The 288,358-nt window shown below is 39.0% G+C and overlaps 5 protein-coding genes, 1 long non-coding RNA gene and 1 pseudogene across 17 annotated transcripts in view; 3 read left to right on the top strand and 4 right to left on the bottom strand.

Moving 5' to 3' along the window:
* Window positions 1–62,288, bottom strand: part of birc6 (baculoviral IAP repeat containing 6) — a 149,578-nt gene extending 87,290 nt beyond the window's left edge. For 2 of the 8 annotated variants that reach the window (XM_051646496.1, XM_051646497.1), the window contains exons 1-48: window positions 61,890–62,288; window positions 57,182–57,363; window positions 51,235–51,372; window positions 44,049–44,242; window positions 43,478–43,589; window positions 40,980–41,062; window positions 40,569–40,791; window positions 36,712–36,881; window positions 36,555–36,613; window positions 34,588–36,081; window positions 31,098–31,247; window positions 27,806–28,031; window positions 24,024–24,184; window positions 23,717–23,848; window positions 23,472–23,603; window positions 22,748–22,914; window positions 21,208–21,341; window positions 20,844–21,005; window positions 20,590–20,721; window positions 20,364–20,461; window positions 20,084–20,231; window positions 19,677–19,810; window positions 19,428–19,574; window positions 18,989–19,176; window positions 18,562–18,864; window positions 18,189–18,288; window positions 15,372–15,586; window positions 15,051–15,259; window positions 14,187–14,533; window positions 12,197–12,416; window positions 11,899–12,035; window positions 11,647–11,784; window positions 11,311–11,441; window positions 11,044–11,175; window positions 10,651–10,866; window positions 7,540–7,723; window positions 7,176–7,376; window positions 6,193–6,326; window positions 5,767–5,926; window positions 5,275–5,391; window positions 4,965–5,122; window positions 4,689–4,815; window positions 3,249–3,359; window positions 2,250–2,380; window positions 1,972–2,099; window positions 508–1,073; window positions 215–390; window positions 1–64 (exon numbers count right to left, since the gene is read on the bottom strand). The exon at window positions 1–64 is cut by the window's left edge and continues 33 nt beyond it. In XM_051646496.1, coding sequence (XP_051502456.1) covers window positions 1–64; window positions 215–390; window positions 508–1,073; window positions 1,972–2,099; window positions 2,250–2,380; window positions 3,249–3,359; window positions 4,689–4,815; window positions 4,965–5,122; window positions 5,275–5,391; window positions 5,767–5,926; window positions 6,193–6,326; window positions 7,176–7,376; window positions 7,540–7,723; window positions 10,651–10,866; window positions 11,044–11,175; window positions 11,311–11,441; window positions 11,647–11,784; window positions 11,899–12,035; window positions 12,197–12,416; window positions 14,187–14,533; window positions 15,051–15,259; window positions 15,372–15,586; window positions 18,189–18,288; window positions 18,562–18,864; window positions 18,989–19,176; window positions 19,428–19,574; window positions 19,677–19,810; window positions 20,084–20,231; window positions 20,364–20,461; window positions 20,590–20,721; window positions 20,844–21,005; window positions 21,208–21,341; window positions 22,748–22,914; window positions 23,472–23,603; window positions 23,717–23,848; window positions 24,024–24,184; window positions 27,806–28,031; window positions 31,098–31,247; window positions 34,588–36,081; window positions 36,555–36,613; window positions 36,712–36,881; window positions 40,569–40,791; window positions 40,980–41,062; window positions 43,478–43,589; window positions 44,049–44,242; window positions 51,235–51,372; window positions 57,182–57,363; window positions 61,890–62,082 — 9,364 coding nt within the window. In that variant the 5' untranslated portion in view covers window positions 62,083–62,288. The remainder of the gene's footprint in view (window positions 65–214; window positions 391–507; window positions 1,074–1,971; window positions 2,100–2,249; window positions 2,381–3,248; window positions 3,360–4,688; window positions 4,816–4,964; window positions 5,123–5,274; window positions 5,392–5,766; window positions 5,927–6,192; window positions 6,327–7,175; window positions 7,377–7,539; window positions 7,724–10,650; window positions 10,867–11,043; window positions 11,176–11,310; window positions 11,442–11,646; window positions 11,785–11,898; window positions 12,036–12,196; window positions 12,417–14,186; window positions 14,534–15,050; window positions 15,260–15,371; window positions 15,587–18,188; window positions 18,289–18,561; window positions 18,865–18,988; window positions 19,177–19,427; window positions 19,575–19,676; window positions 19,811–20,083; window positions 20,232–20,363; window positions 20,462–20,589; window positions 20,722–20,843; window positions 21,006–21,207; window positions 21,342–22,747; window positions 22,915–23,471; window positions 23,604–23,716; window positions 23,849–24,023; window positions 24,185–27,805; window positions 28,032–31,097; window positions 31,248–34,587; window positions 36,082–36,554; window positions 36,614–36,711; window positions 36,882–40,568; window positions 40,792–40,979; window positions 41,063–43,477; window positions 43,590–44,048; window positions 44,243–51,234; window positions 51,373–57,181; window positions 57,364–61,889) is intronic. The other 6 variants (XM_051646500.1, XM_051646501.1, XM_051646502.1 and 3 more) reach the window with 5 other exon arrangements.
* Window positions 62,289–62,481: 193 nt separating this feature from the next.
* On the bottom strand, window positions 62,482–66,209 carry yipf4 (Yip1 domain family, member 4). The gene is made up of 6 exons (XM_051646545.1): window positions 65,985–66,209; window positions 65,591–65,744; window positions 64,399–64,570; window positions 64,059–64,136; window positions 63,839–63,952; window positions 62,482–63,734 (listed from the first exon to the last, which is right to left on the bottom strand). Exons 1-6 carry the CDS (start codon window positions 66,040–66,042, stop codon window positions 63,597–63,599), a joined length of 714 nt encoding a protein of 237 aa, XP_051502505.1. The 5' UTR covers window positions 66,043–66,209; the 3' UTR covers window positions 62,482–63,596.
* LOC127410811 (exonuclease 1-like) lies at window positions 66,041–78,338 on the top strand (annotated as a pseudogene).
* Window positions 78,339–102,222: 23,884 nt separating this feature from the next.
* Window positions 102,223–105,101, top strand: LOC127411085 (neuroblast differentiation-associated protein AHNAK-like). Its single transcript, XM_051646457.1, has 4 exons — window positions 102,223–102,284; window positions 102,378–102,489; window positions 102,614–102,747; window positions 102,858–105,101. The coding sequence occupies exons 1-4, from the start codon at window positions 102,279–102,281 to the stop codon at window positions 105,099–105,101; spliced, it is 2,496 nt and encodes an 831-aa protein (XP_051502417.1). The 5' UTR covers window positions 102,223–102,278.
* A 2,013-nt stretch (window positions 105,102–107,114) lies between these two features.
* Window positions 107,115–124,763, bottom strand: LOC127411498 (ectodysplasin-A receptor-associated adapter protein-like). Of its 2 annotated transcripts, none has more exons than XM_051647126.1 (6): window positions 124,413–124,763; window positions 113,921–113,979; window positions 112,991–113,042; window positions 111,847–111,917; window positions 110,918–110,969; window positions 107,115–110,407 (listed from the first exon to the last, which is right to left on the bottom strand). In XM_051647126.1, exons 1-6 carry the CDS (start codon window positions 124,477–124,479, stop codon window positions 110,031–110,033), a joined length of 678 nt encoding a protein of 225 aa, XP_051503086.1. In that variant the 5' UTR covers window positions 124,480–124,763; the 3' UTR covers window positions 107,115–110,030. The 2 variants fall into 2 exon arrangements, with proteins under 2 accessions (XP_051503086.1, XP_051503087.1); XM_051647127.1 differs by having other exon boundaries at window positions 113,000–113,042; window positions 124,413–124,761.
* Window positions 124,713–127,115, top strand: LOC127411499 (uncharacterized). The gene is made up of 4 exons (XR_007892293.1): window positions 124,713–124,844; window positions 125,363–125,476; window positions 125,984–126,093; window positions 126,206–127,115. It is a non-coding gene; the product is annotated as an uncharacterized LOC127411499 (long non-coding RNA).
* Window positions 127,116–139,074: 11,959 nt separating this feature from the next.
* slc8a1b (solute carrier family 8 member 1b) lies at window positions 139,075–257,410 on the bottom strand. 4 transcript variants are annotated; one of them, XM_051646456.1, is made up of 7 exons: window positions 256,967–257,410; window positions 253,625–255,474; window positions 177,178–177,284; window positions 171,491–171,636; window positions 164,571–164,670; window positions 156,747–157,022; window positions 139,075–149,775 (listed from the first exon to the last, which is right to left on the bottom strand). In XM_051646456.1, exons 2-7 carry the CDS (start codon window positions 255,448–255,450, stop codon window positions 149,399–149,401), a joined length of 2,832 nt encoding a protein of 943 aa, XP_051502416.1. In that variant the 5' UTR covers window positions 255,451–255,474; window positions 256,967–257,410; the 3' UTR covers window positions 139,075–149,398. The 4 variants fall into 4 exon arrangements, with proteins under 4 accessions (XP_051502416.1, XP_051502413.1, XP_051502414.1 ...); XM_051646453.1 differs by lacking the exon at window positions 177,178–177,284 and adding an exon at window positions 176,787–176,899 and having other exon boundaries at window positions 256,967–257,408; XM_051646454.1 differs by lacking the exon at window positions 177,178–177,284 and adding an exon at window positions 176,787–176,899 and having other exon boundaries at window positions 253,625–255,471; window positions 256,967–257,408.
* Between the last annotated feature and the right edge of the window lie 30,948 nt (window positions 257,411–288,358).

Genomic DNA, 288,358 nt, shown 5'->3' with positions numbered 1-288,358 from the left:
TGTCAAGCACTCTCAGGATAAACCACAGTAAAGGCTCAGAGAGCTGGCAAGTGGACAGAGAACCCTATAGAATAATTAATGCTTATTATCAAGACAAAAGAAGAGTTCATTTCAAATTCATAGCTCATTTACTGCTGAACACATGGCACGGAAAGCATGCACAATAAGACTTCTCTGTCTTAAATACTGTAGCGATGTTCACTTGGAGCCTTACCTGTCGGCCCATATACCCACAGGCCATGTAGGTGAGGATGGGCTGCAGCATGACCTGGACTGACGTGGCTTTTTTACTCAGAGTGGTCAGGATAGTGAAGAGGCCATCACCCACAGATATGGCATCCAACCCACCATGGAAGTTCTCATGTTTGGTTAGATGGAGGCCACTTGCACCTTTTGGACACGGAGATAATTTTTTTCTATCAATAACAGTAAGACTATTTGCATAAAAAGTCTTTATTATTAAAATGTAATCTCTCAATCACAGAATATAATGCAAATTTTGTGTACCAATGATCATGGCCATGGCACTGCTGTTGCATTGTCCCAGAGCAGACAAGATCTGACTCATGATCTGCTGATTGGCCAAAACCAGGTCTGCCACACCCGCAGCCGGTCCTTGGTGCTGCGCAGCACCCGCTGCCCCTCCCTCTTTGCTTCCGCACACCTTTTCTTCATCCGAAACGCTGTCAGTGGCTCCGCCGGCTGGGGGCAGCCTTCCACTGTACTCCCGATCGCCTGAAAGGGGAAGCATCACCAGGGCGTTGACCAGCTTCAGTAGGTCAAACATCAGCTGATCACGTGTTGTCTCTCCGCACACGGTCTTGGCATCACCAGGCCGGATGATGTTGGCAAAGAGGCCTCCGAAACAGGCGCGGGCGCCCACCGAGCTGTCCGAACCACTGCGTGAGACCACCTTATCTGAACACGTGATGTAGTGGTGAACCAGGAAGGTAATGGACTCGATGACAGCCAAGATGGTGGTCACAGAAACCACCTCAAAGTTTTGTTCAAGAGTGAATTCTAAAAGCTTCACCTGGGCATCTAATGGACCCTGACCAGACTGTAATGGACCCCTGTAGGCAGAGAAGATGATAGAAATTTTGTAGTACAAAAACCAAGGAATTGTTCACCCAAAAATGAAAATTCCCTCATCATTCAGTCACCATCATTTCAATATTAAAGTTCAGAATAGGTTGCAAGACACCAATGGTGTTTGGCATTACTGACATCAAACCAGGTGCGAAGAGTCGTCCTTGATTTTAAGCAAAAAGATTTGAGAGATTTGACAGAGGGGATGATTTTTAGCAAATATTTTCTTCTGATCGTCACACAACGCTATCGTTAGGCTTCATAAGACTTGAATTAAAATGTTGCATGGAATTCCTTTATGGTTTTTTCAATAATGCATGAAAAGAACAGAGTGAACATTCCGCCTAACACCCTGTCTACACCGGACGTGAGCGACACGATGCGTCACGTCAAAAGCAAATAGATCTCATTATAATCAATGAAGCGGTCTACACTTAAAGCGTCTGTTGCGGCACATCACACAGACAGTAAATGGATATTCCTTTCCATTTTGGGCTGCATGTGCAGGCGCTACTCCTGCCAACAAGACAAATAAACAGTTTAGAAAGTATGCAGTGACGAATCCAGTGTAAACAGCCTCAAGCCTATACAGCCTATCATGTCGCACCAACAGACGAGCCCAGTGTAGACAGGGTGTAACATCTAATGTGTCTATCTGAAGAAAGAAATGTATATGAGATTTGAATGACATGAGTAAATGATGACAGAATTGAATGACAACTTTATCAACTACCAAACCCATTTTTATTTCCTTAATTCACTAATCGAGGTCAAAATAAAAATTCTGTTAACAAATGTAGTACTAAAATGAAATGAATAAAATCATCATAAATTACTGACAAGCATCAGTTTGATGGCATAAATGGTTAGTTAATTAACTACCTCTCTGTGGACAGGATGTGCAACAGCTTGAGCAGAAATTCGCTGAACATCTGTGGACATGTGGAGGACAGATGCACCTGCAACCTGGTTAAAAACTCCTGCAAGGCTTGTGTTGCAGTGGGACCGACCTGGAAGGACAGGAAAAAGGAGACAGAGCGAAAGAGAGGATGAGAAAAAGAAATAGAGAGAGAGCGTAAGAGGCATTTTCCAAATATATCACTGTGTACTGTAGCAATTTTCAGGTCACGAGTATATGTTTCCTGAGGAAGTAACAGTACATGTGAGCTGTGCTGGCTGGTGCCGTGAGGGTTTCCTCCAGACAGGAAGCGCACAAGCACGTGGACAAGAGTGGGGTCAGACACCATCTGCTGGGCCGTGCTCTCCTGTACACCAATCCCACTGCTGGAGGCTACGGATATAACATACACACAAACTTACATTACAGTTATGCATTTGGCAGAAGCTTTTATCCAAAGTGACTTACAGTGCATTCAAGGCATGCATTTTTTATAAGTACATCAGTACAAATGTTCCCTAGGAATCGAAGCCATGACCTTGGCATTCTAGAGCTACACGTTTACTTTATGCTTAATAGACTTATATAGTTCTTATATAAAGCCAATTATAATTACTACAGACAAAAAGCCTGACTCACTCTCTCGCCCCAAAAAGAAAACCTTTTGCATTCTTAGAATTTTACAAAACATCTTCTTATGGACTGGTTTTCTAAAGGGGATTTAGCTCACTTTTTGGGGCCAATTTTGCAAAGCTCAGAGCTGCTTTTAAGTCTCACCATAAAACACTGAAGAAACGTCTTTCCAGAGCTCAAAACGGCATGTGTGTACATACAATTTTGTCCCCAAATTTAGCAAAGAATGTACAGACATGCCATTATTACGTTTTTGTGTTTGATGATTTAAATATATCAACACACTTCATATCATGTAATCGGTGCAAATCATATCATGTATCAGTGCAGACAGTCACCAGTGGTCATTTTCAGTGCAGTTACTTTGAAAGTGGATCACTAGACTGTTTGCTTTTATAATCAGGTTGCAGAGGGACAACACATTCAGATTTGCTGATCTGACTGGATTTTCTCCAGAGAAACCCCATCATTGCAGCACACATATAGAAACACACACACACATATATATAAATGCAGGGCAGAGCCATGGCCTCCCTGAGAAAACTGCTCACACACTTAAATGAGTACAGAAACTCACCAGAGGTATAAAAAAACAAAAACACACAGACACTGCCTGACAGATACTTACCACTGGCAGGCATGTTGGTCATGAGGGTCAGACTGTGCAGGACGAGACACCATGTTCTCAGAGAGGTGTTTGGGTACCAGGCCAGCACTGACAGGAAGCTACTGATGGAGGCTGACAGAGACAAACACTAGTCAAATACACACTGAACTAACAATCTGGCCAAACAACATGCTTCTTTCAAAGCAAAATACAGAGACTAGAAGAAAAGGAATGATCTGATTGGTCGAGAAATTTGAGATGCCCCAGTCAATGCTCACTCAAGTTAAAATAACACCTATAGAACAGGAATGTCGATTTAACGCATTAATGTAGTGCGCAAATTTTATGAAAAATAATGCATTAAAAAAATTAACGTAATTAATCATGCCCCCGACCACTGCATAAATTCTGTAATAAGGAATGTTCCTACCATCAGAGCAGTTCAGCTTTGGTGTACCACCTTTTGTTTTAGTGAGTCTGTAGTAGTAGAGGCAATTAACCTCGTGAAAGCAACAAACAGGCAGTACAGACTTCCACAGACACACTTTAATGTTTAATTACAGCTGGACCAAGCACAACAGAATTTTGATATCTCGAGACGTGCTTTTTTTAAAGTTTCAAACTACATTTAACTTGACACTAGGGCTGTCACAATTATGACATTTGGCTTATGATTGTCAAAATATTATTGCAATTATGACGATTAATTGTCTGTTTTAGCCTATCAGAAGCTAAATTAGGCTTGACATAATTTAATGGAATTTTCCAAGCTGCTTAAAGGCACAGTTAACTTATTGTTTGTAAACTTCTGACCCACTGGAATTGTGATATAGTCAATTAAAAGTGAAACAATCTGTCTGTAAACAGTTGTTGGAAAAATTCCTCATGTTGTGCACAAAGTAGATGTCCTAAACGATTTGCCAAAACTATAGTTTATGTGAATATATGAAATCTGTGGAGAGACTAAAAAATGAGTTCTAAAGACTTCAACCTAAGTGTATGTAAACTTCAGACTTCAACTGTGTATTATATTATTATATTATACAGTACAATAGCAAAAAGTTTCTGTCCTAAATTACGTTATTTTAAGGCTCTCCGTTTTAACGTATTAGAATCTGAACTATATTTTATATTACATTTTTAATTATTATATACAAAATTATCTTTATTTGGGGGCCTTTCCAGGAAATATTGATATGCGATTGTGATTAAATTAATCAGCACATCAAGTAATTATTTAGATTACAAACATTATCTATCGACAGTACGACTTTAATTTCGATCAAAGATCAAATATATGGCTGTTGTGTCCTAAGTGGTAATACAATAACACCAAATTCTCAATCATTTAGGTTAATCAAAGAATAAGATATCACTCTCAAAGCAAAAGGGTCAAAGGCAGCTGAAACTTCAGGGTTAATTATATTGAGTGCTCTATCAATCTGTTGGTGGATGTCACACCATGGTTAAGGGGGATTGTGGGTACTCGGCTGGCATTGAAAAGGAAAATGTCGGAGCCACTCTCATCTGACCCTCCAGAGCATGAACTCAAACTCAGTGTCAACCACAGCTGCAGCAATGACTCCAACTACAGAGAAAAACAAAGAGAGAGTGTCAAATAAATTGGTCTTCTAAGAAAGGTGGTATGATCCAATAAGCTGTGACTCCCAAAGTGCTTTGAAAAGTCATACTGTATTGTAAAACTCAGGTGTACATGACAAAAACGAACGTGTGTACCTGTACGTGGTGAACTTGCAACAAAGAGAAGAGTTTGTTGAAGCAGGTGCTCAACATGGGGATGGAAGAGGGCTGTACCATCAGACTGCTGCCTGGGGAAGAGTTGTGGAACCCTACATGCAAGAGAGAGTCATCTGTCCCATTTGCAGACTGGGCCACTGAGAGATTCACAGGAGCAATGATTATAAAAAGAACATAATTAGCACACAAATACTGTACAAACTGCATCTGCATGTTTGCATCTGTGTGTTTACTTCAAGGTCAGGTGGGTGTTAGGGCTATCAGAATTAAGTCTTGCGTTTGTGTGTACCTGAAGGGGAAGTGGATGTTAATGCCTGTATTATGGCATCTGCCTCCAGTGTGGCCATCATCTTCAGCATAAGCTCAGCCTGCTGTTCTAATCCCACCTCCAGCCGAGCATCCAAAGCTGTGGCACAAATAATGGCACTTGAACACATATCATAATTCAGGGCTTAAAGATACGATGGCCTGGGACCAGAGTGAGAGTGTTTTGGGCCATTTGATGAAATGTTTACTTGCCCTTTTTAGGCCAACTATTGTTGCAAGTTAAAAAAAAAAAATTTTTTTTAAATTGTTTCACGTTTGTCCTAACACATATAAAAACATTTAGCCAATTTTAATTCAAAGATGCATTCATTTTTGATGTGGGACCACTGAATATTTTGGCAGTGAAAGTACAAATTTAAATCACCAGACTGGATGGGGCAGCATAAAAAAATTCCTTATTGTTGAGCCCTCTAATTTCTTTTGTTTCAATCATTTATTTTCTGATGTTTCTCACCTTGAGACACAGACACTGAGAGGCTCTGAGATCCAGGCTTCTCTGCCACAGCGGCTGCAGGGGGTTTGGACACGGGTATGCCCATTCCCCCTGTGTAGGGGTTATAGCTGTACGATCCATAATCAGCACCCCAGTAATCATACCAGGTACTGCTGATTGGCTGCAAGAGAGAACAGGTAAAAAAAAAAAAACAACAACAAAAGACCTCAGACACTCATCTATGTGAAAAAAATAAAATAAAGATACGTCACTGTGGAAAGGGGTTAAAAATAGACCAACAACCCAGACAAGAGTGTTAGTTTAAATCAGTTCCAAATACTACAATAAATCATTAAGATACTGCTTAAAATGTTGATCTCAGATTTCTGTCTGGGGTGGAAGACAGAATACATGCAGTAATAGGAAAGCAGAGGAAGAGGTCTATACCTTAAAAACTTTGGCGGCGAGTGGATCTTTTTCCAAATCAATATCTAAAGGATCAATATCAACATCCATCAAGTCCTGTAGCAAGTCAAAGTCTATGTCTTTATCTTTTTCCAATGATGACAGTGGTGGAGCACCTTTGGGCAATGAAAAGACTTTTAATATTGCAAGAGCAGTGTACCAAGAGAAGCAACTACAAAGACAGCCTTCTTCAGGAAGACAGGTAGTCAAACTCCTCTCTGACGGACAGAGGGTCCAAACAGTGGATCGTTTACCCATTTTGAATTAAAGCAGCTGGTTACACATTGATCTAATGCACTGATCGATAAATGTTGATTTAGCGTATTATGACAAGGTTTTGTGTTTTTCTTTTTTTCTCCCCAATTTGGAATGCCCAATTCCCAATGCGCTCCAAGTCCTCGTGGTGGCATAGTGACTCGCCCCAATATGGGTGGCGGAGGACGAATCTCAGTTGCCTCCTTGTCTGAGACTGTCAGTCTGCACATTTTATCACGTGGCTTGTTGAGCGCATGTGGAGGCTCACGCTATTCTCCACGGCATCCACGCACAACTCGCCACGCACCCCACCGAGAGTGAGTACCACATTATAGCGACCACGAGGAGGTTAACCCAACGTGACTCTATCCACCGGGCCAACTGGTTGCTTAGGAAGCCTGACTGGAGTCACTCAGCACGCCCTGGATTCGAACTTGCGACTCCAGGTGTGGTAGTCAGCCTCTTTACTATTATGACAAGGTTTTAAACATTTAGAGCCAAACTTGAGAGTCAATTCAAATGCACTGTTCCAACCCCCTGTCCCCTGCATTTTATCACCGTAAAACTTACTAATAAAGAAAATAAAACAAAAAACAAACACAAAATATGCATTAGCTCTTCAAAGAGTATAAAATATATAAACATCAGATTAAGAAAGTTGAGGGTCCATGTGAGGTGAAGTGCTATTCGAGCAGGGTTATCAAACGCACTTTGGAACACAGAGGACATCCCAGGTGTACCTGTGATGATATCAGGTCCTAGGGGTTCATCGATTGTCTCCACCAGGGGAATGGGGGTCGGTTGGGGGAGTGAGTCATCAGAATCCACCACAACAGAGGAAGAGGAGGCCCCAGCCTCATCAGCCCCCACCCCCTCCATCCCATCCACACACACTGGAGACAAGAGTTCTCCTACAAACAGATCACACAGCATCAGTGCTATAACCCAACTTGATTTCTTCTAAATATTGTCTGTCTATATAAAATTACATAAAACTTAATACGCATTTCTAAATGTGAAAGAAATAAAACTTCTAAAACAAAATATTCTTGCCACTTTTAAAACAAATCACACCTGCGAGGATATCCTGCAGCATGCAGGTGAGGGAATACTGGGCCCAGGCTCCACCCCAGGAAATGTCCCCACGGTTGAAGTCCGTCCCCACTAGTAACAGCAGTAATCTCTCCAGCTGCTGTTCTGAAACAACCTCACACAGATGGATTGTGGGCCGTGTGGCATTTGCTATCCTGGCCAATACCTAAGCAGGTGGAGAAGATTTAACCGTAAATGCATGGGTCTTTCGCCAAACATTATTGCATACTATATATGTATCACAAATGGATCTACAAAATGCCCAGATAGAGTCAAATTTTCAAAACATTTTCAAGCCTGTTAGAAAATAATAGACTATAATATATTCTGATATATTTTGATGTTTTACTTTTTAAATATCAAAGAGATGACACAACAAATATAGAACAGGATTCATTACTTTGCAACTGACATTTCATGAGACGAAACTGGCCGTCAAACACATATTGAGCTACACATAACAAATAAGCTACACATATGCATTTTCTCAGGCACTTTGAGTCTAAAAAGACACACAACTTACATAATTTCAGTAGTACACCTAAATGTCAATAGCCAAATCATACTGTTCATGTGTTACACTTGCAAGAGTTTGCTTCTTCGTAGGCCTGTCGTGATTACTAAATAATTGTCTGATCGTGGTAATTTGATCTAACTGCGGTTATTTGAGATAACCACGATTATTGTGCACTTCAAATTCCAATCACATTTTAATGCCCAAATAAGGGAATTTTAACAAATATATAAATGCCATGAATGGCATGTTAGTGTCATTGAGTTGAACTCCGAGCGTCACTGAGCCACAACGCGGACGTCAACCAGTGCACCTCATGTCCGGAAGAGCGCGTGAAGCACTTCTCAAGTGCTCTGATGTGTGCGCCGTCAGCAGAGGCTCACGCCAAACTTCCACGAAAATATAAACAAACAAATATAAACTTTGAAAGTGCTCCGGCTTCACTTTAAACGATCATGTAATGGCAAATGTTACTGGTCATAGCGAGTTCATATACACAGTGACACAGAAGAGGAGACGCACGCTTACTCTATTTCTGTGGAGTGACGAAATTATGAAACACAAAGGTTTTGCTTTGAGAAATAAGGGCTTGTGGGTTTAATCAAAGAGCATTAAAATAACATGTGACATTGAAGAAATTAAGAAAATATTTTACTACTGTATAATATAATTATATAATATATTTACCAGTAATATGCATTTAATATATAAAAAAAATATATATTTTTTATTTTTTATAAAAATACATATATATTATAAAATATAAAACAACAGTGTAAATGTAAAAACTGACCAAAACGAAAGTTGACCAAAAATTGAGACATATTTTAAGTATTCAGAAATATTTTTTATATTTAAAACATTATTTTTTTTGTCATTCATAAATTTGTAAAGCCTTCAAAAGGAAATCATATATCCCTATTTTATTATTACATTTTTATATTTTAAGTTAAATATGTAAAAATGACTTCTTAAGGTGTGTGAAGCACACATGCACCTAAAGAAATATGACAATTAATCATCATAATCGCAATTATTTGTTTGAAAATTAATCGTCAGCCAAACTTCATAATCATAACAGCCCCTACTTCTTCGTCAAATAGCAATGTCAAATGTAAATCAAGTCAATCACTGAAACATCAGTGCCACCTTGAGTAAGAAATACCATGTATAATATGTGAACACGCATACGGTATACTGATAATTCACCATTTTCACAAAGAAAATCAACGTGATATAGTAGTCATTTGTATATAGTAATCATTTGTCTTGTAATAAATGAGGAAATATATATATATATATATATATATATATATATATATATATATATATATATATATATATATACACACACTGTATATATATATCCTGTGACAGTAGGCTTATATAGATATGAAATAATCATAAAAATATATGACTTATGGAAGTGCAAAAAAATAAAATAAATCCAATACACAAGCAGTTATAAAAGAAAATATATATTATTTGCAATTTTGCCATATTTAATTTTTTTTGACACTATTCAGAAGAGAAAGGGTGAGGAATTCTAAAGAGTAGGGTTGCACGGTAGACGGGTGCTACGGTAGTATTGCGATACTAAAGCTTCAAAATACTGACGGTGCCTCAGTATTTTTTAAATGGTAGTACTGTCAATACGGTAGTACCGTAAGTTTTGTATGTGCGGTAGTAAATATTATTTTCACCAAAAACTTCATTTGAATCAGACCTATGTCTGCAATAACATTAAAAATATAGTCTTTTCGAGCGGCGTCACCTTCACGCAGTGCCCTTTAGAGCGCAAAATGCCATTTAGAATTTGCCCATACATGGTATTGTTTTATTATTATTTTTTAATGAGTGGTTTTCCCATGCACTTATGATTAGATCACTTTCCTGAGCCGTGCAATCAAACCGGGGTGTGTGTTGTGTAATCTGCACTTGCGCTGCTGTTTACCAGGAAAGAGGGGCTGAAGCATCTGTAATAATGAAACAGCTGCTCAAAACAGTCTTTTCAACGTTACAATATCTTTATTTTTATGTTACCAACAATCAAAGAATCATAGAAATAATGTAATAAAATCTTAAAGCCGCTGACGTTTGAAATGGCTGTTTTGATGTGGCAAAGAATTTTATATTAGGTAACAAGTTAGTCCATTTCACCCTTCTCCCAATTCATCCATCAGTTATTTTCACCACTTCCAGAGCAACAAGTGGAATGGCTAGTTTCTAAGAACCACCTCTGCTATAACTGTGTTAAGATTAACAAACTGTCATGTGGTATAGTGATACTACTTGGTATTCTGATACTTTAGCTGGTATAGTATAGTAAGATATGATTATGGTATCGTGACAACCCTACTAAAGAGGTGTGGGCAAAACTCCAGGTACAGGTGGTGGAATGAGGTCCTGTGTCACTAAAGCCCGAGGTATGCATTAAAAGGTTAAAACATTTAAGATGGGCTTTCTTGAGCTAAAGCGCTTCTACAACCAATTACTCCAAGGTTACTGGTCAACACAGAGCCAATTTGATAAGCAGACATTGCCACATTTCTAAAAACTGTGAAGAAAAAGAGTCGCACCTTGCAGACGAAGAGAAGCAGGTCCGCGTGACAGGTGAAGTCCATGGAGAGGAGGAACAGAGCGAGCTTCTGGACGACGCAGATGCAGCGCTCGTGAGATAAAGTGAAAGGCAGGAGCTCGACCTCAGGGGTCTCTTTTGACACAGATGCCTCTGAGTCCAAGGTGGAGCGTGGCCATTCTGCTGTTCGCCTCAAACGGATCAGATCCTTAAAGTGCTGCCGAAGGGGGAAAAAACATGGTTATTTGACATTCCCTTTATACGTCAGATGTACATTACGACAACCGTAACTACTCCAAATGCTGTCCTATGCCCAAACCTAAGAGATATTCAAAAACAAAGTTAGTTATGTCACAAAGATAAGATGTCCAAAGGCTGAGGTTGGAGGTGTCACCTTGGACGTGGCTTGCTTGAGTTTGGCCTGTTCCACCAGCAGCTTGTAGGAGGAACCTTTGTTGCTCTGGATTTTCTCCTTCTCGATTTGCTCCACTAAAGCTTTCTGTTTGGCTTTCAGTAAATTTAACTGCTGCAATAAAAAGGAATTGAACAACATCCCCACTACAACTACAAAGGCAAATATTTTAAGAGCTGATTTCAAATTGGTATGCTAAACCATGAAATATAAGCACCCAATATGGGCAGTTGGGTGAGACACATGTACCTGTTTGTGGTGGACTAGCTGTTTACGGATCTTGCGTGAGTACAGACGATCTAAACTGCTGTTGCTGCCTTTGGCTGATCTGCTTGAGTTCTGAGACTGCAGACTGTTATTTATAAAGCTCCACTGGTTCCCTGATGTGATTGGAAAGAGGAAAAGACATGTCTGCTGAAGATAATCAAATCTCTAGTAGGTATACAAAAACACATCGGTTTAGCCATTGTGCTTGTCTTGTCTAGGATATCTTTATAAAACCATCAGACTGGTTTATGAATCATCTCTTAATTATCAACCACAGGTCTGTTCTGGAAGGTTCTCTCTGGCTTTCTATAATTCTACCTGTGAAGGATCTCTCCCTGTCTTTTCCACCCAGAGGTTTCTTGGCTGCAGTGGCTTCATCTTCCACGCTGGCCACATAGTCGAGTAGTCTGGAAACCAGCATGACCACCCAGCTGATCATGGGGATATCCAACACACCTTCAAACACACAAACACAACATTACATAAACACACACACATACAGACAGACATGCGTTTCATTACATTAAATCCAACACTAACAAAGCAAAACATTCTCTTTCACACACACACCTTCTGTCCTGCGGGGCTGTACTGCAGAGGTCTGTTGCAGAGGGGCTAACAGAGTGTCCAGCAGGTTTAACAATCCCTCCAGAACTCCACTGTTACTCAAAGATCTTTGGCCAATACAAGACAGCAGCATGAACACCCTGAGGAAATGAACACAGAGATAAACATGAAGAGTTCTAAGCATCTTTTTGAAACCTTAAGGAATATAAAAAAACATTCTCAATAGTCCTGTGCAAGACCAGAACTCATGGTAAAGATGTTATGCAATGCCTGTATGTACGTGTGTGCGTTTTTGCTTTACCTGTCCTGAGGGAAGATGAGCAGCTGCTCAGAGTTGTAGAGCTCCTGCAGGACGTTGGAGAGGAACTGGCCCCACCATCTCTCCCCACCACAGAGCTGAACCAGCAGCAGACCCGCGTGCAGACGGATCTTAGGAGTCCCGCTGATACAGAGCTGCTTAAAGAGCTCCTCACATGCCTGGGCATGAAACGTGTTCTGCAAGACTGAGGGCACAGGGTTACCTGAGAGAGAAATGGGGGGAAAAATAACCATAACATTTGACATTAAAATTTTAGTCACATTAATGCAGAAAGAGAAGATTAAAAAAAAAAAAAAAAAAGATAGGAGAAAATGAAGTTTAGATGTTTTGACATTAAAAATAAACACTGAATACTGAAACAGATGCCGAGTGTCAATTTTCAATAACAGCTGCAGTGCATTTCAGCAGGAAATTGAGTCAACATCAATGCTGCTGACCATATGTGTCACTCCATTCAATGACTCTAAACTGAAACTAATCTCTGGACATTTTTTAAATGTTATTTGGCCACATATCTGTTTCATTGACCAATCAACTTCCTCCCCTTTCCTGAACTCATTTAGCAATCATTCTTATTGGACAATTAAAAGGTCAAATCTTTTCAAAAACCTCTTAAAAAAATGTCCAAAAATAAGACTTGAAAACTAAAAGATAACATGAAATGGCTTTTTGTATTCTGACTTATAACCTTGGTAATCTGATTTATTTCTACATTAAAGAGAACTTTCAGCAAAATTGTAAATAAACAGATTTTCGTAAAAGTAGGCTATGGTGTAACTTGGTTAATATGACTTTTCCCTGGCTGCATGGATAGAAAAGATGTTTCAGAGGAAGAGAAAGTTGTTACATTTTTCTAATGAATTATGAAAATATTTATATACATTTATGCATGTTAAAGAATAAGGCCACGTCAACACAAATACATTTTCATTTGAAAACGCATCTTTTTCCCTACATTTTGGCATTCCATCCACACTGAGACAGCGTTTATGTCTAGTAAAACAGAGCTTTTCAAAAACACTCTACCAAGTGGATGAATTTGTAAACGCTGTCTTTGTGTTGTAGTGTGGACAGGGAAAACTGAGATATTCAGGAACGATATTCGGGAACAATGACGTATCCAAACCTAAACAATCATGGCGGCCAATGTTGTAGCAGCATTGTTGTGCCTGCTATCCATTTTAACAGCATTGTTAAAGATAAATGTTACCTTGTACAACCTTAACATTGCATTCCATAAAAGGCAACTGACCGTACATGGAACGGGGATTTTTCGCATGCACAGTAAGAGGATTTAAGCGTTTTCATACATTTCAGTGTGGACAAGCAACTTTTTGAAATGTTTGAAAATGACAGTGTGCTTCCACCCCTGGAGTCGCACGTTCGAATCCAGGGTGTGCTGAGTGACTCCATCCAGGTCTCCTAAGCAACCAAATTGGCTCGGTTGCTAGGGAGGGTAGAGTCACATGGGGTAACCTCCTCGTGGTCGCTACAATGTGGTTCTCGCTCTCGGTGGGGCACGTGGTGTGTTGTGCGTGGATGCTGCGGAGAATAGTGTGAAGCCTCCACACGCGCCATGTCTCCATGGTAACGCACTCAACAAGCCACGTGATAAGATGCGCGGATTGACGGTCTCAGACACGGAGGCAACTGTGATTCGTCCTCCGCCACCCGGATTGAGGCAAGTCACTACGCCACCACGAGGACTTAGAGCGCGTTGGGAATTGGGCATTCAAATTGGGGAGAAAAGAAAAAAAAAAAAGGAAAAAAAAGAAAGAAAATGGCAGTGTGAACAGAGCGTTTGGAATGTGAAAATGCTGCATTCATATTTCTCCAGATTAATGTGCACGTAGCCTAAACTGCACAAATCAATCTTGTACAGTAACACCAAGAACATTTGATTAGAAAACAAATGGTCTATCATGTTGTTTTGAAATAACGAGGTGTTCTTTAAACCAGCTGCCTCTCTCACCGTTACAACAGTGTAGCAGGCTGAGCAGGGTGTCCAGCAGGTATCTGATGATGGTTCTGAGCTGTTCTGTCGAAGAATTCTGAACAAGATCTCTGGGGTCATAATTCTCAGGCAGGTGTTTGCGGGTGGCCCCCAGAGACACACGCAACCTCTGTACGGCATGATGGGCTAGGTTGAGCTGCAGCTGCAACTGAATGCAGTCCTGGTACGCGGAGAAAACGCGGGAATCCTCTTCTACAGCTTTGTCAGGTTTACGCAGGAAGTACTGAGCATTATTAGCACTGTTAAGAGGTGGCAGGTCGATGTTCTGAAGCAGCGTCTCCAGCCGATGACAGGCCAGATTATACCTGCAAAAGAGATTAGCATATTTAGACTAATACGGCATGACCATTGTTAGAAATTATGGGGTGATATTTGCTGCCTGGAATAGATTTTCTGGGACATTGTTTACCTTCATGACAGCATTTTTTTTTTCTAACATAACTGTGTGTTGCCCATTTGTGTCAAATACTTAATGAATTGATGTGAATTAAATAAACTAAAGGAAATCTTCACTATAACATCCGAACACATAATTATATGACACTAGACATAAAATATGTCAGATAAAATTTTTTTTTTAAAAGATATCACCTCAAGGGCATATCTGAGGAATATTTGTCACTTTCGCCCCAAGCCCTGGTTAATTTCTGACCCTGAATCAGACCATGACAATTGTAAAAAAATATACTGTATACAGTACATAGCCCAGGTCCTTAAAACCAATCTGCATTTAAAACTATTATAACTAAAATCAAAAGTTTGTTAACTTCTTATTTTAAATATTTAAGTCAATGCTACTAACAGCTTGGTAGTCTCACTGACCTGCACTGAATGTCTTCCTGAAGGGCCACCATCATAGACAGATGCTGATCCAGGTCTGGCTGACTGGCGGCTTCGTTCTCGCCCCGCAGAGGATCATGCATCTGTTTTAATTCACTCTCCCACGGCAGGATGTAGGTGTGGCCATAATAGAAACCCAATGGGATTTTAGCACGGGCATTAGTGCTGCCGTATCGCCCAATCACAGTGATCTGGGGGAAGGGGCAAAGAGTGAGTGGCAGTGGAGGTGGTGGCTATTAAAACTGGCTGTCTGTGTGCTAAACAGAAAAACACTGCATTCGGTCATGATAAATGTATATAGACCTTCATGAATCTGCAGACAGGAGGGGGCAACAGGTCGTGTAGAATCAAAGAATGAGTGCTGATATCTGTAGCGACCACGAGTCGCCTCCCATCCACCTCCTCTCCAAGTGTCCAGATGTCGATGGAAAGGGAGGCCAAGTCGGTGCATGTGGGGATCAGCACATCCGTCAGCAATACTGGCCGGCCGAAATCTAGCGTCACAAACCTCCTAGCACCTAAAAAGGAGGAATATTCCTTAAAATACATAGTTGGAACACAATTCCTTACACAAGAAACTGATTGGAGTTCTCAGGGTGAGATCTCTAGAGTCAAAGCTCTAGAGAACGTTTAAGAATCTAAAGAGAGGGCTTAAATGTGAGGATCTTCAATGTGAGGAGTCAAAAGTGAGGATTCTCAGAACAAGTCCTTTTTTTAATATTTTTTTCTTGAAGTCCTCGTGGTGGCGTAGTGACTCGCCTCAATCCGGGTGGCGGAGGACGAATCTCATCTGCCTCCGTGTCTGAGACCGTCAACCCGCGCATCTTATCACGTGGCTTGTTGAGTGCATTACCACGGAGACATAGCGCATGTGGAGGCCAACGCCATCCACCGCGGCATCTACGCACAACTCACCACGCGCCCCACCGAGAGCGAACCACATTATAGCGATCATGAGGAGGTTACCCCATGTGACTCTACCCTCCCTAGCAACCGGGCCAATTAGGTTGCTTAGGAGACCTGGCTGGAGTCACTCAGTACGCCCTGGGATTCGAACTCGCGAACTCCAGGGGTGGTAGCCAGCGTCTTTACCACTGAACAAGTTCTTAAGAGTGTGCTCTTGAATGAGGACTCCAGAATAAGGAATTTCAAAGCAATAGTTCTATAGTGTTCTAGAATGAGGGCTCTGGAATGAGAATTCTCATAATGAGGTTCCATTGAGTGTTCTAGAATGATGGCTCTTAAGTGTTGATTCTCATAGCGAGAGGTCAAGAGAGGGTTCTGGAATGAGGGCTCTAGAGAGTGTTTAGAATGAGGGCTCTGGAATGAGGTTTCTCATAGCAAGTGTTCCAGAGACTGTTCTTAAATGAGGGCTCTAAATAAGGATTTTCATATCGAGAGTTCTAGAGTGTGTTCTAGAATGAGGGCTCTAGAATGAAGATTCTCATTGCAAGAGTACTAAAGTGTTCTGGAATGAGGGCTCTAGAGAGTGTGTTCAAGAAACAGGGCTCTTGAATGAGGATTCTTGAAGTGACAGTTCTAGAGGGTGTTCTAGAATGGTGTTTCTCAACTGGTGGTTCGTAACTCAAAAGTGAGTCATGGTCTATTCGGAATGGGTGGCCATGGTTCTGCCATTTACATTTTTTTGGCGGGCGCCCAAGTGAAATGTAGAACTGCCAAGGCTAATTTAATGATAATCTTGTGTTAAGCATGTTATACGCGTCAAAGTCTTCTTGTCTGATGTCGTGATGTTTTCTCGGTGGGATTAAAGCTTGTTTTTTAAGTGTAACAGAACAACTCGCGCAAATGATCTGCTTTGCTCTAATCTACTGTATCTCTGGCGTGCCTGCATCAACAGCCATTTGAACTCAAGCAGATACTTTATATTCTAGTTAGAGTTTTCTAGTTCAAATCGATATGGAGGAAGTCAAACCTCTCAAACAGGCAGCCCAGACATTACAAACAGCAGTGAGTTAGAACAGAGCAACACTGAGATATGCGTCAAAATATTTTTTTCTACTTATTTTTTTTTAATTATTCATCATCACCCTCACAAAACGGTTTCACAATTTTACAGCATTAACAGTAACTGTGATATTTTGACAAAAACATGTTATAGTTCCATATTAAATAATCTATTAGGTAGAATCTACACCATTTTCCATAAACACTATAATTTACAATTGTTATTATTATTATTATTATTATTATAAGGCTACTGTTATTAGAAAGACTAGCTACATTGACCTAACCATGTAATGAGAAGCCTTCGTGGACTTTCCTCTGCTTATATGTCAATGCACTGTAAATATAAGGGCATGTACATAAAGGGCTTTAATGTCTGGATCTCCAAGATTTCTGGACAAATTAGGAACAGAGTTTTCCTGTGTATTATATGTTCTGTTTGAATGACGTTTGAAATTATAATAAATATAATGGGCACATGTAAATATGCTCATCAACTTTTAAAAGGGGGGAGAGAAAACTTCCTGAATTTTCTGTTGTTGACACCAATAACAAAAATAATGTCACTTGATACATGCATTATACTTGAAAACATTGAACAAAACCATGCAAGATAAAAGAATATCCTACCCAGGATACAGTACAAACGGGTTTTTTTTTTTTTTACTATGGTGGGTCACCACTTGATGTCCAATGTAAAATCTGGGTCCCGAAGCAGAACCAGTTGAGAACCACTGTTCTAAAAGGCTGGATCTGGAATGAGAATTCTCAACACCGGGGTTCCAAAGAGTGTTATGGAATGAGAGCTCTAGAGAATGTGTTTAGAATGAGCACTCTAGAGACTGTTAAAATAAGGATTTTCATATTGTGTGTGTTATAGAATGAGGGCTCTAGAATAAGGACTCTCATTGCAAGAGTGCAAGAAAGTGTTCAGAAATGAGGGTTCTAGAAAGAGGATTCTTTTAGCGAGAGGTCGAAAGAGGGTTCTATAACGTGGTCTCTAGAGAGTGTGTTCTATGAGGGATTTAGTGTGTTCTCTAACAGGGACTACAATCAGGATTCTCATATTGAGGGTTCCAAAGAGCACATTCTAGAATAAGGGCTCTAGATAGAGAGTTCAAGAGCGAGGACAACTGAAGTAAGGTGATGAGGTACCTGAGTGCATCCGCTCAATTATTATAGACTGGTGTGGTGGAGGCTGTAGGAAGTGAGAGGCCTGTGAGAGAGCCAATGCCAGGCCACTTCCTATGGGGTTCTACAATGAGAACACACACAAACAGAAACACAGGTTGTAATTTACTGTATTTACCATCCAACATCTGCTAGCTGAGCACAAATCACAGGTTCCAAGTCACATTAACAACACCACAACACACTATCCATTACTCATTAGCCTCTGCTATATTGCACAAATCGCCTGTGGCGAAGATCACAATTTATTCCTAATTAAGGAAAGAGGATTGAACAGGATTGTTTAAAATTAAAATGCTTTGAATACATAAAGCAGGGTGAGGTTTTCAGGACTGACCGGTTTGGCTTTCTGTGTGTTTTTATTCTGTGCTGAAAGGTTCACAGGTGGAGGATCAATGACAGATCCTGGGAAGAGCTGAGCCAATTCCACACTGATGGCCGCTGACACAGCTTCATTCGGCGGGGTGAGAGGAGGCGTCATGAACAGCGGGGTGGTTTTAGGGGTGGGAGGGATGACGTCTGAGGGGTGAATGAAGAAGCCCGGGGCAGAGGATGGGTTGGACGGCACCGAGTTGACAACACCTGATGCTGCGGTGGCTGCCGCTGAGGTCTGGTGGAGTTTGGCCTCCAACTTGGCTTTCTGCTTCATTAGATAATCAAGGCCACAAAATCATATGTCTATGATTACTGAAATAATCAGGAAATCAATATTAATATGAATAAAGAAAGTTCTGGGTGTGTGAGGTGGGATTTGTATGTTTGACCTGCTGCTGCAGTTTCAAAAGCTGCTGTTGTTTCTCCTGAAGGACTTGCAGCTGCTGCTCAGCAGACACCATGGCGTGAGACAGTGACTGCAGGGCCACCTGCGCAGCCGAACTCAGGGCTGTGGATGCCTCACCGACGGTCCCAGCAGACAGCCCTGTCACAGTGGGCGTCACACCAAATGTGCTCACTGCAAAAGCATGAAAAGATCAAACAGGCACAGATCACAGGTCTCAGGATGTGTTGCGGTCCATGGCGGTGACACAATTCAATGACATCTGAGGTATTTCCTCCACAGTTGAAGTATCATTAGTAGTCCCAGCAATTATAAGTACAGCAGGTGTAACATGCCAAACATAAGTCTTGTTCCAGCATATTATTTTGCATTTCTGAATAAGGTGGTAACTGTATGAGAGAGAAATGGAAAAGAGGTATATGTACCAGTGAACATACTTGCGTCGTCCCTCTCCACTCTGGTGCCATCACTAGTGGAGACGCAAGTAAAGTGCAGGGGTTCGACCTCCAGCAGGCCGGTCAGAGCTGTGAAACTGCCCTCTGCCGCCCCGCTGCTGTTCACCTTCCCATTACCTGACATAACACACTAAAACCATTACACTGCTGTATTCCTACAGTGTTGCTCTGATATACATTTATGAATGTAAAGATGTGAGGGAAAATGCATTGACACACCTGAGAGAATGTCGGAAAGGTCGATCTCATCCGATTGGACCCCAACGCTACTACTAAAAGCATTCTTACAGGAAGACCCGCTCACCTCCAGGTCAAATAGCACTGGGTCGAATGGAGACCCATACAGACCGTATCTGGATAGAAAACCCAATTAGTTGGTTACAGGATTAATGACACATTAACACTTCATCTCCTTAAATTAACCATATCTAAATTCCTAGAAAACAACCTTTTACATTCCAGTAAAAAAAAAATTAATATCTGTTTCACTTGTCTAAGGAAATTCCCCCAAATTCCCAGAGAAAATAGTCAGCATCTATCTTTTTTTACAACTGACTTGCAGTAGCAGCAGCAATTCTAGCATATTTTAAGTGCAACACATTCAGAAGTGAATCTGGTCAGCTGACCTGGTCTGCAACAGAGCCTCCAGTGGTGTCAGGCGGTCCTGCAGCTGCCGAGAGACAGCTGTGAGCAGAGAGGCGCAAGCGGTACTGCAGTCAGCCAGGTCCTCATCTTTCACGTAATTTAACAGGACAAAGTACCAGAAGACAGATCCTGAAAAAAGGCAATTCAATTTAAGATGATCTTAACTAAATCAACTACATTTTTAAGCAAATTGTCCATTTTCACTAAGTAACAACTTTTCAATGGAACAAACAAATCTACTATCTGCTATCATGAAATTACCTCCTGTGGCTGCAGCAGGCAAATAAGGCATATTATCCAGAAGAGCTCTAAATAGAGCCTGTCCAAAACTCTGCTGACCAGGGTCTCCTTTACCGGTACTGAAAAACCAACAACATTCTTAAATTAATCTTAATGAAAATAACATTATTGCTTCTGCACAAGTAGAAAGCAGAGCCTAGTTCATGTGTTCTGCCATGAGGTCATTAAACAGAGGCTGCAATCTCACCTAATACAAAGTGCAAGAAAGCGAGAGCATTTATGAGCTATACTGCGACCAGCCTCGAAGAAACACGACCTGATGATATCCATCAGCCGTCTCCTAGTTTTGGTCAGAAGCCCCTCCTTCCCCTCTCTCAAACTGAAGTACAACAGGATGATAAAATTCATTTAAAAGACAAAAGATGAAACTGGGAGACTAGAATACTGTACATTCAGTTTAAAAAAAAAAAATTGGCTCCCTAATTCACAATGCCTGCTCACCTGCAGGGTCCGTTTGAGTAGACCCCGGCCAGCCAGCAGAGGATGTCCAGGATGAGACTCTGACAGTGCTCTGAGCTCAGCCTGTCCTCTCCACGCTTACACAAACCTCTTAGCAGCTTCTCGTGGAGCTCAGGAAACTGAAGCATCGCACAGCGTTGCACTCTGTGAAATCAGAGACAGACAGCACATAATGTTTATGGACAGACTGCTGTATTCATTCAACTGAAACGGGTAATAATTCCCTACGGTGTATTTACAAATAATGTGAAAGCCAAGACAGGGGCTGTTGTTATGGTAATCTTGTACAAGACATAACATATTAATATAAGAGGGAACATACTGGAGGTATACTAGTATCTCTCACCGTTCTTTGGGTACAGACGTTTTCTTAAACCTCCTGATTGTGACAGACACTTCCTGGAGCAAGTCACAGCCTCTCAGGTTATCAGGCTTTTTAGGGACAGCCTGAGGATCTGCTTTAGACGTGGAGGCCTTTTCCTGAGCAAGACAGAAAGATTAGAAGTTTTTAGAAAATGTAAAAAATAGCGTTGCAGTGGTGGCCATCCTCTGGGCCGTACTTATTGCCCTGCAAGGTCAGAGAGATTTCTTTGATAAAACAATGTTGCTCTACAGCCACTAGAGGGCAGAAATTCAACAAATTTGTGTCACCTAACAGCGTTAAAACAGAAATTGTTTTGGGAAGACTTGAATGAGTTCAGCTCTGATTAACATCCATTGGCAATGACAGAAAGGGTTAAAAACTACATTACATCTAATTTTATTTAAAATGGTACAAATAAAAAGTCAATTATAACCCAACTGGGCAAACTCTGGAGAAGCCTCAGACTTTAACATAATTCTAGTGTTGTTACGGTACCAAAATTTCAGAAGTCTGTGCCGATACCAGTGAAATTTCACTGTTCTCGATACTAAATTTCAATACCACAGCAAAAATTTGTTTCCTTTAAGTGTTTCTCAATTTAGTATGCATTGCTTGTTTGTAAGTAAGGGCCTTTTTTCCTTTTGTTTTATTATTTTTCCAAAATTCTGTTTTAAAGTACAATTTAGTTTTATCATCAAAATGGTGTCTAATCAAATTAATTCAAATTAAACCTTTAACAAGTAAAAATGACTTTTCAACATACAATTGCATTTAACAATCTTTTATTCAGTAAAATTGCACTTTTGCATGTGATATACTGCTTAATGTCTATTATTATTATTATTTCTCACAAATCATTATTTATTATCATTATCAGTGAATACTACATTTTACTAAACAGTTGTAATATATTTCTGTTGCAATTTCCTGAATTTCAGGCACCTAACTTTTTTGAATCATGCTTTTATTTTGACGCAAGATTTTATTTTGACGTATTTGTCGGAAGCTCCACTTCTGATGGATAAACATGGCCCAGTGTGATTTTTAAAGTGCAAATGCTGTGATTTAATTATAAAAATATATTGTCTGCATGTGCTCTGCTTTGTCATCTCTCATATAATGTGAATGAGTGTCCAGAATACGAGCAGTCTGCTTCACACATTCATTTAAAGCATGCAGCTCATGCAGACTAAGATTGCAGCCTTTCGTGGTTAAATAATCATACTAGGACATAATTAATTTGATTAACAGTCCATTTAAGTGTAAAAGGAGTAAAACCACATGTTCAAATAACAGTGTGAGCATTTGAAAGCAGTTGTGTATCAGTCAAACAGAATGCGTGTACCGAATTAAGTCAGTGCTCGGTACTACCGGTACTACAGAAACACTGGTATTGTGACATCTTTTTTTTTGTACCGACTTGGTACCGAAGTATCGGTACTTTTGACAACACTACATAATTCTATTCAAAATGTATTTCCAGGCTGGTACTGGATTTTCTAGGCCAGTGTTTGTGCTGTACCTTGGTTGCCTGAGCCCTCTGCAGGAGGGAGGACAGTGAGTGAGCTTTACTGCTGTGAGGTTTGGCTGAAGGCATCCGCACCACCGGCCTCAAGCTCTCATCCAGGCCCTTATCACTCACTGCTTTTATGTGCACCAGAAACGAACGGTACTTGCCTCCTGCCATGCCTGGAGAGAAACAGGGATGAAAAGTACAAGAATGAAAGGGGAACATAAGGGCACAATAACTTGTCTTTCACTCAAAAAAAGTACAGAGAGGGAGATTTTCAACAGAACCCTAAATTATGACGTAGGTTTTATAATGTGTCAAATAAGTACAGAGAAAAGACTTAGGAATAAAAAAATTAATTGATTAATTGATTTTCTTTATCTCTCTTATGAAAATACAAAGGTCTTTTAAATACTGCATATATTCGATGTCAGTGCAGCTCTGAACTGGCTGACAGCTTTTTTTCTAAAGGGATAGTTCATTCAAAAATAAAATGTATTTACTCCAAACCCGTATGACTTACTTTCTTCCATGGACACAAAACATCCTGCCTAACATCTCGTTTTGTGTTCCAAGAAAGAAAGTCACATACATTTGGAACATTAAGTGAGTGACTGAATGGTGATTTTTTTTTTGTGTATGTGTTTAAACTATCACTTTAATGCAAGTCTACTATCATACTGCTGGGTGAGTGGGAATGGTTACTATAAATGGCTTGATGACTGCTCAGACAGACCCTTGAGGAGTTTAGGACTAGTAAGGCTCAGCATCCCTGCATGTCCAGACAGATCCAGTCCACTGGACAACCACACTGGTCCACACAAGATATCATCCTTGTGCTCCTGCAGAAACGGACACAGCCTGGAGCCTGTGAGTGACAGAGATGTATCCTTTAATAAAGCTAGCAGGTGTTTCAAAGGTGAAAATATTCTGTCAATGGGCTTTTGACCCCCTCTCTCCCCCTCCTCACTGAACTCTTACCTGGTGACTGCTCAATGTCCATGAACTGGATGTCCTCTGAGAAGTCATGTAGGTGTGGCTGTCCGTTCTTCTCTCCATTTGAGTGCAGGATGTGAGACAAGGGGAAGACAATCTGCCTGTCCACTGTTGTCTCTGCGGTCCCAAGCAACAAAAATAAACCATTAAATCTTACAGATTGGCTCAAAACTTTTAACCTTTTGATACAATAAAAGATAAAGTCTGGCAGCCATTTAAGTTCTGGCAGATCTAAACAGGATCTAATAGTCAAAGGTAAACAATGAGAGTGAGAGTTTGTTCCTAGACTCACCATTGACTTTGCCCAGGCCTGGTGCTTTGTTCTTCAGCAGTGTGACCTGGATCTGAGGGATGTTTGTAATACTGCTGTTCAGCACAAACTTGAAGTCCACATGTCCCACCATGCAGGCTTTGGGCAGGACCAGCTCAAACACATGTTCATCCCAACTGGAACTAAGAGATATAGATAAGGCATTACATGCAGAACAAGAATGTGTGGTGACATGCACATACCAGAGTTTCGCCAAATAAATTTTGGTGCCTGCCAACGTGTTCGAGAATTATAAAGTTCACTGGATGAATTGGAAAAAATTTGGTCATCTAATTTCGGTGGTTTTCTGCACTGTAACGTGATGGGTTCCCACTCTTTTCAAGGCACAATTTTCCAGGACATTTAATGTGCCCAACAATTGTAATATTTCAGCAAAAACACACTTTTCCATTTATATGGAGCTTTTATTTTAGCGTTTAGTGTTTTTGGTGGTACTTTCTCACCTCCAGAGAAGTAGTTAGCTACATGGCCCAGTGTGATAATTAATCCCCATAAATCTGTGATTTAATTAAATAAATACTAGGCATGTAATGATACATATATTTCACGATACGATGCAAAGCATGTATAATACGATACAAAAAAAAAAAAAAAACAGCGCCCACAAATGTTTTGCTCAAACTTATTCAAGGTTTCGACATAAATGTCTTTTAAATAAAAACAAATGACACAACAGTCACTGACATTGGCAACAAAAAGTAGAGCTCTATAATAAAGTAACTTAAACAACAGCACTGCATTAATTTAGTTTGATTGTAATGAGAAAAACTCATATGAACAATTTTTATGATTTTCTTGAGAAAATGTAGTGTCTACATGCAAGTCATTTATATTTGTACAGCATTTTTCACAATACACAGTTTCAAAGCAGCTTTATAGAACATCAAGCCTTAAAGTCGTAAAGCCTCCAGAGAGCAAGCTGAAGTGATTTTACCAAGGAAAAAACTTCTTTCAAATGTTATTTAGAGGTAAGAAAAAAAAAAAAAAATCTCGAAAGGAACTTGACTTCTGGTTTTACAATATCTGTACGTAATCCAATATTATGTGCAGGCTTGAGCAAAAACCGATCAGCACATGTACAGTGCATTCATAAAGCATTCAGACCCCTTGATTTGTTTTCACATTGTGTTATGTTGCAGCCTGCAGAAATGTTTAAAAAAAAAATTCACATCAATCTACACTCCATATCCCATAATGACAAATCAAAAAACAGATTTTTGATAACTTTACAAATGTATTAAAAACAAAAACTGAAATATCACACTGACATACGTATTCAGACCCTTAACTCAGTACTTACTGTAGTTGAAGCACCTTTGGCAGCAATTACAGCCTCGAGTCTTTTTGGGTATGCTGTGACAAGCTTTGCACACCTGGATTTGGGGATTTTCTGCCATTCTTCTCTGCAGATCCTCTGAAGCTCTGTCAGGTTGGATGTGGACTGTCAGTGGACAGTCATTTTCAGGTCTCTCCAGAGATGTTTGATTGGGTTCAAGTCCGGGCTCTGGTTGGGCCACTGAAGGACATTCACAGAGTTGTCCCTAAGCCAGTCTTGCGTTGTCTTGGCTGTGTGTTTAGGGTCATTGTCCTGTTGGAAGGTGAACCTTCAGCCCAGTCTGAGGTCCCAAGCACTCTGGACCAGGTTTTCATTAACGATATCTCTGTATATTGCTGCGTTCAGCTTTCCTTCAACCCTGACCAGTCCCCCAGTCCTTGCCGCTGAAAAACACCCCCACAGCATGATGCTACTACCACCACCATGCTTCACCGTTGGGATGGTGTTGCGCAGGTGATGACTGGTGGCTGGTTTCCTCTAGACATGACGCTTGTACTTGAGGCCAAACAGTTTAATCTTCGTTTCATCAAACCAGAGAATCTTGTTTTACACAGTCTGAGAGTCCTTTTGGTGCTTTTTTGCAAATTCCAAGCGGGCCACTCTGCCATAAAGCCCAGATCGGTGGAGTGTTGCAGTGATGGTTGTCCTTCAAGTTTCTCCCATCTCCACACAAGATCTCTGTAGCTCAACCAGAGTGACCATCGGGCTCTTGGTCACCTCTCTTACCAAGGCCCTTCTCCCCCGATTGCTCAGTTTGGCTTGGTGGCCAGCTCTAGGAAGAGTCCTGGTTATTCCAAACTTCTTCCATTTAAGGATTATGGAGGCCACTGTGCCCTTTGGAACCTGCAATGCAGCCAAATTTTTTTTTGCAGCCTTCCCAGATCGGTGCCTCGACACAATCCTGCCTCTGAGCTCTGCAGGCAGTTCCTTTGACCTCATGGCTTGGTTTTTGCTCTGATCTGCATTTTCAGCTGTGAGACCTTATATAGGAAGGTGTGTGCCTTTCCACATCAAGTTCAATCAATTGAATTTGCCAGAGGTGGACTCCAATAGAAGTGTAGAAACATATCAAAGATGATCCAGAGAAATGGGATGCACCTGAGCTAAATGTCAAGTGTCATAGCAAAGGGTCTGAATACTAATCACATTGACATTTTTTTTTTCCTTTTTAATAAATTTGCAAAGTTATCTAAAATCTGGGGTTTGCTTTGTCAATTTGGGGTATGGAGTGTACATTGATGTGAAAAAAAATATTTAAAGCATTTTAGCATAAGGCTGCAACATAACAAAATGTGAAAAACATTAAGGGGTCTGAATACTTTATGAATGCACTGTAAATTCGACAAGCTGTAACATTACAATCTACTTGCCGTTTGCCATCAATCTTCTCGCCTATGTACTGTGTGTTGCTCTGTTGTCCTGTTTCGCAGCTCTCAATGTTGCGCTGCTTGGTTTTAATTACACTATAATGTGTTTATGTATCATACAGTACGATACATTTAGTATTGAATCGTGAGCTTCGTATTGTACGATACAATATGATACAATATTTTTTTTACACCCCTAGAGTCCTCTGCTCTATGTCATCTTGCACACACGAGAGCGCACGTGATGATCATGATGAGGTGTTATCAGTGAATGAGGGGTCGGCTTCACACATTAATTTTGAAGCATGTATCACTTGCAGAATATAAACGTATTCAATTAAAGCTTTTGCAGTTTAATTATCACAATAGGACATATCGTAGTTTTACATTCAAACATTAATTTTCACCCAAATACGTGATATTCCATGACATTGTCCAATTGTTGCATTATTGAAGATTAACCAACTACCAGCTTAGGGTGTGAATTCACTATAAAAAAAACTAAAATAAAAAAAATCAGTGGTCTGACTGTCATCGTTGTCCAAAGTTTATAACTCAAATGTTTTTGTGGTTAACGCAACAGCAATATTGGAACTAAAAAAATCGTATTTTGTACTATACCAATACTTACTATTTTTTTCAGAGCAAAGCAGAGATGACAGCAGAGAAAGTATGTGACAGGGATCTGTTCATGACTGCTGACGTTGTTTTACAATGTGCAGCCCCCAGCAGTGACTCCTATTACCCGTTACCATGTTTTTGTACATGTAACAAAACTCTTGTTAGCAACAGACAAACAGTTCTATAATACAAAATAATTTTCCAGGACATTTTGGTATTTTTCAAATTTTCCATGACTGGAAAACTGCAGTGCAAAATTCCAGGTTTTCCAGGACATGTGGGAACCCTGTGGCTGCTTTCCTAACACTCACACTTTCTCCTTTATCCTGTCAACTAATTTTGCATGCTACTACAGGTCTGAGCATATGAGTGTGTACCACTTTCGCTCTGCATTTTCACAGTGTGTTTTATATGTGTACCTGTCACTCTGTAGCTTCCATGTGCGTGTGTGTTGAGCTGCGTCACCGTGGTGCTGCTGGTGGAGGTGTTGTGGATGACGTCTTTGCTGCTGCTCTTGTTGCACCTCCACCCAGCAAGGGGGCACTGTGGCCGAGAAGCGTGGCGTTAGCGTTTCAAACTGTGTTAGTTCCACCAGAGAAGAAAGAGTCTCTACAGTCAATGGCTGGTCCACAAGGAGTTCAACTCCTGAAAACAGACACAAGCCTAACTGTACCATACATACGTAACACTTCCACAGATACCAGCCAAATCCAAGGCACCATTATACAGAAAGTGCATTTGAACAGAAAAAGAAATATGGCAGATCATTACTTAAAGCAGATTATGGAGCTTATGGAGAATGTAAAGAGAAAAAAAATTCCAAAAAGCACATATCAAGAAAGATGAGAGAAGTGCATAGCGAGATATGCGGATGATGCTGTTATCTAAGTATATGCAAAAAATAAGCAACAAGCTGCACAGGAATTATCAACTGCAATGGATTATGTTTCTCAATGGTGGGTTGAATCTTGTCTACATCTCAAATGTAACAAAAGCTGTCTGTTTGTTCTTTACAAAAAGGGAAGATTGTGACAGACTGAACTGGAAGTATGTGTCCTTGGACAGAAGCTTAATTTATTACAGTAATTTAAATATTTGAATCATAATTGACTCAAACTTATTTTAAACAGGTGAAGTTGTAAAACTGAATATTATTTGGCAAATTTTAGATTTATTAGGAATAATCTGACCACAGAGGCAGCAGTTTTCTTTGCAATGCAATAAATGCAATGTTTCTTCCTCATATTACATACTGCATGACTACATGGACACAGACATGTAAATCTGTCCTTAGGCCTGTTGAAACAGTGTAGTAGCAAGCTCTTGATTTACTAGACACAAATTAAAGTTTTTTTTTTTTATTATTACTGTCGTATTTTCGTTAAGTATGATTTCTTGGGAAAATGTTACTGAAATTGCTGATTTTTAAATTTCAAAAATACATCCACAATTTTTAAACAGTTCAGCATTAAAACTCAAAAGGGCTGGTGCTATAGGGGTGATTGTAAAATGCCATTAAAATATAGAGTGCTTTTGGTCCATTAGCTTTTGCTTTTAGAGCAACCCATGCCTGGAATGGACTTACAGCTGTTTTGAAAGATTTAATATGTCATGGTGTTTTATCTAAAAAATAAAAATAAACGTCTGGTTATTGTCAAACCAGAATTAATGCTAGCGGTATTGTCTTAGGGATCCTATATACTGTGTTTGTGAATCTCATGTTTTTAGGATTTGTTGGTGATTGTTTTGATCATTATAGTTATTTTTTAATTATGTATAGTGTGCAAAGAATGAATTTTTTGTAATTTTGTCCTTTGACATCAACCTGCCCAGGCACAGCAGATGAAAATGAGCCATTTTGGCTAAATCTGACACATTGCCATCCGTGAGATTTTGATAAATGTCTGCTGTCCCTGACAAACAAATAAAAAAAAAAACCTGTTTTAAATATAGACAATTTTATTTAGCATGAGTAATTATTTTTTAAGACTTGATGTTTGTTGCTTATGTAGACAGAGGGGTATTTATTTAAATTTGGTCACTGAATAGGCACATTCCATTTACACTTGGCCACATAAATGTGTCTCAGCCAAACGGATATAAATCTGGTCTTTAATTCCCACACTATATGCAAATGAAACAGTTAGTTTCCGTGATTATGCTCATGCCGGGTAGCGAATTTAAAAGATGTGATTTATTATTTGATTCCAAGTGACTTTGCCCAGTGTGCATGTGTCTGTGTGTGCCTGCTGTGTATTTTCCCCACAGGGCTTGACGCAGGCAAGATGTGTACATGTGCTCATTGTCAGTGTTTAGTTTCAGTTTCGTCAGCGATCTGCATCAAATAAATGAAGAAAAAAGTTCTGTCTCTCCAACAACGTGCATCCATTTCTTTATTTGTTATTATTTATTGTACAATGCGCCCACTATGCAAATATTTTGTAGCAGCTGCTATGTTTTGCATTTTCCCTATGCTGACGTAGCTCAGTTTGGACGGAGTAAAGTTTACATAAGAGGCTTGAACTGGATCGGATTTATATCAGTCTCGAATCAGTCTTGGACACTTGGACCCCATTTACACCTGGTATTAAGATGCGTTTCAGGTGATCTGATCACATGTGGTCAGTGCTAATTACTGATATAAACGGGGTTTAACACGTTTTGAGATCGGATCACAAAAACCACACACGAAGGTAGTCAAAAGCGCATGTCCGTCCTGAATGCGTCCTGGACAGCAGCAAAGCACCACCACTCAAGAATTTAACCAGGAGTTTACATTTTATTGGTTATGAACGGCTTTAAAATGAAATAACCGTCCAATCAGAAAACTTAAAAAGCGGATACATACACAAGCATGAGAACTTCACGGATCATCCTCAGTGTGTCTAAAATCAACATGCAGGAACACAAATGACAAGCACACACATCTGATGCTCCTTTAAAACAGGTACTCCGCTAAAATAACGGATAATTCTGCTTGAAATGTTGTGTTTGTGCTTAAATTAAATTTCAGCAGCATCTAGGTTTTGTTTGCATTTTCCTTGTCTTTTCAGATTTTTTTCGGTTTATTATCACACAGCAACACCCTGACATATTGACTGATACGCATCTCGTCATGAAATCAGAGACCCTCCCTCCAAAATCCAAACACAGATGGTCACAGGAGATGCATTTAAGCGACCAGGTGTAAACAGCGAAGCGTCTCGCCTGACCACGTGTGATCAGATCACCCGAGATGCATCTTAATACAAGGTGTAAACGGGGTCTTGGTCTTTACATGATCTGATAACTATCCATATAGGTAAAAACACATTAAGTGACCAAGTGTAAATACCCCAAAGAGGCAAATAATCAAAACCATATGTCTGATCACATGCATTTATGTAATTTTACATGCTACGCAACAGGATGCAAGCTTTGCTTTTCGCCTCTCGTGTACAAGCATTTTCAAAACAGCTTGTGGAACATATCGGCACAAGCACAATGATGTCGCAAAGATTTTTTTTTTCTCTTGTGTGGTGCATGCATCTAGTAGTTGTTTGCTACAAAGTAACAGAATTGTAATCATGCACAAGCTTGGCAAGTGGTGCCACTTTTAGTGTTGCTTCTGTGGATGAATAGACTGTGGATGTCGCCTCTCGGTTGGTCAGACTCACCAACACTCTGAAGTTCAATGTGCCAGGGAACTACGTTCATGTGTCATTTACTCACCCGTGATACCTGGGCTTGAAGGGTTAGATGTGGGTTTTGCTCCATCCAGTAGTTGCTCTGCCCTATTAGACAGGGGGCCGTCGACAAAAATGTCGGCGTCATCAATATCATCACACACACCTCCAATTTGAAGGAAATGAAGCTCTCCACCTTTAAAGAGAAAAAAAATATTATAGAAGACTCTCTAACCTCAGAAAAATAAACTCAAGAGAGAACAAGAGAAACAAACTAATTCTGTTGACTGATCTTGTATGACTTAAATTAAAGGGGTTTACTTTTACATAATGCATTATAGTGGATATAAAGAAGAGAATGTGAAGTGCTTATACTGCTTAATAGAGTATCCCTTTCAACCAGAAAATTTTAACAAGATTTTTACCATTTCTAAAGAAAATGTGATTGGTGCCTGCCCATGCAAAAGTCGCTGCCATGATGCAAGGGTGTTGTGTCAGGCTGTATTCTCAAAGTCCTTTGTCATGGCTAATTTTCCCAACCAATGTTTTCCAGAGTCATTCTGTCCACTCACACATTTTTTGGCAAGATGCATTTTCAATGCAGCTTTAGCTGAACAATCGATTGAGTACTTGGAGTAAGTGGTTTGTTGGAAAACCTATTTAAAACTCTTGACTGTAAGGGACAGCAGAAAAACTAAATTATCTCATCGGCAAGAAGACAAAGGTGGATTTCCCCTTCCTCCCACTAATATATGCAGAGATGTGTTTTCACACAAACACTATCCTTTCCCACATTATCTGCATATTTCTCTTTTGAATAAACCAAACTGCTGGCAATAATAGACCATTGCAACAATTCTCAACTTTGGCCCCATATGTATTACCAGTTAAACATACAAACACAAACACATGTCTTACATCTTTTGTGAAAGTATTATCAAAAAGACAATGGTGATTGTCGTCTTTCTCATTGATGACACAAACGGTATTATGGAGAGCTTTTATATCTATAACCTGATGTTGGATGTATGTAATTAACAGTACAGCCGATATATTCACAACTCTTGGCTCAATAGAAGAGGGTGGTTTTACATCATGAAAGAGATTCTTCAGATTCATAATAAATAAAATACTACAGTCACTTAAATTCAGCCAATCAGGAATGGTTGGCTGAATTTAACTCAGCCAATTAAATTCAGCCAACGCACTGCCTCCATTCTCTGATTCCTCAAGGTCACATCTCAGTGATACCAGCGACAGTGGCCATGTTTGAGAGTGAGTAGGTGAGCCCACCATGCCTAATGTGAACCTTATTGGTTACCATGGCGATGTGGATATGTGGGTGGTAAGCTAAACTGAAGGAAACAGTGAACCTCAACACCTCATGTTTCCTTGTTAACAAGAGGTAAAAATAAATGCATGCCTACAGTACCATGTTGTAACAGTTGTAAACGCACCCTTAACCCTCCTATTTTCTTAGGGTCATTTTTGACGCAGCACAGGTAAATTATACATTATAAATACAGCATAGATTTTGGAACTGGAACTAAACATTGTTACTTTGAGACCTTGAAAACAAACAAAAATATATTTTATATATAAAAAATATATTTTTGTATATAATTAAGAGAAATAACTATTTAAAACAAATTGTTTCTTCCATTGTCTTAACAGGTCAATTTTGACCCGTATGGGAAGAACCAGTTGTGACCTTTCACCTTCTGACTTTCTGGATGTTATGAAGCTTTAAAAAGCTTTCTGTATATCTATAAATCAAATTTGACCAAAACTTTTGCCTCATACTGTTCCCTAACTTCCCCACCTGCTCCACTGGGTACTGCATCTTTCCCACAAATTGCATACTTACAGGTAATATGTTCGTAAATAAGTTTACTAACATGATTATATATGATAATGTACTACTATGATATGATAATGTGATACATGATAATGGCTAAAGTCCCTACTGGATGTCAGTTTCTCCTGAAATTTTAGATGGCAGAAAGAAGTGTTACAGCACCTTCCTAAACCCCTGTAACAATGCAGACATTTTTTTAATATAGTTGAGATATCATAAAATGTCTTTAAAATTATGTTACTCCATTAATATTCAGAATATAGCATTCCTCCACCACTCCATAATTATATACTTTAGGATCACAATAAAACTGATTTTCATTAAGGGTGGCTGTTAGTGGCGTTGTACACAAATTAAGAATTTACGCAGTTAAATTTTTTTTTTCAATAGAGGAATATTTATTGGAATATTTGGGTGAATTGGAATTGCGAAGAAATTGTGATTGGAATTTTCTGAGGAAAATGTGAGCAGGGCTTGTCTGTACAAAACTAGATGCCACAATACTAGGGTGTTGTTGGTTGTTTGCAGGGCATGGCTCTGTGGCTGCCAAGGTGCAATGAGTGGTTTTTAGCATGTCTGCAAACAATGTGCTTGGTAGGGTGTTCTGGGTTGTTGCTTACTGGCCCAAGTCAAAAGAGCCCCAAACACTAAGTATGAGCATTAAAGGGTTAGTTAACCCCAGAATTTAAATTCTCTCATTTACTCATGCCATTCCAGATGTGTATGACTATTTTCTTCAGCAGAACACATTTGAAGAAAAACAGAAGAATATCTCTGCTCAGTAGGTCCTTAAAATGCAATTGGATGGTGATCAGACTTTTAAAGCTCCAAAAAGAACAGATAGTCAGCATAAACGTCATCCAGGCGACTCCAGCGGATAAATTAATGTCTTCTAAAGCGATACAATCGCTTTTGGTTAGAAAAATATCAATATTTAGGTACTTTTTAACTAAAGCATTGCTTCCGGTCAGCAGCAGTATGCGCGTGACGTAATCGCATTGGCATGTTCATGCCAGAACTGATGCACGAGTGACACACTCGGAAGAGTAGGAGGAATGCTGTACAGAAGCTTAGTTGGTTTTGGTTTAGATCTGTATTTGTATCTGTTTGTTGACTCACAATGGTGCGTGTGTGCTGGATGTCTCAAACAAGAGAAAAACATGACATTACGTCCATAACATTCCAAAACGAATAAGTCACACGAGAGACCACGTGAACTCAGCACTGTCGTGAATGTGCATACTGCTACTGACCGGAAGCGGTGGTTTATTGTAAAAAAAGTACTCAAATATTGTTCTTTATCACACGAAAAGCAATCGTTTCGCTTTAGAAGACACTAATTTAACCACTGGAGTCATATGGATGACGTTTATGCTGACTGTCTGTGATTTTTGGAGCTTCAAATGTCTGATCACGATCCACTTGTATTTTAAGGACCTACTGAGCCAAGACAATTTTCTATTTTTCTTCAAATGTGTTCTGTTGAAGAAAGAAAGTCATACACACGGGATGGTATGAGGGTGAGTAAATGATGAGAGAATTTTCATTTTTGGGTGAACTATCCCTTTATAGTGATGCTTGATGATTGAGCAATCACAACTAATTAGAACAATTCAGCTCCTGAACTGGCTCAATTGGAAATGAATGGATCTGTAAGTGCGGCATCATACTCGCCCACCTTTTGTGCAGGCACACAGCCGGTCGGTGCCTGAGCAGTAGGTAACGGAGACGAAAGGGTCCACCTCCTCTGTACCCTCTTTCTTGGGTGGCTCCACCTTGGCCAGCACCTCTAGGGTGGACAAGTCCAGAATCATGATGTAACCCGCCTGTGTGGTCACCACCAGGTGCCCGAGTCCTGCCACCTCTCCTCTCTTCTCCTTTTCAGCGACTGGTCCCGTGCTTGGGCCAGCCGTAGCTGTGGACACTGCAGTCCTTGCGCCATTTTTAAGTCCTGAAGGCGTTGACTCCTCTGATGTTTCCTCACCATCGTCCTCTCTGCCATCTAGCACATCTGGTGGCAAGAGGAGGAGCGATGTAACGGCGTCCCGTGGGTCACGGATCTGCTGCACCTTCACCGGTTCCTCCTCCAGGGTCACAATTCGGGTGGAGTAATTCAACTTGTAGAGTGCAAGGTATCCTCCACCACCATTGCCCCCTAGAGGCCTGGAAGTATGGGGCTTCTGCTGTTCATGAAGGGGCAGGATGAGAGGAGTCTGGGGAGGTGAGGCACCCGAGTGGGCATCATGGCCATTGGCCAGTGTCTGTCCCTTGCGATGGCCACAGAGGGCCGAGTGCAGACGGTTTAGGGTGTTTAACACCTCCACCTGATTGATCGCACTAAGGGACTCTACAGAGCATGGCTGAAGGGCGACTAACAAGTGCAATCCATCGCTGCAGGGTGTGATGGAGTCCACATAAAGGTTCTCCTCCTCCAAGGCTTTAGGCAACCGCAAACACTGCACTAAAGAGCCCGGCCGTGGAGCCAGTGAGCTCCATTTCTCCCCATCCAGAGGTCCAAGCCCAGCCGCTGCATCAGCAAACTGCTGGATGTACGTGATGGGAGGGTCCTGCAGCAGCAGCTGTTCGTGTGTATCAAACTCCATCTCGATAATCTGTGGGACAGTGAAACCCTCCTCGTGAAGCCCTTTACTCATCAAGTTGTTCATCTGGGTGAAAACCTTCCCTGAAGACTTCTCGTCTGCTTCTTTGATACTGTACAGGAGTAGTACAGGCATAGTCCTATGAACAGGTGCAGCTGGTGGCAGATTGGGAGAGCCCAGGTCTGTGGGGGGATTACAGGACTCAATCTCCATGGGACCCTGGTCTGGTGTAAGCCCCTCAGGGGCAGCAGTTCTTATCTGGCTATCAATGGAGCGACGAGATGGAGGGGGGCCTAGTGGAGAACTAGCTGCTGACCGGTAGCTTAGCAGTCCGCCGGCCAACAGGCAAGGGAAGGGAATGTTGTGGTGTTCAGCAGGCCTATCTTTGGCCTTGTCAACTTTAGGGGGGCCCAGTGAGTGCGGAGGGTTGGCACCCAACTCCTCCAGGTCTTTTACCGTGTCCTCCAGCACACTGGCCACCACCTCCCACTGCAACTTTTCAGGCTGCTGAAGGACGCTGAGGGCGGTAACTCCTAGACTCACCTCCATTGTCTCCTTCTGTCCCAGTGGGCCTACACAAACAAAAAGGAGAAAAAAAGGTAAGAAGTTGTTTACTGATAACACCAGGCATGGGGCCTGCTTTACTGTATGTACAGTGTCCTAACCAGGAACTGGGCAACACAAAGTTTCCAGGGTCAAATAATATGTCTGTCAAATCTATAAGCGAAAATGCTACAGATCACAATTACAGCCAATCAAAGCATACTTAATGTTAAATACACAGTTATGCAGAGCAGGACTATTATACTACTCAAATATCAGTGTGGGTGGAGCTACCAAGCACAACACAGAAATTAGAAGCCAAGCAACCTGTCACGTTGTTGCACCTAATTAGGACACGGTGTAAGATAACAAAGACAAGTCAGAGGAAAAGAAGCACTTCTGAAGAAGCTACATTTATTTCAAATGAGTGTTCGACAGACATGAACAAGCTAATAAGCTAGTAATGGCTTTCAATAAATAAAAACTGATGTTGTGCTTTTACCTGTAACTGACTCTGATCTGGAATGCTCTTCACTGTCCGAGTCCTCTATCTGGTCATCACTAATACAAAATAATCAAAAAAACACAGCAAACGTTTAGCAAACAAAAAAGGGAGTTATATTTCAATAATATGCCAAGTATGTTTGTGGTTTTAGAACCTGTCCCCCTCTAGTTTGGGTAGATCAGAGCAGCAGCTAGCCTCCTCTAGCCAGGAGAGTGTGGGTCTGCGTGATTCTGTCCCTGTGAGGGTCTGCTGTTCACTGCCGGACAGGATCAGTTGCCTCAGTATGGCGGGGTCATATGGGTTCACCTCAAACTTTAAATGCACCTGCATAGGTGAGACAAAGTTTGACATGATGCATATATCATATACAGCCTGGCTTAAAGGGTTAGTTCACTCAAAAAACGACTGCACGAGAGCAAGTTCAAGCAGTCCCCGCTTGGGAAATGGGGTGTTCAAGCGACAACCCATTTTGTTTATCTCAAAACAGGTCCATCACAGCAACAGAAACAGCAGAACACAACACAGCTGCACACAAACCAGAGAACCAAACTTAATATGCCTGATGAGTTTGTAGTTGGAGAATAGATGCATTTCTATGCCCAGCCTTATTTGTTTGAAACAGAGTACTCAATCAAACAGAGAGATAGGCGAGGCGGGAATGTCCATCAACTCTCCTCCATTCTGAACCGGTGAGGTAGAATGTACTGTCGCTCGTCACAGCTGGTTAGAACAAAACCTCTGATTAACATAGAAAATACACCTATTATCACATGTCATTTGCAGTCAGGTTAGGACACTGTGTGACTGTAGCTGTCTTCAGCCTCCTCTGTCTATCTCTCTCAGTTTGATTGAGAACTCTGTTTCAAATAAGGCTGGGCATAAAAATGCATCAATTCTCCAACTTAAACTCATCTCATCAGATATATTTAGTAAGTTCTGTTCTCTGGTTTGTGTGTAGCTGTGTTGTGTTCTGTTGTTAATATCGCTGTGGCGTACCTGTTTGTAGATCATCAAAACAAGTTTTTGCTTGAACGCCCTGTCTCGCAACGGATACTGCTCTCATGCAGTCTCATGAATGTGCAGAGGAGAGCAACAGTTGGTCAACAGTTTTACCAAATAATACATTAGATTTTGGTTTGTTTCTCACCAAACCTCATTGTATGCTTACATATGAATCATGGAATAAGTTTTGACTGTTATGCCGATGATACCCAACTTTATATTTCTTCTAAACCTAACAAAAATTCATAATTCTTCAAATTAGAAGAGTGTAGCAATGAAATCAAAGATTGGATGGCCAGAAATTTCCTTCTACTCAATTCCGACAAAACAGAGGCACTAATTATTGGACAAAAACCTCTAACAATAAGCCGCTAAAATATAATTTGACTCTCGATGGATGTACTGTTACATCCTCTTCTACAGCGAAGAATTTAGGTGTTATATTTGATACCAATCTGTCGTTTGAAAATCAAATTTCCAATATTTGTAGAACAGCATTCTTCCACCACAGAAATATTACTAAGTTACGACACATGCTCTCTGTTGTTGATGCCGAAAAATGTATTCATGCGTTCATGACATGAAGATTAGATTACTGTAATGCACTACTGGGAGGATGTCCAGTAAGTTCAATAAATAAACTTCAATTGGTTCAAAATGCAGCTGCCAGAGTGCTGACTTGAACCAAGAAATATGATCATATTTGCCTCATTTTATCGTCATTACATTGGCTACCAGTTAAATTTAGTATTAATTTAAAAATTCTGTTAACTACATACAAAGCTTTGAATGGTCTAGCTCCACAGTACTTAAGCGACCTTCTGACACGCTATATTCCATCAAGTTCGTTACGATCACAAAATTCTGGCTCGTTAAAAGTTCCTAGAATATCATAATCCACAAAAGGAGGTAGATCCTTTTCCTATTTGGCTCCAAAACTATGGAATATTCTCCCTAACACAGGGATGCAGACACACTCACTGAGTTTAATTTTAGACTAAAGACTCATCTATTTAGCCAAGCATACACCTAATTTCTCCATCAACTCACAATTAGGCTGCAGGAACCAGAAATAACTATCATGATCTATAGCTCTGCATACAAATGAATGGCATCTACGCTAATATTATTCTATTTGTTTCCATGTCTCGGATTCATATCCCGAGGTTACCAGAGCTGGCTTGGTCAGACTCCACTGCTACATGTTGCTGAGTGATGATGACAAACTACAGCCGGTGCTAGCCAGACATCACTTCAGTCTTTTATGATGGACTTTAGAAGATGAACTGATGCCAACTCCAACTGTAAGACATCAGATACTTCATATGCCACTGCCTGAATCTTGGACTTAAGATGGACCCCACCGAACCAAAATGACCTGCCAGTTGAACTGCGAAGCACCACATTGATCTCTGCCTGCACCACCTTTGTCTATTGATGGACTACGCTCTTGAAATGGAATAAATAGACTATCATTTAATTGCCAACAAAAGCCTAAATCAGCCAACTAACAAAGGACAATGCATCTATGTGAATTTCTGCAGTTAATCCAGGATGGACTAAAGACGTTAGTCATTAATCTTAGTTCATAAAAATATATATATATTTTATTTATTTTTTTTAAACACAAACCTGAACATTTACTTAGTTTACAAATTTTAAACCATGACTTGCACTGCACAAAAATAACTAATATTGGCATTATATTCATGTTGTTTAGCCAGACGGGAACTGGCACCGACTGGCATCCAGAAAAAAAGGATTTTTCTCCATTAACCAACATCTTATGGAGTTTTGTTCCTTGCCAGTCGCCTTCAGCTTGCTCACAGGGGTTCTAAATACAATTATTATTTAATTATTATATACAATTTACAATCATATTTAATCAAACTACAAAATGATCACTCTAAGAATTTATAGATATTACAGTTTCACTTTCTGTTAATGCATGATTTTCTGTAAATCTGCTTTGAAATGATGTGTGTTGTGAAAAGCACTATACAAATAAAAATGACGACTTGATTTTCATAACAATCGTGAGTCTCATGGAATAATTTATTAGACTTCTGAATTATACTTTTGCATGCTTTTGAAGCTCAAAGAGGTGGTCACCATAAACTGCCATTGTATAACATCACTGATCAAAAAATTTCTTCACAATTTCTCCCTTTGTGTTAAGAAACAGAAAGAAAGCCAAACGGGGTTATAACAACACAGGGGTAAGTAAACAATGACTGAATTTTCTTTTTTGGGTGAACTATCCCTTTAAGGTTTTAGTTCAACTTTATGAACACAGATGGCTATGATTTAGCCACGAGTAATCCATGTGAAGATATAATGCTTCTCATCCTGTTTACAGGTGCACTCAGTAAGTTTGTTCATGTTGTCTTGAGCTTACACTGGCATCATTCAAACGCAACAGTTTTCAGTTACAGATACCAATGTAGAAATTCAGTATTCGCAATAAACCATGATTAATCCATGAGTAAAAGTGTCCAATAACAGGACGGTTACTGAGATTATGCATAAAGAAGTAACATTTGGCTGGTCATGTGATGGTAGCCCCCATGAGGAAACCCTCTCAGTGTAGAATAAAACCACTTTTATAAAGTTACTGATATGACTGACCTTTCCAGTCAACGTGAAACTGCTTTTGCAACCCATTTTACTTCCTTAATGTGACATTTCCAAGTGAAACAAGGTATTGAACGAGAAAAACAATGTAGGGTGGGGCTTGATTTTATCCATCAGAACTGATTGGATTATGGAAAGTGGTCAATCTATGAATGGTGGTTGAAGGGTAGGGGTTGAAAAATTAGAGGGCTTGGGGAAATCAGCCAAAAAAGAAAGACATTTCAGAGATGGAGCAAGTTGTTACAATTTGATGAACGATTACGAAGACAAACATCATCTTCTTTTCAATAAATTATTTACAATAAGAGCAGGAACATATATTAAGAATGTAAATAGAGTCCATTTTGATTTCACTGCGACTTTAAAGATACCTACCTTCATGAGTTTGGAAACATCCCAGATGCAAATCTTCCCCCTCTTGGTTGCCGTAGCTAGGAAATGAGGGCAGCTACCAAACCCGTAACACACGATCTTATCCGAACCATCTGCACTGGAAAACTGGGCGGGGCTGGTGGCCAAGGTGACAGATAGAGGAACGTTTTGTGTGTGCTCCCCTTTCACAAACGGACAGTTGGGCGAATGGCGCTCGTGCTCAGACCTAAGAAGAAACGTTAAATGCTACTGAGATGGTTCATAGCAAAAGATTCTTTCCTCTGCTCTTGACCTAAATAATTGCAGACATGATTAATTTTACATCTATGTAAAGCTTTTAAGTTGCAGTGATTTTTGTCTGCTTTGTAAGTGAATGTGACTTTGTGATCTGTGTTTTAGCGGGTTGCTGCTCACCAGGGCTCATCTGTAGGTTCCCAGCACACCAAACACACACTGCAGGTGAAGCACATGGCCCGGTCATCACCTGTGGATGCAGGCTGGAGGGAAGACGACAGAGAGCAGTTAGCGCAATCTAGAGTGCGAAGAGATTCAACCACCTAATTGCCATATCAGGCTTTCAACAGCTAAAAAAAAATAAATAATAAATCCATCGAATGCTTATAGGTTGGGGCCGGGGCCCGCTAGGGGGCCTCAGCAAACATACAATGGGTCCATAAGATGACTTAATATTATTCAAAGTTATATCAAAACTGATAAAATTCATGGAAACTGACATCATATTTGTTTTAATTCAACCCCCAAACAACTACTGTCATTACTGAAGAGCATACAGTTCTTGAAATTTCTTGAATAACAAAATTATTTGCTGTGAAAACAAGCAGCTGTGTCATCATTACAGCAGAAGTACCAGGGAAATATCTTTGCCTACATAGGGGCCTTAAAATATTTTCTTGCACAATGGGGGGGCTTAGAATCAAAAAGGTTAAGAGTTAAAAAAAAATATCTAAAATAACTATACAAATAAAAAAATATAACAAATCTTATGTCATAACATTTTTATAATAAGTTGTTTATAGGGATATTAATAATTACTCGATAATCAATTAACTGTTGTTAAAAGTTTGACAGATTAAGTTTATTGATCGTCTATTAATCAATTTCAGAACAAATGAGTTCAGTAATCATGGCAGCACACATTGAAAATACTGTCTATACAGTCATCCACCGCTAGTGGCGCACTACCACTTGCGCACTGCATGTCACATCTTGTCCGCAGCACAGAAAAAACAACACAGAAGCGCATCCTTCACTTCAAATATGTATCTTCTATACAAGTTATTATTAACAATAAACCTTTAAGTTATTAAACAATTCACAAATTCTCCCTAAACATATCCTAGATGTATAAAATACACTGAACTAAGAATATTTTAAGAGGAAATGCCAATACTTGCATTTCTTAAGTGTATTAATTTACATTTTATTTAAACAGTATGCTACATACACATTTTATTTGGAGTCCTCCATGTGCGTCTTGTGGGATTAACGTTAACGATTAATCGATTGTTGATTTCCACGACAATCAATTATGAAAACATCTGAAAACTGACATCTCTAGTTGTTTACAAACCAATGTAGCACAGTAAAGAAAGACAATGCCACACTTTTTTGGACTTTTGCCTAGTGGAGCGGCAACAGGAAATTTTCGGCAAGAAAGGGGGAATCAGGACAATACTGTTAGCTAGACTCGAATATGCGTGTCCTGCCTGAGCACCATGACACCAACACAACAAAAACACATGCACTACATACAGCACCACAGCTCTGACAACAGTTTCAATAGCGCAAAAAAATAAAAAAATAAAAATGTGTGAAAAGCCAGAGAATATCACATAATCCAAACAAGCAGTTGGGGGTAAAAAGAGGCAAAAAAAAAAAAAAAAAACACTACAACAGTGACAGTTGTTTTTTTTGTTGTTTTTTTTAAACTCAGAAAACTGTTCCCAATACTTGCACTCACATTTCTGATCAGAACACAATCCAGAGAACTCTAACAGCATTCAGGACCATTAAGACAGAACAGGAACAATGACATCTGAGCATAACTGAACATTTCTTCTGCTGCTAAGCATGTTACACTAGCGCAAGACTTCACATTAAAAAGTCTGCAACTTATGTAACAAGAACCAACACAACTGGTATTTAATCAAATAACCGTTGATGATCGTCCACATAGCGTGTAAGGACAAACAGAACTTCAATTCATAATTCATCATGCATTCTCTTTTCGTGCTTTATTTCTTAAACTAACAGAAAGCCCCTTTGCAGTGAGGCATCACCCTTTCATCCACAACACAGAGGCACTGTTCTCCCCTCGCTCTCTTCAGTTGGCATGACAACAGGGAACATGGGTGAGAAGAATAGTGTGGTCTCCTTGGTTACCAGCACAGCTCAACCCTCCTTGGCATGCATGGTGACTTGGGTAGAGACAATTCAACAGGTACCAGAGCATCGTGGGGGAATTCCTGATTTCACAATAAAACCGAAAGCAAAATGTAGGCTACACCATAGGAAAACACCCTGTCACATTCATAAATCATCTAAAGTAATTAAGATTAAATAATGGTATAATCTCCTAGATTTACTTTTGTGGTTGTCATTGTTTAAACAAATAATTAAAACCTTTTTGTGTCTATCATCCTTGTCGACCCAGTTTTGGTCTGGCCTCAAAATTATTTCACTTTCAAATAGTCATACATTCAAGCTTTAAAAATCAGTCAGTGGACAATAAGATGAATCATTCAATCAACTAAAAAAAATGGAAAATAAAAGCACATTTCGAGCAAAGCAAAAAGTAGATGATAGAGAAGAGAAAGGGAGAGTCAGGCCCAAACTAAAAGGTGACACTGTGAATCTGAGAGGCATCATTGCTATGGTTATAGAACACAAACCTGGTGATAAAAGCCCGCCTGGGCCATGGGATCAGGTTGAGCCCACCTGTATCCAGAATGAGGCCAGGACGTGAACGTCTCTCTCCTATTAGCTTCACTGTACATCAAAGACCTGTAAATATCACACACACAAAGTCTTAGACCAAGTAAGATATCCTTGGTGGCAAAGAGGCATACATATCAAACAGAACTGAAATCAGTCTTCAAGTGCAATAAAAAAAAATTTTTTAACTCTATTTTTATATTTTCTGAAGAATATGCGAGAAGTGTTTGCAGGTGCAAAATTCTCCACCACTCGCCAGTCCCTCCTATGGGAGTCAAAATTTGAGGTATCATTCATTTCCGTATCACAGTTCCCTCCGAAATGTAATACTTAGAGTTAGGGATTTGAACAAACCTTTACTCCTAAGTACACCTTAGCAAGCACCACTAATAAGGCTTAAATGCCTTGTATATGTAATCTTGCACTCTGAATAGAGATGATGGCTAAATAAAATAACAATCTGAATGGCGTGAAGCATCACAAAGAATTCAACAGAAACTGAAGTGGCTCTGTCTGTCCCGCAGTTACCTGTCTACAGAGCGTCCTGGTCCGACACCCAGCTCTGGCCTGCCGCTTGGTAAGAGGTAGGAGAGTCTGTCCATGACCGAAGAGGCGACAGAGAGGGCCGCCACATTCTGATTCAACTTCTTTAACTCGTTCACGATGGCACTCATTACCACCTTCAGCATGTGATGAGGGAGGTGCAAGGTCACCGTTGCCCACTGGTGGGATGGAGGGAAAGAGAAATAAGGAAATAGAGAGAAGAGATACATATTAGCTGTGTTTCAAAAACAGGTGACACTGTCTACCTAGACAGCATTTTTTGGCATAACACTGATGATTTCTACAACATCAGAATTTAATCAATTAGGTTACATTTAAAAGACAACACACAGGCATGCAATAAGGAAATCATGCGTAGGAAATCTACAACACAGAATTCCCAGAATCTGAGAAGATTTCTGAGCTCAGTTAACTTTTTTCCAGTTTACTTATTTCAGGTCAAAATGCATGTCTAAACAAGCCTGTCCAGTAACACCTTGGCTAATCTTTTCTCATTTAAAGATCCATGAAATCGCTTGACAAGTTTTCTTGTCTGTATTGACACATTTCCTACTGAAACAGGGAGCTTTGACAGGACATATCTAAGGACCATCATTTCTTACTTGCTAGTCAGTTACATAGTCTGCACTCTTTATAAGATTCTGGAAAGTTCCAGAGCCCAGCACAGTGGTCAGCATAGAGCAAAGTGAGAAATCCATCACTGTGGCTGACGCTCTTTGTTACAGCAGTGCAATCTAGATGGTTGCCAAATTACTGTAAAGGGGGGCTTGGACAAGTAAACAAGGGAACACTGCCCCTATATTCGCTTTACCACATGGAGCTGATGCTGTGGCACACTGCAAAACTGCATGAACAGGACTGCAGCAATATGCTGATGGCTTAGAGGACACAGGGGAGAAACGTGATGTAATTTTTAACTGCAGAGGCTCAGAGCCTCATAATAAGAGTGCTGATCTAAGACCAGTTTGGTACCTCCAATCCAGATGAACATAACTCTTTAACAGAAGGGGAAAAAAGATCCTAGATCATCATTCATGAAGGATCCATATAATGGAGCTATATACTCCCAGAGAAGTAACTGATATTCTTGTTTTCTTAGAGAGATGTGATCTGAACATTCTCTCCACAGATTAATGATGAAAAGATTTAGCACAAAAAAAATCAAAAATAATAAAAGTACCCCAAAAGTCTTGAATCCCCCTGCACGCATGTTTGCATCTGATTCTGTGACTATAGAATAATAAAAATCTAGGATCAGTCACAGCTAAGAGGAGAAAAAACAAATTGTCAAACAGAAAAAGAGAGAGAGCATAAGACTGTGACTGAGGAAGGATGGAACAATTACAGAAACAACAAAAGAACGAAGTACAAAAGAACAGAGGAAAAAATAAAGAAAACAAGGAAAGGATGAAAAAAGGACGAAAGGACGTAAGTACGAAATAAAGAACAAAAGAAAGGACGAAATAAAGGACAAAAGAAATTATGAAAAAGAATTGACGAAAGGAAGAAAGGACGAAAGGATGAAAGAAAGAAAGGACGAAAGGATGAAAGAAAGAAAGGACGAAAGGATGAAAGAAAGTTTGTTTGTTTCTTTCATTTTTTACACCATGCCAGCTTCTATGGCATTATTTATGGCAGGAGCCAGGTTATTTAAAAATAGTGTTAAATAAGGTGTTTAAGATTCATTTTTCCTAAAAACCTTAAAACTAAATTTGGATTCACTTGATTAAAAAGGTAACCCAACATGACAAGCAGAAATAGCCACCAGGTAGACCTTAATAGTGGTAAAAGGCCTGCCCTTATCCATAAGGTCTTGTAAAAAACACAAAATATCAGAGACTGAACACTGATATGATGTGGAACCGCCCATCACACCACCCTTCAAACACTTGCCACTTACAGTCATATAAGGACCTTGTGGAGGAGGCCCTAGCGTTCTGTATAGTGGCAACCACATGTGGGGGGAGCCCCATCGAGCTTAAGTTTGTCCTCTCACGGGCCAAGCCCAAAGAGCCACCCTCTCCGGGTGGGGGTGATATATCTCCCCGTTCGCTTGAGACAAAAAGTCTGTGCATAGAGGGAGGCCTACGGCTGGGCATGCAGAAGAGGAATTATCTCTGCCAGCCACAGTGCTTTGGGTCATCTGGGTGCTATCAAAATGAGGGACAGGCCCTGCTCTCTCACCCTGGCCAGGGTGGGTATTAACAGGCACAGGGAAGGGAATGCGTAGAGCAGCACTTTGGGCCACGGGTGGGCTAGTGCGTCCACGCCAAGGGGCGCGTCCTCGTACTTTAGCAAGAAGAACATAGGACAATGGGAGTTTTTCGTGCGAGACGAAGAGATCTACGGTCGCCTGTCCGAATCTCTCCCACAACATGCCCACTATCTGAGGGTGGAGGCGCCAGTCTCCATAGAGCTGGTTCCCCCTCGACAGAAGGTCCGCGCCCCTGTTCAAAATGCCTGGAACATGGGTCTCGCGTAATGACAGGAAGTGCCTTCTGCTCCACACTAAAAGCCTGTGAGCTACAGCATGAAGCTTGGGTGAGCGCATTCCGCCCTGGCGATTGATATGTGCCACTGCTGTGGTATTGTCGCAGTGAACGAGCACATGATGCCCCTGCAAGCGGGGCAGAAAATGATTCAGAGCTTTCCATACAGTCATGAGCTCTAAATAATTTATGTGGGCTGAACGAAGTTCGCTCGACCACGAAACGTTCACCGTCCTGCCCTCCTGAGTGGCTTCCCACCCTGTTAAAGACGCATCTGTCATTACAACTTTTCATAACATAACAGCCCCGAGAGGGGTCCCATGTGCATAAAAACCTGCGCTCCTCCAGTGGCGCAAAGCAGCTGTGCACAAGCGCGTCACTGTAACAGAGCGACAGAGATCGTGTAACGGGCTGAAGTGGAGAGATAAAACCCACTTCATGAATGCCCTCCTTTCGCAGAAGGCCCAAAGGCAAAACCTGAATAGCTGATGCCATAAGACCCTGTAATCTGAGACATGTGCGAAATTGTACTTTCGCCCCTCCTTGAATTGTGATAAACAATTCATTAGAGAGAGAGTGCTCTCTTGTGAGAGGCGCACACACGCATGGAGATTGAATTCAGCTCTAGACCCAGGAATATAACATTCGGAGTGGGTGTAAAACTGCTCGTTCACATTCACTCTGAATCCGAGCAATGTGATGTGCACAAGCACACGGCGAGTGTCTTGCGCCATTTTCTCCTTGGAACTGGCTATTAACCGATCTTCTATGTATGTTAGGATCTTTAGACCCGTTATTCTCAGCGGTGCTAAGCCCGCCTCCGCACATAGATAGAACACCCTCGGACTCAGCGAGAGGCCGAAAGGAAGGACTCTGAATTCGTAACATATGCCCTGATAGGCAAAACGAAGAAATTTCCTGTGCGGGGGGTAAATGTTGATGTGGAAAAAAGCATCTTTCAGATTGACTGATGTTCAACACTCTGGACACTGGACACTGAGATCCAGAATAGGACGGAGAGAGCTGTCTTTCTTTGGAACTAGGAAATAACTTAAGTAAAACCCCTGATTGTATTGATCTAGGGGCAGTACATGAATCGCCCCCTTCCCGAGGAGGGAGGGAGATTTCCTCTTTCAGAATGTGAGCAGCGCTCTCCTCTGTGTGAGAGGAGATAACGCCGCCAAAAGGCGTTTCCTGGCAAACTGGAGTCTGTACACGTTCGTTATGGTTCGAATCACCCACTCGGGAGCCGACACAGCCTGCCAAGCTGTTGTGTGACTCGCAAGTGAACCCACATGAACCGGGGAAGCGCTCATAGCTGTGTTTATGCCCGATTTGCTCATCTGTGATGCAATGGCACCATCTAGTGGACAACTTAGGGGCGACGTGTGGGTTGCAGAGAGATATTCTCTTTCTGTTACGAATTAATTTGATTCGTTTGATTTTTTGTTTGTTGGGAAACACTGGGACAAAGCCTTTATTGAATGGGTGAGAGAAATGTAGTAGGGGTGGTGTGGTGACACTGCTTGTGTACTTTTTCTCACTGTAAACACCTCCAGCACGGAGAGGCTCCCCGACATGAGCTGGACGGGGGAACACACATTGTTCTGCACTGAACACACAGGGTGGGCACCCACTGGTGGGGGGGGGGGGAACTTTTTTTGAACAGTTGAACTAGGAGGGCGGGATAGGAGTCCGGGGGGCTGGCGGCCCGAGAATGTGGACTCAAAGCCCCCGAGGCCGTGCATCAGGCCAGCCGTTTACGTTTAGAGATGGAGGGGGTAGAGTTGAGGGGTTTCTTGTCCACAGCAAAAGATGTTCTCCCCCATGGCTTAGCGGAGGGTGGGTTACTCTGCTGAGGAGGTGGTTTATTGCATGGCTTTGCCTTACCAGGGTGCTGGAAAGGATGCCCCGTGACAGGAGGGTTGGGTGGCCGCACGGGAGGCGCCTGGCGCGGTGCCGCTTTCCTAGGAATTTAAACGCTTCGTCCTCCTTTTTCTTGTCGTCGCAACGCTCTTGCATCAAGGCGACGGCAGGGCCAAAGAGAGCCTGGCCAGGCTCTTCCGGGGCATCCGTGATGCGCCGCTTCTCACTGTCAGGGAGACCCAACAGATTAAGCCAGAGCGCACGTTCTCTGACCACTGAGAGAGCCATGGAACGCCCGCAGGCTTGGACGGCCTGACGGGCGTTACGGAGGACAAGGTCATTAACTGTGACAATCTCCTTCCACAGAGAGGGCATGGGGGTCCCTTTCTCTAGTTGCTGCCCCATGTTGACCAGGATGCAGAGAGGAGGGAGGAGATGTTGAGGGCCCTGACAGCCAAGGCCGAGGCTTTGTAAGAGGCCTGGTGGATGGAGGCAGAAAAGCGGTCCATTTTTTTGGGGAGAACAGGCTTTGGGGGGGGGGGGGCACGTTTCAGCGGCACTTTGTAGGGCTGGCCATTCGATATTGAGGCGAGTGGCTGCTTGCTAACAAACCTCGATGAGGACGGACTGGGGTAAGACCGCAGGCGTTAGCCTGGGGAGTCATGGAAGACTGGATGGCCTCCTCGTCCTCCGAACCCTCGAGAAGGCCCGCATCGTCCTCGTCACCAGAACCAGCCGGCTCATTGGCGAACTTGTCCTCAGGGAACGCCGGGTTGCTTTGATCAGCCGAGCTGAGAAAGTCCGCGCCCCGGGAGGCACCCAGGAGCGTATCGTTATCACCGTTTCCCCTGTCAGAGTCGGAAATTTCAGGGTCGGCGTACTGAGTAGTGGCAACCTTGAGCCTCCAGCGCCTGAGTTTTTTGGGCAGCGCCAGGCAGTGGCTACAGTTTTCTGAGAATTCTAGAGCCTCCTCCGCGTGTTTGAGACCCATGCAAACAACACAGAAAGGACGAGGGTCTCTGGCGGCGATGAGGGCGTCGCAGGCATGCAATAGGTTGTCCCCGAGGGTAGCCATAGGTTTGGAAAGCGGCATATTGGTAACGACAGATGGTAAAATCCGTGGCGAGCAGCCGTGGAGAAGGGGAAGTGGTGAGAGAGATAGGCGGGCAGCATGACTGGTAGTTTAAGTGAGCGTGGGCGGCTTGCAGTAAACAAAAACAGCTAACCTGGCTGAAGCAAGACAGTCACGTCTGGTGGAGGCTGATCTGAACGATGTGTCCTCCTGTAGACAAAATTGTGAAAGTCAAATTCCAACCGAGCTGAGAGAAACAGAGTTCGCGAGAAGCGAATGTCAACTGAGGAACAGCAGCGCGTGCAGGTCCTTGTATGCTCATAGGTAAGGGGGCGGGTCCTTACCGGGCATAGGTCACGCGCTTCTGTCTGTCTAGCCAGACTTGGTGCAATTGGATGCTTCTGCAGAGGTCAGGTACGGATGCCCTTCCCATAGGTGGATCTCGAACACGAGATGATGAAAGAGAGCTTTCCAAAGAGTCAAGTACTCAAAAATTTAAAAATACAAACTGCAATTGAGAGAGAGAGAGTGTAAAAGACAGGGTTGTTTAATAGCTCTATGCTGAATAATCCTCTTGCAGATCCCAGGCACACACTAAATTCCCACGAAATTATGCACTGTCTTCCGTGTTTTTCTCTGTTCTTCTCGCTGTATTCCTTCAGTATCAGTTAACAAACTATGTAAAAAGACAGTGGGGTTCTTGAGATCTATTGGTTTAAGCTCTAAAAACCTGCGTTATTTCTTCAGAATTCAGTGACAAAGCTTAAACTTAGCACATGTGCATTAAAGGGAGTCTTTGATCATACTCCTGTTACTGCAAGGCTACTGATTTGAGCTCTGCAGTACCGCTGTTCAATAATGTCTGTGTGTGCATAGATCACAATCACAGTGAGGATGCGTCTCATGAATAATCTATGAGTAGTAATGCAACATGACTCGACTATTCTTGCTTATTAACAAACGCACACAAAGTCAGATTGCATTACAACAGCAAACATGTCACAACAACACACAGTGACAGAAGTTTTAAAATCAGGACGTCCAGTCTTTATGGAGTCCACAAAATCTAGTTGGGAAAAGTAATTTGAAAGAAGCTCTGCAACTCTGAAACATGAAGCCAAATACCAGCACAGCAGAATAATGAACAGATGGGCAATACTACAGTGTGTGTGTTGGAAAGAGAGAACCAGGCCTTTGATTGAAGAACACAGAGAACTTATACCACAGTAACATCACTGACAGTTCACATCTGGCCATGATTTTATTTAAAGGAATATTTCAACAAAGAAATTAATATTCTGTCATAATTTATTAACCCTCATGTCCTTCCAAGCTTGTGTGGCAGAATACGCAAAAATAACGGTCATACAGTGATGTATATCTAGGTGAAGATTGTTTAAAAAATATCTTTTGTTTGCTCCAAAGAAAGAATAACAGCAAATGGTTTTACAAATTACATAAATATAAATAATACATAATGACAGAATATTCATTTTTGGGAGAACAATGGAAGCATTCTGCACTATAGGTATAATATCATATGTTCCTCAAAGAAACATCTGGATCAAAACCAACTGCTCAGCCAGGTTGATTACTCATAAGACAAATTATTTCTCTACACTTTGTACTTTTTACAACTTCTTGGTTATAAATTGGTCAAAATGATAATCGAGATTTACTGACCAATTTATTTAATACTCATCCTATTTCCTGTTTCACTCACCTTTGCAACTTTATGATTGGCCGCCGTCTCGTGTGAGGTATTCTCTAGGCCTTCTTTGAGCTGAGTGAGAAAGACATCATAACCCTCTGTGTTGGAAACATCCACCTTCTCCAGACAGGCATACAACATCTGCTGGGCCTACAAGGGAATCACAGGAACACTGTAAATCACACTTACCATACAGTCAAACCTCAATGGCAAACAATGAATTAATTAATCTAAATGCAGAGCGGCAGTAAACTTGGAATGTAGTTCAACATTACAGTCCATCAATTTCAAAGCAATTGCTACTTGATGGCCTCATGGTCTCTGTATTGAAAGGCATTGGTAAACCAATCCACTTTAAAACACATTTTACTTGGATTTTCCACTATGAAATAAATAATGAATGAAATGAAATGCAATTGACGTTTTTGAACAACTCGACACAGATATGCACAGGGTCCTCATTGGCTGCACTTCGAAAGGCTGTCGGCAAACGGACAAAGTTGGTCAATCAATATGGATTTTTTTAATGGCCAATGTCGATATCTAGAGAGCAGAGTGGCCACAAATAAGCATGATAGCAAATAAGATGTAAACTAAATTGTTGAATGTCCACACACTTAGACTCTGTTTACACCTGGTATTAACATGCATTTTGAGTGATGATCCGATTCACAAAGTCAGAACCTAATAAAGGTGTAAACAGGGTGCAAAACATTTTGTGATTGGATCACAAAAACAAATACAGAGGTAGTCAAAAACGCATGTGAACCCATTGCATTAGGTGTAAATGCAAATCCGTCCTGATGCATCTCAGACAGTAGCGAAGCTCCACCACTCACCTGTCAACCATGCATAGTTTTTGTTATTTATTTTTTGTCATGCTTTCTTTGTCTTTTATTACTTTTTGGCATTTTTTTAAATCATGCAGTAACACACATTGTGATTGATGTTGTCATGTAATCAGAGAAATCCTATCACAAATGGTTACAGGAAACTCATTTGAGACGCATGGTAATACAAGGTGGAAACAGTGGTGTGTCTCGCCTAACTACTTGTGATCGGATTACCTAATATACATCTTAATTCCAGGTGTAAACAGGGTTTTATTTCACACAATAATTCCTCAAAATTCACTAAAAATATTTGAAAACATAAATTGTGCCATCGATGGATTTTGTAACTATCACTAGGCAGAATGACCACTTCTGATGCACGGCCAATCAGGTTTAGAATTTCCGCTGATTGCAATAATATCAAATAAGCAAATATCTGCCAATTAATCAGCCTGAAGTTTATATAAGTCTTTCACTACAAATTATGTTGTGTGTCTTTTAATTAGGGATGCACCCATACAACATTAGTGTGATAATACCGATATCCGATTATTTAGAACATCTGCCGACAACGATATAGATAGTTTGGTAGTTCTGCTTTTTTAAATCACTGATAATGAATTACACAACTCTGAATGAAATTCAAATAATAATTGTAATCTCATTATGTCTCTACATGTCTTTAATGTGTAACTGGTCTTAGTTATAAACAAAACACTAAACAAAAAGCACATTAACATTCTTTACTCATATCAGCCTAATTCTGAATAGCCCCCTGTCAGGCTCACATTAAACTGGTAAGAGTTTTTTTTAATGTTCTTAACTTTTTAGCTGAAGCAGCATCCACTTTAACTTTAACAAACTCATATACTTCCTGTTTCAAGCTTTAAGTTGAGTAATCATTTTGGTTGTCTTAAAAGTTAATGGTATTTCCACCACGTGAAATTCTGGCAGTGCCAAGCTTATAAATTGCAATTCTGCTTTCACTGTCACCCGATTTAAAGAATGTCCACACAAGAAGCATTTTCTTTCACATACAGCATGAGATGTAAGCTAACTGTCGGAGGCATTTTTCTGCCCCCTTTGGACAGTGAATTTTCAGCCCAGATCATCTGCAGCTTTCCAGCGGTGCTGTGCATACATCTGTGCACCTCTACTTTAAATGAGAGCTTAGATGTTACTTACTTTTGTTACAAGCAGGTAAAAAAAAACAAGTAAACAAAAAAACTACTTGTACTACATTTAAATAAGGCATAAATCTTTTTACTGAGATAGAGTTGACATTTCAAACAATGTGGCATCTGTGGGTTACACCTAGAGCCTTTAAAATATTCAAGCTATTTATGTTCACCAAAACACATAAGCAGTAACAACTCAAACATGGCATGACAGCAATGTCACTGCCATCAAGAACAGAAGTTAAACACCACCCCAAAATTACAGCCTAGATGTTCCAGTGATGTAGTGCCTGTGGAAAATACAAAACGCGGCCGCGTTGTGTGTCCTTGTGTTTTATGTTGGTTTAAGTTTACCATTAAACTTTGTTGACTGTTCAGTTTCTTTCTTCTGCAGAACACAAAGATTTTTAGAATAACTCCGCTATATTGGTCCATTAAATGCAAATGAATGGTGGCCAGATCTTTCAAGCTCCAAAAAGAACAAAGATAGCATAAAAGTAATCTATACAACTCCTGTGGTTTAATCCATGTCTTCTGAAGAGATCTGATAGGTGTGGGTGAGAAACCAATCAATATAAGTCCTTTTTTACTATAAATTCTCCACCCTGCCCAGTCAGCGGCAATATGCACGAATGCGAATCGCCAAAAACAAAAGAATGTGAAAATGGACGTTTATAGTAAAAGCTTTTGTCACCCAAACCTATCATATCACTTCTGAATACATAGATCAAACCACTGAAATCATATAGATTAAATTTATGCTGCCTTTATCTGCTTTTTGGACCATCAAAGTTCTGGCCACCATTCACTTGCATTGAATGGACTGACTGAGATATTCTTCTAAAAATGTTATGAAGCAGCACACAAACCTGAATCTGCCAATTAAAGAGACCAATTGTAGGTGCCACTGCAGCATCCTTATGATAAAATTATTAAATCATGAGAGAGCTCTCCGTCTTATGATTCAGACAGATTTTTCAATCCCTCTCCTACAACCATCTGTAATATATAAACCAGTTTTCACAATCCAATCAATTCAAGTTCTGCCCTACATTTGTTTTCTTTGCTTTAAATATCTTGTTTCAATCAGAAACATGCAACGTAAAAAAATAGGTTGCAAACACATTACATGTTGACTTTAATTTGAAGTAAATGAAAACTAGTCTGTGAAAGGGTGGAAGTATAATCAGTTCAATATATTGTACTGATAGTCTTATGGTCCTCCTAGGTTGTCTTTCACCACCCATGAGTTTTTTTGTCAACTACTAATTTGTGGTTAGACATTTTTTTCAATGTGTTGGCTGAACAAGCAACACCCAAGTTATAGTATGATGTTTCAGCTTGCATCAAATTAAATATGGCGCATTCTGACTCAAGTCTGAAGTCTATTCTCAAAACTATTTTATTTTAATTGTGAAATCAGACATGAACAAAACTACCATTTTTATTCAATTTGAGCCTTGGACTCTCTCATGTTAGTCTGTGCATCAGTCTACTATGAGACCCATCAAATCAACCAGTCCTCACACTCACACACACACACACACACACACACACACACACACACACAAGTACAGTATATGGACAGGGAGTGGTGATGGCTTGGAGTTTTATTTGTGTCCTAGGACACAATGGACCAGTCTTTCTGCATAGCACACTTTGTCAGACTGGTTAGGCGATCACTATATCAACATGCTTGTTCAACCAAACTACAATTTTGCCAGATTGTATTGTACACCACATAGTAAGGAAGAGCATAACAATAATTCACATCATACAGCCCTGGACGAAACACAAAGAGAGAGACGTGTTTTTTTGTTATACTACACCACACTGACCTTAGCACAAGACTGATGGATGATCTGTACTCACACGTTATTCACACATGATGATAGCCATGAAACGTAAAAGACATTTGCACTTTTCTTATCATAAAATCTAAGACCTTATGATATAAACATTGTGTGATCTCAACCAGTCAGTTATACTGGTACAATTAACAGCCTTACTGCATCAGCTGTAGAAGAAACCACCAAATGGAATTCATTGTCTGGTGTACTAGAATCACATATTACATTTTTGGTAACACTACAATAAGCTTTCATTTATTAACATTAGTTAACTACATTTATTAACATGAACTAACAATGAACAATACTTTTAGAGCATTTGGTTAATGTTAATTTCAATATTTATTAATACACCTTTAAAATTAAAAATTGCAAAAATTGCATTTTAACAGTTACTGCAATATTACCTAACATGAACTAACAATAAACAGTTGTGTTTTTATCAATTAACATGAATAAAGATTGTTAATGATATCTCATACATTAACAAATGGAACCTTATTATAAACATTACCACATTTTCAAGGAGCTAATGTTTTTTTGTTTTTTTAATCACTTATACCTTATAGAACTAATTCAGAATCAGCACTGTAGTTCAGCAATAAGCCATGCATACTTTTTGGGAGGTAATTTTACTAATTTTCACATTTTTCCTAGTAAACACACTTCAGAATTCTTAAGCATAAAGACTTATTTCTATGCCATTTCAAATCGCAGTGGGAATCTTTAGGTACCTCACGATTCAATCCGATTCTGATTCTGGGAGTCACGATCTAATTCCAAAACGATTCCTGATTCATCTGCATCATCTACATTTTATTATTGGTTATTCTGCTGTGCAAAGGCAAAACACAGCAACTTAACATTTTGACCAAAATTTGGGTTCTTAGATTAAGTTGTCCTGTTCCGGACAGGTCTAGCTCAACTATAACCAGGTTTTGAGAAAATTGCAGTAACTACAAAATCCACAATTAAATCAGGTGTGCGGTGTATTTCATCATAAAAACTGATAAACACTAACCTTTTTAAAGCACAAGAAAATAAATTACAGAAAATAAACACTGGAAACTCTCTATCAAAACACTCAATGCATTTAATTAAATAATTCAACTGATTATATGAAAATACTTTGTGTTTAAAGCACTGTTAATCATTTTTATTTAATAGTATTAAATGATTACTTGGAATAAATCTATCCCAAGACTTTTCATTTTTTTATTTTAACTATAACTAGAGGTTGCAGGTCCAGGTTGATTACATAAGATATCTGCATCTGTGAAAGTGCAGATGTAAATTTCTTCTTTCCTCACCATAGGTGATGGTAAAGTGAGAGAAATAGTGGGATTATTGTTCAAGAAATCAATTAAGCATCTAATATGCGCTGTGCCATCTGTTTGCTCTGTGAGAAGTCTCACCTGCTTGAAATTTTACTGATGAGTAGTCAACCCCGATGAGCGAGAGGCTGGCAATGAGCAACAGCCAAAGAAATAGAGAGCGCAAGAAGAGTGAAAGGTATTGGGAAGCAGCAGACAAAAAACAAAAACATCACCCACGTCTCCCGAACCACTGTCTCATCATTATTTTCAGAGTTTTTTCCCCCCATTCTGTGCAAATCAGTGCAATAACGGGCAGAAACTCATCTTTCATATTGTTTGTTGACATGTAATCAAAAATAATATCTCCCGTTACTATGTGAGTGAGTTTGTGAATGAAATTCGGGATCGTAGTTTCATTAGAAGACAAATGGTCACGTGGTGGATACATCCAGTCTGAGATCAGTGAGCGCTTGGCATTAGTAAACTGATCTCAGAATCGATTCTGAATTTTTGACAATCGATGCAGAATCTTTGGAGAGAGAATCGTGATGCATTGGAGAATATAATTTTTTCCCACCCCTACTTTCAAATACATGATGTGCATTATTTAAGTGCAAGCACAAATAATGCTGACCCTGAGAAGCATGAAGATGATCAACACAACAACGTTATCAATTATTAACTGATAGTGGTCAAGTAATGACAGATTTCTCAAGACAAAGCCCATTATTTAAAGTAAATGTACATATCTGAATCTGGTTCTGAAATGCTGGGCCTCTTACCTCTGTAACGGGGAGCTCCAGCTGCACCATGTCTTCTGGCTTCGATACAGGGGCCTGGAGGGCCGTGTCCAAAAGAAGGATCCCATTTAAGTCCTTCCTGCAGCCGACAGCATAATCGTCCACAAACAACACCTTATCCACGGCAGGGAAGTACTGACACCTCACCCGGCCCCCAGGTTTAGCTGTCACACAACACACATAGGACAGTGTGATTGTTAGCGCTCAGTGCAGATACTTGTACTACGTTAGATCTACGTTACATAGTAATGTACAAACTGACAGTTTAAATAATGAAACAAAAATGTCAGAAAAAAGAAGTTAAGATGTTTTTGGTTGAAAAACCAAACATTCTTATTAAACTGAATTTTTTAAAATCTTTAATCTTATTAAGTTTATTAAATGGATAGATCTGATACTGGGTGACGATTGGCCAACACAGCGTACTAAAATCCACAGTATAGTAACAGCTATGATGCAAAACACCTGTTTACCATTTCAATATTTGTATCATGCAGTAAATATTTTATAAAGACAATAAGGGCACTCAACATTGATCTGTATATTAGCTGTGCATCATGCCAAACACCACAATTTAGCTGTGACTATTTTCACAATATAGCACAGCATCTTGCATCTAATTGCTTAATTATTAAAAGCCAATCACATTCAGAATGTACATTTGAAACAAGTTTCTTACAACCAAAACAACTTAACGCTGACTGCACCCGTGTACGCAAATAAATACCGAACATGTTCTGGAGGTCTACACCCTTGTTTTAAGAAATTAGAACTGAGACACAAAAAACACCATGGAATCTAGCAAACCAGCTGATGCAGAGCGTGGAAAAGTGAGAAATGTCACTGGTTTCAGCAAATCATTCCAAAAGGTTCTGTTCCCTTTTACCCTAGAAGTTAAGCCAAGCACATCCTTTACCATGCATGAATGAAAGCTGTATGCAAAATCAGACTGAAATCTGATGAGCAGAAAAAAACCCAGATGACGATGACATTTGATAACAGATTTTTCAAAACCAGAGTAATAAGCTTGTTGAGAGCTCACAAATGTGAATAACCTGTTATCATATAAAATCTACATCAAAATTTACAAGCAATTTTACCTGCATTTAGTCTTTTTGTAACCCATTTTATTCACTGTTGGATCCTAGAATACTGTACATCAATGACACTTTCCTTAAGAAGGGGAGAAAAGTTGTAACAGTGCAAACGGTTCCTAAATATAGGTCTACTCTTAAGTGGATGTGTTGCACACTCAAAAAAGGGGGAAAACATTCAATCCTTATCAATAGTATCTAAACAAGCATGAGTCGAATGTTCTGTGCTAGCATCTCTCTCTGTCAAGATTCCCCGCCAATAACTTATTTGGAATTTCAAATAAAAGTGCTATAAGCATAACCTTAATCTCAGCCAAGCGATACATAACAAACATAAATCAACCGATAAATTTAAATGTATGGATCCCTGAACACAGACTCAGACTTGTCGTTGACCATAGGATATTTTCTATAAAGAATCACCATATATGCTACCATGTATATGCTACCAAATCTACAGGACTGAACATCCTGTAGATTTGGTAGGTGCTGTTAATCCAAAGGTTTTCTGTTTGCCCCCACCCCCATCCGGAAAAAGAAGCATGTACTGTGTATCTAAAACATGAGGGATTAACTACATACAGATATACTGATTCCATTATGACTTAGCTGGGAACATAAATCTAGTTAAACTCTGAGTTGACCTCTCAGATAAGTCTTAGACTAAATTTTACAGTCTCAATGTTTAAAATTCTTTAAATCAAGAAGTTTCAGGGAATCTGGACTAAAGCTACATAAACAATACATATGACAGAAGACCTTCAAAGACATTTGTCATGGCAAATACAACATTTACAGTGCACTCAGAAAGTATTCAGACCCCTTCATTTTTTTCACTTTTTGTTATGGTGCAGCCTTATGCTAAAATGCTTTAAATTACCAAAAGCACAGTGGCCTCCATAATTCTTAAATGGAAGTTTGGAACAACCAGGTCTCTTCCTAGAGCTGGCCGCCCAGTCAAACTGATCAATCAGGGGTGAAGGGCCTTGGTAAGAGAGGTGACCAAGAACACGATGGTCACTCTGGTTGAGCTCCAGAGATCATGTGTGGAGATGGGAGAAACTTGAAAAAGGACAACCATCACTGCAACACTCCACCGATCTGGGCTTTATGGCAGAGTGGCCAGACGGAAGCCGTTCCTCAGTGCAAGACACATGAAAGCCCGCTTGCAATTTGCAAAAAAGCACCTGTGAAAAACAAGTTTCTCTGGTATGATGAAACAAAGATTGAACTGTTTGGCCTCAATTACAAGCGTCATGTCTGGAGGAAACTAGGCACCGCTCATCTCCTGTGCAACACCATCCCAACGGTGAAGCATGGTGGTGGTAGCATCATGCCGTGGAGGTGTTTTTCAGCAGCAAGGACTAGTGGACTGGTCAGGGTTGAAGGAAAGCTGCACGCAGCAATATACAGAGATATCCTTAATGAAAACCTGGTCCAGAGCGCTCAGCACCTCAGACTGGGCCAAAGGTTCACCTTCCAACAAGAAAATGACCCTAAGCTCACAGCCAAGACAATGCAAGAGTGGCTTAGGGACAACTCTGTGAATGTCCTTGAGTGGCACAGCCAGAGCCCAGACTTGAACCCAATTGAACATCTCTGGAGAGACCTGAAAATGGCTGTCCACTGCAGGTCCACATCCAACCTGACAGAGCTTGAGAGGATCTGCACAGAACAATGGTAGAAAATCCCCAAATCCAGGTGTGCAAAGCTTGTCGCATCATACCCAAAAAGACTTGAGGCTGTAATCGCTGCCAAAGGTGCTTCAACGAAGTACTTATTTAAGGGTCTGAATACTTAGGTCAATGTGATATTTCAGTATTTTCTTTTTAATAAAGTCATCAAAAATCTGGTTTTTGCTTTGTCATTATGGGGTATGGAGTGTAGATTGATGTGAAAAAAAAAATATTTCAAGCATTTTAGCATAAGGCTGCAACATAAAATGTGGAAAAAAATTAAGGCGTCTGAGTATTTTATGAATGCACTGTATACTCTTGACGGCCTGAGATTTTTTTTTAATGTGACAGTATATAAGACATTTTTAGCTATAAAACTATATCATGAATTAATGAGGTATAAACGACAATAATGACAAATATCGATCTCTCTTGAACTGGACTCAGCCTCAGGCTGAAATACTGTCTAACCCGTTTCACTTCTTCAGGCAAATGAATTAGTATCTCCAAAGCAATTACCACGCAATTTGAACATTTGGCACATGACATAAAAGATAAAACGCTCAGTGTGGCCAGATAAGTGCAGACGAAATGTGAATATTAAAGAAATATCACCAAAACAAATCAGTTTCCAGCACAGGCGTTCTGACAGCTCACATCACTCTGTTGAAAATGCCGCGTTTAACAATGAACAGGCCCACAAACTACTACATCCGCCCAAAACCCGCACATGTGAGCATAAAACGAACCAAAAAAAAAAAAACATTTTCAAGCTGTATGCGACGTTAAAGTCAACTGTCATCTCTCGGGTTAACACACATAAAAGTGTTACTGATCCGTAGCAGGCTAGGCTAGGCTGGGCTAACGCTAGGCTAACTTTAGCATTCTTAGCATGATTAGCCTCTGTCAGCTAATGCAAGACACAAATCAATAAATTGTATGTTAATAACACTTCATATTTACGTTAATATGCATTATAAATCACTGTCATGTATTAAAATATTGGTTTTATATAAATAACACCAAGTAACAGAGACACATATAAAGCCGCAGAGTGACTAGCTGATGTTTGCTAATGTTTAGATTAGCATCAGTAGCGCATTACTTTTAAGATCACTACAGCTTTGAGTTTTAGTTTTCAGTTTTCGTCCTGTTTTAGTTGGCCTATAATGATTAGATGTAGTGATACATGTACATGCAACACTACAGATATGTACATAAACTGTGTATTCATGATTAAAATGGCTGTTTGAAATGTTTACAGCGTTTCAAGTGACCCCAAACAGTGAGGATCACACACTCCTCCATCAGGTCAAAAGTGTGAGGGATCTTTCTCACAACAAATCGTATTTCAGAAGCCATATGAGTGAGGGATGGATTATTCGTAAACTCCAAAACGATGAGTCAAGAACCACTCTGACACATCTGTTATCCCAACAGAAGCCCTAATAGTAGGCATTCAATTTCAAAATAACGCTCTATCAAGTGGCCCTAGAGTGAAGAACCATTCTGACACAGTTCTCTATAAGAAGCATTACCAGAAGGCCCCTAGACTGAATGATCTTCTAAAAGACTCCTCCATCAGAGCCCAAAGACATTTGTCCTTCTAACATACAAGAGCCCTAATAGTGAGATACCGTTTCTCCACTGCTCTATCAGGACCCCATGAACGTGAGATCAAACACTCTCCAATCAGGAACACAGGGACTTCTCTCAATCTCCTCCATCATGAGATTCAGGAGTGAAGAATATATCTCGCCCTCCTTATCCATTACATGTCCCAGGAGCAAGGGATCTCCCACACTTCTCTTTTGTAAAGCAGGATAGCTCTGGGATCAGTTGTGTATCTCCATGCCCTGGCTCTCTGATCCAATCCGGTATTTATAAAATCCCATATAACCCGTCCGGACCGAAACTCACCGTGCAAAGCCGAGGCCTGTAAAATAGCCCCAGATGTGCCGTCGATGACTTTGATGCTGCCCCGGCTGGTGACGGCTAGGATTGCGTTGAGGGCCGGGTGGTAGGACAGGCTCCGTAGGCCCTCCTCGTCGCAGCGCAGGCAGCCGTCCCTCAGCACGATCCAGTCCGGCGAGGCCGCTGCCGCCGCCGCCATCTTCCTGCTATCTTCCCTTCCTGCCTTCCCTCCTTTTTCAGCAGCTACTCCGTGGACACGACTCGACGAGAAAATGTTAACGTTGAATCCTCAAGTACCGCTGCGCTTCCACTGCGGGCTGTAAACCTCCACCCGATGCCGCAGGAGCAGCGATTCACCATCAGCGGAGCGGAAACCAGCGGCTGCTTCTGCTCACACTCTCAGCAGGAAAACGGAACTGGCGTAGTCACCGTGTCACTGCCCGCCGAACCTCTAGGGTCGCTGTGGCAGGCAGGCAGACAGAGAGATAGACAGACAGACAGACAGACAGACATATAGATAGACATGACGTTTGCATGGAAAATATCAGATTTTTAAAATTGTAACACTTTCAAAGACCATATTATAGCAAGTCCCAAAAGCAATATTAAAATACAACTTTATTAATCCTAGGTGCAATTTAGTAATGTATGTCAATATTATATCATATCAATAAATTTATTTTATCTTCTGTTGAAAACTACTTAAAAACACTTCTTCAATACACACACAACTTTACTATACCCCTTACTGTGCTTAAAAAAAAGATCGGCAAGAAAGTCAGGTCAGCAAAACTCAAACTGCTGCCCTGTTCTGTTTTTTGTTTTTAATATAAATGTGTATGATTTGAACAGTGGCTTTAATCAAATGTTACAATGAGTACTATATTAACACATTATTCATACTGTACAACATTACTTTAGTCAGAGCCAACAGATAAAACCATAAAAATAAAAAAAATTACAGAGTCAATAGCTTTTAATTTGATTTATGATGTATGAATATTATAACAATTTCCAGACTCAATTACTTGAGCTAAACTAACAGAGTAACATTTCTGCAGTACACATCACCAGGTAAAAGTTCTGAATTGCATGTCCTACATATAAAAACTTGTTTCCTTTTTGGCTACATGTACATAAATAAAATACACCAGTCATATAAAACAACGAATTCAAGGCACCCATACCTGGCAGGCATTTTTAATGCAAACTGTACTGCCTACATACTCGCTTTCCATATGGAATTCATAAATTAAAAAAAATAAAATAAAATAAAAAGTACTGGGTCAGCCTTTTAAAAAACTGTCTACCTCCAGCTGGTTAAATCATAAATGTTTGCACCACTAGATTTGGTGACAACAAAGAAAATGTCTGTTACATGACTGTCATGCTTACCAGAGTCTTTAAAAATGTTAAAGTTGAAAAATTGCCTTGCTTTCGTCATTTTTTATTTTCCTGGGGTCTCCAGATTTCGGTGGCACAAGATGTAGCTTTTTTTGTGTGTGTGTGTGTGTACAACATTAATAGAAGCAGTTAAATATACTAATGTCTGTACACCTCATTCCCAAAAGCATATAGGATTATAAACACAGTAAAAGAAAAAAGAAACTACAGACTCCTTCTTGGTCTTCATGGAATTGCTCTGCTGTGTACCTCTCCATAGTTCTCTTTGTCAATGTCCAAGCAATAAGACAATCAATGCCTGTGGTCAAATCAGACTCCAGTATACAGGGACAGGAAGTAGATGTACAAAAGGAAGATGGGATATATGAGGAGGGGTTTCTTTGTTTTGAATTCATCACCCACAAGTAAGGAGGCAGCACTGTATGCTGCCCAGAATACACCAAAAAGCTAAAAAAGAAACAAAACAGAAAGAATTTGTGACAACCATATTTTTACATTTAATAGAATTTATGTTCATATAATACATTTATTCCTTTTTTCTGTGTTCTCACCTTAATGAGTGTAGAGACAACTTCAAATCCCCCAATAACCAGAAGAAGTGGAGCTATTACAATGAGTGGCAGCAATGAATATCCAATCACTCCAAGGACTTGTCCATAAGACACCTATTAAATTTACATATAGAAAAACAAAACAAAAAGTGAGTTGGCAAGATTCTCTTCCAGCTCAAAAAAGTCATGTAATGTCTAACATTCTTCAGTTTATAAATACCTCTCCACCCAGCACTCTTGCTAGGAGGAAAATCGTCAGAGATCCAAATATCCAAATTGTAATAATCCAGGAAACAACCTAATTGGTTAAAACAAGACACTTGAGATACATACAAATCATCCAAGTTTGGTATATCTCTGCTGCTGTTTGGACTAATCAACTCATGCAAAAGTGACAAGGTCATTTTGAAAAGAAAAATTACATTTATTACAATATCTTTAATCCCCTCATAAAACAGACTATAACAGTATGATCAAATAATTACCAAATGCCTTTGGAGATTATATACATAAAAATCTTGCCCATCATCAAGAAACAAAGGCATAGCTCTTTTCCTCACCCTGAACTGTCCATATATGGAGATCATAGAAAAGAGCAGGACAACAGCCAACGGGCCCCAGAAGTCAGGGTTGTCCCTCACCACCTGTCTGTTAAATCCCAGTGAGGGCATGGGCATCAACACACACCTAATCTTGTAGTAGATATCCTTCAAATCAATGTCCAACTCCTCCCTGCACAAACAGTCAAGGTTTTGGCATTTCAGCATGTTAATTTAAACTCTTCTGCAACACATGTGGTCAAATCAGCAATACAACCAGCATCTCTGAAAGCAAATGTGACATCGGTAATACAAAATTGTCAATTATGTGCAGGCCCCGATGTAATCTACAGACTTTATTTTTAGTCTGAGGAATATTTAAACATGGAAAATATGTTACATGGAGCTGAGAGCACTAAATTCTTATTAGTAGCTAAATTATTTACAAGTAGTGAAAATTTCTTAAATGAACATTTAAGATGTGGGGAATGGGGGTCAGTAAGGTCAGCAGTCATTGAGTCTGTCCTCTGCACTTCTATAACTGTCTGATTTGGTTCAGCTACCAAGTCAGACATCAGAAGACTTCAAAGGATAGTTCGGACTTCTGAGAGGATTATAGATGCTCCCCTACACACCCTGCTAGAAATTTACACATCCAGAGTGACGAAAAGGGCTGGTAAAATCACTCTTGACCCCACTCACCCAGCACACTTCCTTTTCTAACTGTTGCCCTCTGGCCGGCGCTACAGAGCACTGTGCACTAGAACAGCCAGGCACAGGAAAGTTTTTTTCCCTCAGGCCATCCACCTCATGAACAGTTAAAACTGCCCCAAATACTTTCCTTTTGTCAGTACAACCATGTGCAATATTCAGTCCATCCATTCCTATTTACATCCATATTTCATTTATATTCTTTAACATATCCTACCTCTTCTTCAATACATCACCTGCACATAACTGTATATCTGTATTTAAAATATTCGAACAACATTACTGCCCTATTGTATATTTCTCTTTTTTTATTTATTATATCTTATTTTTATGTCATTATATGTATATATATTTAAATGTATATGTTTGTATGTATGTATTTATGGTTGCATTCTCTTTGCACTGGAAGCTTCTGTCACCATGACAAATTCCTTGAGTGTGTAAGCATACTTGGCAATAAAGCGCATTCTGATTCTGAGGCAAAGTGACCCCAAACACTTACAGGAGTGGTTTAGTGTCCACTGAATCGTCTTCTTCCACCTCAAGCAACCAACCATAACCCCTCTGCCTCAGGAACGTGGTGGCATAGGTATCCCTGGTGGTTTCAGGGCCCATATTCAATGTGACATCGGGAGCATCTATGGTTCCGCTGAGCTCTGGGTAAAAGAAGTTGTTTTAGATTAATGCATCTGACCAATGCTTCCCTTCTGACTTTTCAAAACAACTCCCATGTTATCATAATTACACCATACTAAGGCATACGTAAATGCATGTGCTAATTATCATACAAACACCAGATATGACTTCCAAGGTCTGCCAATGTAATTTCAGCATCAATCAGATTCATATGTCAGATCAGAGATGTCTGGATGCATTCGGGCCTTGAGCTACTGTACCTTCAGCGTCTGTCGATGAGACGAAGGTAAAATCTCCGTTGGTGGGAGAGAACTGCATGGCTGACAGTGATCACAGCTCAGAATTCACTCAGAATCACGCGCACCGCCACCGCACCTTCACACCATTGCCACGTTTAACGATTGCAACCGATCAGCTTTCGGACGGGACTGCTGCCTCAAAACAGTCATGGAGGAAGCAGGAAGTGCAGAACAACACAGACGACACGTCAAATCCTAGAGCGGAGCGGAACGGGGAGGCACGAGCTCCTCCCAGCGCAAGAACGGGGAAGCGACGTCACTATGGAAGTATTTTTATGACAAATGTCTTTGGAAAAAAAGCATGCTGAATTGCGCTTGTTGAAAAATAAATGCATTGCAATAGCAGTGCTTGCATTTTTTGGGGATGCAGTTTCATATGGGTGTATATTTACGCTGTGAATATTTCAAATGAAAACATTTAGAAACAAAACAGTCTTGAAGTCTGTCCCAAATGCACAATTTTATTGCATGCACTATGATGGACTTGCTGACTAGCGCCCCATCGATCTGCACTCGCATATGTCAACAAAGTCTGTACTCAGAGGAGGACTTAGGGTGCCATTTGGAGGAGGACTAAGGGTGCCATTTGGGACAGGACCTCCCTGTTGCTTTGATCTTCATCAGCTCCAGATGGCATCACCTGGTGGTGAAGCCGACTAGCACCCTTTGACTCAATCAGCTCCCTAGATCAGTATATCGTGAACACGAATTCGGGCACTGGTAAGGGTACTGATCCACTGAACATTGGGACACTTATGACTCAATCACCTGCAACATCTTAACAAGCTTGAGCATAGAAGCGCAGCTGTTATTACCCAGCACCATCACTGTATAGATGACACTATCGTTCATTTATATATATATATATATATATATATATATATATATATATATATATATATATATATATATATATATATATATATATATATATATTATTATTATTATTATTATTATTATTTTTGTTTTGTGTGGAATATTTATTATTACATTTTTAATTATGAAAAGTTGTGCTAAATGTTTTGGATTGAAATATTCATAGCATAAATATACAACCATATGAAATTGCATCCCCCCAAAAATGCAAGCTCTGTTAATGCAATGCATTTATTTTTCAGTTCAGTGTACTTTTTTGTTTAAAAGACATTTGCCATCAATATACTTCAATACGCCACACACAACTAAAGCACCACCAGTGACAACTTCTGCAAAATTAAGATAGGATTACACATACAGTATGATCCATTTATAATTCAGTGTGTTCTTACCTGTATACCAGTTCCTCTTCAGATTTGCCTCACCATTTAAAAACATTTCTGTGTGTACATCTCTGTGTATTTTGTGTGTGTGTACACTGCAATTTCTATATATGTTTACTGTGTTCTTTGTGCATTGCTTTAATAAAATGTGTTAATAAAAAGTTTAATAAAATGTCCATCTATCATCTAATATACTATCTACAGTCAGGGGTGTAAAGTAACGAATTACAAATACTCACGTTACTGTAATTGTAATTAAATTATTTCTGGGGAATTATGTAATTCCCCAGAAATTGTACTTTTTTCAGTAGTTTAACATTTTTATACTTTACTTTTACTTGAGTACATTTTAAGTGCTGTAACGGTACTTTTACTGCGCTATTTTCCAACCATCTGTGTTCCCCACTTACCTGTCCTGATTTTATTTTTATCTATCAACATGATTGGCAAGGGAGAGTCTCGTGACTCCCATCAAATCAAATCACAGGTAAAAAACTTGAATGGCAGCTGCAGATCAGTGCCAACTGTAATGGATGTGGAGGATGCCTCAAGCACAGTTCAACACCTGAACATCACAGCTGTACCTGAAAGGGCTTTTCGCAGTGAAAAAGGCCAGTTGCTTGATCGTGTCATGTGAGTTTAACTTGCTCAAGCCAGATATCAGCATTAATCCTGCCTCTAATTTGAAGAAACATATCGAGGTAAATTTCATATTTCTGCTTTCTAAATTCTGTGTCTATAACGTAGCCTGTAATTTAACTCTCTATCACTGAGATTATTGGGTTGATGTGAGAGATTAATGCAATGATATCAATAGGGCTGGGCAATAAAACGAACTATATGTTTATCGGAAAAAAGAGAGATGTCCTCGATCAAACTTTTGAGTAATTTTCTATATTTAGCCTATGTCCTACATCTAGACCAGGGGTGTTCATTACATCGATCGCGATAGCAAGACAACCACTGGTTGGTTGATCTAGATGAAATATAAAATATTTACTTTTTATTTCCTGACCTCTGTGGCTACGTGCTGTTTGATTGACAGGCGGCTAATGTTTGTGCGCTAATGCGGGTTCGCGCCTAAATGGTCAAATACACTTTATAATTCCACTAATGCCTGTCTTGGTGAGGATTTAATGTAAACGCAGTCGTTTATGTCTAAAGTTAACTTAAACAGTGGGACAAAAAGCGTATTTGCATCAAAATGTCAGACTTTAAGTGTTCAAGTAACCGAATTGAACACTGTCTAGTATGCTGTGTCATATAAAGGCTATTAATCAAACAACATGGAAACGAGAAAACCATTCACTACATTTGGCTGAATAACTTGAGTAGCTTTAAAAGTATTACTGTAACAGAATAAAACAGGAAAACTTTTAATAATAATAATGATGATAATATATTTTTAAATATTGTTCGTTTTTTAATAATACTGACCCCTGATGTAGAGAGTTTATTCATTTGTATAATAAATTACCAGGAAAGTAGAGATGATAAAATAATGTATTATTATGCTTAGCCTTTATAAAGAAAAGTTTCAACCCTTGTAGAGCAATACTTCAGGCAGAATATTCCATCAGTCACATATACACTTCAGAAAATTGTGCATCATGCATGAGAATGAGAACACAACTATTTCTGGCCTTAAAAGATACAAGAACTAAATCAGTGTTGAACATTGTATCTCAAAAGGAGGACAATGTGGCCCCCCATGTGCTACTTAAAAAAATAATTCACACAAAAATGAAAATTCTCTTATTATTTACTCACCCTCAAGCCATCCCAGATGTGAATGACTTTCTTTCTTCAGAAGAACACAAATTAAGATTTTTAGAAGAATATTTCAGCTCTGTAGGTCCATTCAATGTAAGTGAATGGTGACCAGAAATTTGAAGGTCCAAAAAGCACATAAAAGCAGCATAAAAGTAATACATTCAACTCCAGTGGTTTAATCCATGACTTCAGAATTGATATGATAGGTGTGGGTGAGAAACAGATCAATATTTAAGTCCTTGTTTGCTAGAAATTCTTCTCTCTGCCCAGTAGGTAGCAATATGCATGAAGAATGTGAATCACCAAAAACACAAGAAGAATGTGAAATTTAAAGTGGAGATTGACTGAGCAGGGGGAGAATTAATAGTAAAAAAAGAATTAAATATTGATCTGTTTCTCACCACATCTATCATATTGCTTCTGAAGACATGGATTAAACCACTGGAGGCACATGGATTAGAATAATTTTATGCTGATTTATGTGATTTGTGGAGCTTCAGTATTTAAGCACCAATTCACTTTCATTGTATGGACCAAAAGTGCTGAGATATTCTTCTAAAAATCTTCATTTGTGTTCTGCAGAAGAAAGAAAGTCATACACATCAAGGATGGCATGAGGGTGAGTAAATGATGAGAGAATTTTCATTATTCCTTTTTGAACGTGATGTAGCCCCTTTACCAAACAACTTATCCCATGTTTGCTCTGCCTCCTCTATTGTGAAGGACATGACGTGCCAAGTGATCCTGCTTATTTAGCTTTTTTTTTTTGCATTCCTTGCATTATTTTGAACATGTTTTATGCACAACAATAATGCACTGTCGGCATTAAGGGAAATTTAGACCCTACACATAAACTGATTTTAATTGTAATTATTTCATACATTACAATTTAAAATGGTGATCAGTGTATTGAAAATAACTTTTTAATCTTTTCATTTCTGTTATCATGTCTCCCTTTTATTTTTTGGAATCAGATTCATGTAGTGTTTATCATAGATAAGTGATGTATTTTAAAAGTTGGCATACAGTGTTCATTATAATGGGGCATAGGTTTTGCAACTCGGTACTCAATACTCACTACTCATGAGTACTTTTAAATGAGCTACACTTTTACTCTTACTTGAGTAGTTTTTAAGGACAGCTACTTTTACTCTACTCACACTACATTTTTTGGGAAGTAACAGAACTTCTACTTGAGTATGATTTTTCAGTACTCTTTCCACCCCTGCCAATTATAAATATACTTGCCATTACTTATAGACCACCTGAAATTTGGAAAAACTGGTTTGGCATAACAGCTAAAATATACCCTGCGGATATTTAATAAATAAAGATTTTGCAATGCAGATGATTTAGATCAGAATATTTTCTAACGTAATGCTTGGTTTGACTTAAAACCTAAATCACTGTGTGGTGCTGACTTTGCTGTGCCAGCCATGACAGCAGCTCTTTTACTTTCATTCTCTAGATATCTTTTGAGTTTAAGGAACTGCAGGGTATTAATGAGAACTGTTTGAAACACAAACCAGTTTGATGGAACCACAAACAGACATACAGTATATATAAAGAACATCAGAGACCGTGACTACATTTATATTCTGCTTTATGCACAGCTGGAAGTTTCATTCGTTATCTTTTATTGCAGGTGATTTTAAAGATGGATAAACAGGGTAATGGCCTGGAGATTGACCAGTGTCACCTGGGCCACTGCAAGTCGCTAGGCAACATCTTCACAGAAGAGAAGGTTCATTACATGTGCATCCTCTCTGGCTGCGACTACCTGCTGTCTCTGTATGGCACTGGCCTGGGAAAGGCGTGCAAGCTGCTATTAAATATCCCGGATATTCTAAAGGTGAGAAGATAAACATGGATTGTTTAAGCTTAATTGTTTGATGTACACACACCCACTTCTTGTTCTGACCATGATGGTTATAGTTCGACAGGACACACAGCATTCTGTATTTACACGCCGATAACTGCCTCATAATTTCAGCCTGTTTATATATCATTATTGTCATAAACACAAATGTGACATAGGACAAAAGACATATACTGTATATTCTGGATATTTTGTGTGATGCAGCGTAATAAGTCTCTAATGTTAATGTTTTTCAGGTAATAAAGAAGATGGGTCACTACCTGAAGATGGACATTTCTGTGCCAGATGAGTACATTGAGGGTTTCACCAAAGCCAACAACACGTTTCTGTACCAGCTCATCTTTGACCCCTTGAGGAGGAAGGTGGTTCCTTTGAACCCTTACGTGGATCACATTGATCCTGCCTCCCTCAGCTATGCTGGAACGTATCGATTACATAATCAGAGAGCAGTTAAACAGGGACTGCTCATCTTGTAATTTTAGTAGTTTTATGTTTATTAATTATAAATCTTGCCTTAATGATACAGATGAAGGAACTGAACTTTTTAACTTCTGACTTTATTCTAAATTGAAAAGCAAAGGTAAAATTTCTGCGCCACTTGCATCACTAAACTACATTTTTTTGTTCTGAAAAATTATGACCATTATCAAACTGGTTTCCTGAACACTCCCCCAATCTGGAAGTGGTTGGACAAACAGATGGTCCCATAGCAAACTTACACTAATGGATGAACCCAGTGTTGCTATGGTGGGATGCTCAAACAGAGCAACGTTTCGATAGTGCCACAGGGTTGACACATTTAGGAATCAGCCAACAAATGGTTATAGTTGTCTGCATGCTAAGCTGAGTTAGGGAAAACTATTTACATCTGACAGATTACACACATCACATTAAAGCATTAGCGCCACTGAACGAACAAATAGTCCCGCCACAACTCATGCCAGTGGTTGAGTCTGTGTTATTGGTCTGTATGTATGGGTTGCTCGAAACAAACAGGAATTTTTATAGCACCACAGAGACATTGTTTACAGTTTTCACGAAATGTAACCTGCAAATGGCTTACCAACATACTGTATGTCTCTGCATATTATGCTGGAATAAGTGAAAGTATTTGAACACAGAAGAAAAAAAAGGATTTCAAAGGCACCACCTGAATTTAAACTTAACTGATTAAATGCAGTAATGTCGGAGATGAGAAAGGGCTGGAAATGGCTCTTGGAAATCTGGACATAAACACAATGCAAAGGATAGATGACTTTAACCCTGATGCACCTCATACTCAGGTATTGCGATTTACCCTTTATCTGATTGAACCATACACTTAATTTTATAGCAAAATAGATGGAGTTTACCTCTCTTGTATCTTACCTCCAGCCGTCTAAATCTGCTCGCAGTAGTAGTTGGAATGACAAATGTGACACATTGCGGACGAGTATTTGGAGCAAGCATTATGAACCAGGCAGCACCCAGCCACAGAGTCCTGCCCCCACCATACGACCCCCTCCCACCCGGGGTAAACAGAGGATCGTCAACGTGCAGAGTCTAAAACTGCCTCTGGTGAAAAGACCCTGTGAAGGTAAGCAGGCCTGGGTGCCAAGAAGATGAATCACAAGATACATACTGTTGGGTGTTTAAAGATCCAAATTTATATTTCTGTTTTTATTAAGTTTATTATATTTTATTCTCTATGAAGGATTAATTTATAGTCTGAGGACAGGTGGTTTTGGGGCAGATAGTGATAATGTAATGTCATCATTTTTATAAAATAAAGAGAGGATCAAGTGAAATGCTACATTTATGTTATGACCATTCTAGTGGTCTATCATCTATAATTAATTTCAGGATGGAAATGTTGCTGCGACATGTTTGCCCATGTCTCAGGAATCAGTGCCTTGTTAAAGTAAAAACTTAATGAAAATGATCTTGCACTCAAAAAGCTCTAAAAGCAGTATGCCATTCTCAATTTTCAGTCATTACAAAATGTTTTGTCTGTGGTTAGAATCCAGTCTCTCTCTGGATGACCAGTTAGGACAAAACTCAGCTAGTGTAAAGAGACACTGTGCTGAAACTCCTCCTACCCCTGACCAGCTGGGTGTCACAGAAACCAGTGTTCCAAAGGATAATGGGTGTAGCATCACAATTGGACAGCCCCGGCCTCAAAACCGCTTTGCAACACTGCTGCAGTGGAGGAACCGGTCAGAGGAGAGCACTGGAGAACAGGGCACATGCAGAAGGTACAAGAGCATGATGGGAAATGTACTACAGGAATGTATGCTGTAGCTATCACCCATTTTTAATTCTTATACTGTTAAACCTTAATTAACAAAAAAAATAAAATAAACTAAGGTAACTGCCTTTGCCAAATTTTTAGACTGATTTGTTAGAAGGGCACCAAAATCAACACCAGATCCTAGGGTTCCCCCACCTCCAAACTCCATTTTAACCCTTTCTCCATCAGGTTCTTCAGCCATGGTGAATCCAGTGTGACAGAGACAGAGGAAACCTCAGTAAAACAAGAGTCTGTGCTAGTCACAGTCTAGGGGTCTTCAGCTGGTCAAGAAACACAAGAGAACTCAATAAAACTACTTCACATCCTCCCACCGCCACCTCAGACAGACTGTGGTCATCCTCCACCCCTTCAGGATTGTCTGCTCTGCAGCAGTACCACCAAAAGAAGGGCAGCTTCTCCTGGACAGAATCTGGTAAGCTGTCTGTCTTATCTTCTCCTGTAGAGGGCACCGAAGATCCTGAGAAATCTCCTGGTTCTCTTCCGTCTCAGGACAGTGCCTATTTCTCTCAGTCCAGCAGCACCCCTGCTAATGTGGAGGACTCCCTTACTAGCTGCCAACTCACAGAGTACACCTCTGATAAGGTGAAAAAAAATATCTATAGTTTTTCTTATTAATTTTTGGTAATAATAATATTCTTTAGTCTGTTTTAATTAGTGGTGCTTGCAAAGCAAATATTAAACTCTTTGGTATTATCTGACACTGATACCACAAAAAATCATCCGGCTTTTTAAGGAGACGAGTGCTGCTATGTTTTTAAATAATAAGACTCAGGATTTTTGCTTGGCGGACCATGAAACAGCAGCCAAACACCCCATAGATTTAAGGAGCAGAATATCATACACTTGGTTGGCTTTTTTTGACTTGAGCCAAAAAGCAAACATCCAGAACATCTTAGCAATCACACAGCAATATGCTTGCAAGCAACAAGAGCACCTTAGCAACCACACAGTGATGCCCTAGCGCCACCCACAACACCCTAGTGTCATGGTGGCCAGTTTTGCATGAGCAAGAACCACTTAAAAAAAGAGTTTTTAGTAATACATTACTCTTCAGGTTGTTGTAATTACCTCCTCTCTTTCTTTTTTCTTTCTTTTTCTCTTTGAAGGAGAGAGATTCAGACTGCTCCATCAGCCCTAGCAGTTCTCCCACAGACAAGTTCAAACCTGCTCTGAATAGAGCAAAGGTACATCTGTCTTATCATGATTGTCTTAAAATAACCAAAACCGCAGGATCAGCACTTTGCATTTCTTTTCCCTTACACCCTACATTTTATTTTGGTGGGGAAAAAAAAACATTGATATGACATTCTGATATAGTTTTTTTTTAATGCTCTTTCCCCACACCTCCACCCTCAGCCTGACTTCCTCTACCTGTTCTTTAGGTTTCAGGGTTGTCCTGGAAACAGCCTTGTGGGCAGGGTAAAGGCGGTAAAATTGAGTCCTCCACGGCAGCCACACCCAGCGATCTGAGAAAAAGCAGAGTGTAAAAAAAAAAAAAAATACAGTCAACAATGAGAACAGTCCTGGTCTGCAGGCAACCATCAGCGGCCTCTGGAGGGTCTTCAGCTTCAAAAAGTAAGTCAGCCTGTTTGTAAGTATGCACTCAACAGAGAAAGTATGCAAATCTACGCAGTAAAGATTTTTTTTTAAAAGACACTTTATCAGTGAACATAAGATGTTCGACTGGCCCAGAACTCTCAGACTGGCCCTGGCCCATTCTTATTGTTAAGCCCTGGCTCATGTAATAATGTATTGAACTTTGCTGATGACAAGCCTGAGTAAACTGTCGCAAGTAAACATATTTACAGTGTATTTGTGCACGGTTCGGGAAGCATTTACACCACGGTCGGTTCACCTCAAGTTTATTGATGCATCTGGAGCATAAGGTTTGGTGAAGAAAACAAAGCGTCAAACAGACAGGCACAGTTACAAGCTCTGCTATTGCACCTGAATGGCTCTGTAGATGGATACGCTCTGCCTGCGTTTCACGTGACATGACATCACTGTTCTGCAAGCGTTGTGTGTAGTTGAAAATGGCAGGTGGAGAAAACGAGCCACTGATAGAGAAGCCCGCTGCGTTTCTCCTCTCTGGGAACATTTTCTTTTTGCAGTCAATTTTAACAGCAATGGTCAAAACATCTTTACAAAACAGGCACTGTTTGCAGACATCGCTCGACGCGAGTGCAGTATACCGGTAATACATGTCAATAAAGCACATGAGGGTTTATTTAAAACGTGCACGCAAGTTCTTCCTGTTTCCTCGCTGTAATCTATCGGGAGCGTCAAAAATGCGCTTTGATTAATGGTATTAAGATGCCATTATAGTAATACATTGATACATGATTAATCTTTTACGCCGACATCACCCAGGGAAAGAGCCGCAGGTGAGCCGAAACGGCACACACTACCTTCCATTGCTAATTCGGACAGACATGAAACAATAACTAAAGTGCTTGGGGTTTTCATGTGGGATTTCCACATATGATTAAAATACTCGAGCAGCATTATCACAACATCCCTTCTCGTATGCATTTTAATAGCAAGGTTATTCCTTTTATAGTGATGTACAGCTTCCGAATATTGAATATATGTTGAGATGAATTTGAAGTGCACTTTATGTTGATGCATGTTGTTAAAAAGTTGATTTAGTAATAAGACAAATTTTTTTTTTAGTTATGGAGCCTGATAAAAATGAACCGTGGTTTTACTATAGTAATATTGTTGTAACCATGACTGCTGTCGCCATGGTTTTCTGAACAGAAATCATGGTTTTGATACAATTAACCATGGTTTTATAACAGTAATACTGTAGTTTCTATATAGTAACCATGATTTTACTATATATTGTAACCATGACAGTAACCATGTTTATATTGTGGTTACTATGATTTTACTACAAATGCCATGGTTAAACTATGGTTACTGTTGTAAAACAGTGATTGTTATTCAAGGGAAAATCTGTTGAATTGTTTACCAAATAGATTATTCTTTGGATTTGGCAGTAATATTGTTTTTCTGATCAAAGCAAATACCGAACCGTACCGAAACCGTGACGGTTATTTGAACCGTTACACCCCTAGTCTGTACCACTTGTAGCCAGCAGGGGTGATGTCATAAACCTGGTAACTCAGAAACTGATGTAATGGGAGTGGTGTGGTTACTTAGTTGATATTTGCACAACAGAGAGTGATTCTAGTAATTTAAAGAAGGGTGGTGTCTGGCTCATTCTGAAAAGAAATCTATTCTAATTATGCAATGCTTGGGAGATGCCCCGAGAGTTGAATTTTAAGGGCCTGAGTCAGTGCAGGTTTGAAAAAAGGGTAAAAGGGGAGGGGTCAAATCAACACGAGAATTCAACATGGACAAGTTATTTTAAGGTCTGGGTGAAACTAGGGACGTATTTAATGGTTGCCTCTCTCATTCCTTACTTTCTGTCAAAATTTCATTTAATTCACATTTAGAATAAAAAAGTATGTAGTTAAGAACTTGAAACAGAAGTAATCATTAATCAAGCCAATAATAGGCTATATTATCTTTATGTAACTAATTGAAAAGGCATTCAAATATAAGCTGTAAAAAGGAAATATTGGTTTGGGAGGCATACATTCCTCCTCATAGAGAAGGAACATACAGTAACAAAAAATTACAGTGAAGATTTCTTAGTCTGAGATATTTTCTGTTCTATTGCAATCATGTACTGAGATAAGTACAGCATTTGGATAAAGATGATCTGTAATGCGATGCACACTTGACTCTGACGTGAAATGGCTCAGTTAAATGAACAGTAGCTAAAAGACAGGCAATGCTGGACACATTCAGTAGTCGAATGGACCATTGGAGAGACATGTCTCATCAAGAAACAGTATTGTACAGCTGCAAACATGTACAGCAATGCACGTAAAATGCGCATCAGATGTGCTGCCTGCTCCACTTTATCCTGACCCTCATCGCAATTAAACCCCCATTCTAGTCTATTAAAAACAATATGAAAAGTACATTTGCCATTCAGCTGTTTTTTGAATATAAAATACCAGTCAAATATAAAATCTTAGTAATCCGATGATATCAGACAATGCTGCACAAAGAATTGTAATAATTTTCGTTTTGTTTCCAGTACTAAATATTTAACTTCTCAATACCCTTAAAATGATTTAAAAGGTTTTCTGAGAAGCAAAACCGCTTAGGTTAGATTTATGTCTGCAAAGATAAAAACATTTTGCCAAGGAATATTCAAGATATATTCTTTGAAAACAAGTTCATATCTTAATAAATAATGTTTCTTCATGGTGCAGCATCTAACCTTTGGATACATGTGACATTTGCAGTTTATCTCTTATAATACAGTTTCTCGTACCGTTAAACGCAGTAATCACGTGTTTGGATGGTGAAATGCATATGGTAATTGTATGCAGATGAGGATATGCATAGTAAAAACAGGCGTTGTACACTCCATATATGGTTATTTTGGGGAGTAGACGGGGTGGGGAATGAATCACATGCATGTAAGCACAATCTTCCGCTAGCTGGGATTTATTAAGTGAACTATGCGCAGGTTCTGGCGTACGTACAGTTTTATAAATCTGAATTTTTTTGTGAGTACGCAAAATTTGACTTTTGTGCTTACGCACACTTTTAGGAAGAAATCTAAGCAGAGTTTTATACATGAGGCCCCTGGTCACTGTATGCTTTCATTGTATGTTCTTCAAAATATCTCCTTGTGTTCCACAGAAGAAAGTGTGTAACAGGTTTGGAATGACATAAGAGTGAGTAAATGATGAAAAAATGAATAGAATTATATCGAAATAAAAACTTTGGGGCAGTTATTCCATTAAAGTGTTAAACTAAATGGCTTTTTACTTTTTTTGTGGTATAACAATATGCCTTATTTTGTTATTGCTATATATATTTTATTTTACTATTTGAAATGTGTTTGTTTCAGGGACAATTCAAAGTTAGGCGCTTGCAGGAAAGGTGAGCCAATGTCTCCGTTCAGAGAGAATGTGATGACAGAAACGGCTGCTGAATCAGATAAAGAGATTCTCATCAACACACAATGACATTTAACCTTTCAGTCAAGCCATTGTTTCTCTGTTAAGAGTAACAAAATAGCTACAAGCCAGTCATTGAAACATGTTCATGTTTCTGTACATTAAGTCAAATAAATAATGTTTTTAATATAAATATGAATTTTATTTTATTTTAATAAATGAATACACTATTCTCTACCTGTCTTTACATTTATTTTCTAATACGTGCTGCTCTGCAATGCATGTGTGATTTTGACCTTAAGAACAATCATCCTACCTGTGCGAAAAAGTCTAATTTTTATTGTTTGTGTTCACTAAACAGACTCACTGATAGAATTAAAGAAATGGAAACCGAATTCCAAGTGAATTAAAAATTAAATGCATGTGGGCTGAACAGTGTTAAGCTGGTTTAGGTGATTAGTATATAGGACAGATGCTTTAGGTTTAGGTATTTAGTATATTGAACAGATGCTTTAGGAGCTACGCTTGGCCTCATGGATCAGTTTTCTCTTTGGATTGGTCTGAGGACATCAGAGGAAAGACTCTCAAGGACATTTGTTATCGGTTCAGTTTTACAAAAATGCATGTGATCACTGTGAAACAAGTACTGTTGTCTAAGAGAGTTATCAGGAGAATCTTGATGCTGTTTTTTTGTGAATAAGACATGTGCATTGGCAGTCACATTCCTCAAGTGATTGTAAGTTAACTGATTCACTCACACAGTTTCTGAACACATTTAAAATGCCTGCAGCAGAATCCCCATTACTGTTTGAAGAAATATATGACGTCAACTCCTTAAGTGATGTTGGGACATGTCAAAAACAACATATCCAAACCTCTTCTGCAACTGTTTGCATGTTTTAAAAACAGCCCCCCAAATGTAAGCCATCATTTAGCAGATGGTTTTATCTAAAGCAATTTCCAGTAGGTTACATGAGGCACATTTCTATCATCTGGCAGAACAGTTACTGTTGCCAAAACGTGCTGTTCTGTACCGATCTGGACTTTGACGGTTATGGTTTCATTTTCCATTGTGGTGCTGCAAAATCAGGATTAGAATGAAAATAAATGACTAATTACCTAGGGTGTCAGGAATTGGCTGGTTAGCAGGTACCCTGCTTGCAGGTGCTGGAACTACACCCTATAATGGCAAAAAACATGTTTCTCCATTGACAACCATTTATAAGCTGTGTTTTCTGACAAAATTATTTTATTTTGCAATAATTTCATTTCAATATCTTTTTCCAGTGACAGGTTGTTTAAGGGCTCTTAAATGTGTAAAATGTGTCCTCTGTTGCCATTAGGGTTGCCAGCTGTCCAATATTGACCGGGATGTCCCGTATTTTAGCGTGTGGTGAAACGTGCCTTATTAAAGGCTTTGTGTCCTGTATTGAAGTGGAAAATGTTCAAGACGTCCCAGTCAGATGGCAAAATGCTTGAGGGGGACTCCAGTCATGCTCAGTCCCAGATGCAGTAAAAAAGCTCAAGAATCCATTTTTCGCATGGAGAAAAGTTGGCAACCGTAGTTGCCATTGACGAGTGATCGGTAGTATCGTGACAGCTGATACTGTGATTAATGCGCCCCTGGTCCTGAGTATGGTTAGCTAACCATGATTGTGTTCTAATTGAAATGCTACTAGAACCGTTACTCCACGTGCTCAGAACCATTCAGCCTGATGATAGAAATGCACCTATTTATGCCATGGACAATCCTCGTGAAACAACCTGAGGTTGTGCTTTGCCACCATCGTTCCAGTTAGCTTTGGCCACTGCAAGAGGCCAATCCGCTGGTTCGATGGCATTCTCCAGCTGGATGGCGAAGGTCTGTGTGTGTGTGTGTGTGTGTGTGTGTGTGTGTTTTTTAAGGCGTGCATTTGGTTTTACATCTTAAACTTTGGTTTAGTTTAGACCTGATCTAACTCCAATTATTAATAGATCTGACTCCAATTTATCGACCTCGAATTTAGATGAAGGTTCCAATCAAATTCTGATCATCATCATAATTTAGTGTTTGATTATTTGGTTCTCATTATTCGTTCGTTAGGTGTCTATGTCCAGAGTCTACCTTGGTCAGTAACATATAACTCATGAACGAGATTGCCAGTTCTCTCTAAGTCAGTAGTTGCACAGTTCTGCTAATACCATTTCATCGGCTTGATCACAATTAAAGGATAGTTTGGTTTAGTCACATACATACAGCTTGCTCAGGAGCGTGATAGTCAGTGACATGACGGTGCCAGAGGATTTGCTCTTATTCATGGCCCGTTGTAATAATTTATCCTGGTCATACACACATGGGACATCATGTTTTGCTCAAATATTTGTAATAATGAGTTCAAAAGAAATCCTGAATAAATCAAAGTTTTAACAATTTATTTACCAGGTAGGAATAAAGCTTCACATCAGAGAATCAATCGAGAGAAATTCAATCCAAGCCAATTCATAAATGATCAGAATGAACATACAATAGGTTCCAAGTCAGAGAAACATACCTGGCAATAGAATAACACAAAGTACCTGTGCGGGAGATCTGAATTACAGATTCCCCCTGAATGCTTTTGCCAGCTTTCCTTAAATATCCAGACAGAGCAAACATCAAAGGCCAAAAGGTTAAATAATGAGGATTCGGGGATGAATGGATTCAGTAACTCAGGAGGTGGTAATTTACATTGAGGCAGACACACCTCCACAGCAGAGACATAATTTCTCTAAATACGAAATCTTTTCTTATGACCAAGTCTACTGCTCTGGGATTGAGATTATAGTACCAGTCGCACTGAGACCTTTTCAATGATACTTAACATGTAGTTACATTCTTTGTACACATAGGATTAATTTAGATATAGAATTTAGATGAGTTTTAAGTTATCTTAAGCTGGAAGACAGAAGAGGGGGAGAGAGGAACAGCTATGAATGAGTTTTGCAATCCGTGCACTGTTGGGTGTATTGTTTCAGATGTAGATCATAATTGTGAGATAGGATCTGTATGCCTACTCTCACGGAGTCTCTTTGCCTCCCCGGGTACTTTAAATTCAAACACCTTGGCACCCCACCTTACACCACTAGCTGTGGTAAAATCACTGTAAGGCACTGTAAATAAAAAAAAAAAACTCTTCTCTAAAAAGTGTAAAATAAAAAAAATAAAAAAGATATTGTGGCAGAGGGATCTAATTTAATAGAATGTACATAGGACTATCCAACGAAACAAAACATATACAATGTCACTTTCTTGACAGGTACAAGAATAACTAATTTTTCACTCATGGTTGTGGCTTAAAGTGCACAAACTGTAGTGATACTCCTCTGGGAGCAACTTTGCCTTGCTTAAGGGCAAATGACTGATTAAGCCTTTCAGTAGAGCTCTCTAGTTAATAGTTTTCCCATAGAAGGTTTTTGAAGCTACAACCGTACCACATATAAACCCTGTCCGCTTTATATCTACATAAAAATAATGGTCTTTTTCAGAGTGCTGGGCCCTCTTTGGCTTTGACTGTGCAATTTTTCTGTGTTACAGATACCTGCAGGAGAATGTGGAGTGGTTGCATTCCTTTGAAATGTAGTCGGTATGTTCAATTCCTGACACACCTTAGTTTACAAGGATATCATGCAGCACTAGCAACAGTTGATTAAATGTTCATGTATGCTACAGGAAAGACTTATGGAAAGAAAATTACTGGAATGTCTGACATGAGTCCAGACAGAACTCCAAGGAGTTACAGGGGAATAGGGGAATACAGTGATGACGACCTGAAGTTGGACTATGGATGGAATGCTGACCACGTTTTGACAAATTGGACGTTTCTGGATTAATTGATTAACAAATCAATTCAGATTTTAGGGTTAGGGCAGATGTTAGGGTCTTCAACAACATTCTCATTAACTTATAATTTTCCTGTCATTATGATTTTGCCAAGTAAGACATGTTCCTGGATCAACATGCAATGTTGGTCCTGAAAGAACATTCCTGTCAAAAACAGTCCTAACCATAACCATGAGAACGGTTTTAATTAATAACATTAATTCTAAGCCTAACCCTAAAATCTGAGGGGTAATAGGAATGTTGTTCCAGGACCAACAAGGATGTCGATGCAGGACCATGTGCTAAATCATGGTAACCAATTTCCTTCTAATTTTAGGGGTAGTTAATGGCTAGGATTGGGGTTAGGGATAAGACATTCATCTTAGAACGTGTTTTACTCTGAAATATCGCTGTCACCCACTTATTATACCTAATAGCAGCAGAATTGGAATAGAGGGATAGTCCTATTCAGAATAACCCTTACAAAAAAATCTAAAGTTCAGACAAACTTGCCACAAATTGGCTGCAAACTTGCGACAAATTTCCCACAAATGTTTTTTTCACATGCAAATGAGCTAGCGATTCACGGCAAATGTTTGCCAGAGGTTTGCAACTCTTCACTGGTTGTGGTGAACCTGCAACAAACCTTGACGACAAAGATGAGTTTGCAACAAGTTTGCCAGAACTCTTGATTTTTGTAATGGAACTTGCAGTTTGTTTACATGCACTTTAAAATTTCAATTTTCAGACGGTCTAAAACAATTATTAATATTTTAAAGGCCACATACACACTACATAGTTTCAGGAGTGACAACCTCATTTAAATGTAGGAGTGAATCCACTATATTTTCACTCCATGGCTACGTTCACATGGCTACGTTCACAAAGTCAGTGTTTGGGATTGACAACCATATTTACTTACAGGTGTGAGTCTTGAAATGTCCCGTTCACACAACAATGAACAGCAGCAGTTTGCATGCTCTCTGTATGCATGAAGAATCAAAGTCACAACCGTATTCTAACAACTGTAACCATTGTGACAGTGACTAAAAGATGGCGACGTCCATTACACCGGCATGTCTTATCACAATTGCCGCCGTGTTATTAAATAAATTAGTCCAATCGAGGCGTGAGTTCATCCATGAGATCATAATCAACTGAGAGCAGCTTTGAATGCCATTTAACCACATGCAGAGCACAGCTTTTGTGTCGCGCGGCTCATGTGGAAAACAGTGGATGAATCTTCGGATGACACAGGGCTCATTTCTCCATCTCTGTGAGTTAACAAAACCCCACATGAAACACACGAGACCTGTACGATTCCGTTCACACAGCACAGATTTGCCGAGAATGTGGTTGTGAGACCTGAAAATTTGCGGGTGTCAGTTTGGTTATAAAATGCGGTTAACACACCCGTAAATAACTGTCATATGTGTGTGAACGTAACCGTATTAAGCACTCAAAACAAGTCTGACAACCGTATTCTGCTGTGTGAACGTGGCCCATGTGTGTATATGGAATACAGGAGTGACTCCCGTGTAACGGGAGCCAGCTTATAGATAGCTGTGCAATATACAGGTGCATCTCATTAAATTAGAATGTCGTGGAAAAGTTAATTTATTTCAGTAATTCAACTCAAATTGTGAAACTCGTGTATTAAATAAATTCAGTGCACACAGACTGAAGTAGTTTAAGTCTTTGGTTCTTTTAACTGTGATGATTTTGGCTCACATTTAACAAAAACCCACCAATTCACTATCTCAAAAAATTAGAATACATCATAAGACCAATAAAAAAAACATTTTTAGTGAATTGTTGGCCTTCTGGAAAGTATGTTCATTTACTGTATATGTACTCAATACTTGGTAGGGGCTCCTTTTGCTTTAATTACTGCCTCAGTTCGGCGTGGCATGGAGGTGATCAGTTTGTGGCACTGCTGAGGTGGTATGGAAGCCCAGGTTTCTTAGACAGTGGCCTTCAGCTCATCTGCATTTTTTGGTCTCTTGTTTCTCATTTTCCTCTTGACAATACCCCATAGATTCTCTATGGGGTTCAGGTCTGGTGAGTATGCTGGCCAGTCAAGCACACCAACACCATGGTCATTTAACCAACTTTTGGTGCTTTTGGCAGTGTGGGCAGGTGCAAAATCCTGCTGGAAAATGAAATCAGCATCTTTAAAAAGCTGGTCAGCAGAAGGAAGCATGAAGTGCTCCAAAAGTTCTTGGTAAACGGGTGCAGTGACTTTGGTTTTCAAAAAACACAATGGACCAACACCAGCAGATGACATTGCACCCCAAATCATCACAGACTGTGGAAACTTAACACTGGACTTCAAGCAACTTGGGCTATGAGCTTCTCCACCCTTCCTCCAGACTCTAGGACCTTGGTTTCCAAATGAAATACAAAACTTGCTCTCATCTGAAAAGAGGACTTTGGACCACTGGGCAACAGTCCAGTTCTTCTTCTCCTTAGCCCAGGTAAGACGCCTCTGACGTTGTCTGTGGTTCAGGAGTGGCTTAACAAGAGGAATACGACAACTGTAGCCAAATTCCTTGACACGTCTGTGTGTGGTGGCTCTTGATGCCTTGACCCCAGCCTCAGTCCATTCCTTGTGAAGTTCACCCAAATTCTTGAATCAATTTTGCTTGACAATCATAAGGCTGCGGTTCTCTCGGTTGGTTGTGCATCTTTTTCTTCCACACTTTTTCCTTCCACTCAACTTTCTGTTAACATGCTTGGATACAGCACTCTGTGAACAGCCAGCTTCTTTGGCAATGAATGTTTGTGGCTTACCCTCCTTGTGAAGGGTGTCAATGATTGTCTTCTGGACAACTGTCAGATCAGCAGTCTTCCCCATGATTGTGTAGCCTAGTGAACCAAACTGAGAGACCATTTTGAAGGCTCAGGAAACCTTTGCAGGTGTTTTGAGTTGATTAGCTGATTGGCATGTCACCATATTCTAATTTTTTGAGATAGTAAATTGGTGGGTTTTTGTTAAATGTGAGCCAAAATCATCACAATTAAAAGAACCAAAGACTTAAACTACTTCAGTCTGTGTGCATTGAATTTATTTAATACACAAGTTTCACAATTTGAGCTGAATTACTGAAATAAATGAACTTTTCCACGACATTCTAATTTATTGAGATGCACCTGTATATAAACCTCACTCTCCTGACCTCAAGAGGTGCAATAGCGACTGACGTTAGGGGCTGTAGCCTTTAGCCTCTTTGTTAGCGCACCCTCCTCCCATGCCGGAGACGCCTGTTCGAGTCCCGTACAGAGCGGGTAGAACAGGAGCGTCACAATGGTTCCGTGACCCGGATAGGAGTGAGCTTTAAGGGGGTGATTGTAATGGGAGCCAGCTGATAGATAGCTGTGCAATGTGTATAAACCTCATTCTTCTGACCTCAAGAGATGCACTAGCCACTGACACTAGGGGCTGTAGCCTTAAGCCTCCTTGTTAGCACACCCGCCTCCCATGCCGGAGAAGCTGGTTCAAGTCCCATACGGAGCGGGTAGAACAGGAGCTTCACACCCGCAATTGCGATCATAACTATAGCAACACTGCTGCATCTTGCACCTGTGAATAGGACACATGAATGGCACCAGTTTAACTCGTTTTATGTTCGGTGTTTTTGAGCAAAGAAAGAGATTATCCACAACAGACGAATTATCACCCAGCAATGTTTAGTAAGATGCCGTCTTTTTTTAATGCGCGTCTCTGGACTGTAATGTACGGGTTACTTGAGACCGCAGGGCTATTGAGAGTGAAGACGCACACCTCTGTTTGTGTGATTTACATCAGGAGAAGACGGACACATCTCACATGCACTATTGATCACGTCATTAACAACTAGTTGTTCATTTCGGTTCTGTAAACACTACTTGGAATTTATGAAAATGCAGTTCTCATTACTGTAAATTACTGAACTGTGTGTGTTCAGAACAGGATAAGCACTAAAAGGTGAACTGACAACTGTATTTAGCTGCAGTGTGTACATGATCTGTCATGCAAAGATTTTTCACAGCAAAGAAGGCTGTGAAAAATATGTTTATACTGTGTTTATACGTTTGATCTTTCATTAAAAAATTCACAAAAATCTAACCTTTAATTGAAGTAAAAACAACTGAAAGAGGGGAAATATCTCATTATTAAATAAATATTTGCCTCCAAAACACGTTTGCCACAATTATTGGCACCCATAGAAAATCTTATGAGTAAAATATATCTTAAGTATATTCCCATTCATATTTAGTCCACCTGGGTGACTAGGAACAGTGACTAGGTGACTTCCTGTTTCACAGGGGTATAAATATGATGTAACACACAGGCCAAATTCCCTTAATCATCAATCACAGTAGGTCACACTAAAGAATATAGTTCTGATGTGCGGCAAAAGGTTGTTGAGCTTCACAAAATGGGAAGTGGCTATAAGAAAATAGCCAAAGCATTGAAAATACCAATTTCCACCATCAGGGCAATAATTAAGAAGTTCCAATCAACTGGAGATGTTAAGAATAGAATGGAAAAGGTTAGGACCCAATTTGTTATGTGTTTAGCCCCTATATTAATGACCGCCCCATCGCCTAAAATACAGAGTCTGGGGCAAAATGAAATTTGAGTGCCCAATACATCACACATAAAACTTGGGTTGCGTCTCCATCTTCTGATTGGCATCGCCAGCAGGTGGGTGTGTCTTTCAGTCCAAGCCTGTACAATCTAGAGGGGGTCCAATAGAATTGATGTAAAATCTTAAATGGCATAAGATGCACCCTTGCATCTCCAGATGTAGACTTGACATTTTTAAGAATCCTAGCCCACACTCCCTCCTCCAATACCAAGTTTAAATCTTTCTCCCATAATCTCTTGATATCAAATCAAATCAAATCACAAATCACTTTATTGTCACACAGCCATATACACAAGTGCAATGGTGTGTGAAATTCTTGGGTGCAGTTCCGATCAACATAGCAGTCGTGACAGTGATGAGACATATACCAATTTACAATAACATCAAATTAACACAACACAATTTAAACATCTGTTATACACATAATTACACTCAACAATATACAAATAATAACATACACTGTACAGTATACAATACGCTGTTTTTGTTTTTTGTTTTTTTACTATATAGATACACATTATTCAATAAAAATTAAAAATAAAATATATATATAAAAAGTATATATATATATATATATATATATATATATATATATATATATATATATATATATATATAGAATGTACAGTATTGTACTGTATTGACATTCAGGCTGTTGGTTGATAGTCAGTTGTTAAGAGAGAACATAATATAATAATAATAATATAATTTATGACAGTCCGGTGTGAGATATAAGAGTAAGGGTAATAAAGTGCAGTGCTGATGTATTTTGATCGTGGGAGATCAAGAGTTCAGAAATCTGATTGCTTGGGGGAAGAAGCTATCATGGAGTCGGCTGGTGCGGGTCCTGATGCTGCGATACCGCCTACCTGATGGTAGCAGTGAGAACAGCCCATGGCTCGGGTGGCTGGAGTCTCTGATGATCCTCCGAGCTTTTTTCACACACCGCCTTGTATATATTTCCTGGAGGGAGGGAAGCTCACCTCTGATGATGTGTCTGGCAGTTCGCACCACCCTTTGCAGTGCTTTGCGGTTGTGGGCAGTGCTATTGCCGTACCAGGCGGAGATGCAGCCAGTCAGGATGCTCTCCACAGTGCAGGTATAGAACCGTGTGAGGATGTGGCGGTTCATTCCAAACTTCCTCAGCCGTCTCAGGAAGAAGAGGTGCTGATGAGCCTTCTTCACAACAACTTCAGTGTGGACGGACCATGTGAGTTCCTTAGTGATGTGGACACCCAGGAACTTGAAGCTGCTGACTCTCTCCACTGGTGCTCCATTGATGGTGATGGGACTGTGTTCTCTGTCTTTTCTTCTGAAGTCCACCACAAGCTCCTTTGTCTTACTGACGTTGAGGGAGAGGTTGTGCTCCTGACACCAGTGTGTCAGAGTGTGCACCTCCTCTCTGTAGGCTGTTTCATCATTGTCAGTGATCAGACCTACCACCGTCGTGTCATCAGCAAACTTAATGATGGCATTGGAGCTATGTGTTGCCACACAGTCATGTGTGTACAAGGAATACAGTAGTGGGCTGAGAACACAGCCCTGCGGGGCTCCAGTGTTGAGGGTTAGTGATGAGGAGATGTTGCTGCCTATTCTAACCACCTGGCGTCTGCTTGACAGGAAGTCCAGGATCCAGCTGCACAGTGAACTGTTTAAGCCCAGAGCAAGGAGTTTCTAACTAGAGTGAACTAACCTCTGTAGCTTCAGCCGCGAGAGCTCTCTCCGCGAGGGCGGTGTTATTTCCCTCGAAACGAGCATAAAAAGTATTTAGCTCATCCGGTAGAGAGGCAACAGTGTTCATGGCGGAGTTTTTATTCCCTTTAAAGTCCGTGATGATGTTAATTCCCTGCCACATGCTTCTAGAGTTGGTGGTGTTAAACTGTCCTTCAATCTTGCTCCTGTACTGGCGTTTTGCTGTTTTGATAGTTTTTCGGAGGGCATAACTGGCTTGTTTATGCTCCTCCGCGTTCCCGGAGTTAAAAGCGGAGGTCCGCACATTAAGTGCCGCGCGAACATCGCTATTGATCCATGGCTTCTGATTCGGATAGATTCGTACAGTTCTGGTCGGAATCACTTCCTCTATGCACGTTCTGATGAAACACATTACGCTATCAGCGTAAAGCTCGATGTTGTCATCAGAGGCGGACCGGAACATCTCCCAGTCTGTGTGATCAAAACAGTCTTGTAGCATAGAGTCTGATTGGTCCGACCAGCACTGGATCGTTCTGAGGGTGGGTGCTTCCTGTTTCAATTTCTGCCTGTAAGCGGGCAGAAGCAGAATGGAAGAGTGGTCCGATTTGCCAAATGGTGGGCGGGGGAGGGATTTGTAGCCATCCCGGAACGGAGAGTAGCAATGATCCAAAACCCGGTCCCCTCGTGTGTTGAAACTAATGTGCTGGTGATATTTTGGTGCGACTGATTTTAAACTGGCTTTATTAAAGTCCCCGGTAACAATGAATGCGGCCTCAGGGTGCGCGTTTTCCTGCTCACTTATAATCCCATACAGTTCCTTGAGTGCCAGGTCTGTGTCGGCTTGTGGGGGAATGTACACAGCAGTGATAATGACCGCTGTGAATTCCCTCGGTAGCCAGAATGGTCGACACAGAAGCATAAGAAATTCCAGATCAGGAGAACAGAAAGACTTGATGGAATGTACGTTCCTCTGATCACACCAGGATTTGTTGATCATAAAACATACACCACCTCCTCTAGTTTTACCTGAGAGGTCTTTCGCTCTGTCCGCTCGGTGCACGGAGAACCCCGCGGGTTCAATGGCTGAGTCTGGAATCTCCGCAGACATCCAAGTTTCTGTTAGGCAGATAATGCAGCAGTCCCTCGTCTCTCATTGGAAAGAGATCCGCGCTTTCAGCTCGCAGAGCTTGTTATCCAGAGACTGAACATTTGCCAGTAGAATAGTGGGTAGTGGGGGTCGATTTGCACGGCGTCTTACTCTGATGAGAACGCCGGCTCTGTTTCCCCTTTTCCTCCTGCGTTTCCGCGGCCGTGCTGCCCAGACAAAGGGCTCCGCTTGCATGTTTGTAAACAGCGGGTCGGCATTGAGGAATGTGAAGTCCGGTTTTCGGTGTGATATCGCTGAACCAATGTCCAAAAGTGTTTGTCTGTCGTAGACAATAAGGCAGACAACATCCAAGACAAAAAACATAAGAATTGTGAACAAAACAAACAAAACATTGCTATGTTGTGTCGGAGCTCGCAACGCAGCAGCCATACTCGGTGCCATCTTGAGTCCGAAAAAGTTAAAGCTCCATCCCCCAGACTCTGACTTAGCAGAGAGTAATACACTGATGCCTCATGACCTTTTCCAAAAGCAGTAATCACCACTCCCAGAGTATCTGCCGCTTTAGGGGGGTGTATGCAACTCCCAAAAATAGTAGAGTACAGCAGGTTGCGCAGCTGTAAATACCTAAAGAACTGAGATCTGGGAATCCTAAAATGTTGAACCATATTATCAAAGGATCTCAACACTCCACTCTCATATAGGTCACCGAGCGTTTTAACCTCCCTTACAATCCACTCTGACCAGCAGAATGGGGATTTATTAATACATAATTTTGGGTTCATCCATATGCTCAAGGCAACATTTAAATAAAATAATCTGAATTAAACACTCTGGACACTTTTGTGCATACCGAGTGCAAATGAGAGATAACGGGGTGTAACTTAACTTCTCCGGTTAGTTTGATAGAAAGGCTATGCAATGGCGAAATAGGGGCAAGAATTTCTTGTTCAATACAAAATCAGGGAGGGGCTCTCTCAGGTGGAAGCATCCAATGAGCCAAATGTCTGAGACCGAATGCATAATAATAAAACAAAATCTTGGGTAGGCCTAGCCCACCTTTGTCAGTCGGCCTATACAACTTACTGAAATGTAATCTGGGACGTTTACCATTCCAAATGAAGGACTTCGCTATGCTATCAGATTGCTTGAAATAAGAGAGGGGGACATCTATAAGGAGAGATTGTAGCAGGTAGTTGAATTTTGGAATACAATTCATTTTAATAACATTAACCTTCCCAATCATAGATACATTTAATGAAGCCCACCTGCCCACATCGCTTGAAAAACTTTTTATTAAAGGGTCAAAATTAACTCTAACTAAATCACACTAATTTGCTGGGAATAAAATACCCAGTACTTGAATGACGCGCTTCCTGTCTCCTCCTCCAAGTGACAGGTGACCTTACCAACGAGCTTTCGTCATCCCTCTCATGAGTGCAGGTCACAGAGATGTACGGAAGTGAACATTTGTAGTTAAAAAGTATATAAATATTGTTTTGTTTCTCAAAATAATCAATCGTATGGGTTCAGAAGAACTTTATTTGTCGACTGGAGTCATGTGGATTATTTTAATGCACCCTAAATATGCATTTTGGACATCAAAAAATGGAGTACATTCACTTGCATTGTTTAGAGGAGGATGCCTGAAATGAAATCCTAAAAGTCTTAAATTCTGTTTTGATGAAGAAAGAAACACAGATACATCTTGGATGGCCTGAGGGTGAGTAAATTATCAAATTAACTATTCCTTTAATGCCCTGTTTGGGCCACGGGAAGGCACCCGGCCGAAAAGCCATTATCAGACAGTATGCTGTCAGAACCAAAGCTTCGGATTTAGACCAATTAACTCTGTATCCTGAGAACTTAGAAAAGGCATTAATAATTCTGTGGAGGCAAGGCATAGATCTAGTAGGGTCGGAGACAAATAATAAAATATCATCTGCGTAAAGCAAAAGCTTATGCACCACACCTCCCGCCATCACTCCTGGTAAATCATCCTCCTTTCTTATCGCGGCTGCTAAATGTTCCAGGGCAAGACAGAACAATGATGGGGAAAGAGGGCAACCCTGCCAGGTGCCCCTATCCAGAGTAAAATAATCTGAAATTAATAAATTTGTTTGTACCGCCGCTACCGGGTGTCTATATAGTAATTTAATCCATCCAATAAAAGTATTCCCGAACCCATACATTTCCAAAATCTTAAAAAGATAATCCCATTCTACCATATCAAACACCTTTTCGGCGTCAAGTGAGATGGCAGCAACCAGAGTCTGATCATTCAGCACTGTCCACATGATATTGATGAAACACCTAATGTTATCAGAAGAGCTACGGCCCCGAATAAACACCACCTGATCTATATGTATATGAGATGTCAGAACTTTACTTAGTCGGTTAGCCAACATTTTTGACAATATTTTAACGTCTAGCTGGATCAGGGAAATTGGATGGTAACTCTTACACACTTGGATCCTTGTCCTTTTAAAGAATCAGACTGATCCGGGCTTGTGTCATGGTTGGCGGAAGCTTTCCATTCTTTAATGATTCTGTATAAACTTCTAGCAAAAGTGGAGCCAGATCTGTAGCATAAGATCTAAAATTCAGCGGCAAAGCCGTCTGGCCCCGGAGACTTGCCTGTAGGCAAGGTCTTAATTACCTTGCCAAGCTCCTCCAAGGTTATCTCAGAATCAAGATAATTGTTTTGCTCATTCGTCAGTTTAGGAAGTTCTAATGGTTCCACAAAGTTTCTAATATCATCATCAGTAGACAAAGACATGGAACTATAGAGATCAAGATAGAATTCTTTAAAAGCATTATTAATATCAATGGCCGAGGTAAATATTTCACCACCAGCAGATTTCACTGAGGGAATGGTAGAGAAAGACTCTCTCTGTTTTAAATATCTAGAAAGATGCTTCCCTCTTTGTCCCCCAACTCAAAGTATGACTGTCATCAGACGACATTCGGCACTTCAGCTCTGCCTCTGCACTTTTAATATTCCTTTCCAATTCCACGAGTTCTTGTGCTTTGGATTTTTTGGTGAATGAGGCATACTGTATGATCAGGCCCCTAAGAACCGCCTTAAGTTACCTTCCAAGCCATGCCCACAGAGGATACTGAGGACCAGTTGGTCTCCTTATAGACATTGATTTCAGCCTTTAGCATTTGTTGGAATTCAGGATTTTGCAAAAGGGATACAATAAAGTGCCAACTATATTATTTATTTTGCTCTGTATGTGGCAACACCTCTAAACACACCAGGGCATGAGCTGGGACTAAAATGTTTCCAATTGAGCAATCAACAACAGATGAAATGAGGGACTTCGATATATATATTTTAAAAAATCTATTCTAGAGTAAATATTATTATTATTAAGAAAAACATTTATAGTCCCTACCAGATGGGTTCAAAAGTCTCCAAATATCTGTAAGACCAAGATTTTTACACATCCTGTGAAGCGTCACTGTTGCTCTAGGGGGCTTGCACACTTTTGCTCCACTATGATCAAGGACTGAGTCCATCAAAAGATTAAAGTCTCCTCCCAATATTATATCATGAGGGGTGCCAGCGGCTTGCAACATCCCTTCAAGATCTATAAAATGCCCTGATCATCAACGTTAGGTGCATAAATATTCACCAAAATAAGACTTTGTCCCTGAATTTCAGCTAAAACAATAATGACTCTTCCTAATTTATCTTTACTCTGTTTTAGACATTTGAATAGTAGATGTTTACTTATCAATATAATGACTCCCCTGCTCTTAGTCACTATAGCCAGCACTATAAAAAAAATGCCCACCCTTTCCAAAATGTTCAGCTTCCTGCGGGGAAAGGTGCGTTTCTTGAAGAAACACTATATCATATTTCTTACACTTAAGAAGAGAAATAATCTTCCTTCTTTTTATGGGGTGCCCCAACCCATTCACATTCCACATGGAGAGAGACAATCCACTCATATTTACATTTGACATTTTGACATGTACGAAAAAATAGATTGTGTGTCAAAAACAGGCTTATAAAGACCACATTCCAACATTAGTGCAACAGTCAAACCCCGAGCCTTCCCCAGAACCAAACAAATAGAAAAAAGAAAAATGTGCGCTTTAACCCCACGCATGACAGTGCCAACTGGCGTCTATCCCTCCAAACTCAAACAGTCCATGCCTACGAGAGCACCCGCGACAACCTTGCTGTCGGATTGCTCAAGTCCGGTGTTTCTATACAAGTTTTGTGAGAAATAATTACACAGCAAAAGATAATCTATAAAACAAACTCCAGCCAATAGGCAGAAAAAACACAAAGAGTCTGTAGCTTCATCCATAAAACTGTCCTAAAGGTGTGTTGCTCTACAAAATAAACTCCAGCTGCTAGGCAGAACCAGCACAAAAAGAGCACGCAGAATCTTCAACAGTCAAGCAAATGTTCAGTGAGCCGGTCCATTTGACTGCAACATGAGTACCACAAGGTGACTTATTCACTCCATTGACTTTATGAAGGACATCACTTGCTGTGGGCATGTGAATGTTTTACGGCCATCCTTAGCATCTATTCTCAATTTGGCTGGGAATATCAGTGCAGAAGCGACCTTCCGTTGATGTAAAAGTTTCTTGCATTCCTTGAATCGATCACATTTTTCTCTTGTCAAGTTCACAATGTCTAGGAACAAGAAAATGCTGTGGTTCTTCCAAGAAAGCCTTCCTTTACTCCTCGCCTCATGTAACACAATATCTTTATCGGATAATCTCAGAAATTTGGCCAGAATTGACAGTCTCCCTCAGTGGATCGCCGAGCCGGAACCCTGTGAGCTCACTCGATTTCCAGCTTATGGCCCATTATGTCAAGCAGACTCGGAAAGAACCCATCCAGGAATTCCACCATATCCCTTCCCTCCACTCCCTCCGGGACTCCTTCGATATGGACGTTATTCCGCCGGCTACGGTATTCCATGTCCTCCAACTTCTCCCAGACATGCTCCAAATCCACCTTGGTCGCTAGTGAATTAGTAGATAATTCCCTCTTCGATGACTCCAGATAATCGATCCATTTCTCGACATCCCCCACTCTTGTGACCACATCAGTAAATTTCGCTTCCATGGCAGTGATCGATCGACGTATCACAGCAAGATCCTTCAAGTCAGCAACGACCTTCGTCAGCATTACCGACATGTTCATCATCTCTCGCCGAATTCCGCACTTCCCCGACTAAATCGACTCCCAGGCTCGGGGCCTGTTCGGGAGCGTCAGCTTGAGCACGTAAGTGCCTTTTAATGTCACCAGAGCCTGAGGATTTTGAATTCTTTGACATACTGTCCTCCTAGAACAGTTACGGAATAGAGTGTATCGAATTGTTGACTGTATCACATCATTAACATCTAAAAAGATATACAAAAAATAAATACTAAAAATACTAAAAATACCTTCAATAACATTTCAATTTTTGGCCACCGAGGAGCAGTAATTTTGGTAAACAGAACAATTTCATCAGCAAAATTTTCAACCAACTGTTGCCGAATTCGCTGTCTGATTAGCCTTTTTCCCTTCAAATCAGTGCAAAAAAATAAATAAAAATATGCAGATTCCATCAGGGCCTGGTGATCACCTGGTAAGTCAAGAGCATGCATTCAAGTTTAACACAAACACAAACGGATGTATGTTACTCAGTTAGGCTAAAAACAAGGGGAAATGAACTCTCAAAAGTTTCAAACCAAATTGTATTTGCGACTGTGTATTCATTCATTTTTTATTTGACTGATTAATTATGTCACACATGAAAACAAAAGCACTATTTTTATGTCGCTAATTGCTACATGCAACAATGAGAACCCATAAGAATTATATAAATGTTTCTTGGAAATAAGCTTGTGATCATGTGGCATGAACTATTCGTGGCATTTTTTTGCATCTTAATTGTTAGTGTTTCTTTAAACAATGTGAGTTTGTAACAACTGGATCAATGGAATTTTGAAACATTCAGAACCCTACTGATGGTGGTGTGTGCAATGTGAAAAATGTGTCTTTCAGCATTTCAAATATTGCAGTTGCTCAACTACATTTTGTACCACCACATAGTGCCATAGTGTGACAACACAAAACCCCAAATAATTTAACTTACGACATAGAAAACCAAACTGAGTAAAATTTTATTTTTGTGTTGCTCTTGTCTTGATCTTGAGTTTGCTGTTCTCGTTCAGACATCTGTCTTTGTCTGCAATCAACATTCTTTCCTGCATTTTTGCAACCATCACTACAGTTCAACAACATGCTTCTCTAATGGGATGGTTCACCCAAAAATGACAATTTAGACATTTATTGTTACATTATATGTTGTTTTTTTCATGAAAGTGAGTGATGACTGAGGCCACAAAAGAAAGAAAGTCATATGGGTTTGGAACAACATGATGGTGAGTAAAAGATTTTGACTTACAAAATTTTCAATTTTGGGTGAACTGTCCCTTTAATTAGTGGCAAGGCTTTAACACATTTAAGACCTTTGTTTGTAGGTTGCTGGTTACTGTATTTCATTCCACAGACACAATGAAGGAGGCAAGTTCATACCTGATGCCCAGACACAGATGTAACACGAATAAATAAAAGTCATAGACTCAACTCCAAAGTCCTGCCTAAAGGGAACATGCTGCTCTTACTGTAGACATGTAGCAACAACTGCACAAGCTCAATGCCACAGTTAATCTTTATGCATTAGCTTAAGCACATGAGGTGATTTCTTCTCTCAAACACTTTCTGTTGAGGTTCTATAATATATCTGTAGCTCCATTTAAGGGGAGCTTTGCTGAGTACACGATGAAATTGGGAAACATTAAGTTTATTACACTGTTGATAAAGCACTGCTGACTAACACCAACCAAACATATAACTGGCACCTTGAATTGTGTAATTGCAATCTTGACAATCTCATTCTATTCATGCATTTTTACATTAGTATAAAGCTGTAAAGTGCAAACATTTACAAAAGCACAGTTTAGTTTCTAAGAACCAAGTTAAACATTCTCTCAGCGGACAAAGACCAACAAACCCTTTATTGTGGAGATGAATGTTTGTGTGTGCCCAGTCATGTAAGAGATGTTTTTTTTTTTTTTATTTTTTTAAAGGATGTATTGACATTTCATAAATTTAACACCTCTCAGATTCAAAGAGGCAATTTTCTGGCATGAGTACTTAATGTTGGTTAAACAGCTCATCACACTAGGTTTTAAAGAAATGCACTAATAAAATAAAATTCTGTTGTCATTTACTCATCCTTATGTCGCTCCAAACCCTTATCACTTTTTTCTTCTGCAGAACACAAAAGGAGATATTTTAAAGAATGCATCTTTTGCTGATTTCAATACAAAAGCAGTTGATAGTGATTCACTTCAAAGCTTTAAAAAAGCACCAAAAAGTGTCCATGTGAATTGCGCATCATATACCATCATATAAGTCTTCTGAAGGCATACGATCACTTTGTATGTTGAACAAGCTGATGTTGAATGTTGTTCATAGTTGCTATTCAGTCTCAAATCAAATTAAATTATTGATCAACATATGTAAACTGAACACAAATTCAATATGGCAAGACGTCAATAACATAAAATCTAATTTGTTGTTCTCATGATGTCATGATATTTGGTCAAGAGATGCACAAAGACCAATGAGGCTTGATGTTATTGATGGGTCACCATACTGGATTTGTGCTCAGTTTACTCCCTTTAAATGTGTTACATAAACCAAGCTTGATTATGCTTATTTGGTACTGGTCTAGTAAGTGGACCACCAATTTTGTTCACCAGCAAAAAGTGCTGGTCAACCAGGATGGTCTTTGAAGCTGGTTAACCAAGGAAAGCTTGCTAATGAAGCCAGTTAAGAAGCAAGGACACCAGAACACCAGCATCCCATGATGGGGACCAGCATCAAAACACATCATATATAGGAGACCAACAATGCTGGTCTTTTTTTCAACAGGGATCCTCTATAGAGTGCAACATACCCTGCACTGTTTTTCAGCTGTCTTGGTTCCGGAAGTATTTTTCCCATTCGTTTTTATTTATTTATTTATTTATTTATTTATTTTTATTATAGGGATTTCATAAAATCCTTCATAAAACGGTTCTAAGCCATAAACTAAACCAACCAGCTCTAAGCTGAATAACAACAAGTATTTGAAAATCAGACAAAAAGATAAACTGATGTGCATACTACAGGAAGTGAATGGCATGCAAAATCTAGTGTAACACCACCTCCATTTCTGCAGCCCAACATTGATTCTTGCAACATCAAGGTTGATGACTAATAATAATACTTTCCAGAGCATTCAAAGTAGATTACTAAATACTTAGAAATGTGGATGTACTACAGTTAATTAGATAAAAAAAAAATATATATATATATATATATATATATATATATATATATATTACAATAAAGCCCTTATAATATGCAGGAATGACATCTCATAACTGAATGAAGAGTGCATTGCAGAAATATTTTCACGGCCGGTTTCATGGGTTTCAGTATTATTCAATAAGACGGCAGTTTTCAGTTGAACATTTGATGGTTCATTTGATCACATACTTTTTGCCAAGAAATGCAAACAAACATTTATAAAATACCTCTGAATCTGGTTTTGTTTGTATTGTACTGCATTAGTGTTGCACACCCTAAGGTGGTTGACTTTACCCCTGAACCATTGAGAAATAATCCAGTCCCTAAGCTGTACTGAAACTGTCAAAACACAACCAGCTGAAACCTTCATGCAATGCTATGCATTCACATGCATCTTAGAAACTACTTAAGGGGGTGTGGAACAAAACTGTAAGGCCAAACCTTGCAAACACAACTCTCTGTAATTGAAACATTTCACTGTTGACAAAACACACTTTAGTATTTACTGTAAGAGGATATGCTTCTGTTGTGTTTCTAATGATATGACTGTTTATGTCTAGTTTTAATGAATATTTCCATTCTGTGAATTTGACTGTTCAAATCTGAGAACATAATGATATGAAATCAACAATTGCAGGATTTAACTTGCACCGGAAACTTGTTAAAGAAACATTATATTTATAATTTTTTATATGCTTCAGTTTTTTATGTTTGTATATCATAACAGAACTACACAGCAAAACCCTCATTTCAGGATCACTCTGACAGAGAGGAAGAATGTAATAATATTGATGCTATTTTAAAATGAACTTTAACACTTGTCTGGCCTAAGCTTCTTCATGTCGAGTGATCAGTGATTGTTTATCATCAGCATAGGCATGTAATTGCAAATCTTAGTTTAAAATATAAAATTCGGTTTGAATTTAAAACTGTTTTAGAACTTTTAAAACCTAAATTCTTACTTGAATGTCTCACCAACATTGACGAAAACATAAGCAATTTCTGATGTTTATGTCAGTTCATTAAAAGGTAATGTTAATGCATCATGCCACAAACATGCAGACTGAAAATCCTTGCCATGTTTTAACCCTTGTGCGACCTTTGGGACATTTTTGTCTTTTTCATTTTTGTTTTATCGATCATTTTGGCTGTGTTAATGCCAACGGCATACATTTTGCGGCACAAAAGGTGTGTATTTTTGGGGGAATTTTGATATTTCAACCTCAGTTCCTATAATACATTTATAATACACTGTGTACACAAAATAGTTACACTCAGGACCTTAAGGACAAAAATGTCCCCATTGAAACCAATTAAAACTGCAATATTTGATCCCAGTGCCATTGAATTCTATGATATTATGCTTTCATTCCGGAGCCCTGGCTTCAAAATGTATATTTTTTTTAAATATTTTCCACCAGATGGCGCCATTTTTATCATATGGAGCAAATACATGCTTTTTTTTAATTTTCTGTTTGCTGTATTATAGAACACTGCAGGCCAATTGAATAAATGATGCAGCTAAAATTGTGTGGGTGTGCTGGTATGGATGTCAGTGTGTGTTTTGTATGTGTGTATTGAGAAATGTGTGTGTGTGTGTGTGTGTGCGTAAAAAGCAACAGCGGCATTATGTAAACAAACTGGCATTTTAAGGGTTAAAATCCTGAAAATGAATGAATATTTGGTAGTTATGATCAGGACTGATGTTGGTTAAAAAATCTAAGTCAGTGAAAGTGGAAAATAATATTAATATATAATATTTTTATGGCAGTTTTTTGACATGGACATTTTTGTCCTCTAAGGACCTCGAAGTAACTTAACGCACAAGGGTTAAACTTTTAATTTCTGTAGTTTTGGTGTGTTGCTGTATGTGTATGGGTTGGCAGGGGCAGTCATGTTGGTGCTGTAGAACCTGTTTGGTGGCTTTGCATACATTTATCTGACAAACCCCATGACTGAGAGCTTGCATGTGACAGTCATATTCACCTGGAGTTTAGAGGTGTCAACATCAACAGCTACTGATACATGAACTACATTGGGTAAGTGGGTCAATCTCAGCTTAAAAGCTCAGCACTGCTCCTATTAAAACATAAAGGCATGTAACTTACATTACAAATATATCATATAGTGCAATTTAAAAAATTGTGCAATTTATCAGGAGTGCCACTGTTTCACATTTACAGTATGTGTTCCTGCTTCAGATGAAAAATGTTGAAATGATGGAAAACTAAATTGGCACTGATGAAGCTGAGTTGTGGAAGAATTCAAAATAGATACAAAATATCAAAATAGATACATGGAACAAAATATTATGAAACTGCTCTATTTTTAGGTAGATTGCACTAAGTGATAATATGGTGACTCTTCATCTGTGTCTTTAAATACTTGTGTTGGCTGTAGACTCTGATCTGATTGTTGTTATAACAGTGACTCTAAAGAGGTTGTACTGTGATTAATTGTTGAGAATTTAAAACATTTACAAATTAACACATGTAAACAAGAGTATAAATAACAAAGTGATATTTGGCTGAGCTTAAACTCTATGCATTTAATTAGGTTGTCTTACTCATGCATCATGATTGTGCAGGCCAAGAAAAAGTGAAAGAAAAGGAGATTAATAACAGGGGCCACATTTAGACTTTACCGAAATACAGCTTTGCTTTATTTAGCATCAGGGGTGTTTTAAGCAGCAAGCATATTTTTGGAAAATTGTTGGGTTGTTTGGTGGGCAGGAGCTGAAACAACAGATGATTCCCATTCCTGACTAAACTCACAACTTTAATGAGCAAATATTCAGATCACAATGCTGATTTGTAACTATAAACTGAATTTTTGATTGATCTTGACCCTGAGATCATCACCTCTCATTGTCAAGAATATCAGATCCTCCACCATTTTGCATGATCTCCACAGTCTCTGTGGGGTGTGCTTTAAAGAAACTAAAAGAACAGCATGGAAAAAAGAAATCTGAAGAAAAATGAGAGAGAGAGAGAGAGAGCGAGAGAGAGAGAGAGAGATGAAGTGTGACCTGGTGTTTTTCTCCCCATCTTTCATCTGAACAGACTGGTTCTGCTCATTCTTCAGAGTCTATTCCACAAGCATTCCATAGATACAAACAACATGTACAAAAACACATACACAAGCTGTTAATTACCAGCTTTAAAGAATCTTAAACAGCTAGTAAGATACTCATGGAAAGCTGCTTTGCTTTTTGTTAGTTGGTCCTGTAGATGCTGTAGTTTGCGTATATGATCTGTATAGCTCTTTATTAAAACATTCGTTTAAAATTTTTATTAATATTATTAATTATGTAGTATTAAAAATATACTAGATCTCTACACAACTTTTATGTGAAATTGCCCAAACTTTGGGCAGGGTTGCTACAAATGACCATTAAATACCATAAAATTACCAAAAAGACCAAAAATGAGATTGCTTGAAATAATGAGGTCTTGCATTTGGCTCTTCTCTCATCTACAACTTTTTTTTATGTTAGTTAATATTCTGAATAGGGTTTAAATAATACATGAGGTGCATATTAGTGTCACTTTTGATTCTTAGGTAAACCTGTCGTGATGTCATAATGGCAGAGATGATGTAATCAGTTGCAATTATAATTATACACAAGTGACATGAATTAGTATGTTCTTATCCTATTTTCTTGTACTCATGACAAACACCCAGTCACTAGAACTTAGGCTTGAAGAATGAATGAGTAATTGGAACTGTTTTTACAGCCTATTGCATCTTTGTCTTGGAAAAAATGAAGATGGTTCCTGACTTTTCTCTTCTTCAACAAGCTAGTTGGTTATTTAAGCTAGTCCAGATTCCAAAAATTCAAAACACCTTGATCAGAAAGTAACAACACCACTATCATACCAATTAATTACCTGAAACTGTGTTGCACATTGAAATTGAAATTGCGACTTTCCTTGACTCCCAGTCAATATAATAGACTTCTGAAGATAATGCAATATACTGTAGATGTAACAAGTGTAAGAAGGAGTGTGGAAAGGAGTAAAACAGGAAGTGAGGAAGGTAACCGCACGCACCCATGTACTTGTATCTTCATTTATGGAGGAGAGATGTCATGACGACTGCATGTAAAGACTGTTTCAAAGCTGCAGTGGGTTCTCTGGTCTGAAACTGTCTGTAGCCTCAAATTTTAATTCTGATTAGTCACTGTACTTCCTTTGTATGTTCCTGTATGTGTATGTTCCTGAAAATAGAGATATAATGCTTTGTTGAATTACTTTAATTCAGTGGGCCTGTCACTCAAATGACACTAAAAGTAAATACCAACATGACACAGTATCAAATATAAATGATGAAAGATTTTTGTACATTTGTTTTAACAAATCTCCTGAGAACTGGTTTTCATGACGTGCTCAGCTGTATTTAAAGGAGTTAAGACATGATGGTTGGTGCCCTCTCGTCAAAGATAATAATGAGATTATAAATAGAACATATTACTCTATTTTATGGTATTAAGTCACTTTTGCCCTGTTTGCAGAATGGACAAACTCAGATTTGTGCCCTTTCGGAGAATGTGATTTTGGAGGACACAGAAAAAGGAGGGGTCTTAGTCACAGGAATTAAAAATTCAGCGATTAATCTAAAAGAAGGTAAAGAACCCACCTAAATATGTGCATGTAACATATGTTTACATGTACCCAATGTGTTTTTCATTTTCCGGTGAATGAGTCCTTTATTGTGCCTAATTCTCCGTCTGTTTTATGCTTCTTCCAGGGGATCAGCTTGTTGCAGCTACCATTCATCTTGACCACCTCAGTAAAGATGATGTGTTGAAGCTGATCAAAATCATTGAGCCCTACGACAAGAACCTTGAACTGAAGACTTCAAAAGATCTGAAAGCTGGCCTGGTGAGCAAACTCATGAATGAAATAAAAGAGAAAATAATAAGAAAAAAAAAAGTTTTTTTTTTCCCTTCTTGTCTGACCATGTCTTTATCTCTCCACTTCTTCCTATCTAGTCTCTTGGTGATCTTCGATTGAGCAATGAGCTTGCACGGACAGGACTTCAAGCGCCAGCTGTGCAGGTTAATGGGCTAAATGGACAGCTTAATGCCCCAAGCTTCAAAGGTGGCATCACGGCCCCCACAGTAAATGGAGAAATGCCAAAGATCGAGTTAAAGGAATCCACACCTAATTTTAGCTCCCCAGAGCTCAGAATGCCAACTTTTGACACATCTCTGCCAAAGTTCAAAGGGGACAGTATAGGTGGCACAGTAGATGCACCTAATATCAGTGTCTCCTCGCCTAGACTAAACACTCCGGATGTTTCGGTTAATGTGGACAAACCTGAATTGAAGAACAAAACTCACAAGTTTAAGATGCCCAACTTTGGTCTACATACTAAAAAACCAAAGGTTGGTGGTGATTTAAATTTAACTGCCCCAGACATAAACACTGACCTAAAAAACCCTGATCTGAGTCTGTCCACCCCAAAGATTAATGGAGAGCTTAACACCCCCGATGTAGATGTGATCTTGCCAAAAACTGAGCTCAGGGGCCCAGATCTAGACATTGAAACACCAAAAGTGAATATCGAGGCTCCATCTAGTAAGTTCAGATTGCCCAAATTTAAGAAAAAAACTGCAAAAGTAAAAGTACCAGAGGTTGATGCAGATCTAAGTGCACCAAATCTTAAGCTTTCTGCCCCAAATGTAAATGCAGATGTCAGTGCACCGAATGTTGACATTGATCTGCCCAGTGCCAACCTTCAAACTCCAAATGTAGAAATGAAAACTCCTGATGCTGATTTAGATGCTTCCTCTGCCAAAATAAAGTGGCCAGCATTTAAGAAACCCACATTTGGGCACAAGGTTAAAGTCCCAGAGGTTGGCTTAGATGCCAATGTCTCAACACCTGATTTGAGTCTCAACGCCCCAGATGCAAATGTGACTTTACCAAGGGCAGAAATAAAGGCCCCCGATCTTGATATAAAAGCACCTAACGTGGACATTGAGGCTCCATCTGGAAAGGCTAAGTTTCCTACCCTTAAAAAGCCAAAGATCAACTTACATAAACCAAAGACGAAAGGTCTAGACTTGGACGTATCAGCTCCTGGTGTTGATGTGAATCTGCCCAAAGCTGAACTGGATGGTATAAATCTAGATGTTAAGGCACCAGATCTCAATCTCTCTGCACCAAAAATGATGGGTGATACTACTTCACCAGATCTAGGCATTAAAAATCCAGCAATTGATGCACAGACACCAGATGTTGACATAGAAGCTCCATCTGCAAAGTTTAAAAAGCCTCACTTTAAAATGCCTAAAATAAACCTATCTGGGCCAAAAGTGAAAGGGATAGATGAAGACCTCAATACACAGGTGAAGGCACCAAATGTTGACGTTTCTGTCCCTGAAGTCAATCTGAAACCACCTAAAGCCAATCTTAAAGGGCCTGACCTTGACCTGAAAGCTCCAGATCTCAGTCTCTCAGCACCCAAAATTGACGGCAAAGTTAATGCTCCAGATGTGGATCTAAACTTGCCAGATGCTAACATCAAAACCCCAAATTTAGACCTTGAAGCAACAGCACCAGGGATAGACTTAAACACACCCAAAGTAGACATTGATGCCCCGTCAGGCAAAGTCAAGCTACCTCATTTTAAAATGCCTAAAATAAACCTATCTGGGCCAAAAGTGAAAGGGACAGATGTAGACCTCAATGCACAGGTGAAGCCACCAAATGTTGACGTTTCAGTCCCTCGAATCAATGTGGAATCACCTAAAGCAGATCTCCAAGGCCCTGACCTAGACCTGAATGCCCCAGATCTCACTCTTTCAACACCCAAAATTGACGGCAAAGTTAGTACTCCAGATGTGGACTTGAGCTTGCCAGATGCTAATATCAAAACTCCAAATGTAAACCTACAAGCAACAGCACCAGAGATAGACTTAAACGCTCCCAAAGTAGACATTGATGCCCCCTCTGGCAAAATGAAGCTACCTCATTTTAAAATGCACAAATTTGGTCTTTCTGGACCTCGGGTGAAAACACAGAAAGTAGATGCACCTGATGTAGATGTCAACATGCCCAAAGCTAAACTCAAAGGCCCTGATCTAGATGTGAAAGCACCTGATCTTAGTCTTTGCGCACCTAAAGTTGAAAGTAACATTTCTGCTCCATCTTTAGACATTGATTTGCCTAAAGGTGACTTAAAAGCTCCATCTCCACGTAGACCTAAACTTGCCAAAAACAGAGCTTGAAGGTCATGATGCTGACCTAAAAGTCCCAGATGTTGACATTAATGCCCCGTCAGACAAATTTAAGATGCCACATTTCAAGATGGCAAAATTGAATCTATCTGGGCCAAGAATGAAAGGGCCTGAATTGAATGCTAATGAAGATGTGGGTTTGTTGGTTCCCAAACTTGAAGGAGAATTAAAAAATCCAAACATTGACCTAAATATACCCAAAGCAGAGGTTAGTGTGCCTGATGTAAATGCAACTTTACCGAAAGCGGAAGTCAGCGTTCCCAGTGTAGATATCAAGTCCCCGGATGTAGAGTCTCAATCTGGAAAGCTGAAATTGATCACAATTAAGAAACCCAAAGCTGATATTTCTGCTCCAAAATTGAGGACTCCTGAGATTGATATAAATGAAGAAGCTCCCGATCTCAGCCTCTCAGCTCCCACAATTGCTGCAGATGTCAATGTTCCAGACACTGAATTAAAGCTCCCTACAGCAGATGTTGACATTAATAATCCCAATGGAAAGCTGAAATTACCAACACTCAAAACGTTCAGCACGTCTGGCCCAAAAGTCAAATCTCCTGATGTTGACTTTTCTGCTGATGTAGGAGGAACAGATCTGAGCCTATCTGCACCTGGGGTTCGTACCCCTGATGCTTATTTTAATCTACCCACTGCTGGGGTTGATGTGGATGTTTCAGGCATCAACGCTGAAGCTGAGCGCAACAAACGCAAGATGAAATGGCCCTTCAAATGGCGAAGATCCGTTGAATCAAAGGATGGGGATATAAACATTAAGGCTGCAGAAGTAGATAGTAGCACTCCAGAAGTTAAACTCCCCAAAAATGTACCCATGTTCAAGATGCACAGTTTGCCTAACAGCAGCATTGACAGCATCTTGCAAGAACGCATTGTACCAGTTGACCTCAGTACCGATCTTATAGACACGATTGTCTCTGGCCCATCAGTCAAGGCAAATTTGAAAACTTCTCCATCTGCTGGTGTGAATAAACAGACATCCGCTGTAGACATCCTGGAAAGGCTGAGGTTGTCCAATGCACGTAACACAAACACCGATTTTGGCATATCTTCAGATTCAGGCAGTCCTACAAAAGTGAATAGAGAAAAATTTAAAATGACAAAGTCTGATGCTGATAAGGACTATCCGGTGGTGGATTCTACTAGCAAGGAGGATGATGAAAATGCCAAGATTCCCCTCAGCTTGAACAACATGCTTGGTTTGCCAACAGATTGATGTCCTAATGTGAAACCTAATGTGGAGCCTAACACCAATCTTGTTAGATTGCTATTAACAATTGCACCTCCATCTTCATATAATTAATGCACATGTAAATTAATATGTAAAAATACAGCTTTAACTAAAGAATGAGTGGAGTACTGATAAAGAAGCATTACAGAATATGAAAGAGATTATTTTTGTATGGATGAAGTTATGAATAAAGTGTAATGATTGTATTGTCTTCTCAAAATATTAACATTAACATGAAGGAAATATGCCTGTTTTTCTGACTATAATTCCACTGTTTACATGTATGAATATCTAATATACATTCTTTTGTTCACACTCCTTTCCATTAAATATATTTATATATTTTTTACATATATACAGTGTATATATCCATCAGTATTGCAAATGGGTAAAATGAAAGGAATTGCGATGATGTCCACATTTTACGTCTATTAAATATCATGTTTATCATGTGCTTGTCTTTGGTTTCAATGTTGTAATGAAGCTTATGTCATCTGTTACATATTTTCAGAGGCACTAATTTCATATTTTAATAAAGCTTATGATATGAATAAGGCAATGGGTAATTAATTCTAAAGTTGTTGTCACATTGTTATGTTGTTTTCAAGATAATCATGAAAAATGCAATGTAAAGCAGTAAAACATCTATTAGTTTTCACTTAGTCTTCTACTATTGTCTAACAATACAAATGTCAGAAAGTGCATGGCCTACTGTTAATGAAAAAATACAGATATTTAAAACAAATATTCAAATAGTCTGCGTGTAAAGTTTTATTTTTAAACAGAGAGAGCCCACAATTCATAAACAATATGACTTTCTGTAATTTTAAGACACAGGGAACCAAAAGCTGGGTAAAATACAGCAGAACACCAAACATACTAAAAACTTTAGCTTTTTAAAAAAGCTCAGAAGAGGTACTTACTACCTACACTTTTACATGGCATTCGACCACAAATGTTTAAACTTCATATATGTGGAACTTTGACCACCAACTCCCTACATTTTGATACTATCAGAGTTGTACTATTTAAGAAAGTCAGATCAAGTTCCAGATCCAATGTTCTGTGCAGTTATACAGCATGTTTACTGCTCCTTTCTTAAAGACACTAGAGATACCCATGCTGAATCTTTATAAAAAATAAAAAAAAAGTATAAGTGCCATTCAAACCAAACATGATAGTAAATGTAAGTGCTCAGTGAGCAGGGCAATGGGTAATTTAATGTATGGATACAAAGTTTTACATTATATATGACATTATGGGCCCTATTTTAAGAGCGTTAATGCTAAGCGCAGCACTATGCCATAAGTGCAAAGTCAGTGGGCATGGCCATGAAGCTTTGGTATTTTCATGCAAGTATGTGCTAAGTTTAGGAACAAGTGGGTTTGGTGAAATCGCACGCACAAAGCGCTATTGGGCTGGGTCAAATGCAATTTAATTCTGAGGTTCTTCTCCAGTTATTGCACCATCTGCATCCTATTATAGCCTATAGTCCATTCCCTATTAAGCACCAGCGATATAAACAAAGACAGCACATTCATAAGAAGTTTGTAGTGTAAACGGACTGTATTCAATGAATTAGAATAAAATAGACACGCTCATTTTATATGCTTAGAAAATGTTATTCTCGTCAGGATTTGGATGTAATTAAATTATAGGGAATGCAAGTAATGTAAGTATTATTATTAATTTTCATCTACTGACACACAAATCATGGCTAGTATTAACAGTGATTGTATCGGCACGCACTTCTACCAGTTGATTTTGATTTAAAAAAATTAAATTCATTTAATGAAACAAAAAAAATCAAACTAAAATTTTCTAAATTCAAACTAGGCTCCATTTAAAATCTAAATCAAATTAACAAAATGTAAAAAAAATAAAATAAATAATAATATACCAAATCCAAACATTTTATTCTCTCCACTAGCACCACAAAAATGTGTGACTTAAAAATCACTCTATGACAACAGGTGGTAAAATATAAATAAAAATGGGATCATAATTATAGTTATTATAATTAGATCAATTGTGAATATAAACAATAATGATGATAATTAAAACATAAACCATGACCTATAGATAGTTTAACACAAATCTCATTTTTGTTTCACAAGACGACTACAACTCGTCACGGACATAATTTGATGTTCCACTATATTTTAAGAGTTTGTACATTAACTTTATTACCACCAGCTGGTGGAAACTGCAAATGAGGGAAGTGTGTAGTCTGAAAACAGAACTACTTTTGAAATGTCTTAGCGCAATGATCTATCTCTCAGGAAAATAGCAAATTGCGCTTTGCACCACTTCATTAACATACAATACACCCACAGATAGAATAAACACTCCCACCCACCTGCACTTTGTGCTGGCACGGAAATTCCACTTTGAATTTGCGCTCTCACAAAATTGGGATAAGACGTAGCACACAGTCACTGCACGTAGCACTGCGCTTTGCGCACTCGAGAAAATGGAGCCCTTTTATGTTTTCCAAAATGTGGAAATCTTAATGTTTAACTGGCCCCTTCAAGAACCCATAACACACAATGGGCCACATTCATGAAACACAAGCAGAATTAAATCTTTTGTAAAAACCATTCTTACATAAAATGTTGCATTTACTAATTTACAAAAAAAATTTCATGAATTTAAGGTACTCTGTTTCAGTAATCAGGTTTCCTGCACAGATCTTCCTGTACCCTATACCTATAAGACTATATTTAAATCAAATCAATGCCAAGAGTCTAAATCCAACATACATTTTTATACCCTATTAACTCTGTTGTCTTATGTTGCTTTGCTTAAAATGGGATCCTGGGGGAACTGATTTTGTACATTTGACTGACAATCGACTTCAAAATGACAATGCACTAATACCGTCAGGGAAATGATGAACAATCCAAGCAAAGTCCAAGAAAAATCAGTCACATCTTATAAAACTACCTCTAATCTGCTTTTACCTTGGGATATCATATATTTTAGGATTTGTTACAATGAGAAACTTAGAGGAAATGTCACAAAATGATGAAATTCATTTAGCACTGAAATGTCCTGATTATCAACCATTCAGTATTGAGAATCCTTTCCAGACACGACACCAACCGCTGCCTTGAGATTTATTCACAGGTCATTATAGAAGGGCAGGCAACACTAACGGTGAAACTGTCTCAAAACTAATTTGGATCTTGAGTGCAATGACTCATTTAAGGACTTATAACACTTCAAGAGGCAACCCTAACAATCACTGTGACACCACAAGTAAAGATGAAATGACTACATGTATTTACAGCAAATATAAATTAAATGCCATACATGTCCATTATGACCAACAAAGAATTTCCAGATGTATGTGGTCTTTCCAGTGCGGGCATGCCACTGCTATATTTGTTTGTCACCCCTTCCAACCACATAGATATTACCTGCGTTTCAAGGATGTGACATCACAAAAAATACTGAAATCTGGAGTGATGAAATGAGTTGATGCAACCAATATAACTGATGAGTCAGTGAAGGTCTTACAACCATTTACAACAGTGTAAACAATATCCAGACACCACCACTGCTTAGTAGTGTGTGTTCTGACTTGCCGTCCATCCCTGAAGTCATTAATTTCAGATTCTAAAAAAACTTTGCTGCGCTGAAGTCTAGTTATTGTTCTCACTGAGCCCTAGTTAATGGGCATTCTGCCAGCGCGAAGGCCAGTCGTTTTCCATCCATCTCTGGAGCAATCTTAGAACGTCGATGCGCTGGTAAAGCTGGCAGAGTTCGGTGAGCTCCTTAACAGGTTTCTGGTTGTAGCGCAGTAGGAACTCTTGAGTGGGGCTGTGGTAGGTGGATCCATGTGTGCGCTGCTCTAAAAGCGTAAGCTCATCGTAACTCATCCCCCAGCGACTCGCAAAGTTCTTCCAGTTTTTTACAGTGCAGTGAGTCGGGTCCAGCTTCAGCCTCAGGGTGTACAGAAGGTCTTCATCGTTCATCAAGTCGCTGATTTTGGGAGGAGGGGCGGAACACAAGCACTCCTTACAGGATGTGTGGTCTTTGCTGAAGTCTAAAGGGTTGGAAAATAAAAGCAAACATTATGACAACAGATAATGTCTGCAATTTTCCAAAATTAATGTGTATATTAACACCAAACAGAGGCACAGGCAAACATTTCACATATATTAACTTTCTGTAAAATATTAGGGATGCACAATAAATTCATGATCATACTGATTAGACTAATACTGGAAGCCAATTCAGACAATATACATTTCTATTATGACAGGAATCAGGTATCATATTGCTTGCTGTACCTAATAATTTTCTGAACACCAATTTCATTTGAAATAGTACAATTCTAAATTTAAACATTAGTGTGAATCCTGTAAAAAAAAAAAAAGTAACCACGATATAGTTTATTGTCTGTAACAAAAATATTTTGCATATTGGTCATCAGTAATAGCCAAAATTTCCATACTGATGCATGCCTATAGCACTGTGTCCAATATGTGATGACAACTCTGTACTGTAGTTATGGTAGTGTTTTACAATTGGCTCTGAGGTCAATGACACATACCTGATGAAACAGTAGCTGATGGAATAAATTTGCTCCCATCATTTTCTACAGGCTAGGTGATAAAGGAAAGATGTCTAAGGTCATGTATTATTCATGAAAATGTTCAACACATTCAACATATGCAACAATGCACAAAAAAGCATTAACATGCTTTATTAGTAAAAAAGTCTCAGTAGCACTTTATAATAAGGTTACATTTGTTAACATTAGTAAATGCAAAGGTATCATGAACTAACAACAAACTATTTTGTATTTGATTTTTTACAGTATTTATTAATCTTTGTTAATGTTAGTTCATGAGAATACAGCTGTTCATTGTTAGTTCATGTTAGTTCACAGTGCATTAACTAATGTTAACAAATACAACTTTTGATTTTAAAAATGTGATAGTATGTGCTGTAATCAACATTAACTAAGATTAATAAATGCTGTAAAAGTATTGTTCATTGTTAGTTCATGTTAACTAATGTTAACAAATGTAACCTCATTTTAAAGTTTTTCCGAAGTCTCTGTTGTTCTTTACTTATAATAAGTTTACATTTTTATTCTACTTTTTTTGTTGAAGTTAAACGAGTTATACACTTATAAACACATTAAATAAAGTTATTGGGACAGTAAAAGTGAATCCACGCCCCTGATGAAAATGCAGCGGGATCTAACTTGTCAAATGCTTTAAGGGGAATAACATATCTGCCCTGAGGAGTGGAATAAAATTATTTCAAAACCACATATATCCTACACACCCCACATTTCACAACTGCTCAAGAATCGGTAGAACATACAGCATGTGGTTTGTATCTATAAATATGCGTGTTGTTGGAAATAGGTATGTGACATCAGCAAATGATGTCCATTTCATTTCTCAGTCTCACTGAAGATGCAAAGAAATAAATGTTCTCAGATGACTAAAAGGTCACTTGATGACTCACCTGTTGTATCCTGTCTGCCGGTGGAGTCAAGTAACCAGGGGGAACAGAGCTGAGCTGCAGTGTCACAGGATCTGAAAAGAATCAGGTGTCACATTTCTATGGAGACACTTGCTTATCTTTTATGAACACTTTATGCTGCCATGCTTTTGAATACTATTATACAGAAAATGTGGAGGCTGGCCAAAAGGTCACCCTTCTCAATATGTAAACTGAGATCATCAGCACTGATTAAATACTATGCAGACAGAAAATAAACATTCAGTGCAAAGTAAACAGACCTTATTCCCAACTTCTCAAAAACTAATTTCTAGAAATATGAATAGCATAACTGAACTAATTAAAAGAGATGATTAATTTGTTAAAACCCAAAAGAGAATTTGCATTTGAGTCAATGTGTTTTTTTTTTGGGAATTTCCAATGGGTTTTTAGAATAACGCCATGCCACAGAAATGTCAACCATACTATGGAAAAATACAATTTTAAGCAAAGGAACAAAACCCCTTTTAAATTGTTAATTTAGGAATATATTTGACTAAGCTATAATGTTTTTTTTTTTTTTTTTGGAAACTGCATTGTTTATCCACCTCATATGAGGTGCACTCCATTTCTAAAAAAACATTTTTTAACCAGCCATATTTTATGGTTGCAAATGAAGGATTAAATGACTTTTTATTTTCACTTTAACAGCCCTGACTGAAGTGGTCACTGCAGAATAAAGCCTTTTGCAGTTTAGTAACCGTGCAAGGCCATATGGCGATCTCAATCTTATTTCAATCCATCATGCAGTAGTCATTATGCAGCAAATTGTTAGCATCTTTTAAAAACAAAATGGTTTCAAAATTCACATTTAAGGTGTGACTGTGCACAATTTATGTTATAGAACAAAACGGGAAAGTCTCTTTATGTAATGTTAACTTTACTTATAATTCAGAAACTGCTACTCTAAAAGCCCATTGCACTTTCCACAGGGAACCCATGGCAATTTAGCCTTCTGGGTTGGCCTATAAATTGACATCATAACAGAACAGTTCTACAAGTCTTATAAACTAATAGCACATCAGTATATCAGAAAACCACAACAAACACTTTAGACATCCATCACTACCAATATAAACAGCAACAATGTAAATAAACAATAAAATACCTCTAATACCTTGTGAATTAGTGACCTGAACAGGGTAGTTTGACCCCAGAGACTGAAACAAAAGCAGACAGAAGAGACATCAGTGAAGACAACCATAGCAAAGTTCAAACTTGAAAGACAAGACTTCAGAAATCTTAAAGGAAAACAATACACCTTTGTTCCTTTTTCTGCATGTAGGGACAGATTTGAAGAGAGATGGGGTGTACGGTATGGCAAAGGAGTGAAATTAAACTTTCAGATGTGTGGATAAATGAGCACAGAACATGCTAGAACAAACCCTGAGAATTAGTGGAAGACTTCACATAACAATGTAAGAGTGTGTGTTTCAAAGCCTGCTCCCCTTTCCACAAGATATAATAAGAAAGCTTCATATCTATTTTCATATCATGTATGAAAATCATGTCTAACCTACATCTTCTGTGATGTTTGATCACAATATTAAAAGGCAACAATGTTTACAACTCATGTAGTGTGTCATAACAAAGCAAAACCAAAAACACATACTATGAGTCACCTGATTTGTCACAGGGTATTACCCTAACGTTATTCATCCAAAACCTTTGGTTATGAGTGAAAATAATAATAATTAGCCGTTTGGGGCTGTTTGATCGCTATAATGTGGTTCGTTCTCGGTGGGGCACGTGGTGAGTTGGGCGTGGTTGCCGCGGTGGGTGGCGTGAAGCCTCCACACGCGTTATGTCTCCGTGGCAACGCGCACAACAAGCCACGTGATAAGATGTGTCTCAGACGCGGAGGCAACTGGGATTCGTCCTCCGCCACCCGGACTGAGGCGAATCACTACGTGACCAGGACGACTTAAAAGCACATTGGGAATTGGTCATTCCAAATTGGGAGAAAAAGGGGAGAAAATCCAAAAAAAAAAATAAAAAATAATTAGCTGTTTGTTTTGGAAAGATAAAAACACCATACCATCTCTGTAACAAAACTGCTGGGGTCTGTGTCCTCCACTGGTTCAGAGGACAGTCTCCCTGCAAAAGACAACACAAGTGAAACAGTATAGTAGAAATCATGAGGAAAAACACTACATCGTGTTGACTTGTGCAAATAAATGTTAGACTGAATCAAACCGAGAAGCACTGAAATGCCCGTTTTTTGATCTAGCACCAAAAGTTTTGTGAATACTTTTGTGAATATATATATATATATATATATATATATATATATATATATACACACACACACACACACACACACACACACACACACACACAGTATGTATAATGTTTACGTTATCCTGGGCCCTGGACTTATTGATGAGTTTGGAAGTCCAAGGTTACAAGATAAATAGCAGCTGTTATTAGCTTTTCAGTAGCAAAAATTACTTTTTCTGTTAATAAAGGCACTTTATACAAAATATGAGCAGTTCACAAATACAACTCCCCAGAAGCCGTATGACAATTAAGGAAATGACACATAGCAAAAAGAAATGGAGTTGAGCCTGCCTCTGTTTACTTGTGCTCTCTTAAATCAGCAGATCTGGCCTCCACCGATAAAGTACTTTGATGGTGGATTCAGTACCAGTACTGTAAAACTGAATCAATATTGGTTTGGAAAGGGTGAAATCTCTCATTTGGTGGCACACCTTTCATGGTACAGGTGATGGTGCCCCATTCAAAACATTTGTGAATAAAGCTGTAATGTGCAACTTTTTTTTTTTTCCACAAACAGTGACTTACTATCATAACAACATACAAGTAAAAGCACTGAGGTTTTTATCTCAGTATACAAGATCTCTGCCCATATCCTACATAAAAGTTGCACTAAGGAACCTTGGGCTCTCTAGCGGCACCTGTGGTTGAAACCTAAAATTGCAAGCAGCTTGCAGAGGTACATTTTACGTGACTTGCATTTGAGTTAAATTGAAGACACTTTGTTTTTAAATTATAATCTACAGCCTCAGTGAACAATGCAATATACTTTCTTAAACATAAAAATAATATGTAGAAATATGCGAATAATAAACAGTTTCTTTAATCTTTTCTTTAGAAGTTAAAGACAATTTCAAGGATGTAAACAATAACAAAGGAATTAGGATGCTACTGGCCCGGAAGCATTTCCGGTATCATTACCTGATCCTTTAAATAAGGCTCTAAATGAACATTTTCTCAAAGAACATCAAACGTTTATTTGAAGTGACTTATCCAGATGTATTGTTCATACTGAACATCTACGCAAGAGAAGCAATTCAATTTTATCGCAGTTTAGATGTTCACAATTATTTCCTCAGCAGAAAGATTGTGAATATTGGATAGCTCCTATTATAATTAGTGAAGCCGTACAATGAAGCTGTCTGCATGACATGCGGATAAAGTAAGGTTAAATTATAAAAAGTCTTGTCTCTTTCTTCTGCACTAGCTTCTACTCCAGCTACTCTGAGAACTTAACAGTTCAATACTGCAGATACTGTTGACGTTTGTGTTACAAATTGCTTATGTTCCTCATTTGTATGTTGCTTTTGATAAAAACGTCTGCTAAATGTAATAGTAAATGATTTACGCAGCTTCATTCATTATAATTGGAACGATCTATAGTCACTTTTAGAGCTTTACCTCTCAAACTTACAATTTGTTGGCATAAATTTTGTTCACCTAGCAGATATAAATGTGTGCTACAGTTGTTAGAACTGCATGTATCCAGTCATCTTGCTTCACTGTGTTACATTATAATCATTACATTATAAACAACTTAAGAAGAGCATACATTCATGGGGAACCTTTGGGGGGCTTTTAGATTAAATTTGAAATTGTCTACACTGTTTAACTAGGGATGTGCACGAGTAATCGACTAAGTGAGTAATGGTTCTGCACGAGCGAGTCAGCTATTAAAAACACTACTTGAATAATGCAAACTGACTTCCCTTTGCGCACTTGCAAGCAGTCAGCATGATTATACAGTACTTTCCCTCTGAATCTCTCACCAAATCGGACAGTTAGAATTGAGTCCACTGGGGTGCGCTGTGGACATATGTCGTTGAGATGTTGGAAGATAGAAGGAATTATGATGTCTTTGGACAAATGTAACGTCAATTGTGACAATACTTTTAACATTTTGATTCTTATTAAATTATACTGTATTGGTATTCAGTTCTTGCTGGAGTCATGCCTACCAATGGACAAGGATCTGCTTTTATGGTGGAAAGAAAAGGCGAAGTGGTATGAGAAACTCTGAAGCTTATCAGACCAGTATACGCGTATATACGTTAAATCTCTGAACACCAACAGAGCGCATTTTCTAAAAAAAAAATATTAATTAGAGTTTATATATGCGCATTACCCTAATGGCATCAATATTGGTTTATAAGCTTCTTCTTTTTTTTTATTAAATGCATATTGTTAATTTTTATTTTCCACCTTCGTCAGCATTGCCGACATGTTCGACCATTCTCGCCGAATTTCCCTCACTTCTCCGGCCAAATCGGCTCCCGGGCTTGCGGCCTGCTGCTCAGCGGCATCAGCTTGAGCACATAAGTGTCTTTTAATGTCTCCAGAGCCCGAGGAATTTTAATTCTTTGACTTACTGTCTTCCTAGAACAGTAAAGGATCAGGGTGTGTTGAATCTCACTGGTTTATGACATAAAAAGTATTAAAACTAGCAAAGTGCACAGAGCTCGCCGTTCACACGTCTGAACCTCGCATGGCGTCACGTGACTCTGCTTCAAGAGATTTTGAGTATAATGCACAGGTCATAAGGACTACTTTAAATGGTGCATTTTTTTTCTTTAATGTCATACTGGAGATTGACAGCAATGGCTTTGACACACAATAACATACAATGCCGGAGCATTGGAAAATGCTCTTCATTAATGCGCTAATGACTAAGAGAGTGATCATCTCACTTCTCAGGATGTGGACTTTAATGTGCAACTTAAACCATGCTTTTTCTCCATGCAGTGGCGCCTGCAGTTGTATGGCTGTACGCACTGTGCGTATCATAAGCTCTCCTACAACACTTAGAATATTTACTCTCAGTATATTTCATCAATCATGAAGTGTGTCCCGTATTTCTGTTGGCTATTTAAAAAAAACTAGCGATGCTCAATTTGTGAATGAATAATTATTTTGATCAGTTACGGTCTGAATCGATTCGTGATCTAGTATATTTTGTTCAAAGTGCTCTCATCAAATCTTTTGGAGCGGTTTCACACAGTAAAACAGTATCAGGATATTTCTGAACCCAGAGAACAAACAGCGTTGGATACAGTGGAACTTTACCTCCAAATCAACTGAATCAAAAGGCTGTCTTTTTGAGAGGTAATTTTGAGAAACTTCAGCTAGTGCTGTGTCATGTGAACAAGAGGCTGTTCAAACGGAACGTGTTTTTTGCAACCGTTCAATAATTTAATAGATGGATGTCTTTTGACAACTGCGTCATGTTCACTGTTTTTAGCATCTCTCACAGGAGTGCTGCTGTGTCAATTAAAAAGAACTTCTTCAACTGATAAAAACGCGTCTCGAGACACTGCTTCTGCTCTATTTGTTGTGGTGCACTTTGCTTTTTTAGCACAAAAACATGTCTGTTCTGAACGGTTACTGGAAGAAATGCTTTAGCCAAGTTACATGAACGCTACTCATGCTCGAGAGAAAACAAATGCTTCTCTACTGGATTTTAAAGTAACAGTTTCTGTTAAAGTTCTCGTACTTTTTTCTCTTTTTTAAGAATTTTCTAGTCAAGTACTCTATTCCACAAAAAATGAGAAACTGATTACTCGTAAATTAAAGTAAGTTAAAAAATAAAAAGTATGACACATACGTAAAATGTATATTTTGTTTTATTCACAAATGTTACCAAGAGCAGTTTCAAAATAAGCTAACGTTAACAAAATATGCTTTTCTTTTTGTTGTTGCTGACTTGGAGGGTCTTGCTGTAATACGTCAATCGATCACTGCCACTGAGGTGGTTACAGGAGTGGGGAAAGTCGAGAAACAGATCGATTATCTGGAGTCATCGGAGAGGGAATTAGCTGCTAATCCACTAGCGTCCAAGGTGGATTTGGAGCGCATCTGGGAGAAATTGGAGGACTTGGAGAACCGTAACCGGCGGAATAATATACGAATTGTTGGAATTCCTGAGTACGAACAAGGTCGGGATATGGTGAAATTCCTGGATGGGCTCTTCCCGAGTCTGCTCGACATAACAGGCCATACGCTGGACTTCCGGCTTGGTGAACCGCTGAGGGAGACAGGCCCTGATTAATTCTGGCCAAATTTCTGAGATCATCTGATAAAGATCTCGTGTTACGCAAGGCGAGGAGTAAAGGAAGGCTTTCTTGGAAGAACCACAGCATTTTCTTGTTCCCAGACTTTGCAAATTCGACAAGACAGAAATGTGATTGATTCAAGGAATGCAAGAAACTCTTACATTAATGGAAGGTCGCTTTTGCACTGATGTTCCCAGCCAAATTGAGAATAGATGATATAATAGAAAAATATTTTCATGTCCCCAGCAAGCGATGTCCTTCATAAAGTCAATGGACTGAGTAAGTTATTTTGTGGTACTCACGTTGCAGCCAAGTGGACCAACTCACTGAACATTCACTTGACCGCCCAAGGAAACCGAGTGCCTTTTTTGTTTCTTTTTGTGCTAGTTCCACCTAGCGGCTGGAGTTATTTTGTGTAGTAGTGGCACACCTTCGGGACAGTGTTGTGGATGAATCTGCACGTTCTTTGTGCTTATGCCTCCTATTGGTTGGAGTTTGTTTTGTGGAGTACTTCTTGCAGGACATTGGAGTGACAGGGTCATTTGTTGCACTCATGTAGCAGTCGAATGTGCCGGCTCACTGAACATTTGTTTGACTGACCGAGGAAACTGAATGGCTTTTTTTTTTTTCCTCACTGGTTCCGCTAGTGGCTGGAGCTTGTTTTGTGGAGGAACACACCTTCGGGACAGTTATGTGGACGAATCTACACATTCTTTGTGTTTATTCCGCCTATTGGCTGGAGTTTGTTTTATGGATCATCTTCAACTGGATAATTCTGTCTCACAAAATTTGCATAGAAACACTGGACTTGAGCAATCCGATGGCAAAGTTGTCGCGGGGGCTCTCGTAGGCGTACATGAACTGTTTGAGTTTAGAGGGATGGACAACATTTACGCTGTCGTGTGCGTGGTTAATGCACACATTTTTCTTTTTTCTGTTTGTTTGGTTCGGGAGGAAGTTTGGGGTTTGATTGTTACACTAATGTTGGAATGTGGTCTTTATAATTTCATTTTTGACACACAATAAATTTTTAATGTCAAATGTTAATATGAGTGGATTGTCTCTCTCCACATGGAATGTGAATGGGTTGGGGCACCCCATGAAAAGAAGGAAGGTTATTTCTCTTCTTAAATGCAAAGAAATATGATATAGTGTTTCTTCAAGAAACGCATCTTTCCCCGCAGGAAGCTGGAAAATTTGGGAAGATATATGGTGGACATGTTTTATTTAGTACTGGCTCAAGTAAGAGAAGGGGAGTCATTACACTGATAAGTAAGCATCTACAATTCAAATGTCTCAAACAGATTAAAGATAAATTAGGAAGAGTCATTATAGCAGAAATTCAGGGGCAAAGGTCAATTTTGGCTAATATTTACGCACCTAACGCTGATGATCAGGGCTTTTTTATAAATCTTGAAGGGATGCTGCAAGCCGCTGGCACCCCTCATGATATAATATTGGGAGGAGACTTTAATCTATTGATGGACTCTGTCCTTGATCATAGTGAAGCAAAAGTGTGTAAGCTCCCTAGAGCAACACTGACGCTTCACAGGATGTGTAAAAATCTTGGTCTTACAGATATCTGGGGACTTTTGAACCCATCTGGTAGGGACTATACATTTTTTTCATCAGTCCCTAAGATTTATTCTAGAATTAATTTTTTTTTTTATATCTAAGTCCCTCATTTCATCTGTTGTTGATTGCTCATTTGGAAACATCTTAGTCTCAGATCACGCCCTGGTGAGTTTAGAGGTGTTATCACATATGGAGAAAAAGAAATCATATAGTTGGGGCTTTAATGTATCCCTTTTGCATAATCCTGAATTCCAACAAAGGTTAAAGGCTGAAATCAGTGTTTATATGGAGACCAACTGGTTGTCAGTATCCTCTGTGTGATATTAATAATGCTTTTAAAGAATTATATTTTGATCTCTATAGTGCCATGGCTTTGTCTACTGATGACTAATTAGAAACTTTGTGGAACCATTAGAACTCCCTAAACTGACGACTGAGCAAAGAAATTCTCTTGATTCTGTTCTGAGATAACCTTGGAGGAGCTTGGCAAGGTAATTAAGGTCTTGCCTACAGGCAAGGCTCCAAGGCCAGATGGCTTTGCCACTGAATTTTTTAGATCTTATGCTACGGAACTGGCTCCACTTTTGTTTGAAGTTTATACGGAATCATTAAAGAATGGAAAGCTCCGCCAACCATGACACAAGCCCGGATCAGTCTGATTCTAAAAAAGAACAAATATCCAAAAGAGCGTAAGAGTTACCATCCAATTTCCCTGATCCAGCTAGATGTAAAAATATTGTCAAAAATGTTGGCTAACCGATTAAGTAAAGTTATGACATCTCTTATACATATAGATCAGGTGGGGTTTATTTGTGGCCGCAGCTCTTCTGACAACATCCGTTTCATCAATATCATGTGGTCAGAGGTGAATGATCAGACTCCGGTCGCTGCCATCTCACCTGATGCCAAAAAGGTATTTGATATGGTAGAATGGGATTATCTTTTTAAGATTTTGGAAATATATGGGTTCGGGAATACTTTTATTGGATGGATTAAGTTACTTTATAGACACCCGGTAGTGGCAATACAAACAAATGGATTAATTTCAGATTATTTTACTCTGGATAGGGGCACCCGGCAGGGTTGCCCTCTTTCCCCATTATTGTTCTGTCTTGCCCTGGAACCATTAGCAGCCGTGAGAAGGAAGATGATTTACCAAGGGTGGTGGCAGGAGGTATGGTGCAGCTTTTGCTTTACGCAGATGATATTTTTTTTATTTGTCTCTGACCCCACTAGATCTATGCCTTGCCTCCACAGAATTATTAATTCCTTTTCTAAATTCTCAGGGTACAGAGTTAATTGGTCTAAATCCGAAGCTTTGGCTCTGACAGCATACTGCCCAGTAACGGCTTTTCAGCCAGATGCCTTCCAGTGGCCCAAACAGGGCATTAACTATTTGGGCATTTTATTCCCAGCAAATTTGTGTGATTTAGTTAGAGTTCATTTTGACCCCTTAATAAAAAGGTTTGAGCGATGTGGGCAGGTGGGCTTCATTACATTTATCTATGATTGGGAAGGTTAATGTTATTAAAATGAATTGTATTCCAGAATTCAACTATCTGCTACAATCTCTCCCTGTAGATGTCCCCCTCTCTTATTTCAAGCAATTTGATAGCATAGCGAAGTCCTTCATTTGGAATGGTATGCGTCCCAGATTACATTTCAATAGGTCACATAGGCCGATTGACAAAGGTGGGCTAGAGCTACCAAGATTTTGTTTTATTATTATGCATTCGGTCTCAGACATTTGGCTCACTGGTCGCTTCCACCTGAGAGAGCCCCTCCCTGGTTTTGTATTGAACAGGAAGTTCTTGCCCCTATTTCGCCACTGCAAAGCCTATCAAACTATTCGGAGAAGTTAAATTACACCCCGTTATCTCGCATTTGCACTCGGTGTGGACAAAAGTGTCCAGAGTGTTTAATTCGGACATTTATTTAAATGTTGCCTCGAGCATATGGATAAACCCAAATTTATGTATTAATAAGTCCCCTTTCTGCTGGTCAGTGTGGATTGTGAGAAAGATTAATACGCTCGGTGGCCTATATGAGAGTGGAGTGTTGAGATCCTTTGAAATTATGGTTCAACATTTTGGGATTCCCAGATCTCAGTTCTTTAGGTATTTACAGCTGCGCCACCTGCTTTGTACTATTTTTGGGAGTAGCATATAAAGTGGCAGATACTCTGGGAGTGGTGATTACTGCTTTTGGAAAAGATCATAAGGCATCAGTGTATTACTCCCTGCTAATTCAGAGTCTGGGGACAGAGCTTTAAATTCCATCAAGAGATTATGGGAGAAAGATTTATACTTGGTATTTGAGGAGGGAGTGTGGGCTAGGATTCTAAAAAACGCCAAGTTTGTATCTAGAGATGCAAGGGTGTGCCTTATGCAATTCAAGATTTTACATAGATTCTATTGGACCCCCACTAGATTGTATAGGCTTGGTCTGAAAGACAAACCCACCTGCTGGCAATGCCAATCAGAAGATGGAGACACAACCCATGTTTTTTGGTGGTGATAAGATCAAGAATTTTGGTTGAAGGTTCAGAGTTTTATGTGTGATGTATTGGGCACTCAAATTTCATTTTTTGCCAGAGTCTGTATTTTCGGCGATGGGGCGGTCATCAATATAGGAGATAAACTCTGTATAACAATAAAATTGTGTCCTGACCAGTGTTATGATAGGCAGACAGATTATTTTAAGGGGATGGAAGTCGGCTAGAGTGCCCTCATTTCGGTACTGGTGCGCGGAGGTGGGGAGGGTGGCAGCTTTTGAGGAGGTGTCATGTAGAAGGCTGGGGATTTGGGATTTGTTTGATGGGAAATGGGGCAGTTATTTGGCGTTTTTGGGGGACTCTCGGGGAGGGGCTGTGGAGAGAGAAGTTTCTTTTTAAATGTGTATGATTATTATTATTTTTTTTGTGTGTTTGTGTATATTTATATGTGACCACAGGGATGTTTGATGAGGGTCAGGGTGGGGTTGATGATTGGGGAGGGTGAAGGGTAATAGTGGGGGTTAAATGTTGACTCAGTGTATATATGTTTTGTTTTTCTTTGTTATATGTACGAATCAATAAAACAAATGTTAATCAGAAAGAAACAAAAATCTCTTGAAGCCATACAATAGTTTTGTGAATCGCAAAGGGTGCATTTAATGAGTAATTATGCAGTATGTAGACAGGGAAAAGAATTTCTAACAAAAAAGGATTTAAATATTGATCTGTTTCTCATCCACACCTATAATATCACGTCTGTATGGATTAAAACACTGGAGTCGTATGGATTACTTTTATGATGCCTTTATTTGCTTTTTGGGGTGTTACAATTTTGGCACCCATTCACTTGCATTGTGTGGACCTGCTGAGCTAAAATATGCTTTTAAAAAAATCATAAATTGTGTTCTGCAGAAGAAAGAAAGTAAGTCATACACATCTGGGATGGAATGAGGGCGAGTAAATGAAGAGAGAATTTTCATTTTTGGGTGAACTATCCATTTAAAAGTCTTGCTAAAGGGACGGAAAGAAATACACTTCACAGCAGCAGATATCTCAAAATGCACATATCATTTAGAAAAAACAGATTTTGTTCAAATGGAAAGTTGGTTATCAGTACATTCTCACTTCAGCCGCAGGCAGCTTAACGTCTGGTTGCACTGTGCATGGAATCTTTAACATCTTTCTTCTAAATCAACGTTTAACAAGAATTCTCACGTAAAAAGAAATTCTGAAGCTCTAGCAGAGTTTCTGTTTTGCTGGTAGCCATAGGTGAGACGTCTCCATGGAAATAGTTAAGTAATGTGGTTATATTTGAAACCAGTGTGTGTGTGTGTGCTTAATAGCCCACATGTATAGAAATCCTGTCAATTGACCAGGCAGTCAGAAAAACTAATATCTTTGGATAAAACTTTAGGAAAGGACAGAGAACAATTTGCCACATTTAGACCCATTCAGTACTGTAGACAAACCTGTGCAGCCTAAACCTATTCATGACTGTTTCTGCTCAGCAAGGGAATGCAGAGAACATGTAGCTGCTTGCTCAGGATGCACACGAGATAAAATGTAAACCACATCCTGCAGGGCAAAATCCCTCTTAACAAATCTTTTTCTGTATGGCCACCCATGTACTAACAAAAGCAACTCACACATAAATACTTAAATAAAAATCCTGTCACCTTTACTAATTAGAAGAGTATTTTGAAATAAAATAAGAGCAAAAACAATGCATCCTCATGCAACGTCACAACTAGTGCCTAAAGCCATTGGAAGTCCACCTGGATCTGTGTGACACAGACTGTGTAATTGCTCTTGATACATGCGAACAAACAAGGCTTTAATGTAATTTGCAGTTAGTCTATAAATGAGCATTAATAATTAGATAGCACATTATGTTGCCTCTATATCTACTTACAAAATAACACAACACAAGGTTTGTTTTTGCGCTTTAAAATTTAAATTTGACCAAATAATATTCACCTGTGGTCGTTTTCATAAACAGAGGTATTTAGTAAAACTGAAAACCTAGTACAAAGCACTCTGTACTTCAGGAACAAAACTGAAACATACATCACACGTTTACCCCGGAAAAGAAAGCTAAAATGAATTCAATGAAACGACTTCGTGGATTTACTTACCATACGGCTCCGCTTTTTTACCAAACGCCTTCAAACTCGTCATGTTTACAAAGATCGTTCCAAACATAGGAGAAGATCGATGTTGTCCTGTTCACGATGGCTGGAAATATTGGGTATGAAACCAGTGTCTCTATTTGACTTCACCTGTGCGCTTCTAGGAGAACTGATGCCCTGGCAGATCTTCAAAACAGCTAAAGCCAACTTTCTCTAGATCAAAATAACAGCTTACGTAGGATTAATGTTTTCTTTACGCATTCACATGCACTACTGTGGCTTGAGGAAAGAACTAGAAACGGAACGCGCCGAGCATCTGTCCCACGCAAGGAAATTACATACGCAGATGCGCGAACATTTATGCCGTAACAAGATTTTCTCACCTCTGCACATGTGCAAGAATTACAGAGAACAACACTTTAGGCCCTGCGGGTGAAGGTAACTCTACAATAACGTACATTAGGTCATCAACAGATATGGAGATAGAATTGTTGCATATTAACATACAAATGAAAAGAGATTCACAAATAGACAGTTGGTTCACAAATAAATTGAATGAGATCCGCAAATAAATGTGTTTCTCTAAAATTAAATGAATTCACAAATCGAAAGAATGAGATTTATAAATATATGTAAGGAGTTTCACAAAAATAAAGTGCATTCACAAATAAATAAAATGAGATTTGCAAATAAAAAAAATCTTTACAAATATATTTTTTAACTCAAAAACACAACTCTGTCCAGCATTTATTTGTGGATCGCTTCCTGTACATTTGCGGATCGCTACAGGCATTTATCAATTTTGAAAAAAATCTAGCCTCAAGGCCTGCACACAAGTCTACAAATAAACAGACTCCACCCATCGTCTCCTCAAGCCAATCAGATAATGGCCACATTATTCGGACCAATTGTAGCACATTCTATCTTCAACCGATCACACTTTGTTTTACTATCAGGGTGGGACCAGAGTCACAGCTCTCATGAGCATGGAATCAATTACATGCAGATAAGCTCCAAGGCCGCAAACTTTTAAAGAAACGGACGCCATCAGAGGACTACTGTGACTTAAGGTTCGTATCATTTTCTCTCAGTTATAAACATGTGTAGTGTCTTGTTAAATGTCGACAGCTGAAAATTACCCATTTGTAGTGTCCTGATCATTAGCTTTATAGCTAACCTGGCTGACTGTATGAGTCTGCTACTTTAATTTTAAGTTTCTTGACTGAAATGTGTCGTCAAAACCTTTACTCTCAATGTTACATGGCAGATCCAAACAGACACACTACTAGACACTACAAAAGATCAGTAGTACGGATAGTGTCTTTATAAAATAATAATCATATTAGATGATCTTAGGAGCACAAACCATAAATTAATACCCTATATTACACAGTGTACAAGATCTGCTATGGCAATAATTTGGTTTCACATTATGTTAATGTATTAAAAAATTAATTGAAGTAATATTTTAAAGGATTTATATTTTTAGCACTTAGTGTTATGCCAGACCCGTCCAATGTTAACAAGAAATAATTATGATAACCCTGTAAAACAATGTGTTTCACTTATTTACTCAGGAAGTATATGGACTGTGAGATACAGGAGGACAACAATAATAATAATAATAATAAAAGGCTCCACATCACAAAAAGATGGAAACAGTTGTGGGACTTTTGTGCTACTGGTGGTAAGACATCACAAAGCTCCATGGCCCAATCTTGTTTGTGTAACATGTTCTTTTCTATACAGTAATGGATGTTTTTAATGTGTAACTGTAATTTTTCCAATCATTTGTGCAGAATGCTCTTACCCTGAGTATCCGTCCCAGACAACTGGTACACCATGATGTAGAATGAGGATGTTCATGTACAACAAACTCGAGTAAAATGCAAGCCCTCCAGTTGTAATGTTCAATTCCAGTGTTTGTGTGTGTAAACACATGTACTCAAATTTATTGTCTGTTGTAGTTACATGCATGACAACCTGTACTTTGTAACCAAACAAATCATACTTTTAGCCAACAGACTTGCTTTAAAGTGTTAAAAAAAAATAAAAAAAAATGTGGTGGAGAGAAAATGTGCCCTGTCACTTTAAGGATCCGCCGCCAATCCCAAACCTGAGAGTATAAAACGGCTGCTCATTTGAGTGCACCAGGTGTGTGAGACAGAAGTGTGGGGTGAACAGAATTAGTGCATGGAGAAAGTTTGCCCAGTGTACGTGTGATATCAGGAGCACCATTGGAGTGAGAAAAGAACAAAGAGGACTACAAGAAGGTACTAACTAGTGTTTAACATTTTTTGCCTGGATACAAAGAATGGACCAAACCATCTAACCATTGACTCAATGTTTAAAACAGAGTAGCGTGAGTAGCAGAGGATTGCTGACCTGCTGAAGTGCTCTGTAGTAGAGTTAAGTTAGATACAAGTTTCTGAAGTGCCAGGTGATGACCTAGGTTTGCTGACCTACTCCATACCTTTGGTTGTGACTCTACCTCTGTGTCCTTGAAGCCTCAAACCACAACCAAGTACTTTCCTAACAGCACCCTCTCATTCTTGTATTGCCTTGCATTTGTGTAAGATCTGTTTGCCTTTGTTCTTTTTAAATAATACACAAGTGAGAATTGAAACTTTTTTTTTTTTTGTATGTGTATTCTTTGAGTTCAAACAACTGTGTGCATTTTAACATTGTGTAACAGGTGGCTTAGAGCTATCCAGGGTTAAATTATACTTGGTGACAGGCCTAAACCTGTCTGGTGCCTGAATTTATTTGTTCAGTTATTTAATTTGAATTATTTACATTTATTCTGGGGGCAGCAACCATTACAACAGACACACTTTAAAACCTATTTACCTCAAAATGCCTTGAAAGAACTCCGTATGAGATTTGTCAAATAAATGACAAATATTTTGTCAAATGAGTCATTTATACTCTTATTCATGTTCCAAACCCAAACGACTGACTGGCTTTTGTGGGAGGAACTCAAAAGGAGATGTCAGGAATAATGATTGGGACTGACAGCCTCGCTTTCATTAGCAGCATCTACATTTTACAATGTCTTCTCATTCTACAGAAGAAACTAAATGGTACAGGTTTTAAAAAACATGAGGGTGATTAAATGACAATTTTCATTTTGAAGTCAACCCAAAGACAATGTAACAGTTTTTCAAATTTGTTTTGCACTTTCATTTCATTGTAACAAAAGAAATCTAACAAAACAGAAAAACAATCTAATATTACACATTTTAAAAGGTGTCCTGTATTTGAGCTGGAACCACTGAGTTTGAGTAGGTGAGTTAAGTGCTCAAAGTTGAGGGAGGGAGGGGGAGTACACAGGGGAAACCTCTTTATAAAAAAAAAAAAAAAAAAAAATGGCAATAACCAATGAGTCAATTATCACTGTCAGAACATAAGGCTGTATTTTAGAAAGGGACCCCGTAATAGTACCTCCTAAAACATTCACACAAAAGTGCTAAAATGTAAAATTCTAATATTACCTTGCAACTGCTTTTGTTAAAACCATTAACATAATGTGAAACCAAATTACTGGCATAGCAGATTTTGTACACTGTGTAATTATAGGGTATTCATTTATGGTTTGTGCTCCTAAATTCATCTAATCTTTTTGTAGTGTCTAGTGGTGTCTGTTTGGATCTGCCATGTAACGTTTAAGAGTAAAGTTTGACGCGTTTTAGTCAAGAAACTTGTTAAAATAGACTCATACAGTCAGCCAGGTTAGCTATAAAGCTAATGATCAGGACACTCTACAAATGGGCAATTTTCAGCTGTCGACATTTAACAAGACACTACACATGTTTATAACTGAGAGAAAATGATACGAACCTTAAGTCACAGTATTCCTCTGGCTTCCATTTCTTTAAAAGTTTGCGGCCTTGGAGATTATCGGTATGTGCTTGATTCCATGCTCATGAGAGCTGTGACTCTGGTCTCATCCTGATAGTAAAATGCATGATTGGTTGAAGATGAAATGTGCTACGATTTATCCACATAATGTGGTAGTTATCTGATTGGCTTGAGTCCAACTATTTGTAGATTTGTGTGCACGTCTTGATGTTAGATTTGTTTCTAAATCGACAAATGCTTGAAGCAATCCACCAATAAATGCGTGCGATTCACAAATGAATGCTGGACAGAGTTGTTTGAGTTAAAAATATATTTGCAATTTTTCTTTTTTTTTTTTAAAATCTCATTTTGTGAATTCAGTTTATTTTACTTTCTAATTGTAAATCTCTTTCCATTTGTATGTTAATATGCAACAATTCTATCTCCATAAAAAATATATAAGGCTATTTTAATGTGACCGTTTCACTTGCATTCAAATATGTGATATCTGTAAATAATTTTACATAAAGTTTAATCCAGTTTAATCTCATTTGTGTAATGTGAAGAATAAACGAGAACAAAGCATGATATATAAATGCGTATTTTAGGAGTAATGTTCTTTAATCCCCCCCTTTAATATGATGTTTTAAGACATCATATAGGCACGCTCCCACGGGAAGGATGTTCCAAAAGGTAGGTATCTTAATTGTGCTGCCTCCCAAGACAGTGACGCATGCAGCTGAGAAATATTTGAGCTGAGCTGAGTACCATGAGCTGAGAAATATTTACTCCGAATATTTAACCAATCATGAATTGTGTCCCGTATTTCTGTTGGCTGTTTAAAAGAACTAGCAATGCCCAGTTTGCAAATGAATAATTCTTTTGAGTCGGTTCTTTTCAGTGAATTGGCCAAACGGGCTTGCAAAACGGTCCGAATCAATTCGTGATTCAGTACAATTTGTTAAGAGCGCTCTCTCACTGAATCATTTGGAGCGGTTTCTCACACAGTAAAACAGTATCGGGATATTTACGAATACAGCGCTGGATACAGTGTAAATTTACCTACAGTCAACTGAAATAAAAGGCTGTCTTTTTGAGAGGTAACTCTGAGAAGCTTATGCTAGTGCTGTGTCATATGAACAAGGGGCTGTTCAAAGTGAATGTATTTTTGCGTCTGCTCACGCTGTTTTTTAATAGTTTTCCATGTAAACATTCGCTAGATGGATGTCTTTTGACAACTGCATCGTGTTTCACTGTGTTTTTAGCATCTCTCACGGGAGCGCTGCATTTTTAGACGCCGTGTCAAGTTAAAAAAAAAAAAAAAAAACCCAAAAAACCTAATAAAAACACCTGCGTTCGGCTCTTCGTTGTGGTGTGTTTTGCTTTTTTTTTTTTTTTTTTTTAGCGTGAATACATGTCTGTCTGAACGGTTACTTGAAGAAATGCTTTAGCCAATAGTTACATGAATGCTACTCATACTCGTGAAAATAAATAAATGCTTATCTCAAAGTCACCAGAATTTAACGCTTTGGTGTTTTTTGCAACAACAACAAATGCCCCCCGGACCCCCCTAGATATAAGGTTTATTAGGCTGATTTAGAGGTCTGCAACCCGAACCAGACAGGTTTCGGGTCTGGCTCAGGTTTGTAATTAATGAAAAAATAAAAAGGCGTACTGATCTTGTTTCGCGCACGCGCTCTCACTCACAGACACGCGCGAACGGATGAGTTAGGGTCCGTTCACACCGAATGCGTTTTTGCGCACGTATGAAACCCCCCAATTGTTTAAACACATGCTGGACGAATGTCTTTGACATTTGCACCGCGTCTCGCTTTTTCTTCAGCGTCTCGCGCAGGACCGGTGTCCTGAAATATGCTACCTATCAGGATGTACTACCAACGCTATAGTCGCATACTTTTAGGGTTAGGGCTTGGAACAGCCTCACACCATATCACACTGCATGATAGTTATGCTGGTAGCACATCTTGATAAGTATTATCTGCCTGACAAGATGTGCTACCTAGGTTTTTAACACATTTCATGCTGTTGTAATAAATACCGACAGGTCCCATGTTTTAACTTTACATATCACTGTTTTTATTGCTGGTAGCACATCCTGAGCAGGTAGCACCGACTGTCTGTTTAAACATCATGTCAAGTTCAAAAGAACTCCACATTTTAAAAAATGCATGTTAAGACACCTGCGCTGTTTCCTTCTTTACGCTGTCTTTTTTAGTGCAGTTGTCACAAAGATTCAACAATCTGAGCAAGTTCAGACTGCATAGAGGGGACTGTTGCATTGTTTCATATTATTTCAGATTGTTCTGCACCAGGTGAAGTTTCAGTAAATAAACTGTATTTACTGTCCCCTTCTGCTCTAGTGTACTAAGGGGCTGCTGTGCCTTGTTAAAACTGTGCATGTTTACTGTTTCAGTACTGTTACGAATGTTGCCTATATGCTTACATAAAATACAGCTATACTAGGAGAAGAAATGAGATGGTAAGCGATTTTGGGTTCGGGCGTAAAATCTGACTGTATCGTACGGTCTCGGGGTCGGGTTTCTTTTTAAGGCCCGTACATACATCAAAGCAGATTTCTGTGCGTACCGTCATGTTAAATCCTGCAGGTGCCCATGTCCCAAGATATTCTATGGGGCTTTTCCACTGCACAGTACGGCTTGACTCGACTCTGCTCGGTTTTTGGGGGTTTTCCACTGTGGATAGTACTTTTTTTATTACCACCTCGGTTGAGGTTCCAAGCGAGCCGAGCCGATACTAAATGTGATGTCAAAACCCTGCAGATCACTGATTTGTCAGAGAAAATCGTCACTACCAGCGTCATTGCTATAAGCTAGATAGCTTACCCTCGTGCATCGTCTTTGAGATAACACGGTGATGTCCTCGTCTGCGCTTTGGTGTATGATTTCCCAAACTCTCCTGTGTTTTTTAGCGGTATTTTGTCTTGCTTCCGTCAGCCTCTTTTGAAACAAAGTTTGTCGTCTTGCTGTGAAAAATAGCCACATGCCGAGAATCAAGAACACCATTCCTTCGATATCCTCCATTGCTCCTTTGTTGTGTGTTTGTGTCGCGTTTAAGATTATGTCACGGCAGTAGAGGCGGCGCAACTATGACGATCAGCCTATAATCCCACCCATGTTGAGGCTGCACTAAACTGCAGTGGAAAAGCAAGCTCAGAAAAGTAAAGCGAGCAGAGTCAAGTCGAACCGTAACGTGCAGTGGAAAAGTGCCATAAGGTATCATCGTATGTATCCTTCCCGGGTTGGCGATCCCAGAATGAGCTTGATGAAAAAATAAATCCAAGATGGCGGATGAAGTGAGAGAGATTGATTAAAATATACTATTAATCTAATCAATACTGAAAAATTATTGAAAACTGACCATTCTACCCAAAAATGTGTGGGTGCAATGCGTATTTATGCTGATTAAACTATTGTGGTGATCCTTTCGCGTCACCTGTATTGAAATCAATTGGTGCGCGTGAGGAGCGCTATTTGAATGACTAGAGGAGTTACTGCCAATGTAGAGCAATCCAAATCGGTTTCTTATGAGGCTCCATTTCAGTTAGGATGCTATCATTGAAGACAGCTGCCTGTAGGCAGGAGACAGCAAGGCAGCTCACTAAGTTTGCGAACAGACCCATGGATTTAACCACTGGAGATGTATGGATAACTTTTTATGCTGCTTTTTTGAGCTTCAAAGTTCCAGTCACTAGAAAGGGTTTAGTGTAAACACATCCTACTTAGAGAGGTGGGTTGGATTAGGGCACCCTCTAGAGTGCTTCCTGGTTAGGAAGCACCATGCGCTTCAGAATGCCTATGAAAATACAGCCAATGATAATCATTGGCATCCAGAGTTCCTTTCTAAGAATGAATTCATCATCAGTGCAGGTTTAAACTTTGTTGTTGTCATGACAGCATATGGGAATCATATAAAGATTCTTATTTTTATTTATTTTATATTTTCTTTAATAATTTCTTGTATTTTAATAACTTAACTTGCTGAGTTTGTTACTAAAAATAACCCAAAATATTAATTAGAACAAGTCCCTTTTCAAGGCAAGTCATCTTTGGAATGCTCCTGTGCAGGCTGGGAGCTATTTTCAATGTAAACAAGCACAGCATTAAAGAACACCTATCTACTTGAATGGGGAATGGGCATAGATCTCCAAAATGGTTTGTGAAGATTATGATTAAAGAACATTTTCAAATCAGCAGTAAAATCTGACAAAGGTACCATAAATTGTACTTTAGCTCAGATTACGCTACGTTCTCGAGTTGACTGACCATATATATCCATATATAAAAGTTGATTGGCTCTTTTACCTGTAAGGCTGGACTTCCTTTTCTACATCCGCCACATTGGGCGTTCTAATTTCTCCCATACATTTTACTACAAGTGCACCGTCTCTGGCTAAGAAGTCTCTGTAAAAATCAATGGTAATGATGAGCCAGAATGTGTAATCTAATGGTTAGTTTATTTTAGTGTGCACTTCAGAATGTCACCACTAAGGGTCACTATAAGCACACTATCTAAAAAATTCATGTTCTCCACATAACCATTTGTACTCGGATACAGAATGATTTATTTTGTAGAACTCTGTGCTGATAAGGGTATTATATTTTAGAATAATAATTTAACCAGAGCACCTAGAGGAGAACTGTGTTTGATGAGGCTAGATAAATCCATCAGATTGACCTTTTAACCAAACCTAATTAAACATGGGCTATTTATAAATGAACACAGGTTCATTTATAAATATTCTGAATAGAATAGTGTTCTGAATACAGAATAATGAAAGCACAACACCATTCTATATGTAGAAAAACGACAGTGCACAACAGTTTTATATTTATAGATGACAAGAGCAGTGTTGTAATATCAGCAACTTTAAGGAAACCAATCACACATGTGACTGGTCAAAGCATCTGACTAGTAGAAAACTCTCCCTCTCCCTTCTGATTCCTGTTGCTGCTTATTTACAGAGGGATAGACAGAGAAAGAGAGATGATCTTGGCGCTAATGAGTAAACTAAACTTCTCTGAGTTCATTTTGTGACCATTTGGAAATTCCATCTCTTTCCTCCCTCATTCCATGTAAATGTTAATGCTGGCTTCACCTCATTGGAGCAAAGTATTAGATGTATTCATGTAGAAAGTGAACATTAATGCACTTGGAAAGCAGCAACCAGAATAATTAGCTGCTCGCTACGTACTAAATGCTCCATTGTTTAAAATGGCAGGTCAAAGCGTGATATACAGCCTTTCATTGCCCTGTTTTCATTCCTGATATGGTCCGTTAAACAACAGAGGGTTTGAGAAGATGGGCATCTTAAATTAAAAGCGGGTGGCTACTGTTAATCATGCAGTAATGAAATTTTGCACATAATCTGCAGGACTAATTACTGAAAAATGGAGAGATCTCCAATCATGTCTTATTCATTTGTGTTTTCTTAATCATTTTTTATTCTTTGAGTAACTGGAGAGAGGACGTTATGAAGTTACTGCAGAGTATCTACACTAGCCCTTCAAAGACTTCCTGACCATCACAGTGATTCAAATTATTTATACTAATTAAATGCAACAAAATTAATTAATACATGCAACAAAATTAATGAATAATAAACTCCAGTAATCACATTTATTTTTTAACTGCTAGAAAAGGCCAAATGATGCAACTATGCTCATGGTAAAAAACAAAAACAAAACTTTATACTCACTGGGTTTTCTATGCCAACTAGTGGTTTATTTCTTCATGTAGATGGTAAAGAACACAACCTTACCTAAAAAGCTAAACTTTTTTTTTTTAAACAGTAATTTAGCAATTAAAAATAATAATCAATATAGGGCCAAGCATCTAAATGGCCTATACAGCCCTAATTGACATACAAGCAGTCACCAAAGGGAGATAACAAGTTGAGAGTACAAGTTGATTGCCAAGATAATATTGTTACAGCTAAGTGGTATTGAATTGAATCAGGATTTATGTGGTGAAGTACAGCCTATGTTCTAATAAGCCCAATATGGAAACCCAAAGGTGAATAGAAGTGCAATTTTTAAAAACTATCCTTTGTGAAATTCAAACACCCAACCTTATGTGTTGTAGTCCAGAAATGCACACAATTCGCCACTCAGCTGACATGTCTCAGTTCACTAGTTCGCTGGTTAATCTAATCCCAGAGTGCGATGAGGTAAACGAGTTTGGTGTGCTGCCCATAACTGAGTGGCTCGAGTACGGGACTGGGCTCAAGCCGTGTCCTAAATCCTCATGACCCAAGTAATCCATAAACACCAACTTCGTGATTTTAGGCAAAACAGTTCAAAAGTTATAGGCAAAAAAAAAAAAAAAACTTGACCCAACTTGGCATGTACTCTCAGATCATGGTCCTAATAAAGCAAACCAAGCTTAATTTTAGTAGACCAAAGTGTTGCAGAGATACAGGATTACTCAACCTAATCTCATGACAATTACGTGATCATGGTCACATTTTTACAAACCAAAATTATGTACTGTATTTACATGTTTGACTCCCATTGAGGAGTAATAAGAAAACTAACCAATAGCTTACAATAGGTGCCACAGCACCTTTGGTGCTTGCCATTGTAACCACCTTGACACACTATTCCCAATATTTACCAATATTCAAAATTGTTTGGTTGGTTCACCAAAATGGGTTTTTGAATGGTTTCTTAAACTATTGCAATAAATGTTAATATTAGATTACAAAAGTATTATATTCTTGTTATTAAGAGTATCTTTGTCTTCTTTTCAGTTACATACGTATGTTAGGAAGAGTAGTATTTAGCACTGCATGGCAACGCATTGGATTTTTCTTGTATACTGTAAGTTTTAGGCCTACCTGAAAAATCGCTATGAATGAGAGATGAAAGGAAGAATGGATGAAAGGTTCATTTGAAATCAAAACCAGTGGTCTTGCATTGTTTCATTATGTAATTAATGGGACTTATTTACATTGTTACTTGAATTGCTTAATACGTTTTGAATTAGATTTTGTAAATAACAAAAGACACGAGTAGATTTAGCAGTGTATTTTAACCACTATTAGAGTATTAGTTTCTCATGCGTAGGATGCTAGAAGATTTAGGGATGGTTATTGGACGTTTAGGCATATACAGTGAATAAGTTTGTGTTCGAGATGGGAGTGTCGAGTACGAAACTGTTGCATTTTCAAACAGTTTAAGACTGAGGCTCAGAGCTGAGACATCCACAGGCCTGAAATAAAAACTGCTGTTATTAGCATAAGTGGATAAGGACACATTGTTACTATAACTTCCATTTGCAATTAAAATTCCTTTGAGGTCCCTCCATAGCCTACATAAAAGTGTCTCAATGACAAGCTGTATAATTGCCCAGAAAGAGGACAAGCTTGTCTAATACCTGTTAAATCACATAATGAACACTCATTCCTCTCTTAACCTTGAACATTAAAAATTCTTAAGAACACAGCAATAGTATAACACATGGCAACATTACTGCTGTTTTATGTAAGACTGTGTTAAGCTATTTAGGATGACTAAAGTGCATTCTGTATGAGTGTATGTGTAATCTTTGCTTCTTACATTTATTGAGTTGAACACAAGTCACCATGACAAGCCCTCAAATGGTACATTCACACACTCACAAAAGGGCTCTGAGACCACTGGCTGGCATTTAAGTGACATTTAAAACTCTTTATGCTTTCCAGGATGGTACCATCTGAATGATAGTATGTTTAGAAATGCACACATTCAAGCACAAACACAGAACTGACTGACGGTTGTTATTATTGAACAACATCTTTGCTGATTCATTCAATCAAATGCCAAACGATATAGTGGTAACATCTTTACAGATCCCAGATAATAGTAAGAAAGAGAGAGAATGGAGACTGTAATAAAATGATGCATCTGCTCACTGGCAGATGCTCCGTCTCAGAGCATTTTGGTCTAATAATGTCAGATTTTAACAAATACTGTACTGTGAGTTCATTTTTAAACTTAAATGAAAAGCATTTAGGCAGACTGTTTGTTTGTGAGTATTCTACATATAATTTCTCATGGAACATTCAGCTAAACCTCAAACAGTGATGAACTAAATTACTAAATAAAGGGTGTTTTGCACACATTAATAGTTGAAATTAAATACTTCTAGTAAGCTGACATCTCTTGCAGTGTGACATGCTACACTCCACCTAAAACTATAGCAGACAGAATTTAGCTGATTCTGTTATTATTATGCATGCAGCTTAACCTCAGACCTCATATTTATTGAGTGACTACATGAAATATTTGTATTTTAAAAAATTGTCACATTGACTAAGGATGGTGGAAAGGTGAAAAGGGGTGAGAAAATTGTTGATCAGTTACAGGATGTTAGATCTACGCTTTCCTAAGTTAAAATCTTTTTTTGATAAAAAAAAGTCTGTAAGCATTAACTACCCATATGCACTCACACATAATCACATGAGCAGATACAAGATGGCATTGTATGTGAGTGTGTGTTGGATGATGGATGGATCTATTTGAATAATCTATTTGAATAATATGAAATTATATAGTCTTTAATCTTGTGCTCCTGTCACATACATTACACTGCAGCGCATTTCACACCAGCTAAAGCCAATCTGAACGCAGTGCACAGCCTCGGGGTCTTCCTAGGATTTCACGAGGACAGACACACTAGCGCTAGTGGTGAGGTTTCCAGTTAGATGTCATTACAGCATTGAGTTGAGTTACAGTATATATTGTTCATAAGGAAAAGTTCACAAAAACAGCGTTCAATGTCGTTCCAAACCTGGATAACTTTCATTCTTCATTTTGACTCAAAAGTAGACATTTTGAGAATTTACTGGTCATTCTTTCACATGCCATTACAATGAATGGGCACTAGAGCTTTCAAGCTTCAAAAAGGAAGCAAAAGTGTCATGAAATTATATAGCTTGAATTATGAAAAAAATATAGCACGAGTCATACAGACAACTTTTATGATGCTTTTACGGTTCTTTTGCAAATGAAATGAGGGTGCGTAAATGAAGACAGAATTATCATTTTTGGGTTTACTTTAAGAATCTGCAAACAAATACATATCAGACATGAACAGTGTTGGGTTTAATCTGATTATAAAGTAATTAGTTACTAATTATTAATTTTATCAAAAATTAATTTTTGACTAAAAAATTAATTTTGTCAAAAAGTAGTGTGATGCATTACCTTTTAAAAGCATGTAATCAGATTACAGTTACTGACTTTTCAATAAGCTAATTTAAGTACATTACTGAGGTTACATATTTCTAAAATAATATTTATTAAGAACACATTTAAAATATGAATTATGTTCATATATAGGACTAGGTCTCTGCATTTCTTTGACCACTGAAGAGACATTAACGAGTCATTAAGGTAGAAATGTGGTGCTGAGTTTATGACTTGAGTGCAACAATGAACAAGGAGGAAATAGATATTATTTTGAATTTTTTGAGTGGAAAAACAAACTTCTGTGGAAAAGGTTTTTTGAAAGTAACGTTAAAGTAATGAGTAACTTACCCAACACTGGTCGTAAAACAGGATTTGTACTGTTGAATGTTCTGCAAATGATATATTTGCTCTACGTACCTAGTTCAGAAAAATATTTGAGTTGGTTGTCTCAAAAACTGTGCCTACTTACAATCACAATTGGTCTGGAAGACTTTGTTGATTTGGTTTGATGTTCTGTTCATTGTGAATGAATCTAGCTTTGAATGCAGTTTTCCATGGACAAGGTGAGTCCAAGTTCAGTCTCATTAAAATTCATTACCTGAAGCAGAAAATGGACACTAAATGACAGACAGTGTTATTTGTGTTTTGTTTTTCCCCAGAGGTACTTTTACAAGCCTAGAGTCAAAGCCAATAATTAAATTCATGGCCTGGCCCATGGTTCTCTATAATGACTCTTTCAGAACTGAAAGAATAACAGAAAGCAAAGTATTTCAAATACAGTGTGTTGTGAAATCTTTACATTATTTTTTAGAGGCACGTATAATACAGCACACACAAACACACTGTAATGGTATGTTCTGAATGAATTGGCTTTTTAAAAAAATTCCACATACACTTAAAAGTGACTTGTCCATTGAATGTATACATATTTATCAGTATGTGTGTTCCCTGGTATTTAAACCTATGACTGCATCGCTAGGGACATGCTCTACAAGTTAAGCTAAAGAAACACCATTAAAGACCCCATGAAATTGTTTGAAAAATGTAGTTTTCTGTCCTTTGTTAATATACTTAATATTTAAACAGTGAGTTTGGGTGGGACATATCAAAAGGCTCATCCCCCACTTTTTTGTTAAAAAAAATAAAAATAAAACAGTTGGCTTTAGTTGCATCATAGCCATGATCCATGATTTGCTACTTGCTGATCAGGTGCAGGGAGAGGGACATTCTTGTTCTAGAGAACATTTGATTGGTCAAAAATGCAACGTAGTGCAACATGAGTCATCAGTATTTTTGGTCAGTTTTCCTGGAATATAATTACTTTTTTGGTACATTTTAAATGTATACATCAACAACAGAGAGTGTTGAGGAGTAACAGGTTACAAGTACTTTTGATTACATGACCACATTGCAAAAATCAAGTACTTGTAATTAGATTACATTTTAAAATTTAAATAATTAAATTACAGTTACTTTTTATGGATCCATAAGGCTACATTATATTACAGCCAACAACAATAACTACAATTTAAAAATCTGCTTTAAAAGGCACACCAACAATGTTGCACTAAGAACATTTTCTCCAAACATTGAGAACTTTTATTGAATACTAATAACATCATTAGTATTACAGTGAGGCACTTAAACTAGCCACAAGATGTAAACAATATCCATGTTAACATGATTTTAGTGTGATAAAATAATTTACTAACCCTTTGTGTGTAAATTTTACAACTTCGTTGCCATGGTGAGGTAATGGCATAAACCCTAAAACGACCATAAAAAAGACTATTTAAACAACTTTACAGCTCAAATATTACATGAGTTTTATCAGAAAAATGTATGTAAGTGCTTTTATAAAATTATAAGCTTCATATTTCTGCCTTTTTAAGCTTTCCAAAAATTGGCCCCATTCACTTCCATTGTAAGTGCCTCACTGTAACCTCGATTTTTGCTTTTTTAAAGGTAAAGGAGAGATGTCAAAATAATTTTTTTGTGGTAATCAACATTATGCCACAAATACTGTCAGATGATCTTAATTTGTATTGAACCTGGAATATTCCTTTAATAAAATGAGTGTTAATAGGTACTTTATACACTTAAGATTAATGATTAGATTCTTATCGAAATATGCAATGAGTAATACAAAAGTAATCAGAATAGATTACCAAAAATGTGTAAAATATTATGATACTGATTACAGTTTTGGTTGAGTAATTTGTAATCAGCACCAGATTACACTTCAGAAGTAATCCACCCAACACTGCATATGGCATCAAAGCTAACAGACATTAACTAAAATCCACAAAACTTTCATTTCATGTGATCTTAAATGACAAAATAACATCTGTGTGCATGTATATAACTGCAGAGGTTCTGTATAATCTTACTGGTGACACCTTTGTTACACTTGTTATCTGCAATGAATGTGTGTGCTTGCGGAGAACTATACTCATAAAAAGAGACACACTGCAGCCCCTTGGCTCTAAACAGGATATCCCAAACTTTATTTCCTGTGTAGAGGTGTACTAAGGGAGCAATCACAGTTAGTGGACGTCCATCTTATTAGATGCAAAAAACAAAAAATCAGAACAAAATTTTTTTAATTTTCAGTTATTTAGATCTAAATTAAAACAACCTAATGATCAAAACAAAAAGCGTGAAACAAAGCAAAAATTGCAAGAGAGATAGATAAGATTGAGCGAGTTAGGAGGAAAATCAAGACCGTTTTAATAAGCCTATATGACAGAGAACAGTGTAAGACACACTATGCTGCAAGGCCATACACACTTTGCATTAACATGACTCTCAGCGTTAGCTTGCAGTAATCATACACACACAATGATTTGAGCCCCTCGATCTGTACAAGACAGATAAGATAATGAAACTTCCTTCATTTAGACCAGCTATTATGTTAACACACATTACATTCAGTCCTGCTTTGGCATGAGAGCTTTCTGCCATGTTGATGAAATTGGTTTGCAAACCTTTATAAATTTGATAAATTTATACCATATAAATAAGTACAATGTAATCGTATACACACAGACAGGTATATGCACTGTTCAGGAATTTCAGCAACGTCTTTACACAAACACTGCTGCATTTGTTTACAACTTACAGCCCACATAATTTCAGCACTGGACACATCAATGCAACATGTTAGTGAGGCCTTGGATTGGAGAGTTAGGGGGGAGAGAGAAAGAAAGAAAGAAAAAGAGAGAGAGGGGAGGAGGAAATAATATTATCAAAGATTAGTATTAAACCCCTGAAAAACTACAGTCCATCTGAGTAGTGAGGAAGAGAGAGGGGGTAGAGGACATACACAAGGCAAACATTACTCTGACGTTTCACACACATTCTCCCAACGTTTTACAGATATTTTCCAGATGGTTCACAGAGCTTTGCAAGATGGTTTACAGACACAGAGCAGATAAATAAAGGATTATTTGTTTCCTCTAAGGATTAGTTCACCCAAAAATCAAAATACTGCCATTATTTACTCACCCTCCGAAATATGCGGTTCGAGACCAGTCAAGCGTGCAAGCGGACACGTGAGATGAATGTTCCATAGAAGCGACACAAAATGATGTGGTTGCTTCAGAAAATGCGCTTTAAGGACACTATCGGTTAGGTTTAGGTGTTGGTTTAGGGTTGACCTGTCTGATTTGTTTACTTCTCATTTGCTTTTAGGACACTTTTGGCTATGGTTTAAGTGTTGTTTTAGGGTGAGGGTGTCTGTTTTGTTCACCTCTCATTTGCTTTAAGGACACTATTGGTTAGGTTTAGGTTGAAGTTTTAAGTTAGGGAGTACATTTTACCCATTAAAACCTCCATCTAACATTCAACTTAAAACCTTGTATGATTACGACACCATTTCACTCGCCTTTGGTGGCCCCCACTGGACATTTCACTGGAAAACTGCAGCGAAACGTGTAATAAAGCACGTGTAATATACGTGGACACGTAGTTTTCATGAGATCAAGTTGTTCTGAATTCAGTGCAGGACAGCCCTATGGGTTGGGAACAACACGAGCGAGTTAATAATGATAGAATGTAAATTTTTTGGGTGGACTATTTCTTTAATTCTTACCAATATCACATACTGCTCCAGACCAGGCAAACACACACATATATATACACACACACACACACACACACACACACACACACACTGCTCAGTGAAAAACTAGAACAAAACAAGCTCTATGCAACAATAAATCCAAAAGGCAATATTTGTTATAAGTTCGTAAAGGTCTCAAATAAATATGCTGTATTCTCTCTGTGATAATGCCAGAGCGGCGACTCTGTCTTCTTTCTACTGTACAGTATATACATATATATCTGAACTGTTTAGTGACAAAATATCTTATTCTGTTAAATAATACAACCACAGCAACAACCAAGCAGATGACCTTGATATATTGCTTCCTTTTGTTAGTATATGTGCTCCTGTACCAAATGACAGATACTGCCTTTTTAACATACATGTGCAAGTAAAAAAATAAAAAATAGACAAAAATTAAACTTACAAGAGAATTGAAACAAACAAGCAAACAAACAAACAAATACAATTCTGAATATCTATACAGCTTTCAAACCTCTGTCGACTATGTTAATGAAGGGAATTCTGCGTACTATATACAGACAGGTTAGCATCCATGCACTGTCAACACGAAGCACATTAACATTCCAAATATGGACATGGCAAACATGGGGGTGGGGCATGGGGGAGGGGTTAGGTTTCACAAAGTCAAACACAGTCTTGCCCTGATTTACAGGCACACCCACATGTGGTGAGTGCAGATGTACAGACACAAATTCGTTGACCACTGCTCTGCCAAAGCAAGTACATATAGATTATAAACCTTAGAGACCATGTACATTTTAAATGTCTCATACACCCATGAGTGTAGACACACCTCCGGCTTGATTGTGCAATCATTCGGCGAGAGTCTGTGAAAGTCTTGTTGGCAGAACATAGAGTATGGCTGTAATTCACATGGTTTCACCAAACCCAAATTCCTTTGAAATTCATCTCTTTTTGTTCGTTGGTTGAATAGATATTAGGCTTCAGGAGAAAAAGTCTGTCCTGTTATACTGACTGTTTTTTCTTAATTATCTGTAGTGTCTTTCAGGTGGAGCTTGGAATTAGCAAGCAACAGTGGGCCATTTTCTTCAGGGTCATTGCTTTCATATCGAAATACCCTGGAGCTGGTACCACATTTTTCCTTTCATTAAAACATAAAACAAAAAAAGAATAAACTAGTCATTTTTTCCTTCTCTTTCAAAATCAAGCTACACAAACTCCAAACCCCTGTGCATTTCAATTTCCAAAATTCCTTTTAAAGACATTTAAGACACTCCCTTTATCACAAGGGAAGTTGGTGCTCAGATGCAGTAAAAGAGGTGTAGGCTGGACCTCTCGAATAAGGTAGGAACACTCATAAGAAATGTCACCAAGGTCTCTCTTTTTCTTTGAAAGGATATTTTTGGTGTGGGTAAAAATATTAAGATTTGAGGTACAAAAGCCACTTCAGGGGCTGTGTGGCACACTGCAGTTTTCAATAAGAAAGATTTTCCCTTTGGCAAATTTGGAGCAAACTACACTATAGAGTCCAAAATATTTATGTCATATCTACTAATATTTGTCAGTTAGGAAAAATGTTGTATAAACTGAGCAAAGTAGTCATTCACAACAAATGCGCTGCTTTTTAATATTTTTTCTTTGCAAAAATGCATTAGACTGCCATCTTTGACAACTGCATCGCATCTCGCAGTTTCGCACATGAGTGCCATGTTTTTAAGATGCTGTATTAAGTTAAAAGAACTTCAATGTATACTGAGACAACTGCATTCTGTTCCATTCAAAAGAGAGTGAAAGATTGCGGTTTCACAATTTCAAACCAAGCTACTCTGAAAACTTTAAGCTTATACATTTTTCTTTGTTTAAACCATGCTTTTCTAAAGATGTTTAGAGTCAAATTCTGATTAGAATTAAAATGTCTGATTTTAAAACTGGCCTATGTCTAAAATGGCTGCTCCTAAAACCATGGCTACTCTATGATATTTACCATACAGATCTGTATACAGCAAAACTACATAGTACAAAGAAGAAATCTCAGCAGGGTTGGAGGGAGAGTGTGCCCTCGTAAACTCCACAGATGAGTGTGTATTTTTTCACCATTATTAATCCTTGCATGTGTTAGATTGTAAGTATGTCAGGTATGGCCACTGTTTTTGCTGTTCAGTTAGTGTTTATGTGGTTGTAGTGTGTGCTAATGAATGTGTGTTTGTTTGGATGGAAAGTAACAGTCATTATAGTAAACTCCTTGATGTGATGTTGGCAAAAGCATTTCTTACACAAATTTCACTCTATTGACTTTATACATGTTCCATCTGAAAATCAATTAGATCAATTAATAATCTAAGTATAACAAACTGCATTGTCAATAAAGTGTTTGTATTGTAAAAAAATAAATAAGGATGTCCCTTCTGAAAAGGACTGGTCACCAGTATTTGTTGTGTTTAGGATGCTGGGGCTGTACTTTTTTTAGGTCTTACATTTAAAGACCTGACATATTTAAGTAAGGATTAGAACAGATAAGGTAGGATTCTAGAGTTAGTATGTTTCTGTTATATGGTCACTGGTCCATATGGCCTTAACTAGCTTAACCATCTAGTTGTCTTTGGTCACCCAGCTTCTTCAGAAAGAACATGCTGGTTGACCAACTTAGTTTCACATGGCCATGCTGGTTGACCAGTACTAACCAGCATTAAACAGCCTGGTTGACCAGCACTAACCATTAGCCAGCACTAACCAGCATGAACCAGCCTGGCTGACCAGCATTAACCATTTATCAGCCTTGCTGACCATAACTAACCAGCATTAACCAGCCTGATTGCCCAGCACCAACTATTAACAGCATGGTTCCCCAGCCTTAACCAGCATGGTTGTCCAGCACTAACAATTAACCAGCCTGGTTGACCAGCACTTCACATTAACCAGCCTGGTTGATCATCACAAACTATTATCCACAATCACCAGCATAAACCAGTTTGGTTGAAATGCACTAACCATTAGCCAGCCTGAATAACCAGCATTAACCAACTTTGACCAGCATGGAAATTCTGCAACGTTTTGCATGGCTGTGCTGGTTAACCAGCACTAACCATTAACCAGCCTGGCTGACCAGCACAAAACGGCATTAACAAGCCTGACTGACTAGCATTAACAAATTAACCTGGTTGACCAGCACTAACCAGACTGGTTGACCAGCACTAACAAATAAACGGCCTGGTTGACCAGCATGAACATTTTTGGATGTTGGAAGAGTTTTGCATTACTATGCTGATTTACCAGCACCTGGTTGTATTAACCTGCATGGTTGTCCAGAACTAATCAATTACCAGCCTGACTGACCAGCACTAACCAGCATGAAAATTCAACATAAGTTTTGCATACCTATGCTGATTGACCACCAGTAAACAGCATGGTTGCCCAGCACTAATCAATTACCAGCCTTGTTGACCAGCACTAACCAGCATTAACCAGCCTGGCTGAACAGCACTAACCAGCATTAACCAACCTGGTTGACCAGCATGTAAATTCTGTCATGGTTCTGGTGCGTATGTCAGTTTTTTCTACACGTATGTGTATTCCCTGTGTGTTGCCCTTTAACTTGTGAATGGGTCATCAGCATTCTCTCTGCATCCCTGGGTCCTTCTGAATCTGTTCTAACATAACAAACAAGCCAACAATGGACCCAGCAGAGTTTTTCACTCCAGGAAACTATTATCCAGCATGAATCAATCTTGGGTTGTCAGCAGACTCAATTAAATCAGACCAGCCATGCTCTTGAGAAAATGGCAGAGCGGATAGCCGAGATCACGTCAAGCCTTCAACATCTGTGCATCTCTCCCAATGCTGGTCCCCCACCTATGACTTCTACCACCACCGCCGTCCCAGCTTCTGTACCACCCGCCTTTACAGCTCCAACTAGGTTGCACGAGTCCCACCTCAACCCACCTGCGCCATATTCAGGTGAGCTCAAGACCTGTCACTCATTTCTCTCCCATTGTTCACTCTCGTTTTCTTTGCAACCATCATCCTTTCCCATTGAAGAGTCTAAGGTGGCGTTCGTGGATTCTCTGCTTGCCGGACAGGCTCGTGAATGGGATACGGCAGTCTGGGACAGGAAACTATGTGCTGCTCCACCTTCAAGGCCTTCTCTGAAGAGTTATGCGAGGTGTTCGACCGGGCTGCCACAGGTACGAAGGTGGCCAGAGAACTGTCAGAACTAAGCCAAGATAAGATGTCCATCTCTGATTACTCTGAGGACATGGAATAAGTACATCAGTGATTCTCTAGCAGCAGGTATCATTCGTCCCTCTTCTTCTCCAGTTGGGGCAGGGTTCTTCTTCGAGGGGAAGAAGGATGGCTCCTTAAGACCCTGCATAGATTATCAGGGGCTGAATGACATCACTTGCTTTTGATGTCTTCAGCTTTCAAAATCTTGCAGGGGGCCTCCTGCTTCACGAAGTTGGATCTATGCATGCTTTCCACCTGGTCCGGATAAGAGAGGGGGACGAATGGAAGATGGCTTTTAATACACCCACTGAGCACTTCAAATACCTGGTTATGCCTTTTGGGTTGTCCAATGCCCTGGCCATCTTCCAAGCACTCGTCAATGATGTGCTCTGGGACATGGTCAAACAATTCGTGTTTGTATACCTAGACAACATTCTGATTTTCTCGTGTGACATTAATGACCATGTCCAGCACATCAGACGATTGCTTCAGAGGCTGCTGGAGAATCGACTGTCCATCAAGGTGGAGAAGTGCGAGTTCCATGCACAGTTGGTTTCGTTCCTGGGGTTCATGCTCTTGCCTGATGGTGTCCGAATGGACCCCGATAAGGTCAAGGCTATTGAGAGTTAGCCAAGCCCAGACTCTCACAAGGCAGTCCAGCGGTTACTGGGGTTTGCCAACTTCTATCAGCGTTTCATTCAGAACTTCAGCCAGGTCGCCCCACCTCTGATGAATCTAACCTCCACCAAGACACTATTTGTTTGGTCAACGCAGGCTGAGACTGCATTCCAAAAGATAAAGTGCTGCTTTATTTCAGCACCCATCCTGATAAATCCTGATCTGTCTCGTCAGTTTGTAGTGGAGGTTGATGCGTCGGGGTCGGATGTGTTTTGTTCCAGAAGTCAGAGGTTGCACCCCTGCACCTACTTTCTCATCGTCTCTCTCCATCAGAACGAAATTACGATATTAGTAATCGTGAGTTACTGGCAGTCAGGCTGGCTTTGGGCGAGTGGCGACACTGGTTAGAGGGGTTCCCTTTTGTTGTTTGGACTGACCACAAGAACCTTGAATACATCAAGACTGCAAAGAGACTAAATTCCAGACAGGCTCACTGGGCACTCTTCTTTGGCTGATTTGACTTTGTATTATAGTAACGCCCCGGTTCGAAGAATGGTAAACCCAATGCTCTTTCTCGATCTTTTGAAACTGAGAGCACCTCGGCTTCACAGGACACCATTCTTCCACCCTCTGTGGTGGTTACAGCGGTGGCTTGGGAAGTCGAGGCCAAAGTCTGCTCGGCTTTACGTGATGTTAATACTCCCACGGAGTGTCCAGCGAACCTGTTATTTGTTGCTGGGGTGGTCCGAACTCACGTCTTTCAGTGGGGCCACTCCTCCAATCTCACCTGTCATCCGGGGGCGATTCACACTCAGGCATTTATTAAGCAGCGATTCTGGTGGCTCACGATGGCGTGGGATGACTGTCAGTTTGTCTCGGCTTGTCCCGTTTGTGCTAGTAACAAGTCTTCCAGTTGGCCCCCTGCAGGGCTCCTTCAACCGCTGCCGGTCCCTTTGAGACCCTGGCCTTATATTGCCTTGGATTTTGTTACTGGCTTACCCCGTCCAATGGTAATACAGTCATTTTGACTGTGGTGGACCAGTTCTCGAAGACGGTCCATTTTATTCCCCTCCCCAAATTACCATCAGCGAGGGAGACAGCGGTTACTGCAACAGACTACTTGTTTCGCATCCATGGCCTCCTGACAGACGTGGTCTCTGACAGGGTTGCGACTGTTAGTCTGTTCTCTGGGTTCCATCCCCAGACCAACAGGAAAGCTGAGCGAGCCAACCAGTGTCTGGAGTGGGTCCTGCATTGCGAGGCCTCTCGAGAGCCATCGACTTGGAGTTCCAAGCTCACCTGGGAAGAATATGCTCACAACTCGTTGCCAGTATCGTCTACGGGTCACCCTTCCAGTGCTGTTTAGGCTACCAGCCTCCTCTGTTCCCCTCCCAAGAACCAGATGCTTTGGTTCCATCCGTGCACACTTTTCTTCAGCGTTGCAGTCTGCTTGTGGACTGACTACCTGTTACCACTCGCCATTGTTCCTGCCTCCTGGGATTTTTGCCTTTTTGTTTTCTGTGATATTCACTGCCATATCCTTAGAGTGGATTATCCTTGTTTTTTCCCCAGCGTGCTTTGAACTTTATTTTTGCCACCCTCTGGACTATATTTTTTGCCTTGTGGATTCTATTTTTTCCCCTCATTTAATAAACAAACTTTTTCTCTCTGCATCACCCGGTCCTTCTGAATCTGTTCTGACAAATAATAAAAAAAGAAGATTTGGACAGTTATGCTGGTTGACCAGTATTAACCAACCTTGACCATCATGGCAATTCATGCCAAGCTGGTCTTTTCAGCAGGAATCCCTTAATGCTGAGCTCTTAAAATGGCATGATAAAATCTTTAAGAATGCCAGATCAAGGCTCTTCAATTAAAGTTTTGTGCACCTCTGGTCTCTAAAGCTGGGAGAGATTACAGCTGTCTTTACTTCACTCTCCTTATTATATAACTGATTACTTTTTGAACTGAACTGTTGCTGAAAACGTAGGAAACTAACTTCACCAGTGCAAGTGGGATAAAAAGTGCTCTTGACAACATCATTAAGCTGTTTAGGAGGATGTCAAAGGCAGCAGCTGACCACTTTTTGTTAGGACCATTTTAATTTAAGGTCAAACTGTGTTAAAAAAAAAAAAAAACAGGTAAAAAAAAAAGAAATGTGCTTATAATCTGTAAACCAAAAGAAGTTGTGTAATTTTGTCTGTCTGCAAGTTCTAGGAGTATTCTGCTCTGCAAAACCAAAATGCAGTAACTACACATTTTGTCAAAATTGAGTTATGATCGAAACTGTTCTCTTACACAATGACCCTCCCAATGACAGACAGGTTTGGTGCAACTGCTCAGATTTAAAGAAAACAGCGTGAGACTTTCATAACTTAGCCAATTTTCTCAGTTTCAATGTTGTCGTTATTGTGTTTTGGCTTTGCAGGGCAGTATGTACGGTATCTCTGCCACCTCAAGAAACTCGACCAAAATTCCCATAAAGACTAAAAATATATCAAAGCCACTGAACTACATTACCCAGAATTCCATGGCATAATGAAAAAAGCTTACAGATTCCACAGTTCCTCCACATCCAAGTGGCTGCTATTCACTTCAATTGGCTTTTACACTGTTTTTATATTTCAAAAAGCACAACTACAGTAGTTAAAGGTAGCAATAGTAGCTTTGATAATCTTATTTGTTGATGTTTGAACACTGTGGTCACGCCTCTTCAAGTCAGCAAAAGACCGTCCAATCAGATGCAGTCATTCAACACACACAATAAACAGAGGAAGATGAATAAAGGAGTGGCGTGTGTAGATGACAGAAGAACTGACCGATGGTTTGTGGAAATTATTATCCACATAAACCCAAAAACTTGTTTGCAGCATTTACCTTTCTCTGCAGTCATTAGTTATTACCTTTTCCGTGTTCTTCACGTATTTTCCCCAGAATGCATGAACATGTATGTCACTGTGTGGAGGAGTGTAGTTCTGAGTGTGTTTGTAGATATGAGTGTGAATGTGCATTTAGAAGCCCTTGATGTGGCAGTAAGCCTCCAGAGAGGAGAACAGGATGTAGAGGAGCCAGAGGCTGATGAAAAGCATGGTGGTCAGTGCTTTAGCAGTCCGCGGACCCCCCAGCTCGCCGCCGATGTCAGGCCGGCGCCGGTACATGAGCACCGCTACACAGATGAAGGCGAAAATGGTAAAGAGGGTAACGGAGAAGGCCAGGTTACCCGGCTCCACCTTGAACTCGTGGCCCTTGGAGTTGTGATAGATGGCGGCGATGGACCACGCTACTCCGATGCCCAAGAAGACGTTCACGGCGTTGCTCCCCGTCACATTTCCAATGGATGCGTCGGCGTACTGGTCCTGTATTGCAGCCACTTTGCTGGCAAAGGTGTCTGAGAGGAAGAGGAGGAAGACAGGAAAGAGAAAAGAATGAGGTAGTGGAGAAGAGGGAAAAAAGTGGTTTAAGAACAATACTTTTTGCCGATATTTACAATAATCATAGGAGTCATTAACATTTTGTTAAATCATTTCATATTATAACTTCAACAAAATATACAACTTTTGCTACATCTCTAAAACAAAACTTTTTAATTTCAAATGTATACATTGGAAGAAGCAGAACTACTCTCTCCTGAAAAAACTAAAGAACCCTAGATGATTGAAGCCTTTGTTTATCCTACTTCCAAATTAGTTTAGGAAAGTAAACAAATAAATAAAGAACATCACAATCAAACCACACCCATGATTTGTTTTACCCAATCATCAATGCTCTTCGACTAGCCGAATTGTCCTAGGTCAAGAATTTCAAAGATGTGCATGAACAGGAGACATATAACTTACAAACCTTAACAGAACAAAAACGTTTTGTCATAAATTTCAGGAACTAAAAGAAGCCTGTTCGTCTACTCAGTATAAAATAGCCTTAAGAAGTATTCACAATTCCACAAACACATTTACTTCTCTAAATGGGGAGATACCTTCTATTGTTTATATAAAAAGCTAATTTTAATTACTATACGGTTCTAACCTTAAAAACGTTTGATTTTCCAATTGAGGACATCCTCGAATAGCTCCAAAGGAAGATTTAGTCACATTTAGCGCTCTTTTGGGGACAATTATGTACTGAGGACATAACACATACTTCTATTTTTATCTAAAGCCAATTATAATTACTATAAACATAATTTATTTATGAATGTTTTTTTGCAATTTAGGATGTCCTGGGACGTCCCTAAAGAGAGGTTTGTCAGATTGAGTTAACGTCTGGGGACAATTTTGTCCCCATAGTACTGCTAAGAAAAACCACACACACACAATCACACACAGTACCCATCTTCTCTTCTCTCTCACTCAGCCCTCCTTTTTTGGTAAGGATGTGTAATTTTGTAATAACAGCATGGTTTACCTCAAATTTCAGTTGAAATCAGTGGGCTCTCTGCTTTTTAAACAGTGTGGTTTCTCTCTCAGAGACAGCTGCTTGCTAACAGGCTGATCTATTGCAGACAGCTGAGAAGCCATGAGGATGCTGATTGTGCATTTGGCAGGAGGGCACTCACTGTACACCAGTTCTGTCTGGAAAAAGCCACTAAATAATCCTTGATGCATATACTCCCTTTCTAACTCTCTTCCTTACGGTCTCTTTTAATCTTTCTTTCTCTCTCTCCCTCCCTCTCCCTTTCTCTTTCGTTATGCTAATGTAGTCTATAACACGTAACCCTTCTGGACTGCTCTGGATATGTTGATATTACTCTTTGCTGCCTGTGGTCACAGAGAGCCATTTTTCTCATTTAAAGGTCTCTCCTGCAGATACACACTTTAAATTTACACATTCATATTCAAGTATTGGTATTCTGGCACAGCACCTCAAACGAAAAGTATCCTATACATTTTAAATCACAAAACATTTAGTCAAACAAAAATAAGATTATAATAAAAAAAGGTGAACATTTTTAAATAAACGCAAAAGGGGAAAATTGTATAAATATCCTGTTCCGTCTTTGCAATACAATTGCAGTTAACAGTGACTCACTTTAAAGCTTAACCCCCCCCCCCCCCCAAAAAAAAAATTCAAATAAGTAGTCAATGTGACTTGTGCATCATATTCCCATTGAGTCACTTTAAACTGCAAATTTTACCAAAAGACAGACTGGGATCCTTATACATTCTTTTTCCCTCTCATGTTTTGCAAGAGAAAGTATGTCATACCACTCTGGAACAGCATGACGGGGAGTACATTTTGACAGAATTTTCATTTTTGAGTGACTTCTCCCTTTTAATGGATTCGAAGAAATGGTGCAGTATTAAAGTCAAAGTCGGGTTACTGTAAAAGTACTCATTTCTGAAATATTTTCCTTCTCGTTATTCTTCGCTGTCCTGTTATATTGTTGTAAACAACAGCATGGAATGAACCGTTTCCATGGTATTACCATAGAAATCTCAGTCAAGGCTCAGCTAACACCCAGTCTGGTGTTAAGTCTTGCCAAAGAGCCTGCAGTGCATAGACGACAACTGCCGCTAACGTGGGTGTGATGGCAATGAATACTCCATCCCAGAAAGACACTCGGGAGCAGTTAATCATAACAGAGTTAATACAGTGTTCCAGACCATTACAGACTTTGAAACTGTTATTGACCTCAAACTGCTTAAGTTTGCACATAGACATAGATTAAAATTCGGACTGCTTCACAATTAGTTTAAATGCACACTTTTAAACTAAGCATATCACCCTGCAGCTCTTATCGGTTACCATTGAAACTAAGCAGGGTTAAGCCTAGCTAGTACTGGATGGGAGACTGCTGGAAGAGGTTTTAGTGAGGCCAGCAGGGGGTGCTCACTCTGTGGTCTGTGTGGGTCCTAAAGCCCCAGTATAGTAAGCGGGATGCTGTACTGTAAAAAGTCACTGTCTTTCAGATGAGACGTTAAACCAAAGTCCTGACTCTCTGTGGTCATTAAAAATGCCAGGGTAGGGGTGTAACCTCTGTGTCCTGGCCAGATTTGCCCATTGGCCTCTATCCACCATGGCTTCCTAATAAGTATGAATTGGCTAAATTAATGTAGTCTCCTCTCCATCAATAGCTGGTGTGTGTTCTGGTGCACTATGGCTGCCATCGCATCATCCAGGTGGATGCTGCACACTGGTGGTGATTGAGGAGATTCCCCCACTACTATGTAAAGAGCTTTAGGTGTCTAGAAAAGTGCTATAGAAGGAATTATTATTATAGTAAACCTTTCACACCAGTACATACTGTATTAGCAGGGCTGCTTTCAGAGTGTGTCACTGTACGCCAGTCATCGGGCGCCAACAAAGCATTACAATTTCAAATTAATTGAGCCAATTAATAATTCAAGATATGCTAACTGTTTGCTGAATCTATAGGCTTTGTTTTCTGCCTTATCAGTCAACGTACATTTCATTTGTCTGGTTTCTGGCTGAGCGCTTGGCTAATTGGATGTTTCATTCTGCTTTTTTCAAAATTACCGGCTTTCATCTCTCAGAACAGAATGACACATTTGCTAACTGTTCAATATGGCACTGTTCGCATTGTTTGGCATTTGCTATTTTGTCAAACTGTGCTCAAAGGCGGAATCGTAATCAAACAACAGCAGAAAAGAACAATCAATTGATGTGATTGTAAACCTTTCAATAGAACAGATTTTAAAGTTTATTCCACACAAGCAAATAGATGAATGGAAATGTGTGATTTTCGGGGCCATGCGCACAATGGAATTTTAACCAATTAATTTTTTTTTTTTTTCAAACAAGGATGCGAGAATGTTTGCTACATTCTTTCATGCAATGGAACAATGCTGAATGTGAAAGAAATATTGAAAAAGTTGAAGAGTGTAATTGTTTCAATGTTAAATACTTTCTCAAATCCCATCTTAATACACAGAAACAACTACATTTGTAGGTAGATTCCCCTGAAAAGTGTAAACACTTTGATGCTATACAAAATTAGTCATTTGTTGACCTCTGTAAGGTTAAAGCCTAAGAAAAATGTATCTTCACAGTCTACCACAGGTAAAACTGTTTGAAAACAGTTATTATATTATTTATTCATTCATTCATTCAGAAAGAAATCAGAAGGGGAATCAGAGAGAAACTGGGCAGAAATGCAGACGAAAGGGAGGTGAGAAGCGAAATGGAGGGAGAGAATGAAAAGAGTGAGAGAAGGAAAGAGCATTAAAGAGAGAGAGAGATGGGAATTTTTCTGTTTTCTGCTCTTTCAGCATTTTCTCTGTGAGCAGTCCAGTGTGTCTGGAATACTAAACATGGTGAACATACACTGCGTTTCCAGCAAACTGAATCTATTTAACATTTGTGTGTGTGTCTGAGGTAAGCACTCTCTCCAGTACATGGGAGTAATGGTGTGTGTGTTTCATTCTCCATTTTAAATAACAGTTATCATGACTGATGAGGGTAAGGTATGGGGCGCAATGTAGCAAGGAGCTTTACTCCACATAATTATATAATATATCATCATCATATCCCTACACACACACACACAACCAAGGCCTTGGACATCCTCATTCTGTGATAAATGGCTTATGTAAATGTTCACACACATGGGTGGCTGAAACACAAAACTTGCAAAAAGCAGAAACATTTGTGCATTTTCTTCACCCATTTCCCTCTTTCCTACTCTCTGACCCCATTTACACCAAGCATTAACATCTGTTTCAGTTAATATGATAAATACAGGTGTTTACTGGTCCAAAATGTTTTATGATCACTTCACTCAAACCATATTTGTTGGTAGTCAGAAACAAATGTGATCATATTGCATTTGTAGCACAAACACTAATCTGTCATGCACAACAGTGTAGGACCGCCTACTCACATCAACAATTAAACAGGGGTTTTAAAGGGATAGTTCACCCAAATTGTCTCATCATTTACCCTCATGCCATCTCCAACTCGTAGGACTTTCTTTCTTCTGCTGAACACAAACTAAGATATTTTGAAGGATGTACAATGTGTGTTTGGCCATATAATGCAAGTCAATGGGCTCCAAAAGGACGTAAAGGCAGCATAAAAGTAATCCATATGACTGGAGTGGTTTAATCCATGTCTTCTGAAGTAACACACCAAACTTTAAGTCCTTATTCACTATAAATCTTGACATAAGCATGAGGGTGATTAAATGATGAGAGACTTATCATTTTTGGGTGAACTCTCCCTTTAAACTGAAAGAAAATAACCAGTCAAAAATTTGGGAAAAGCACACACACACACATACTGTGTATGTATATATACAGTTGTGCTCAAAAGTTTGCATACACTGGCAGAAATTGTGAAATTTTGGCACTGATTTTGAAAATATGACTGATCATGCAAAAAAACTCTTTTATTTAAGGATAGTGATCATATGAAGCGATTTATTATCACATAGTTGTTTGGCTACTTTTTAAATCATAATGATAACAGAAATCACCCAAATGGCCCTGATCAAAAGTTTACACACCCTTGAATGTTTGGCCTCGTTACAGACACACAAGGTGACACACACAGGTTTAAATGGCAATTCAAGTTTAATTTCCCACACCTGTGGCTTTTTAAATTGCAATTAGTGTCTGTGTATAAATAGTCAACGAGTTTGTTAGCTCTCACATGGATGCACTGAGCAGGCTAGATACTGAGCCATGGGGAGCAGAATAGAACTGTCAAAAGACCTGCGTAACAAGGTATTGGAACTTTATAAAGATGGAAACGGATATAAAAAGATATCCAAAGTCTTGAAAATGCCAGTCAGTACTGTTCAGTCACTTATTAAGAAGTGGAAAATTCGGGGATCTCTTGATACCAAGCCAAGGTCAGGTAGACCAAGAAAGATTTCAGCCACAACTGCCAGAAGAATTGTTCGGGATACAAAGAAAAACCCACAGGTAACCTCAGGAGAAATACAGGCTGCTCTGGAAAAAGACGGTGTGGTTGTTTCAAGGAGCACAATACGACAATACTTGAACAAAAATGAGCTGCATGGTCGAGTTGCCAGAAAGAAGCCTTTACTGCACCAATGCCACAAAAAAGCCTGGTTACAATATGCCCAACAACACCTTGACACGCCTCAAAGCTTCTGGCACACTGTAATTTGGAGTGATGAGACCAAAATAGAGCTTTATGGTCACAACCATATGCGCTATGTTTGGAGAGGGGTCAGCAAGGCCTATAGTGAAAAGAATACCATCCCCACTGTGAAGCATGGTGGTGGCTCACTGATGTTTTGGGGGTGTGTGAGCTCTAAAGGCACGGGGGATCTTGTGAAAATTGATGAAAAGATGAATGCAGCATGTTATCAGAAAATACTGGCAGACAATTTACATTCTTCTGCACGAAAGCTGTGCATGGGATGCTCTTGGACTTTCCAGCACGACAATGACCCTAAGAACAAGGCCAAGTTGACCCTCCATTGGTTACAGCAGAAAAAGGTGAAGGTTCTGGAGTGGCCATTACAGTCTCCTGATCTTAATATCATCGAGCCACTCTGGGGAGATCTCAAACGTGCGGTTCATGCAAGACGACCAAAGACTTTGTATGACCAGGAGGCATTTTGCCAAGACGAATGGGCAGCTATACCACCTGCAAGAATTTGGGGCCTCATAGACAAATATTACAAAAGACTGCATGCTGTCATTAATGCTAAAGGGAGCAATACACAGTATTAAGAACCAAGGGTATGCAGACTTTTGAACAGGGATCATTTCATTTTTTTCTTTGTTGCCATGTTTTGTTTTATGATTGTGCAATTCTGTTATAACCTACAGTTGAATATGAATCCCATAAGAAATAAAAGAAATGTGTTTTACCTGCTCACTCATGTTTTCTTTAAAAATGGTACATATATTACCAATTCTCCAAGGGTATACAAACTTCTGAGCACAACTGTGTGTGTGTGTGTGTGTGTGTGTGTGTGTGTATATATATATATATATATATATATATATATATATATATATATATACTTCAAAGAACATCTTATTATAATTATAAAGACATTTAGCTTTGTATTTAAGCTAATTAAGCTAATGTATAAATTAATCTGCTAAATTAATAAATGTAGATCAAGTGAAATATGTTTATATTAAGTTACAGGTACTCAAACTAAAAAACAAGCAAAATGCTCAAAGTGTTGTTTGTGGCATGATTAAAATCAACATCATTTTCAACATGCAGCAATATATTGCGTGATGTATGCAGTCATGAAATCAGAGACCCTCCCCTTGAAATCCTATCACATGATTTGAGACATACTTTAAAACAGCATCAGGTACAAACAGCAATGTGTCTTGGCTGACCACTTGTCAATGGATCACACAACACCAGATGTTAATAGAAGGTGTAAAATGGGCCTCTGTCTCTCACCTGGAATTGAAGTGCCAAGAGCCACAAACACCACTGCAGTGACAGAGTCTTTGAGTCCAATGGTGCAGCCGAAGTGGGATGCCAGGTCTCCGATGAACGCTGTCAGAAGGCCAATCATGAGGATTGACACCACAAAACATGCCCACCCGTTCCAGTAGTCGGTGGGTGGGACGAAGGCGAAGAGAACTTTCCAGAAGACAGTGAGGAAATGCATGACATAATCAAAACAGGACGGGAGCTTCTCCTCTCCGCATTCCTCCTCATCATCATCTTCACCTGCAGGAAGATAAAGGGGGTCAAGAAAGGGAAGAGTGGCAAATTATAGGCGCTTTTACACCATTGGGCCAGACGGTTCTCGTGGAGCTGTGCATTTCTGAACAAACCAGTCTTGTTGGCACAACTACAGGTTTCTCTTTCAACTTCCTTTTTCTTCCTTCAACTGTGAATTCAGGATTAGAATGGGCTGACTGGACAAGTGACCAATCGTGAGTCGCCATGTCACTAAAGCCATTCCACCAGCACGGCTGAGTATGGATAGCTAACCGTGAGAAATCCTGGCCGGCCATGATATGGTGTGCAATCACACTGTACTGAGCCATAATCAAATGGAAATGCTACTGGAAATGTAACCTACTGTGCTCAGAACCTTTCGGCCCAATGGTGGGAAAGCATAAATGTTATATATATATATATATATATATATATATATATTATGATTTTAGTAGTGGCACTTGCTAAGGCAAGCATCACTATTACTATTATTTGGGATTCTAAAAATTCCCTAACCCAAAGTATTAAACTTTGCATGCAACTCATCCCTCATTGTTTGTGGTACGAACATGAATGATACCTCAAATTGCGTGGCTTGTTGAGGAGTGTGATGTTACTTTAATAATTGATCAGATGTACAATGTTCCTGGGAAACTGAGCAATATCTAGATATTTAAAAATTTAGAATATCATAAATTTGTGGGCTGGGCTCTTTTTAGTTGGGCAAGTAAGTAACAACCTAACAACCAGGTTTTGGAATCTCATAACACCCTGACAACCACCCACAACACCATAGATTTATGGCGCTGAGATTTGCACGGACCAAACAACACAGATTTTCTTCAGAAAACAAAAATCTATTTGTACCTAAAAGCCACGTACAATGAAAGAACAATCTTGTTCTTACACATAATCAACAGTCAAGTATAGCTTTTGAAGTGTTGTTTACACAAAGGCTCTTAGAGGTAGACTAGACTAAATCCCTCTGGCATTAAAAAGAAACATTAAACATTGAACAAACTGACAACAGAGAATTAGCTTTTTTACCCTCACTCCTAAAAGGCTTTTATCGATATGTTAAACACACAGGCACTTGTGTGTGTGTGCATTCAGAGACAGAGGATCTAATCTGTTTGATATTCTGTTGGTGCTGTGTTTTCTTGAGAGCGTAAAGAGAGCAGCTTACACACATCCACACACACAGACCTCTCTGACAGGTGAGGCTGTTCCTTTAAAGTGTGATTAGATGTTACAGGATGTTCATAAATCTCTGCTGTTCAGACAGCAGCTGAGAGTAAAAGGCATTTCAAGACTCTTGCATTGGATTTTGTTATTGTTTTGCTAAGACATTCTGTTTTGGAACAAAAAAAAAATTATAGCACTGCACTTAGGTTAAACAAATTATTGATAAAAAAAGATGCTTTAAAAATTATATTGTTCAGGTAGAGTATGTACAAATACACAAAATGCACTGCACAAATGTTGGCAAGTTTTAACTTAAACTTGAATGAATCACATCAAAACTTTTACGATTTGGAAAGATTGATATCAGAGTGAATGGCAATGTGAGTCGCTTTTGAAGATTCAGAGAGAAATGTCAGTGTTCAGATTCAATATCTCAACCTCAGTCTCAAACTGAGCCTCTGTGAGAAAAGTACAACATGATAAAAATTATACATCGATTGAAATCATATCCAAGAGTTCTCTGAAATGTCTTTCTATAGAAGTATTTTTACAGTAAAAACAAAACAGTATTTGCTTTTTTATTTGATTTGATCCTTTATTTGTTTTCTAACTGAGGATGTTCTCTGTTGTCCAAAAAGGGAGGTTTTGTCAGATGTAGCTCACAAACTAAAGCTAAGTACATAAACACACACACACACACACACACACACACGCAGAGTATTCGTGTTGTGTTTACTCCCTCCTTATCTTCCAGATATAAATCCTCTAGCTGTGTACAGAGTCTGACATTTATCAATGCTTTTAAACTGTAAACTCTTCAATTTACTGCCATTATGGTTGCAGACCTTTTCTTTTTGTTTCTGTGTATGTGTGTATGATTGTGGACCTGTGTGCGTCTGTGTGTCATGATAAAAAGTCATGGAAAATCTCTGCTCTGTCCTCACTGGCATAAAAAAACTTTCAAGTTTTCCATCTGTCATCAGGGGCCAGTTGTTCAAAAGTAATCTGATCAGATTATGGCTATCGGATTGGATCAAATCTTGAAAATGGGTTGTTCAAAAGAAAAAAGTATTCTGAAATCGGATTAGATCACAAAATCCAATCCTGGTTTTAATCTGGATCAAATCGTCAGTTTGTGTTGTTCAACTTTTTAGTAAGATTGGGATACTTTTGATCCAAAAAATCAGGATTATACTGATCCCAGCAGAAGGGTGGATTTCAACAACAAAAATGTAATAAAACTTTAAAATTGGTCGAAAATACACAATTTGTATCATGTAATATATATATATTTTTTAGATTTTTTAATTTTGCTCTTGATTAGTTTAACCATTATAGTGATAAAGTATACAAGTAAAGTATAAAGTACACACTGGGCTAACAATTAAGCCTTTCAGTAAAGTGAAAAAGAATAAAAGATTTTGTCCCTATAAATAATCCCCCAAACATATGTCAATAGCAAAGAAAAATATTAAATTTTAACTGTCATTTGTCACAGTATATTAATTACAATCAATAATCAGAAATCAACCAGTCAAAAGTAGTTTTTAACGATTGCATCCCTTATTGTATGTCCAGTCAGTTCCTCACTCTGAGAGAATGCTGGAGGTTGGTCTGGGTATTCAGCAGGCTCAGGTGGATCATTATCATTATCTTCATCACAGAGAGGGACTTTGCGCCTTCTAGCAATGTTGTGCAGGACAATACAGGCAAGTATTATGTTGCATGCTCCCTGTGGTTCCACTTGCAAGTAGTTAAGGCATGCAAAGCGCCACTTGAGGACTCCATTTAAGCGCTCAATTGTACATCTTGTTTTGCAATGAGCAGTGTTGAAGCGTGCCTGCTCAGGTGTGTTTGCTGCAAGAAAAGGGGTCATCGGCCATGGTAGGAGTGGATAGGCACTGTCTTCTAATATTATGCCATCCGTTCTGCTGTTTTGGAGCTCTCTGTATAGAGTACTCTCCCTCAGGATACGTGCATCATGGACAGACCCAGGCCACCTCACGACGCAGTTTGTGATGATGAGGTCAGCGTCGCCCACAAGTTGGATGTTGACGCTGTGCCTTAACCTTTGATTGACATACTCCCACTCCCTCTCATGAGGTGCTTGTATGTGCACATGAGTGCAGTCAATAACCCCAATAGTATTGGGCATGTTTCCTAAAAGAAAAAGCTTGTGCTTGCTCTGGGCAATCTGGTCATCCTTTGGAAATGAAACAAATTGATTGACTTGGCTCGCCAATGCAATTGACAGATTTCACCACATCACTGACAGTTGATTTGTTCACTCCTATATTGTCACCAACAACTTGATAGAAAGTCCCAGTTGCATAGAAGTGCAGAGCAATGAGGACCTGTTCTTCACAGACAGAGCGTGACTCCTTCGGGTTCTGCGTTGAAGTTTTGGCCTGATAAGGTCTGCAATGTACTTAATATCAGCATTCCCAAAGCGAAACCGAGTATACAGTTCCTCAGTGGTGTACTGTTCCAGTGGTTTTGTACGCTCAACATACACCCTTTGATGAAATTCTCTCCTTCCAAACTGGTGGTGGCGATGGACAATGCCTGCCATGTCAGTGCCTCTCTGTAAGTCCTCTGAGAAAGGCTGAATAAGACGACTGTGATTGGTCTTTTCAAACACACACCCAGTAAAGATCAATTAGCTGATGTGCTTTGGCTTGTGTTCACTTAACTCAATCAAGACCAAGGCCTATGAACTCTACATTCATTACACCAAAGAGGTGGTACCATGGACTCAAAAGGACCTAATTTCACAGTTGTAGAAACCCACGCATTGCTGGAGGGTGTTAGGCACCATTATGCCTCAATAGTAGGAAGTTTTATCTCTACTAAGGGTGGAGAAGTGTCTAATAAAAAGAAAAAAGCTATTTGGGATGAAATCACCCAAAATGTGAATGCCATGGGGTGTGGCCAGAAGAGGACTACAGAGCAAGTGAAATTTAGATGGAAAAATCTGAAGGCCAGGGCAACAAAGGACCATGCTGAAGCAAAATGCACCCAAACAGGCAATAAGCCCTTTAGGAGAGGTGATTACACAGATGTGGTTCTTGACATTTTTGGAGGTAGAAACTCTCAATCTCTGAATGGGATTCAAGGTGTTGTTGGGGACGGTGAGTCCACGACTGAAAAGGAAAGCGACACAGATCCTTCTAATGCAGAAGGAGCATTTATTCTGGATCTCAGCCCTGTTATTGAGGAAGCAGGTGGATCCTCACTGGTAGAGCCAGTAGTTATTGCCACAGGAGCTCCGAAAAGAGGCCAGAAGCGTTCTTTCCCAAACACAGATGATGATGCCTATAAATCACTTGTTAAACGAGAAACCGAAAGAGCAGAAGTACAGATTCGTCTGGCAGAGGAACAAATCACTCTTACCCAACTACAGCAAACCAAAGCAAGACTTGAGATCTGACTCCTAAAAGCAGAGCTTCAAAAAGCTGGACTCTACAAATGAAGAACTCTAAACGTACTTTATTTTGTTAATTATTGGACATTTAGCCTTTTAATGATTTAAAACACGTTCAAAATATCCACCATGTATTTGTGAATGTATATTTGTTTGTTTGTATTTATTTGTTGTGGCTTAGATGAGGGGTCTGACTGTTTAAAAGAAACTGAAAAAGGAAGGGGATGTTTGTATTGTTTTATTGTGATGTTTTCTGTCTCTTCAAACAAAAACACTTAAAGTGACCCCATGCTGGCTATTCTACCTGTTGTTCTTTACATAGCTAGTAGCCTACATTTTGATATGCAGTCCCATTTAGAGCACTGGTAATCTGGATTTGGTAATCTTGAAAAGTTTGTATCTGGATCAGGGTGATCCAATCCAATGTTGCTTTGAAAAACCAACATAAAAGTAAAATAGATTACCTGATCCTGGATAGCAAAACATAGGATTTCCAAATCTGGATCATTCTGAATAACAGAATATTCACAGAAAATATCCAGCACAATAATTAGTAATGCTTGTTTAGGCGAGCATCACTTTTACTATTGCTCATACTCAAGGTAAAAGATTTAAACAAACCCCATCACTAAGCATTAAACTAAGTGTAACTCGCACCACACCATTTACAGGGATAGTTCACCCAAAAATTGGCAACTACTAGCAATGTGATTATAACCCCTCAGAACGACATAGCAATGTCCTGGCAACCACCCACAACACTCTCCCACTAGCACCACTCATGTTTCATCAGAAAATGATAAAATCCAATTTGGTATTTAATGATTAAAAAAATTCTAAACAACTAGAAACACTTAGAAATGTTTCCATTTGAATGTATTAAAAAAGCCTTACCATTTCAAAACCTGGCTGTTTTGAAACACTAAAGAAACCAGATGCTGTATGAAAAGTCATGAAGGCTCATTGTAACTGCTGTGGCTGGTCTGACAGCAGTCCATGCCCGGCTGTCTTCAGCAGTGTACAGGTGATTACAGGTCAGTTCTGACAGCAGACACACAGGCTTTTAACCTTGCTTTGCCCCAGAGCACAAATTGGCACACTGAGAGGTGTTCAAGTGTGAACCACTAAGTCCCCAACACCTGATCCACACACACACACACACACACACACAGAGTGAGGGCAGCCTCTGTGATCATCACTCTTTCTGAGGTCGTATTGCGAGTGCTAATTACTTCAGAGAGCACAAACTGAAGTTTTTGTTTCTCTGGCTCATTCTATCTTTGCTCTAATTTCTTTCTGCTTGTACATTTAGGTCTGTCAAACGATTAAAATATTTTTTTGTAGTTAATCGCAATTAATCACAATCTCTTTATAAACATGAGTGGACAAAATATGCTTCATCCAGATGTATTTTTCAGTCATCCACACAAAACCTACCCCACCAACAGAGTTGAACAACTGAAAAAGAACACAGCACAACTCAATTCAAATTATGTACAAAATATGGTATTTGTAAGTGTATTATGACAGGATTTATTTGCTTCTTTCTATGGAGTTTTGACAGACATGCAAAAAAGTCTGCACTGTCATTTACAATTCTGTGTAATATACATCAAAAACTCCTTTTAGACCCCAGTCACAATTGTAACCGGTGGGATTAAATGAGTTAACCCCACATGACAGTGTAGATTACCTGCAGAGTTCCAGCAATGTCTTCAACTTCTGCATTGGGTAGTGCAATGTCAAACAGAGATGCTGTGACAGAACCTTGGAGACAGCAGCAGAGTTTCCGTTAGCCAGTAATCAGTACCGCCGCTCCCTATACACATATTACGAAGTCTGCGTAGGGTACCAACTCCCTAGGGGGCACCAGAAACTCCACCGGCTGCCCTTACTTGAACATTATATGTTATTCAAGGACCTGGTAGCAGTCGCGGAACACAGACGATCGCCATGCGCTCGTACTTTCACTACGCGCTCACACCGTGCCTCACAACTTTTGCATCGCGCTCGCACCGTGCCTTGCAGTGCAAGGCTGGTGTTTAAATGACAGCTGTCTTGCTGCTGCAATGATGTTACAATGTTAGGAGCTCTATCTTTGCTTTGCGGGCATGTTCTACTGCTATGCTACATTGATAAAATGCTTGGCGCAGGTCTCAGCATTATGTCTCCCACCATTTGTTTTCCCGACGGCAATGCACGTGATATTAGCGGCATTTGCGCGAATTGACTCGCTTCTCATGAACTACGGTTTATTCAAAGGGTCATATGCGTTAACAGTATTAACACATTTTTTTGGTATTAAATGAATTTTGCATTAACGTGTTAACTTCGGCAGCACTAACATTTTTACATTCTCCTTTGCACAAAGAAGCTGCTGTAAGAAATCTGAGCTAGGTAAGGTTGTGGAGTTGGGTTTCTTGTACACCAGGGGGCACTTTACATCAGGGTGCCCCATCATAATGTCTCTGCTTGTAAACGACTACACATGTGCATACCCATACCCATATTTGCTAACATGCTGGAACCATAACAACGCAACATTTTATGCAATTTATGTAGCTGAATCAAAAACAGTGATAGACAGCTGTGTGTCATTTTTTTGTTAAAATACATCTATTCCAGCTTAACATGTGGAGAACTATAAATAAGCCATCAGCAGATTCCCCATAAAAGTTAAGTGTAAACACTGTGGTGCAATCAAAACATTGCTCAGTTCGTTTGAACATCCCAGCCAGCCCGACACAGCAACATTGGCTCAAGCAATAACATGAGTTTGGGGCGGGCTATCTGTATGTCAATTAAACTCAGACAGGGAGAGTGTTTGGAAAGCCTGTTCTAAAACAGTAAATTTTTGCAATTCCATTGATTCCATCACTAAACTGACTCCCAGTGATACACACAGACTAAAATGAACCCACATGATAATGCTCACACACACTCACCAGCACTGACTGTAATTGCCTCAATGAATTGGTCCCTCCAGCTGTTGGTGCCAACTAGAAGTGCCAAGTTTGTCTTTTTAATCAGCTTGTCAACAGTGTTCTACAGAGAAGACAAAGAAAGAAAGTGCACAAAGAAAATGGATATCCTTATTGTTCAGCGCAAATGAAAACATTAATACAAACACACGTCTACACACACACGTCTGCACACACACATCAGACGAGGCGGAACACAGCCTGTCGAGGGCTTTTGACTGCTCTTTGTTCTGACCTACTGTGAAGTGTGTGTGGGATCGTCTGCACACAGTGTGTGCATGTGTACATGTGGTTCTATATGTGTATCAGCCTAAAGTGTGTGTAGGCGACCAATGAGAAGCCAATGTTTAGCTCCTTGAAGAGCGAGAATGTGTCTTGTGTGTTTCTATAAGTAATAAGGATGAAACTTGTATTTAGGGAGGCATCTACACACTTATCTAATTCCAAAGTAATTCATTACTGTAATTTAATTACCTTTTAGTACAAAAATAGCGTAGTGAAGAGTTTAATTACATTTCAAATTCTTGTAATCAGATTACAGTTACTGACATTCAAATAAGTTCATTACTTTTAATAACTTGAGTTACACTTTTCAGAAATAATATTAATTCATTTTAAAACATGAATTACATGAATATGTACATCTGCTTGCATTTTGTGACAGATTAAATGCGTGCATCCTTTAATGTGTCAATGAACGAGGAGGAAATAAAGCGCAGAATTTGTTGAACAGAAAACAAAAGATTTTCTGTGAAAAGTATTTTAGAAAGTAACTTAAAAGTAATAAATGTAAGTGCAGCATAGTTCTAGTGGGAAGACTAGCAGCTGTACATCATCACGCCATTAGCTAAGTAACTCCTAGCCAATCACATGTAAGCCAATGCTTTATTAGTCTGCTCACAATCTATCACATTGCTGTTTCAGTGTGCTAACACGGCAACCTCCACCACCCCACCATCACCAGTTGAGTCCCGTCCTGCACGGGGGTAGGCTCCTTGCCCCTGCCTCCTATCTCTGGCAGGATATGATGGTTCCGAGTACAACTTCTTCGGACTGCCAGACATGGCTTACGCCAAAGAGAGACATCACATTTCTGTTTTATATTCATCAAATAAATGTCATCTTAAATTTCACTCAAGTTTGCGAGTCTTCCCGATAGCAGAAATGTGATTACTTATCTAATGATGTAATCAGTAAGTCAGTAATCTGATTACAATTTTAGAGAAGTAATTAGCTGTTTACATATTTTAGTAATTTACACAACTCTGCTTATATTCTGATGTGTGTCTGATGAGTTTTTAAAGGTATTGTTCACCCAAAAATGAAAATTCTCTCATCATTTACCCTCACTCATGCCATCCCAGATGTGTATGACTTTCTTTCTTCTGCAGAACACAAACAAAGATTTTTTAGAGGAATGTCTCAGCAATGCTATTCCAGTCCATCCAATGCAAATTAATCTTGGCCAGAACTTTGAAAGTTCAAAAAAGCACATAAAGATAGCAAAAAAGTAATCCATACAACTCCAGTAGTTAAATCCATGTCTTCTAAAGCGATATGAGAGGTGTGGGTGAGAAACAGATCAATATATATAAATCTCCACTTTCAAGCAGCCCTCCTAAGCGCTCTCCTCTCCTAAGAGTTCTCCTTCTGTTTTTGGCTATTTGCATTATTTGTGCATATTACCAGAGACTGTTCATCAGAGACGGGCCACTGCTAATAAAACAAATGGGAGAAATTGGAACACCCAATGGTCAACGGATGTAGAAAAGATAAGAGAAGGTAAAAGAGACAATCATCTTTTAGAAGTCAGAAGTTTACATACACTGAGGTTGAAGTAATTAAAACTAATTTTTTAACCACTCCATAGATTTAATATTAGCAAACTATAGTTTTAGCAAGTCGTTTAGGACATCTACTTTGTGCATGACACGAGTAATTTTTCCAACAATTGTTTACAGACACATTGTTTCACTTTAAATTGACAATATCACAATTCCAGTGGGTCAGACGTTTACATACACTAAGTTAACTGTGCCTTTAAGCAGCTTGGAATATTCCAGAAAATTATGTTAAGCCTTAGACAATTAGCCAATTAGCTTCTGATAGGAGGTGTACTGAATTGGAGGTGTACCTGTGGATGTATTTTAAGGCCTACCTTTAAACTCAGTGCCTCTTTGCTTGACATCATGGGAAAATCAAAAGAAATCAGCCAAGACCTCAGAAAAAAATTGTGGACCTCCACAAGTCTGGTTCATCCTTGGGAGCAATTTCCAAAAGCCTTCATTCATGCCAAAATCCCAAACCACGCCAAACTACGTTCATCTGTACAAACAACTGTACGCAAGTATAAACATGGGACCACGCAGCCATCATACCGCTCAGGAAGGAGACAAATTCTGTCTCCTAGAGATGAACATAGTTTGGTGTGAAAAGGGCAAATCAATCCCAGAACAACAGCAAAGGACCTTGTAAAGATGCTGGAGGAAACAGGTAGGCAAGTACTTATATCCACAGTAAAACGAGTCCTATATCGACATAACCTGAATGGCTGCTCAGAAAGGAAGAAGCCAATGCTCCAAAACCGCCATAAAAAAGCCAGAATACAGTTTGCAAGTGCACATGGGGACTTTTTGGAGACATGTCCTCTGGTCTGATGAAACAAAAATTGAACTTTCTGGCCATAATGAACATCGTTATGTTTGGAGGAAAAAGGGTGAGGCTTGCAAGCCGAAAAAACACCATCCCAACCGTGAAGCATGGGGGTGGCAGCATGCTGTTGTGAGGGTGCTTTGCTGCAGGAGGGACTGGTACACTTCACAAAATAGATGGTATCACGAGGAAGGAAAATTATGTGAATATATTGAAGCAAAATCTCAAGACATTAGCCATGAAGTTAAAGCTCGGTCACAAATGGGTCTTCCAAATGAACAATGACCCCAAGCATACCTCCAAAGTTGTGGCAAAATGGCTTAAAGACAACAAAGTAAAGGTATTGGAGTGGCCATCACAAAGCCTTGACCTCAGTCTGACAGAACATTTGTGGGCAGAACTGAAAAAGCGTGTGCAAGCAAGGAGGCCTACAAACCTGACTCAGTTACACCAGTTCTGTCTGGAGGAATGGGACAAATTCCAGCAACTTATTGTGAGAAGCTTGTGAAAGGCTACCCAAAACATTTGACCCAAGTTAAACAATTTAAAGGCAATGCTACCAAATACTAACAAGTTGTATTTAAACTTCTGACCCACTGGGAATATGATGAAAGAAATAAAAGCTGAAATAAATAATTTTCTCTACTATTATTCTGACATTTTACATTCTTAAAATAAAGTAGTTATCATAACTGACCTAAGACAGGGAATGTTTTCTACAATTAAATGTCAGGAATTTGTGAGTTTAAATGTATTTGGTTAAGGTGTCTGTAAACTTCTGACTTCAACTGTACCTCGCCTGTCAGTCAACTCGAGAATGCACATGTGCATTAGCTGAAAAAGCCTAAAAATTAGCGTTTTTAGCATAATCTGAGCTAAAGAAGCACAATTTATGATACCATTGTTGTCAGACTTTACTGCTGATTTTAAATATGTTATTTGATAGTAATCTTGACCAACCTACAGGGAAGGAAAAAAGGACTTAAATATTGATCTGTTTCTCACCCACACCTATCATATCTGTAACACGACTTCACAGCAGAAGGGAAGGAGGACACAGGGAAGCAGGTTCCAGGCTCAGGTAAGACTTTTTATTCGGCCACTTCAATACTTTACAACTTCACAAACTCATCAGCTTCACAGGCATGAAGTCACTTAAACACATTAGCTTCACAAACACAATAGGTTAAACACAACAGCTTCTTGAGCACCGTGGGCTTCCTTGTGCCAGACTCTCTCTCCCTGTCTGCTGGTAGCGTGGCCGCTTATATGCCGCTCTCCCCATGCTCACTGGAATTAGAGACAGGTGTTAGACATAATTTAGCTCAGGTGTCAGTGCCCTTACTGCTTTCTCTCTCTCCGGATGGACGCTCGACCACGCCCCCGCTGCCACATATCCCCACCGGGGCGCCATCCGGCCTGTCTGCCACTCCCCCCCCATTTCTGGAAAGGAAGTCGGCGACAGCCATCTGCGCCCCCGGTCTGTGGACCACCTTGAATTTAAAGGGCTGGAGAGCCAGATACTACCAGGTGATCCGTACGTTGGTATCCTTCATGCGGTGGAGCCATTGGAGTGGGGCGTGATCTGAGCAGAGGGTGAAGGCCTCAGCAGGTAGTAGCGGAGAGTGAGGACCGCCCACTTGATGGCCAGACACTCCTTTTCCATGGTGCTGTACTTTGTTTCAAAGCTTGCGGCTGATGTACAGCACTGGGTGCTCCTCCCCCTCCACCACCTGCGAGAGTACGGCCCCCAGCCCCCTGTCTGAAGCATCCATCTGCAACATAAAAGGGAGAGAGAAATTAGGTGCATGTAAAAGCGGCCCCCCGCAAAGTGTGGCTTTAACCTGGGTAAATGCCTGTTGGCACTGCTCCGTCCACTGGAATGGGTCTGGAGCTCCCTTTTTAGTGGCATCAGTCAGCGGGCTGGTGATGTCCGAATAGTTAGGCACAAATCTCCTATAATAGCCAGCCAGCCCCAGGAACTGTCTCACCCCCTTTTTGGTCTTGGGTCTCGGGCAGGTCGCAATAGCTGCCATCTTGTCAATTTGGTTACGCACCTGCCCATGGCCCAAGTGGAACCCCAGATACCATACCTCCACCCACCCAATCGTGCACTTCTTAGGGTGTGCTGTGAGCCTTGCCTGTCGCAGCGACCTCAGAACCGCCCTCATGCTGCATATGCCGCTGCCAATCATTGCTATAAATGATGATGCCATCCAAATAGGCAGCGGCGTAAGCCGAATGCGGTCTGAGGATTCGGTCCATGAGGCGCTGAAACATGGCCGAAGCCCCAAACAAACCGAACGGAAGTGTCACAAATTGGTGTAATCCGAACAGTGTGGAGAAAGCAGTTTTTTCACGGGAAATTGGTGTCAAGGGGATCTGCAAATAACCCTTTGTCAAATCCAGCGTCGAGTAAAAATGAGCAGTGCCTAACCGATCGAGCAACTCATCAATACGAGGCACTGGGTAGGCATCAAATTTAGACACCACGTTGACTTTTCTATAATCCACACAGAACCAGGCAGGACCAGTCGCTGTGGGATTCCTCTATTACTCCCTGTAAAGAGGAGGCGAGAAGCAGTTTTCCTGGTTCAGGTAAGGGTTTATTTTCTCTCTCTCTGCAGTACAAATTACAGTCTCCCAGTCTTTGCGTTATGCACAAAGTTGATCAACAATCACACACTGCTTCACAAAAATAAACTCTCATCATTTGTAATAAAAAACTCTTTGCTTCTTGCTTGGGTCTGTCGTGCCCAGGCTCTCTCTGTCTCCTATTTGCGGTGTGTCTCTATTTATGCCGCTCTCCCCGTGCTCACTGAAATTAGAGACAGGTGTTATACATAATTTAGCTCAGGTGTAAGCGCCCTTACCGCTCTTTCTCTCTCCGGAGAGATGCTTGACCACGCCCCCGCTGCCACACTCCCATATCGAGCATTGCATCCAATTCTTCCCGGACTATTTTTTTAAATGTTCGGGCAATCGGTAGGGATGGGTACGTACCACCACCCCCGGCTGGGTCTCGATGTGATGCTGGATGAGGTTCATGCGACCCAGTAGAGGGGAAAACACATCCGCAAATTCTTGTTGTAGTTTGGCAACCTCTGTGAGTTGGTACGGTGAGAGGTGGTATCCAAAATTGACCGGGGTGACTTGATTGTTTTTTGTGTTTACCTCCGGCCCGAGCTCCACCCTCCCCGGAACTACCATAGCCAATGTCACAGGGGCCGCCTCCCTCCACAATTTCAGGTAGTTGAGGTGATAAATTTGACGCGCGCCCCCTCTATCGGTTCGCTTTACCTCATAATCATGTCTCCTGGCTGAGGAGGCTCTGGATCGCATGCCTGTCCTCTGCTTGAGCTCTTAGGATCTCGAAGAACCGGCGATCTTGGTCTTGGCGAAGCTCAAGCAGGGATTGTTTGTGGGTCTGGTGTAGGCCGGTGAGGGACTTGAGGATCTCTGCCAACTGTGAGGCCTCCATGGGGTGTACTTCAATGTCCCGGGTCTCGGCACCAGTGTAACACGACTTCACAGCAGAAGGGAAGGAGGACACAGGGAAGTGGGTTCCAGGCTCAGGTAAGACTTTTTAATCGGCCACTTCAATAATTTACAACTTCACAAACTCATCAGCTTCACAGGCACGTAGTCACTTAAACACATTAGCTTCACAAACACAATAGGTTAAACACAACAGCTTCTCGAGCACCATGGGCTTCCTTGTGCCAGACACTCTCTCCCTGTCTGCTGGTAGCGTGGCTGCTTATATGCCGCTCTCTCCATGCTCACTGGAATTAGAGACAGGTGTTAGACATAATTTAGCTCAGGTGTCAGCGCCCTTACCTCTTTCTCTCTCTCCGGACGGACGCTCGACCAGGCCACCGCTGCCACAATATCATATCAAGATATGGACTTAACTACTGGAGTCATATGTATTCATTTTATGCTGCCTTTATATGCTTTTTGTCCTTCAAAGTTCTGGCCAACATTCACTTGCATTGAATGGACCTACAGAGTTGAGATATTCTTCTAAAAATCTTTGTGTTCTGCAGAAGAAAGAAAGTCATAAATGTCTGGGATGGCATGAGGGTGAGTAAATGATGAGATAATTTTCATTTTTTGGGGAAACTATCTCTTTAAGATTTGTAGTTACCTGTGTGATTGCATGTTTGCTATTTTTTGGTCACCTGTATTTGTGTTAGCTTTACATAGCATGCGGCTAGATTAACACACACCTTGAATTCATAGGACTCTTCAATGATGATCTCCAGTTTGGGGTGATCTCCGAGCATTGGCTTCCCCATCTCAGCGATACGACGTTCCTCTTCCTCTTCGCCTGTCAGAGGCTCCTGCTCTTCCTGCTCTGCCTCTTTCTCCTCCTCTGAAAATAAAAGCACCAATCAGAGAGCAGGAAAAAAGACTAGCAAACCAGTGAATTCATGTTTTAATCAAACAGCTCAATAATTTGTTTATGGATTATTTGTTATCAATAGGTTTTTGTGGATAAACTGGATTGTGTACAGGTTATGAAATACAGCTAATGTACACACAAGAATTTGGCTCTGCAGGGTAAATACTTAAAAGGTCAAAATCTCAGACCATCTTTGATAAATTTAGAAAACTGGGCCCATTTCACAAAACTTATATTTATTAAGAGAGCACATATACACACACTACTCTGACCCTGTATATGAGAAATATGTCAGTGGCTAAATGTTTCCTTTATTTGTGTCATGTATTGCAGCTTAAATAGGCCCATTGGAATTCTGGTAAATAATTGTGTGACATAAGCAACCCCAGATTATGTGACTGGTCAAACTCCCACAATTACACACACACACGTGCGCACGTGCCGGCACACGTGCACACACACACACACACACACACACACACACACACACACACACACACACACTCTGAAATGAGAGCACCAAAGGAAAAGCACCAGATGCAAGCCTGAAGGATGGAGGTATGATGAGGTTTGGAAAGGAAAGCAATTGTTATATTAGAGGTATACAGTACAACCCAATACACATGCAAACACTGTTGAAGACAAAGGTGAAGGTTTGGGAAAGAAGAAAACTAAAATCCTTTGGGGAAATTTGTTGTAAATTTTATTCTAAAACTGCTTTCAGTCCTCCTTTATACAACTGTTAATTTCACGTTTAACAGGTAGAACTGGGTACTGCCCCTTTAAGTGCACATCGTGTGTCTGTAGGCACAATAATTTATTACATTTCTGTTGCTCATTTGTGTTGTCTTATTTTATACAACAATGCTGTTGAAAGTGGAGTGACTGATAACTATGACAACCCAATCTCATGAAAAGTCATACATAATTTACAAGTTGGCTATTTCGTATGGTCTTGCACGATGTTGTTTGCATAAACTCATACGATTTCATCACGTGCAAATTCCCAGATGTCTAATGCGGAAGTAAGCGTGAGTTCTGCGCACAAGGCATTAATTTAATAATATTATGCCCTTACCCAAACCTCTTATCTAAACTTAACCAATAAGTAGAGTGTGTAAACATGATAGGAAGCTGTTGTGTGTGACAGAAGCAAGTAATTGTCGTGTATTAGATGGAAACGATGTTCAGCGACGTCATTGGCTGTAGTGAAAGTTGTAGGAATTCAAACGACTGCAGTCACACGATATCATATGAATTAGGCAAATTCAGAAAAGTCGTACGAATCCTGACGATTACGCCGTGAGAGTGTGTTGACTATGATCTATTTTGATATTGACAGTGATTCGCAAATAAACCAGCACCTGTGGAATGCCAGCCACGTTGAGATTCTGTTTAACTCTGCTGTAACTATTTTGGCAAACTATACTCATTAAAAAGCATGTTACATGCTCCTCTAATCTGATTGGACAGGTACTGTTCCAAGAGTTTTGATATTTAATTTAACAACACACATGTCTGGAATTGCAGCATATCTAACATCAAGCAATTTAACACTTGCAGTTGTGCTGTTGTAGTGAATATCAGCACAGCTGTGATTACCTGCGGCCGAATCACAGCCATGGTGATTTTCAATACAAACAGCACTCTCGCTTGTGTGATATTGCCTAAATATATTTTCACTATCACTTATCTCTTTCTCTTTCTTCATTCCATATTTATTTTCAGTCACAAGCTGAGCTGGCATAATTGTTACACCAACAACAGCAATAGTCATAAAACCATGTTATGATGACAAGATTCCCAAGCTTAATGCAAACAAGAAACTCATGGGCAGAAATGTAATGAAAAATCTAATGAAATAATAAATCTCAAGCCACAAATGAACCCTGAGGCATAAGTGGAGGATTCCAGCACACAAGATGTACTGTCCATTTAATAGCAGTACAACCTGCTCCTGTAGCGTAAACAGTCTCTCTCTCTCTCTCTCTCTCTCTCTCTCTCTCTCTCTCCCTCTCTTTGTGCCTTGATGTTACAGTATATGTTCATATGTTATGGTGTAATCTGTTCAACTTTATTCTTAGATGGTTATTTTTTCATAAATTACTCTCTTTCCACACTTCCTTACTTCCTATTGATGTGTGAGATAACAAAACACGCCTCCACACATTACTTTCTCCTTTACTATCTATTTGTATCTATTAGTATCTATCTATTTATCCACTAAAAATGTGTTTAGTCTTTTACACAAATCCACCAACTTCCTTAGCACTGCTCCATGGTTTTAGTCAACAACATTCAAGTCTGAACAGACTGAACAATAACATATTGAACAGACTGAAAAATATGAACAGCTGAAGAGGAACTGACTGAAGAACAGCTTAATAGGAACAAACTGAACAATAACTGACTGAAGAACAGCCGAAGAGGAACAGACTGAACAATAATGGACTACAGAACAGCTAAAAAGGAACAGACTGAACAATAACTGACTGAAGAACAGTTGAAAAGAAACAGATTGAACAATAACCGACTGAAGAACAGTTGAAGAGAAACACACTGAACAATAACCGACGGAAGAATAGCTAAAGAGGAACAGTCTAAAGAAAAATGGACTAAAGAACAGCTAAAAGACTGAATGAAGAACAGCTGAAAAGGAAAAGACTGAACACTAACTGACTGAAGAACAGTTGAAGAGGGACACACTGAACAATAGCCGACTGAAGAATAGCTAAAGAGGAACAGTCTAAAGAAAAATGGACTGAAGAACAGCCAAAAAGGAACAGGGTGAAAAATGACTGACTGAAGAACAATTGAAAAGGAAAAGACTGAACAATAACTGACTGAAGAACAGTTGAAGAGGAACACATTGAACAATAACTGACTGGAAGAACACTCTCAAAAGTGTTTAATACAGATCTGTGTGCATATGGTGTTTCACATCCACATTGTGAATCAGTTGACATGAGTGTTAATGTGTTTAATCTGTGACAAACCTCTTCAAACTGAGTGATTTAAGAAAGAACAGAAATGAACAACAAAAGACTGAAGTGTGAATCAATCTGATATTGATTTAATTGGTTGAGCTTCTCTCTCTCCTCTATTCTGTCCTTGAAGACAGACCTATTATTTCCTGTCTGCAGCTTAATGCACCATATCTTACCAACAACCACACACACACAGTCCATCCAGCCATCCTTTCCTGTCATTCTCATCCCTCCTTTTCTTTCCTCTTTTGTTGTCCTTTATTTTCCCGGTGCCTCTTTCCTTTTTTCTTCACCTCATACAGTATGTAATCCCTTTTCTCTTATCTATGAAGGTTTTGAATCATCCAGGTGATTTTAGAACGTCTTGCAGGCAAAGCTAATCAAAGGTAACTGGGCTTGATTATTAATTATTCGAGTGGCGAAATAAATGTTTTTTTTTAATCACTGATGAAGCCAAATGGATTAGTGGCAAAATGCCATCAAAATAATTCATAACCAAGTCCAGCTGCCTTTGATTGAACTCTACCTGACATTCCTCTCTCTTATTATTTGCTATTCTCTATTTTTTAACCTTTGGATTCTCTCTCACAAACTCTCCTGGATTATCTTTTTTTTCTTCTCAGACTTATCATGCTAAAACACAGCATGACAACTCTGAGGAAACCAAAGCATCAACTAAAAGCAAATGAATACCCTAAAGTAAATGCAAATATGACAAAAAATATTTGATATACAGCAAAACACTAAACTGCTGGGAAACCGAGTGGTATTGCTTCCTAGAAAATAAATGTGAGATGAAACATACTCTATCAACATCGCCTTTGAAGACAGCTCACAATCTTAAGTGCTGCAGTGCATCTCTCTCTCTCTCTCTCTCTCTCTCGTATAGCTCTCCTAACCTCTCCTCATAATTTAAAGCCTAACATCTGAACTCATTTGCTGGTGAGTATTGATATTTCCTTTCTGTTTCTAGTAATGAATTATTGTGTGGAAATACTTTTTTATGATCTTGTAAAGTTAATATGGTTTTTATGCCGTATTCTGAGCACATTGTTTATGGTAAACTACATGAAGGTTGTGTAAGAGATTATGACTATAAATTAAAGTGGTCATATCAGGACAAATTTAAGTTGTTTTGTGATCCTATTATAATAAATTAAGACTTCAGGCAAATAGGCTGTTAATGAAGTATGGAGCAGTGCAAACTATATTGGACCTGAGAGCACACTCGCAGCCCGTGAGTAAGCATTACTACTCCTTTCACATGCTAAGAGGTTAGCCAGTTATACTGTAACAGATGTATATGCATATAAAAGTCTTAAAGGTACTGTAAAAAACACAGGAGGCATCGATACGTTGCAGGTGGCAGTCCGAAGTGGATTTAGTCACCATACACGCAAATGTAACGAAGTTTTTTGTACTTCTTCAAAAATGAACAAAGTGTCATTAATGAGCTTGCAGGTTAAAGTATCAAACAGGAGCAACTGCACAAACTGAATGATTAGAAATTAGGTGATGTTTATTATGCAATTTCTCTATATGTAGCCTTGAATGGGCTATATTCAAGCTGTCAAACCACAAAAAGACATAATTGTTACTGAAAATACATTGTGTAGGCTATATGAAATGTACATATACACAGTGTATCATCCAGTCCTGGCTAAAGTAAATAATCTTTGTTCTTTGATAATTACTTGGACCAAATTTAATGGAAAACTATATGAGTGCGCTGCAGAATTTTGAGCAGCCTCTGGATTTGTAGCTGTGCATACATTCCTGCAAAACAAAAGTTGTCCGCCAAATGCGTTCGGTGTGCAACCCTCTTAAGGGTCAGAGAAAAGCAAGAAAACGGTCATGAAACAACTAAATGATGACTGTTTTTGGTGCAAGAAACCTCAACTTACTCTGTAATTTAAAAACTGATGTGAAATGTAGGACATTACTCCTTTAATGTATGTGAGGGCATGTATTTCTATGTGTGTGTGTGTGTGTGTGTGTGTGTAAGTGAAACTAAAGAAACATTATTTGATTAGTAAGATAGCAGACAGACACCAGGAGAAAGTGTGTGAGGCTCTACCCAGAGGCAGAGGAGAGTAAAAAGCAAAGGAGTCTGTGAGAGGGAGAGAGAGAAACCTCTGTATACTGTCCATCCTCTCCTCCTCCACAGTGGCGTCAGTAGCTCAATGTAAAAGCTGCATTGCTTATCGTATTCCTCTCGATCGAGAACCCTTACTGTTATCGTCTTCCTGCAGAAACAAGACAACAGGCGGGGGTTGGAATGATACATGCATGATACACACATACACACATGCGCACACATGCGTGCACACACACACACACACACACACACACACACACACACACACACACACACTGGGGAGGGGGGCCAGGCCGAAGGGCTGTCGATAATGTAGTTTGGCCTCTAGTTGATCCCTATGATGATGCAGAGGATGTGGGTGGATGTATGTACTGTGTGTATGTGTGTGTGTAGACTTCCTCTGCAGGCTCAGGCCACACCCCCCACCTCTCTTCTCATTGGTCTCTACAAGCTGAGGCTCTCCAATCTCCAGGAAGAAGCTCTTGTTCTTCTCGTATTCTTCGTCATCAATTATCCTGACTTTTATCATTTTGCTGGAAAGAGGGGGAGAAAAAGAGAAAGAGAGGAAAGGAGGAAAAGAGTGAGGAAAAGACAGATCAAGGTAAAAAGAAGAAAGATAAATGGCATGCAGTCATGTACAGGCAGATCAGCAGAATGAGAGGAGGATGGAAAAAAGAGAGAGGAGGGAAAGAGCAGCCTCTTCAAGCCTGACTGTAAACACACACAGTCAGAGATGCAAACCTCTTAAGGTAACAACATCACTCCCAGAATCACCTGTCTCCCTAAGCACACATGAACCAGAACTTTCATACCCAGAACCAACCACATTATGTTGGTCTGATGTCATGTTTAACGCTAGGGTATCATCGGTTAAAGGAATATTCTGTGTTAAGCTCTATCGACAGCCTTTGTGGCATGCTTTCTGTTAGGGTGAACATAAGTAAAGTGGGACAACTGGTAAAGCGGAACTCTTAAACTTTATCGCCTTTTATTACGTGTATATTTTTCCATGACTACAAATCAGCATGAAGTTAATCGTAAACAAATCAGTACATTTACATGCACAGTTGTAATCGAGCTACAGAAGGCTTATCCCATTGTCTGTCCAAGTATAGGTATACGACACAATGCTTAATTGAATATTTGGGGTCACGCATCACCTGTAAGCAATTCCAGCATTACGGATGTGATATTTGCATATCTAAATGTGAAATTTAACTTCTCGTAGAAAGTACTCATTACCAGTAAATAAAACAATTTGTACATATATAATCATAAACCCCTTTCTGAGTCCAGACAAAGCTTTTTGTTTTTTTTCGGTTTAGATCAGTAAATGAACTAACTGACGAAAAAAACATCAGAAACGCTTTGAAACCTGCAGTGTTTGACCTCTGAGACCAGGGGTTCTCCCTAGGGGACATTCATAGTATGCCAGGGAGCGCTGAGAGCAAATTAGTAAAGAGGGGGGCGTTAGGTTACAAATGAGGGTGTTTATCAGTCATTATAATCAAATCTACTGTCAAGTTCCTCTTTATATTAAAACATTTACCTAGACTTGGAGTATTATTAGTTGGTTCTCAATTCTACTGGTTGGTACGCATTTGTACCATGGTTCATCTGATTTTGAAGTCTAGCGACGCATCTGAAGTATCTGGTTTAGCAGCGTCAGTACACAGGCGGATGCACAACCTCGGCTAATGCACCTGTATGGCTCTGTAGATGGATTCGGCTCAATGGACAGAGCAGCGTGAGCGCAAAGCTCTTAAAGCTCAAGCTCTTAAACCCGCAGCTTTGCGAGAATCAGTGAGAAGCAAGGCGTGAGAAGTGGAAACCATTTGAATTCTGCACAGAATTCTACATCACCACCCTTGAATTTACTATAGTAACACTAACTGTACAGAAAAAGATTGATAATAAATATTATCATATCACTACTACATCACTCTATTAAATTTGTCAAAGGCTACATTAGGGGAATGAGGGGATATAATTAATTTTTGTTCCAACTTATAAACATCCATGCCTGTCGGCCGCAAAGCGTTCAGTCATCCCCGGCGACACATCTAACTCACGCCGTGGGTGCGGGTCTCTAATTCGGCCGGTATCCTCCCCGCTCTGCTCCTGGTCCTGCGAGGACACCAGTTTGTGCACAAGGAGATAGAAACGGCTCACGAGGTGAGGCACGCTCTCTGTTTTAATGGCAGCGTTGATGAGGCTCCACTCACATGAGCGTGCCCCCTCATCTGCTGCCCAAACGAGGCACATTAAGTTGCACCTCACCTCTCTCCAGCCCACTCCCATTGTGAGCCTGGCTGAAGGACGACCCTAAGAGGTGAAGCGACAATGACGAGATAGAGAGGCGGGTCGTTCTGCCACAATAGAGAAAAGAATAAGGAATCATTGCCATTGATAAAGTTCTGAGGTAACGTCAGTGATGAGAGGAAATGTTGCCGATTTTCACTCAGTAGAAAATGTTTCTGATATGTTACTGCCAGCTGAATGAAATCCAAACTCAAGAGTCAGAAACAAACACTCACTGTCCACAACTATCAATCTACAATTCCTTAAGACACAGGAGCTACAGAAAGAAAGAACGAACAGAGAAAGTGAAGGAAAGGAGGGAGAGATTGAATGAGATGTAGAGAATAGTTAAGAGTCCAAATGTTGGCATGTGCTTGAGGGAATATTAATAAACAAACACTCCTCTCTATCTCTCTCATTCTTTCTCTCCCTCTCTCAACTCTCAGAGACATATTCATGTTCCTTCCATCCCGTTGGTTGTCACAGAAACGCAGTGTTTTGCTCCTCTAGAGATCACAGATTGTTTCCAGATACACACTTACACACTGGAAGGTGCAATGTGGTATTCTGTGTGTATACGTGTGTGTTGTTTGGCTGCGTGTGGGAATGACCCTCTTCACTTCTCATCTGAATGTGGGTTAGGTTCAGCTGAGGTTACACCAGCACGCTAAGGCTACATCAGTAGTCATGGCACTGCTTTGACATGCACACAAAGGTTTAAAAATTACAGCATATGCTGTGTGTGAAGGCGTTTAGGGACGTTTTTCTTTTTATTCTTTGCATGTTTTTTCTTGTCAAGTGTCTTTGATATCTGTAGTTACTGGACTTTTACTTTATTTCATTACTCGTTTCATCTCTCTTTCATTTCAAATGAATTATCACGTTTATAATTGTACGAGACAATCACTATTGAATCTGACAGAAAACAAAGTGATTTTGTGGGACTGTGTGTGTTCTAGATGAAATGTTAATTAGAAGTGTTCTGCCAAAAGCTAATGTCAACACATAGCAGGCAATGTGTTCACAAACGGTCAACACATTAGAACCTAAGTTTACACATCAACAGTTTAAGCTCTGAAAGAGACAAACTGTGCCCACCCGACACAAACATCACCTGCTAACAACACTGTCAGAAACCAGAATGGAGGTGTGTCTAGTGGAGACACAATGGTGCACGGGACACACCTGCAGCCCCCAAGATTTGCCACTGTAGAGACATACACATACACACAACAAACATACATGGACACTTCTCATGACTGACATGAAAATAAACACACTTTGTATTCTCAGCACAGTATTTTTTCCCCATGTTTTTCAGTTACAGTAGCAAAGATGACAGTAGCTTTGTCTCTCTTTCTCTCTGTGTGTGTGTGTGTGTGTGTGTGTGTGTACTCCCGCTAACTGAGTTTTCCTCCGAGAGCGCCTGTCTCTCTTTAGCAGCTCAAATTCGAGCCTGCAGGAAATCAAAGCACGATTTAGTTTAAGCCAAACGAGCAGGGGCTTGTGGGATATGTTCAGAGTCTTGAATCTCTGAACAAGGTGCTACAAAAAGATGCTCCAATTCATGTCTGGCCAGAAACAGAGCACTGCAACATGAGATCATACACATGCTCATGCTTACGAAAGACACACACACAAACACACAAACACAGGTTTTACTATCCTTGTGGGTACATTTGGTCCCCACAATGGAGGTTAAACCTGTACACATGCACACACACCCACGCACGCACACATGCACGCACACACACACACACCACCAACAACCACAACATTGACAACAACAACAACATTATGCATATTCACTCTGGCACACAGCTCCTTAAAAACTTACATGGTTCATACGGTTCATTAATTGAAACCACTTCCTGTTTAAAAGAACTTGAATGATCTGTAGACAACACATAGGATGTAATCAAGCACATATTTATATTTAGCTGTGGGACAGTGATGGAGCTTACAAGTTGGGATACACTGATAAAAAATGTGTGTCCTGATAACGATACCTGATTATTTAGAACAATCTGCCGATAACGATAGAGTGGTGTTTCTGCTTTTTTTTTTTATGTTACCTTGTTTCAAATCACTGATAATTACTTTGAAAAAAATGATAAAAAACTTTGAAAGAAGTTTAAATAACATTATTGTCTATGTCTCTACATGCTGTCCATGTTTCAGGTTTTCAGATGCTTCTAATGATTGATTATGATAGATAAGATATGATCGTGAATGTGATTGCCGGCTATGCACGCCGCAATATTGTTTACATTGCAATGCAGCATGGGATTCTGAGTTCGTCATACAAGCATGGAAGGTTCTAAAAACCTAGCCCTTCCATTTTCCCAGCCCCAGAAGTGGTGAGAACGAGTGACGGACGGAACGGGAGAAGGCACAACCGGACTGACTAGTTTTGATAAATAGCAGCACGAATGCAGATCACACTTGTTTGATCATTCACGTCTGAGCCCAGCCTAGTGTAATCAAACCGGTTTGATCGTACATGCAAAAGTGTTAATGGGTTAAATCGACAGCCCTAATTAAAATATATAAATTTTTAGTATCAATTTTATACCAAAGCACTGGTACTTTTTACATCACTAAAAGATGATAAAAACATTCATGGCTTTACTGAAGATATTCAGGGCTTAATCCCGGTAGCCCACCCCTAGCACTGCCAATGGTTACACCTAGTGAAATTCTAGCAGTGCGAAGCTTACAAATTGCAACCCTGCTGTCATTGTAAACCAATTCAAAGTAATTCCACAAGAGAGACATTTTTATTTTCACACACAGCACAAGATGTAGGTTAATTGTCCGATGTGTTTTATCACACCCTTTTTACAAGAAATAATCAGCCCTGATCATCTGTTCTTTTTTAACAATTGGCTGATGTCAAATAATGTAGATAATGGGGATATCTGAATGGGGACAAACCATAAACATATATTGTTTGTATGTAAAGCAAATTTTAAGTGTATTAAAAAAAAACAGTATTTTTTTTTTATTTATGTATGAAATGATTTTCCAATTGAGTACATCACAGAATGTCATTTTATCACATTCCTGTGGAAAAGATTTTCCCCAAACAACATTATGAATAAACTTATCACTTCTTTTGTAAAAATGCTGAGTATTTTTTTTTCTTTTAAACGACACTATTAAAAGATCCACAGACACATTTTATAGATTTAGATGTGGGACAGTCAGGGAGGTTAGAATCGTAATCTCTCTCTCTCTCTTGCTGCAGTGCCTGCATCTCTGATGGCACGCTGCTGCTGCATTACAGTTAGTTAGTGACTGCGGTGATGTGAACGCACCTCTGGGACTGATCCAAGATCAGCACTGTGACTGATGCATAGCCATCACGGTACCACGTTTAGGTCATTGCAGCTGGACTGCCATGAGTTCCAGGCCTATTAGCTTAATATTTATGGCAAAATCACAACCCCCCCCCCCACACACACACACATGTGCTGTTTGACTTTCAGTGCTTAGCAACCACAGAAAAAGCCAAAATAAAGCCACTTTTCAACTGCTATTTACAAAGGGCCACATTACACTGTATGTGTCTGTGTGTAAGTAAGAGAGAACAGAACAGAGCAGGAGAGGATGAAGTAACTAATGCAATCTCTTTAAAATTCAGATCGTGTCTGCTCCTTAACACAAAGAGCAGCCACACCAAATCAGTACTGAGCTAACTTTATGCATGTGTGTGTGCATGCAGATGCAAGTGTTTAGAATGAATGTATGGGTATTTACTCTTTTTCTTGAGCCATAGCACAAAGTGAGACACATTGTATGTGAGAAATAAATGTAATAACCATATCACAATGAAAAATCACAATTGAGAGTATATGTATGTGTTTGTGCATGTGTGTGTGTCTCAATGACTAATTGAAACCCATTCCACCATCACCAGGAGAGCATGGTAATGTACAAATTCATTAAGGCAAATGCAGTCTCTCCTTTTGACAAATTCTGCACTGCACTCTGGACCCACAAGTGTATGAGTGTGTGCAAGCAAACATCTTATGCCTTTATTACTTATATCTTTTTGTATGTGTGACAAACCTTGAGCCATGTGAAATGCACGCACACACACACACACATATTGCAGATATTGATTGTGCTGTAATGGGGTGAAATGAGAGCTTGCTGCAGAGACCGGGTGGTGAATAATGGAAGGAGAAAGAGTCCGGCAAATGAAGAGAGAGGGAGAGGATTGATGGAAAACCGAGAAGAGGAGTGTGTGTGCTTATAGCCTAATATGAACATTACAAAGCTTTGAAACAAAGACATATTCTTACACACGATTTTTAGTAGCTGGTTCTGGCCTCTGTGGTGTTATAATTTGAATTTGTTGACATTACAAGCTGATTTGTGGGTGTTTAAAACATTTGCAAGCACTTTAATGAAACATGCCAGGTGGCACAATGGAGTATCACCCATTTCTGACACATTTTCAGCATTTGCTCATTGTTCCGTTAAAAACAGTAATTATGGCATAATGGGTCATTGCAAATGTATAATTCCATCTCTTGTGTTAAATCTGATTCTATCTTTCTTGCTAATGGGGATGTTTTAAGGGGGTCTGCTGCCATAACATTTCTAACTTTGCTGCACTGTTACAGACAGTGTGTGTTTCATTTGTGAGATTTGGGAGTTTTACGTTCATACCGACTGTGTTGTACTTGAAAGAACCATGTACAGTTGAAGTCAGAAGTTTACATACACTTAAAACAAATTTTTTAACCACTACACACAATTAATATTAGCAAACTATAGTTTTGGCAAGTCGTTTAGGACATCTACTTTGTGCATGACACAAGTAATTTTTCCAACAGTTGTTTACAGACAGATTGTTTCACTTTTAATTGACTTTATCACAATTCCAGAGGGTCAGAAGTTTAAATACACTAAGTTAACTGTGCATTTTAAGCAGCTTGGAAAATTCCAGAAAATGATGTCAAGCCTTTAGTCAATTAGTCAATTAGCTTCTGATAGGAGGTGTACCTGTGTATGTATTTTAAGGCCTACCTTCAAACTCAGTGCCTCTTTACTTGACATCATAGGAAAATCAAAAGAAATCAGTCAAGACCTCAAAAAAACAAAACAAAAAAAAAACATTGTGGACCTCCACAAGTCTGGTTCATCCTTGGGAGCAATTTCCAAATGCCTGAAGGTACCACATTCATCTGTACAAACAATAGTATGCAAGTATAAACACCATGGGACCACGCAGCCATCATACCGCTCAGGAAGGAGACACATTCTGTCTCCTTGAGATGAACGTAGTTTGGTGCGAAAAGTGCAAATCAATCCCAGAACAACAGCAAAGGACCTTGTGAAGATGCTGAAGGAATCAGGTAGACAAGTATCTTTATCCACAGTAAAACGAGTCCTATATTGACATAACCTGAAAGGCTGCTTAGCAAGGAAGAAGCCATTACTCCAAAACCGGCATAAAAAAGTCAGACTACAGTTTGCAAGTGCACATGGTGACAAAGATCTTACTTTTTGGAGAAATGTCCTCTGGTCTGATGAAACAAAAATTGAACTGTTAGGCCATAATGACCATTGTTATGTTTGGAGGAAAAAGGGTGAGGTCTTGCAAGTCAAAGAACACCATCCCAACCGTGAAGCATGGGGGTGGCAGCATCATGTTGTGGGGTTGCTTTGCTGCAGGAGGGACTGGTGCACTTCACAAAATAGATGGAATCACGAGGAAGGAAAATTATGTGGATATATTGAAGCAACATCTCAAGACATCAGCCAGGAAGTTAAAGCTTGGTCGCAAATGGGTCTTCCAAATGGACAATGACCCCAAGCATAGCTCCAAAGATGTGGCAAAATGGCTTAAGGACAACAAAGTAAAGGTATTGGAGTGGCCATCACAATGCCCTGACCTCAATCTGAATAGAAAATTTGTGGGCAGAACTGACAAAGCGTGTGAGAGCAAGGAGGCCTACAAACCTGACTCAGTTACACCAGTTCTGTCTGGAGGAATGGGCCAAAATTCCAGCAACTTATTGTGAGAAGCTTGTGGAAGGCTACCCAAAAGGTCTGACCCAAGTTAAACAATTTAAAGGCAATGCTACAAAATACTAACAAATTCTATGTAAACTTCTGACCCACTGGGAATGTGATGAAAGAAATAAAAGCTGAAATAAATCATTCTCTCTACTATTATTCTGACATTTCACATTCTTAAAATAAAGTAGTGATCCTAACTGACCTAAGACAGGGAATGTTTTCTATGATTAAATGTCAGGAATTGTGAAAAACTGAGTTTAAATGTATTTGGCTAAGGTGTATGAAAACTTCTGACTTCAACTGTATATTTTAGATACAGTTATGTATAAATACAATTTTATAACCATTTTATGAAATTAATATTTAAGAATTGATGTTACTAATATTATACAATTCATTATTATATGCTATTATTTGATATAATATTACAATTAAAGGAATGTTCTGGGTTGAATACAAGTTAAGATCAATTGACAGCATTTGTGGCATAATGTTGATTACTACAAAAAACAAAACAAAAAAACTTTGACTCTCCCCTCCTTTTCTTTAAAAAAAAAAAAAGAGCAAAAATCGAGGTTACTGTGAGGCACTTACAATGGACGTGAATGGGAGCAATGAGAGTGAATGTGGTCAGTTCTTGGAGGATTTAAAAGCAGAAATGTGAAGCTTATAATTTTATAAAAGCACTTCTATTAATACTTCTGTTACAACTCATGTATTATTTGAGCTATAAAGTCGTTTAAATTGTCATTATTACAGTCATTTTAGGGTTTGTTGACATTACATCGTCATTACAACTTTACACAGAAAAGGTAAGCGATTTTTTCATACTAAAATTATTTGAATCCTTTATGTCTTGTGGCTATGCTTTTGAAACAGTGAGTATTTTACATAAAAAAATTGGCCACATTCACTTCCACTCTAAGTGCCTCATTATAACCCAGATTTTGCTTTTTTTGTTTTTTAAGAAAAGGAGAGACAAGTCAAAATAGGTTTTTGTGGTAATCAATATTTTGCCACAAATGCTGTCAGTTGAGTTTAACTTGCATTGAACCTGGAATATTGTACATATAATTATGTATAAATACAATTTGTAACCATTTTATGAAATTAATATTTAAGAATTTATGTTATTAATATAATAAAATTCATTATTTTATGATATTATTTTATATTATATTACAATTAAGGAAACAGTTCAGTAAACAACTTAACATGTTTATTATGCTTATGATGATGAGGATTTATACTTGTGTTCTAAAACAATTTAAAAAAATTGTTTTTTACTAGATTTGCTCTTGATTAGACTGACATCAGGTAACTATTATGTCATGGTGCGACGTCGGCAAGTTGCAAGTTCACCAAATGTTGAAATGTGGAGACTGTGGTTTTAAAACTATTTTTGACCACTTCATTGTATATACTGAATTTCCTTTTGTGTGGTATTCCACTTGAATTTGCAAATATGTTTGGTTTATATTTCGTGTGTGGATCGAGAAATGTATATATATATATATATTTTTTTTTAAAGTCGTCTGGTGGAAGTGCAAAACTGCCACTGAACCTGCATTCCACTGCCTTCATTTGGAAGGCCGATACAATATAAAGTTTTCCTGGATCCTTATATCTTTTCCTTCCTTGGTTCTGTTCACTTCTCCAGTTCTCTCTGAGTTCTGTGTTTCGGGTCAAGGTGAATCCAAACTGAATGAAAGATTTTTGTTCTTGACACATTTTCTCAAGTCTAAACTGTCACAAGAGACAAGAGACGACAAGAAGACCCAATTTCAGAAACGCAAAAGCACTTCAAAATCTCTTTTGGTTCTGTCTGCGGCTATCTGGCTCATCTCGTTTCTCTCTTTTTCTCTCTCATCCTCTCTCCTGGGTAAGTTTTGATAGGCAGGTCTTAAGTGAGACAGTTAATTAGATTAATGGTAACTGCCTTTGTGCCTCAGTGGACTAATGTACACTTGCGTGTGCTTATATGGATGTGTCTGTGTTCTTTTGGTGGTTCTGGTGTAGTGAATGATCTCTAAAAACTCCTTGGTGATAAAAGCATTTTAATATTCATGAGCTTTGTTTAGTTAATCATTAATAATGTATTAATTGAAGGAGCTGCAGTGCTTTCAGTGGAGGGGTGGGGTGGGGGGGAGAGACAAAATGCAACATGGCAGGGACCTGGAGAGAGAGAGAAAGTATGTGCACCATAGTGGAACCAGTGGAAGAATAAAGCTGCAATAAAACTTGCCTTCTTGACCTTCATTGTGTCTCTTGTCATCTCTCCTTTCATATACAGCCCTATGCTGGTCTCTCCATCTCTCTTTGCACTTTTCTTTGACAGAATAGCTTAAATCAAGAGCTGCTGGAACTGCAGTAGCCCTGTTTGCCATTTTTTTGCCTGTTTGCTATTACCAAAAGCTTGATGTGTGTATGTGTGAGTGTGTCTCTGTGTGGTTTTTGCAGCCTTCAATCTACTGTAGTTTACCTGTCTAGAAACAGAACAAGACATTCAGACCAGCCCAGAAACGAAATACAAAACAGAAAGAAAGAAGAAAGAAAGAATGATAGTGTTGTATGTAGAGTGTATGCATGAAGTCGTCTGGCCTATATATAACATGAAGGGCATGAAGTAAACATATCACACACACACACACACACACACACACACACACACACACACACACACACACACTTACAGTGGTGCAGTCTATTCTCTGTAGGGCTCTGTGGATGCCCATATAAGGATGTTTCTCTCAGCGTTGACCCCTTGACCTCTCCTCCTCCAAAGATCCCACTTACATCAGTTCCACTATCACCGTAGCAACAGCGGGTCCCCCTAAAGTAAGTGCTTTAGAATTGACTTCCATACTCTGCATTCATACAGCGTTGCCTGACGCGTGCGCGCGCTCGTGTATGTGTGTGTGTGTGTTTGATCTAACTTATCGGATGTCTCTGGATCAGGTTGTTGATAGATTTTCACAGGGCTCGAATTGTTTAGCAAGAGATAACAATTTATCACACACACACACACACACACACACACACACACACACACACACACACACATTGGTGTGGCCATCCTTATGAGGACTCTCCATAGACATAATCATTTTTATACAGTACAAACTATAGATAGTTCTATCCCCTAACCCTAACCCTACCCCTAAACCTAACCCTCACAAAAAACTTTCTGCATTTTTACATTTTCAAAACAAAACATCATTTAGTATGTTTTTTTTAAGTGATTTTAATTATGAGGACACTAGAAATGTCCTCATAAACCACATTTATAGCATAATACCCTTGTAATTACCAGTTTGTAACCAAAAAATGTTCCTCGTAAACCACCCAAACCTGCCCACACACACACACACACACACACACACACACACACACCTGATGTCAGGCAAGCATTCTAGCAAGAAAAAAAAAGTCATTATATATTCATGGTCAAATAGGTCAAATAACAAGTATCTCTCTCTCTCTCTCTCTCTCTCTCTCTCTCTCTCTCTCTCTCTCTCTATTGCTGTGCATGTAAGTGCACTCAATGTCATTCTTTTCAGTGCAAACACCCCTCCCTTCTATGTAAGTTAGGTTAATTTTACATTGCACCTAATTCAAAACACTAAAATAACGTTATTAATGCACCGATATTAAAAGAAAGTGCTATAATAATTATTTATTCATAATTATTAATTTTTATATTTATGAAGTATGGCGACAATTAACATTGTGCTATTACCACCCTTGGAAAGCAGACGGTAAACAGATTTTTTTCAAAAAGAGTTTGTGTACATTTTCTTTTGATCATGGCAGCAGTAATTCATCAAATGATCATACTTGATTCTTAAAGGAATAATTCGCCCAAAAATGAAAATTCTCCCATCATTTACTCACCATTATGCCATCCCAGATGTGTATGACTTTTTTTCATCTGCTGAACTCAATCGAACATTTTTAGAAGTATTTCTCAGCTCTTTTGGTCCATACAATGCAAGTGAATGGGTGCCAACATTTTGAAGCTCCAAAAATCCCAACAGTCAGCATAAAAGTAATCCATAAGACTCCAGTGGTTAAGTCAATGTCTTCAGAAGTGAAATAATAGGTGTGGGTGAGAAATAGATCAATAGTCCTTTTTTACTATAAATTATTTTCCCTGCTAAGTCAATCTTCACTTTAACTTTCACGTTCTTCTTCTTGTGTTTTTGGTGATTGACATTATTCATGCATATTGCCCCCTACTGGGCAGGGTGAAGAATTTCTAGCAAAAAAGGACTTAAATATTGATCGGTTTCTCGCCCACACCTATTATATCACTTCAGAAGTTATGGATTTAATTACTGGAGTCGTATGATTTACTTTTATGCTGCCTTTATGTGCTTTTTGGAGCATCAAAATTGTATGGAAATTGTATGTATACACCCATTCACTTGCATTGTATGGACCTACAGAGCTGAAATATTCTTTTAAAAATCATACTTTGTGTTCTGCAGAAGAAAGAAAGTCATACACATCTGGGATGGCATGAGGGTGAGTAAATCATGAATTTTGATTTTTGGGTGAACTATCCCTTTAATTGACAAATTACAAATAATCATAACTTGGTTCGCATAATTTCTTTAGTGAATCGGGTGCTAAAACAATGCAGACTGTGCATGCCAATAAACAAGGCTATCAGCGGCTGTAATTCGTTCCTAGTGAATTCCCCCCGACACTTTTAAAGGGATAGTTAACCCAAAAAATATAAAACCCATAATTTCTTCACCCTCACATTATTCCAAACCAATATGACTTTCTCTCTTCCGTGAAACACAAAAAGGGAATGTTAGGCAGAATGTTACCTCAGTCACCATTTACATTCATTGTATCTTTTTTCCATACAATGAAAGTTAATGGTAACTGAGGCTGTCAGTCCCTAACATTCAGCCTAGTTCACCTTTTATGTTTCACAGAAGAAAAAAAAAACATATGGGTTTGGAATGACATGAAGATGACTAAATGACAACAGAATTATCATTTTTGGGTGAAATATTCCTTTAACAGAGAACCCTGAAGCTACTAGGCACTCAGCAGAGATTCGGCTAACCAGAAAGGTTGAGCTCAAGACAAACTGACAGTGCACAAATCAGAGAGAGAGAGAGAGAGAGAGAGAGAGAGAGAGAGAGAGAGAGAGAGAGAGAGAGAGAGAGAGAGAGAGAGAGAGAGATAGGGAGAAAGAGAGTCCCATCCCACTAGATCATTATCCATCTAATTTCCGAACAATTCAGCACTGATAGAGAACAGATGAGGCCCATCAGCTCCAGCCTGCAGCACATGAGACGAGTCACGGTGGCCCCGTTCCGCCCTGCTGCTCCTGTTAGTACCAAAGACACCCAGCAGCTTGTTTAGATGATCCTCAATGTTCACCTCAAGACATGTCAACATAAGACAAACGTTGAGGTAACACTCCTGCCGAGGAAGTAATGAATGCATGAACTGAAGGAAAGATAAATGGATTTGATTCGTGTGACGAGTGCAAGGCAAGCACAACTGCTTAAGAGAAAACACTAGTCATTAGCGGTGATAATAATGACAAACAAGGACAGTCTGACAGACCTGGATTCCCTGAGGCTAGTTTGTACCCTGTTCTACTGATAAAGCAGATTGCCCTAAAAAGCAGTTTCAGCAGGGAATGAGTCTTACCATAGAGGAATAAATCAACATCTTGCAGTACAAACATGTATATTTTTAACAGCTTTTTGCCACTATTATTAACATGATAGTGGAGAAAGGAAAGGAAATGATAGGGAGAAAATAATTCATTCTGATTGAAAATCTCAATTAAAAACCATGTGACACGCACACAGACACAAACCCTCCCCACATGCACACACATTTTCACTATAGTGAAAGATTGAATGTGTTGTGCAGTTCAGTTAATAATAAAAATTAGCTTTTTGCAACCCTGTAATTTGGGGGTGAAAAGGCTAGTTACATTCTACTTGAGTGTACAAGAGCTGAGATGAACAAACCTCTTACAACGCCTCTCCTCTCATGGGCTTTCAGCCTCACTGATGTCAAAGGTCACACGGTGAGAGCCGCAGAGGGAGAGCGTACTCATCACCCCACTGTATATGCAAATAACCTGCAACTAGGTAATTAAAATCTCCATATAATGAAGCTTGGTCAGGGACTCAGAGCAGAGGGAGTGAGAGAGCTATGTCAAAGAAACAGACAGATGGAGAGCAAGAGAAACGAGCAAAAAGAAAATAATACTTATGGATCTTGCTGAACCTTGTGGTTTTCTTTCAAACCCATAACCGTTCGACATGAAAGTGAGACATCACTTTCACTGGGGTTAGTCGATCTGGAAAAGGCTCAGAGATTGAACCCAGGTAGGGTCGACCCATGAACTAGAGATTTACAGAGATTTAGAATCATCATGCCCTGTAAGCAAAACACTTGACTCTAGGTTGTTCTATGGGGACTGCCCAGTGAAAGAGCTTGACGTTTTGATGCGTGGGTGCAAGTAAGAAAGCCTGATTTAGATGCAAACTCCAGAAAATGCATAAGGGCTGTGTCAAATCTCATTTAAAGGAATAGTTCACCCAAAAATGAAAATTCTCTTATTTTCTCACCCTCATGACACCCCAGATGTGTTGACTTTCTTTCTTCTGCTGAACACAAATGAAGAATTTTAGAAGAGTATTTTAGCTCTGTTGGTCCTCACAAGTGAATGGTGACAAAAAACCGCATAAGGCAGCAAAAAGTAATCCAATAATTTCCAGTGGTTTAATCCATGTCCTCAGAAGCATATTATAGGTGTGGGTAAGAATCAGATCACTATTTAAGTCTCTTTTTTTACATCCCTTTTTTTTATTTATTATAAATTCACCTCACTGCCCAGTAGGGGGTGAAATGCACAAAGAATGCAAATCGCCAAAAACACAAGAAGATGATCACGAAAGTGAAGGTGGAGATTTATAGTAAAAAAGGACTTAAATATTGATCTGTTTCTCCCATCGCTTCTGAAGATATGGATTTAACCACTGGGGTTGTATGGATTACTTTTATGCTGCCTTTTTTAAATTCTAAATTTTGGTACCCATTTACTTGCATTGTATGGACCAACAGAGATGAGATATTCTTCTAAAAATCTTTGTTTGTGTTCTGCAGAAGAAAGAAAGTCATACTCATCCAGGGTTGGGGAGTAACGGAATACATGTAACGGGATTACGTATTTAAAATACAAAATATAAGTAACTGTATTCCACTACAGTTACAATTTAAATAATTGGTAATTAGAATACAGTTACATTCAAAAAGTATTTTGATTACTGAAGAGATTACTTTTTGTTTCATTTTGTTTCATTTAATATTTAGTCATTTCAGATGGAAAACATTTATACATATAAATGATGCGATCCAAAGTGCATTTGAACAGCGGTGAAACACTTTTTATGATGTGTTACATTCATACGAGCAGACAGAGAAGTAAGTTTGAAGTAAGTTTGGAGCAGAAGAAATAGAAATAAACCTTGTGTAAATTGTCAACTTTACGCTAAGCTAAAATGCTATTTCTAGCCATTTTACACGCACACGTTACCAGGCACAATCATATTTTTTTATCAATAAAATTCATGTTAGATCATAATTTCTTTTTTTCTAGTAAGACCTTTGATATTAGGGCAAAAATCGTATTCTTGATAATAATTTTTGTATTGTTTTCCTGTAAAAATATCTAAAAATCCTTAAAACAAGATCAATTTGATATATCTTGTTTTAGAAACAACACTGCATAAGATATTTAGGTTTTTCAGAGAATGCATTTTTAACATGTTTATTTTGTCTTACTGTACTGGCAGAATTTTTATAGTCGAAACAAGTGAAAAAATCTACCAGTGCTGAGGAAGTACTCCAAAGTATTTAGAGTACGTTACTGACCTTGAGTAATCTAACGGAATATATTACAAATGACATTTTACAGCATGCATTCTGTAATCTGTAGTGGAATACATTTCAAAAGTAACCCTCCTAACCCTGTACACATCTGGGATGGCATGACAGTGAGTAAATGATGAGAGAATTTTCATTTTTGGGTGAACTATTACTTTAGTATATCTATATCTATAGTATTTCAAATCATACAAGTATAGCCTCTGTCTACTAAAATAGGAAAGACAAAAATCTCCACATCTGTTTGTCAAGAACACGTTCTAAAAACATATTCGTGAAATCAGGAATAAAATCTGACGCCAAAGGTCTCATAAATTATGGTTCTATAGCTTAAATCACACAGAAAAGCTGTATTTTTCAAACTGGTGAAGCGAACGCACATGCACATACTTTTAACTTTAAGGCGGGACTTCCATTCCTACAACTGCCATATTGACTGTCGGGAGTCCTCTATCAAAAAGATAATTGATTGTTTTAACAAAGGAATGACTGCCAGTCCTACAGTCACCAAATCAGCTTTTTGATAAAGCAGGACTACAGCCGCCATATTGAGTGTTATGATTTCTCCAATTAAGTTTTATAAGAGTGGTCTGCCTCCTCCCACCTCATAATATGTCTATATCAAAATAGCTGTGAAGAGGACACCAATCCCAGAATTGTCATATTTAATTATTTAGCTAAAGCTTTCCCCCCCCCCCCCAATTAATGTTACAATACTGTATATTCCAAAGCCTGGTCTTCTTAGTTGGCACACACTGAAGCCTCAGTGTACAATAATTTGCTTTGGGTAAAAGCATCTGCCAAATGACAAGCAATGGAATGCTGCAGTGCATACTAATGCATTTAATTAATAATTAATTGAATGTGCAAATCAGGTCAAGATTCCTCTAACCTTTTCCTTTCCTCTTTTCCTCAATCTTTTCCTCTGTTCAGACCAATGGAAAAACCAAGGCTGTTACAAACCTTTGACTTAATTTAATATTAAAGGGATAATCCACCCAAAAATGAAAATTCTGACATAATTTATTCACCCTCAGTTTGTCTCAAACTTGTCTGACTTTCTTTTATCCATGGAACACAAAATATGATATTCATTAGAATGTCCAAGCTGCTCTTTTCAACATAATGAAAGTGGATGAGAACCAGGGGACATCTGTAGTCATCTTTCACTTTAATTGTATAGAAAAGATAAGCTTGGACATTCTGCTACATAACTTCTTTGTGTTCCACACTAGAAAGAAATTCATATGGATTTGGAACAGCATGAGGGCGAGTGATAACTGAATTTTATTTTTGGGTAAACTGTCTTTAAGTGAATGATGTGGTGCAATGAGTCTTTTTGGTAACCTAAAAACTTCTGACCTTCTGTGGTATGGATTTCACCAGGGGTGGGGTTTAGCAATGTCAGACAAACAGGGTTTTAAGCAAGACAGAACCAATCCAATACCATTCTACTTTGTTGATATCATAGAGATGTTTGCTTCTCAAAGCTTCTGTGAAGTCATGGCAACTGCGAGGTTCTAAGGTCAAACAGGGAACTTAAAAACATTGTCACTCCAAGTTTTCAATGGAAAACTTACTGTAATAACCCCCCCCCCCCCGAATCACTCTTCCCTATTACATCTTTCAACAACTCTTTCCTCTTATTTTCCTTCCTCCAGTCACTCTTTCACTTTAGAGTCTGCATTTGTTACTGTACCACCCACACAAACACATACAACTACACACTCACACACAGCTATTACTCATAGAGCAACACACTCACACATGCACTCAAATACACAAATGCATTACAAAAGCTTGTGTCAGTTTTTTATTTTTCATTTCAAAAGGTTGTCTGGCAAACCAACAAAGCTCTCAAGAGAGAGAGAAAAAAAAAAAACATTATTCTCCAGAATATCAGTAACAAACAAAAAAAAAAGATACCTAGATTTTAATGACAACTGCAAAAGGCCATTTGAGCACCAAAAATGTCAAGAAAGCTCAATAAAATCATCATAAAAAAGTATTAGTCCATATGACTTGTGAGCTATATTCCAAGTCTTCTGAAGCTACATTATAGCTTTGTGTAAGGAAATCACCAAATTAGCGTTATATGCAAAGAATTAGGTGCCAAGTGAAAATACTGTATATGCGCATGTGTAAACAAGATTTGAAAGTTGCAACAGAAGGTAAGATTTTATAATAACTTACAATTATAATAACTTACAAATATAATAACTTTATAATAACTTCAATTTCAGTCTTTTCCTCACCAAATGCTATTTAATGGCTTCAGATTACTTCAATTATAGTTGTTTATGGAGTACATTTATGGTACAAGTTTTCTCATTTTTGGAGCTCGACTGCCCCATTCATTTTATTGTATGACTTCAGTGTTCTAATGAAGATAAAGTCAACTGGGTTTGGAACGACATGACAATGAGTAAATAATGAAAAACTTTTCCATTTTGGGTGAATTAATCCTTTAAATATTATATTCCTTTAAAAAAACAACTGCTGCATGAAAGCATTTTTTTCCACTCTTGCTTCTCTCATTTCATTGATCATACTGTAAGTTCAAAGATGCTGAACAGTCAAGGATGGACTACTGTTCAATAAATCAACAGACTGAAATACTGTTTGCGTAATGGCCACTTTCAACTAGTTCTTAAATGACCATGCCTTTGAGCTATACAAAACCTCCATTTTAAAGAGCAAACTGCAGTAGTGTTGGGCTTCTGATGCTCTCAAAGCAGAATGAGTGACAGCTCCAGGTATTTTAAGTTGTCAGGTAATTCATAACCTTTGACTCATGGGAAATGATCTATTCAACACCTGATTTTTTTCACTGCCACCCTGATTTAGAGGCACTGGACCATGGAACAAGGCAAAAAATAAAAGGATGACAGAGTGACAGAGAGAGAGAGAGAGAGAGAGAGAGAGAGAGAGAGAGAGAGAGAGAGAGAGAGAGAGGTACTGTAATAACTGTAGGAGGTGGAAGGCTTCAGAAGAGCTGGCTTTCAAAGAAGAAGAAAAGAAGAAAGAAAGAAGAAAGGTTCTCTGCTGGAAAATAAAGTCGCAGAAGCTGTTTGGGAGTTTTCAATAGAGCTCAACTGAAGGTCCAATCAAACCTCCAAACACACCCAGCAACCTCGCACCAGGGTGCATTAGATATTTCTCTGTGTGTGTGTGTGTGTGTGTGTGTGTGTGTGTGTGGAGCTGTAATTATAGAATAAGTATTCATATTAGGCATCCACTAGTCAATTAGCAAAGCAGACAAGTGAGTTTTTCTAAATTTGTTTTCCTTTTTTAGCTTTAATATTTTTTGAATTTAGAAAACTTAGAGACAAAACTAGGAATGGGTCACAGTGGTCAACTAGTTGTCCAACGAGGTTTCGTGATGACCAATCAAGTGAAAAAAAGTCTAACTTTTAAAAATGCATCTCGAGACCTGTGCATTCTGTTCCATTCTGCTGTGCTCCATCTAGCTTTTGAACTTTACACACAATGAATCTTATAAACGCTATATAAGAAATGTACCCAATCAGGGACAGGTGAATGTGAAACCATCCTCATTATTTAGGGCTTCCTTAAAGGGATAGTACACAAAAATTCTGATGATTCTCTATGATTTGAAATACTATAGATTGCCAATATGGCCACCAAGTGAACTGACTTGCCTTAAAAGAATAGTTCACCCAAAAATGAAAATTCTCTCATCATTTACTCACCCTCATGGCATCCCAGATGTGTATAGCTTTCTTTCTTCTGCAGAACACAAATTAAAGCTTTTAGAAGAATATTTCAGCTCTGTTGGTCCTCACAATGCAAGTAAATGGTGGCCAGAACTCTGAAGGTGCAAATATCACATAAAGGCATCATAAAAGTAGCACAGGGGTTTAATCAGTGTTTTCAGAAGTGATCCAATTGGTTTTGGGTGTGAACAGACCAAAATGTTACTCCTTTTTTACCATAAATCTTGACAGCAGTCTCCTTGGCGATCATGATTCAAGTGTAAGTGTAATCGAGCTTGAAATCACGATAGTGCCAAGGCACTGCAATGGCAAGATGTACAGTGAAAAAAGAGTAATATTTTGGTCTGTTCTCACCCAAATCTGATTGGATCACTCCAGAAGACATGGATTAAACCACTGGAGTTGTATGGATTACTTTTATGCTGTCTTTATGTGATATTTGGACCTTCAGATTTCTGGCCACCATTCACTTGCATTGTGTGGACCAACAGAGCTGAAATATTCTTCTAAAAATCTTTGTTTGTGTTCTGCAGAAGAAATTCATACACATCTGGGATGGCATGAGGGTGAGTGAATGATGAGAATTGAGTGAACTATCCCTTTAAGACCAATCAGTCAACTAGTAGTTCAAGCAACCCAACAACTAGTCGATCTTGAACATTTTTGCACATCTCTAGACCTAACTTCTCTGCGAGTGATTTTAGCATGCTGACAGCATGCTGTGCTGTTGGACTGTCGACACACTAAAAGCCTTTCTGAGGAGTTGCATCTCAAAACTGATGCCCTTTAAAGAGTCACTGCTACAGCAGTTTTTACAGAACTGATTTGCACATTCAAGACAGTTACTGTCAGACTCCAAATATTTCCAACTGTTGGTCTATGAACACATGCAGATGGGCGTCTTCTGCTGTTGCGTCGCATCTCGCTATTTTAGCGTTTTGAAGATGATATGACGTCTTGAGTCCACTGCTTTCTGTGCCATTCAGCTGTGCTCCAACCAGCTGATTTTGAATACAAAAATGCATCTTATGTGAACCATAAATGAAAACTTTGTTATTATTTACTCTGTTCTGAATCTGTTTTACTTTCTTTGTTATGTAGAACACTAAAGGAGATGTTAGGCAGAATGTTAGGGACTGACAGCCTAAATCACTTTCATTGCATTTTTCACCCCATACAATGTAAGTGAAGGTGACAGAAACTGTTGGTCCTTAACATTCTGCCTAATATGTCCTTTTCTCTTCCACTGAAGAAAGCCATATGGGTTTGGAATAACATGAGAGTAAGTTAATGACAGACTTTAAGTAAGTTAAGACCGATTAGTCAACAAGTTGTTCAGACATAAACCCATGACTAGTTGATTTTGGTAATATGTAGGCTAGTTGTGCACAATGCACATCTCTAATTCATATGTTAAATTTGTAAAGCATAAGAGATGATGATAAAGACAAAAATGCTGTAAGTTTTGTATGCTTATACACTGACTAAACTCAGACTTGGTTTTACATAAACATTCTCCAGCCGGCTGTTCTACACATGAGTTACCACTGATCAACCAAAGCTAGAATAGCACAAACACGTACGTCAGTGTGAGTGGACACCCAAGCACACACATACACACAGATACACAAACATGGCTGAAGTTCTAAAACACCCCTGAATGACAGCCTGTACTTAACACAGACCAGTCATCTCCACAGCAACCATCCACTTCGCTAAAACAAAACAAAATCAGCTAAGAAAAACTTTAGATGAAAAATGGCGAAAAGAGGAAAAAAGACAAGTTAAGTGCCAAGTCTGTTCCAAGGGTGTTTAAGTTAAGTTACTCTTCCAATTTACAAGGGTAAAAAAAAAAAAAAAAACACTTTCAGCAACCAAAAATAGCATGAAAGTACAGTGAAAAAATATTAGCTTTAAGCTGAGATTTAAAGATGTAGATGGAGGAAATGTTGCGGAGGATCGTAGACAGACTTGCCATTTTGTATTGGCAAGTTTGTCATACCTCTGACTGAAGAGAGCAAGATCTCAGCAAAACAGTCTGCAAGTGTGACACCCTCGGCCAAAATTGAGTTGTTTGGAGTCTGCTAGTGTGGTGCCAGCTTTAGTCTCTTCTCCTGTTCATGCTGCTGTCGCTTTCACTTCACATCCAGCAAAGCTCATGGCTGCATCCCAATTTGCATACTTCTATTACGCACTAAAAGTAGGCATCTGGCTGGGAAAGTAAATACTTTTGAGTGTTTTTTTAAGACAAATCGCCAGTACTGGGGCATACTACCACATTTCAAAATTGCATCTTGATAGCACAGACAAATTTGTCACATGCTGTTTGCATTTGCACACAAGCGTTAGCATCTAAATAAATTCAATAACTTGAATGAACTCTTAATGGACCCTATTTGCTTTCTAAATACACATTTATGGACTTATTGTGCATGATTCATCGACAAATGTTATTCCAAAGAAAGAAAAGTTATTGCAATCATTATTCAATATGTTATACATGCTCTGCCTCTGAAATTACTTTTTGGATGACATCAGCAAGCCCTATTATTTTTAACCTGGTCTCACGTTACTATCCCTACATTTTTGCAAAATTATTTTCATGTGGCTCGACAACAACGACTTTTATTCCCTTTCGAACAAATCAAAAGTAAAAAGGTAGATTATCAGTTCATAAACACTTTTCACGCTTTTTCTCAAACAACACTATCTTATGACATCTAAACACTTGTACTATAGCATGATTTGTAAGGTGATACAGTTTAATGCTTGTATTACATAACCAACTACATTTACAAGCTTATTCAAATACGATCAAGTTGCATGGTAGCATGGTAGACCCAGAAGTGTCACAAAAGCAACACAAAATAAAGTGGTTGCTTCTGCAACTGCATTTTTCATCTCACATTTGCTTTTTATAACACAGTCGGTTATGTTTAGGTCAAAGGTTTAGGTTAGTGAGGTCAGTTTGTTTATTAAAAACTTGATCAAGAATTAACCTAAAATATACCTCATCTGTTTGGGACAACATTTAACTCTCTTTTAGCACCACACAGTGGACATTTCACCTCAAAACTGACGCAATATGCATCATGCACCAGGTAATATCATTTTGCAAAAATTAAGCCACAATCACACATTTTTCATTAGATCAGGCTGATTATTTTTCAGCCCCTTCCCTGCAACCTGGTTATTTTCTGGTATGTATGCCCACTTTTTAACGATCCAATCAATTTAGCTGAATATCCGGTCTCTCTGGGAAATATGTAACATCAGGGAATGGGTTGTGAAAGCCATTTTATGTTGCCCTTAATGTTCATTATTACTCAACTTTTAGGTTTATACATAACAAAAAAAATGCTATGGTTTCAGTCTTGCATTCCTCATTATTTTTCCATCACCTAAATTCTACAATCTAACCTTGTATACAGTACAGAGAGAGTGCAAATTGTTATGCAGTCCAGAATTCCCACAATGCCACAGCCTATATGACAGCTACACGCAGACATGCAATCCCTTTTTAAAGGGCAGAATATGTTCAAACTCACAAACATTATGCTTGACGGTAAGAGAAAAACACTGCACTTATCCCACTTGGATGCATCTAGCAGTGAATTTACCTCATCACCTCTTCCGACCAGTCTGAATGAGAATTAGCTCTGACAGCTGGTTGTGGGGGCACGCAGAACAACTGCACACTCACAGTCTGTTTCCTATCAAACCTGCATCTCTGCAGCCACATACTGTGCAAGTAACTGTGCCATCTGTCAGGTTTGTCAAGGGTTGGTGTCACATGGGAGGGTATGATTTGTATTTTTTTTTTTTGCCGCAAATTATTTAAAAAGTAGCTTGTTAATTGGCTTGAAAAATACAATATAATGAGCTTTAGTAACATTTCTTATCTGTCTTGTTTAGTTACGTGAAATAACCACAACTTGAGGCTATTCCATAAATCTGAGTGAAATTGAAGATCGGTATTTGAATTAATGTGATCTTTAGGGATGGCAAATATAGCTTAAAAGATTATATCTTGATATTTTTTTTAGCATTTTGATGATATTCAATATATCTCGACATTTATGTATTTTCTCTGAAATGGCCTAAAAGCATGAACATGATCAATAATTTTCAACCAAACAGCCATTGTTACCATGTACATTTAAAATGTTTAAGCAAGTAGTAAAATATAGAAATCTTGTTAACAATAATCAAGGCATGTTTGCCACACTATTTTTTGTTTTCACTAAATGAATACGGAAAATTTTATTTAATAGGTTCAATTTATATGCACAAATATAACAATACAAAGCTATCGAGTATTGACGCTGACTACCACCCCTGGAGTCGTGAGTTCGAATCCAGGGTGTGCTGAGTGACTCCAGCCAGGTCTCCTAAGCAACCAAATTGGCCCGGTTGCTAGGGAGGGTTGAGTCACATGGGGTAACCTCCTTGTGGTCGCGTTTAGTAGTTTTCGCCCTCAGTGGGGTGCGTGGTAAGTTGTGCGTGGATCGCGGAGAGTAGCATGCTGTGAGTCTCTGCGGTGTTATGCACAACGAGCCACGTGATAAGATGCGCGGACTGACTGTCTCAGAAGTGGAGGCAACTGAGATTTGTCCTCCGCCACCCGGATTGAGGTGAGTAACCGTGCTACCAGCAGGACCTACTAAGTAGTGGGAATTGGGCATTCCAAATTGGGGAGAAAAGGGGATAAAAACAAAAAACAAAAACAAAACAAAAACAGTACAACAGAAATATTGGTCTACATATATTTTGACTTACAAGAAAATATACAAGAAAAATGCCATGCAGTGACCATTTTTGAGTGGATACAAATTAATCTTGGAATCAAAGATTTAAACTGATTCACTGACAGCGACAATTTGAACTGATTCACGTAAATTCATTGAGTTTATAAACAGTTCAACTGATAAACATTTGAAAAATTCAACTGAAGTTTAAAGCAGAGACGCTTTTAAAATGCTTTTTAAATGCTCTCATAAATAGTGAGGCATCTAATGACATGCTTAATGTACAAACAAAAAGCGGATTAAAATCAGCACGATATTCCCGATATTGCTAATTTTATATTGCTGGCAAAACTATTGCAAATATATTAGCAAAATTCGATAAATCGCTCAGCTGTTGGTGCATAATCAATATATCGCCTCTTGCAATCAAATTAGATGCTTATAAAGGCCAAAAACTCTTAACCAGCTGTGATGAGCAACAACAAACACATAGATGTGTGTGTGTGTGTGTGTGTGTGTGTGTGTGTAAGTGAATGTGTGTTTTTTTCGTTAGGCCAAACTGCTTCGCTCTTCTATTTGGTTACAGGAGGCCACAATTATCCACTACTCATTTCTCCATCTGTTCCTACAATACACCACATCTCTCCTTCTTTCTGCTTATTTCAACATAATGAGCCACTGAAGCAGTATGTATGTAAGGTGAATTGCGTGCACAGTTTAATCAGTGCATATATGCATGACAGAATACAGAGAGAGGACTGCCATATTAGCACGCACACACTTGTTTTATTGCTGAAAAAAAAAAAAAAACTAATAAAAAGATGTAAATTGAAATAGATCTGTTTAGTTGCTTATCAACCTCTATGACAGATGGAGTTTGGACATATAAATACCTGTGCTGAATACATAAAACAAGCAACAATGCTATTTGATTCAACAGGGGAATTGGAAAGATCTTCTATCTTTTATGCAGTTTGAAGTTAATATCTCAATTTGTAGCTCTGCATTCAAAATCTAAACTCCCCTTTCACACATTTCCCTGTTTTTATGTGCATGCAGTCAAATTAATACTGTATAAACAAAGAGCCTAGAGGTCATGCATATGTCTGGTTATACAGTAATCTCTTCCAGTGAACTAAACTAATAACATTTTGAACTAATGACATTCAGGAACAGACAGTTAATAAAACGACTATTCATTGTCTCTCACTCTTTCTCCGCTGTATATAACTGCTCCTCACACATTACACATAAACAATTAATTTTTCTGGCAAAAGCTCCATTAGAAAGATAGAGAGAGAGAGACTAAATATTGAAGACTATGGCTGAACTGTTGTGTGTGTGTGTGTGGTTTCAGCGACAGCTTGTAAAAAAAAAATTGGATGACCTTTGGCCTTATCTGAAAATGACAGAGTAAAAATATAAGGATGATAACTGACCTCTGGTTGAACTTTGACTTGAGGCAGGTGGGGAAGCATGAATGAGATTTAAGAGCTAAGGTGGCATTTCTGGCAGTTACCGCAATTCTGGCAGTTTTGTTTGGTTAATTAAAACGCTGAATAACCAGCAATCACAGAGGTTTTGCATCGGGGACCACTGACATCAAAAGCAAAGATCACACTGGATCACCACACTGTAAAGGGTCCATTGTTTTTGTATATTAATCTATGTGCATGCTCCATTTTTGATTATATATTATTTAATATTTTTATTTTTATTTTTTTTGGGTCCACTAGTGAAAATTCTCCTGCTTTGCACTGCTTTGTAATTTAATACAAATATTTCATTGCAAATTATAGTATCTGCTTAATAATTTGAGTAAGGTGTTGAAAAATGTACATATATTTCAAAATTTCTGTGTACCAAATACTAAGTAATTAGGGTTTGTCATGTCATATCACGCCTAGAATCACCACGTGATGTTAGGTTTCCCCCACCTACCAAAACCCAGATTTAACTCCTGCACAAGGGTGAGAAAAATGATGGCAGAATTGTAATTTTTTGGTTAACCATTCCTTTAAGATTACTAATGTCTAGTGCTGTTTCAGTACATCACAGGTAACCAAAGGATGAAAACCAGACGACACACATGAAAGCACACACATGTATTTAAACCTGTACATTCCAAATACAAAATTCTGAAATTCATGTGTAACAAGGTTAAAATGGGCAAAGAGGAGGTGGGAACCGGACAAAGCATCAAAGTAATATTTTAATGAAAACTTAAACAAAAAACACAAACAAAAACACACACACGGCAGCTGTGTGTGGCTCTCTCTCTCCCAAACTGCCGCATCAGGCTCGGCTTTATCCCTCTCCTCAGCTGATTAGCCCGATTGGGGGCCGGCCGTGCATACTCATAGCCCGGCCCCGCCCTCCTCCTCGTCACATCATGTAAAAAAAAAATTCTTCAGATTTTCACATGAAATTGTTATGCTAATAAAATAAATTATTAATTAATAATAATAATAAAAAAATAAAAAAAAAAGTCTGATCCCATGAACATTACATGCAAAACAAAATTAGGTCACACTTTATATTAGGTGGCCTTAATTACTATGTACGAACATTAAATACATTCAAGACTATGTATTTTCTGTATAACTACATGTTGTTCTGCAAAATTCCCACAATTGCTGCTACTGAGGTTGAGGTAAAGGTAGGTTTAAGAGTAAGGGCAGGGTTAGATTTAGGATTAGGGGTTAGAGTTAGGTTTTGGGGTAAAGGTTGGGTTAAGGTTAGGGGTAAAGTTAACAGTGTAACTACAAATGTAATTAAATCCAAGTACTTTAAATATAACTGCAATGCAACAACATGTGTGTACATAATAAGTACATTGTATTAAATGGTTAAATACATAGTAGTTAAGGCCATCTAATATATAGTGGGTCCCAAAATGATGTCCCTTATTACAGGATTTGCTGCAGTTTCTTAGTGAAAATTCCAGCGTGGGGCACCAAAAGCAAGTGAAATGGTGTCATAATCAGACAAGGTTTTTAATGTGAACATTAGATTAATTTTTTAATGAGTAAAATGTACCTCCCTAACCTAAAACTTTAACCTAAGTCTAACCAACAGTGATCTAAAATCAAATGAGAGGTAGACACAAAACAAACATTCTTATCCTTAACCAACACCTAAACCTAACCGATAGTGTCCAAAAACAGTTTACATTTTAATAATGACATTTTATGACAATCGTGTTACTGTTAATAATCTTAATTGTGTTAAAATCAATATGAATTAAGCGCCTTACGCTGTTTTTTTAAATGAGTATGACAACTAGCAGGAAATGTTCATGGAACAAAGACATCACTTCCTTAAACTGATGAACAGTCCTTGAAATTTTCTATAAAGTCATAGTCAGCCATTGTAGTTGTGATTTGTGTGAAAGAGAATAAAATGCACATTTGTTGTTGCGCCTCTAAGTGTTCATTTCACCAGAAAACAGCTGCGAAACGTAGAATTCGGAATGTGAAAGTCAGTTTGCAGAAATGTAGTTCTAGAACATTTATTCTAGGTTAAAAAAAAATATAGAACTCAGACTTTTGAACCCCACTGTACATTCACAAATCATTGAGTTTATAATGTTTAATTATTGGGGCTCTATGAATCAGAGTTGTGAAAGAATTAGCATGCATGTGGCTGCAAAGAGTGATAAGAAGTGAAGATCAGACTGATTGCGGAAGAACACAATCGTTCTGTTTGCATTTGTTCTCTTCTGATGACTCTTTCCCTCTCTCTGTCTCCCTCTCAATCTCTCGCTCTGTCTCAGGCGGCATGGTAAAAAAGACCTTTTGGAGCATTCAATTCACTCCTTTGTGGCTGCTGTCAGCGTTTTAATTGAACCAGGCAGAGATGAACAATACCAAAGAGAGTTATGGAGTGTGTGTGTGTGTGTGTGTGTAGAGATGGTGGTGGGGCAAGAGTCTGTTGGTGAGATGGAGAGAGCTACTTGCAGTGATTCGGCTTGAATTTGTCAAATAAATGACACTGTCACCATGTTGGATAAGTGTAACTCACAAATCTTGGAATCAAAGTTTTAAATTGATTCACTGACAGCGACAATTTGAACAGACAGTTCAACTGATAAACAGTTAAAAAAAAAAAAATTCAACTAAAGTTTAAAGCAGAGATGCTTTTAAAAAGGTTTTTAAATGCTCTCATAAATAGTGAGCCATCTAATGACATGCTTAATGTACAAACAAAAAGCGCATTAAAATCAGCACGATATTCCCGATATTGCTAATTTTATATTGCTGGCAAAACTGTTGCAAATATTGAAAATAAATAAATAAAATAAATGTATGTGGCTTGTGTGCTTTATTCTAAGTCCTCTGAAACCATTCAATACCTTTGTGTGAGGAAAGACCAAAAGTTATGTCATTATTTACTGAAAATCTCCTGTCGCTTTCGCTCTCTACATTTTTTGCCAGCCAGCCACAGTGATTTTTCATGTATACACACACATACACACACACACACACACACACATATATTTATATTTACAGTATATATATATATATATATATATATATATATATATATATATATATATATATATATATATATATATATATATATATATCATATCATTATTATAATTATAATTTTGCAACATACAAATGTAGGCTAAAGAATAGAAAAGCACAGAAGAGAAACTTCTTGTTCAAGAACCATTTCTGAGGCTGAACTGAATTATGATGATGACACATATGACAATTCATCTGTAGTCCCATTGTTGTTACATGTAATTTGCATTTGCATCCTGAGATGGTCTGAGATAATATGCAGTGTTCTAATATGCAGGTGCTGATTTTATACCCAGTTCTTCACGCTTGTAAACATTCAAACATGGTGAATCACGATTGGTCACAAAACACAAGAACCAATGATGATTGAAAACCAATGAAACCTGGTGCAAGATTTGAGAGCTAAGGCAGAGAGCTGTTTTTAGACTGTTTTAATGGTACCTTTTAGTGCTTTTTGAAGCTCGACAGCTGAGTACCCTTTTAATTTTTGTTGTTTTGAAAAGAGCAGCCTGTACATTCCACTAAACATCTCCTATTGTGTTCCACAGACGGTGCAAGTCATATGAGTTTGGAACTTCATGATGTCATAATTCTAATTTTTAGGGTGAACTATTGCTTTAAGGAGCCAAACATCTGCATTAGGATCACATACTTAAGCCAAGTGCGACTTGCAGTCGGCACCCTGTGCACACTTAATGACTCAGAGTCTTTTGTTTTCGGTCATGGTGGTGCGCACAATACACAACTGGGTGTATCAACTATATGACCATTCCTTCCTGACTGAATCCCCGTTTACAACGGACCACTTGTGTTCAGATTTCGAGGGGCGAGTTTCTGATTTCATGACGGCATACATTAATCATTACATCCGTATATTACTGCATGATAATAAAGCGCAAAAAGTAAAAGAAGAAAAAAAAAGCATTATAAACCAGCGCACTGTTTTTCTTAATTATAATTGCATTTAATATAAGCACAAATATGATGTTTAAAGCAGAATTCTTCAGTTATTTTAGTGAATATTAACTGGTGGATGTGTATGCTTCTCATCTGTATCACTGCACGCTGTTATCAGGCTGTAACGGTTAAAGGATGGGCAAGGCGTGAACCAGCTGAACAGTATTATATCAAACTTAACATAACAAACAAAAACAAACACACACACATGCAGTGCGGCCGCGTGCATCTCCAGCTCCCCTTTATCTCACTCTCCCACTGATCCGCTGATTCAGCGCTGGCCGTGCACCCTCTCGGCCTGGCCACGCCCTCCTCCTCATTACACAGGCTTACTGAGGAAGATCTGTGAAGTTGTTGTGCATCTATAGACCATTTCAAGAATGCAAACAAAAACAAAGGAATTAGAACGGTCCAGACGTATTTCCGGATCCTTTCAACAAAATCTCTTTTTTAAGGTAAGTCAGTCCACTCGGCGGTCATTTTTGGAATGTTCTTGGGCAGTTTTGGAAGCTATTTTTAAATGTAAACAAGCGGCATGAAAGTGCAGCTCCTATGGTTGGTCAAGATTACGATAAAAGGACATATTTGAAATAAGCAGTAAAATCTGACAACACTGTGCAGCTTCACGCGAGTGGTCCGGCTTCCCTGGGACCCGGCACTTGAGGAGAATAACGGTTCTGGGGTGCGGGTCCGGCGATGCATCTAACTCACACCAGACACTCCCCGCTCCATTCCTGGACCTGTAAAGATGCCAGCAGGTAGAGACAGGTCTCCCAAGGAGAGGCGAGCTCGGTGTTTAAAGGCAGCGGTGATGAGGCTCTTCATTGGGATCATGTTATTTAATTTTGCCAGTAAGACGTGTCTTTCCATCCATTTTTAGTTTAATAAAGACACATATCTTAGATATTTCAGAAATACGATAAAAATCACATATCTTATACAGAAATCGCACTGCCAGAGTGTATACACATAAAACATGACCTTAGAGATTAAAAATCAAACATTTTAGAAGAGAACAAAACATCACGGTTGTTTAAGCCAATAAGCATTAAGCTGTGTCATCAGCAAGTCATTTCCCATCATGCTTTTTAGTCAGCGCAGTCAGAGGAGAGCAACTGTGCACGACTGCACCACCTGGCACGGCCGCCTCGCCCTTGCGAGAGTTTTTTTGGCATACGTCAGCATGACATCAGAGCAATTCAGACCACACAAGGACACATTTCTAACCGGGATGCACCACGCAGTGATCACCGGTGATCGGTGCTGCGCAGATTTTGCTCATCTCGAACGAGCCTATTGTGTTTCTTTACCTCAGATTACGCAAAAATGCAAATATACCATCTTGTATAGCTAATGTGCATGCGTGTTCTCGAGTTAATTGACAGGCGATTTCTTTATCTAAAAGGTGATTGGCTATTTTACCTGTAAGGCAGGTTGACCGTTGGCTGCCTTTGGGCATTGCAATTTCTCTCATTTATTTTAATAGAAGTTGCCCGTCTCTGCTAAATAGTCTGTTTTGAAAAGTAGGAAATGTTCATGGAACAACGACGTCATTTGACGTCACCAACAAACAGTCTTTGAAATGGTCTATATGTATTCACTTTTTTTATTTACAGATCGGACGGTTATTTCTATTTAAATCCGCATGTAACCGGCAATGGATCAAATGGATCACCCAAAACACATCTTAAATACCAGTCGTCGACTCAAAACATCAAAGGAGATGAGCTTGAGTTGTGTAATGTGTGCTCGGCTTTAGGCATACACATTACATTTTGAACACAGTTCAGGCTCAATGACTCGTCAGAGCCTAATCTGGTAGGCAGCTGGATTATTCTTAGTATAATGAGATTGTATAGGGATTGCTTTAGATTATGACAGATAAGAATGTGACTGGGTTCTGCTCTTGTGGAGCCAGATTAGGGATTAACTTGCAACGAGATGCTCTCATTCTAGCCCATTCAGTCTTACCGGCCTGTGAGCTAGCTATGAGTTGTCCCCTCTCTTTTCTCTCTCTCTCTGCTTTGCCTTGACCTTTTCATTTCATCTCTTATTTTTCTTCTGACAGGGGAGCTCCAGGCACAGAGAGTCCATGAAATTAAACCAGTATATCACCTCTGTCTCTCACACACATGGACATACACATATCCAAGATATATCCTTTAAACACAGAAATTATTATGGAATGATATGTACTCTGTTCCACAACCTAGTGAGCTCCCTACAAGAACAGCATTTAATGCATCATAGAATATCAAGTTTGTTCCAAAACGGACATCATAATTATGTTGCCTCTGAAGATACTATGTTTTCACCAAATTCTAAGGCAGCATTGCATGTTTCTTTTGCAGATAACCCAATCCCAGTATGGATTGTGAATAAATCCAAGATGGCAGACAAGGTGAAAGTATTAATAAAATAGTTCAGTGTCATTAAAAATGAATTCTTTTACCCAAAAGTGTATTTTTATTTGAATGCTTATCAGAGAATTGCAATGTAAGCTTAGCAAAATGCCAACATCAAATTTAACGAGTTTTACATGCTAAACGCTATTTGTGTGGCATGCAAAGTGTTCCAGTGAGGTACCATGATGGTAAGGATGCTACCTTAGAGGTAGCTGCCTATGAACTGTAGGTGGTAGGCAGTGTGGCAGCTCACTAGGTTTTGACACAGCCAGAGCTAGTGTGTGTGGTTGCCTCTGAGTGAGAGAGAGTTTCTGTGACAGTTACGTGTGGAGTCAATGATTAGGTTGCACATTCCAGAATCCCTCAAGCGGTTAGGCACTTTAAAGTTCCACTACACTGGATGACAAAGATATATTTGTTCTCTCAGGGCCTTCCAATGCTGAAGACACACACACACACACACACACACACGCACACGCACACATACACACACATACACATGTTGGTGCGGCTATTCTAATGAGGACTCACCATAGACATAATGATTTTTATATTGTACGAACTATAGATTCCTAACTATAGATAACCCTACCCCTAAACCTAACCCTCACAAAAAACGTTCTGCATTTTTACATTTTCAAAAAAACATTGTTTAGTATGTTTTTTAAGTGATTTGAATTATGGGGGAACTAGAAATGTCCTCATAAACCACATTTATAGCATAATACCCTTGTAATTACCAGTTTGTAACTGGTAATTACAAGTTACAATTACAAAATTCTGTCCCTTGATGAATTAAAAAAAATGTCCTTGTAAACCACCCAAACCCGCCCACACACACAGCACACAAGATACAAGGAATGAGTCCACTGACGCTGGCGCAGTGTAAAACAGATCGTGAATATGAGAATAGAAAGAATGAAGGATAAAAAGAAAAAAGTGAGAATCCCCACAATGTCACTGCAAAACAGCGATCCGTTCATCGCACTTGTGAACGCCATTCTGCTTTACCCACAGTCCCTGGTGACTGGCCCTCATACTTCCTCAGGATTGTCAGTGTAACAGTGTAACAATGACAACGGAGACCCTGAGTGGGAGGAGCTGTCATGCTGCATGACAGTTCTGAGCCAATCATGACCCAGCTGCTGTGAGTGACAGCTCTGAGAGGGCTGGGACTGTGCTGGACAGTTAATAAGTAGAAGCAGTCATGTAAAATCAGATACTACTGAGTTACAATTCATGAGTGTATGTTGTGCATGGCTACGTGGCATATCTGTGCGTTTATGTAGCTATAGCTAACATAATTGTCCCCAGATGTAAGCTAAACCTCCCTTTAAGGACAGTTTCAAATGAAAATTCTGTCCCTTGAGGTTTGATGATAATGAAGTAGTTGCCATATTTAAATGTTGCGCCATATCTGTGTGCAGGAATTGATCAATGATTTGATTTGATAATGAAAAATGACTTAAAATGACTTAAAATGTCAGTCTGTGCATCATACAAAGTGATTGCAACTTTTACTGAGTTTGTTGATTTTTTGTCCTTTATAGACCTTATTCACAGTAGCGCCATCTTTGATTTTTAACGGGAATGAAAAAGAGGCTGTGAGGGATAGACTTTCCATCTCTTTAATAGCACGCATGGTTTAAAGCTGTATAAAACTCCTAGACCCCATCTAATTTTCCATAACTCATGTTGTCTGGAGTTTTTTGTCAACTTAATGTTCTTGGAAAGATATGTTTTCAATGTTTTGTTCACGGAACGATCCAAAAACATTTTAAACTGCAATAAAGCCCATTGAAGAGACTGTACGTCTATTCCTCTCAGCCACGTTGTCAAATAAAAAATGGCACTGCTGTGAATAAGTTATATGGAGCTTGACGGGCCAGAGTCACTATTCACTTTCATTATATGGTAAAAAAAAACTTGTGAAGAAAAAAGTTATACCAAATGGAAATACGGGATTGGAGCAGCATTAAGGTGAATCAGTAATAACAGATTATTTTCATTTTTGGATGGACTATTCCTTTATAATCATTAATTAACTAAATAAATTATGTTTTTACTTTAAAAAAGCAAATCATCCAAATTAAAAGCGATGTTCCGCACAATGTGATGTGACACATACTAATCCATATTAGGCTACATATAACTTGTTTGGCAACTAGTTTTCGTTTCCGGCTTTCTAGCATAATTTTCAAATCCCTCCATTTTCGGTGGGGGGAAACAGTTCTAGTGTGGATGAGAGGCATAAGCATAGCTAAATGTATTAATTTTCAAACGAAAACTTAGTGTAGATGTGGCCTAAGTAAATGTGTGTGTACTGTATGTGTGTGTGTAGGAGGGGAGAATGTTTTATATGAATGTAGACTTTGCTCTGGGTATCTGGGCAAATTGATCTCTATTGTTCTCTGCTGATTCTAAATTATCAACCTTGACATTTAGATCACCCTTCGAATGAATAATAACAGAATAGTGTGTGTAAGTGTTTGTGTAAATTGAATTTGTTCCTGGGACTTTCCTCTTCAGATTCTTTTGAGCTAAACCTCTCAGACATTAATAACAAAAGCAGAAGCACAGCAAAAAACATTAATATGATGAACAGATCAGTCAAACTCTTTCAAACTAATCTCACAAAGATGACAACCTATCAGTGCTGTCCTCTGTAATCCCGCCTCCTTTCTCCATGGCAACAACCAATAGGATCTATTTTCTGGTTAATTGACTTTTTGAAAGCAGAGGCAGGGACATCAGTCTCTTTAATGGACAAAAAAATGACTTCAAGAAATTTGCTTTCTCTCTCACACACATACACACACACGCATGCACGCATGCACGCACACGCACGCACGCACACACACACACACACGTACACTTTTCTTTCTAAACCAATGCATAAACCCAGCAAAACAGTATATTAATAAAAAGACACACGAGCACACAAAATATGAAATGACTTCCAATAGCACCCACAAACCTATACAACAGAGCATGAAAACACAAATACATCGTGTATATACACACTCTGCCAAAAGAGACACTTGTGTTATATGTTCTCAGTTTCATGAATAATTGAGCTAACAGGTCGCTAATTTAATTAGTTTACAGAGGCGTTTGGCAGAGTGAATGTGAAAGTAAGAGACAGGGAACTGACCATGGAATGTTAGTATTTAGTGAATTTTCGACATCAAGTGTAATTATGTTTACATATGCAAACTGCATGTTTTTATCTTGTAACATAAAAATTGTTGGAAAAAAAAAAAAATAACCTAGAGTTTTCATCAATACAGACCACTTGACTATTAAAATGTTTTCAAAACATAAAGTGAATGACAAGCTTGTGACAAAACATATCTCTTCTCCAGGTCTTTCCTTTCCATGCGTCCTTAGGTCTACATTAAATCTGCACACTTTTTCCACATTTTCTGAGCTGATTGTGGGGGAAAATCTGCAGAATGGATTTAAATATGGTAAAACAGAGCTGAGAGTCCTGCGCTCTTCTCCACTCTTTGCGGTAGCCAAACGAACCTGCAAGGTGCTTTTTTACATTTTAATAAAATTTAAAAAAGCATTATATTTATGATTTCTTTTTTTTTTTTTTTTTTTTTTTTTCAATTACGGACATTTCCAAATGTACCCAAATTTCAGATTTAGCTCACTTTTGGGGACAAATTTGTCTCCAAACTATAGCTAACTACGCACACATCCTCTCGATATGGACACACATACTGGAAGTTGACTAGACGGAGTGGAATGAAAAGCAGTCTACAAACAGATATCTGGAGGGCACAGAGAGAGAGTTTGCCTGATATGGACTTCAACGAAACAGCAATGCCTCGAACCAATTTTTATGTGGCGTGGAAGTGTGCACATGTGTGTGTCTTTTCTCTGCTGGTCTTTCATGGCAGAGTTTCATATCTGAGATAACAATCTGGATCAAACAGCATCAGACGCTATAGGACAACACACACATGGCTGCTTCTCATCTGTCTAGCTTTACTGCTTCAATGCTTCCTTCTCTTTCTCTCTCTTTCATCATCATCATCACTCTGTATCTGTCCATCTCTCCTACTGCTGCTGTTCTCTCATTTTCTCGTTCTCTTCATCTCTCAGAAAATGTTAGCAGTCTTGGCATCTCTCCTGCTCCTGATTAGATTAGACAGTAAACTTGTGACATATACACAAACACGTCCTCCAGCACTGGCATGTGTGTGCTGTGTGATTTGATTATGTAGCTTTTGGGGAACTACTGAAATCAGGTTAGCAAGGATTTACTGTTTAAATACAAACACTCACTAGTTAGTTTTTCATGGTGGGGACTTTACATTGACTTATATTATTTTTATACTGAGCTAATGATATTTTCTATCCCTTACCCTACCCTTGACCCTAAACCTAACCCTCACCCTTGCATTTTCAGATTTTCATTCAGACAGTATTTTAAGCGATTGGCTCAATGTTAGCAATACCAGACCTACACACATATACACACAAAGATGTTCTCTAGTATTGGCATGTATGAGCTGTGTGATTTGATTGATGCAGCTTTTGGGGAAACACTGAAATCAGGTTAGCAATGATTTACCATTCAAACACGCAAACGCACACACACCCGTTTGAGACACAGAAGGCATCTGCATGCTCTGTGTGTTGATAAACCCTGAAGATGGTCCCAAAATCTCTGCACCATCTGTGGCATTTTCAAAACTCTGGTTAAATATGGTGCTGTGAGTCATGTTCTTGAGGATTGGAAGTGTTTGGGAAAACGTTATCCACAACAACAAAAAAAACAAAAAAACAAAAACAAAAAAACAGAACAAAGTCTGTGATATGAGAAGCTTGTAGCTATGGATCAAACACACTGGTGTAGTGTGTGTGTGTTTGCTTTGTGAGAGCGAGTCATTGTGACATAAAACAGACTTGGCTAAAAAAAATAAAATAAATAAAAAGTAAAAAGCATAAAAGTGTCGCTTAGATTTGCTAACAGGCCAGTTCCATTTTACTACAACATACATAATCCTGCCACCTTAAACACATTTAGTGAGTTCAATCGGACAAACCCTACTTTTGGCGAGGTCCTCAAAGGAAATATTATTCCTAAATAAATTATTATTATCTTTCTGTGTTAATTTTAATTCTAAAAATGTTAGCTAGGTAAATGTGTTTGTGGATATAAGTAATCCAAACACAAACTTACATAACACCTAAAAATGTGGCCTGAGACTTTTATTTATATAAACATGCACATACAAATCTAAACTATAAAACACACATTCTTTTACAACACACTACTATACACACTTTCTTCATGCACTGCAAGAACACTGGACCCCATGTGTCATGACGTAAAAATCACTGGCCAGAGGACTGACACACACAAAAGGGGTCTGGTTGTCTGGGTGACATTGCCCCATAATCTCTATGTTCTCTGGGGAAGACCAGCCAAATAAGTTTCACTGGGGGACTCTACAGAATGTGTGTGTGCGCATGTGTGTGTGAATATGTGTGTTTCACAAGAACTGAAGTCATGGAAAAAATTCTGAAGTTTATGTAGCTTTTCAAAACAAGAAGCTGTTCCAGCAAGAGACAGAGAGGCACAGAGAGAGAGACACACACATAGAAAGATAGACAGAGAGAGAGAGAGAGAGAGACAGAGAGGTGCATAGAATGAGAGAGAGTGACACAGAGAGAAAGAGTCAGAGAGTGAGAGAGAGAGAGAGAGAGAGAGAGAGAGAGAGAGAGAGAGAGAGAGACAAAGAGCTAAATCAGGGTTAGCAATCTCTAAACATTGTCATTTTTTTGAGTATAGATAAAAGATGACAATAATTGTTCATTGTTTTTCATGCTTTCTCTCATAGCACCTGAATTAGGCTAACTGAATTGTTTAAAACGGATCAATGGGCGAGAAATTCATACAAAACAAAAACAGCAGGCAAAAAAAAAAAAATATATTTCAGCTGCCATACAGTAAAACTGTGAGAACTGTGTGTGTGTGAGAGTGTGTATGTGTGTGTGTTTAGAGGATGTCTGGGCATTCCTAGGGGATTCTGACATTTTCCATTCCCTCTCAAGCTGGATTTCCATGAAACCAACTAATTCAGTGACCAGTGTGAATTTGATCAGTTCCTGAAACACAAATCTAATAATCGTACAGCAACAGAATTGATTTAGCAATCAAACAAATCTTTCCGCGCACTGGGATATTATTGCAGAGTAACAATGAACTGACCATGAGTGTCCATGTGTCTTCACTGCTATGTATTGAAATTTAATTTTAAAGTTAAACTTCAGATTTGTATTTTAATGCAGGTTCAGGCACAATGACCTCAACGTTAAAGGTTTCTGGCTTTAATGCATACAGATAAAGCCATGGCCATGTGTATGTTTCACATGGGTATGAAAAGTAATTTTTCTTGTTTCTCTCTTCAGTACTTCAGTGCATGAAAACGAACAAGGTTTTCTTGACCCCGTAAAGCCAAAACAGGGTCTGACACAAATGAATCATTGTGCCCACCGAGGGCTTGCCTTTGAGACTTGAGAATAAAGGGCTGAATATTAGATTCGATTCATAATTCTACAGAGGAAGAGAGGAAGAAGGAGAAACAGAAAGAATTGCTCTATTTTTGTTCAAATTGAGTGAACTGGAGCTTCAAAAACATAATCAGACATGCATTTAAGCAGAGGATATCCATTAGTCAAAGCTTGGAATGAACACACTCGCATAGAAGGATGATTATACATGATTATACATTATTTAATTGTTGAACTAAAAATTAGATTTGCACACAGAGAATAAAATAGAGAGTCAGTTTCTTGTAACTGGTTTGAGTTTCTTAGTGATTTTCATGTCACACCATTATTCTTTCTTCACAGCATAAGAGCATTGTTAGAGACAGAGAAAGAGAAAGATAGAAAGAGACAACGACACAGCAGACAAAAGAAAAAAGGAAGGAGGGAGGGAAGACATAAAAGAGCACAAATGTGATGCACATAACAAAGATTCACCATCAGGACCATGGCATTTACAATGACATGTACGATGAGTATGTGTGTGTGCATGTTTTTTACATTCTAAATGTACAAACTACTGAGATTTTTGTCTTTTAAGGTCAAATCTCTTTCTGTCCAATCTAACTGTCAGGAGATCCAGACAAAGGAGGAAGATTGCTCACACAGCAATGACCCTGATCACTGATCCGAGACCTGCTTTAGAAGTGTTAAAGTTTGGGTTTCCAGCTGAAAAACCAAGCTAAAACCAGCCATTGATGGAAGCTGGTCTTTTTCAAGCTGGTCAAAGCGATCATTAGGTGACCCAAGCTGTTTTATTTGGTTGGATTAGCCAGCTGGACTACCTGAAACTTCATCCCAGATGATCAGTAAGATATTGATCAGCTCTTTACTGGTCAGGCAGAGGTTGATTCAGTCGATCATTTTGTCATGCTAGTAGACCACCAAGGCAAAACTGATGGGGACTTGGTTGAGCTGGATAACTTAGTTAACCATAATGTTCAAAAACACATCTTAACCTGGTAGACCATCTTAGTCAATCTGGTTAGGTAGACCTCCTTGGCTAAACGAGTGGGGATCTGGTTAAGCTGGTGAGTGTGACTGTGTTGACTGTGGGTCTCTTTCAAGAGGAGGAGCTCAAGTTGCGGAACTGATTGCACTGACACGAGCCTTACAGTTTGCCAAACAAAAAATGGTAAATGTGTATACAGACAGCAGATATGCATAAAACTGTTATGTCTCTCTTTCTCCAAGAGGGAGAGGATTGTGGAAAAGACATTTTCTAACTTTATGCTAGTGATGATGCAGAAGAGGTTGAGCAATGGACTAAATTAGGTGCACAGAAAGACTGTGATGGACTGTTGAAATTCAGTGAAAGATTTGGGTGTCCTACCTCTGCTCATATCTGTATCATGGTTTGGCACATGCAGGTCCTGAGAAATTGCATTCAATTATTTCCAAAAAATGGTGTTGGCCAAAGATGAGAACTGCTTGTGTTGATTTTTGTAAGAGATATTTGGTATGTCTATAAGTCAGTTCTCCTTCAAAACTAAAGATTCCTTTAGGACATGCTTCAAGACCACAGGGTCCTTGGACTCACTTACAGATTGACTTCATTAGTCCTCTGCCCCCTAGTGGAGTGTTCACATACATTTGAATGATTGTTGATTTGTTTTCCAGATGGGTGGAAGCATTTCCACGGAGAAACTGCACAGCAGATGCAACTGCCAAATCTTTGCTGAATGAAGTATTTCCTAGATGGGGACTGCCTTTGCAAACTGATTCTGATCAAGACACATACATCATGGGGAAAGTAATGAAAAATGTGATGAAATTGATGGGAGACACACAACACATCCACACTGCCTTTAGACCTCAGTCTAGTGGTTCTGCTGAATGAATGAACCGTAATCTAAAAAAGTAATTGAGAAAGAAAGTTCTGGAGTGGGGGAAGAGTTGGCATGCTGCCATGCCAATGATGTTGTTTAGCATGAGCGCCAGCCCTAACAAAATTACTCAGATCAGCCCTTTTGAGATAATGACAGGCAGGTATATGCGCCTACCTTGGGATGCTCCTTTGCAGCACGAAGGTCCATCAGGGCCACTGAAGGATGTACTTTAAAATTATTTGAAGACACTTAATGAGTACCTAAAAGATACTAGGATTAGTCAGTATAAGGCAAGCCGAAAAAGATAAAAAAAGATCCAAAGATTTTGCCTGTTTTACATGAAGTAGGAGATGAGGTAATGCTACAAAGAGAAATTGTCTCTCCTTTGGGTCCAAAATTTGACGGACCATACCAAATACTATTGACAACCAATGCCTCTGTTCTATTGGATAGGGACTGTCTGGAGACACTGGTCACAAAAAAACAGAACAAAGAAAAAAAAACATCGAGAAAGGTCACAACATAAATCTACCTCATAACAACAACTCTGCCTCATAAATCTAACCTTGAATGGAAAACACATTCATGTGTCTTATACGTGTAGTGTGTAAGCGTGTAAATGCTGGGTACCCGTGTGTGTGTTACTAATCGGATTCTGGAACCAGTCACTTGTCATTACAGATGGCTGGACCAGAAGATTTGCTGAAGCTGCTCCTTCTGAAAGAAGAAGTGCACAGAGAAAGGACGTTTAAAATGAGAAGAGCATTTATCAGATTGGTTATTCCTCTCTCACTGGTGCTGGTAATAATAATTGCATTGTGTTGTTTGATGTGGATCCAAATTTCTGTCTGGATCGGGCGACTCCATGCCTTCACAGCTAATTGGGATTGTGAGATTTATGACAGCCATCCATCATGGGTTAGATATTCATGTCTAAATTCCTAAGAGGGTCTAAATTTAAATCCAGCATTGTACCATTCGTTTCTAAACAAAGATGTTATCGACTAGACGGCAACGATACAGTGACCTATTGGCTTGGTCGCTCCCCAAATTTTCCAGAGAGTACCCTCATATTACAGAAAGGCCGGTGGGCGAACAAAGGAGGAGTGAATGCGTTTGAGGCTAATTTTAGCTCTCTCAGCTGGATTCCCTTGATGCTAGCACACTAAAATCAAAGTGCCTGTAAGTTCCCTGTTGAACAAGTCAATAGATACGTTTTACATCAGAAACACTGTTACTACATCAGAAAGATGTAAAAGAGCAACTCCTGAAGAGAAGGAATCTTACGTAATCACAGGAGGCAAAGCTATGAAATTGCCGCTGCACCCTAGAGCACCAGACCCACGTCATGTCACGTCCTACTTCCTACCACAAGCTAAAGATAAATTAGATAAAAAAGTGGTTAAATCCATGGTACAGAGCTACCTTTCTAAAAATATAATAGCCAGAGATGACCCCTCTTCCGAATGGTACCAGGACATAGTAAATTGTACGTTTTTGAGGAGATGGAATGTGCTTAAACCTGTTCAGATTCATGCTGTAAGATAGGACTCAGATAGGCCTTATGGAGTGATTTGCGACAGGTTAGATAGAATGGATAAAACAAATAAAGAGTTAATAAAGAGTTAATAAAAAGTTTCGATCTGAATGGAAGTTCAAACGGGTTACCCTTGATAAATGCCTTTTCCAAGTCATGGCCAAGGTATACCAAATTAGATGACCCCTGGAAGGAGACGATGTATGTAGAGCGATGCCTCGGTAGAGAAATCAAACAGTGGTTTATTGACAGATTTCCTCCAGGATTGCTGAGAAACTGACTAGTACAAATGTCAGTGTCATGTCAGTGCCCTGGGAGATGTGTAATTTATCTTTTGTGAAATCAGACTACACATGGGCTCATTTTACAGACGTTTTAATACAATACAATTTCGCCATGATGTTTGCAAATAAGTCTATAATAAGAATGAAACAGCTACATGACCGTTTGGAGACGAAATGTAACAGTGCTACCTCCATGGTTTATAATGTTACAGCTAGGATTCACTTGAACATGTTTCATCTGTGTTTAGAAGTAGTTGCTAGTAGGAAAAATAACTTGTGTGTACCCTTGAAGGTGGACTAAGTATAGAAGGGTTTTAGCCCTCTCAAGTGTTTATGTGGCCAAAGGTAACAGCCATGAGGGATGAATGGTTTGATCAGGAAAAACAATTTTGCCCATTCTTAAGACCAATTCCATCAGTACAAGAGATGCGAGGACTCCAAGTGATGCCTAGGGGTGACAGGTGCACAACTCACAAGATGTGCATGCAATAGGGCCTGAGTGGCATCCAGCAGAGAAATGCCGAAATATTAAGTGTTCTGAAAGAGATTTATGTTTTGCCAAGTTTGAAAATAGCACTGAATATTACCTTAAATTAAAAGCAAAGGGGGTGCAAGTGCAATATATTGAAGCTTTTCTGAATCAACTAAAGAGTACTGAAGTGGTGTGGCTTAGGTCTAATGGAAGCCCCTTTTTGTAGGACCCAGAGGAACCATCGGCACTAGCATTAGCTTGGATGTTTGCTTTTACAGTAGTAGCAATATTTACGGATGTTACAGACTCAGTAGAAGAATTTGTGGAAGAAGCATGAGAAGAATTCGTAGAAGCATAATGATCGGAATAGGGAAATACATACTCTATGCAGTTGGGGGAGGCCTAGGATTGGTGGTGCTGTGTTTAATTGTATGGATGATTATCCGCTGTGGTTTCTCCAATCTGTGTAAGTCTGCTTGCAGAACGGTGAACCCAGCAGAAGAAGAGAAGCTTCTCAAACTGACCCACAGCCTGAAGTCGCAACTGAACAAAGACAACATGGACCGGAATTTATAGTTTCCGGCATGTCCGTGGACAGGCGAAAAGACAAGTGTGACCCTTCAGGGGAGCATGCGTCACCACTCTCACCTTCCGTAGCAACCTCACTAGACCAGACGTGGGGTATTTGGCCCCACATTGGTCTAAAACGGGGGAGTGAAGGGGTGGATGCCTGAATCACCACCTCCTCTTCTTCAATACATATATATCCTTTGAGTGAATGAAATCTAATCTGATCAGCTAATGTGATTAACTGAATTATTTTAGTGGAACTAATCAGTATTCTTAATTATGTATACAACGTTATAACATACATATCATATTCTTGTGAGCAAATGATTCATTATTATAGTCTCTTAATATATGTTCTCTGTGGTTTCATGCTCATACAAGTAGTTTGAGACCAGCGACACTGAGTATTCTGACTAAGAGGCCTACGTCACGTAGGCCGCTTCTCTAGTGTCTTCATGACCCAACAACATACATTTGATTATGAATGTTTCTGCCAATTAAACAAGAATACTACTTCAGCTCTCCTCAGAGAAAGTACAGTTATCTCTATGTTTTAAGTTCCAACAGGATAAGGCCAGTATCCAACAGAAGCTTTGTAGTATGCGACCTTGAATAGGAGAAGCTGTGTGTGTGTTTCTCCAAGTATTTCTATTTCAGGAGTCCAGTGGAGTTAGAATATCATTCTAGAGGTGGACAACTGGACATCAGAGACCTATGGATGACCATAAAGGAAGGACTAAAAAGTGTCATGCAAATAGTCAATGAGATAAACAACATACAAGATGACCATGTCCAGAAGTGTTCTATAGTTATCTATGCTTGTAACTAATCAGAATTCTAGAAGACTATAGCACTGATATAAACTTCATTCAGATTGTAAGGGGTGGTGTAATCCTTTTATAATACATTTGAGAAGAAAATATTTGATATTTAAACGCTTAATCGGATTGCTTTCTGAAACTAGGACGTTGGGCGAATGTCCATTACTGACGCAGTAAGGGTGTCATGAGAGTGAGGGAATGCTGAACACTGAGAAGACGTGTGACCAATACAAGATCGAAACATCACACACTACTGACCTCTAATATTTCAAAGCTAGATGTTTTTTATTGTTGCTGGACAGTAAATAGACGGTATATTTGTTTATTAAAACCAGAAGCCCTCACACTATATCATAACCTCGTACGTTGCGCTGTCCATATTAATCTCACATGCACAAAGTCTAGTGTGACCACCCCTTCAGCTCTCTTGAGAGCATGTAAAGATGAACCAAGCGCTCTGATGTAAGCGCCGTCTACCAAGGCTTGTGCCAAACTCCCGTGAAAATATAAATTTTCTCTGTGATTTGGTTTGTCCGCATAACCCAACCAGATCACTCAGATCCGGGGATCATGGACTTCTGTCTGTTCATAGATCCAGGGTGAAGCATAGAGTTGATCGTGCTTTTTGTATCACTGGCCCCAAACTTTGGAACAGTTTACCGGATTACCTCAGGACCGCTCCCACTCTATCTGTTTTTAAATCGTTGCTTAAAACATTCTTATTTTCCTTAGCTTTTAATTTACCATAAATCATGGTTAAGCTGTGAAATTGCCCTTCTACCTATGTTTCATTTCTGTTATACTGTCCTGCCTATGATGCCACTGTACAGCACTTTGGTCAGCCATGGTTGTTTTTAAATGTGCTGTATAAATAAACGTGATTTGATTTGATTTGATAAATTAGGTAAAAACTTATCAAATAGAATCTTTAAAAGTGAACACAAAACGTGTGCAGTGTAAGCATGTCACAAGATTAATTCAGATTTGATGCTTTTGACATATAATTGCACACATCAACTCGATCACTTTATTTATCGATCCTGTAAACAGTACGTTCGGAATCACTGATCGGATTGATTTTACTTCGATTAAAAAATAAAAGTGTCCATGTAAACGCATTTACTGACTTGGGTCTTTGCAAGTGGGTCTGTGGTTGACATGGGAAACCATCTTGGTTAAGCTGGTTAAATCTGGTAGACCACCTTGGCAACACTGGTGGGGACCTGGTTGAGCTGGTTAACCATGTTTCAAAACACAGCTCGACCTGTTAGACCACCTTAGCTAAACTGGAGGGAACCTGGTTCAGATACTTAACTTAGTTAACCATAATATTCGAAAAAAGTTTGAACAAGTTGACAAGGTTGAGCAGTTTGGTGGGGATGAGGGTGACCTTGAAGACCATCTTAGTCAACCTGGCTAGAGGTGGCAGACCACCTTGGATAAACTGGTTAACCTTGTGAACCATAATGTTCAAGAATAAACTGGTTGACCAGCTTGACCACCTGAAACTTCACACTGAATCATTAGTATGCCACTGACTCAGTTCTTTTCTGGTGGGGCAGAGGTTGACCCGACAGACCAACTTGGTCATCCAGGGCTGACAGAGTGCCTTGGTTAAACTAGCTAGTTGAGCTACTTAACCAGTTAACCAAAATGTTTAAAAACACTGAACTGGTTGACCACATGAAACTTCACTGTGAACCATCAATAAACCACTGACTCAATTTTTTGGACTCCTTTTGGGTAGAGCCAGGGCTTTTAATCTCACTACCTTCCAATACAAGCCCAACAGAATGGACAGCAGACATCTTTCACATTGTGACTTCCTGTCAACTAGACAGCGTTTCTACAGCAACGACAGCCTCTCTGCCCACCCACCAGAAAGCTTTGGTTCTGGAGCCAGAATGACAAGGCATGTATGTGTGTTTGTTATTAATGCATGTGTGTCATACAGCAGCAAAAATAAATGTGTGTTTTATTCATGAACTCAAGTCTCACACTGCACAACTCAACCTACTAAACACTGTCCACATCCTGTGCGTCATGTCAGAGACCATTAGATACAGTGTTTAACACATTTGAGTCAAAGACTCCCCTCTTTCTGAACCCAACAATATAACAGTCCAGTTCAACTAAGCCCAGTTCATTTCTTAATCACACAGCTTGCACAATAGAACATCTTTTGATCAAAAGATGACAGTGATCAAAGTGCCAGGAAGAGTCTTTTGTCAAGGGATTGTTAAACACCCAATTAAATAATAAAATAATCAATTGTGAAAGGTCAAGTTAAATTATAAGATCAGTTCAGTAGAGTGGGTTACATCTGTTCTGCAGTTTAATTGGCTTTAGGACAGGGGAATTTGATTATGACTGGCAAGGAATGTGTAGATATGTAAATGTGTGTGTGTGTTTGTGTGTGTGTGTGGGCTCAGTGAAGACAGCTGCTTAAGCAGAACACCAGAGGATTCTGGGATGAGTTATGCCCTGGGTAACATCATTGCAGAGGGCTACAGTGATGCACCCCAAAGAACACACACATTGACACACACTAACCGAGAGTAGTGATTTGGATAAAACAGGGCAGAATATGACAACAACAATTCAAACATTGACAAACTTATGGCAATCTTGCTTTTCTCTCTCAACACCACCTGCTATTCTCTCTCTATTTTCATTTAGCTTGCCCTCCATATCCATTTCTCTCTCTCCTCCATCTCAATTCTCCCTCTGCTTGTTGGTAAAAACAATCTTCTGATGGTAACAGGTCTTACATTGTTTTTGGGCAATAGCTGATGCAAGCTGGTTAATCAGTATCATCTGGACTACTGGCTGGTGGGGTCGAAGTGACCTGGTAGACAATCTTGGTCAACCTGGTTAGAGCTTTTAGACCACCTTTGCTAAACTGGCTGGTTAACAATGTTCCAAAACACAGCTTGACCAGGTAGACCATCTTTGTCGATTAACCATGTCAAAACCGAGGACAATGATTCCAACGTTGGCAATCGCCACATCTCGCTATTTTTTATTTTACTTGCTCTCCCTCTCCATTTCTTTATCTCCTCCCTATGTGTTGTGTCACTTTAAAGCATCTATCTCTTTCTCTGAAACAGCATCCAAACAGACCAAAGAGGAGCCAAATATCCGCTGACTCAAGGCCATTAAACCCACTAACACTAGCAGCACTAATAACCGAAAATGAAGATGGATATGCTAATTCTACTTCTCTCGTTCTTTTTTCCCTCACTCCTACTTTATTTCTTTTTTCTTCATTTGTTCTCCCCTGCTGTGCCATGTTCTTTCTGCAGTTCACACTCATTACTGTGGGAGCTGTAAATCCGTTTGCCGTTTTCTCACTCGAGAAAGAAAGCAATCGAGAAAAAGTGAGAGAGAAAGAAAAGACTGATGACTGAGTCAACTCCAGTAACCACAGATGGGGAAATGTGCTTCCATTTAAAAAGCTGGAAGATTTGTGTGACATTTTAAAGTCAACATGAAATGGCATTTGCACAGACTGATTTCACAAAATCGGAAACAGTGGGTTGACTTTTCTTTGGCAAAAATCAGTCTATGTTTACCGAAATGCCAAACACTGCCCCCAGTGGCCAAAGCGGTAAGTTTTGTTGGGCATATGGGCACATCTGTGCTCCATTTTCCGGGTTTAATGTCCACGGAGGTGCACCTAAAGCAAATTGTGAAGCTGGCTTCTTTTTTTTTTTCTTTTTTTTTGCTGTACACGCTGTAATACAGTGAAGAAAAATGCATATTTTATAAACTGTACCCACTGTCACATTTTTCAAACAGTACAAGTCTAAATTTCAAACAAGCCAAAGCTGGTTTGAGCCTTAGCTGACAGAACTGGACACAAACTCATATTAGAGGAAGCAAGGGGAAGGACACACACACACACACACACACACAACACACAACACACAACACACATATTTATCAGTGTCTCTGTCCTCTTACTGGACTGGACACCCTGCCCACAGCAAAAAGAAAAAGAGAGCATGAGATAGAGACAAAGCAAGGCGAGAGAGAGAGAGAGAGAGAGAGAGAGAGAGAGAGAGAGAGAGAGAGATAGAGAGAGAGAGAGAGAGAGAGATCTGTGTTAGTGGAGGCTTTTTGACTCAGAGCAGTTTGAGTGACTGAAGGTCTCAACCCATCAAGACAATATTCATATCACACAGACACTAGACCCGGAGCGCAGTGTGTGTGTTTTCGTGTTTGGCTGTCCTTGCCTGTCCTGACCACACCCTGCAGGGAACAAGTTATAAAAGGACCAAAGCTGCCTACACAAAAAACACACACACAAAAACACTCTCTCCCTATAAAGTGTTGCCCTTTTTGTGTTCCCAAGTTCCCAGGGTGATATCACCAGGTGGTGCTATGAAAACCCTAACCCTAATTCTGTCCTTAACATACCTAAAACCACATACATAATCTATGACCCTAAAGCCTAAATTATACAATGGAAGAAGCTAAACTTATTTCTCCTAAACAAAGTATGGCCTGCGTTAATACTTAACCAAATACAATGTGCAACGTTGTTTTAAAATAAGTCAGTTAAGGAAAATAAAAAACTAAGGGATGTCATATCGAACCTACACCCATAATGAGTTTTAACCAATAATCAATGTTTTCCGACAAGCTGAATTCTCCTAGGTCAAGAATTTCAAGGATGTGCATGAACAGGAGAAATATCACCAAATGAACAAAAATGTCAGTGAATTTTGTCATAATTTTTAGGTGAACTAAAAGACGGCAAGTATAAATTAGCCTTAGGACAAACCGCTGATCCAAACCTTACTTCTAACTTTAATATTTTAAGACACTCATAATATAGACCTTATCTGCACCTATAATTGCATAACAACAGGACCCATAATTGCATAACCTTGCCGTAACCCTAGTATCTCTCTATTATCCTCATTCCATCAGCATATCTCCATCACACGTTTCCCATTTCACCCTGCTAGTACACATGGCAAAATCTGATTTAAGACCACAATGTTCTTTATACCCATAAACATCATTGCAGCAATTGTAGGGCTATGGCAACTCAAGATAATTCTGTCCCCAGCTTAGCTGGGATATGTAAAAAATTTGGGGGCAGTGGTGGCTCAGCATTTAAGGCTCTGGGTTACTGACCAGAAGGTCAGGGGTTCAAGCCCCAGCACTACCAAGATGCCACTGTTGGGCCATTGAGCAAGACCCTTGAACCTATCTGCTCCAGGGGCACCATATCATGGCTGACCCTGTGCTCTGACCCCAGCTCAGCTGGGATATGCAGCAAAAAAATAATTTCACTGTATATATGCAAATGTATAATGTGTGACAAAGTAAAGGTTTCTTCTTCTTATCATAAGATAGCACTTTACTAACAACTGAACTACAGGTATAGATGACTATAAAATAAATGATGCTGTTCTGCCTGCTGTTGTACTATTTGTTGAAATCGCAAAAAACAATTTGCTGGTATGCTGGTGTATGCCCCACCAGGTTTAACCTGCAAGTCTTCTTTGGTCAACCAACTTCACTTGACAAACTATATTGGTTAACCAGTTTACTCAGCTAAAATATGCAGGTAAACAGCATGACTATGGTGGTACCAGCCAGACCACCACAAACCAGCATAAATCAACCTGGACCAAGATCAAATGCTGGTCACAGTGGGCTAAGCTTGTCTTTTCGGCATGGTAACCAAACTCCCATCACCAAAACATGCAACATGAGTGTCTGAGTTCGACTCTTGAGGTTTAATCAGAGGTATTACTTCTGATTTAGTGAAGCACTGCAAATTAGTTCGGCCAGAGGACATTTAAAATGAATGAAAGCACTTTTTCAGTCTAATAGCGTTATTGAACAGTAAAAGATGCAACGGCTCTTTCCTGTAATTATACAGAAGCATTGATGGTCGTCTGGCCTCAGATCAGTAATGGAAGTAAAATGTATTGCCTCCTTTTAATCAGTCTGATTAATGAAGCATATCAGACGTTATTGATACAAGTGCTTTGGAGGTACTTTTTTTCTACAGCATCTCAAAAATTGTCTTACCAGAGATCTGGAGAGAAGGGTATGTGAGATATCTAATGTATCTAAGCAGAGGGATGTTTGTAGGTCTGTGTATGTGTGTTGTTTGTATTTCTGGTGTGTTTCAGTTGGTGATTGAACAAACACTGTAAATTAGTTGCAAACTTTTGGTGTCTGTGTGTGTGAGACGGTTATAAAGCTGTTTCAGAGAAACAGGGTTTAAGACTCATCAACTCACTTACAGTCAAATTTCAGGTGCAATGTGCAGATAAAATCAGATCCATTTCTGCAGATCTGCACCAGTCCTGCAGCATTATTAGTCATCATGCTGGTCCACAGTATGGAATGCTGGTGTGCTGGTTTGTCCCCTATAGGCTACTTAACCTCTTAAACTCTGGCAAGCCACTTTATCACTTAAAACACTGAAGTCCCTGGATGCATAAATTAGGCATATGTGGTATCATTTGAAAGCTTACAATCTGAACTTTTTAATGAACCCCGTCACTTTTGCATTTAGTAGCATAAAATAACAAAATAGGCCTGAAAACATTTGTGTCACAAATTGGCCTCACCTAGAGGTTACGCTGTAGAAATTTTTAAATGAATATAAAAGTCCTTCACATAGCACATAGTCATATATCAATAAAAGCTCTCATTCTCAGGAAGGTGACTGCACAGTTTATTTTGTTGCCATAATACCACAGTTTGAATTATTTTCAAAAATATCAAAAAGTGAAATTGTATTATGGTATGGCATAAAATGCAAACGTCTCTTTTCTGTGCTGACCAATGATCTGTAAGCCCCAAATAGCCTCAAACTTTATATCAAATCTTACCATAGGTTGTTAGCTTTAAAATGAGTTCAATAAATGACTTGTTTACTTGTTTGTGAGCTTGCTTGGGTGAATAATCCAATTTTGTGTAAAAAAAACTATTTGAACAAAATATGAAGTTCGATAGAAAAAGTAAGAGAAACAAATCATAGGCAAAATAGTTTCTCATCTATTGAAGATGAAATGTTACACATCAGTGTAGAGCTGGGATTGTTTTCCAGTGACACCTGGATTGGGCTTCTAGACAACGAAGAACTCAAGATATTCAACAAAACAGTGTGGAAGCTCTTAGCACTTCAAAAAAAGACTTGTTGTCTATGAGTGAGCTCTAAAATGCGTTAGAGCACAACCTACATTTCAGATCAGTATAATGGGATGGAAGGTGATAGAGGATTTTTTTTTTCTTTCTAGTACTTGCTGCCATCCAGTGGAATAAAATAAGACTATTTGCTCGAAAATAGAGGACACAGAACTGAAATGGCATGCTTTTAAACTTTAAACTTTAGATTTTTTAAATAGTTTATCATAAAATTGTAAACATATACAGTGTTATTTATTAATTATTGCATAACTTCTTAAAATTTAGTGGGTTATCTGTAAAATGTTTTATTTTTTTTTATTTTTTTGTATGAAATTAGTATGTGAACAGGGAGCTTTTAAATTTGAGTGTGAAAAGTTTCAGGCGGCAGCCCAAAGATCCTGCAGAGCGTAAGATGTTAACGGAGTTGTAAACAAAATTTTATTAATTTAATCCTGTCAGTCACAATAAAGTGTATACAAAGTCCAAAACGAACACTCTCCAAGCACCAAATGCGAGTAAAAATGGAGTTGCATTCTTAAATAGAGCGCAACAGTGCCAACCCACTTTTTCTGCCCTGTTGGTTCCAGAATTCTTTTCAGAAATCATTTCTTCCATAGGGGTTTCATAAAATCCTTCATAAAAAAGTTTTAAGCCATGAACCAAACAAAACAGCTCAGAGGTGAATCGCAGCAATACACATATTTTTTCACAATTTTGAAAATCGAAAACACAAAGACAAAGGTACAAGTCTGTGTACGTAATGTCTTTAAAGACGGCATGAACTACAATCCCATAAAGCATTGTGAATGACTTAATCGAATTAAAAATAATGGAAAAATTAACAGAATAACTACTGATAAAGTTGCTGATAAGTTTAGTAACATTTTTATTTGATTTTATTGCAGAATATTCAGATATTTGAAAAAATACAAGTACACAACAGTGGGTCATTGGAGTGGGAGGTTTCTGCAAAGATTTTTGGTATGCTTTGTTCGCTGTGATTCCCTGATTGGTGGATCGTTTCCATTCAGGATCATGGGTAGTGTAGTTCTTTACCAGGAATTACTCTATTAAACATGACATTTTTGAAAATTTACTTGAAAAACGTGGAATTATAACTTTAACAGAATCATATACCATCAATTAACAACCTCTGAGCTCACCGTAGGCCTGTCTTTAAATTTTTATATATTATAGTTGTAACGTAGGCTGGCAACAGGTAGAGATGATGATGTGTGATGAACCCAAGTGCAGTTTATTATCAATTGTGAAATCCAAAACACGTAACTCCAAACGTGAACAAAATACAAAAACATGAACTTGACGTAACTTGACTAAACTTGACATGACATGAACAATCCTACAATGTTACATTCACAATACCTGACAATGGACAATGGCAATCATGAGGCTTAAATACATGGACAAGGGAGAAACATGACAATGATAACCAATGACAAGACAGTAAACCAATGAAAATAAGACACATGAACATGGAGGGAAACATGCAATCACATGACCAGGGGACCACATGACAAGATCACATGACAGGAACAAACATGGCATGGAACAAAACACATACAACCCTGACAATAGTTAAAAATCAATTCCCCTGTGGAAAAAAATTATACGATTTTTACCTCCAGAACCAGACTGTTGTGCTCATTTTAATAGTTTAACACTCTCTGTTATATGTGATATGAGCAATCCAAATCAAAAGCATACAAGCCATCTACTACAGAAAACAACATCACAAAACACACATCAAGATTTCAATGAATTTCAGTATATTTAAATTTAATTTTAACTTCATCTCATTCAAGGATTATTTTGTAAAATAAATGACCTTGGTCAAGAGGCTTCATCAGAAAGACCACACTGGTCCACCAGTTTTAATGGTTCACCAGCCATGCCACCACCAAACCAGCATCATGAATTAGTTTGGAGCAGCAAGGAAATTGATGCTGGTTTAAGTTTGTCTTTTCAGCAGAGAAGTTCAACACACACACACACACACACACACACAAAATATCAGACCAGAGCCACAGTCAATAACTTTGCTCAGCTAAACCAAACCCCTTGGTGTCCACATGCAGCTGACACCTGGAATTCAATATTATTTTGTGTGGCATAATATGACATAATATGATTTTAATCACTGGCATTAGCAGTTTGCAGCTGTAAAGCCAATGAATTTCTGTTCCAACATTAACGGTCACTGATAAGAAGTGACATGAACAGCAGTGGGCCAAACAACTGTTAGCACCTCAACTGATGCTCTTGTTTAAGATCTGAAAAGGGCTGGATTTTCTTGTTCAGGAAACCAGGTTTTCGTCGACACATATTTACAGTACTAAGCAATCTAAACAGGGACATACCATTTACATATATATATATGTATATATATATATATATATATACACACACACACACACACACACACACAGTTGTGCTCAAAAGTTTGCATACCCTGGCAGAAATTGTGAAATTTTGGCATTGATTTTGAAAATATGACTGATCATGCAAAAAAAAAAAAAACTGTCTTTTATTTAAGGATAGTGATCATATGAAGCCATTTATTATCACATAGTTGTTTGGCTCCTTTTTAAATCATAATGATAACAGAAATCACCCAAATGGCCCTGTTCAAAAGTTTACATACCCTTGAATGTTTGGCCTTGTTACAGATGCACAAGGTGACACACACAGGTTTAAATGGAAATTAAAGGTTAATTTCCCACACCTGTGGCTTTTTTTTTAACATATATATATATGGCCAGTGACCATAACAGTGCAAGCGGCATCAAGAGAAATTATGTGCAAAGAAATGTGCAAGGGAATGTGAAGAAACACTTTATTATATTATTAAGAACAGATGACAGAAAAGCCATCTATGCGCATGTATGACATGCTGATACAGAGGCGTGCAGTCTCGTGGAACACGTGCATCTAAAAGGTTCTCACTCTTTGTTTCTGTCTACCGATTTATTTATTTTTTTTGCAAGAACAGTATCGTCTATGAGTGCTGCAAATGACCTCAGACATCTCAGCTCAGGAGGTGCTTTGAGTTCAGTTTACTTTATTTCCACAGAGCAGTTTATTGTGACCAATTCTGCAGCCTATACATCTGTGATAATACTGTAACATTGGTGTCTGGAGTGGAAGAGAGGAGACGCGGGAGTAGATTCTTTTAATCCTTTAATAATAATCGCTGGAGTGGAAACAAACACTCAAGCTCAACATGCTAACATAACACAACAATAACTCTACGTAACACTTCATGGACAGACAAAGGAGTGGATAAAACTAGAGGACATATATACAAAAGGAACTAATGAAGGAATGGAATACAGGTGAAGATTATAAGAAACAGATGGAAGTGATGAGGGCAGTGCACTATGGAAAATGATATATATATCTCGTGAAGGAGGGAACAAAACAAATTTATTCACACACATGATGTATTTTGTAAAACCATCTTTCAAAAAGTTGAACACCACACATTTTAATTGCACTTTTCCAGTTTCATTTGAATTTTTAGTTAAAATAAATAAAAATAAAAAATAAAGGTGTCTTGCTTTATTGTGTAGGCTTAACCCTAACCCTGCTTAACGAAAATGACCCCATAGTACCACCTAGCGTCCAACCAGCGGTAATACTGGTGTTCGTCGTTTTTATGTGGAGTTTCTTCTGCGACCAACCGACCAATCAAATCTTGGTTGACCAAGACTCTTCTCATCCACTAACCTTTGGTCGACTATCAGGGGGAGCCCTAATGGATGCCTGTCCACATACGTCGGGGGTTGTTGTTCTTAAATTTGTCCTCAATCCGCAGTTTGTAATTGAGTTTGGCTGCTTTAATTCCCCTCTTCAGATTGGCCCTGGATAAACTGTAGGCTTCCCAATTGCCAGATCTGAAAGCAGGGAGGTTTAGTCTGATTTAACCCACTTTTGTGGACAAATTTCTCCCCTAACTATAGCTAAATGTGTACAACACACAGATACATGTGATGGTTTTGCTTATTCAGTTTAGAGTCTGTTCTGTTGGCAGTCACAGTCATCGCAGGTCAGTTTTTATGGTTCTTTTTTTAAGGTTATGATGATTTTATTTACTTTGTGGAGACCAAATGTCCTCACAAGCATCGTAATACCTGCAATAACACACATTGTCAGCAGTCTGAGGAAAATGGCTCAAAAATGTACTAAATAATGTCTGCATTGAAAATCAAAACATTTATAAATAGTTTCTGTGAGGGTTAAAATTAAGTCTAGAGGTAGGGGTTAAAAAAAAATCAATGCAAATTACCCACCATGATGTGTGATCTGTCAGGAAGATGGCAGTGACTGCATATCTCTATCCACTTGATTTAAATGACACAACCTTGAACCTTAGCAGTATCTCTCTCTCTCTCTCTCTCTCTCTCTCTCTCTCTCTAAGTCTGTGAATTGTGTGAGCTAGCATGTGTGTGTGTGTGTGTGTGTGTGTTTGAGTGCATGCATGCGTGTTTGAAATCCTGAGGGGCTGGGTTGTCTGCCCAGATAACGCAGTCTACCCTTCAACTTTTTTCATTATTTAAGACATGTTCTCCCTCGTTTCTCTCTCTCTCAAAAAAAAAAAAAAAAAAAAAAGACCAGAGGAAAAACAGAATGAGGAGAGAAAGGTAAATGTAAGATGAGTAACGGGAAAAGAGAGTGAGATCGAGAGTAAGAGCGAGTCACTGGGATGAGTATTTGCAGTCTTTCAGTTCAAGAGTGGATGAGAATAAAACTGCCCTCTGGCATCTGAGCATGCCTCACCAGTAATATAAAACCTTCAATTTAAAGACACTGGCAACTATTGAGAACTAAAAAAAACATGGATTTTGGCTGATAACTACTCAACCAGTCCATTTTCTACTTCCACAAACATGGTTTGCTGGTCTTAACTAGTTTAAGATGGTCTCCCAGCATGGCCAAGCTGGTGCCTAGTTGGTTTAGCTGGTGGGCAAACTCAGCCTGACCAGTTGAAAAGTGCCCAAACCCCTCTAAAACAAACCAACCGACCAGCCTGCCCAGGCTGGGAGACCAGCTAAAACCAGCAAACCAGCTTAGGCTGGTTTAAACAGTTTTTTTTTAAGCAGGGATAGCTCAATGTCGCAAAGCATGCATGCAAACTTCTAGGCCACATTTCTCACACAAATTATTTGCTTACACATAATTAGCCTGTGTTTTTATGTAGTTTCTCAGAAGTTGTATGCATGTACATAAACAGGGACATTGTCGTAGACATACACAAGAAACATTATGTTGTTTGGATTGGATGGCTGTGTAACTGTCCACATTAACTACTTTAGCTTGCCTAAGGCTCTAATGAACAACAAAACAAATCATACATTAGCATATTTACTGCATAGCCTACTTTTAATGTTAGTGATATGTCTCTCTTTGCCACACACACACACACACACACACACACACACACACACTCAAACACGCCCCTGCACCCTGCGGGGTCCATCCTCTCCACTCTCTGTGCTTTCATAATTACCTTGTGTTCCATCAGAGATTGTTTGGCGTTTATCGCATTTCTGCACACAGTGTGATATCCTCCCTCTCTGTCTTTCACGCTCTCTTTCTTTCTCACTCTAATATAGGAAACTCAGCTGCACCTGTCCATAGCTCTTATATAACACAGCAGTACAGTAGAACATCACCAGCACAAAACAACTCAAACTGCTCTCTGTGCGATTTACTGTGTTATTGCATGGCAAGAGCAGACCCAACACCACTTTACACATTACTGCATCAGGTGACTGCGCATCCAAGACAAAAACAAGGGGAACATGTGTGTGTAAGTGTGTGTGTTGCCAGAGGCCTGAGGAGACATCTATAAATACGTTGGTGAACCAGGCCAGAGCGGAAATAGGGAAATGAAGCAGGACAACCTCCACTGAGCCAGGACTGAAGAAAAAAGAGAAAATGTAAGACAAAAGGTTTAAGTAACAAAGCGAGAGAACTTTCGTAACTGACAAATATGGGCTGCTTTTGTAATACGAGACTATCTACCCATATAATTGAAACAATTTATATGTCTTCAATATCTCAGTTGTTTCTTTTATATAGCAATGACATTAATAAAGACTCACGATTGGTCACTTGCCCAGTCAGTCCATTCCAATTCTGATTTTGCAGCACCACAACGAAAAATTTAATTGTAACAGTGCCAACAACCACGGATCGTCATGGAACGGCACAGTTCAGCAGCGGTAACCATTCGTCCCTATGGTGGAAAAGTGTCTAATGTCTCAAATAAGACAAGATAACAAAAATTTCTCATCAAACTCTTCCAGGACAAAATTACGTGGTCAATGCTATAAACATAAATTTTTTTTGTCAATAATTTGTTTCTATTTGTATTTAAATGGGAAATTTAGGAGAAAATTAGAGACACAGCTGATGCTGTGATCATTTGAGAAGTTACAGGCAGAGCTCAAAATTGCCAGCAAGGATATATAAAGCTCTTTTACTAACCCTAAACATGTGTGGAAGTGACCCCCTTCTGGAGTAACACCGCCCTATTTTGGAGATTCCGTCCCGTTTGGAGATCTCCAGCCTACAGCTATACCTACAGTTGAAGTCAGAAGTTTACATACACTTTAGCCAAATACATTTTAACTACTTTTTTCACAATTCCTGACATTTAATCGTAGAAAACATTCCCTGTCTTAGGTCAGTTAGGATCACTACTTTATTTTAAGAATGTGAAATATCAGAATAATTTATTTCAGCTTTTATTTCTTTCTTCACATTTCCAGTGGGTCAGAAGTTTACATACACTTTGTTAGTATTTGGTAGCATTGCCTTCATAACTTGTGTCCACATAATTTTCCTTCCTCATGATTCCATCTATTTTGTAAAGTGCACCAGTCCCTCCTGCAGCAAAACATCCCCACAACTTGATGCTGCCACCCCCATGCTTCACAGTTGGGATGGTGTTCTTCGCTTGCAAGCCTCACCCTTTTTCTTCCAAATATAATGATGGTCATTATGGCCAAACAGTTCAATTTTTGTTTTATCAGACCAGAGGACATTTCTCCAAAAAGTAAGATATTTGTCCCCATGTGCACTTGCAAACTGTAGTCTGGCTTTTTTATGGTGGTTTTGGAGCAGTGGCTTCTTCCTTGCTGAGCAGCCTTTCAGGTTATGTCAATGTAGGACTCGTTTTACTGTGGATATAGATACTTGTCTACCTGTTTCCTCCAGCATCTTCACAAGGTCCTTTGCTGTTGTTCTGGGATTGATTTGCACTTTTTGCACTAAATAACGTTCATCTCTAGGAGACAGAATGTGTCTCCTTCCTGAGCGGTATGATGGCTGCGTGGTCCCATGGTGTTTATACTTGCATACCATTGTTTGTATAGATGAACGTGGTACCTTCAGGCATTTGTAAATTGTTCCCAAGGATGAACCAGACTTGTGGAGGTCCAAATGTTTTTTGTTTGAAGGTAGGCCTTAAAATACATCCACAGGTACACCTCCAATTGACTCCAATTAGCCAATTAGCCTATCAGAAGCTAACTGGCTAATTGCATACATCATTTTCTTGAATTTTCCAAGCTGCATAAAGGCACAGTTAACTTAGTGTATTTAAACTTCTGACCCACTGGAATTGTGATATAGTCAATTAAAAGTGAAACAATCTGTCTGTAAACAATTGTTGGAAAAATTACTCATGTCATACACAAAGTAGATGTCCTAAACGACTTGCCAAGACTATAGTTTGCTAATATGAAGACTGTGGAATGGTTAAAAAAATGAGTTTTAATGACTTCAACCTAAGTGTATGTAAACTTCTGACTTCAACTGTACTGAGACAGGGACTCAAGCGGTTGTCATAATGGAACAGTTGCTCAAAAACTTATATTCAACCACTTAATATCTTTATTTTGAATCTTACCAACATTCCAATAATCACATGATCTCGCATAGTATCCAACATAATCAATCATTATAAACACAATAAAATCACATTATATGTTTTTAAATATACAATCTGTCCTCTAGTGCATCTGCTGCGAAGTGTACTGTCAATTTTTTTTTAATACAGTGCACTTTAAATAACTCATGCTGGGGGTATAAGTCAGTAGATTTTGAATGTATGTGGGAAAATGTTAAGACAGACTGCACCCGGCTGACGTCAGCGGCACCAAACACACGTATCTGTTAACCAGTTGTGACATGGAAAGCTGGAATATTCAGAAATGCAAAATCAATTTGAGGACTTTGAAGCAAGATTTTTAGTGAGTAATGATTTAAATGTTGGACGGTTCCTCACACAAAGCTATCGTATGTCTTCAGAAGTATTTTTAGCACAAAAAGCTTCTCTCTCTCTATCACTCATTCACACACTGCTGTTGGACAGTAGGCACCAAGAGACACTAAAAGGATGGCAGACAGGCCACAGTGGTGCACTGCCAAGTTTCATCCCTGCCATCCCACCCTGATTGGGTGTGTGTGTGTGGGTTGAATGAAGGACAGGCTGATTACTGTGTCTTCATGTTAAGCTATCAGACAACAGAATAAGTGGTGTTATAAGAGCCGCTCCTGCTTCTGTCTGCTTCTATAACGAGCCACCCACAAAAACGCACATGACAGCGTGAACTGACAGTGCATGGTCATGTTTTTCACTATGCTGCTGTTCCATTACCATTGAATTCCATTACCACTGAATTACAACTCAGAATTATGGCATGTCTTAAGAATGCTGATTAAAAAGAAGGGAAAGAGAAACAGAGATATCTGACATCCTGTGTGTCTCTTGTCAATCCAGCTGAAACTAACATATCTGGGTCATACTGTATATTTGAATTTTAAAGGAGATACCTTGTGTGTGTAGTAGCAGTAGAGGTGGCTGGAGCAGTCAGCATGACATAAGTTCATAACAGTGTGAGAGAGATCTTTGATCAATAAAATAATCTGTCTCCACACACACACGCACACACACACACACACACACACACACATTTTGTTTTCATCATGGGGATTTACCATGTTGGTGCGGCTATCCTTATGAGGACTCTCCATACACATAATGATTTTTATACTCTACGAACTATAGATTCTATCCCCTAACCCTACCCCTAAACCTAACCCTCACAAAAAACTTTCTGCATTTTTACATTTTCAAAAAAACAATGTTTAGTATGTTTAAGCGATTTGAATTATGGGGACACTAGAAATGTCCTCATAAACCACATTTATGGCATAATACTCTTGTAATTACCAGTTTGTAACCTAAAAAAAATGTCCTTGTAAACCACCCAAACCCACGCACACACACACACGGGAATGTGTCATGATGTTCTGTCAATAGAGAGTGAATCTTTCTGTCTAATCCCTTTAGAAAATTCTACCAAAATGAGACACACACACACAGAGAAAGAGAGAGCGAGAGAGAGAGAGAGCGCAGTGGATGAATAATGCAGTCACACACAGCACAGCCTCATGAGTCCTCTAGACATGAAATAAAGGGATCAACACATACACACCTCTTCAACTGTAAACACACATACAAATGCAAACACAGTTACCTAACTATCTTAATGAGATTATACTACAGATTTACTCACCCTAACCATATATTTATATACAGTTGTGCTCAAAAGTTTGCATACACTGGCAGAAATTGTGAAATTTTGGCATTGATTTTGAAAATATGACTGATCATGAAAAAAACTATCATAATCAAGGATAGTGATCATATGAAGCAATTTATTATCACATAGTTGTTTGGCTCCTTTTTAAATCATAATGATAACAGAAATCACCCAAATGGCCCTGATCAAAAGTTTACACACCCTTGAATGTTTGGCCTTGTTACAGACACACAACTAGCAAAAGAATTGTTCGGGATACAAAGAAAAACCCACAGGTATCCTCAGGAGAAATACAGGCTGCTCTGGAAAAAGACGGTGTGGTTGTTTCAAGGAGCACAATATGACGATTCTTGAACAAAAATGAGCTGCATGGTCGAGTTGCCAGAAAAAAGCCTTTACTGCGCCAATGCCACAAAAAAGCCCGGTTACAACACCTTCACACGCCTCACAGCTTCTGGCACACTGTAATTTGGAGTGATGAGACCAAAATAGAGCTTTATGGTCACAACCATAAGCGCTATGTTTGGAGAGGGGTCAACAAGGGGTCAAATCGTGAAAAGAATACCATCCCCACTGTGAAGCATGGTGGTGGCTCACTGATGTTTTGGGGGGGTGTGAGCTCTAAAGGCACGGGAATCTTGTGAAAATTGATGGCAAGATGAATGCGGCATGTTATCAGAAAATACTGGCAGACAATTTGCATTCTTCTGCATGAAAGCTGCTCTTGGACTTTCCAGCACGACAATGACCCTAATCACAAGGCCAAGTTGACCCTCCAGTGGTTACAGCAGAAAAAGGTGAAGGTTCTGGAGTGGCCATCACAGTCTCCTGACATTAATATCATCGAGCCACTCTGGGGAGATCTCAAATGTGTGATTCATGCAAGACGACCAAAGACTCTGCATGACCTGGAGGCATTTTGCCAAGACGAATGGGCAGTTATACCACCTGCAAGAATTTGGGGCCTCATAGACAACTATTACAAAAGACTGCATGCTGTCATTGATGCTAAAGGCGGCAATACACAGTATTAAGAACTAAGGGTATGCAGACTTTTGAACAGGGGTCATTTCATTTTTTTCTTTGTTGCCATGTTTTGTTTTATGATTGTGCCATTCTGTTATAACCTACAGTTGAATATGAATCCCATAAGAAATAAAAGAAATGTGTTTTGCCCGTTCACTCATGTTTTCTTTAAAAATGGTACATATATTACCAATTCTCCAAGGGTATGCAAACTTTTGAGCACAACTGTGTGTGTGTGTGTATATATATATATATATATATATATATATATATATATATATATATATATATAATATAGTATATTGCTAATTACGGAAGACAAAGCATACACAAAATTAAAACTCAACCCCTAAAATAATCAGTGGTATTAACTTTAGTACATTATTTATAGTGAGGTTAGGTTCTAATTCAGAACCAGTTCCATTCTTTAAAAAAATGGAAGAACTGAATTATTTTCATGACTTTCTGGTTCCGTTGATTGTTTTCAAATGTGCATTCTGCTGGTGATGTGAACAGAACACTGTATTAAAATACTCTGCTGCTGAATGTTAGTACAGGAAACGTTATCACTGCACCACCGCAATTAATCATCAGCTCGAAACGTTTAGTGTAACCAGTGTGGTCCGATTCCAGAATGAATGACTCGTATGAGCCAATTCTTTTGAATGTATAGCGTGAAACATTCAACGTGACCAGTGTAGTCCACTTCCCAAATTAATGACTCACACAAGCCATTTAAAATAAAATAAAAATCTATAGCTTTAAACAAACATTGCAACAAGTGTAGTCCAATTCCAGAATGAATGAATGAGTCTGTTCTTTTGAATCTACAATGGAAAACATGCAGCATAGTCTGATTCCTGAAAGAATGACTCATATGAGCCAATTCTCTTGAATCTATAGTGGGGAAAATTCAGCCTGACCAGTGTAGTCCAATCCTTGAATGAATGACTCTTATGCGTCTGTTCTTTTGAATCTACAGCACAAAACATACAGCCTAGTCTGATTCCTGAATAAGTGACTCATATGAGCCGATTCTTTAGAATCTATAGTGCGAAACATTCAGTTTGACCGGTGTAGACCGATTCTCGAATGAATAACTCATATGAGCCAATTCTTTTGAATCTATAGTGCGGAACATTCAGTTTGACTAGTGTAGTCCAATTGCCAAATGAATGACTCATATGAGCCGGTTGTTTTGAATCTATAGCGCAAAACATACAGAGTGACCAGTGTAGTCTGATTCCCAAACGAATGACTCATATGAGCCGGTTCATAAGTTTACATACACTTAGGTTGAAGTCATTAAAACAAATTTTTTAACCACTCCACAGATTTAATATTAGCAAACTATAGTTTTGGCAAGTCGTTCAGGACATCTACTTTGTGCATGACATGAGTAATTTTTGTTTACAGACATACTGTTTCACTTTTAATTGACTATATCACAATTCCAGAGGGTCAGAATTTTACATACACTAAGTTAACTGTGCCTTTAAGCAGCTTGGAAAATTCCAGAAGACCTCAGAAAAAAAAAAAATTGTGGACCACCACATGTCTGGTTCATCCTTGGGAGCAATTTCCAAATGCCTGAAGGTACCACATTCATCTGTACAAACAACAGTACACAAGTATAAAAACCATGGGACCACTCAGCCATCATACCGCTCAGGAAGGAGACGCATTCTGTCTCCTAGAGATGAACGTAGTTTGGTGTGAAAAGTGAAAATCAATCCCAGAACAACAGCAAAGGACCATGAGAAGATGCTGGAGGAAACAGGTAGACAAGTAAGGCAGAAGCTAACGCTCCAAAAACGCCATAAAAAAGCCAGACTACAGTTTGCAAGTGTACATGGGGACAAAGATCTTACTTTTTGGAGAAATGCCCTCTGGTCTTATGAAACAAAAATTGAACTGTTAGGCCATAATGACCATTGTTATGTTTGGAGGAAAAAGGGTGAGGTCTTGCAAGTCAAAGAACACCATCCCAACCGTGAAGCATGGGGGTGGCAGCATCATGTTGTGGGGTTGCTTTGCTGCAGGAGGGACTGGTGCACTTCACAAAATAGATGGAATCACGAGGAAGGAAAATTATGTGGATATATTGAAGCAACATCTCAAGACATCAGCCAGGAAGTTAAACTTGGTCGCAAATGGGTCTTCCAAATGGACAATGACCCCAAGCATAGCTCCAAAGATGTGGCAAAATGGCTTAAGGACAACAAAGTAAAGGTATTGGAGTGGCCATCACAATGCCCTGACCTCAATCCGAAAGAAAATTTGTGGGCAGAACTGACAAAGCGTGTGAGAGCAAGAAGGCCTACAAACCTGACTCAGTTACACCAGTTCTGTCTGGAGGAATGGGCCAAAATTCCAGCAACTTATTGTGAGAAGCTTGTGGAAGGCTACCCAAAAGGTCTGACCCAAGTTAAACAATTTAAAGGCAATGCTACCAAATACTAACAAATTGTATGTAAACTTCTGACCCACTGGGAATGTGATGAAAGTAAATCATTTTCTCTACTATTATTCTGACATTTCACATTCTTAAAATAGTGATCCTAACTGACCTAAGACAGGGAATGTTTTCTACGATTAAATGTCAGGAATTGTGAAAACTGAGTTTAAATGTATTTGGCTAAAGTGTATGTAAACTTCTGACTTCAACTGTATAGCACGAAACATTTAGCGTGACCAGTGTAGTCTGATTCCTGAATTAAATTACTTAAATGAGCCGGTTCTTTTGAATCAACAGTGCAAAAAATTCAGCATGACCAGTGTAGTCCGATTCATGAAATTATGACTCTTATCAGGGGGTTCTTTTTAGTGATTCAAAAACTTACTGAACTGCAAGTCAAACATTTTGTCATGTCCGATTCAAAATTAACTAAGAACTGTTATTCTATAATGTTTACTTAGGGCTCGCGAAAGAGTAATTACTGCATGGTTGTTGATATGATAATGTGTAATAAGTAAATGTGTAATGTGTAAAAAATATACACATTGAGTTTTGTTTGGTGTTTTGTCATAAAAATTTCATAAATGAAAAAAGAAACCAATATCTTAAAGTGTGTGTAAACATCTTTTTTGAGTTAAACTATGAAATAATCTCATCATTTGGTAACAGGCTGCTGAGGGCAATAAATCCAATACAGGGCTCAAGACTAAAAAAATGACTTAGGAGCTATTGGCTCCTAAACTGAAACATTAAAGAGCCAAATGGCAGTTTTTATTAGCCAAATCACAGATTTTCTCGATTTAGACTGCTGTTCAGAAACAAGATAAAAGCCGAAGAAAAGGAAGTCAGCTGATAACCCATTCATCGAAGGTTTAATGAACAGTATATATAGTTGAGAAGATAAGTTTGCATTCCCTTTTGTCTCAAATGTTCACACCCCTTTCAGAATTTATACAAATATAAGAGATAAAATATATTTTTTTTAGTACTGCTCTTCAGAATCTACATTACAGATATTTACATAAAGTATAGTATGCATATAGTAGTGTGTTGTCTTCTTGAGCATCAATGAAAGTTTGCACCTTGTGTAACAGTTGTGTGCAAGTCCATCAATTGTCCTAAGTGTCAAAAGCTTGATTATATATATGATATCTGACGAAACCGCATATGAATGCACACAACCAGACTGTCGCCAGTGGCAGAAGGTGGAGTCATGGGAGATGGACCCAGGGAAGGCGGAGCCATGGGAGGCTCGGGGCTGAGAGCCATGGGAGAGTGTACAGGCCGAGACTGGGGATTGACCTCTGTGGTCGTGAGCATGGGCAGAGACTGGGGAGGAGTCCTTTTCATTCTCCTCCTCTTCCAGCCAGCAGGGAGCATAGATACGGGGACGGTCGAGGCCACAGGCCGTGGCTCGTTAACCATGGCAGGCTTGGGCACTGGTTGTGACCCGGGGTTACCGCCATAATTCACAGAATACAGGGGAAATGCAACCTCCGTGGTCGCTACCGCTGACTGCGGCGGGGAATCGACCACCGGAGCTTGGAGAGGATGAGCCCCCCCCCCCCCAAAAAAATTATTTAGGGGAATAGAATGGAGGAGTTACCTTGGAGACAGGGGCCGTGGAAGGAGTCGTGGAAGGTGTTGCCTTGGAAATGGATAATATTGAGGGATAATGGATTAAGAGTGTGGCTCAGACATATTCCAAAAAGGAAAGGTTCTCCACTTGCGGAAGGGCTGTTGGACGATGAAAGTTCAAGCCCATTCCACAGATGGAACAGAGGTAGGGGTCCGAGATAAGAGGAATTGGCGAGTTGACAGAACTTGGCGGTATAGTCCAGGAGAGGAAGGTCTTGTTTAAATAAATCCATGAATAAACTGGTAAACTCCATGATTTATGTGGGTCTGGACGAGTGGGAGAGGATTAGAGGGATCACTGGAGTAAAGGAGGACATTGGGAGGAACAGGTAAGTAAATCCGTATTTCTTTGTTTGGGTCAGTCCTTCTGTAACATTGGGTGTCTAGGAGTGGAAGAGAGGAGATGCAGGAGTAAAAACTTTAAATCCTTTAATAACAAATGCTGGTGTGGAAACAAACACAAAGCTCAACAATAGTAATCGCTGTAGTGGAACAAATACAAAATCTAAAAATCAAAGCTTAACTCAACATAAAACTTCAAGGACTAACAAAGGACAAACAAAACTAGAGGGTATTTATACAAACAATGACTAATGATGGAATGGAGGACAGGTGAGGAGGATTGGAAACAGGTGAAAGTGATTAGGGCAGTGAATTCTGGGAAACGTAGTGCAGGGAAAAACTTCAAAATAAGAGTCCTTGAAGATAATGAGGGAGACAGACTGTGACAATATCAAATATCATCAATAGGCTGAAAAATATTGAGGTATAATTTTTTAAGACATATCGCCCAGCCCTAAACTACAGTATGTAAAGCCACAAACACAAGATGGTCAACATCCTCCATTTGGAATACATCACTTCCTTGCAACATTCACAAAATAAATCCTTCTTTTAATGGGAAAATAGATGAGTGTGATGGTACATTTATTTCCTTCTTCCACACTCATTTAGCCATTCATTCATTTGTTTGTTCATTCATTCGTTCATTAATTGATTTAGTGGGTGTTCAAAACATGCAGATGGATGATGCTTTTGTGTGGGTTTATGTACATACAGTATGTCTATTTTTAGCGTGTTCATGTTTGTGAGTGTATTCACCTCACACAAACAGCCCTTCATAATCTACACATGCACCTGCAATACAGTACAATACTCAGAAAACATTTACATTACCATACTTCTTTTAAAATATTTCTAATATAACCACAGGGAAACACGATACACAGACAAACATGTAACCACACTCAAACTTTATACAAAATGGAAAAGATCAGATGAAAAGAGTTTAATTAATTTAAATGGCATATTTGATAGATTTCTCTCTCACAGCACAGCACTTACAACTGGGACAAGTGTTATTATCTCTGCCTCCCAGCAACTGGACACAAAGTCTTTTGTGTCGTGAAGAAAAAGAATCGGTCAGCACGTCTCCATGTGCTGGCTTTGGAATGATGTGTCCTGAAGAAGGGATGCGTGCAAGAGAAAGGCATAAACAGAGGGGAGTATGGGATAGTTGGTTCTCCAAGAGGGCTAACTTCCTGTCAGCGGATTACAAACAAACTGTCCCCAAAACATGACTCAGCAGGATCAGGAGATTATCACCTGTCACCTGACAAACACACACACACACACGCGCGCACAAAAAGACACCGGCTTATCTCTCTTTTTATCTTTCCATGACCCTTGTATATACACAAACAGGATCTGAAATTTAGATTTACAAAACATGTCCACATATGTTCTCGGCAGTGCCACACAATAATTTTTTTAAAGTAATAGTTGACATTCAACTGAAAAAGGCGTAATGTTTGGAATACTAGGTTACTGCATACTGCACTCTATATGAGGTACTGTATACTGTCTACAAAACTTTTTATAGTATGTAAAACATTATAAAAATATGAAACTAGATAGGTAAATTTGATGTAGGCTTGGCCAAGCCATGTCTGAAAGTTTCAACTTTAAATGCTTGAAGTCCGAAGGTTTCCCATGCCCTAAAGTCAGACAGACAGATTAACCATGAGGACAGACTGATAGGTTGAGAAAAAGAGTGACGTGAGTTTTGACAGTTGGAGTTTGAAATCACAAAAATTATGTGAGTTTGACGGTTGGGTTTTGAATTCACAAACTTTCCATGAGTTTTGACAGTTGGAGTTTGAAATCACAAACATTCTATGACAGAGTCTCTGCCCATTTGAACATTCCATCAGTGTAAGTCTATGGAATATTGGGGATTTTCGATTGTCTGCAAAATCAGAACAGTCTAAAAGACTGTGAAAAGTTCGGTCGATGTAGCTTGAAAGCTCTAAGAGGAGTTACCATTGATAATTTTGGTCTTAGTATAGAGATTTTGAAAAAAATAAATAAAATAAAAACAAAATAAACCAAGTCTGTAGAATAACAGTATGCTGACTTTGTCATGCCACCATAAATACAGTATAAACATTTCAAACAGCAGAATGCTACACTGTTGTCACATGACCTTATTGATTGTCATGCATTGCATTTTTAATTCAGAGAATGCAGTCCAGTTACTATATCATGTCTGAAACAAAAAAAGTTTTATTTTTGCATTTTTAAATCAATTTTGTGTAAAAATGCTGTATATTTAGCATTCCAATCCAACAGATGTATCAAAAAAGATGTAAGAAATTGTTTAGTATTCAATGGATACAGTAAATACTGAAAAAAAAAACATGCTACATGCATATTTGTAAATGCTGCACACTGCAAAAATAGTACTAGTATGTATGCTAGAATGCTCTTCTGAACAGCCATCATGTATTATGTAAGTGGCAAAAATGACATTAAAGATTTTTTCTTCTCTCTCTTTCTCCATCCTCTTCTCCTCCTGTCTTTCTTCTTATTTAATGAGGATGGATCATTTTTGTGCTTGTTTCAACATCATGAATCTAAAGCTGAGCTCATTACTGAACCCGGGACATTTAATAACCTCCTTTTCAGAGAGCTAACAAGCATTAATGCTCCTCGGCTCATTTCAGGCCTAAGAGTGAACTGACATTCAGCAAATGACTGGTGTTGGGCAGAGGAATCGCCCTCACATTCCACCAGCCCAACTCTGGAAACCTCTCGGTACCTGCCACATCCAGCAGAGTTTGGATTTGTTTGAAAAGAAATGGGACCTGCGGGCCACCATAGATTAGTTAAGAAAGTTTTAATCCTTTGAAAAAGTCATAAAAGAAAGATCAGCAGCTTAAAAGTTCCACTAAAGAAGGCGAAGGCCAATGCAAAAGATGGATGATAGTTCATACTTTGTTAAAGTGTGTGTGTGCTTTAATCTAGTAAAGGTGTGTTAAATTGGTCTAAGCCAGGGAGTTTAGTCTCCTCCAGCTGTAGGATTTTCCTGCTCCACTAATCTTTAAAGAGAGCCAATGTTTCCACCCACACTAGCTCATTTATACTGTACCCTTTCTCTCCCTCTCCCAGTGCTATTTTCTCATTCCTTGTTTCTCTTTCCTCTCGTTTGTGCCATGTCGAATGCCAGCGACTCCATCACATCTGTTGCTTAGCGATGACTTTTTTTTGTAAGTGCAACTCTTTTTCTCTCTCTCTCATATACATTCAGTACACACAAGCACACTCACTCATTCACCTAGCTCCTGACTGAAGCTTATACTGTGCACCTCTTTGGATTTAAAGTGTTCATATCCTACACTTTTCTGGCATTTAATTTATTCCCCTGATGTCCATTTTAAGGATTAGTTCAACCAAAAAGGAAAATTCTTTACTCATCCCAAAGTCGTTCCAAACTTGTGTATGACTTTCTTCTGTGGAACAACATGCATTTAGTTTTATAAAGTACTCACAGGGTTAATTTATCACATAATGCAAGTAAATAATGACTTCAGTCAGTCAAGCTGGAAAAATGTATGATACATGATAAATGACTCATGCACTACACTCCAAGTCTTCTGAAGCCATATGAACACTTTGTGTGATAAACAAAAATAAATTTAAGCCATTATTCACTCTAATAATCTCTAAATTAAATAACTCTGTAAATCAAATATGGTAGCTACGTCGATAACATCAAACCTCATTGGTTCTCATCATGTCTAAATATTCCTTAAAAATGTTATTCATGGTTTCTTCACCATGAACAGGCCCATAATTTACTTTCTCTTTACCATTTTTTACCCTCTCTTGGACCCTTACATCCTAAACAGCCACAGGACAATAAAGTGACAAGAAATAAAAGCTAAATATTCTATGTAAATTTTGGTGTGGGAGTACAAAAGAGCAAAGAAAATCCTGTTTTCTATGTCCCATTAACCCTTTGTGTTATAATGAACAATGACTATGTAAACCAACCATTGAGATTTTAGCATTTAGTTGTGTGTGGCTAACAGCTGATATTCTTCTTTAATAATTTGGGTCCAAAGAAAGGAGAAACTCAGTATTTGTCTCAGGAGGTACTAATAACATACACTTACACACACCAGTATGTCTGTGAACTCTGGTAACAGTAAATACAATTGTAATGTTTCAGCAGACGTAATTTCCACCTGTTAGTTTAGCGCCTGCCAGGGAAGCTGAAATACAACAAACCAATTATGCAAACATTCCACTGCCATCTCTTGTTCTCATTTTCTCTTCCTTCTCTCATTCCCCTCTTACCTTTCTATTCTTTCTCACTCCACCTTGTGAGACTGAATTCACCCAGTGTGACCCACAACAAACACACACACACTCAATAGTTATGCTTGCGTAAGGAAGGAAGTAAAGGCCTGTTCACACCAAATCTGTTACGATTTTGTGAGAGGAACCTCTGATGGAAGGTCTGTTCGCACAGAGTCCATAAAAATATGAAACGAAAAACTATTTCACCCCTGTACAGTAGGCAGCAATGTTGCTGTTCTACAAACATTTATACTAGTCTCCTGCCCTGCCCAGCTGTAAATGCTAGCGATTAAAGCATTTATTTACCTAATTTGGCATAACTGTTTCATTATGTTCTTTCCATAGTGTTGATGCATTTGGAGGAGTATTATAATCTGTGTTTTCATGCAAGTGAGATGAGTAAAGTGCGCTGTTGCATATTTATTTGCTCATGTATTTTTCTACCAAACTTCCAAACTGACTCCTGAACCATATTCTCTTTTTATAATGCCTGGATTAATGCCTAGATAATATAACACAATTTCCAGTGATATAAATACATGTGGAATAATGTACATTAAGAATAACAGTAGGCTATTGTATAAAATGGGATGCATAATATTAAAAATAATATAAGAAAACACTGGCTCACGGTCTTTTCTTTATTTAAATTATTGCAATACTTTTTTTTATATTATCCTTACAATAAAAATAGCAGTGTGGTTCTGCAGTTCGTTTGTCTACAGTAAAATATTGCATGTAAAGTGTCTTTTTAAAGGATATTTTACAACGATTAGTGCAAACAAATTACCGAACCTCGCTGCTATTTTTAATGCCATGAGAATATAACAGGCACAGTGATATACATATTAAATAATGTACATTAAGACAAAAAACCATAAGCAGGCTTTCAAAAACAGACCAGGTTTATGGCCGAAAAAAACGGACTTGGTGTGAACAGGCTTTAATTAAGTAAGTAAGTAAAGGTAAGTAAAGGTAAGTAAAGGCAAGTAAGGAAGGAAGGAAGGAAGGAAGGAAGCAAGAAAGAAAGAAAGAAAGAAAGAAAGAAAAAGAAAGATAAAGCTAACTGAAGTGACTAACTGAAGGGGGGTTCGTTCCCTCCCCACCTGCACAGGAAGTCCGTGTGCTAATTGAAACATCACTGCTAATAAACTTCACAGACGCATGGCCTCTGCCCAGAATTTAAAATTTTTCATGCTGCGGTCATAGACAGAGAGAAACAGGAGACAGAGAGACAGATGCCAAAAGACAGAGTGAGAAAAACTGCAAAACATCACTACCAATCTGAAATCTTTCTTAATGTTGGGACTCATTATTAATATTTAATGAAATGTTATTAAACACAGCAACATATTACAGGCTTCACATGTCGTTAAGAACAGTAATCCGGTGCTGGCATTAGTTTTAAATAGCTTTAAAACTAATGAATGACACTACGGTTAAAAAAAAAAAAAGGATGATTTTTTTTCACTACATCGGTTTATGGAAAATAATATAAAAATATTTCTCCTGCAAAGTTTAATCAAGTAATAGGACTCTTAATTACCTATTAAGAGACAGTTATTGCCTTTTAGTAGCATTTTATAGAATGCTAATAAGTGTGTATGAGCATATGAGTGTGTGACCGTGGAAGTGTTACTGTGTGTGAGTGTTGTGCAAATGTTCTAGTTGTGACGTTTCTTGCAGCTGTTATTGGCTTTACTGAGAGACCAGATTAACACTTCAACTTCAACACACAAACGGTCCCAAAAAACATTAAGCTTGAGTAAAAGCAGCCCTTTCTGTAAAGGTCTAGTTCACCCCAAAATGAAAACTTTGTCATTATTTACTCATTCTAATGCTGTTCCAAACCCATTTGTGACTAGGGCAAAATGTTAGGGACTGACAGCCTCAGTCACTACTAGGGATGGGACGATATATCAAATTTCGATATACTGTGAAACAAAAAGATGATGAACCATATCATGGCATAACTCGATATTTTGAAATTTGCAGCATTGTTTTCTGTCCATGTGATCATAAATGAAATGACCCGTCAAACATCATAATCTCTCTATCCCTTGATTTTACCACTACAGCGCTTTTTTCTACACTATTTACAGAGTTCACATGAGGTCCTTGAAGTGCTTGAATTTAGCTTTTAGAAATTTAAGTACTCTAATAACTGGAAAAGGTGCTTGAGAATAAAACTGATGATTTCCTCTGTGTAATGTGTGTCCATTTAAGATGAGACAACTCCACTTTCATTGAATAATGTGTTTTAACATCTTTACAGTCAGATAAAAAATTAAAAAGAAATGTACATTTGAATCTAACACAAAATGGATGCACTAAAGAAACCTCTTGTTGATGTTCGCTGAACGTAACTCTTAAAGTGACTAGCTTTTTAGCGTTTCTAATACAAATGAATGTAAACTATTTTTACATGTAAATATTACACATTATTTCAAACAGTGATAGCTCATCTCATTATTATATACTGTATACCACTTCATGATATAACATTAATTAATAGAATGAATGTTAAAATGTGATTAGAATAATAATGACAAACAAATAATTAAAAAAATTAAATGTTCACTTTCACATACTTTTTTCAGGACAGGTTTTGTTCAGTTCTGTTGATTGTTCTCCACCTGATCAGCCTGAATGTACCCCACTATTTTTGAAAGCTTTGAATGTGATCTTTTCTTATAGAGAATGGTACAGTATATGAGCAACTCTTATTATTTCAACTTTGAGCATTTATATTGTGTATTAAATAACTTTATTTTGATGAGAAATTATCATGTGTATTTTGCTCAAAATAAATTTATGAAAATAAAAAATGTTCTGTAATATTTTGTAATTTAAGTGTTATTTTATCTAATTGAGACTATATCGAATCGTGAACCTCATATCGTATATCGAACCGAATCGTGAGATAACCATATCGTCCCATCCGTAGTCACCACTCACTTACATTTTATGGTATGGTAACCAAGGCAAGCATTCTGCTTAAAATCTTCTTTAGTGTTCCACAGAAGTAAGAATGTCATACTGGTTTGGAACAACATGAGGGTGAGAAATGATGAAAGAATTTGGGGTAACTATCCCTTTAATGCTAATTATTGTTGCCCATTTTACTAATAGCTGCTTTAAATTGACATACATCCTCATGCACACATGCACACATACACACAAACAGACAGATACACCAGCATTTCCATGACCCTCCTTGCCACCCAGTGTCCTGGCATTTAATGAACACAAGTTTCCAAATGCCAGTTTGAGCTGACATGTACCCTTACACTGAATATTTGTGAACCGTGTGTGTGTGTGTGGAGGTAATGTAACCTTATATTTTCAGGTTTGGCCAACAATGTGCTTTACATTGGGATCTGTTTAAAATGCACACACACAAACACATGCACACACACAATGCCAGAGCTCCTCAGTAGCCACTGACCTATTCTCATAAATAGTCCAATGACAAGAAGCTACAGGCCTGAAACATTTACAAGGAGCTCAAACTTAAGTTCAGTGTTTTCATCAAACTGCACCACTGAAATTAGGGTGGAGTTTGCCTCTGGCTCTGGGATGTAGATCATCTATTTTCTCTTTCGCTTTTCTTTTTTCCTCTCTCTTTTTTCCAGAGCAATCGGTTCTGCCTTGCATCTGGGATGTGTTCAAGGGCACCGCAGCACGATGGTGCTTCACAACCTCATCTCGCTCTGCAAGATCTGGCTTGGCCTTCTTAACATCTCTCATATCATACACAACCATCAGTCCCTGATTGAACCGAGGAGGTATGACAATAGAGGGCATATTGAAACGATATTTAACCACATGCATTTGAGTCTAGATTATCTACAACGTGAGAGTTAGAAAATAGTCCGGTGATCCCATTAAGAAAATAAACATTTTGTGTCCACAAGCACATCTATGATGTTAACATTTTGGCAGGAAAGGAAAAGTTTGGCACTCCATTCTTCTTTCACTAAAATCCAAAATGTTTCTAAGAGAGGTCAAACATGATGAGAGCCTTCATCTGTTTAAAAGTGAATAACTTTCACAGGGCTGTTTTTAGTAAACACAGTGTCCAAACTGTTCCAAAAAGGGCTCGGAGAGAGCAGTGAATCACGGTCCTGCACGGTGAGGTAACCCTGCATTCCTGCCTTGTTCCACATTCTTATTCCTGAATGCTGAGATAATGTTCTAATTATACATTCTGGAAATTTTCAAGATCCAAAGGAAATCCAGACATCGCATTTTATCAGAGTTCTTGAATGAGAGCAGTAAGACTTAAAGAGGCCCTGCTCCTCAATGCAGTGCTGCGCACGCAGCCCCCCAGCCCACCCCCCTGCATCCCTTCATCATTTCATTACAGGAGTGTTATTAAAATCCACTTTTCTCTATGGAAAGTATGCAACAGGCCAACAAGCCCCTGAAAGTCTGACCCTCAACATCTGCTTTGAATCTGTTTAAAAGTACACACGGCCCTCTTACAATCGGTCACTGTGCACACCCGGAGACAACTGGGTTTACTTTGTGGGGCATACACAGGGGATTTTTGATTTTCCATGTTTCTTTTGCTTGTTCATTTATGTTTGTATGTGTGGTACTGGTTGTGTTGTTTTGTGTGAATGAGCTGATCATTTGCTGTATAAATAACCTTTGCTCAGGTGCATGACACATATGTGAGATAGCTTTGAGTCTTCAGCAGAATTACTCTCGTGTCAAGCAATTGCTTGTTGGCAAACAGAAATTGTGACCTGTGGACTAGAAAAATAGAGCATGAGCTTGTCAAAAGGTCAGACCAGCAAATCCAAGGGTCAAATGTCAAGGAACCTGTTCAAATATAGGCCAAGGCTACTGCTCATTAGATCAGCTTCACACATGCATGCATAAAATCAGAGATTTGGCATAGCCGTAGAAAACATAATCTCCACCTAAAAAATACTACAGGTCACTGTTTGACTGTGAGTCAAAAGCTGCAGTTAAAAGCAAAAAGAATATTTGATGCTTTGAAAGGATACTGCATAATCAAGCATAAGTTCATTTCAAGCAGTCAATGAACAAAATAATTAATTAATAAACAGTAAAACGTCTGCCAAAGAGGATTTTATAATCATCATCATTTACACCGACACTGAGAAATCAGGCTTTGAGGCTGAAAAGATAGAGTGTGAATGAAAGATACATGAAAGAATGGAAAAGAGGAGAAGATAAAGAGAAGTAGATCTGGGAAGATTTTTTGATGACAACCTCCATTGGCTGTTCTTTGTGCACAATGCTTATGGTACTACAGTGACTTCACGATGTCACTCAGCAAAATCTTTACAGTAGCATCAAGCATGCAGCTCCATCAGGCACTTACAATTCAAAAACACTGATTGCATCATTATCATGCATTACTTAACATTCCTGTTTGACAAGGCACTATATCAATAAACTGAAACTCAGATTTTGCAAAAATGGGAGAGATTCTCTATACATCATTCTTAATAGTTAGTATTTTAGGAGTGACTTGTCAGTACAGGAACAAAATCAGATGTTTTTGAATTTTTTATTTTACATAAATGTGAGATTATGACTTACAAGATTTCGTCATTTTGGAACTCCAGAAGACCATGGCTGTCTTCAAAGTCCTCTCCTCCTCCACGCGCAGTTCCCTCAATGGTTTTATATGGCACTGACACCACCCCACGTGCACCGGATGTACGCAGGACCTTCACTTCCATTACACCCACACTCTCACTAACGTGGGTCACCGGCTCCTCGAATGTGAAGATTCCGGCATGGTCATCGTCAAAGATGGTGACTGTAGCTGTGGAGGGCAAACCAAGTGTTGCAATAGTCCCTACATGATTAGCTTCAGCGGTCTCTGGCTCGGCATCTTCATGAAGCATCCGAACGTTGCTGAGGTGGATAAGGAAGTTCTCGTCCTCCTCAAAGATGTCATCATCAATAATTCCAACTCGAATCTCTTTTTGAGTCTCGCCTGGCTTGAAAACAACGGTGCCTTCAGTGAATTCGTAGTCTGAGCCTGCGTTTGCGGTCCCGTCTTCTGTGCGGAATTCCACAGACACTGTCTGGTTGAGATCACCTCCACGTCTAACAACATTCACTGCCACAGTTCCACAGTTTTCCAGGCACTGGTAAGAGCCAGGGTCAAAAAAGATCTTAGAAATGGGATCGTTCTCTCCAGTGTCGCTGCGTACCTCGTGCATGCTTACTGCTTTCCGAGCCTGGTCTGCTGCATGTTTCTTTAGAATATTACCTGCGCCGGTCATCAGACGTGTCGCTTGGCATCGGTAGAATGCACGGCTCTTCTGTTGTTGGCTAAGCACCTGATAATTAGCAAGTTCGATCAGCTGCTCCACCTCTTTATCTGGATGTTTTTGCTTCAGTTCTTTAAGGATCTTCACCATTTCACGCCTGGCTTCCTCCTCATCCAGATCCTTATCCTCCAGGTCAAAAGCCAGAGTTCCATCCAAGAAGTCCACCGCATGAGAGTTCAACATCTTCCCATCCATCTCAATATCCACCTTGGATGGCAGAGGACGGTCACCCTCAGTCTCAATGATCATGCCACGGTGTTTGCCAGTTCGGTAACGCTTGTAAACATACTTGTAAAATAGGAGGCGGCGGTCAGCAACCCAAGCGAAGACCACACAAATGGGAAAGAAGAAAAGTGTGAGAAGTCCTTCCCACACCTGGACAACACCCGGTGAGATAACAGCCAAGATCAGGTAGAGCCACAGGTAGGCGAAGATGCTCCAAGTGGCGGTGACAAAAAAAACACGGAGGTGCTTTACTTTGCGATGCTCTCCATCAGGAACCACGTAGACACAGATTCCGATAATGACAAACATGTTAAAAGCTGCACTTCCTACAATGGTAGAGGGTCCAAGGTCACCGGCTTCAAAGTTATGGCCACACACCTCAATGACTGAGAGCAGAATTTCAGGAGCAGATGACCCCAGAGCCATTAGGGTGAGGTTGGACACGGTTTCATTCCAGATGCGTACAGTAGTGGTGGTTGTTTCACCGTTTGATTTCTTAATGGTGATCTCCTTCTCCTGAGAGGTGATGACTTCAATAGATGCCATGAAGCGGTCAGCAATAATCGACACTCCAAGAAACATGTATACCAGTGCCACAAAGTAAACTGTTGCCCGAGCCACCTTGTCCCCAAAGGAAGGGTTTTGGGGTTCCCACACTGGAAGGATGACTCCTGGGGCACATAAGGGTGGCCCACCACCACAGGTCAGAGATTTGTTGGCAGGAGAACTATGATCCAGGCCATGGTCTTGAGCATGTTCTGCTGTCACATGGTGGACATTGCAGAGCAGTATCACCATGACGACTAGACACTGAAAGCACAGCAAGAGGCATGAGGATATATCACGGTGCCTCATCATTCCTTAATGGGTGACAAACTTCTGCTGCAATAAAGAGATAAAAAGGGAGAATGAAGAGAAATTGTACAAAAACAATTTTTTTTTTTAAACCAACAGATTGATGTCCAATAGGTACCTACACAAACTTTTTCAGAAATTGTAACATTATTATGGGAACAGGAAATTCAGAAATATCAGGTGAAATAAAAAAAATAAAAAAAAAATTCAGGGGCATCTGGACTTGCTTATCCATTTTTTAAAATGTGTTTATCCATTCATTTGTTGAGTTTGTTTCATCAGAATAGATGGTCCAGATGCTCCTTTAAGCCTTGTACTGAAACACATTACAGTCTGCATGGTGTTTCTCCTTTGAAAACGTTATTAGTCTAGGGTGTAATGTAACTTGTGTCCAAAAAAAAAAAAAAAAACAAACAAACAAAAAAAAAATAATCAACCCAAAAAGTTCAGGCTAGGATATAGGTGCTTGACTGGAAGCAAGCAGACCTGAATTCAAACGATGCCAGCAAAATGCTTCATCAGGCAAAGGGTGGCAATCGGCCCCTGAGGCAAGAAAATGAAACACTTGCTCATGGTGCAAAACACATGCATGGACACACACCCACCGACCTGCACACACATACCTGCAGTCACTATTATTTTATCAGTGTATAGCAGGTGCTTGGCTCCATTACTCACGTATTATTTATATATATATAAAAAAATCACTAAGCCTCTATAACGCATGCTTAATATGCCTAAACAATTATTTAATCGCACGCATTTCACCAGTTTTAATCATCGTCCCTTTGCACGTTATAGCACGAGTCATCACCTCACTATAGAAAGATGTATTTATACAAATCTACGATATTTCTGCATGCCAATTCACATTCTCTTCTTAATTATTTTCTTAACTTCAATCTGTTGAGACTTAATATCTGAAATTGATAACCGTTTTAAATCAGCAGCACTGCTCAGATCTCGCGCTCTCTCATTCACATCTATGGCAACCTCCTGTTCTCTTTCAGCACCTCTACCCCATCCACTAAAAACAGAAGAAAAAAAAGAGATACCTCTGTTATCTCAAATCCCAGGCGATGCTGACACACTCATAATGTTTTATTGGGGTGCTGTTATTGTTTGGATAAACGTTGCAGACATCGGGTTTTTCTACTATATACTAATGGTGCGCTGAGGTTCACGCCATGCCGTGCAACAGTAGCATGTTTAACATAACTTTCACGTGCGCATCACAATCCCGTAAACCAAGATGCAGAGGCGAGCTACGCGCGGATGGGTTTTCATCATCCTCAGAGGTCCACTGCGGACCGGACCGCATCGCACGGGACAGCAACGGGTCAGTAAAATAAGAATACCTCTGTATCTCTGTGTCCGTAATTATTATATGAAAGTTGTATTCGGTTTCTATCAAGACCCCCTTATTAACACTCATGCAACGATACCGTCCCCCAAAACACTGACGCTCCATGCAAATCTATGAAATATATTATTAAAGAGCTGAACAAAGCGCTCCTACCGTAATGGTGCTCCGTCCGATTGTGAAGTCAGTCAGTCTTGGGGATAGCGGCAGGAAGAGTGTTAACGGAGACAGTGCGTGTCGAAAGCGTCAGTAGTATCCCAGCCAGCATTAGTTTAGGTTTTTATACATGAGATGCAGGAAAGATAATAGACCCGCGCGAGTTGTTTATTCACCCTCCGATTTCCATACGCGTTTGTTTTGTATTCCCAGACAGACCCGTAGCGATCAAATATCTGATGCTTTATAAGCAAATCGGAGAGAGCCAAATGTGCTTGCGAGTTCTTCCTTATTCTTCCCTCTCTCGGTTCAGTGTGTGTGCGTGTGTATGTACCCGCGTGCCGCGGAGCCTCGCGCCCTGGGACACGCACGCACTGCGTTCGGAGAGAGAGAGCGAATACGGGGAGAACGGGTGATTCTCTGCACCAGCGTTTCTCTCCCCTCCTTCGATTCTTCTTTCAGTTTCTCTCTCAGTGCAAACGCAAATCCGTTGTTACTGATTATCAGTCAATTATTAATCAATAACAATATTGGTAACCACGTGATACGGTAGCTGTCTCTTGGTTTCATATGTTGTAGTGAAACGCGTCACAAATGTGACACCTCATTAATTCTCTATACTGAATCTCACTATATTCTACACCCATTTTCCTTCTTTCCAAGATGTGTTCTAATCTACACAATCCAACGACCACTTCTGAACTGAAATCTGGTTCTGATCCTCATTACAAATTACATGACGAAAACTTTAGTCAGTAACGTAATTCTTGGATTACATTTTAAAGTAATCTAATTTTATTGCTTTTGGATTACTTCTGACCTAATTCTTGTTTATTTGATGTCACATGCATTTAAGTAGGATAAGCTTGGTGCCTACCATTTTGACATCATGTTGCTTAAATAAATGCATTAAAATTTACTTAATGGAGCAAAATATGGGAATTGCTATGATTTTTTCAGTGTTTTACTATCTTAAAAAAGGTACTTAAAAGAGATTTTCACAAGTGAAAGCGTTAACCCTGGGTTATTCTAAACGGAATCCTGGGTTATCCTGTTTCATGTTTCAAATTGAGCATACTTTACCCTGGATTAATAATTAATCCAGGGTATTAATGTTCCGATGTTTCATACTGTACATTATTAAACCCTGTGTTAACATGTGTTAAAAATAAACTAGATATATAGCTTAATTCTTGTAAAATTGTGGTTCTTTGAAAAATAAAAACTGTGATATACTGTATAGAATATAATGCATGAATCCTATGGACTACTTTAATGGTTCTTTTATGGTCATTTATATAGTTTGAATTTTCTTTTCATTGTGTTCCAATGAAAAAGAAAAATCAGGTTTTGATTTTTCATGAGTAGATGAAGACAGAATTTTGTTTTTTTGGTGAACTATTCCTATAATAAAATTCCAAGCCTCATGCAGTGAGTGTGCATGTTTCATTTTGGGATTCAGTGAATCTGGCTTTGCCTTCAGGGGCATTATTTGCTTCTCTTTTGGTCGCCAGCACAGAGCGCCAGGGGTCAAGACAGCAGCCACCACATTGGCTCATTTTGGGGAAGACAGTAACACGTGTATATGAGTGAGTGAGAGAAAGACAAACAGAGATAGACAGCAAGAAAGAGAAAGTGGATTGAATTGTATATTGGTGTTTACACATATCTGTCCAAGAACATTTTATATCAGACGATATAACACGTGCAAAAGCCCTAAAATTTTATGTAGTATGTAGTAAATCAGTGTAACTTAAAAAAAAGTTGCAAAAGTTGTTGCAAAAGCATTCTTGTACATTTTGACGCAGAGTACAAAAGCAATTTGCGAAACTAAAACTAACTTTACTGCACTAATGCAATCGGTTCAGCATTTGTGTGTAGATTACCACTTCATCTTGAATTTAATTATGGCTGGTGGCTATTATTAGGTCTGTGCATACAATTTACTGCCTTTGCCTGATTAATATGTAATCATGTAATGGGTTTTAACACTTTAAAAAGTGTTTTAAATTGTAACGTAATATACTGTAGTTACAAGTACTTGATTTATGTAATCTGATTGCTTAATACCAATTACATGTAATATGTTACTACACAGCACTACCGAAATGAGCAACTTGTGCAGACTTGCACACTGTTCTTCACTCTAATGTGGAAATTTGTGATTGCCAGTTTACTGAATGTTGGTAACACTGTGGCAAAGATTATTTAGCAGAGACGGGCCACTTCTATTAAAAGGAATGGGAGATATTGGAACGCCCAGCCAAGGAGCTCTAAGTGCCCAATGGTCAACGGATGTAGAAAGGAAGTCCCGCCTTACAGTTAAAAGAGCCAATCACCTTTTAGATACAGACATAGCCTGTCAATCAACTCAAGAACACGCATGCTCAACAGCTGTACTAGCTGGGAAAAGCGTAATATGAGTTAAAGAAGGACAATTTATGATTCCAGTATTGTCAGATTTTATTGCTGTTTTGAAATATGTTCTTTGATGTAATCTTGACCAACCGTTTTTGTGATTTCGATCTTTCCCCATTCAAGTAGATAGGAGCTGCACTGTCATGACTGGAAATATCCTCCCGAGAGCATTCCAAAGATGGCCGACAGTGGACAGACTTGCTTGAATGACTTTGCACTGCGGTCAACATTGCGGGTTCAAAAGAAACATTAATAAACTGTGGAGTTAACATGCATGTACATGCACACACATATACTGTACATACTTTAATCTCAAATTAACATCTAAATTGTATCATATCATTAAAAACTGATACAGACTCTGGTTTGATCTTGGTCTATGCCATTAGTGATGGCAAGTGCAACATAACTTTCTAAAATGCAGATGTTTATAGTCACATTTATCAAGAGAATTTATGTTTAGAGATATTTTTTATTTTATTGTGTATAATCTGAAACAAAAGATTAGTTTCAATTTGTTCACTGACAAAGGAGTGGGGACAAAATGTGACATGTGACCTCCTCTAGTGATTTTACTGTGAGGAATCAGACAGGTGTGGAGAAAACGCAATACTGTCAGACTTGTGCAAATATTTGCTTGAGTTATCTTTTATTTGAAACAGTCGGTTTCATTCATCTATATTTGACCCATACACGTGTGCCATAGCCTATAATGCCTTATCTCAAGTCCAGATGAGCTTAGCATCACAGTGATAGAACATTAATTCTAAACACATTGCCACACACAAGTTTCATTTTTAAGTTACAGTACATCATTATAGCTCATTAGACATCCCAGTGGCCACAGTAGAGGACACCTAGTTTTCTCACTTATATAAAAAATTTACAGATTTACAGATTATTTTTTCACCGTCATTAAATCTAAAGGTGAGTTAAAAAATACAGCAGCAGCTGTTTTGGCTTTGCTCAGGTGCAGTACAGAGTGGCCTAGTTTTTGTTCACATTGGCCAGAGGGAGATGATCTCGCTCTTTTATCCCTCATTCGTTCACTCTCTCTTTCTCCAATGGTGATCCAGTAGTTTACTGCCAGTGCAAGCAAACCTGATATAGAGATGCCCCAGTACACTTGTCAGCGACCATGTCAACTGCCAAGTTTAAAATGTCATTATATCAAATACACAAATAAACAACGATGCAACTGATATATTCTTACGGGAATGTATTTAGAATGTCATGGTATATAATCGAGACATACATCTGCTAATTCTGTAATGGTCTAATTCTGTTTTAGGCCTTACAGGGATCTCTGCTAAATTAAAGCTTACTCATGCTGAAAAATGGGTAAAAAGGCCATTGTGTTGGTAAACTGCAAAATGCAATATAGCAGAGTCTGTTCAAATGCAGAACTGCTTTTCTAAGCTGTGATCTTTGGTAACAGCATCCTGATAAGCAGACAGTGACAGACTTTTAAAGCCAAATATAATTAAAGAGGGAGGGGGCATGTGATTTCATATCTTATCATCTCTTAACATGGCAGAAATATTTCCTGTCTCTTTGATAACACTTGATAACACTTACTGTAACTGTACTCTTCCTGTAACCTCAGATTCATGTCTTTTTTGTGTGCCTCTCTCATTCTCTCAGCTGTCCTCTTCACTCTCTTTCTTCCGCACCTTTTCCTCTTTTCCACAAAGGAGTCCTTTATTGTTTCATCTCAATGTGACTCAAAACCCGTCTGTCTTTTGTTTTGAAGGTGACATGATGACTTTGCGTGGAGCGATCTGCAACGCGGACAACCGAAGTATACTCAGGCCTTAAGGAACCACATATAATCTTTTTGCAAAAATTTTGCAATTTTTAGAGATGAGGCTATAATTTTTCTTTTTCCATAGAACATAAAATAAGTTATTAGGAGCAGAATGTCCAGGCTGCCATACAGACAGGAACTGGATCTTACAAGCTCCAAAAAAGATTCATAACTTAAATTTAGGTCTGTTCCTAAGCTACTATATATCACATGAAAGACTTAGAACAGGGGTACTCAACTTTGAAAAGCTGGGCGGCCAGAAAGCAGCATCCCTTTAGCCTTGAGGGCCGCACACTTTTTTATAGCCTAATAAAATTTAAATTAATTTTCAAATTAATAAGGCAAGTAGACTGTAACGAATGAGGCTGGTATCCCTTCAGCCGACTACCTTGGTCTTGGATTTGTTTGCTGATTGTAATAAACTTCTTGCATACAGTATGGATTCTACCTTCTCCTCCATGTCGAGTCCCTTACAGAATACTTTGCCACCAATGAATCCAGCTGAAGTTTCACAGCTCCAGGCTGCATTCGCTCACCAGAGCGGACTGCTCAGAAGTTTCCAGGAACAACTGAACCACCTAAGAGCTGCAAATGAGAACCTCACCTGCTATATCCGTTCTCTTCCATCTCCACAAACTACACCGTTAAGTTTCGCTCTCCTTGATAAGTTTGATGGCTCGCCAGAGAAATGTAAAGGATTTTTACGTCAATGTAAAGTCTATTTCTCCAATCAACAAGAGTCTTTTAGTCAGGAGTCCAAGAAATGTGCATTTATGATGACATTACTTACCGGTAAAGCGCTACACTGGGCCTCAGCTGTTTGGGAGAGTGATAATCGGCTTCAAACATCATTTGATTACTTTGCTTCCCAGATCCATGAAGTGTTTGAATTTACCCAAGTAAAGATGTCTCTGTTCAGCTGCTTCATTTACACCAGGGTTCACGTTGTGCAGCTGACTTTGCCATACACTTCAGGACATTAGCAGCCCAAAGTGGGTGGAATGAGATTGCACTCAAGACTGTGTTCAGAGAGGGACTGAACTACAATCTGCAGGCTGAACTCACATGTAAGGGTGAGGATTCAACATCTCACATTCTCACTGAATTCATTTCGTTGGCAGTAAGGATTGATAATTTACTGCGCAATTCACTACGCTCAAAGATTAGCTCCAAGTCACAATCATCAGTCCATAGTCAAGTCCAGGCATGCCCCAAAGCTCCTGAACCGATGCAGATCGCCTATACCACAGTTTCTGATGAAGAACGCGATCATCGTCATCGGGAGCGGCTGAGTTATTACTGTGGTGAAAGGAATCATCGAAACTCCACATGCCCTCACAAACACAAGAAATATCAAGACTCCATAACTATTGTGAGTACCATGAATATTTCATCTCCCACACACCACATTTTCTCTTCCCATTGAGCTCTCCTTTGATAAACTGAAAAGTTTCTGCATTCATCGACTCTGTGATGGCTGCTGTGAATTTAATTCACCAAGGTCTAGTACGAGAACTCAATATCCCTACAGTACCTTGTGTACCCACCATTAACATTACTACTGTGAATAATGCACCTATAGGCACAGGTATCACTCACCAAACTCTTCCAGTGACACTACGGGTTGGATTGTTTCACACAGAGATCATATCTCTGTCATCGACTCACCCAAGTATCTTCTCATCCTGGGTCACCCATGGCTGGATATCCATGATCCCATCATCTCCTGGAGCCAGGGTGAGTTAAAACAATGGTCAGATTATTGTCAGTCTAATTGTCTTCATGTCACAGTCACCATGCCATGTTTGACTACCAGCGTCGAAAGTCCAGGTCCCGAGGAAATATTCTGAATTCTCTGAGGTATTCAGAAAAATCAAGGCTACACAATTACCCCCTCATCATCCATGGGATGGCATTTGTTTTTTTGTTTTGTTTTTTCCCCAATTTGAAATGCCCAATTCCCAATGTGCTTTTTTAAGTCCTCGTGGTCGTATAGTGAATCGCCTCAGTCCGGGTGGCGGAGGACGAATCCCAGCTGCCTCCGCATCTGAGACCATCAACCTGCACATCTTATCACGTGGCTTGTTGAGCACGTTGCCACAGAGATATAGTGCGTGTGGAGACTTCACGCCATCCACCGCAGCAACCATGCTCAACTCACCACGTGCCCGACCGAGAACGAACCACATTATAGGGATCACGAGGAGGTTACCCCATGTGACTCTAACCTCCCTAGCAACTGGGCCAATTTGGTTGCTTAGGAGACCTGGCTGGAGTCACTCAGCACACCCTGGGATTCGAACTAGCGAACTCCAGGGGTGGTAGCCAGCTTGTTTACCACTGAGCTACCCAGGCCCCCATGGGACTGCGTTGTTGAGTTACTACCCAACATGGCACCTTCTAGGAGCAAAGCCTATCCATTGTCAAGACCTGAAACCATGGCCATGGAAACTTACATCAAAGAGGCTTTAGCTTTAGGGTTCATTTGTCCTTCCACCTCACCAGCTGCAGCAGGCTGCTTCTTCGTTGAGAAGATGGAGAGCTCCGTCCATGCATTGACTACAGTGGATTGAACACAGTGACTATCAAGTACAGGTACCCACTCCCTCTTGTTCTGTCTGCCCTAGAACTACGTGAAGAACACATCTACATAAAACTGGATTTGAGAAGTGCACACAACTTGATTCGTATTAGAGAGGGAGATGAGTGGAAAACCGCATTTATCACCACTAGGGGGCACTATGAATACCAGGTGATGCCTTATGGTGTGGCCAACGCACCAGCTGTGTTCCAGTCATTCATCAATGAAATCTTCAGAGACCTCCTCAACAGATGTGTCATCGCCTACATTGATGACATACTCATACTCCCAAGATAAAGCACAACACAAAGACATAAATGGTCCTCTCCCGCCTTCTGAAACTCCAACTCTACGTGAAAGCAGAGAAGTGAGTTCCATGTTTTCCATACAACATTTTAGGGTATACCATTAGTCATAAAGGCGTTGAGATGAATGACTCCAAGAACCTGGCAGTCACAGAGTGGCCAAGACCCAACACTGTTAAGGAGCTACAACGTTTCCTGGGTTTTGCAAACTTCTACAGGCGGTTTATCCGCAACTACAGTCTCATCTCTGCCCCTTTAACGTCATTACTCAAGGGAAAACCACCCAAGCTACCATGGTGTGACTCTGCTCAAAAGGCCTTTGACACTCTCAAGACAAGTTTCACAACCGCCCCCATTCTTAAGCACCCAGATCCTAACCAACCGTTCATTGTGGAAGTGGATGCTTCAGACTGCGGCATAGGGGCGGTGCTCTCTCAACGCCACGGTAACCCTGGTAAATTTATCCCTGTGCTTTTCCCGCAAACTGAACTCAGCTGAAAGGTTGAACTCAGCTGAAAGGTCCATGAAGGCTGTGGTAGAAGAGTGGCGCCACTGGCTTGAAGGTTCTGTCCATCCATTCCAAGTAATCACCGACCATAAGAACCTTGAATAAATCAAGGGAGCAAAACATCTGAATCCACGACAAGCCCGATGGTCACTCTTCTTCACAAGGTTCCAATTCACAGTCACCTACCGCCCTGGCAGTAAGAACTGCAAAGCTGATGCTCTCTCCCGTCATCATGATCCCCTTCACAACATACCTCAAAACAAATCTATACTCCCACCTTCTGTCATCATTGCACCCATAAGCTGGGACATCATGGAAGAGATCCAAAGAGCCCAACAAGCAGACCCTGCACCACCTGAATACCCTCCAACAAAACATTATGTACCACACACTCTATGCCAAAGAATAATCCAATGTATCCATACCTCCCTCAGCACTGGACACCTTGGCATCCAGAAAACTATAAGCCTGGTACATAACTCATTTTGGTGGCCTTCAATCATTAATGATGTCACTGCATACATTAAAGCATGTCAAGTTTGTGCAAAGTCTAAAACCCCCAGAGAACTGCCAGCCGGCCTGCTACAGCCACTGCCTATCCCTCAAAGACCCTGGTCCCACCTGTCGACTTAATCACCGATCTGCCAAACTCCAATGGGTATACCACCACCTTTGTTATCATTGATCGTTTCTAAGTCATGCAGACTAATCCCCATGAAAGGTCTACCCACTGCCATGGAAACCGCTAACGCTCTGTTCCACCAAGTTTTCAGGATCTATGGTCTGCCAGAAGACATAGTGTCTGACCGGGGACCACAGTTCACTTCTAGAGTCTGGCAGGCTTTCTGTAAACAGCTGGACATCAACGTCAGCCTCATGTCTGGTTATCGTCCTCAGGAAATTGGCAGATATCTCAAGTCTTACTGCAGTCAAGAACAACAGAGGTAAAGCAACTTCCCCCATGGGCTGAATATGCCCAGAACTCCCTCATGCACTCATCTACTGGACTCACTCCCTTCCAATGTGTGCTGGGCTACCAAACTCCTATGTTCCCTTGGTCAGGTGAACCCTCTATGGTGCCAGCGAGTGTGGGACGGTGCGCACGTCAGATTGCAGCGGGCCGTCCGGGCCCAACAGATCCAAGTTGATCGACGGAGGTGTCCCCACCCCAACTATCAACCTGGCCAGAGAGTCTGGCTATCTACACAAGACCTCAAGTTGCAGCTACCCTGCAGGAAACTCAGCCCAAGGTATGTTGGTCCATTCAGAATTGTAAGACAAATCAATCCCGTAACTTACCGACTGGAGCTACCTGCTAACTACCGCATCTCTCCTTCCTTTCATGTGTCATTGTTGAAACCTGTCCACCCGACATCTGGCCCCGGAACTATGGATCCTGAATCTCCATTGGAGATAGACGGATCACCTGCTTACATGGTCAGAGAGATCATAGACTCACGTCGTCGAGGGGGCCAGATGCAGTACCTGGTGGACTGGGAAGGTTATGGTCCAGAGGAGAAATCTTGGGTAGCCGCTAAGGACATTCTGGACCCATCATTGATCCATGACTTCCACCGAGCGCACCTGAATTGTCTTGCACCACGACCAAGGGAACAGTCCAGAAGAACACCGGGAGTTGTTCGGGGGGGGGGGGTTCTGTAACGAATGAGACTGGTATCCTTTCAGCCGACCACCAGAGGGAGCCCTCTCCCGAATACTGACACTATACCGTTTCTTCTAAGGTGACTTCCTGTTTGTACTTTATAAATAGCCATGCTTCTCCATTGTGACTTTGCGAAGTATTGCCAATTTCACTGCCTTACCAACTGTTATTCTCATTGCCTGTTTATTGCCTACTTGTTATGACCATTGTGCCTGCTTTCTGGATTACCGATATTGGATTAATGTTTTTCTCTGTTTGCCCGGTTGGACTGATTATCGGTGTAATGACTACTTTGCCTGCTTCAACGATTACATCTCTGCCTTGTCTTGGATTTGTTTGCTGATGTAATAAACTTCTTACATATGGATTCTACCTTCGCCTCCATGTCGAGTCCCTTACATAGACAATGCTAAATATGCTATTAAATACACCATGGACATGTAATTAAAAATAAACTAGATATATAGCTTAATTCTTGTAAAACTGTGGTTCTTTGAAAAATAAAAACTGTGATATACTGTATAGAATATAGTGCATGAATCCTATGGACTACTTTAACGGTTCTTTTATGGTCCTTTATGTAGTTTGAAAGCCCTAGCTGTCATCAGTCATTGTGTGGAAAAGTGCAGCCTAAACATTGTACAAAAGCTACTTTTGTGTTCCAATAAAAACAAATAAAAAATCAGGTTTTGAACAATATAAGGCCATGAGTAGATGAAGACAGATTTTTTTTTTTTTTGGTGAACTATTCCTTTAATAAAATTACAAGTCTCATGCAGTGAGTGTGCATGTTTCATTTTGGGATTCAGTGAATCTGGCTTTGCCTTCAGGGGCAATATTTGCTGCTCTTTTTGTCACAAGCACAGAGCGCCAGGAGTCAAGACATCAGCCACAACACTGGCCAGTGGCGGACTGGCCATTGGGAGAACCGGGACTTTTCCCGGTGGGCCAGCCATGAAATGGGGCCGCATGGGCCGCCGCATTATGCCAAACGTGCCACAAAATGGCAGTGCGATATGCAGACGGGGGCAGCGATATACAGAAAAGGACAGCAACCAACCCCCTTTTGGGCCAGTTTCTATGTAAAATCCTGGGCCGAATTTACTTCCAGGTCCACCCCTGACATGGGCTCATGTTGGGGAAGACAGCTACATGTGTATATGAGTGAGTGAGAGAAAGACAAACAGAGATAGAGAGCAAGAAAGAGAAAGTGGATTCAATTGTATATTGGTGTTTACTGAGTATCCAATAAGAGTGTACTCAGCTGCAAGCAATTTGAGCTCAGATCAGCTGTGGAGATATGGGATTTAGTATTATTCCAATTACTGGGTCATTGTGAGTATGTGTGTCTAACATCTGTACTTGAACCCCTGCTGTTTCAAAGGGGCTTTCTGCCAATACGGTCTATTAAGACTAACAGTAATGATTAATCACTGCTGATGTCCTTGATCACATACTGAGTCAGATCATCATAACTACAGGTCTAAGCACAATGACGGCCAAAGTAGTCTTTGGGGTGGCAGATTTGAATAACCAGATAACATCCAGGGTCTCTTGTGGCACAGTGGAAAGTGAGTTCCTACTGTCTTGTGATCATAAATGGTTTTAAGCTTTTTAGGCTTAAGAAGCAACGGTTTCACTTCAGTTTCATGGTCTGAATCTGCCACAAAATATTGTACAATCTGTGTGTAGTTCAAAGCATATATCATTTGTATGTGTGTGTTTGGCGTTTGTGTATGCCTTATACCCAATGTGTTCTGTTCTTTTATATTAGTTTGGAGCAAAGTACTGTATGTACCCGTATGCAGAAATCTATCCCCAAAAGACCAGTGCTTCTCATCACTGATGATTTTACTGTTACTGTGATTTGTTAAAAGAAATACAGCCACAAATCTGACATACAGCCAGTCATAGCCATTTTACTCAAGGAAACACAGACGCAGCATCCCAGTTCACTACTATACAGTTATTATTGCCCACAAACTCTTGTACAACGGAAGAGGACTTCTTGACATTCTCTATCAATCAACTATTTTCAGTGGTGAGGAATGCAAAGCTGAAGCACAACCGTTTTAAATGTATAATCCTAAAAGCTTCATAAAAAATAATTTAAGGGAAATCAGTTAAGTTAGCTACATGAAAATGGAATAGTGTAAGAAGTACAATTTTATGTTGTTGGGGTATGTCCCAACATACTGGCATACTTTCTTATTATCTACTCAAAAGTATGTACTTTCTCATCACCAGTGAAGTACATACTTTTTTTGCATAGTAAACTGTAAATTTGTGATTTGAAACACAGCCAGATTCTCAGAAGTCTTTTTTCAGAAGTCACTTTTATAATTCCAAACAGTCACCATAATGCTGATTTATGACATCATGTGTACTCTGATAATTTAATTGTAAACAATCAGCCTTCTGACTTCTTCAGAATTACAAATATACAGATTAAAAGATTTTCAGAACCTCGCTCAAAAGCTAATCTCACTAAGGGTATGTTTACATGACTACGATGTACTAAAAACGGAAACGTTTTTCCTTTGCGTTTTTGAAAAGTTTTGCGTACAGACGACAACGTTGTCAAAACAATCCCCGTTCACATGGATCCGCGAAACCGTCTAAAAAGGATGTATCATGCATGCCAGGCCAGTAGTTGGTAATGTCACTTTGTAAAGAAACACTACGCGCCTCGCCTGGAAGAATGCTTATGTGCGCCATAAGCATTCTTCCACAGAGCGGTGAATACAAACAATGAAGATGGTGAAAGCATCGAGCAATTTTGTCTGGACGGACGATGAGGTTGCTGGAGAAGCGTCAATAAACTCAAAATCTTGAGCAGCACAAACACAGTCCTGTAGTCCACCATTGTAGTTTTGAATGTCTCGCGCATGCCTATAGACTGAACTCTCAAGATTATTCAATAAACTGCTCATATTTACCATCACTTCAACTCCTGCCTTCTTCTGTATTCCCCCTGCTGACTCTTGGGCAGGTAGGAGAGTAAGTTAACATAACAAACTGTTGATGTTGACTGGTTTTGGATATCAGACAGAACTTTGATATATGGATATCTTCTGATGGAGAGAGAGGTGTTGTGTACACTGGATCTAACATGCATTTTCACTGCTTCTCATGTTCTCATATTCTAAGCATATCGTTGAATACTGTACATGGCATCACATCTCTGTCTATAGGCTGTATACATAAGTGGTGGGTGAATTAATTGCAGGGTAAAGGTACATCAAATAAAATTAAGTAAATAAATAACATTTAAAATACAAATAAATTTTTCCCATCTGAATCCATACATTAATTTCAAGATTTTAAAACTGCAGGTTCTGCCTACTGTACAATGTTCACCCTCCATACAAAACACTCCAAATGAATAAATTGTTGATTATTGTTATTTGCACATATACATCTCAAATTGATGCCTATCAATCCATCATTGTTTATATATAACACGTAATACATGTGCATGACGTCATCGTTTTCCCAAATTCTCGTTTTTGTATGTTTACACGGAGATGATAGCGGCATAGTTTTCAAAAACTTCCACTTTGAAACCCATTTTCATAAGTTTGCGTTTTCAGGCCCCAGACTGCCGTTGTCGAGTAAACGAACAGCCAAAACGCATAACATTTTTCCGTTTTTAGTTGAAAACGTTGTCGAGTAAACAGCCCCTAAAACAAAGTGTTCCTCTTCACAGTCTCACATTTGAGAGCTAGCAGTGTAAGGTCCAGTGTAAGGAACAGACAAATAAATGACCTAGTAAACAAACTCACGGGATGGGAGTGAACTTTCCCTGCTCTGCAAAAGACATGCAACATCTGTGCGGTTTTGGAGCATGTTCATTGTGTACAGACTAGAAAAAAAAATAAATAAATAATGTTTTACTGTCATTTTATAGGAGATATTGCTTGTCCCTCAGTGACTATTTCATGTTTTCATAACCCCTTGACATTTTAACTGATGTAAATGTGATGTAAAACACCAAACAACTTTGATACCATCAAGACTCATTTAGACTCCTGAGGTGGTTTAACCCATATGTTGACAACAGGGAACTCAAACATCGCCTGCAAATTTAGTGCACATTTACCGATGAGAGCTGCAGCACACAAAAAGAGCGTGACTCAGGAGCATGACCTCTTGCCACAAATGATGACCTCTGTGGCCTGTCTGTGACACAGAAATGCAACAATGCATTATGCATTAAAAGTAACATGCCTTATCTAATTGTATTACTTTTTGGAAGTAATGAGTAGAATAAAACTTTTTAAATTTACACCTTAAATGCCAGTTACATTTTTAAATAATTAATTTAACTAACTTATATTTAGAGCTGTAAAATCAACACGTTAACGCATGCGATTAATTTAAAATGTTTAACACATTTACCAATTTTAACATTAGTTTCTGACAATTTATTCAGCTCCGTGCAAGTTCTACACTTGCTGGAATAGGGTGGAACCTTTGCAATGTGCCCGCAAGGACATTACACTGATGCACACACCACCAACAAACACACAACAGTGAATCCATTTCAATGATCAAGTGATGGAGAACGGACCTCTTACAAAACAAATACAGATGGGAATTCCATATCCAATGTATATTATAATCACAAACACATTACTATTGTATCATTCAAAACTAATCCTCAAAAAATAAATAGATAATAATAATAATTATTATTATTATTATTATTATTATTAAAATGAACTTGACTGGGCCCCATGATAATTATTATATAATATTCAACTGAGTTCCAAAAAATAGGGGAGGGAAGTTCATTTAATTGTTTTTTTTTTTTTTTTAGTAAAATAATTAATTATGTAAATACTATCATTGTATATGAGTGCATATAAATTAAAACAATTAAATATCATTTTTCCTAATGTTAATTTAGTTAAAAAGTGGAAATTATGCCTTCATTATTTTTCACTAGATTTTACTTCATGCATTAAACATTTTAAATCTTTTTAACTACAATGGCTGTTTAGTTAAAATGATGGATCCTCTGAAAACAAAAACAAAATCACATTTAAGCCAATTCAGACCAAACACTGAACATTATTATAGAGATATGTTTTGAATAATCGCAAATAGGCTGAAAAATATTGAGATATAATTTTTGAGGTCATTTCGCCCAGCCCTACACACAAAACTCAAACCTTTCTACAAAACTGTGGAAAGCAATGTTTGCATAATTAGTGATATTTCTGGACTATACAGTACATAATGCATCAACCTAACAGCTTCCATGTCTCATTGCTGTTGATAATTGCAGTGGTGTGTGTGTGTGCAAGCATATTTGTGTGAAACAGAGAGAAAGAAAAAGATGGTATAAAAGGAACAGGACTCAAAGCCAGCTGTGGTCTGTCATGTGCAGAGGGGACCAGAGATGAATAGAGAAGAGAGGAGAGGAAAATATAGGTGGAAGAAAGGAAGATGAAGAGAAGAATATAAGATATCGAGAGAGATAGTGGAAGAATTCTGTTGCAGGGTTCCAACCTCAGTCACAACTGTCTATGTCAGTGGTTCACAACTGGTGGGTTTTGACCCAAAAATTAGTCGCAGATCTGTTCTGATAGTGTCACAGCAGGAAAATGCAAATATTAGAAAACATTATTGTACATTGAATAATCAAATAAACAGGCTTAATAGGCTTAAAAGAGAAGACAAACACATATCTTTTGTAGATTAGGTGTTAAAGGCCGTATATCTTATCAAACTCTACAGTATTTTGGTGTAAATTCATCTGTCACTCTGTAATATGACTAATACTATTACAGTATTTTGCCCAGTGTTTGTTCCATGTGGTGGAATCACACTTCTTTTTAATGTGTTTACAAAATTGATAAACTTACAGTTTTCCAGTTCATAGTAATTTTAATACATTTCAAATATTTGATTTTAAGAACATTTTTGTTTATTAAAGTATTTTTATTACAAATTAAATTACAAATGTGTTGGGTACTTCGTTTAAAAAAGTAACACTTGATGTCCAGTTGAAAACCATTGGTCTATGTCTATGTGTGTGAATTTGCATATGTGTGTATTGATAAAGGGCAGGGGGTTGTTGAGTGGAAAGGTTTCAGTAGGCATGAGGGTTCACAGGAGTTGTCGGCTCTGCAGCACAGAAATGCAGCACACATTTCTCTGCCATTTTGTATTTATGTAAGAAATTTTTAATGGTCTCCGCTACTTAAAAGATAATTACCATAATTATCAGAAACCCTCTCATTTAGCATTAAATGGGGAGAAGTTCTACTGAGGTACAGCACTCAACCACATTTCTTGGAAAATCTGCCTACATAAGATCATGAGCCATCTTCAGAAGAGTGAAGAGTGTTCATGGTTCATTTGTCGAGATATGCAGTTTTTTGGCAGTTTTGTATAATATACAGTGATATCCCTGTTAAAAAAGACCAGCATTATTGGTCACCATCATAATTTGTTTTAGTGTACTGGTATGCTGGTGTCCCTACCAGCCTTCTTAACTAGCTTAACCAGTCTGTAATCAGAAAGCCTCCCTTTGTCAGCTAGCTTCATCAGAAAGACCATGCTGATTGAGCAGCATTATTTTCTGATGGTCAATGACATGTTGGTCTGTGGTGGACCACCAGCTAGACCAGCACAGAACCAGCATAAACCAGCTTGAACCAGCATGGAAATATATGCTGGTCAAAGCCAGTCTTTTCATAATAATGATAATGAAATAAACCTAAACCTAATTGACTGGACACATGCTGTGGGCCTCTTTGACCAAATGCTGATTTTCAACAGAAATCAGAGACTGGGGCTGTAACATATTGTGTAAGTGCTGTGATTATTCAGAATCAGGCAGACATGTGAACTGTGGTGGCAGTGAATAGATCACTTAACAGGAGTGTTATAATGGAGTCTGAAGTTTTTGTTCTTAACCAGTATCAGCCTCTATAGAGAGAGACTTGAGCCTACGCTTTTACCTCCTTGTGAATAACACCCTGTCATTAGCATAGCAATTATGAATATGCGTTTGGGTAGACTTGCTTTGCTTGTCAATCAAATAAAGTCTTATTGTAGACTCTGAGGAGTTTCAAGAGGTGCAGGAGACTTTCCATATGAAAAGTGTGTTTTTAAGAAAAAGCAGCATGCTCCTACCATCAATCCTACCCAAACTCCACCAATATCATCCATAAGAAGTTAGTCTAGAATGAAAAAACAATGGCTCAAAAATGTGCATGTGGAGCAACTGATGTTCAAAGCATGCCGCATGGACATTCTCATTTCATTCTCTTGTAAACACAGGTACTTTCCAGACGCTCCTCAACAGCCCTTAGCGGCATCCAAGCAAATCAAAGGAATGGAAAATTAGCCTACCAGCTCTTCTGATATTACAAATCACACCGGCACATATTCTCATGCATATACACGTACCCTCTCAGTTGGACTCGATGTAAAATGAGAGCTTGAGAAAAGCAGAAATGACAATACACACAGCTCATCACCAAATTTACAGCTTTCAACCACACACAGTGCAAGTAAGATGCCAACAGCTTTGCCCTGCCACGGTTTAGACCAGTCAGTTCTCATACACAAGTGGAAGTCAATAGCCAACCTTTAACTTAGTTATAGGTTTTCCCAAGTTACCTTTTCCCTAGTTCCCCTAAGATGTTTGAGAACATCATAAATTCCAGTTATCTCTGGTAGTGCTTTTTTCCAGCCAGTATCTCTTTCTTTGTTGATGTTATCTGTCTTTCTGAAGAGCTAACATAACAAAGATTCCTCATGGAAATTTGCCTCCCTCTGATTGCAAGCGAGGGGGGTCACAGCTTGGAACTGCAGCTGTGATTTCAGAAGAAACAGCACCATGCTGACCAGACCACACAACAGAGCAACCAAGCATCAAAACAATACCTTTCTCATCATGAGACAGGCAAAAGACATCTGCTATTCAAAAGCCTGCAAAACTGCACTCACTGTGAAGGTCATTTCACAAAATCATTCAGTATTTTCATATTTTCATTTTCAGGTTTATTTAGTTGTATAGGCTATATCATATAGTTCTGTTCCTCTAATTTGATTGGACAAGCAGCATTCCAAGAGTGCTGATATTTAGGCCACATCCCAGACTGATCTCACAGTGAAATCATAAACTATGCTTACTGAAATTCGAAACACTGCCCCCAGTGGCCAAAGTTGTGAGTTGTTTTCAGCTGTAAAAGGCTGTAATACAGTAAAGAGGAATCCGAACCATACCCCAAAACTAAATCTAACCATCAATGGAGTAAAAATGTAAAGTCAGAGGTAAAAATGCAACCTTCAAAATCACACTTGTCACTGATTGTGTGAACACAATTACTTCCTGGTTTCAATGCCAGGTGCAAACCTGGGTCTCCCATCCTGCTGATCCAGTGCGCTTCCAGTTGTGCCACAGGGAAAGGTAAACATGCTGGAGCAGATGCAAAAATATCTGATAGGAGATCACTTGTTGGAGAGTCGGTATAATGTGGCTGATCCATGGGTACTGGAAGTATCGGAAACAACATGATGACTTCCCATGTGATCATGTTGCACATCCCCACTAACCACTACTGATTTTGCTATGTATACACCTCTTATTCTGGAATGGCATTTTATGAAAACAAAGATATTCAAAATGATCTCTAGTAGAGCATACTTTGGAGAACTACGAAGTCAGAAAATGGAAAATTATCATTCTCAAGTGAAAACCTATCAGGGTGAACATGCTTTGGCTTCATTTAGAACTACTTTCATTGGAGGAGGGAAAAAATACAAACAAACTAGTACAATTTTGTCTGAAAGACAAGTTATTCAATATTAATTCCTTGTTCATAGAACTGTGATATAAAAGCATTATCACACCCCTAATTGTGCTGCTGGGTTGAGTTGCTTGCTACATTGACAAGTAATTGTACAACATCAAACTTCTGTTACGTAAGGCACTGTGGAAATGTTTAGCAATACAAAACCCACTTAGCTGTTTAACAGAGTTTATGGGAGTGAGAGAGTGAGAGTAGGGCTATTTCCTGACTCACTGGCAGTGTCTGTAGTATCTTCTCATCTCTGGCAGAACTGCTTTAATTTATTCACATAGGGCTTCCCTCCACTTTAAAGTGCTAATCTTGTCCTCTTGCTCTCTCTACTGCTTTCAACTTAAGTAAAAGAAACTGCTGTTAAAGAATAACGGTGAATGTGGAAATTAGCATAGACAAATATGAGACTAGAGATGAGAAGGGAGTGTGTTTTTTAAAGTTAAAAAAAGAAGAAAAAAAAGTTTTGCTTCATTTTGGAGTTGAAGGAAAGAGGTTATCTGTGTAATACTTGGTTGCACAGACAGTGAAGTAATTTTCTTAATAATGGGACAATCCAGAACTTGCTAGGTTATTTCCAGGGGCGGTGGTGTGTTGTTACAGGGCCGAAAAAATAAGACTGGGTGGTTACACTGATGTAGTTACTGAAAAAAAAAAAAAAAAAATCTGTGAAAGATGAGTTTGTGTTGTGCTCCTTTCTAGTAGTTACTACAAACTTACATACTGTATTCCTTCTGTATTCCTTTGAAAACAACATACAAACCTCACATAAACACTTGGGCATCCATGACCAGAAGTGGTGGCTTGTCAAAGCCAACAAACTAAATTAATACAACCTAATAAATTTATATTATTTAGTTATATTTGGCACACCCTTCTGAAAAAAAAAAAAAAAAAAAAAAAAAAAAATATATATATATATATATATATATATATATATATATATATATATATATATATATATATATATATATATTTTTTTTATTCAGTCAAAAGTGGTTTACTGGTCTTCTGGCATGCTCAGGCTGAGCTAGCCTAAACCAGCTAGACTAGCTTAAACCAGCTAAAACCAGCAAAGCATCTGGTTTAAGCTATTTTTGTTTCCAACACAGCACTTTCTGAATTACTGTTATAGTATAAACATTTGCCATCTGCCAAATACAAACACATACACACAGAGTATATGCACATAGACATTTAAATACCACAATGTTTTCTGCAAAGCAGTGTAGTCCATAGATTTGCAGCTCATTTTAAACTTTGATTTTTCTGACTAACCTAGCAGCTGAAAAAAGGACATTATAAAGGAGCAGAAAATAGAAGTCACACAGTCAGAACTCAACTGCTGCAGTGACACAGCAGAGCTCATTTTAATGAAGCTGGAGGAAGTAGCTTTTTTTTTTATAGGAACAATGGCGCAAAATGTGAATGATCCAATATGGTGAACATTATTTTCTGCTCTCTCTAGGCCTTAAAACAGCCTGACTGGCAGCAGCTGTCTGGACTTGCGAACACAGACACAAAATTCACTGTCACTCAAAGCGCACATTTTGCTGTATTGATGGAAAATGACATGGTGCGAGTGTATTCCTAAAATTCAATATCACTCAAAGTGCAAATATTGCTGTACTGATGGAAAATGACATGGTGTGAGCGTAAAATGTGTCTATGAGCTCTCACCTGCCATTTTCAGGAGAGATCTCCTGGTATCCGCCATACAGCACTGGGAAAAGCCTGCTTAGTTGTGAGTACAGGTTATTCACTGAAAAACACTGAATCAGCTGCTTAAGTAATTTTTCACACGGCATGAATGGAGAGTGTGAGAGAGGGAAGGTTGGGGGCGGGGGTGGCAAGAGTGTGTATAGTGGTGGAATCATGCAATTAATGTCTCAGAGAGCACACTCTAGGCTGGGCTGTATCATATTTCTGTAATAAAAGTGGTACATACATCATCCAACAGCAGTTTGCATGTGTACTGTTTCACTCTGTCTCAAGGTCAATGGTTTTCATCTGGTCAAGGTTTAAGGTTTAAAATATGATGGATGTATCACAGGGACCTGCTGTAATGTATTCTTCATTGCTCTCTATGCCCTGCAGAATTCACTGTGGGTTCAATCATATAAGGCCACGATAATTCTCTCTTCCTGTGTCTGTAATGGTTTTATTGAGTGGAACACATTTCATTTAGCAACTCTGAAAAGCCTAGTGGTCTCTATTGTCTGCTGTGTAATGCATAATTTCCCTCAGGTTATACTCCCTCAATCATTAGCTGCATGTGAATGGGTACCATCTACTTGTACCATGGTAATACTTACAGTAGAAGTACTATGTACTGTAAATACCAAGGTACATGAATATATCATTCAGTAACATGGTATTACCATCTAATATCATCAATTTACCAAGGTACTTTTAGGCGGTCTTAATAAATCTTAGCATAAGGTCTTAAAAATATGTACAGACTGAATTCGTCTGTGATTGTGTTGTTCAATGTTTACAGTATCTGAAGAGAAGATAACCCCTCTCCCACCCCCACCCCCACACACACACACTCACACATACACACACACACACACACACACACACACACGATGCTGTGATCTCACTTCTTATTATTACCACAGCAACAGCGTCACACTTCGCACAATTACCACATGATATTATTACGTGCTTCATAATTATCACTGCAATAATACAACTCCTCTCAGAACTGTTTAACCATAAACACAAGGCAGAGCACACAGCTACATATCCAAAGAGGAAGGAAAGGGTTCTGGAACATTCTGGCGTTCCTCTGTTTTGGTATATATCTCTATAATTGTTGATGACAAAGTGGAGGTCAGGCCTTTTATAAGAACAGCCTTAATAACACACCCTGATGCACAGGCAAATGAAAGCCATCTGGAGGATCAGCTAGTCAGAAAACTCTCTGTAACTCTCTTACATTCCCTTTTTCTCTCTCTGTCTCTCATCCAAGGAGACACCTTGGTTTAAAAGGATAGGGACTCAATAATGAAAATTCTTTCATGTATTTCCCCTAATCCCTTACAAAAAATCTAAACGAGCTGCAAACTTGCCGCAAATTTGCCTCTCATTACTTTCACATTCAAGTGAGCTTGTAATTCGCCGCAAATGTTTTCCAGAAGTTTGCAGCTCTTTGCCGGTAGTGATGAACATCCGGCAAACCTTTAATAACAATGGACAATTTGCAAGTTTGCCGCAAAGCTCATATCCATGTGAAATTTTGCCATGAACTCTCAATTTTAGTAATGGATGTTCTTAACTCGTAAGACTTTCTTTCTTCCGTGGAACACATAAGCAGATATTTAGCAGAAAGAAATATAATGAAAGTGGATGGTGATCCGGGGCAAGATTCAAAAAGGACAATATATATAGCTGCAAGCAGTGATGATGGGCCTAAGCACCACCTGGTGGCTTTCGGAAAACAATGCAAGGTGGATACATGCATTTGGCATTTGACATTATTCTAAACAATTTTGAAGCAATCTGAGTAAACATAAGAGGACTATTTTAAAGTCTATTGTAAGAGTCACACTTCCTGCTGCCAGGTGGTGGCGCTATGACCGTGACCCAAAATAGTCACATCCATGTGATTAGCCCAAGACTGAACATACATCTCAATTTTTATCTAAATCACACATTGCACACAGAAGATATGAGACACTTCCTGTTTCCCATTTTTCGCCATTAATTTAATGCCTCACCATGGCAACACCGTTCAACATCTTCAGTGTCTTGGAATAATGTTGTCTAAATGTGGTGACAGTCTCATGAATCCCCTAGGAGGAGTATTTAAAAGTTCAGAGACTGCAATATTCAAAAAATCAAAAATGGCCGACTTTCTGATGGGCGGAGCTAATAACTATAATTATGAAAGTTGCCTGGCTTGATGAGAACTATATATGTACCAATTTTGGTGACTGTAGGTGAAAATGGGGGGTGCTACAGAGGCCGTCTTATATGCACATTTTAAACCTGTTAACTGTCACTGGCCAACAGGTGGGCCGTTTGAGTGTGGCTATAAAACAAATGCTTTGTTTTATATCAAAAGCTTCATCAATGTTCACAAACTTGGTATCAAATTAAAGCTTAAAAACTCAACTTTAATCTTTTGCTGTCTGTGTTGCAATTAGAACATAACAGTGAAAACATATTTTAAAATGTTAAAAGAGTGTATTTTTAAAACATGCAACATGTGAGCGACAGTACTTATGTTTCATGTTCTCTGCTTATGATCTGATCCAATGATTGAAGAAAAAAACAGCATACATTTCATTGTGAGGGTCCATTGATGAAAATGGACTCAACCATTTTATCCAAAACACCGAAAATAGGGGGTAAAATGGGGAAAGAACCCGACTGATCCTCTATTTTTATGTTATCATGTGATCAAAAATGTCTAATTTCAATAAAATATTGATACTAATTCATTTTTATGCTATCAAAATTGATATCTCTCCTATTCTGTGGACTCTTCCGCATATTTTGAGCCCACACACACCTTGATCTGTGATTCACAGCCAGAGCTCTCATTCAATACATATCAGACACACCGTGGTATTACCAAATGCACATAGGCTATTTGCCTGGATCAATCCGGCCAATAGATCTCTAATAATGGTTTGACTGGCAGGTCATGTAGGCAATAGTGTGATGTTTCCATGGTCACATGGGCTGGCCTTTCTCAGTTTAGAAAGCAACATCAACCATGTGATCATTTGGAGCAATCCAGAGGAGGGGCTCTGACATCCAAGCTGCCTGGAGGCATAACGTCTCCTCACTCCTTTTTTGATGGATCTATGCAAACATATGATGATTTGGATAAACTAATGTATTTGGTAGAAGGTCCATGCAGTTTTGATGAGGAATACTCAATGTACACTTTTTCCTTCATAATCTCCTCTCATCTTCTTATTCAAATGAATTTGAGGAATGAGCAATCGCACCGCCTCACTCCATTTATCCGACAGTGTGCGTATGTGTTATGTGCTGTACACATTTCTCATGTGGCAATTTTGTGTTGCCGCGATAAAGACAATAATCCAAAACGTATACCGGTTGGCAAATTTTACTGGTTTATCATGTTTACTGGTATATCGCCCACCCCTCTTTATATCTTACTGTCCCACATTTACGGCTTTTTATTAAAAGAAATTAGTCCTGTCCTTAGAAAAAGCTTTCATATAACTGATCTTTTTGTAATATTGTTCTCGAATTCATACCAGGACATAATCAGACAAGTGGCTTTGGTACCTTGGTGTTTTTATGCCAATTCCTGCCAAGTTTACTCAGATAATTGTGCATATGTGGTCTTTTGGGAACCAGCTTGGCTGTCCTCTTTTAGACATTTCTGAACAAACTACCACCAAAAGGTCATTTTTTGATATATCGACCTAAAATTTGGAACAGAACTGGGTTAGACATATGGCTTTGATTTTCTAGTATTTTTAAATTTCAGTAGAGATTTTTAGAATATTTTATTTATATGAAAAAATAAAAAGTTTGTGCAGTACATTTTCATTACAATAAACTTCTATAACTTTTTTCTATATCTCCTAGGTGGCGCTACAGAGCCCCCCCCCCCTGCATGCATGATGACTCTGATGTGTGTGCAAACTTTAAAGAGTTTTCACGCATGTTAAGTACCCCATAAGTACCGAAAACCTTGAAAAGAAGAAGAAGAAGTATCCTTAAAAGAACAATAGGGTCACCGTACTTTCAGTGCTTGGGCCCTAATAATAATCCTTAGAACAACAATAGGTTCGCCACACTTTCAGTGCTTGTGACCTAAAAATCAACATTAATGCATCATAGGCATGGTCTGTTGTAACTTTTATTGTTGAATAATTATTTAATTCTTTCTGAATAGAAGCATATGTGATGCTATGCCTAAATAATGAGAAAAACATGTTATTATGTTGGCTTGAGAAAGCCAACATACTGAAATCCTATTTAAACTTATTATTATTATTATTATTATGTTGGCTTGAGAAAGCCAACCAACTGAAATTCTATTTAAATATATTATTTATTATTATTATTATTATTATTATTATTATTATTATTATTATTATTATTATGTTGGCTTGACAAAGCCAACATACTGATCTACTATTTAGGCTTATTATTATTAGGTTGGCTTGAGAAAGCTAACCTACTGAAATCCTATTTAAACTTATTATTATTATTAGGTAGGCTTGAGAAAGCCAACATAATGAAATTCTATTTAAACTTATTAGGTTGGCTTGAGAAAGCCAACATACTGAAATCCTATTTAAACTTATTAGGTTGGCTTGAGAAAGCCAACCTACTGAAATTCTATTTAAATGTATTATTATCATTATTATTATTATTATGTTGGCTTGACAAAGCCAACATACTGATATACTATTTAAGCTTATTATTATTATTATTATTATTATTATTATTATTGTGAGACTAAAATTTCTGACTCTTAACTCTTCCTAGAGCTTTTAAGCTACATGCACCAAACTCGGCACAGACCTTCAGACTAATCCCGAATAGTGTGCTCTATCTTTTCTAACTGATCGGACCTACGGTTTTCCCACAGTGGACGATCAAACATCAGAAAAATCCCCATTCACTTAAACTGATGGAATGTTCAGACTATTCAAACTCCAACTGTCAAAAATTCAAAAGTATACAGCCTCACAGAAGGCCTTTAATATGCCTTTAGCTGCTCTATCTAATTTAGCACTCATACTTTCTATCTATCTATATATCACTCCATCACTTTCTTTTCTATCTTAACATCACACCACTCTTTTTATTCTTTCTTTCACTCTATCACTTTAACACCCTAACAACTGCATACAACCTAGCAACCATTTAGTGCACATTAGCAACCAAAACCCATTGACTGCCATTCAAAATGGCTTAGATGGATATCTCTGGATCAGAATGTCATAGAGTCTTCATGTTTGTCTCATTACACTCAGTCCAGCAAGCAGCCTTTTTAGGATCACCATGGCAACTTCCTAGCAACCACATGGACTTACCCTAACAACCGTATAGTAAAACACATATCTCTGCACCACAACATCGTAGAGACTTTAACTTTGGCTTATTTGACTCAGACCAGCAAGGAGACTTGTTAAGTATCACCTTGGTAACTGCCTAGCAACCAGATGGGGTTACACTTGCAACCAAGTAACAAATCAATTATCTCTGCACCACAACATCGTAGAGACTTCCGGGTTGACTTATTTCACTCAGGATAGCAAGTAGCCTTGTTAAGTATCACCTTGGCAACTGCCTAGCAACCAGATGGGGTTACCCTAGCAACCAAGTAACAAATCACATATTTCTGCACCAGAACATCATAGAGACTTCCGGGTTGACTTATTTCACTTAGGATGGCAAGTAGCCATGTTAAGTATCACCTTGGTAACTGCCTAGCAACCAAGTAACAAATCACACATTTCTGCACCAGAACATCATAGAGACTTCGGGTTGCTTTCATTGGACTCAGGGTAGCAAGGAGCCTTTTGAGTATCACCTTGGTAACTGCCTAGCAACCAAATGATCTATCTATCTATCTATCTATCTATCTATCTATCTGATAGACTGAATGGTCTTATAATCTTTAAACTTTGAACTTTTAAAACTACTACTTAAACTTATAACTACTTCAAACTTAAAACCTTCAAACTTCAAGCTTTTACAACTACTTCAAACTTTCAGGCTAGGCTTTCTCAAGCCAACCTAAAGTTTGTCCACAAACTTTTCAATCTAGTTATTATTATTATTATTATTCTGAGACTAAAATGTCTGACTCTAACTCCTCCTAGAGCTTTTAAGCTACATGCACCAAACTTGGCACAGACCTTCAGATTAATCCCAAATAGTGTGCTTTATCTTTTCTAACTGATAGGACTTACGGTTTTCCTACAGCGGACGATCAAACATCGGAAAAATCCCCATTCATTTAAACTGATGAAATGTTCAGACTATTCAAACTCCAACTGTCAAAAATTTAAAAGTATACAGCCTCACAGAAGGCCTTTAATATGCCTTTAGCTGCTCTATCTAATTTAGCACTCATACTTTCTATCTATCTATATATCACTCCATCACTCTTTTCTATCTTTACATCACACCACTCTTTTTATTCTTTCTTTCACTCTAGCACTTTAACATCCTAGCAACTGCGTACAACCTAGCAACCATTTAGTGCACATTAGCAACCAAAACCCATTGACTGCCATTCAAAATGGCTTAGATGGATATCTCCGGATCAGAATGTCACAGAGTCTTCACGTTTGTCTCATTACACTCAGTCCAGCAAGCAGCCTTTTTAGGATCACCATGGCAACTTCCTAGCAACCACATGGACTTACCCTAACAACCGTATAGCAAAACACATATCTCTGCACCACAACATTGTAGAGACTTTAACTTTGGCTTATTTGACTCAGACCAGCAAGGAGCCTTGTAAAGTATCACTCTGGTAACTGCCTAGCAACCAGATGGGGTTACCCTAGCAACCAAGTAACAAATCACATATCTGCACCAGAACATCATAGAGAATTCTGGTTTCGTTCATTGTACTCAGGGTAGTAAGAAGCCTTTTGAGTAGCACCTTGGTAACTGCCTAGCAAACATATGGGGTTACCCAAGCAACCAAGTAACAAATTAAATCTCTGCACCAGAACATTGTAGACAATTCTGGTTTCGTTCATTTGACTCAGGGTAGCAAGAAGCCTTTTGAGTATCACCTTGGTAACTGCCTAGCATCCAGATGGGGTTACCCTTGCAACCAATTAACAAATGATATATCTCTGCACCAGAACATTGTAGACAATTCTGGTTTTGTTCATTGGACTCAGGGTAGCAAGGAGCCTTTTGAGTATCACCTTGGTAACTGCCTAGCAACCAAATGATTTATCTATCTATCTATCTATCTGATAGACTGAATGGTCTTATAATCTTTAAACTTTGAACTTTTAAAACTACTACTTAAACTTGTAACTACTTCAAACTTAAAACCTTCAAATGTCAGGCTTTTACAGCTATTTCAAACTTTCACACTAGGCTTTCTCAAGCCAACATCAAAGTTTGTCTTGACGAACTTTTTTATGTAGTTGCTTTTATTATGTTTTGTGTTTATTTTGAAATATTGCAACGAGATGCATCCCACCCTGGTATACTTCAAGTACATACCAAGTGTGCTAGTAGCCTTGTTATTGATTCAGCCTTGTCAAGTATTCTGGTCACTGTTTTTCCTTGTTTTATCTGATGTAAACGAATTAGAAATATGACATCCATGTAAGCATCTCAGTTTTCAAGAACTTTCACTTATATGGACATAAAACTGAAAGTCTTGTCTTGAGAATCTTTATTTACAGCCATGGTCACCTTTCACTTTCATTGTATTGCAAAGGGCAGCTTGAACATTCTGATATAATTGTGGTGATGTGGGCATGGCCGAGCGACATCTGTGAAGAGCAAGGCCGGGAGAGGAACAATGGTAAGGATTGACACCTTTGGGAAATTATCTCTAACAGCTGTTCTGTGTTACAGTGAGAGCTGGAGAGGGATAAGAGAGCAGTCCAGACCGCCAGAGGGGAGAGAGAGAGAGTGACACACAAACCTGGCTGTGTGTGAGATCAGTGTGCTGAAAAGCCATTAGTGTGTTTTTACAGTAACAAGAGCTAGAATAAAGACTCACGTTAAATTGTTTATCTGGCTCCCACTTCCTCCATCCACAAAAGAACTAGGAATCTATCACAAAAACGATGACTCTTTTTGTGTTGAAAGAAAAAGAGAGAGAAACAGAATTTTCATTTTTGGGTTTTTTCACAACCTCCTTTAAACAGACAGAACACCAAAAAATAGAATTTACAACTTTTACATCATTTACACAGCCTTATGTTGTTCTAAACCCCTATTACTTTCTTTTTTTCCATGGAACACAAAAGAGAGAGGCCGAATGTTAGGGACTGACAGCCTTAATCACCATTCACTTTCATTACATCTTTTTTTCCATATGATGAAAGTGAATGGTGACTGAGGCTGCCAGTCCATAACATTCTGCCTTACATAACACCTTCATATCTCCTTTTGTGTTCCACGGAATAAAGCCAAATGGGTGAGTAAATGATGACAGAACTATTTCTTTATTATGTGGACACACACCTCATAAAATTGGTGTTATATGTAAGGTGTTTAAAATACCTTCTTATCAGGTATCAAATCTAAGACATGCTGTAATCCGCAAAAAAAAAAGGAAAAAAAAATTCTCTCTCTCCCTCTATCTCTCCCTCTCTCATCAAAAGAACTGTCAATCTCCTCCAGGCCTGACCACAGAGTAGCGTGAGCATTAACTATAATGTCTGTGTGCAGCTGAGCGCACTGTGTTTCTATCAGTGTGTGTGTGTGTGTGTGTCAGGCTCAGAGAAGAGCATTAAACTCACAGCCTGTGTCTGATGGGGTTCACCTTGACTTCTCTAGATGGTTGTTTGGCCACCATTAACTGGCTGTGCAGTAGGGGCAGAAGACTACAGGGTCTATCTCTGGGAACCCATTGATTTGGTGCTTACGCCTTCAGGGGGTTGGGGGGTGGGGGGTTTAAATGCTTAGGCTGTGCTCTTTAAATATGCGTGTTTATGAAGCCACACAGAGTTGTGTAAAGCACTTAACTGAGAGAGACAGGCCCAGTGTGTGTGTTTGTGTGTGTGTGTAGCCTCTAGCAGGATGTGGAGGAGAAGGACTTGGGGCACTAATAAAGAGACAATTATTTTAACAGACATACAGTTGCAATCGAAATTAATCAACCCCCCAAGACAGTAAGGATTTACAAAGGTAAGCTTTTCTGATGACCCAGAATTTTTAAACTTTACATCTATATCAGCTGAGTGACACATTCAAAGTCATAGTGTGGATATATAACCTAATATTTCTAAATAGCAGGATTTTTTAAAAATACAGCCATGTCATAATTATTCAACCCCTGTTGCATGTAACTGTTTCTTAAATATGTAAGGCTACACAAGTAATTGTTTTAAAACAAAATTAAGTCATCAATTTGCAATGGCACTTATTTAAGTTTTCAAATGTGTTTAGCGTTGTAAGCAAAAATGTATTTCTATACAAAAAATGCAATTAAAAATAATCTGTCTCAAAAGCTAATAGAGGAGATTATTTCATTACACAAGAAAGGTCATGGCTAAAAGTACATTTCCAAGGCACTTCAATTTCCAATAGACAAAGTTGGCAGCACCATTCATACATTTTTTAAATATGGTACAACAGCAACTTTCTTGGGGTGTGGAAGAAAGCAAAACTTCACAAAGGGAAATGTTGACTTGAATATTCAAGAAGTAATTAGGAAAGATCTGTGGAGTCCTGGAAGATGGTTTTATAGACACTATGACACTAAACTGAAAATGAGTTTTAGACCCATGGGTCAGCAGTATGTCTGGAGTAAGATGACAAGGTGATGACAAGAACGACACCATCCCCACAGTCAAGTATGGAGGTGGGTCAGTCCTGTTATGGGGGTGTTTTGCGGCTGCAGGAAATGGCTATCCTGACTATGTGACTGACACCATGGATTCTTTCAGGTATCAGGCCATTTTGGCATGAAAAATGTGATGACTTCAGTGTGTAAATTTAAGCTCGGTGATCACTAGACTTTCCAGCAAGACAATAACACCAAGGATACATCCAAGTTGTCCAAAATGGAGTGTCCTTAAATGGCCCTTTCAGTCCATCATTAAAATCCCATTGCAAACCTTTGTTGGGATTTCAAGGAAGCAGTGGCAGCACAGAAACCAAAGAATGTCAATGAGCTGGAAGTTTTTGCTCACGAGAAATGCGTAAAAGTTCTAATAGAGAGGTGTCCGAAGCCTGAGAACACTTACCTGAAACATTTATTTGCTGTTATTAAGGATAAAGAATGCTCCAAAAATGATTGACTTTGGGGGTTGAATATTTTTGACATGACATTTGTGGAGAGAATTAGTTATTTTTTATTTTAAAATTTGGGTAAACAGAACTCTTTGTTCTCAAAATCACTCAAATGTGTATTAAAAACTTACTTTGACTGTTTACTGAGGTTTTAGCTGATGTGTTTTAATTCACATCACCAGAATGTATTGCTGGTCAGGGGGGTTGAATAATTTTGATCGCAACTGTATACACACATATTTAAGCACATACACACTGGTGTACATATTTACAGGCACACACACACACACACACACACACACACACGTTTACTTAGCTATATAAATGAGGCTGTACCATTTGAAATTTGGACTTCTATTATTTTATATAAATGTAATTATATTTAATATAGACTAACCCTATACCTACCCCTAAAAAAACTTTGAGCATTTTTTGAAAAAGAAAAAAAGTTTTTTTAATATGTAAATCTTTTTCAAATTGAGGATGTCCTCAAAGTGATTTTGTTTCCTAGAACAAACTATAGCTAAGTACGTACATCGATATTATTGAAGTAGTTACATTTAGTAATATTAATAATTGGAATAAACAACTGTTAGTCTATAAGTCTAACTTTGTAGATGTAAATCTTAGGGGTGTAACAATATATATTGTGCCACAATGGATTACGCTACAATAAATACAATCATATGCATAGTGGACAAGGTTGGGAGGGTTACTTTTGAAATGCATTCCACTACAAATTACGGAATACATGCTGTAAAATGTAATTTGTAACGTATTTTGTTAGATTACTCAAGGTCAGTAACTTATTCTAAATACTTTGGATTACTTCTTAAGCACTGGTAGATATTTTCATTTGTTTTGACTATAAAAATTCTGCCAGTACAATAAGACAAAATACACATGATAAAAATACATTCTCTGAAAAACCTTATGCAGTAATAATATCTTATGCAGTGTTGTTTCTAAAACAAGATATTTCAAATCGATCTTGTTTTAGATATTTTTACAGGAAAACAATACAAAAATTATTATCAAGAATAACGATTTTTGCCCTAATATCAAAGGTCTTACTAGAAAAAAAGAAATGATGATCCAACGTGAATTTTTTTGATAAAAAAATATGATTGTGCCTGGTAACATGTGCATGTAAAATGGCTAGAAATAGGATTTTAGCTTAGCATAAAGCTGACAATTTACACAAGGTTTATTTCTATTTCTTCTGCTCCAAACTTACTTCAAACTTACTTCTCTGTCTGCTTGTATGAATGTAACACATCATAAGAAAGTGTTTCACCGCTGTTCAAATGCACTTTGGATCGCATCATTTATATGT

Source organism: Myxocyprinus asiaticus, chromosome 20, assembly GCF_019703515.2.
Source record: "Myxocyprinus asiaticus isolate MX2 ecotype Aquarium Trade chromosome 20, UBuf_Myxa_2, whole genome shotgun sequence".
Taxonomy (NCBI): domain Eukaryota; kingdom Metazoa; phylum Chordata; class Actinopteri; order Cypriniformes; family Catostomidae; genus Myxocyprinus; species Myxocyprinus asiaticus.
The sequence above is the reverse complement of the archived record's forward strand: the minus strand, read 5'-3'. Positions and strand labels throughout refer to the sequence as shown.

Coding starts and splice junctions, on each gene's coding strand:
- LOC127411498 (XM_051647126.1), bottom strand. CDS start 124,479: ATGTTTGGAACGATCTTTGTAAACATGACGAGTTTGAAGGCGTTTGGT. Junction 113,980..124,412: donor TAAAAAAGCGGAGCCGTATG/GTAAGTAAATCC, acceptor TGTCTTTTGCAG/GGAGACTGTCCTCTGAACCA. Junction 110,408..110,917: donor ATCAGCTACTGTTTCATCAG/GTATGTGTCATT, acceptor CCAACCCTTTAG/ACTTCAGCAAAGACCACACA.
- slc8a1b (XM_051646453.1), bottom strand. CDS start 255,450: ATGATGAGGCACCGTGATATATCCTCATGCCTCTTGCTGTGCTTTCAG. Junction 164,671..171,490: donor AAGAGTCCTATGAATTCAAG/GTGTGTGTTAAT, acceptor TCTTCTCTGTAG/AACACTGTTGACAAGCTGAT. Junction 149,776..156,746: donor TCTTGGCACTTCAATTCCAG/GTGAGAGACAGA, acceptor TCTTCCTCTCAG/ACACCTTTGCCAGCAAAGTG.
- yipf4 (XM_051646545.1), bottom strand. CDS start 66,042: ATGCAGTTCTCTCCCACCAACGGAGATTTTACCTTCGTCTCATCGACA. Junction 63,953..64,058: donor CAAGAGTGCTGGGTGGAGAG/GTATTTATAAAC, acceptor TAAATTTAATAG/GTGTCTTATGGACAAGTCCT. Junction 63,735..63,838: donor TTGTCTCTACACTCATTAAG/GTGAGAACACAG, acceptor TTTCTTTTTTAG/CTTTTTGGTGTATTCTGGGC.
- LOC127411085 (XM_051646457.1), top strand. Junction 102,490..102,613: donor AGCGATTAATCTAAAAGAAG/GTAAAGAACCCA, acceptor TGCTTCTTCCAG/GGGATCAGCTTGTTGCAGCT. Junction 102,748..102,857: donor AAGATCTGAAAGCTGGCCTG/GTGAGCAAACTC, acceptor CTTCCTATCTAG/TCTCTTGGTGATCTTCGATT.